General features: G+C 35.8%; 1 protein-coding gene and 2 long non-coding RNA genes across 8 annotated transcripts; 2 read left to right on the top strand and 1 right to left on the bottom strand.

Annotated features, from left to right (window-relative positions):
* Window positions 1-8898: 8898 nt before the first annotated feature.
* Window positions 8899-219554, bottom strand: LOC149065464 (myocyte-specific enhancer factor 2-like). Of its 5 annotated transcripts, XM_089253485.1 has the most exons (12): window positions 219495-219554; window positions 195003-195131; window positions 90475-90528; window positions 76384-76629; window positions 49878-50049; window positions 49451-49654; window positions 34498-34659; window positions 31154-31286; window positions 30609-30784; window positions 29006-29114; window positions 17229-17340; window positions 8899-15510 (listed from the first exon to the last, which is right to left on the bottom strand). In XM_089253485.1, exons 5-12 carry the CDS (start codon window positions 49929-49931, stop codon window positions 15231-15233), a joined length of 1230 nt encoding a protein of 409 aa, XP_089109611.1. In that variant the 5' UTR covers window positions 49932-50049; window positions 76384-76629; window positions 90475-90528; window positions 195003-195131; window positions 219495-219554; the 3' UTR covers window positions 8899-15230. The 5 variants fall into 5 exon arrangements, with proteins under 5 accessions (XP_089109611.1, XP_089109612.1, XP_089109610.1 ...); XM_089253486.1 differs by lacking the exon at window positions 195003-195131 and having other exon boundaries at window positions 219495-219536; XM_089253484.1 differs by lacking the exons at window positions 90475-90528; window positions 195003-195131; window positions 219495-219554 and adding an exon at window positions 85132-85194.
* LOC149065466 (uncharacterized) lies at window positions 20877-24211 on the top strand. Its single transcript, XR_016195601.1, has 3 exons — window positions 20877-21253; window positions 22444-22520; window positions 24107-24211. It is a non-coding gene; the product is annotated as an uncharacterized LOC149065466 (long non-coding RNA).
* On the top strand, window positions 136864-184833 carry LOC149065465 (uncharacterized). 2 transcript variants are annotated; one of them, XR_016195599.1, is made up of 4 exons: window positions 136864-137530; window positions 138305-138387; window positions 173405-173506; window positions 183564-184833. It is a non-coding gene; the product is annotated as an uncharacterized LOC149065465 (long non-coding RNA). The 2 variants fall into 2 exon arrangements; XR_016195600.1 differs by lacking the exons at window positions 173405-173506; window positions 183564-184833 and adding an exon at window positions 156652-157790 and having other exon boundaries at window positions 136866-137530.
* Window positions 219555-222472: the final 2918 nt, after the last annotated feature.

Here is a 222472-nt window from a genome sequence, read left to right as displayed (position 1 = left end):
AGTCGTCACTCAGCTTAAGCCGTCATAATTTTTCGATAACATGAGGTGATAACTTATCAAGGTTTTACTGTATATGCTAAATTAATATTTTATGAAAATTGGTGTAAAAACTTTTTATCATGAAGATTTCTTAAACTTGTAAAAAAGTACCTAAATTTAATTTAACCCTTTAACAATCACAGATGAGATATCTTGTCCCACTGTGAATGGAAGAAATGCAGTACATTTGAGCTCTCTCCTTTCCTTCTGGACTGAATTTGTTGAAGGTGTTAATAAAACTTATAACTGAATACTTTTTGGCATTATTCTTATAACTCAATTTTGATTTATCTTTTTTTTATTCTTATCGTGCAAAGTGTAAGGCTGTGTCATTTAAACTGAGCACAATTCCAGTGTTTCATCGTCAATGCCTGAGTGGCATGGTGGTAAGATGCTCGTCTGCCACCGTGAAGGTTGCAATATAGATAAGGTATTTTCCCTAACAAACTTGAGAGGCGACCACCGATTCATTCATTTCCAACCCATCTCATTAATAGCAGTAAATTGTAATGTAGCGATATGGCCAGAATTGGTGTTTTGTGAAGTAGTCTATCATCATCAGAAAATTTACTACCATTTTGCCTACCTTTTATGAGGAATTGAGTGTTGTGCTGGAGATGTGTGTAATTGGAACCACCTGCATGTGTATATAGTGTTGTGTTTGAAGTTAGTGCTGCCACCTATATTTAAAATTGTCAGGGAAATGTAATGAGATTGAATATTTTCACCATGCTCGTCTGTTCAGATTATATATATCTGTTCTTTTCATATTCTCGTCTGTTGCTCTCTGTGACGAGACTTTTAAATGGGGAGATTGCACATTCATATCTCAAATTTGGAAAAAACCACCGGAATCCAAATTCAGTCACCTGCAGGAATTGAACAGGTCCTCTTGATGCGAGTCCATCACAATACTCAAATTAAATGCATAGAGACAAGTGTGAAGCCTGTTGCACCGCCCTTCACAAGGATAGCTCTAGTTAATCAAATAACTAGAATCTATTAAAATGGTTGACTCAAAGTCTATAGTTTTTGATCATTCAATCAAAAAAATATCAAAAGTGTAAGATATTGCTAAGTATTAAGACAATACAAGACATCTGCATCATATGTTTTATAAATAAATAATCAACTATAAAACCAAGTAACACTGCTTTAGCTTTATTTTTTACCAGCAGAGATGAAAATACATAACAATTCAATTTAAGATGCATATTTTATGTCAAGAGAGATATGACAGTTTATTTGAAATATTACAACATATGCAGAAAATTCATGTAAATTATGTATGTTGCATTAGTTGCTGCATATTTTGGTCAATGGAGGAGCACATGGCAGTCTATTTGAAGAATCATATTATAGTTTTATTCAAAGAAGGCACCAAACCAGTAAAAACACAAAACTATCACTACATGTTCTCTAAAAGAGATATGATATATTAGAAATATTTTATATAGTATTTATAACTGAACAGATTAATGAAGGAATTTAATTTTCTTTTAATGTACTTTAGTGTGTTAATTTTGAGTGTTTTAATGAGAAACATTAAAATACTTGGAAAAACTAATTCAAATTCTGCAAAAACTGTGCAAGAAACACTGCACAAATGACATAATACATAAGTTTGTACACTTTAATCTAAAAATGAAAATACCTAAAACTATAGAGTGATCTACTCAGGGCCGCAACTAGATGCTTGGTCACCTGAGGCAAGCACACATTTTGATGACCCCTTGTAATGTTGAAGGAGAGGTTTCAGAATGAAATTTGTGCCCCCTCGGGTCTAGCGCCTGGGGCATGAGACCCGCCTGCTCCCCCGTAGTTGCAGCCCTGGATCTACTACAGAAAAAGAAATATATAAATTTTTTCCATATAGAAATAAATGACTGATAACAAGATGAAAACAAGAAATATATCTTTGATGACGATATTTAAAGTTATATTTTTTGTCCTAGTTTGTTGAAATAACACTAGTTAATGAAAGCTGTTGACTGAAACCATAGATAATTACGTAATTTGAAACTACAGTAAAACCCCCCTTAAAAAACTGTCATCCCTCAGGTGCAGCCACACCTCTTTTATGGCAAAATAATAATTTCCCTTGTATAATAGAAGTATGCATTTCAAATTCCTGATTAATCGTCACCCCTCTTTTATGGACAAAGTTTTTGTCCAGTCAGTGTCTGCAAAAGAAGGGTTATACTGTATATTCTAAGTATAAATAAATAAAATTATTTTATTTAAAAAACAAATTTCTTTTACATCGTTCTCAGTTTAGTTGCAGCTAAAATAAAAAAAATATAAAGGATTGTCTTACATGAAACACACATGTGGTTTAAGTTTCTTTGTGTGTGAGTAGATTATTATAGCTACACAATGGTCATAATTTTCAGAAGATAAACTACTCACAGAAAAATCACTTGAGAGAAAATAAGATTCAAAAGAGATGCAGCACATATACACACATGCACCTTTTTTGCATAAATTTAATTTCAATATTCAAAAGTTTGACAAACTAATATTTTGATAAAATTTAAACAATGTCCTAAAGTTTCTTTTAAAAAGTTGGTGTTGATAAAACATTTTGAATAAATATAAAGATGTATTTATTCTAATTAGATTTTTAAAAAAAATTAAATTTTTAGTAAGGTCTTGGATTTTATGGAAGAAAAAAAAAGCGAAGACAATTTCCTTTTTCCTATCTTAGCAACATAATAAGTGTCTGCTATTTATTATCAATGCTTAGATTCCAATCCATATGAAAGAGATGAAAAAGTTATAGAACTTTGTACTTGAAATACAGTTCATGGTTACAGGTAATCTTATTGAATAAGTTGAACCACTTGTGTGGTTCAACTTATTTAATTTGTGGTTCAACTTATTTAATTTGTGGTTCAACTTATTTAATTTGTGGTTCAACTTTAATTTTACTTGATACTCAAGTAAAATTTACATACAAACTTTATTTGAGTTTTTTTTCTGAGAGGGCAATGAAAAAAATCATTTTTATATGGAGATTTGACCTGATTTAAACCTTATCATGACACCATCATATAAGCTACAGGAACAAAAAAAACTAAGTTTTAAAACTATATAAGCCATAACCCTTATCTTGGTGAAGTTATGGTAGAGATAAAATTATGTGTCAGTGTATCATGGTTTTCTATATTCTCAATAACTTTGCTGTGCTCAAAGACTGCAGGGTTGTAACTAAGATTTTTGCCACCAGGAGCAAACATTATTTTGCCGCTCCCACAAGTTTAAAATTTGATAATTATGTAACAGTGTTCTTTGTTCCCACCTAAAACTGCCGCCCCTAAACTTTGCCACGTGGGAAGTTGCCCCCCCCCCCAGTCCTAGCCCTGAAGACTGCCAAATTATATGCAGACAGAAGCAGCTGTAGAGTGGAAAATTCAAAAGTTGTATGCTAGACACAGAAGAACACTTTGTCAAATTGTGACCAATAATCCTGGCATCACAAATTAAAAACGTTGGTGTACTACATTAACTTTCATTCATGGTATTCATTTTTTTGTATTGATTTGTGATGTAGTAATATGTTTTTCAGTTGCAATTTGACAAAATTTTCTTGTGTCCGGTATCTAACTTATATTTTGACTACAGTTGCTTCTGTCTGTGCAAGTATTGTTGGTCTTTGAGCCTGTATAGATATTCATGTCATTTCGCCCATCATCTGTATAACTCCATAATGAGTTTGCATATAATTTTTTTGGTGGAAAAAAGCAACTTCATTATATGGAGACTCACTTGTAATTGGAAATAAAGAAAATAATTCTTTTAGCTTAAAAAAAATCTCCATGAAAATTACCATATTGCACATACAGTAGAACTCTGATAGCTGGTGTTAATTGGGACTGAAGAAACTCCTATTTCTGAAAATTTGGACTAAGCATACATTCCATTCTAGGTATGTCTGCTTAGTCCTTAAAAATATTAGCTTAAAAATATATATCGAGATATACTATATAATAACATCCAAGACAGAAACTGTTCAGAACTGGACCAAATTAGGACATACATATTTTTTTAACCACTTATTTTTTCACATTCTAAAATATAATTACACACTTTTCTAGTACACTGATGGACGTACACATCCCTCATATCACAAATTAGAGTGTCCCTAAACTGATGTTAACTGCCGTAGATGCTACCTTTAAGCCCGTTGTCTACTGGAAGCAATAACATGCAGCTATGCGAGCACCAACAGCTGACATTGAGTCCGATGACAAGGGGCATGTCATCCATTGAAGGTGGCCTTTACACGCTACTCAGTTCATGACTGCACTCCATACAGACAAGAGTGTTCGTTAAACAATCTTGAGAAAATATTAAAAAAATAAAAATTTTGAGAAAATGTTTTAAATCCGTACCTAATGAAACTTCTGACACAAACTCGGAGAAAGCTTTCTTGTCGTAAAAAAATAAAAAATTATATATTTAATCAATTGCTACTCACCATCACAACCCATGAATGGCAATTATCAAATTTCAGCATCCATGTTGACGTAAGAAAGGAGGGAGAAAAAGAATAACAGAGTGAGTGGCACAAAAAAGTAAACAACCATACTTCATCTGTGCAGATACAGCAAGAAGTGTGAGATCCCATTTGGATTGGGAATTTTTGTTGTCTGCTGTGTTGTAGCCAGAAATCACTAGCTGAAGATCTCTGCTAATAGGAGAAGTTCTCATACTTTTTGTGTGATGGGATCAGTCTTGCGAATACAGACATCTGTGCACGACTTGTTTAAAGCTCCATGTTGCTTCCAGTGGATGACTGACCTTAAATGCTAGGGTGGCCAGAGAGTTTTAATAGAAATTTAAAGAATCTCTCCAGAAGCAGAGGAAAGAAATGTGAATGTTTAGAGTTACTTCAGATTGAAACTTGATTTACTGAACTCAGATTTATCTAGACTCAACTGCTGTGCTTGAAATTTTTTTTTTATAAATTTCCAATAAATGTAGTAAAAATCCTATATAATGATACTTAAAGCACAGGAGAAACGTATCGTTTTAAAGAATTTGTCATTATAGATGGAATACATCAACACTAAATAAAGCACATGGGGACCAGAGATTTATATAGGCAATTACCATTATATAGGATTTTCACTATATGTGCATCATAGGTGTCAGAATATGGAGGCCCCCCCCCCCCCCATATAATTTTTATGAATAAGTATCAAATGTAAAATGCATCATGGCCCACAGTGTATGCCTGTCTTGTGGATTCTATATTTATAGGAAGCATGGCAAACCTAGGACCCTCCAATATTTTCCTTGTGTTAGTACCTCTGATGTACACATTAAAAAATGAGAGTAGTATACATTGAATTTCTGTAAAACAAAATGTTTACAGGAAAGCACACATTTTTGTTAATTTATTTTATGGCATGAATGTCACTCTCCACTTGTTAATACAAGATATACAGGAACTGGATGTTGTGAAGATATTTATTATTTGAGATGTTAATTTTTTTTTTAAGGAAGGAAAAACTCATCTCTGCCTCTACCCGGGTCCCTCGATTGCCGGACGAGTGCTCTGACCACTAAGCTACAGAGGAGATAGAGATTTTCCTTCGCTAGAGCGTATATATGTGCTGAACAGAACCGTGCAATAGACGGTGAACAGATCAGCTAATAGCTCATGGACGACGAGCCACCAGATGGCTATATATATGACATGAATGTTGCTCTCCACTTGATTAGCTGATCTGTTCACCGTCCGTTACACGGTTCCGTTCGGCACATATATACGCTCTAGTGAAGGAAAATCTCTATCTCCTCTGTAGCTTAGTGGTCAGAGCACTCGTCCGGCAATCGAGGGACCCGGGTTCGACTAGAGGCAGAGATGATTTTTTCCATCCTTTAAAAAAAAAAAAATTTAACACCTCAAATAATAAATATCTTCACAACATCCAGTTCCTGTATATCTTGTAATTTATTTTACATTAAAAGTATTTATTTCTCTATAATGAGTTTTTCATAGAAGAAAAGCAACTTTGTTTCATGTAGACTCAATTGTATTTACAAACCATTTATGAGAGAAAATAACAGTGCAGAATAGATATATTCTCTCTATTATCAATAGCTCAAGGTGTCTTCTAGCATTTTTAGTGTATCATTTTAGATCACAATTCTATATTTCAGATCATCAAGTGAGGATACAAGGATCTTGGAAGCTATGGAATTGGCCCATTTTGTATAACTTCTCTATACATCTCAAGTAATGGCTAGTTTCAATTCAAATGTCATAATTTCTCACAATGCAATGCTGCTATGACCCACCAGTGATGCCAGATAAACATTTTTAAGTTGTACCTTACGATTCTGTCATAATTTTTTATCAAGTTTTTTTATTCAAAATAGGTAATGAAACTTGATCAATAAATTATGTAGACCCTTAAGCCCATGAGGGGGGGGGGGACCAGATCCCCAAGCCCCCACTACGGCCTTGTACACCCTGTATTTTCTATAAATCAAAAGTTCTTGTAATCCTAAATTTGTGATAAAGCAAAGTAATATCAACTTCTGGAAGTACTTAAAGCAGGACTGCATGCCCCCTCCCCTCGGCCGATTCTGCCCTGCATAAGGATGCTCTAAAACCTGGGGCAGCTTAAGCGAGGGTGCGGTGCACCCGGGCTGCAGGTTGAAAGATGCTGCAGCTTGAGAGCTTTTAGAGCATAAAATATTATGAAAATTTCCAATTGCGAAAATTCACATGGCATCACACATTTGAGCCAGTCTGACAATGAAATTGTTGAAAAAACTTGAGGGAGCAGTCAAGTTGTTTTGATAATAAAGTTTTTTTTCAAAGAATGTGTGATTCAGTCTCAGGGAAAAATGAATATAAAACAATGAATTTAACCAATGAAATGTTATATTTTTATCAGAAAATGTTCCTTCATATTACTAAAATGTCTTCTTTTTTATTTATTCAATATTGTTTGGCCGAGGCTTGTACCTTTTAAAAGAAAAGTATAAGTTTTTGAGATAGATGATGGTTTTTAGCTTTCAGTATAAGCTACAACTAGAAGAAAAGAGTGCATGTGCCTCTTCCCCATAAGAAATTAAAGTATTTTTCATCACAATTAACACTTCTAAGGAAAGAAATTTTCAGCTGTAATTGTGAAAGTGTTTTATCTTTTCTTCCAAGTGCAATACCGGCATGACATTGCAACCGTCATCACATTTTCCCCCTATTTTGTATTTTCTTATAAACTTGAATTAGACAAAGAGAAGGGAAGGAAAAAAGATTAAACACCATTTTTTTCTGCCTCATTTCTAAATGTAACAAAGGATTCTACTTTCTGCAGCTGAAGAAAGAGTTTTACATTCCAGGCAGACAAGGTTTGACTGAGATCTTGTTCCCCAGTAGCAATGTGTTGAGCAACCCGTCCATGAAGAAAATAGATGTTGAGTAAGATAAATAAAATCTGTGAGCCTATAAGAACGTATTTAGTTTTTAATTATAAAGTCAAACAATATTATTGATATTGAGGATTAAACATCACCTTTGGACCAATTTGCATTTGCAGCCCATTAAAAGCAATGCCAGGGAAAAAACCTGCTACATCAAACAAATCGTTTAAAAAAACCTCTGTATATAGCAAATGATGTTTTTGGTCCAGTCATTTCCTTATACAGTGAAACCTGTACAAGACGGAACGTCAAGAGACTGAAATAATATTCTGTTTTAGACAGATTTCCATTTTTTATAAAGGTGCAAATCAAAGCAGTAATCACTAAACAGATTATATTTTGATTCCATTTAAGACAGGTTTTCGTCTCATACAGTGTATCTTAGACAGGTTTCACTGTATTTATGATGCAATTTTTTGAAACTAAAACGATCTTTAAAAGGTAGCAAACTTCATGTCTTTGACTCAAATTATTAATATATTCATTTTCCAATTCCCCCCTTCTAAACTAAAAATTTTCTTTCATTAATGTTATCCATAATACTGTACAACGCTAAAACATGGATATATCAATACTTATGAGTTACAGCAACCTGTTGTCTTGTCTTTATTTTCCCCCTTACTTTTTTTTAGTCTTCAAAAACTCCATAGGAGTAAATTGTAACTTTGAAGACAATAAGCTTAGCTGGGACAGTACTAACCAGAGCAACTTTATTTGTGAGAGGGATTAAACTTGTGAGAAAAACTGATAAACTGCTAATGATAACTCGTAAACTAGCAAGCAGTTTTTGCTAAATTTGTTTTAGATTATTTTTGCAGTGCCTTGTTAGAAAAGGAATCTTTGGTATTGTAATCTCTGTCTATTGTAAAAAAACTAATAATAATTTGGTAAAACAGAAGACGATAAGGAAAATTAAATAAACAGTAAAATGTGAGGGAAAGAAAAATATTTTTTTCATACTTTGGATTAATACATTGACCAACTATGGCTATAAGATAAACTACTCCATACCGCTAACTTCCAAGAAATAGTAAATGGAAGCATTTTAGAAATTATATTAACAATGGGTACATGAGAAATATATCCATCAGCATTAACAAATTACATTATGAAACATTATTAGGAGTAAACTTTTTTTTCCTTCATTCTTTCCTTTCTGTCAATATTAAAAAAAATTATGTTAATCACACAAATTATGTTAATCCCTATATGTCTTCTTTAAAAAAAATACCAAGTAGGCTTCAGTTATGTGAATATTCCCTTTTTTCAAACTCGCCTTAAATCCAGTATTGAGATACTGACCTTTGTACAATGAATGCCCTGTTAGTCTGACAAAAATCTACAAGAAATAGGTTTACATTTAAAAATGTAATGTAAACACATATATTTTTTAAAGTGAGCAAAGTCAAAATTCAATAGAAAGACAATTCCATTTATTAGAAACATCTCACAGTAAATGTTTTTCAATTCATACAATGAAAAATAATCATATTTTCAACTAAAATGGAAAGTGACCCTGTGCTTTTTATAGTTATTTTATATTAATAATAAGTTTTAACATATTTGGTGAAAAATATATGTGTACTTTTTTAACTTATGTACTCATAAATATCGTTGAGAAATATGCATGAGAATGAATCAAAGTTACATACATTGGAGAAATACTTTTTGAGTTGCAATAGATTTTAACTTTAAAAAAACTAAATTGGAATATTTTTCAGAACATTTTTAGTCTTCAATCATTTTTTTGTAATGATAATGTGGTAGTCAATGCTCCCTCTAAGCTGTGAGTGTGCACATCTGCACACTGCAAAAAAAAACTCATGCACATAAAATCACCATACACACAATTGGGATACATGGTGGCATCTCACTAAATTGTCATACTGTCAAAAACAAAACAGCTCCACATAGGTGAAAAAAAAATGAGAGGGAACACTGGAGGTGGCATGCCAATTTTTCGAAATCATTAATCAGAAAACATTATTTAACTTGGTTTAACTAAAGATGAGGTTTTACATCATAGAACATTTACTGAAAACAATGAAAAAGCAAAAAATGAAGTTTGAAATTCTGTCTGAATTAACCATTTGGTTTCCATTATATATTCGTCTGAAATATGAATCCTAGAAACATCCATTTCTAAACATTATAAGTAATGCATCCACAAAATGGTGCTTTTGGTCGATACAATATCATCTTCAAAATTAATTGCAATCAAAATATATTTACTCACATATAGAATCTCATAGAGAATCACATAGAGAACTTTACTATAGCATTTTTGAGCTATACATAGGCGTCATAACATATTTTGCGAAAAATACTTTTTAATAAATTTCATTGATGAATTTTTTGACTAGTATAAGAGAGTTTATTCACAAACACAGTATCTAAACAATGAGTTATCATGTAGATCTATGAAAATATATAATCATACAAACATTTATTATTTAATAAAATAACACTAAATTATTTTTTCTGCATTGAAACTATAGAAAAGCAGTTGTACCAATATTTAGAGCACTGGAAAGTTAAAAATATTATGGGTAAGTCATACAAGATCACAATAATCTTTTCGGTAGTTGACAAAATCAGTATATTTGAAAAGTACTCAACAAAAAGATGATTACAGAGATTCCTGTTCTTGGATAAGTATTATTTTCATTTGGATACTATTTTATTTATGCTAGTATGCATAGTTATAAACAGTCAAGCCCTTCTTATAAGTGTCTTGATAACAAATTTCAAGGACTGAACATTTGATTTGCTGCATCAGATGTATTGAGAGAGCATCCTACGGGATGGGACAAAAAATTTCAATCATTCTATCCAGAGAATGGTAATAAACCATGTTTGTTACACTGGGTTGAAGCTGTATTTCATTTATAGTATTGATACTTGTAGTTTAACATTTTTACTCTAGAAAAAAATGCCATTGATGATGACTTTCTGATTATCTAATAATTTTATTATCCAATACTCTCCCCGGTTCAGTGAGTGTCAAAAAATTGGGAAAGAAGGTAGTCTACTGTAAATGAAAACTATTACTTTCATACATGGTAGTGAGTCTGTGGTCAAACAGTGAACATAATATATTAATGAAAACTCAGTGAAAAAAAGAAAGATAGTTAAGAAAAACTAACATGAAACAAGTATTATAAGTTAAAAAATATTAATTTTTTTTTAATGCAAAAAAATATGATGGTAATATAAGATTTGAATTGACATTAATAGATACTGTGTAATAGGTAAACATCAATCTTCATGAATAAAAATTGAGATATTTATGAATTGTATGTAACAGATTTATAATATCAATAGCATTCCACAAACTTTCACACCATACCAACATCTATTTCTAAAAAACAAGAATACTTTCAATAGTAGGAAACATTCACAGAAACAACATATTCAAGGCCAATACACTTATCAACTAGCAATCTTCCTGAATTTTCGGATAATAGGTATGGCTCTTTTTCAAAGGAGGTTACTGATATAGATATGTTTATATTTTGAATAACCAAAAACAATGTAATTGAGCAGCTTATTTATGTTTGACAATGTTAAAAATTTAGTGACTTCCTGACAAGCAAATTACACTTTTAAATGGAATTTTCATTTTTGTTTGTTTTCAAGGCTATGTGTTTTGGGTAATAAGCAATCAATAGTATCTTCAGACCTGATTTCAGGACTATCTTGATTTCTTTATTAGCATGGTTAAATATTTTGCATTTTTTATATTTTATCTTTTTTGGCTATGACACTCATTATGCCATGAAGAATTTAGATTAGGATTTCAGTTAATTAGTGTTCATTTCCTTGAATACATTGCATATTCTGTTATGTTCTATAAGGCAAAGATTTCTTGCTATAATGATAGTTTCAAATCCAAATAAAATCTAGCACCGGTTTGTGCAAAATGTAATTTTTCATATACTCTCTAACAAATTTAATTCTTTTTGAAAGTTTCATGTTTGAAAACCTTGTAATTCTATAAAACAATTAAATGGTAATGCAGTTAACTATATTTTTCTTGTAGTAGATTATGAAAATATATGCAATGCCCATCAAAATGACCAATTTTATTCTGATTCTTTTCAAGAAATGACATAAATGAAAAATTTCCAAAAGCAACATTGATGACCGCTTTGCAGAAAATATGATTTTTTCCCTTCTCAAATTATGCTTGTCTAAATGAAGTTTTTTTTGAAGGTATGCGTTCATATAGGACGAGAAATTTGTAAAGAACATTTTATCCTATGGTATCTTCCCTCTAAATTTGCTACCTGTTCCATATCACAGCGTATCCACAAGGAAACTGGTTTTTAGTACTGTATAGATTTTCTACACTCTGTGATAAGGGACACTCATAATTTGAGGATTATTCTGCTTACTCATGCAAATGGGTTAATAACTTGAGCTATATAGGCCCCACCAGGTAAGACTTACTATATTTCTCTGAGTTAGCACATTATGGAATTTTTACCGTAAAAAAATGAATTTCACCATGAAAATATCAGGGCACATATGCTACTATTACTCCTATTAAACTGCACATGTACCTCTATGGAATTTCTAATTAAAGTGTACATGACAGAGCGTGTGTGTATGTGTTGTGAACCTAACATGAAGTTTGTTTCTGAGGAATGCTTGTTGTGTGTTGCTTGTCATGTGCTGCCATCTGTTTTCTGAATTTGGAAGCAGGCAAATCATCAGGTTATTTTTTACTTGTGTCATGCATGAATTATTTTTTAATGTTGTACGCCTGATGTAGGGTACACATGCTGATGAGAGCTCACATTAAGTGATTAAATTTTTTTCCAACAATTTGATGTATGCTTTACATCAGCATATGCACCTTAACATTTCATGATGAATGTTTAACGTTTTTCTTTTTAATGCCAAAATGCATTATTTTAGAAAGAATCAGCAAAATATTATGCAAGTAACATTTAAATATTTAGAAGTAACAGAAGAACAGTAACTAACTTCTATAAAATACTTTGTAATGGAATAAATTGCTATTTGAAAATAACACAAGATAAAGGCTATTGAAAAGTAAAAAGGGTTTTTCTAAATCAACTTATTCATACAAGAGACTTTTTTTCAAAATAAAACTTGATAGTGGCATATCAATGTAGGTGCAAATGAAAAAGTAACATTTTTAAATGAATGTGCCATGGCAGTCGTTCCAAGAAGTACTGTAATTATAGAGTTTAAAAGTGACAGAACATTTTTCAATTAGCATCAAAGCAAATAAGAAGAAATAAAAATTAAAAAACAACAGACTTTCAAAAATAAATAAAACTGCTTTAGAAAAGTAAAGATCCAAAGTTTGCTGAAGATTTTAATTAAATTAAAAGTGCAAAAAGGTGAAAATCAGACCGATGGGCTAGAAATAATGGATCACAAGAAAATTTGGATAATTTCAACCATTTCATCCATATATGTACAGTACTATAATATCAGGCACTGTCACTTTAGGAAATACAAGGAGAATTCCATACATGAAAATATGATATAAATTCTTAAAATATAACATATTTGAAAGTTTTTTTCCCATCCAAAAATTTCACTATTTCTTAAAAACTTCAAAAGATCAACAAGCATCATTCAACTACATGCAACACATTTCGAACAACAAAGAAAAGAAAATACAAATCTTTTTTTATTTTGATGTAGCAAAAAATTTTGTATATAATACATACTCTCAAAAGAAACTATATTTGGACATAAGTTACACTAGGTGCATTCAATCAAGTTCAGATATTCATGTACAGGCTGAATCAGGAAAGAATGGCACAGTCAAGTTATTTCTTATGGCACTGAATTCCAAGTGCTGCTTTAAGAGTCATACATACTGTCTTAACCAAATTTTCAAAGCTTCAAAAATGCAGCAGCAGTTAGCTGATTTGTCTGAATTATTTGGCCAGCTAAGCAGGTAAGAATTTTAGTTTGTTACACATAAAATATAAATTCTGATCTTTAAAAAATTAACTCATTCATCTGGAAATGAATATATTATTATGATAATGATTATTATATTCATGAAAATTCAATTCATTTTAAAACACACCTTTACAGTTACAGGGTATCTAGAATACTCAATTGATATTTGCATAAACTTAACCTATACTTAATTAAATCATATGGCTCAAAAATTACATTTCATTATTTTACAGTACAGATAACAGCTACATGCCTGAATACATTTTATATATGTTGATTAAAAAATAGGCCCTACGTCGTACCAAGTGTCTGGAAAAATGTGCAAGGCAAGCATGCTACCAGTCATCTGCCAAGAAACAATGGGCATGCACAGAAAGCCCTTGTGTAGGAAACACATTATAATGATTGTCATATCCACGATATGTGAACATGGACAGTTATTAAAACAATTTAATTTGTATGATTACTTTAAAACTATATAGTAATTTATAATTTTTTCATTGATTACTTTGTTATGAAAATTTTTATGAAATGAGTCTTGTCAAAACTTTTCCTGCACTATTTCTATTGGAGGGATACTTAATTTAATTTTTGCAATAAGAGTACACATCATATGATCATGCATCACAGCCTTACCTGCACAGGCTGACAGCTAACTCCTCCATAAATGAGTATAAAATTTATGCATCTCAATGTTTTCAGTTCAGAAAACTACAATATTTTAGGATTGAAGTTTTATAGATTCTAAATTTATAGTAATTACTGCTACTGGCCACAAAAACAAGCAACACTCCACAATAGGGAAATAACACAGAATATATTTTTCAAGGGAAGCACGCTGGTGGGAGAGTGAAGAGGGAATGGTCAAATCTACCAGACCTTACTAATTTTCTTTTCTAACAAGATACACATACATTTTTATAATATAACAATCATATTCCAACAACTGTATTCCGAAACAGAGTTGAACTAGCACATTTGATTATACAATCCTGATAAAATTGGTACTACAATTAGCACCATATTATTATATAAACAAAAATCGAAACAGTCAATCACTTGCCATAATTTCTGACAACATTAATAAAAAACGAGAAAATGTTACAGCAATCTGTTATACATGGTACCACATGTTTGGCATTTAGCAAAATCTTAAAAAATTAAAAGAAAAAGTAGTACTTTTTACATCTTCACTCTTCAATTTAACTATTGGGGAATGATGAAAATGATTTTTTTTTCTTCTGCCAGAGATAAATACGTAGAAAATGTATAGGTAGATATTTCAAGAATTTCAATCTTCGGACATCAAATTTAATGCCTTTTTGCTTTTGATGTGTCACAACAAATATATATCCTGGTTACTCCCAACATCATTTGAAAAAAAAAATGAAAAGATAGTGATGCACTCAATGATGAATGTCACAAAGAAGAAAGCATGTGCAAAGTTTTTGCCTTCAGGGGTTATTTTAAAATAAACATGACTGGAATTTTATATCATACAGTCTTCTTGGAGAGATCACATCTCTTTTCGTATAACTTCACTTCTGACCATTCCACACTCTTGCTGCGCAAATGTACACCACAAAAAAACACACACACACACACATTACAGGTCATACAGTTACCATCAGCTGACACAGTCTGAGAAATAGCTCTTTCATTGTGGAAACGTCATGCTAGCTTGTTCATTTCCTACATATATTAGTTTCAATCCTTCAAGGGTTTCATTCTGATGTCAAATTGATGTATCATATATCTTGATGAAAAAAGTTTTGCAACTTTATTCATTACAGTTGCTATGTGGCCCAGCCATCTGCTGACAGTCTTGGTCTTTTGCTTATATGAGGATCATAGTCCATATTTGGGTCTGGTGAGGAAGAAGTAGAAGGAGTTAGAGAGTGTCCAGGTGAAAGATGGCCTTGGACAGAAGGTGGCCGGTGCAAACTTATACCAGAGCCATCTCTAGGTGGTGAAATGGGTTCACTTTTAATTTTGATAGGTAGCGGTGAGGATGATGGTGGTGGCGTGCCATTATTCACTGAAAGATGGGGCAAACTGCTGATAGTAGAACTAGGGCTATAAAGGAAATAAAAATGTGAAATTTCTGATGTGTTTTATTTAAAATGAGAAAATTTTTCAAACATAAGCATATGCATTAAAAGTAAAAATAGAGTGAACAAAAAGAAAATAATTTTTGGTTGTAAAAACAGCAGGTAAAAATAGTAAAATTCAAGACACTTATAAGATAGTGAAACTCTAAAATAAGAATGCTCAAGGGACCAGAGAAAAGTACTGTTATAAAGGCTTTATCATTACAGATAGACTATATTAAGACTGAGAAGTTACAAAGAACAAAGAAAGCATCGTTATACAGGATTTCCACTTTCACTGTATTACTAATACAGTATATGCTGCTTCATTATTCAGAGAAAAATACAGCCCTTCTTCAACCATTGGCATAGACTGGAGGGCCGAGATAGACACCCCCCATCCAGCTGAGACTGCCATATTTATTTTTTAAATTCAGCCATTGTAAGAAACCAGCAGATTTGTTCTATGTGGATTGTAAACTTTTTTAATTTACAATAAGTCTGGTTCAACCTTAGCTTCAAAATATGCAAAATTTAATATTAAACGAAGATATAAACCAAAATCCTGATAATTAAAATTTTTCCCACATCAGTGTACAAAATTGATAATAATACCCAAATGATAAAATTATTGGTGGTTCCAATAAGTGTTTCTGTTTAATCATTATCATAAATGATAAAAATTTTATAACTTAACCAGCACAGCAGAAATCACCAAACCCTCTTTAAAATGCCACTTTTTTTTTAATGAAGTTGGCTTTCCTCCAATTTTCAGCAGTTGCAAAATAAAGAGGATGAGAAAATGTGCTCTACTAAGAAATCAGATATATAAAAAATCTGGGCTTGTCAGTGATAAAATAAAAAGGTTTTTCTTGACTGGGTATACACGGCCTTGCAAAGGGTAAAACGAGAAAACTATAAATAAACTGAAGCATACTACAGGTGAAAGTAAATAAAATTTATGCTATAGTTCCTAAAAACATAATTTTATCAGCTGATTTGCTCCAACATACAATGTATTTTGAGAGTTTAGGCATAGCAAAGAAATTAAATAAACCAGAAAACTAGATAACATGGTAAAAAAACTATTTGAGGTTTATTCAAACACCCAAAAAGCTGCATATATATGTTACAGTACATGTGAAAATCTGTCATAATTGCCAGTTATTATGCATAATCACCAAACGTCTTGGTAAGTTTGATAAATTTCACGACATTTATCACTATGTGTGTCTTCACAACTTGCTCAAAAGCCACAGCATCTATTTTCTTTCAATTAGGCTTACTTGTATGAACATTGACCCAACCCTGGTGTGTCTCTTGTATAGGCATGTGCCAAAAATATTGTATAAAGAAATAAATTCAAATTGAGAAAATTCATTGACACTCATTGCACAATTGATATTTATTCAATTATTGTACAAACATTACTAAACAGTCAATGAGTCTTTCTAAAGGATAAAATATAGTATACAGTGGATCCCACTTATAACATTTCTTTAAAAAAAATGTCATGAAAAACATTGTAACTAGGAAAACACTTTAAATGGTAAATCTGGATGAGTGCTAGTAAGAGAGTTGGGACCATCTGAAATGAATATCAATGGAAAAATACTCTAAATGGGATCGTTATAAGGGGAAATCACCGTAAATAAATGAGAATTGCAGTAATTTGTCTTAAAAAAACATAATTTAAGCACCTACCTAGAATGAGATAGCCCTTGAACTCCAGATAGAGGTCCTTGTGACCAATTCTGTAATAGACCTGGTGAGTTGAAACCAGACAGCCCTAAATCAGTACCAAGTTGAAAGTCATCTGAAATGCAGTAATGTAAATTTTAGCAAAGTATTTTAGTAACCATACTTTTTTGAATAAGTGCTGCTATTTAAGAATTTTAAAATTAAGTTTTAGAGCTTGCAATGCTTATGTTGATGTGACAAATGCGTTAAATTTAATGTTAATAAAAAAAAATAAAATTTCAATTACCTTTGTGAAAGGAACAAACAGCCTCAAAAAGTGGTACATGCACAAAAATATGTCAGTTGTGGTGTTTAGAAAAGTGGTACACGCGCAAAATATGCCAGTTGTAAGGTTTAACAGCATATATCTGATAGTCTTTCACTGAGACTAATAAAATAATGGTCACTGGCTAAAATGAATTGTTAGAAAGTGAAGCCTTTATAACCAAAAACCAGTATAAGTTACACTGAAAAGTTCTCTCTTCTTTCACTTCCAGGTTAGCCAATATGAGAAGGAACCTGGTGGCATCAACCCTAAAAAATAACTTGAAAACATTTCCCTCCCTATTATATGACCCCAGTTTTTGAAGAGAGATTCCTGTTTCCTAAGCATTAAAGGAAATGTGTTTTCTTCCAGCAGGAAGCAGTTTTTGAGTAAGGTTCTGTCTTCAAAAAGTTTACATTTTTTCTAGTGTGAGAGGAAATTCCTTTCCTTACACACCATAAGAATGGGGACACTTAATGAATAAAGAAACAATGGTAATATTTTACACATTTTGACGTTTTCAAAATAATTTAACACCAATAGCCGGTACATCTAAATCCCCCATAAGGATGGGGAATTATGTTTTATTGTTTCTTAGTTTCTTATACGTGCAACACTGCCACAACACTACGTAGCAACCCTCTCCAGTACAGGATTTATCCTCTCACACACACACCCTCATCTTGTTCTCACTTTTTTCATCAGCAGATAGGTTCAGTGTTTCTGCCATGCTATATATACTTACACATACACAATATATATATATATACAGTATGTGTCGTACATTATACTTTATTCTATATTCAGGCCATATTTCAGTACAACAATACTTCAACTCTGTTAATGTCACTGATGGATTGTGATGGCATTCCAGCTCTTGGATCCATCACAGCCCAGATGCTTTCAATAAGTAAAGGGCTGGTGAATAGGCTAGACAGGGTGTTGTACGTATGTTATAAGTTTGTATGCATTGCAAAGATGATTTCGCAACAATGAGCTATGTTACTAGATGAATGGCAATGCCTGTTATTGGAAAATATTTTTAACGCAACACTAGGATGTGAATGTTACTCTGACAATAACCAGTTCTGACCATGATGCAAATCTTATGGCACCCTACATCATCAACAAAGATGTCAAGTCCATGTGTTGATAATGTAAAAAGTGTAGTGCATTCCTTTTTTTCATGGAAGGTGTTGCAGGATCTGTCCAGACTTTTTTATAGGGTTCTGTTTTTGTAAGAATGTTCTTTACCCATAATTTTTTCTTCTCCAAGCAGATGATATCAGAGCTGTTAACAAAGCTTTATTTTGCCGCCATATATCATCTGGGTTTTTTAAAATAAATTCATTCTTAATTTTTTTTGACAAGCTCTTCTAAATATTCTGTGATGAAACAATACAAATAAATACATTCAAATTACCAAGCAATAAATAGTAACTATAGTTTTTTTATACTATCGAAATGTTTTATTGCCACCAGTTGCTTCAAAGATGAAAAAAAAAATTCATAGTAATAATGAAATATCAAATAAAAACATTCATAACCATCATGAAAAAAAGGATCCATGAGCTGCAGTAACCTGTTGGAAAATTTCAGGAATAACTGCACCTTACTTGGTTGAAACATGTGAACTAGGCTATTCCACCCTTTTCAGGTACTCACATGCACACATACTCCTATAACAGAACACTTTTACATTTCATTTTCTCTCTAGACTCTGCTTTAGCCAGTTTTTTAGGCAGGTATGTAATCTTTGTCAGGTAAGAATTTCAACTAATCTCTTCCTTCTGAGACACCAATAGATGGCAAGGCAAAGGGTTAGCATGCAAAGTCGCATTTTATGTCAGGTCAATTATATTTGTATTTCTGGCATATTTAAGGAAATGCATATACAGTGGAACCTCTTGATATTGGACTCTATGGATCAAAAATTTCATCCGCAACAGGGAGTTTCCATTAATGTATGGTAGAATATATTGAGGTCTTGTTCCCAGTCTTCAAAAGTGTCTCTTAATGGGAGGTGTCTGCTAAGGAGGACACAATAAAAAAGTCTATATATATATAATTTTTCTACACAATGAAGGTTTTACACAAAGGCTTGCTAATTCATTATTTACTCTACATTTAAAATGTTTTTTTTTAAAGAATAATGTATATGTAACAAATTTTTTGTAATAAATTCATTATATGAGCTGTCGAGTGCAAGACTGGTGTAAGTCAGAAAATGTGCTTTTGAGATAATCAGTCTTTTATGAGAAAGACGTCATAAGCTTATTGTTGGGGTTTGTTACAATCCACCGAATAGGGATCAAAACTACATTGCCAAAATGCATGATGAAATTTCCTACATGTGTAAGCGAAAGAGGGTTCTCATACTAGGGGATTTCAATTACCCGGGTATTGATTGGGAGAACCTTTCATCTGGAAATCAGTATGAAAGAGACTTTCTTAAGTTGGTGCTCGAAAATTTTTTGTATCAGCATGTATCAGAAGCCACTAGGGGTACTGCTATTTTGGATTTAGTTCTTACTAGTTCTGAGGATCTAGTTGAACATGTTTCGGTGGGGGAAGAGTTTTCTTCCAGTGATCATCGTATCGTCAGATTTCACTGTAACTTTTCCTCGGGTAAGGTTGATAACAAAAGACTGGTTCCTTGTTTTCGGAGAACTAACTTTGATGTTTTGAGAAGAAGGTTAGCGGAAGTTTTCAAAGACCGGTTGGAATCAGTAGGGGTGGTAAGTCAATGGGAAGAATTTAGTACGAAGCTGTCCTCTGTTTTGCACGACGTCATACCCTTTGTTCGAAAAAAGCGTGTTTGTACATCACACCCTCTATGGTTCACGGATAGCGTGCGGAACCTTTATCTTGAAAAGAAAAGAGCATTCAGAGAGTATAAAAGTGGACGTGGTGACCTATCATTGTTTACTGATAAAAGAAGACTGTTGAAGAAAGCGATAAGGGATAGTAAAAAGGAAGTTGAATCTAGGTTGGCAGATAACATTGGCTCTGACCCAAAATCATTTTTTCGATACGTCAATAATGGATGTAAGGGGACAGTTGGCCCCCTCTCGATAGGAGGCTCTAAGGTAGAGAGCAATGTAGGCATGTGTAGTGCTTTCAATGACTTTTTTGCGTCGGTTTTTAATGGAGATAATGATATTCGATATACGGGTGTTGCATGGGGTAATAAAACCCTCAACGATATTCAAGTAGAAGACGTGGAGGTCCTAAATCTTCTAAGAAATGTATGTGCAAGCAAAGCACCAGGACCTGATGATATCTATCCCAGGGGGTGAACTATCTCTGCGGTCCTTAGCGGAAAAAAAGTAGTTGAGTGCCGAAAAGTCCTTAGCTGGCCAGTAGTTCGACTTTTCGATACTATCTCTAAGCTAAGGACTTTTTTTTAGTAGTTACTTAGGACCGCTGCTAAGGACTGCCTAGCACCAGTCCTAAAGCAGCAAGAAAAGTAGTTCACGGCGGCCATCTTGGAAAAGAGGAAATTTCGTCTCTGGCCGCGAGTTCTCGCTGTGATATTTAGTGATGAAATATGCTGTTTTTTTTTCGAATTAAACAATTTTTTACGATAATAATGACAGATAAAACTTAGATTATATCTTCGATGTCATCAAAGTTGAAGTGATTCATCATTATATCCTGCAAAACTAGATGTTGACATCGGCGATCGAAGCCACGACGAAGTGCTAGCATGTTCATTACTGAGGTAAGAATTATTTTATTGCTATCGAACTATATAAGAAGAGTGTTTAGAAATTTTCTTAATATTTTTTTGCTCGGTAAATGCGTTATTTAAAAATATAAATGGACATAATGTCACGCAATCAATAGGGCAGTGGATCCCACTTGGTAATGCTGAAAAATATCAAATAGCCCATGTATACTTTGGATTGTATTGAAAATATTTACATGGCAAATGAAACATAAATCTACAATTACGATAATATCAGATTGAAATTTTACATTCTATGTTTTTTGCCGTATTAATTTTTTTCAATGAAAAATTATGTCTAAATAAATTGAGCATGTGTGTAAATAAATAATTTGAATATTGTTGGCACAATAAAAATTGTGTTTGGATGACTATGCTATGAATAATCGCCTATAAATAAGGAAATTGAAAATTTGTGTTTTAGATCAACCTCCCTTCAATGCACAAAGTAACTAATAAGCTACAATTCATTGATAATAAATTATAGCACCTAAATGACAAAAAATTTAATAATTTTTTTGTGATGAGTAATGGTGAAATTGAAATAAAGCATGGTAAAAATTGGCAGTAATGTTAAATATTAATTTTTGTAAAACTCGTGCACTAAAGGATTAAAATATAGATTTGATATTTTGAACTGTTCAAATGAACAATATTGTAATACTTAGTGGAAGTTAAATTTTGAGAAAAAAATCATGTGCCACTTCCTGAAAAATTGCACTCTGTAACTCGCTATGAGATGAGGAATATTTAATAAGGAATCATTATATTGTTTTGTTGATAAGAAAAATGAAATTCGTACAATGGAACTAAAAAACAAAGTTGGAATTTCAGGCACAGTTTTTATTGAGGTATATACATTATAACTAGAGGAAGCAGATTAGTGTTTGAAACGTATTACTACTTCAGTATTTGGGTTATGGCCTTGCTGTGTGTGTTCAAATTTAATTTTTTGCCAAAAATTGTTTTTGATTTTGTGTGTATGGGTAAACACAGAAAACAAATTTCCATGTCGAATATTTAAGAACTTTAAAATATAACATTTTGAGATGTTATGGAAGTGAAACTTTTAACGAGCATTTATTTTTTAACAATGTTGTTAGTAAACAGCTGAGAGATTATATATATATTAGTGTATATACATTTGTGAGACTTTTCTAACTCTGAAAAATTTTGTTTCCCAGGAACTTGGCTGTAGGTAGCTACGAAGTAATGTGAAGGTTTTTAAGGTTACGAAACAATCCCCCCAGAGCAAACAAAGGTAATTTTAATTCTTTGTATTTGACTTTGAGCAACAGTTTCCATTATTATTTTCATGTAAAATGAAATATTTCCATGCATGATTTAATGACATAAATTTTAACAATCATCATTTTCACTGATTTCATTTGTATCAACAACCCTAGTGGAACAAATACAGTCGAACCCGATTTAACACCACCATCCCACCCACAGAATTTTGACGTTGTATCAGATCATAATCATAATAGCGTTTCGGAGAGGCTGTATTACATAAATTCACATGTTTATTAAGAAATGTTGTATTTCAGTGTCTTATTTATGTTGCACCATGATTAAAATAACCTATTTCATACACATTCAATTTTAAGTTGAGAAAATTCATAAAAATTGTAAACTGTACAATCACTTGAATATTTCTCAATATAAAACTTAACAGAAATATACTTCCCTCTGAAATTATTGTAATTTCAGCAACTCATTTTATGTGTGCAAAAACAAAATAAGCAGGGGGGGGGGGGAAGGTGGCATTGTTTTTAGTCCATACCATATTGGTTTTTCTCGAGAAATATCTTGCTATGAGTAATTTTCTTTATAATCATAATTTTTTCAGATACTATTGAAAGAACAACTCTTTTTGACATAATTGAATTGAGCAAATTAAGATAGATTTCTTAATGGCTACCTGTACCACTCAAAATTTGACCAGTGCAAGTAAAAACATGTACTGTTGAAAAACTTGTCTTGGCTATATAAATGAGAGGGAGGACATTAAAAAAAAACTGAGAAGCTTTACTAACTGAAAAGCAATATTAATTCTTTGAAAAACGTGTTATATTTACTGATGAGCAAATTTTGTGAATGGAAATATTAAAACAATATACTTGATGACAAATAATATCATACTTTTTAACTAGTGAGACCATACAACACTGCAAAATTTCTATGTTAATTTAAATAGGGGTTCCCCGATCCACAAGAGGTTTCTAAGGATGTGTTTTAGAGCAAAGCTGAAAGAGTAGAGTGAAAATATATAGTAAGCTGCGTGCCAATAGGTTTTTGCACTTCATCTGTCTGACCAAAATTTTAGGGTAGAAACATGGCTCGAAAAATTGAAAAAGGCGCGGGCCAAATTTTTTGGAAGCCAAGCATATTTTTAGAAGAAATAATCCGAAGTAAAAAAAAATTATATTCAACTTTTTCAGCACTTAGTGATGATCTTGACATGTTGGAAGATTCAGACATAAACTCCAAATATTTTATGATCTGCATAGAAAATTTTAGGTGTCAGTATGAATTTTTTTTTTTGCAATGTTGGCTCTTAAGATTTAGTTGCTCCAAGCCCTAGGTAAATACATCTAGACATGAACATGTGCATCTATGTGGAACGCCAGGCCTCCCTTGCAAAACACAGTTTATACATTTTGGATCCTACTGTGATAAAATGGTGGCGAGACGACTCAATGTCGACTAAGTGCTATTGTGCACGAATTATCTCTACTTATACAACTAAAGACTGCGTTATAATTTGAAATAAAATATACAGTACATTTAAATATTGATAAGCATAATAAAAGTGTTTTTTTTTCTTCCTCTTTTTAATTTCAGGTAAATCAACATTTGAAGATGCAGATGAAAATTTATGAATCTTAAAAAATTATATTCTTGAAAGATGCGATTTCTAAGAAAAGTACAACCAATAAATTGTGATTATGATAACTCTCTATGAACATATGTTTTGAAATAAAATGTTTTTGTATGACAAATCATATGTGCAAGTTGTTATTTAATTCATGTTTCTATTAATCAATTTCAATCAATCATTCATCTTCTAATCAACTCAAATGAAATATATTGTCAAAATGAAAGTTATCAGGTGAAATTATTTGTTGGAAGCTAAATATGAAACAGATAAATTGATGAAAGATCTTTAATATAGACGTATATATATTTTAAATATTGAAGTATTCACTTCCATTAACAGGTAAGTGCTCATTCATAGAAAATCGTGTTCTGATATTTTTTAATACTGAGGAGAAACCCATAGTTTGAAATATAGAACTGCAATACGCAGTAAGGCAGCTAATTCTTTTAATTATAAATTATCAATAATTTAATATTTTAGTTGCTCCAAAAATAATTTGCAATTCATTGTTTCAATGAATTTAAAAGGAATAAAAATGGATAATAAAAAATCATTTTTAACAAATTGGTTTTAAAAAAAAGTGGCACTCAATATTAAAAATATTCAGCTGGGGCCCCCAAGGCGAATAGGGGGCCCAAAAGTCTACAATTATTTTGCATAATAACCCTTTCAAGAAGAGCCCCCCCCCCCAAAAAAAAAGGAAAAGTCTGCCCCGGAAAGGCACACTACGACCATAGGCTCAACTAGTGCCGGTAACCTTAATTTAAAATTTTGCATTTTGTTGTAAGAATTTTATTTTTTTCAAATTTTGATTTCATCAGTATGCGACCCGCTTATATGCAGCTGGGGTCCCAGATACTCGCTTTTTCAAGTATCCAAAAGTTGGATCCATGAGCTCGGACAAGAAAAATACCGAATCTTATTCTAAAAAAAGTCGCAAGATGAAAAATGCAACGTCTCATACGTTTACAAAATAATTAAACTAGCTGGCGATGTTAGAGTAAAAAAAATTGCAAAGCACGGGTGACAAAAATGTGTGGCGAGTCCCTCGGAAGAAAAAGTTTGTTTACAATCAGTTGTAAACATGAAATCGCTGCCACCACCCACTGCGGAAAAACGATTGTTAAATAATTAGTAGTAGTTGTAGGCTTCAAACGGCATCCCGATTGGTTAGCGATCTGTTACTCTCGAAACCAAAAATTTTCTCTCCCTCTAACTACTGTTTCACGTCACGTGACCTTAAGGACTGGTAGTTCATAGTACCTCTTAACTACTAGTAGTTGAAGCGGTCCTTAGCTGCAGTCCTCCGACCGGTAGTTCATTAGGACTAGTAGTTACTAAGGACTGCAGAGATAGTTCACCCCCAGGGTTCTCAGGGAAGGTGCTAATGAATTGTTGGGGCCAGTCGCACAGATATTCAGGAGTAGTGTTGCTGAGGGTATCGTCCCGAGAGATTGGAAACTGGCTAACGTTGTTCCGATATTTAAGAAGGGTAGTAGAGAGGTGGTGTCTAATTATCGTCCTGTGAGTTTGACGAGCTCCCTCTCGAAAATTTTGGAAATTATCATCAAAAGGCAGTTTGTGAAGTGGATAGACGAGAATAATGTATTGTCGGATAATCAGCATGGGTTCAGGAAGGGGAAGTCATGTGTAACTAACCTCCTTTGCTTCTATGATTACGTGACTAAGGCTTTGGGTAAGAGCAAAAATGTCGACGTTGTTTACCTTGATTTCCAGAAGGCATTCGATCGGGTCCAACATGGCAAACTCTTGAAGCGTTTACACGAGATTGGAATAGGGGGCAACTTGCTGAATTGGATAGAATCGTGGTTAAGAGATAGGTCGCAACGAGTTATGGTGAACGGGGAATTCTCTGGTTGGACAGACGTCACAAGTGGAGTTCCTCAGGGAAGTGTCCTTGGCCCCATACTTTTTTCACTTTTTATCGACAAACTCGATCAGGGTATCGATGGAATTACTAGCAAATTCGCAGATGATGTGAAGCTAATGGGGGTAATCGGTAATGAAAGCGATAGGGAGTTGCTCCAGACCAACTTAAACAAGATTGCAGCATGGGCAAATGAATGGGGCATGACGTTTAGCGTAGATAAGTGCATGGTCGCTCATTTTGGTTCGAACAACCCATGGTTATCTTACGAGTTGAATGGGGTCACTATCCCGGATGCAACAAGAGTCACCGATTTGGGAATTCTCATTGACGAGCGACTTAAGTTTTCTGAACATTGTTCAGCGGTTGTCAAAAAAGCGAATAGAATGCTTGGTCTTATTTTCAAAAAGGTCTCTTCGCGTTCTCCTAAAGTCATTCTTCCGCTTTTTCGAGGCTTAGTTCGTCCTGGACTGGAGTAATGCTGTAAGGTTTTGGAGACCATACCTACAGAGGGACATAGACTTGATTGAAGGGGTGCAGAGAAGAGCTACGCGTGTCCATATTGGCACACAGGCCTTGAGTTATGAAGAGAGACTTCATTTTTTGAATATGTTTACATTGGATGAACGCAGGAGTCGAGGAGATATGATCGAAGTGTTCAAAATTTTCAATGGGATGGATAGGATGGACCATGAACTTTTAGTACACCGCCAATCAACTGCTTTTACAAGGGGACACCAGTATCGATTGGTGAGGGACAATGCAAGGTTATGGTGTCGCAGGGAATTTTTCTCTAATAGGGTTGTTAATAAATGGAATAGCTTACCCCCGGAGGTAGTAAATTGTAACACAATTGACACGTTTAAAAAGAAATACGATAAACATGTTGGGGTAAATCGAGAAGCTATCCATTCTTAGAATAAGACAACCATAAGTATTCTTTATGGGCATTGTATAATATTTTATCATGTGTATATATTGTTTATAATTTGTGGTAATTGCATTTTTAATTGGGTTGCTGTATTTTTGAAACATATGACATCCATATTTTTATGGGCATCTTTTTATCAGCCACCTCGTTGGGCATTTTGCCTGTTGTGGCGTTGTATTTGTATTTGTAAGTTCCGTAAATTTTGAGTTATTGAATGAAATACTTTTTTTTTCATAGTCAACTCAGTATTGAACATGTGCAACTATTTGAGCATATTTCAGTGATACTCATTCAGAATTGGAGGAACTATTCCATAGTAAATTGACTTGCACCATTTTTTCAGAAAAAATTTCCTGTGAAAATTACTTACACCATTTCTGCATGACATACACAGCTTTTGCATGTAATGAAATTTCATTTTTGTCACTCTTGTTAAAAAAATCCATAAAGTCAAGGGAATAAAACATAAATATAGTTTTTTATATAGTGTGTCATTATATTTATTTATTTTTTATAGCAGCATCATAAAGAGAAAAAGTCATCAATCCTTAATTCTTTCGAGAAGGTCTGGAGGCTGTTTCTGCAATTGAGGTTTCTTCCCTTGGGTCATCATTATAGTCAAGCGGTCCAATGTCATCCATTTTTATGGAAGTTTATAGAGCAATAAAGAAGGGGGGTGATGGACAGGGGTATAAACAAAAGTAAGTCCATCATATCCTTTTTATTTTGGCTGCAGAAACAGGCCTTGTCACAGTGTACAATGGTTGTTGCTTGATTTGCGCAAACAATTGGACAGATCCTTTTACAGGTGGCAGTTGGAGTGTGTGGACTGCTCTAGATCACTGTGTGTGAGTGTATGTTTATAGTACATAAAATGTAGGCTATCCTGTCTGAATTGCATCCAACTTATGTTGAGCCACTGTACTGGTGTCCATCTTCACTGATTTTTTTCCTTATGCCTTATTTTTTCCTTATCAAATTTTCCAACTGTGCTGTTGATTTAAAGTCTCGCTGGGGCATTACTTGTACATGGAACCTATTCTTTTTCCAGGCGGAGTAGTAGTAACAGTCTGAAGGAACATATTGCACTTTATTTTCGGCTGCAATTTCAATGTTTCCAAAGTCTGAATTATTCCTCATAAAACTGTGGTCTGATACAAAATATCTGTGATCAATTACTGTAATAATATTATTTAAGTAAATGGAAATTTTCATCCACGTTAAAGCTAATTTGAAATTATGATTTTGCCCAGTGCAAATATCACTGAATGCCACTAGGTGTTTTTTTGCTGCTGGTGCTTCTAGTTCAAGATGCTTTTGAGACAAGAAGCTATTTCCTGGAACCAACTTTAAGCAATCGTCTCATCCCACATGTATATCCAAGCCTTATCCGATGCCAACTTGTGCCTGATTCATTACCCCGTTTGTGATACGTGACTTGCACTACTTTCGTACAAAACGTTTTTGGCCAGCACCTCCTCGAGATAGAAGGCCTCAGCACGGGTTGCCATAAACATCATTCAGACTACCTAGTGAGTTTGCCACATTTTTGAAACACAGCATCCTATTTAGTTTCTTCTTATTTTGGCGTAGAATATTCCTGATTGGCTCACAAATACCACATAGTAATTGGATGTGGGGCATAGAAATCGCCAATTCTGAGCCCGATCATTTCTTTTCACACAACGATGATACTGGTACGAGCAGGGAAATTTTTTTCCCTGATTATTCTGAGGGGAAAATTGACTACTTACTGATGTCACAAGCAGAGTGCTGAGACCTTCTATCTCTAGGAGGTGCTGTTTTGGCACTTCATTTTCTATTATTAAACTTTTGCTGTAATGTTGCAATAACCAGTTGAACTAGAGTTAAACCACTTGTGAATAAAACAGGTTGAAAGTAAAGCTACCCACATATGGTGTTAGTCAGGATTGCATGAAAAATGACTTGCATCACTCTTGCACTCAACGGCTTATATGAAAACTTGACTATCATTAAAATATTTCTTTTAAAACGTTATGAACTTTAATTACTTATACTTACTAGAGGGAAAAGACGACAAAGTGGACGGATAGCTATTCATACTTGGGATTGAAGCTGTTCCTACATTCGGTACTTGATTACCCAAGCCATTGTTTGACCGAGTTGGTTGCTATAATATTTTAAATTTCTGGTGTTAGAAACTCATTTCACAATCACCATGAATATATTATATACTTTCTTTATAAATTTATGAAATAGGTGAATGATTAGATAATATCAAAAATGAATGATAATGAAAGAAATATTTAAAATTGAATTTTAAATATTTTTCAAAAATTTGTTTTTGTTTTTTGTGTAAAAAAATTTTACAAAAAAAACAATATTTTTCTGAAACATTATCTCCCTTTTTACAAATTAGTGTTTATGTTTCAAATAGAATCAAATTTAATAAACATTTTAAACTAGCAAATTTTTGAAAAAAAATCAAGAAAAACATTGAAGAACTTTAACTGTCTTTCTATTAAGTTCTAAAATGTTGTTACATCATGTTATTTACTGATATTATTCAGGACGAGTCGGAAAAGATTAGCAAAACTTTAAGGGACCATGAAAAAACAAACATGTTTTATCATAGAGGTCAACTCATATTTTTTTTTGTGTTCTATTTACTAAATCTTAACAAAGATATTGATTTTTGAGTTATATCACAGGTAATTCAACTATAAATTGTCCAAATTTTTGCCAAAGGCCTGTACATATTCAAGTTAATTCTGGCTTTTTGCTAAATATTATCTTTTTTTTCATAGCAAAATGAAACAATTCATTATGATTAAGTATAAGAGCGGCAATTAACATAATGCATGTAATTTTATTTAAGGAGAAAAAACAGACAGACCTTTTCTGGATAAATTCTTTGGAAATATTATTTTTCTTAAGTAGAGTTTTTTACAATCAAAGTAAAAATTAGGGAGATATCAGCATTGTTTGGGAGTCTGGGAGATACAGTAGAAATTCTGGAGCCTTTTAGAAAGTCCTGGAGACTTGGTGGCTGTAAAATATGTGGTCCAATCAGAACAGCCCAGGCAGTACAGGGTGCTTTTCCATGATCATAAAAAATGTGTTTCTAAAAAATCAACTTTTACAATGAAATGTTTACAGCAGTGGTTTCTTGCTGTGCTCTGCAGAGCTCTTGAGGCTCTATATGCACTTTTCAAGAGTGACTTGTCGCAGAGAACTAGTTATTAAACACCTGAAGATGCCTGCCACAGATAGGAGCAAAACTTCTGGAAGTTAAATTCTCAAACCATGGCCTAACAGCCTGAAAGCTGCATATATTTCATTTAGAAATCATGCTTTAGTCTTTAATACACAAAAATTTTCTAACATAAAAAGATATATTACATGAATACACAGTTCGAGCACATGCACTGGAAACCATTGATTTCAATTTTAGTTTAAAAAAATTAATATGAAATATATAAAAGCAACAGACCAATTTTTCAAATTGCTTTAAAAACTTAGTAAAATATACATGCTAATAATTATTCATATGAAAACAGTAACTGATCAATATCTGTAATATTTTGCTAAACAATAGGGTGGAAGAAGAAAAAAGAAGGATATTGTAAGAAAAAAAAGTTTTCTTGTATAGAAATATACTCACCATTGAAGAGTTTGAGTGGGAATTTGGTATGACCACACGTAAATTAGAACGACTTCCAGTTGGTGAGTGCTGTTTCCCTATTTGTTTGCTCATCATCACTGGTGAGCTGTTCCCTGGTAAAGGTGATACAGACCTGTGATAGCCATTTGCAGTGACACCATTCATGTCTAGTAACCCTAAAGTATAAAAAGTGTCAACTTTTTTAAAATTTTGTAATTTACAAGAATATTAATCAATGTTTATAATTAGTAAAAATTTGGAACTGAATTATACTGAAAAAGTAAGTCTTTATTTAGGAAAACTTTAAATATTACTGATTTTTATGGCATGCCAATTAATGAGGGAGAATTCCTTAATAGGAAAAAGACTGCATGACATTATTTTTTTATAAATCTGTGAAATAATTACTGTCTCAAATGTATTTGAGACAGTTATTTAGTAATTATTTCACAGAGTTTACCATATCCTCATTTGATGAGAAGATAATTTATTTAAAACAAAAACGAGTATTCAACATTGTTTACACCATTTGATTTTGAACTTACCCGAGGAGCTTGGTCTAGGGCTGATGGTATTATGAGGCGGCATTTGTGGTGATCCCATAAGGCTGTCAGTAGGATAACTGCTATTCAGAGTGACAGACATGGGAACTAAATTTTGACTTAGAGCAGATTGGTTCTATAAAATCATAAAAAAATAAAGTTTAACATGAAAAAGTAAAATATAATTCGAAGGAGTAAATTGTATGTAATCCGTTCAGAAAAAATACAATCAAAGTAGGATTACCAAAACAAAAAGAAATCCAGCTTACAAATACAGGATGGGCAAAAAGTCCTCTTAGAAACTTTAAAAATTCATAAAAACCAAAAAAATAACTGAAATAAAAAACAGTTAGCAGAGTAAGCATCGCTAGGTCATGGGAATTTTTTTAAGACAGGAAAAACAGCAGATAGGTGGCGCTGACATACACAAGTCAAAGAAAAGATATGCAAATAACGAACAGAATGCCTCCAAATCGTTTATTGCAGCAGTATGTGTTCCACATGACCACCACCACACATTGCAGGCGAGTCACAAATCCAGCAACGGCAGAGTGCAGCACACAGGTCCGGATGTATACATGACATCTCTCTGCGGATTACATCTTTCAGTTCTGACAGATTGGATGGATCGGATTGATACACCCGGGATTTCAAATATCCCCGTCACCAGAAGTCTGCCGGTGTCAAATCTGGAGACCGAGGAGGCCATGAGAACCTGCAACGCCTGCTAATGATTTTGTCTTCCCCGAACATATGTATCAGGAATGCCTTGACCGGAGTAGCAGTGTGACTAGTTGCTCCATTGTGCATAAACGTGACGATAGAAAGCGCATCTCTTTCATGAAAACATGGCACAACCTTCTCGCGCAGAAGCGTTAGATAACGCTGCGCATTCACCATAGCCATTTGCCACCCATTTACTGGGCACTGTGTTTTAAAAAAGAAGGGTCCTATGATGAATGAACCTGTGAACCCACACCACACTGTCACTTTTGGGGAATGCAATGGTTTCTGCATGTACTCACATGAATTAGACATCGCCCAGATGTGACAGTTATGGGTATTAATGTTGCCACAAAGCAAAAAATGAGCTTCATCTGTCCACAAGTCCCAGGTGGGATTCTGTTCGATTTTGGAGAAAGCCCACCTTGCAAATGCTTCCCTCCGTACGGTATCCGCTGGTAAAAGTTCATGGCACGACTTTAATCGGTATGGGTACAAATCAAGGATTTCATGAAGAATATTGTGTACCGAGAATGGGGGGGGGGGGGTAAGCCCACCCAAGCTATAGCGAATTAATTTCAGTTATGTCCCGTGATTCTTGCATACATAATATAAGTCACAAACTCAAAGAAACAAACTCAAAAAAAACATTGGCAATTTCCAGATTAAGTCATTTCTTAAAGCCAAAAACACAATTAAATTAAGTTACAATACATTAATTCAAATATTATCGTTAAATAAGAATAGCCATGATCTTAGTGAATAAGATATGAACAGATCTCACTCACTTATGTTGCTGACAATCCACACAGACTATGCTGACTTCACTGGGGAATAAGACTGGGAATGGTGGACAATTCAAGTTGATCGACAGAAGTTCATGATCACAATTCATGAATTGGCACATCCATGATGAAGCACACGCTATTAGCGGGAAGATCACAATTCATGAGACAGTACATCGATGACGTGGCACACACCAGCGGGAAGATCATGGATCATGAATCAGCACATTAAGATGTAGATCACCAAGACATTGGAAGTTAGTAGATGGGAAGACAACACACAGAAGATGATTTCATCACATGAGGAAGATGACGGCCATCATTTTTCATTGTAAGCTAGCTCTTTGAGAATCCTGGAACAGCGTACTGCAGACATGCGAACATAAATCATATTACAATGATCATTGCTCACATCGAACACTTTGTCCGATTAGAAATATATGAACTCCTCTGACTAGATGAGTAAAATCATCATTAGAAAACAACGACTATCCGGACCAGCCAGAGTAGTTTTAATCTCAGTAGTATTAGTCACACATTTTAGCGATTAACACAACATCGTAGGTTGTTAGTAAATTATCGTGAAGAGCCTTGCGGCTACTCTTAGCACAGCTGGATGAACGAAGAAGAAATGTGATGATGTGGTGTCTAGCCGGACTATTCATAGTGGAGGTGAACAGGTTTATTCTCGGAGTAATCATCGTACAGTAGGCACTCGGCGTAGGAAGAAATTGATGTCATTCAGATGATTTGCATACGGACATGTGGCGTTGAGTTATATTCACCATTATTACGTTTTGGAGGCAACAGTCTCAACAAAATGGAGGAAGTTGATCAGGCTCTTCCCATATTGTTTACATGGCTATTTAATTGTGAGATCATGGAACTATTAAGATGAACAGAAGCCTGTGGGTACCTCTGCCCATGAGATAAGGTATTTAATAATACTACATATTTTTACTATATATATATTTATAAAGTATATATCAACACAATAAAATATCATGACATATTATGCATAAACAATAAATATAACAAAGCAATTCTCCTGACTTGACCGGATCCTCTCCCGGGGGACCACTTAGTGTTAATGGAAAATGTGAGTACCTAGGGAGATATGTTACAAAGCGTCTGGCAGCTTCACGAGTACTGCTGGTCCCTGCAGCTGATTTGGACGCTGACGCTTCTATTTCAGCTGCAACATACGACGAACATGCCTTCCTTAAACATGGTCGTCCGGCTCTTACACTCCAGCGTTCCAGTTTCCTCAAACTGCCGAACAAGCTTTATGAGGCTGAGGCATGTCACTGTTAAAGGCCTTTCTCCAGTCCTCACATTCTTCTGAACTCGGAATTTACGAAAGACAATGGTCGCTGATTCCTGGTTCATGTAAAACAACTTCATCAATATAGCTTTATCCTTTGCACTCAGCATCCTTGTTCACATACACGGTTTACAACGGTGAACTGGTTGTGGATTAGACGTGCAAGTTCTTGTAACTGTCTCATTTGCATATTTTCACGGAAGTCGCTCATACCAGTGCTGCAACGTTTGTCCCACCTATTGGCTGTTTTTGAGTTAATTTTTTTTCCTGTCTTGAAAAAAATTAGTGATCTAGCGATGCTAACCCTGCAAACCATTTTTTATTTTGGTTATTTTTCTGGTTTTTATGAATTTTTAAATTTTCTACGGACTTTTTGCCTACCCCGTATATACTTCATTCAGTAACATTGAAAAATACAAAACTGTAAGAGATAATTTTGTGTTGTAAGATAATGCCTATAGGGAAACATTGATTACAAAAAATGGGGAAAAACAGTCAAATTAGGAAACACTTACCCTGTTACCGTTCAGTTGGGCACTTCTTTGCATCATCATTTCAAACTCTTCATTGATTTTATTATACTTGGACTCTGTTCTTGGCGTTAGGGAGTATTCTTGATCAGGCTCAGGACTATCACAGCCATTTGAAGCATTTTTATGTTCTTTCTTACTAAGTGCCTGAAGGAAAAAAATGTTTGTAAACCCAGAGAATGCTGCATACCTGTAGAAATTTCATACAGAAAACTGATAGGAAGAAGACTGTTTAACAATCTAAGAGCTTAAGAATATACAGCTTTTCAAAAATAAGTTAACCCTTTACCTGTGCAAATGGCCAAAAAGATATACCTCTCTATGCACAAGAATTTTTTTTTCAGCATTGGAAATCATCAATAAGCAATTGGTATAGCCTATTAACAAGTCTGTGTTTGAATTGTTGTTGGGATCCACAATTTTCCCTTTCCCTGTAGATCTGTCAACATAAGTACTACCTTGCCCATAGTCTATTAAAACCAGTAACTCTGAACACCAATGCCACTGTCACCTGGGGTAAATGAAAAAATCTGCTCTTTTGCCAAACATGTCTTTCTCAAGGACCCTGACACTTGGTTTCAAGATATGGTTCTCTTCTGAATCACATTACTATCCCCGTTCAACAAAGTAAATGGCTTATATCCCTTGCGGGAGAGAACCTGGGCCATGTCCAGTTCTTGATTACTACCCCTGTCTGAACCTCAAAGCAAACAGAGATATATCTGTATGCCGGTGGTGAAAGGCACCTTGTCACAAAGGGAAATTCTATAAGAGTTTAAAGATTTATTTGTCTTTCTACACTGCTTGCATGTTTTATCAAGTGAATATCTCTGTATTTATTGAAATAGGACTTGATGTCTTATGCCTCTGCATAGTGTAATGAAAGTACAGCAAATTAATAGCGTTATTCCAGTATTGAAAAAAAAAATGGATGGTGCCCTTTACCTCTGGCAGACAGATACAAACACAAAGAAAATTTAAATAGTGAGGAAGAAGGACTATATACTTGATTAAGATATGGATAACAGTTTTACAGAAGACAAAGATAAAGACAATAGCAAAACTAACCCTTTGAATCCAAATCTCTCGTGTAAATTAGAAGCCCCAATGCTTCACCTAACCCTGCCATGTCGTACTAACACCAACACAAATCACCTTACACCAACAATATTAATTCCTACGCATTTCCAGCTAACCCCCTAGTAATTAACTGTCCTCCAAGAAGGTTGCATCCTCTCCTTGCAAAAAGTCACCTGAACCGAGAAATCTTGCCACAGTAGTAGATCAGATGTTGTACTCAAGCAAGATATGGCACCAAGTTTCATAGAAGACAAAGATCAGTCAACAGTGAAACTAACCCTCTTTAATATAAATAACCCTCTTCCAAATCTCTCAGGTAAATTAGAAGCATACAAGCATCATCAAATAAATCCAGAGCTGCCATTGTGCTGGAAAAAAGTGAGATGAATGCATAATAATCAGATCAGGCTGTAAGGCCAAGGAGGAGAAAAAGGTTGTCGTTGACTGTTGAACGAGAGACCAGATTGTACGTTCTGGTTTAGGCATCTGTGTCAATAAAGTGATTATGATTTATTCTCATTGGCTGTAGTATATATGTCAAATGTGATATGTCTAGGGCTCAAGAGGAGCATGGCGGCAGCTGTGCGGGAACCAGGAAAATGCCGATATACAGTAATACCTCTGTTTTCGTTGACTTCAGTTATTGTCGGTTTTGGTTTTTTTTATTTTTTTCGTTAAAATTTGTCTTGTTTTCGTCGGCTGCCTTAGATTTCGCCTATGTGTTCACCTGACCTGATTGCTAATTTTTGTTCTCCTGTTCAGTGTGGCGTTGCTTCTCGTTGTCTGAGCATCACCTCTAGCTTCTAGCCAAACAATTCCATGGGACTAAAGAAAGTTTCCAGACCCAGCAGCACTTTGAAGAAGGCTGCAACTTGTTTAATGATAATGTCTTGCCTCATTTTAGGCAAATCTTAGAGACGGCAGAAACAGACCACCCCCCCCCCTTTGGACAGCTTTCTTATATGACATGGGTTCACTGACTCTGAAGCTGGTCCTAGTGCCAAAAGACTAAGAAGACAAGTAACCCCAGATAGTGCCTTGATACTAAAGGTCCTTAAGGAGGGGGATTCCCCCTTCCAAACAATACTATCTGCATCTCTCTCTTTCCCTCCTTGCCGTTTTCCATATGCTAAGAAGAGTCTTCAGAAAGGTATAAAAATGTAAATCCCATATTAAATGTTCATTTATTCTTTACATTAGTCTCTTATATTCATTTTATATTAATTTCTTATTGTTTTTCATATTAAACACTATATTTATTCTCTATAAGTTGTGTTTTTGGTATCATTTTGGAGTTTCTAGAACAAATTAATTGGATTTATAGTGATTCATATGGAAATAATTACCTCGGTTTTCGTCTGTTTTGGATTTTGTCATTTGTTTTTTGAATGGATTATCAACGAAAACTGAGGTATCACTGTACAAAGTTACACTGAACAAACACTTTATTGTTAGGGGCTAAGAACATGTCACTGACATTCCAAGTGCCATGTCCAGAATAACTTTTGTTTTTAATACTGCCCAAATGGTCAAAATGGAGGACAAAATTCGAAAGATTTCGCGATGCATCAAGGCTAGCAAAGAAAGGTGAAAAGACCAGATCAACATGCTTCTCTACCTGTTGGGTGAACAAACGGAACATTTTCTCGTGTAATAGTGGCATTCAACAGACATTTCATGCTCAAGAAAAACATCATATACAAGAGCACCAAGTTCAACAAAAATTTTCAACACTCTGGAGAAACAGTGGAGGAATTCATCTCTGCTCTCCATGAGCTATAAAGTTCACCAAGTGAGTATAAAGTTCACCAAGACAAAATGATCCACAACCGCATTGTCGTGGGGTGTCAGGGACCGAACATTGTTCAAAAAGCTTCAGCTGGAGCAAGGTCTAATGCTGAAGAAGGCTACGATCATGGCCAGACAATATGAAATGGTCAAGAAGCAGCAGCAGGTGATATATAACCTTGTATTGAACCAGATGAGAGCTAGCCAGAAACCCAGCCTTAGGGTCACAGGAATCAACAGGAAAGCCATTGCTAAGAGTCTAAAAAACAAGTGCAAACGATGAAGGAATCCAGAGCCAGATCCACAGCAGAAAAAAAGCTTTTTCTTCTTACTTTAAATGTGGAAGGGCAAAATCTCATGATAAGAATTCCTGCCCAGCAAAGGACTCCATGTGCCATAGGTGTGGTAAGAAAAATCACTAATCACAATTTTTGCTAGAGATTGCAAGTTGAGGGTAGCTGTGAATGTTTTGACAGTGCATCATGTCAGGATGAAGAAGTCAAGGCCAAGGCCAGTCCTTGGCTACTTTTAGTATCATCCGCGCCGGATGATACTAAATGACTATAATGACGGACTCGCATCGCGACGATCCGGGTTCGAAGCCCACCGTCGCCATAGTGGTGGTCGGCTGAAGTTTGTTTCCTGTGGTTCCCAACTTCGAGGTGCAAATGCGAGCCAATCTCCCCATTGAAAAGTCTCGCCACAGAGAGCAACAGTCCTACAACGATTAATTATTCAATCATTACACTTCACTCATAGTTAGAAAAACTGGTGGCAGATGGCAGCACTACACATAACAAGCATTACACAGAAACAAACTTCACGTCAGGTTTCACTACACGTACACACATTCCCACATGTACCAATTCGTTAGAGGTTCCGCAGAAGAATATGGACAAGGTACATGTGTGGTGTAGTAGTAGTCATCCCAGTCAGTGGTCATAACCCACACGGGTAAAAGGCTTATATCCCGGGAGGAACAGAGCCTGGGTCGTGTCTGGTCTGACGGAGCCAGTGGTCATAGTGATGGACTCGCATCGCGGGGACCCGGGCTTAAACCCCACCGTCGCCACAGTGGTGGTCAGCTGAAGTTGGTTTTCTGTGGTTCCCAACTTTGAGGCACAAATGCGAGCTGATCTCCCTGTTAAAAAGTTTTGCTACAGAGAGCAACAGGCCTACAACGGTAAAATTTCCAATCATTACACTTCACTCATAGTTAGAAAAATTGATGGCAGGTGGCAGCACTACACATCACAAGCATTATACCGAAACAAAGTTTATGTTAGGTTCACAACACAAACATTTCAACATGTACCAATTCATTACAAGTTCCTTAGAGGAATGTGGATGAGGTGCATGTGTGGTTTAGTAGTCATCCCAGTCAGTCTTACAGACAGAAGAAAAACCAATTTAGAACTCAAACCAGCTGACCAGAATCTTTCGAACTCAGGTGCAGTCAAGGGAATGTTTGAGTGCCAGTTCACTTGCAAGTTGGCCACTATGTCAGCAAAAGTCTATGTGATCAAAGGGTGCCCCACTTGTGTTAGCAGCAAAACCAAATGAAGACATCAGACTTTGCGTCGATATGACCAAGTTGAAAAGCATGGTTGAACATGAAAATTTCCTGATACTTTCAGTTGATCAGCTATTGGGGCAGATATCCCAGAAGCCAGGATCTTTTCTAAGCTGGAAAGAGGATTTTGGCAGAAGAAATTAGCAGAGAAGTCTCAAAGGTTGATGACATTCATCACACCTTACGGATGGTTCCACTTCTTGAGACTTCTGTTGAATTTCTTCAGCTCAAGAAGTTTTTCAATAAGATATTGCAGACCTTTTACAGGATATTCCAGCCATTATGAACCTGACAGACAACACTTTGGTTTGGAGAATTTTTCAGGAAGAACACAGCAGACGTTTCAGAAAAGTTCTTTGATAATTCCGTTACAAACGTCACCCTCAACAAGGACAAGTGTGTCTTCAGCGTCACTGAAGTGAGGTTCTTGGGTCATCTGATGGACTACAAAGGAATCTGGCCTGACCCGATAAGAGTAGAAGTCATAGAGAATCTTCAACCACCAAAAGATCTATGTGAAATGCAACGTTTCATTGGAATGGTGAAATATTTGACAAAGTTTATACCAAGTTTGAGTGAAATTGTAGCTCCAATTCATGTGATCTGAAAACAGCAAATGAGTTCGGGTGGGACTCTGAGAAAGCTAGATGCTTCAAGGAAATCAAATGCTTGCTTATGGCGGCACCAGTCATAGCACAGTTTGATCCTAAGTTAAATTACCTGTTATCATCTCTGCGGATGTATCTCATCTTATGGCTTGGGAAGTATGTTGCTTCAAGAACAAAGGCGGTACAGTATACCCTGTGGCCTACGTGCCAAGAACTATGTCCACTGCAGCTATATATGCTCAAATCGAAAAAGAAGCATTAGTATTCACTTGGGCTTGTGAGAAATTTGAAGACTTTATTATGGGATTTGAAGTGCATCTTAAGACAGACCAGAAACCCCCTGTACCTGTATTTTCAACCAAGCAACTGAATGAATTAACGCCTTGTTTACGCTTCAGGCTTGAAATGATGAGATACCACAGTGATTGACACCATGAATCCTGCAGGGCTGTCCATAAATCCGTAGGAGTAAAAGGGGGTGGAGATCTCTTCTGAACAGCACGTTGCAAGGCATCCCAGATATGTTCAATAATGTTTCATTGTTCAATAATGTTCAATAATCATTTTCATCTCTAAAATCATTACATTCTCAATCTAATACGCTCCAGGTAAACAGCCTTTAGCTGCGGATGCCCTCTCAACAGCACCTCTTGAAAGTGAGAATTCTAGACTATGTTCAGAGGCGTCATGCAGGATCAACTTTTTGGATGGGGGACCCACAAGATTTGGGAAGGGGGAGGGGGCTCACAATTATGGGAAAAAATTGTCAATTACAGACTTCTTGTTAAAAATAAATTTCACGTTTTTGCTCTGTCAAGAAATAAATAGTTGAAAATTCCTTCTTTATCTGCATTATAATAATCTTCTAGATAATTTTGTTCCAATAATTAGCAAATGAACAGGACTCCAGTTGTGAAATTGATTTTTGGGCTTACAGAAGTTGGCTCTCCAACTTCTCCTTGGGAGGGGCAAACAGTTTTGCTGCCACCACCACTGTAAAATTCAATGATTTTACAATGTTTCTGTTGCCATCTAAAATTTGCTGTCCTCTAAATGTTGCCACATAGGGCATTTGTCCCCTTTGCCCTCCTGAACCTGAATAAGCTTACAATTTATCCAATAGTACTGATGTAGTATGAACTAAAAATACCATATTTACTTGTGTATAGGACAAAGTTCATGGGCAGAGATATGAGGGAACTGCCCCCATTGTCAAAGATGGAGCCGACTGATCCAATGTATATGTGCATATATGAATTGACATCATTCTCATCATGCCCCCCCGGCCCTGCCAGACACAGGGATCCCAACAGTGGCATCACAGCCTGGACCATAGTGGGTGCTCGAGCATCCAGTATTTTGTAACACCATTCTGAGAGCCCTCCAAAATTTATTCAGAAATTCCCTGTACAATAATGCCCAAACTTACATCACCCACATTTATGTCATTTCACCCTAAAAATCTTGTTATTATCTGTGAATAAATGAAATAAGAGAGGAGTTGGATTAATAAATCTAGTTTTCATTATTTTCATCTCTAAAATCATACTTTGTCCTATATGCGAGCAAATACAGTAATTAAAAAATGAATGTAGTATGAAACTAAAACATACGGTACTCTAGGAAAACTCAAGATGAAGCTATACAGTAATACCTCAACTAACTCTACCTCCGAGTTGCATGATTTCAGTTACACGATTTTCTGTGAAAAATGAAAATTTCTAAAATTCAAGCATAACCACAGGATTATTGCTGAGATAGTAATGATAATCAAGTAAAGAATTGTTTTATTGAATCAGAACATTATATGTAATGAAAGTACACTAATTTTTGAGAGGCTACAGATGAAAACTTTGCAGGATTTAGAAAAGGAATCCCAAGGCTTATTTGATAGCTGCTATTTTCACAGAGGTCAATGAATGAATGAACGCCAGGGTCTCTGCCACCGGACTTATCCCGTTGCCAAGATCTCTTCCAGCCCAGCTTCGTGGCAGGGTCTGGAACAAAGTGAGTGCACCTAAAAGTCTGAGTGTGTAGCTAGTGTTGTGTATGATATTTGAGTGCTGCCATCTATACTTCAAATTGTGAGTGAAGTGTAATGATTGAATATTTGTAACGTTGTAGGCCTGTTGCTCGCTGTGGCGAGACTTTTTAACGGGGAGATCGGCTCGCATTCGCACCTTGAAGTTGGGAACCACAGGAAACCAACTTCAGCCGACCACCACTTTGGGGTTCGAACACGGATCCTCGCATCGCGAGTCCGTCACTATAACCACTCGACCACCACAGCGGCTTTCACAGAGGTCACAATTTTTTATTGGAAGCCCACAACGCCAGTTTAAAAATATTTTTTTTATTATTTGGTCTTTGATGACAATGCACCAGGTCTGCAACTTTCAATTAACTTGCACTCATGGTTGGAATTTTTTTTCTTGCCTCTAAACATGAGAAGCTCATTTCTTTTGATGGGTCAAGGTTTTTATCTAACCATTCATAATGTTTAACATGACTTTCATTTGCACAGATTTTAACATGCAAATATGGATTTCAATATAGTTTTTATACTGGATCGGCCAAAATGCAAGTTGAATTTATGAAGCCCCATAAACAGTGCCATAGCATTATAGTCATAGTAAAAAAGAAAAACACAGGTGTTCTTAAAATTCGGTCCCAGTTAATTAATATTTGTGTTTCTACGGGAACTCTCTGTACCCGATTTACACAGCTGTTGCGGGTCCCAACTATTGGATAACTTTAAGATATTACTGTGTTAACTATACATCAAGGGTGTTCAACATTTCTGAGAAAGCGGGTCACTTTATTGATTTGAATACAAGTGTGTGCAGGCACATACAAACTGTGTTGCCGACTATTTCATCGATTTGAAAACATGTTGTGCGCCACTTAATTAAGTGATTTGGGACAGTGCTGCAGGTTACTCAAGCAATCTGTAAATGTACTGCAGGTCACTTTAAGTAATCTGTAAATATGGAAGAGTAGATGACTTTGCCTAATAATACTCAAAAATTGTCAACGAATAAGGCAAATACCAGGAAATACTAAAAAAAAATTCCTTATGCATTTCGACATGCTATGGGTGTCGTCTTAAGAGGATAAGTATATCATGCTGATCGAGTTTCCCACTTAGATTGAGTACCAAATCTTCAATCTCGGTTGCTCAGCGGAACGGAAAAATATACATCTGTTCAAGTCAAACGTCATGGTAAGAATGAAGCGAAGCACCTGCGTGTAAGTCTTTTGCATCAACCTGATTGGCTGCTTGCGAAATGGTGGTCATGCTCTTTTTCATTTTATAGGAGATATGTGGATGATACTTTTGTGCTTTGGGACGGTTCCAAAGATGACTTAGAGCAATTGCTACTCATTATGATAGTACAGACCCTCATGTTCAATTCATAGCTGAATTTGAAACAAATAATGAACTACCTTTCTTGGACGTACTAGTAACTAAACAAAAATCATATTTCCACAAACCTCTGTCTATCGTAAGCCTTTCTCAGTCTCACTACCACCTCATTTTAGATCTTGCCATCCCATGCAACAGAAACTCTTGGCATTTTGCACTTATGCCACGAGAACATTAACATCTGCTCAGATCGAAACACATTAGACCATAGTTTCCCAAACTTTTTGTTCCATCACCCCCTTATTTCAAAAAATGTCTCTTCTCATCGTCCCAACTCAAGCCAACCCATAGGATCTTATACAAAACCCAAAGTTTCTACTGTCCCCCTGGACCATTCCATCGCTCCCCAGGGGAGCAATATTGCCTACTTTGGGAAGCACTGCATTAGACAGTAAACTTGAAACCATCAGAGAAATTGCTAAAGACAGGGGTGTTCAATACCAAAATCGTTGACGAACAGAAAATTCATTAAACCAGCAAGAGAAACCACTTTTGGAAAATATTATGGAGAAGCCACTCAATGAAAGTGTAATTATACCATACGATCCAATAGTCTCATTTAAGATCAAACCGATTCTCAAAAGTTTAGCCTAACAGCCATAGATGTGCCTACTAAAAACTGTTGTTTCAAACCCCCTAAAGATGCTATACCACAGAATAAATAATGGGGCATTTATTATATTCCCTGTGGTGATTGCCCGCTTGGCTACATAGGACAAACAAGGAGACCCATAAAAACTAGATTAAATGAACATGCTCGCTGTGTTAAAAATCAAAAATGTGAAAAATTGACCATCGCCGCTCACTGCTGGCAAGAGGGCCATCGATTCAAATTTCTGGAAGAGAGTTTTTCACAAAGTGAAAAAAAATCCACCGCCGATTTAGACTTCTACAAAGGCACATACATCCGGGCCTTCGAAAATAAATTAGTGAGCGACAATAAATCAACACCACCGATCGCAGCTCTGTGGCTTAAATTCATTACGAGTGGGAATTTACAGAAAATTCGAATAGACCAATCGGATAGCTCCATTTTGCAATCGGCCAATCAGAGGTTGTTGCAAAAGACTTACACGCAGGTGCTTTGCTTCATTCTTGCCATGACGTTTGACTTGAACAGACATGTATTTTTTCGTTTTGATGAGAAACCAAGATTGAAGATTTGGTACTCAATCCAAGTGGGAAACTCGGTCAGCATGATATTCTTATTCTCTGAAGACAACACCCATACTGTGTCAAAATGCATAAGGAATTTTCTTTTTAGTATTTCCTGGTATTTGCCTTAGTCATTGACAATTTTTGAGTAATCTGTAAATGTATCACGTGTCATGCAAGTGATTTGCAAATGTGCTGTGAGTCGCTTAAGTGACTTATACATGTGCTGCGGGTAGCTTAAGTGACCTGTAAATACGTCACAGGATACTTGTGATCTGGTAATATGATGTAGTAATGGGACACTTGAGTGATCTGGAAATGTGATGCTTAGTTAATTTTTATAGAAAATTATATTTGAGGTTGCGGGCCACATCAGATGATTCTGAGGGTAACATTTGGGCAGTGAACCATGGGTTGAGTATGTATGATTTACATCAAGGGTCTTCAATATTTCAGGTGCTGTGGGCCAAATTGAAACTCTCCACGAAGCCTGCGGGCTACCAATTCATACAAGGCCGTAGCAAGACGCGGGGCGGGGGACTCCCCTCAAATCATGAGAAAATGACTGAAAAAATGGGAAAAGATGGCCAAATATATTATTCTATCACTTAGTTCCCCTCCAACACTTCAATATATCCTTGAGACGGGAAGCGGGTTGTGTCCTGTCCTTCAATGCCTGAACTCGTATAATTTAGTGACATCTTAGTAATAGGAGACAACCAAAGGGTCCCAGAGGTAAGCCAGGACAAAAATAATTGAAGACTTTTATTTATTCTACAATTAATTTTTATTAATTATCAATTTTGGTTAGTTCTGAAATAATTTTTTTCACTAATTCTGAAAAGTTTTTGATTAATTACTGATTAAATTAACTATTCTGAAATTAATTTTAATCTGAAATCACTTTAAATGATTCTTTAATTATTTTATTTTGGTTAACTCGGAAATCATTTTCATTCTCAATATATTATCAAGAAGTCATTTCTTTCAATAATTATGCAATTATTCATACATTGATTTTGGAAATAATTTCTGTCTGAAATTATTTTAGAATATCAATATTAAAATTATTTCTATCATAAATTATGAATTATCTCTCATTATGTTTTTTTCCACTAATCCTGAAATTATTTTGTTGCAAAAATTCTGGAATGATTTCTATTATCAATTCTTGATTTATATCTTTTATCAATTCTGAAATTATTTTTTCACCAATTCCGGAATTATTTCTTTCAATAATTCTGAATTTTCATTAACTTGTTCTGGAATCATTAAACATCTTTCATTAATTCTGAATTACACACACACACATCAGTTTGTTCTGGAATTGTTTTTCATTTATTCTAGAATTATATCTTTCATTAATTCAAAAATTATCTTTAATTTCCTCAGGAATTATTTTTCATTTATTTCAAAAAATTAATCGTTTTTCAATGTTTTCAACCATTTTCTGAAAATGACCGGCGGGGCCCAAGTGGTTTTTCTGAGGCCATCTGGTAAATTATAGAAAATTTCAACCGGATCTCATTTTTGTGAGGCTCTCTTCTCTTGAGGTGCCCGGGTGGGCCCATGCGTTAAGACGGCACTGGCGGGCCGGACATCGATTCATATGAGATTTTTATTTCATGCTTAGAAATGAAGTGGCGGGATGATGCTATTTTGAAGACTGCCACGGTTTCATTGCAATGAGAGATAATGGCTTACCCTTCACTGCGAAAAAACAAATGAGTATATTTTGATATTTTTATGCATATTTATTGCATATGTGTTCTTTTTTTTGCATATGCAAAAGTTAAAAAAAAATTAGTTTCTATTTAAATGTAACGTTTGATGTAACGTGTAATCACTTACCACAGGGAATGGAATAGCAGCTGCTTGGAACCTACTGTAACAACAAGTCTCAAAGTTCCACATTTTCAAAATAATAAAATAATCAAAATGTAATTTCAATCTCGATTATGTGTGATGGTAATAATAATAACAACGCAAGCTGCAATGGTTGACTGATGTGTTATTTACGGTGCGCTGAACTCAAGACGCGCTAACGAGTTTCCACGGGAAACACATTACATATTAAACGGACCCGGCAGCGTTCTAGTTGTGCTGCCATCTGATGTCTATTATTAAAACTACCGATGTAACTGCGAATAACGAAACTAAAATAAGAAAAACGCAATAATGCGGTAAAATATGTACTGACCATATTTTCCCGGGAAAAATACGGAACATCGTCAAAAATGATGACAAAGGCACAAGCAAAGTTCCAAAATATTGCTAGAACAACTGAAAAACCACCAATGCTGGAAAATGAGCAGTGGATTAAAATGAATTCCATGAAATAAAACGTTCAACATGAAAATATGAGATGAATACATACAGTGGATCCCACTTATAACGTTTTTCGATAAACCATTGCTAAAAAAAATTGTAGGCGGGAAAACGTTCTAATACGGAAAATTTTAATTAGAATTCTTTGGAGACCACGAAAATAAGAAATAGGTAGTACCAAGCGGATAACGTTCCAAGTAGGATCGATTGTACCCGTATTAGCCGGCATACCGCAAAACTCGAGGGACACCAGATTTTTTAATGTTGGGGTCCGGTCCGTTCCCGGTATGCCGGAAAAAGCGAAGATGAAAAAGGATCACAGCATGCATTCAGTCAATGGATTTCGTAATAAAGATATTTAGGAATTTTCCAGAATCTGTGATTCGAATTTCCCGGCATTCCGGCTAATGTGGAAGAATACGGTCTTATTTTTAGTGTAATTATCGTAATACAATTCATGAATGAAAAACAAGTTCAATCCTTGACTTCAATAAGGAATCAAAATTCACGCGAGCAACTGTTGTCCAGTACTGAAAAAAGTAGAGAAAAATTGGGCATTTGTACAAAAAGTCGGGATGGCCAAAATTACGTGAAAATATGGGAATGTACAGGGACGTATCGTCACCAGAGTAAAATGCGATTTTACGAATCTGGAAAGAAAAAAAAAACTCTTCCAATTACGTGATTATAAGAAGAAAAACAAAATAAAAAACTTCTGCAAAAAAAGCTAAAGAAAATGTAGGCAGGGGTCTTCAACGCATGGCCCGCGGGCGACGACAGCCTTCGAAGCTTTTTGCAGTGGCAACCGATGAAAAATGTCAAATAGTTACATAATTTATAAAAATTTCGGAAAGAAAAGCTCAGTGAAGAAATGTATTTTGGAGTTGGTGTAAGAAGTAATATCAAAATTACTTTGAGAAAACATTTCAGAATTAACGAGAGAAATAATTTTAGAATTAATGAGAAAAATAATTTTAGAATTAATGAGAAAAATAATTTTAGAATTAATGAGAAAAATAATTTTAGAATTAATGAGAAAAATAATTTTAGAATTAATGAGAAATAATTTCAGAACTAATGAGCAATAATTTTAGAACTATTGAGCAATAATTCCAGAATTGAAGTACAAAGTATTTCGCAATTCATGAAAATTCAAATAGTTGATAAAAAATATTTTCATAATTATTGAAAAAAATATTTTGAGAATAAATGAAATTTTTTCTTCACAAAAAATGAAAAATATATTCAGAATTTGAAAGAAGTACTTTCGGAATTAATGAATATTCATATTTATTGAAAAATAATTTCAGAGTTGATGAAAATTCATATTTACTGCACAAAAATATCAGAATAAACAAAATTCTCCAATAACATAGGGGGTCCTCCGTTTGACTGAGATCCCTGGGCCCCATTCGGCCTATCCGTTAAGACGCCACCGTATGACTTGTTGGCTCTCGGTCTTTATAGAAATTGTTTTTTGGCCCTCTATGTCTGAAGGTTGAAGACCCCTTACCTAGTATCCAGCTTGCTTTCTTAACACTTTTATATAAAATGGTACTGGAGTGAATTTTAATAGCATTTTTTGATAGAAAGCATCTCAAAATGGTGAAAACAATAATAAATTTTGGACTACTCATGGCGTTTTCTCTGAAATGTTTTTGCAAAATTCATGTAATGTTCGAAACGCGATTGTGCCAAAAAATTCTATGAATGAAATGTTTTGTTATTACAGTACATTCAGCTAGTCATGATGCAAGTTATGAACCAAATTTTGAAAGATTGTATTAAGTTACACCCGAACCTGTTGTGAATTTTTTGAAATTTTATTTTACATATCGTGTATATCACTGTAATTAGAGCAATAACGTCAATAATTTTAAACAATAACGGCAATAATTTTAAACAATAATGACAATAATATTAAACAATAATGGCAATAATATTAAACAATAATGGCAATAATATCAAACAGTAATGGCAATAATTTAAACAATATATGGTAGAATATCATATTAAAATTTTGTAATGATACAATTAATAGATTTTTAAAGAAATCCTGTTTTTTTCAAACTCAGAAAATGTCAAAAATAGCATTCTTCGTAAGACACGTTTCGAGTTTTCACAGATTACTTGATGTAAAAATGCAACACTAAAGTGGGCTTAACCTCGGTTCTATTCGTCATATAAAGGCCTGTTTTGGAATCACAAGAAATGGGGCTTTCATGAAAAAGGGGCGAGGGAAATCTATATTTTCTTCCAAAATGACGTTTTGAACGTAGTCGGATACCTTAATCATAAAAAACAGCTATTGAATAAAACAATGAGCATCATATTGTATAAGAGAATGAAATATTACTTAATTTATCACGTAATGTAACACACAGTCGGTAGACTTACCTAAACAACAACAACAACAATAATAAAATTACCATACACACGATCTTGTTCGTGCCGTATTATAAAATATTAAAGCCAATGGGGGACATTCCGATTGCAATAATATGTGAAATTACACTTACTTTCAATATTAATTTTTTTTCTCTCCTGTAGCCTAAATACCAATAAAGAGTAAGCATCACCGTAGATGTCACTCTTTTCGGGGACGATGTCCAGCATCCGGAGCAAATATAAACGGGCTTACCTTAATATTCAGCGTGTGGATTTTTCTCGATTTTTCCCATCTGTGACTGAATTATTACTGATGTTCTAAACGAATACTTGTTCAAAACAACTGAAATGCTTTTGATAAAAATTCAGACTGAAAGAGATTTTTGGATTAGAGTATCTCTCATGTTAGCTAGAATCTGAAGAAAATCATTGAAAAAATCGTATTTTGGGCAATAAATTATGGTTCATTTTATGTCGACCCAATTTTTTTTTCTCTCTTTTCATTTATTCTTGTTCAAACCAGCAGGTTCTGTCGTAAAAAAAAAAAGCATTCAAGATTATGTTTTTTCCAACTCAATAGCATTTACTCACCTCAACGATATCGCTGTTTGTGCGCGATTCGTGCGGTTCATTATATTCCGTATACTTCAGAAGTACTTTGTCCATGTCGGTGCTTGCATATTGGAAGAGTTTGTTGGTGCTGTTGAAAATGATGAGTGCGATTTCGCAATCACACAAAACACTCAGTTCATAAGCTTTTTTCATTAAACCAAATTTCCGTTTGGTAAATGTTACCTGTATTAAAACAAACCAGAATACAAGATAAGAATCAACAAAGAATATCCTTTAAACAATTTGTAACACTAAATGTAAGACATTTAATGGATTCAATCTGCTGATAAACATTGAGAGTCATTAAGAAATAAAAAAAAAAAAAATCTTTTTGAGCAGCACATTTTTGGTGCGCTCAAAAGAATTTAATGCAGGAGCGTTATTTTTTAAAAAAAAATATATTTACCTGACGATTTCTTTCATCAGTAATCCGAGAGATTTGAATCTTTTTCCTACCCATTATCGAGATTTTTGCGGATTGAACGATTGAACTCAGTGACGACAGTTAGAAAGGTCTACACAACCTTCACGGAGCACACGTTAAGGTTGCCATGTATCAATTTTTTCTGATTGGTGTACTGAAAAAAAAAAATAAATAGATGAATATATTTTTGACAGAATTATATCAATATTCATAATTTTTAAAAGAAATTTCACAGTTTGTCTTAATTTTCGCATTTAGACTCACGAAGAGTAAAACATTCTTATATCATCAAATGCTCTTAACTACGGGCCATTGATGCTGCATATCATGGGGGGGGGGGGAAACCCAGCAGCATGCGTGACAATGGATCTTCACATAAGATCCCAAGATATAATATAAGCCTATTAAGAGATGGTCATATATTTCACACGGGTAAGAACTCATACCATGAATGTGTAAAGTCCAGAAAAGAACATTCCCCGCGTGTTCCTCCAAACGGATGATTGGTCCTCGCAACACGCTTCGTTAGTGACTTTTATACACATTTTTTTTTTCTCCTGTTGTTGTTCTTCAAACTCCATGTAGCAGAAGAAAATAAGAGAAAAATTGGAAGAGGAGGAGAGAGAAGGTAAAAGGATTCAAATCGTTAGACCACTACTATTTTGTTGGGTTCGTAACTCACCCGATCTCTCTCACAAACAGCTCTTCCGTTTCACAAAAGAGACTGGACACGCTCCTTAGATCCAAGAACCAGTCTTGTGTTGCTGTCACGCGTGGAAGGAGGACAGTCGAGAGTTGTTGTTGTTATTATTGTTGACTGTCTTCAAGACCAAGATGAAACTCGGAAAAATTTAGGAAAAGGTCAAGGGTTCCGGTTTTTCGAGTACAAACTATAATCACCTCTGGTATGCCAATACTTAAAAGTACGGCAAACAATTTGCTCCCCCACCCCACCCCACCCCAAATACTAACACGGGACAACAATGAAAAAATTGCCTCCCACATAAAAAATATACAATTCTGAATGGTTTTGACCTGCTGAATACGAATATCCCCATGAAAAAGCTTTATTGGATCTTGATTTTTGACCTGTTAACAGTTAGAAAATGCTTTACGAGTACTTATTGTATGGTGAAAGAGTGGTAAGAACCCTGAAACAACGTTACCAGGGAAAATGGTCAACTTCGATGCTGGCTGACTACTGCTGGGCAATTGTAAAGCCAGTATTACACTATAAAAGTTTTATAAAAATTCTTTTATAAAACTTGAAAAATGTAACCAATAAGCACATCTGTTACATTCGAGTGAACTTAATTGATCCGCCCATTGGTTGCATTTTTCAAGTTTTATAAACGAACTTTTATCAAAATTTTATAGTGTAATCCCGGCCTAAGAGATGTTCCTTATGTCCGGTATAAGCGCAACGCAAAACCGAAGCACGTGTCAGACGCCGATAAATGAACTATCGTACTGTAATACATAATGCGTTTCTATATACTGCGAAACCTCGATATAACGATACTCTGAGGACCAAGAAAAAATATCGTTGCAGAGAGGTTATCGTTGTATCGAAAAGTAGTATCATCATCAGGTGCCGCTAAATTCAAGTTGTTATTGGCATCACTTTTTAATTGGCGTTGAGTGCCACTACAAAATGCATTTATCCATAGCCAAAAAAAATTGTAATTGATTATATATAGTAGATAAATAAAATTCAATTGGGGTCGTGTTTCACCCTATAAAGTAGTTTTCCGTACAACATTTTTGTGTACTACACAGAAAGTAGCACTACGGAAACTTCATTAACACTTTCAAAGTAGTAGATAGTGGTAGATAGTGCGAATTACCGATGTTATCAGACGCCCTCGAGATAACAAAAACTGGTGAAGAATTTAAAAATATATTGAGAAGTTAATTTCGAGCGAATATAAAAAAATATCGTTGCAGCGGTTTCGAAATCTCTTAAAAAAATGTCGTTACAGAGGGATTTATCGTAATAAAAGATATCGTTGTATCGAGAGGAGTTTAACATTAGACTATATGCTATTCCAAATATCATTTGAAAAAATATCGTTGTAGAGAGATATCCCTGTATGGAGTATCGTTGTAGCGAGGTTTCACTGCTTATACAATAAAACTCCTCTTAACGGACATTCCTCAGAAGCGGCCACCCCTCTTTTACGGACAAATAATAATTTCCCCTTGTATAATGAAAGTATGTATCTCAAACCCCTAATTAACGGTCATCCCTCTTTTACAGACAAATTATTTTTTCCCGTCGGTGACCGCAAAACAGAGATTTTACCGTATTAATGTTGTGCCTCTATATATTGGTGAAGTTTCTATATATAGAGTTGTTTTTTTTCCCGTATATTTATTTTGTTTTCTATATACTCATGTTGTGTTTCAATGCTTTGTATTGTGTTATTTTATAAGTGTATTAAATGTGCCATTTCTGGAAAAAACCGTAGCCAATCCAGCTTTCTTTTTACGGTCAAATTCGTGTTCAGCACACCGAATTACATAAGAAATGACTATTTTTGTTTCCGACTCAGAAAAACTTTGTCAAAAATTTCAGTATAATCGACACCTTTTACCTCTTAATAAACTCCATTCTGATCTCGGATTAATACAAGTAAATCATTGATGTAAAAAATAAACAGAACTGAATCTCCACATGACGGAAACTTCAAATTACTTTATATAGGGTAAATAAAAAAGGAACACAAAACATCTATCTTTGTTGTTTCCCCCCCCCCCCCCCAGATTTGCCATTGGATTTCCAAAAATAAATTGAATCCAGAAGGATACTAAGTTCCTGAATATGGAATGTAAATGGGCAATAAAAGTTGGCCATTTCTTTCACATTCCGATTCGAACACACACAAGAAATCGTACGGAAATGAAAACGCCAAAAAGCAAGCAGTATCATAAAAATCATTCAATTTCCTTTACCACCATCGAAACCTGACCTTCGTGGATTTCGTAAAAAAAAAAAAAAAGGTCTCTTTTTCTTGTGTATGTTCGTTCATGGATGGACTTTTTTGGCTTCTGGCGATTGGGTAATTACTGTTTTCCACCTTTTGGTTCGTGGAGTTGCGAGTTTATGAAATCTCTCTATCCCTCGTTTTTGTTTTTTTTTTTGCAATTTATATATACATACCGTTATTCTAAGCAATGTGGACTCTCTCTCACTCACTCATGAATGTCCACTGCCAACATCGAAAAGCTTCCAAAACATCAATGTCTAGGACTCAATCGTTTCTAAATTTCAAGCCCTCCCCAATTTTTATTAGATGATTTTATTTTGTGCTCTTTCTCTCTTTCTCTTGCTTTCAAAATAATGACTCGACCTTACGGTATCGGCAAATAAAAATTCGGTACAACTCTATGACCCTCCTTTACCATCGGTATTATAATACAGTTTCACTCTCCTTTTATTTTTTTTTTTCAAGGATTACGTCCCTCTTTCTTTACCCTCTCCAAATGAAGTACATATTTTTACGAGGAATCGTAAAATTTAATGTTCCTCATTTTATGCAGTTTCTACGAGGCTTTTATTGATATTTAAACTTTTTTTTTTTAAATTTAGTTCAATTGAATTTATTTTTTTCATAATTTTAGGGCTATTTATTTGGTTGATTTTTCCGGTATGACGGTTTCTCCGTCAAATCGTGGATAAATCATGGAACAAAGTCTGATCCAAACTGAAGATCTTGAACGGCTTGTTAATGAGCTTTGAGATTAATGGGTCCCTGTTTGGAGAATTCTGATATTGGACATTGGATTATTCTGACATCTGATATTGGTTGAAAATGACAATAGTATATACTGTGATGAAAAGTATTCAACGAGTGTGTTGTGTCAGTGTTGGGTTAGTAATGTAAAGATTTTTCCCTTTTCTTTCAAACCGAACACAACTGAGGTCTATCGCCATGGGCAATTTACTACCTAGTGAGGTGTGTCGGAAGTGTAAGTGTGTGTGCCTAACAGTCTGAGTGCGTATCTAGTGTTGTGTTTGATTTTTCAGTGCTGCCATCTATATTTCAGAAGTGAAGCGTAATGGTTGAATATTTGTACTATTTGTAGGCCTGTTGCTCTCTATGGTGAGACTGCAAAAAAAGTAATATAAAGACTGCAAGCAGCCCAAACAATCACCTATAAAGCCGGGTCCACACTGGCCGCGCTACGCGATTCTGAGCTGCATAAAATTGGTTTTGCAGGCGTGGCTTCGCCAAATCGACCATTAAATTAGCCCGCTTTGTGTTAGCCACACTTCAGAACCGGTTTTTTCACGGGTTGAAGCTCAGTAGCGATGAGATCCGGCTTACGAAGCCAAACTAAGGCATACATGAAGCTATGCAGAAAACAGTAGTTAACAGGATGAATACATCAACACACAGGAAAATTTAAAAAAAATTGAAGATCTATTATATCCAACAGTTGATTCCAGGACTGATTTTCTCATGGGGGCTTTTCCTCAAGTTCACATGATTTTGAGGGCCCCAAATTCAAATGATATTCATTTGTGAATTAACCAAGCGTCTTTAACCATAACCGTGGATCCCCTAATGCAGACAGGCCAACATTGGCTTAAAGCTCGTCAGTGATGAATGTTCAGCTTTGCCATGGGGAGGGAGGTACCCCCAAGACAACATAATCATAGCACAATAAAAAATAATCACTCAAGAATTTAATTTTTTTTTTAATTTCAATTCAAAGTTCATTAAATACAGCACCTCAGTGGCACTGAAACCTATGGGGCTCAGGCCACATGAGCCCCCCACCTCCCGAAACAACGTTACGAGGTTGCCGAGTCCCTTAATAATTCATGAATATTCAATGCAATCCCAACCCGCATCGCCCTTGTGGGCCGTATCAAAGCCTCCCAGAAGTAGTATCTAGGAGGCTTTGGCGTTATATACGGACATCTAGCAACCTTAGACCCCCAACCCCGTTTTCTTTGCATCAAAGTTCCTACGGTACCTACGAATGGATTGGATTGGATTGGATTTTCGATTTATTGGCGCAAGGACCAATTAGGTCAAACTACGCCAAAACAATTGACCAATTAAAATGTATTCTTGTCGCGTCAAAAAAGTAAAACCACGCATGACAAAACAAAACTTAAACGTAAAACAGTGGCGTACGGCACCTACGACTAAACATTCTTTCCGACACAAGTTTTGCGAGCTCGACCATGCACTATGCAAATGAAGCCGGGTCCGGACTCGTCGAGCTGAACCATTCTGTTTTTAGCCCACATCGTGGGGCGGTTTTGACGGAAAACAGATTTTTGCGCGTTTAGGCATTGAGTAGAGCCAAACACCTTCTATAACAAAAGGCCTCCGCGCGAGCTCGTGACGTCACTGAAGAAGTTATTTCACCTGTAGCCATGGCAGGCCGGCGAAATCTTTACTTTTTTTTTGCAGTATATCTAATGACTATAGGTGAAATGGACAACTTCAGTGACGTCACGAGATTCGCGTGGAGGCTTTCTGCTATAGAAGGTGTTGGTAGAGCGGCGGGGTTTAGATGTGGCTTTACAGATTACCTTTCGCGCAGACAAAACAGATCGGCTGCGAGTTTGTCTTCTATCGAAGTCTCCCACCTGCGTAATACGAATTCATCGTTACGATAAAGATCGATGCAATTTTATAAAAATATTAATTAAAAGTAAGTAAAACACCACAAGAGAAACTCAAAGATCCGATTTTTTAAACCGATTTCCGTAGTATTGAGAGAGTCCTCCGTAGTTCATTGCCGCCGTCCGTAGAAAATACGGACAATCCGTAGCATTTGGCAACTCTACCTAATGCTTATTTTTCCCAGGGCCCCTTCAAGTCTAAGCTGGACCCTGAGCGGATTGAAAAGTTGATGATGAATATTATATATATGATATTGTATATACCGTGAAACTTCGCTACAACGATGCGTACTCGTTATAACGATAAATTCCTCAACAACGTTATTTTTTTTCAATTTTTTTTTTAAATTTTTTAACTCTCTACATCGATACCCTTTACTACGGTAAATTTCTCTATAACGATATTTTCTAAATATAGATATTTTAAAAATCGCGTCGCCTGTTTTTGTTCTTCTGAGTGCGTCCAATAACATCGATAGTTTGCACCACTTGATTACCGAAAGTGTTAATGGATTTTTCGATATCGCTGTTTTCTGTGTAGTACACAAAAGTGTTATGCAGTGAACGACTTCAAAGGGACAGACCAATCAACGGAATAAAAAAAAAAAAATTTATTATAATTTTTTTACTACCAACAAGTACTTATAAGTGCATTTTTTGGTAGTATAGTACTAAAGACTACCAAACCACTTTTTAAAAGAGATGTCAGCAACTGCATAAATTTAGTGGCACGTGATGATAATGCTGCCTCTCGATATAACAATAATCCCTCTACAATAGGGGTCCACAGCGTTTCCCATCTGAGGGCCACATCAATATTTCCGAGAAGTTACGCGGGCCACATTCAATGAGAGAGGTGAATCATAGGGGTTGGTAGCCCCCTTTCCTGAAGACAGTTTTCTTTCCTCCTACAATGAGTTGGTATGGTAAAATTTAAAATTATTTTGCAAAAAAAAAAAATATGAATAAGTTATATATAACTATCAGTTATATTAATTAATAAACGATCATTAATTATTGAGTAATTGTTAATCAATTTAAAAAATTTATAGCTCGTTCAGTCAGAGTTTTGCTCAAAAATGCCCAGGACTACCCGTCTGATGTTGAAAGTTTTTATCCCTCCATCACTGTTGATAAAAAATTTTCTGGTGAAAAAATTTAATAAATTATTCTCTTATAAATGAAAAGTAAAACTGCTCAATAAGAATTCTGGTCAAGATTTGATTTTTCTGTAGACATACCACCTGCTCGCATGATTAGAATGTCCAAAATGGATAATTACGATCGTGGATTCAGATAGCGGAATGTTGATTTCATTTTTCAGTAATCAGTGTCTTGGTGGGCCACCAAAATATCGTCGGGCCACGGGTTGAAGTCCCGAACACTCTACAACTATACTTTTTTTCTTGGTTCACAGAGTATCGTTACATCGGCCATGACTTTGTGATGACAAAATATTCACAAGGAAGCTGAAAAATGGAGTATTCATCAGCAGGGCCGCAACCAAAATCGAAAATTTACTCTGTCGCCCGGGGACAGTCTTCATTTTGGCACCCATACCATGTAATTTTCAACACAAAAAGAATAAACTCAGTTCCCTCCTTAGTCCAACGCCCGAGCAACAGACCCCCTGTCCTCCCTTAGTTGTGGGCCTGCTCATCTCAACGTTCCTACTAAATTTTTTTTTCGTGCGCGGTATGACAATGCAGGCTGTCCCAAATTGTTTGCACAGTGATATCTCCGTAACCGTTGACTTTCGAAACGTACTTTCAATTACAAAAAGTTTTTAAAGAGGACGTGCACAATTACTTAAAATCTCAAAATTTGTTCCAGTGATCGTATACATGAAAATTTAAATAAATTTTTTATACAGTCCCCCGTGTGCTCAAAAACCAAGTTAAAAAGTTGTTGCTCTATCTCTTCCGAGGCCAACAAAATATTTCCATGTTTTTAAGTGCAATATTCATTGAAATATTCGAATTATATTGAAATTAGAAACTTTCAATTTTTAATTTTTTTGGCATCAGAAGAGATAGGGCAACAACTTTTTAATCGGAAGCATAGTGGAGAGAGTTTAAAAACTTCGATTTTTTTTATTTTGTGACACACTGTATTTTCACTGTCAAAACTGGTAAAGGGTAATTTTTTAATGCTTGTTGAGCATTTTTTAAACTAGAACCATACCTCTACGACGGACAGTTGATGAGATAAAGGCCGTGCTAGCACTTACAGGACACCTTGTATAATTATCAATAATTAATTGATTGATCATTAATTATTAAGTAATTATTAATTAATTTGACAAATTTATAGCTCATTCACTCTGAGAGTTTTGCGCAATAATACCCAGGACTACCCGTCTGATGGAAACCAACTCTCATTCTGTGGAAATAACAAATTCGTCAACAAATTTATTCCAAGTTTTTACCCCTCGAACCACTGTTGATAAAAAATTTTCTGGTGAAATTCAGGAAATTTTAATAGATTATTCTCTTATAGATGAAAAGTGGGAACTGGTCAATAAGAATTCTGGTCAAGATTTGATTTTTCTGTAGATATACCAACTGTTCGCACGATTAGAAAGAATGTCCAAAATGGATGAGAATTACGATCATAGTTTTAGATAGTGGAACGCTTATGATTTCAATATGATTTTATAGATTTTAATATGCGATTTATGATTATATAAGGTGTCCTGCAAGTGATAATGCGCTCGTCGTAGAGGTATGATTCCAATTTAAAAAATGCCCAAAAGGCTTTCAAAAATTACCCTGTACTCACATAATAAAAAAATATAAATTTTTATTGTATCTCCTAATGCCAACAGAAAAAAATTCAATGTTTTTAAGTGCAATATTCACAGAGATATTTGAATTCACAAATCGGAGAAGAGTTATGAAAGAACAGCCTGAAGTCCTTTCCCAACTTTTCTCCCATTTTTGAATAAGAATATCTTGGCGAATAGTGCACTTAGAAACTTGGAATTTTTTTTGTTGGCCTCAGAAGAGATGGGGAAACACCTTTCTAATCGGAAGTTAAAGGACGAGGGACCGTATAAAAATTAAGATATTTTATTTTGTATAACACACTGTATCTCCACTCTTAAAACTGGTACAGGATAATTTTTGAACGTCATTCGAGCATTTTTTTAAATTAAAACTATACTTCTACGACGGACGGTTGATGAGATAAAGGACGCACTAGCACTTACAGGACACCCTGTATATGATCTCTATAACTTCTTTATATTGATTACATGCAGTACTTAGATTATGATTTTATACTTGTTATGTTTATATTATATTTGTAATAAATGCTTTTTTGTACATATAAATAAAATTGCCAGAGTTATCCAGTTCGTGAGGATAATGAGTCGATATCGCGATATGGTAGCGGTTCTCAAAATGTAGCTCACCAACCTATGTCAGGGCCGTCGCGGTGAACTATTCATACTACTAAACCACACATGTACCTCGTCCATATTCCTCTGCGGAATTTAAAACTGTTGATACTGATATGTGTCCCTGTTTAATGCCTTGAAGAAGTTCTTTGTTAAAGTATTCTTGGGAGCCGCGGATAAAAGTTGACTGAGTCAAAGGAGCCGCAGTAGTAAACGTTTAAGAATCACTGTTATAGTGATGTGGCCTGGGTATCCTTGTGTGTGTGTGTTTGACGATTCACGGCACATTTTCACATGACTCAAGTGGATCGTGGCACATTCCCAGATCACTTGAGTGACAACGGAATATTCACATATCACTTGAGTGATGCGGGGGCATATTTTCAAATCACTTAAGTGACCCGGGACAAATCAGTGAGGTGCCCCGCACTCTTCTGAAGGTTTAGCACACTTGATTTAAGGCAGTGTTTCTCAACCTTTCTGAAAACAAGGACCGGTAAAATGTCTGAAAGGATTTGATGACCCTCTTGCGTCCCGTATTACGTAAAACACAGCGTTTTCATAATATACAGTAATTATTTCATAAATTATGTTATAATAATTAGGGCCAAAATTATAAATATTCATCTCACATATGTGTCAGGTTTAACACAATTTTAATTACGATCTGTCATTGTACCTACTTTTGACAATGTCCGTATTTTACGGATTATTATTTAAAAAATCCCATCTTTAAGATTCCAGTTTACCGTATTTTTCTAAATGAAATACGGCCGATCATTTGAATACTTTTTTCGTGAAATACTATACATTTTTGTTAACTGCGGTTAGTAGCAGCCCTTCATTTACACACCCTTTAGCAATTTTAGCAGTAATAAGCAAATTGAATTTAAAGCAATAAATTTAGTGATATATCCCGTATTTAAGATCGCAATTTCCTGCATTCTCCTCTATGATGTATGGTGTACCTGAGTATGAAGGTATAATTTTATTTGAACCCACATAGAATATCGCCAATATCAATTACAACGGGTGAATAATTTCATCGTCTGCCTGCTAACCACCTATGCCGTCTTCGCGGACCACAGGTTGAGAAACGCCGCTTTAAGGCAATTAGTCTGATTTAAAATGAAAAAAAAAAATGATTAACAAGAGGAAGGAAAATATTTAGATTAAGATTTTCCGAAAGAGAAAAGTGATACCAATACCACGTAGAGAAGGAAACGTGGGAAACATTAGCCATTGGCATGAAAGACAAGACAACACAAGAAAGTTTCCGCCGCTCGGAATCCCGTTCGCGAAGACAAAACGCTTCAAGGCAGATTATAATGTGTGAGTAAGAGTTTCTTTTTTTTCTTTTCTTCTCTCATATGATGAACTTGTTAAGGGTAACGGGAAAAAATACATACATACACGCGTATTTCATTAGGCCATACCCTCAAGTGTAAAAACAAAAACCAAAAAAATGCGTGAAGCTATAGTTTTTCTTTTCCAACAGGAAAACAAGAAGAAAGAATCAAATAGAAAGTGAGTTTTTGAGACTCCATTAATCTCATTTTCAAAACAAACAAGATAGTGAAATTGAGGAAAAACTATAGCGGCCATAATCAACGACCAACATAACGAAAATTTTCGTTAATACACACCAATAGTGAAATAATTTTCGTTTTGTTTTTTCTTTTTCCACGAAACAACTTAAAGGAGTTCTTCTTTACGTATGTGAGGATATGGTATGGTGCAATTGGTATAAGAAAAAAAAAATGTCTTTTTCTTTTTTCCTTTTGTTGTCAAGTTTTCCTTCTTCCGTCTTTGGATTCAGTTTGCAGTCAACGAACCTATGGACATAGCACAGTAGAACTGATGAAGCATCCAACTTTAGTATGTGTGTGTGTGTGTACTATACGGTTCTTTCGTGGTCCGTCCTTTTCCTTGATGTTTCGGTTGAGCACTTCCCTCAACACCAACCATTCATGCGATCTGGATCCTTCTAGAGATCTCTTTCTCGTTTCTTAACGCCAGTGACTGACAACAGTGGTGACTTGTTGACTAGAGATGCTGTCAGCTTTTCTCGGACGTGAAGGATTATTACCTCAAAGTGATGATGTCATGGACAGAAAAAAGGATGGTCAAGAAACGTGTAGCGAAACAGTATACAGTAGAGTTTCTCAACCTATGGTCCGCAACGATGGTAAAGGTGGTGCGCAAGGCAGACTTGATTACAGTAGTGTCTCGATAATTCGAGGTGGAATGGACCGAGGCCACCTCGGATTATCGAAGTACTCGAACTAACCAAAAAACAATTTAAAAAAATGCTTTAAGGTATCCGACTATGTTGAAAACGTCACTTTGGAAGAAACATCGATTTTTGTTTTTTTTTAATAAAAGCCCTATTCTTTGTGATTCCAAAACATGCCTTGTTTTATTTATATAACACTAAGAATCGAAGTTACGTTCACTTTAGTGTTACGTTTTCACATACAATTAATCCGTGAATAAAAACTTTAAACGTGTTTAACGAAGAATGCCATTTTTGACATTTTACTTGCGTTTGAAATACGATTTTTCTAAAATTCTATTCATTGTATCATTACGAAATTTTAATGATATTTTTATATATATTTCCGAGGGTATGAACTAAAATCTAAGATCAATCGCATATATTTGTCTAATTACAGTGTTTTATAGACGAAATGTGGAAAAATTCACGTTTACATTAACAGATTTGAGTGTAACGTGTGAGCGTATCATACAATCCTTTAAATTTTAGCTCATAACCTGCACCATTACTAGCTAAATGTACTGTGAAAATAAAAAAATATTCCATTCATAGATTTTTGCTTAAAATTTGGCATAAAAATGACTTTTTCATAGAAAATGACATGTTTAGTCAAAAATGTATTATTGTTTTCATCATTTTGGGACACTTTTTGTCAAAAAATGTTATTAAATTTCACCCCAGTACCATTTTATTGAAAAGTGACAAGAAGGGTAGTCAGATACCTTAAATGTTGGTTTTACTTGAAAAGACAAGCAAAAGCAGTACTAGTATACTTACTGTATTTTTTATTCTTGAATAAAGATATAGATGCCATGCGATATGTTTCAAGTTTCAAAAAATGAAGAACGTGAAAAGGGCGCGAAGATGAGAGAGTGAGTTGGGGATGGGATTGATGGTGAACGACATTGAGACACAGATAGCTTTCAACTGACTTTCCAATGACTTTTACACAAGCAATTAGGAGACAATGCCATTGTCCATCATTACGAAGAAAACGGTCAAACTTGCTTCTCAGCGACCCCCGAAAGTTAACATGGTCTACGCCCATTCAAGGGAGTAATATAACTAATATTTTATTACACTAGTTCACCCATTACAGTATAGGGCTGGGAGCTGTCTAGTCCCTTTCAAACTGAAAATTACTGTGCAATACGCACGTGTTACGTAGTATTTCTGGGGGAAAAATAAAGATGTTGGGTTCTTGTAGGAAAAGAGAGAAAGGGCGTCTCTCCAGAAGGAAATTCGAAAATTTTCGGTGCCTCCGGTTATCCGGAAACTCGAACTTTCAGAGGCTCGGATTTTCGAGACTACTGTATTTTAATTCTATAACTAAATGCAAATTCTTTTTATTGATATTAGTAATATTCTTATGGATTCAAATATAAATTGGACCTTCATTACTTAGGATAACCATATCTAATCGAAGAACATACTGGACATTGCAATATTAGATATGAAGTAAATGTATGTAACTAAAAAATGCTATTTATGACAAATTTACTAAAACTGCTGATGAGCAGTTTTGCATTTTTGAATATGATTGCAAATTTTAATAAACTTCGTTGCATCCTCAAATCTGTGCACATGAAAGTCATAAGTTAAACGCTGTGAATGTTTTAACCCTTTATTTGGCAGTGTTGATCTCAAGCACAACACGAGTTTCTCATATTTTTAAAATGAAGACATTACAGTGGATCCCGTTTATAACGTTTTTCAAAATACCGTCATTAAAAAAAAAAGTTCTACGCGGGAAAACGCTTTAAACGGGAAATTTTAATGATAATTTGTTAGAATTGGGACTATGAAATTAAGTCGTACTAAGCGGGAAAACATTCTAAGGGGGGAATGTTATAAGTGGGATCGACTGTATATATTTTGAGCGCGTTTCGGCATTGATGCTCCTATGCAACTCCTAAATATTCGATTTTTACTTGTGAGCTGTTCATGAAGTTTCCATAATTACCAGCAGAGTAGCTCAAAGGTACACACGTCTCCTATTTCTTGACAAGCCAAGTTAGAACGATTTTTGGCCCTTGCATTTTGGAGGAAAATACCATGTGTGGAAGAAACATATCACTGTGCATTCTTCAATAATCATAGAAAAGTAATTTGGAAAACAATAAATGATATTCTTAAACTATTCAAATCTATGTAAATCATATAAATACAGAGTGTTCCCTGAAGTGCAACATCCCATATTTTTTCAAATATTGACAATAAATTTTTTTGTCATGTAATAGTAATCAGGGTACCTAATTTGTTTAATATAACCCCCCCCCCCCAAATTTTTCTTCTCTGGATATTCCAATGCTCGCCAATTAAAGGGTTAATGACGCATTGGTCCATCGAAAGAAATGAGTTGCTCGTGTTTGAAGGCAAGAAAACAACTTTCAGCCGTAATCTGAAGTTAATTGAAAGTTACAGACCAGATGCATTGTCATCAAAGAGCATCACATTAAACAAATTATTTTTCAAACTTGCGTTGGATTTCGGGTACGAAATTGTGACCTTTGTAAAAACTTAGGATTCTATATTCCGGCAAAATTTTTCATCTCTATGTACTGTAGCCGCTCGAAAATCAGTATAGTTTCATCACATATTACGTTCTGATCGAACAAAACGATTCTTTACTTGATTATCACTTAATAATTATAATCTCTACTATCTCAGTAATATTACCGTGACTAAGATTGAATTTCAGAAATGTGCATTTTTCGCAGAAAATCGCATAACACTCCAAAATCATGCAACTCGGGTTAGCGAAAGTCAGGGGGTATTACTGCAAAGTCAAAATCAGTTATAACGACCTCGATTATAACGTCAATAATTCACGGTTCTGACTGATTCCCATAGAGAATAATGTTAACCAATCTTGCCTATAACGTCGATGAAAATGCAATGACCTCGGATATAACGAAAATTTTTTGCCGGTTTCCCCCGTTTTTATGGCATTTTCAAAAAAAAAAAATTCTTACAATTTAGCTCAGCACATTGAGGCAAGACTTGTCTGTTGTTCTATCATGCCTAACGATAAAAATTATATTTATTACATTTGTTACCCTCCGACTTACTTTTTGACATGTCCGTATACGGAACATTCACGTATTTTGCTCTTCCCGATTTTATACTATGAAAATATCCCGTTTTTTTTTAAAGAAGCTTATTTGAATTTCTAACCTTTGCTAGAATCAGAGGTGAAGGGAATTTGCATAATTTTTAAATTCTGTTGTAATGAATATGACTATGAGTAGTAATGAAATGATTTCACTACTACTATTTATCTCACAAATTTTCCAAGTTCATTTTTTCCTTCCGTAAAATGAATTTTAGCAGACTTGCTGTCTTACAATATTTCTTGCTAAGGGTTAATTATTCCGAAAATTCACATTTTCGGAAAGAATTTACAATATCCCGTATTTTATATCCCAATTTCCCGTATTTTTCCTCAATGAAACATGGTCGTCCAGTCATAATGAAATAACAACTACATGCAGAGTCGGCTATTTGATCGCATCTGATTATAACTTTTTTTGTCAAAAAAAGGATCTCGGAAACGTCAACCTCGGTAATAACGACAAAATTTCGAGGAATCCTCAATATCGCTATAACCGAGTTTGACTTCAATTTATACGCGATACCTGTTACATTATTTAATTGGTGGTTTGATGAATTAAATAAGTTTCGAGTTCAGCGACAGGATAGAAAATCACCGTCATTCAGCCCCCACGACCGAACAATAATCGGGGGAATGGATGAAATTCGGGCATTGATTTGCTTTTTACCCTGGATGTTCTGTCAATAGATTTGCGATGTTCCGAAATGTCCTATAAAACATGTTGCGTTTTCATTGTTCCGTCTCCGTTGATGGAAAGAAAACGATGGACGTTTTTTCAAGAAAGGCTAAACGTTTTGCCGCTTTTTTTTTTATTTCATTTCTTTGAGCGTTAAAAAGATTCGAGGTGTGTGGTCCACCTGTCCTGCTGAATATCTCCGAACAATAACCTAATCCTTCGTTGCCCTCTTTTTAAAGTTGCTTTTTTTCCTGTCTTTTTTTAACCCTTTTATTGTTGTGGGGGTAGACAATGTTTCACTTGCAAGAGAGAGAGAAAACACACGGGAGAGATTGTTAGGGTGCCGATGATTATTGTTGTTGACAGCACCTTTTAAAAAAGATTTAAATTCGATTTTTTATGGTCTCTATACATTTGTAAAGAAGCAAACACAGGCGCCGGCTTCTGTTTCGTTGTTGCCGAATACTGCAAGATCTTCGGGAGACAAATAACAATACGTAGTTAATACTACACCCCATATATTTCACTCAGGAATTTTTTTTTTTACATAAAAGGGGCCAATGACAACTTAACTCTTTCTCTCTTTTCTTCTCGTTTATTACTGTGTTGATGTCAGTACGTTGTGTTCGCTCTTATATGTACCACCAACGCCGTGTATTGTATTATAATACTCGACGGTAAAAGTGTGTACCACGTCCTGCGACTCTCTAAAAGCCATAAAGTGTTTTGTGAAATTAACACAAAAAGTGTTTTATTTATTATTATTTTTTTTTTGGAATGTATCTGTAGTTGGCCTAGACCGTACATGCTCAACCCCTGTCCCGAGACCCAAATGTGGCCCTCCGTTTAATGTGATGTGGCCCGTGACCTCAAACCTAATTTTTAAAAATGAATTATTTCCAGGTCACTTAAGGTGTCCGCAACATACAGATCAATCGAGCGACCCGCGGCACAGTTCCAGAGCGCTTAAGTGACCCGCGGAACATTTACAGATCATTTAAGTGACCTGACCCACGGTGCAGTTCCACATCAATTAAGTGACCTGTGGTATATTTAAAGATCACTTAAGTGACTCGCGACACAGTTCCGGAGCACTTAAGAGGCCAGTGATGCAGTTAGCTCTACATCACTCAATTTACCTAAGGCACCGTTTTAGATCACTCAAGCGGTCCGTGGTGCAGTTCCACAGGAATTAAGCGGCCCATGACACATTTTCACATGAATTAAGCGGTCCGCAGCACAATCACTTTCAGATCACTCAGGTGAATTGCGGCACAGTTACAGATCACTCAAGTTATCTGCAGCACATTTACAGATCACTCAAGTTGTCCGCAGTATGTTTACAGATCACTTAAGTGGCCCGAAACACGTTTTTAAACCAATGAAGTGCCCCGCATTCTCATAAAGGTTGAGCACCTTTGACCTAGGCCACTGTTTCCCAAAATGGGCAATATCAGCCTCTAGGGAGCGATGGAAGGGGCGATAGAAGCTACTGGTAAAACATAGGATCCTATGGGTTCGCTTGAGTTGGAGGGGCGAGAAGAGGAAAAAATTGCTGAAGAAGGGGGCGATGAAACAAAAAATTTTAGGAACTATAACCTGGAGAATAATCTCGCTGCAGGTAAAGTACTACTTCCCAGGGCTGTCTTAAGAGCATCATTTTTCTGAGGCCTTACCTAGAAAATTCTCGAAAAATTCAACTACTATTTTTCTGAGGACATTCTTTTTTTGAGGGCCCGGGCCTCAAAAGTGGGTGGGCTCATGTGTTAAGACGGCACTGCCGCTTCCACACATCTCTAGCTGATCTCAGTGTCCGATTAGATAGTTTAAAACTGTAGCCTCCAACCTGTGCAGCTAGCACCATGGCGCCCTCCTTGGTTTTCCGTGGCACACAAGAGCAACTAAAAAGTTGCTATGTTAAATGCAGTTAATTACGTCAATAAAATTTGGACGTCTATGCCCATCATCCTAGTGAAAAATCCCACATGCGCACTCATAAAGGATGGGAACCACTGGTCTAGAAGCTCTCGAATATCGGTATAAATGACTATATCGGCCGTAAATTGGCTTCAAGAAGTATTATTGCATGATTTTAGCCTTCGTTATAGACCGTTAAGTCATCAATGCCTAACATTTCGAGCCTCAATACAAGTTTCAAATACATCCGGAAATGGTTAAACTGGTGTAAAAGCTGTCAATCTTGGCATAAATGAATAAATTAGGTTACAACTTTGTCAAGCATTATTGTGTAATTATTAGCCGCATCCCTCGGTTTTTTTGGTTTAATTGATGTAAAAGCTTTCGGATCTGTTGGCATAAATAACTGAAGTAGCTGCAAATCAGCTTCAACAAGTATTATTACGTAATGTTGTCACGTTCCTTGGAGATAGACCATTGTCTAACATTTCGAGAGTCAATACGAGTCCCAATGGCATTCACAATCGGTACCCGTTTTTAACGACAGTACCGATTTATCAAAATGATTAAAACATAAACCGTTCCCTTAAATTCTAAAAGCCCCGGATGGAGTCCTACCCGCTATATTTAGGCTATACATCCTTCGATTTTAAATTTTGTTTGCCTAATAAGACTTATCTCAAAGAAAAAATTGAAAGAAAAATGAATAAAAATTCACTTTCTCTCTATTTACAAGACACCGAAAACTAAGTAATTAATTAAAAATATTTCGATGTTCTACTTATCTCCATAAATTCCATAAGAGAAGGTAAAAACAACCCGAATATAAAACATTTCCATTTCTCGATAATCATTGATTCTAATGATCTTTGTTATTATTTTTCATTTCAAACGTTAATTATTTTATAATCAATATAAAACGAGATCGTTAAAAAAAAAAAGGACAATCCTCGAGTTCAGCAGAACAATTCGAAGAAAATAGAATTAAGAGCAGAAAAATAATGATGATAATGTTTTTTATTTTGTTGAAACAATTTTCTTTAACAATCGGGATGTGTGTTATATGTATCCACCCGCACAGCGCATATTGCATCGGTTCATTCAAAAAAGCTGGGCATTGGGTTGTTTAGGGGCAGAAAAAGAAACAAAACAGCAAAAATAAGCAAAAGAAAAAGCATCGGGGAAGCTGAAAGAGGTTATTCACTTTTTATGATATATCCCTTTGAGAGTGAGCCACAGAGAATCATTTCGTGCTTGATTTGGCCCACATCAGGACTTGCTCTGGAGAAGGCACCAGACCCTAACCCGGTTTCCAGCAGGATCGAGGCCACTACCATTAACGATGTCTCTGACCTCCAGTGGACACTGACCCTGCCGAGTTGTTCATGATGATGTTGTTATATAGAGAGTTTTTTGGTGCTTTTTGGTCCGACTTCTTTTTTTTTTCCTGTATGTACTCACTCCTGTTGTATTTCTTTTCTTCAGGAAGTAGAACAAGAAAGTTTTTTACCCCCTTGGGGCCTTTTCATGACTTTGCCTCCTTCTTCATCATCATCATACCAATAGAGAAATGAAAAGTCCGTTTTTTCTAATAACTACTATGGGGGCCATTGACGACATCATCGCCACCCGGAACTGTAGGGTCATGAATTAAAAGTTTTGGAGCACATCTATTGCCCATGGTTTCACTTCTGAGAAGAAGAAAAAAAAAAGGTATGTATCTTTGAGGCCAAATCCGAGAATTAGAATTCTTTCTTGCCGTTATACAAGCCAAAATGTAGGCCATTGCCATCTTGTAATAGTTTTCGTACTTACATGAGAATTTTCTGAATTATGTATAAGAGAAAGTCTCGTAGAGAAAACATGCTAAAATAACTGAATGGGATTGATTTTTGATTGGGCTTATATTTAATAGAATAACGGAAAAATCCCTCTGAAAGGCCACCTCTCCTTATAGGGTCAATTTTTATCTAGTTCGGTATTTTACCAAATAAAAGATGGTATGGTATGGATGTATGGTAAGTTGGTGGTCCGTCAAATTTTCTTCAGACGTTTTACTGATACTTGGGCTCAGAAAGGTTGAAAAACACTGCTCCATGCAGTTAAATATCTTTGAAATGGCCACCCTCTATTTCTCAGAAAACTGGTATTCGGAGATTTCAATATTTTGTGGTAATGCATGCAATATAATTCCGTACCAAAAAAAAAAGTTTTGCTTCTATGATTTAATTTCTAAAAGATACAAAGCATGTATCTCTGTGCTTAATATAAGAATCAGAGTTCGTTCCTGCCGTTATAAACATCAAAATGTAGGCCATTACTATCTTGTAATAGTTGTTTTACGTGCATGAGAATTTTTGAATTAAGCGTAAGAGAAAGTTTCTTTGAGAAACACGTTAAAATTCTCTGAATGGGATTATTTTCGATTGAGCTTATATTTATTAGAAGAACGGAAAAACGTCTCTGAAGGGTCACCTTTTTATAGGGTATACTTTTATCTATCTCTGATTTGGTATTTTTCCTCCAAGTGTGTTTCTCAACCTGTGGTCCTTGAAGAAGACCCCAAAATTCAATTCCAATTAATAAATTTTTTAAAATTGTACGACATGAATATTATATTCTCAGGCCCTCAACTAGACTAGCTCCGAGCCTGGTGGGGGGCCTCCACAAAAACTATACATTTATTTTGCACACTAATAAACCCTTTCAAGGGGTCTCAAGAAGGCACGCTACTGCCCCGTATATTCGCAGTTCCAAATAAAACAACGTTTTTAGTAAGTTAGTGGTCCGTAGAATTTTTTCGGACATTTTACTGGTCCTTGGGTTTAGAGACTTCGAGAAATACTGCTTTATACAGTTTTTTAAACCTCTTTGAAAAGACCACTCTATTCTACAGAAAAACGGCCCTTCGGAGAAGTGAATGTATTGAGGTAATGTGTGGGGAATATAATTCCGCACCAGAAAAAATTGGCCCTATGAAAGAAACAAAGTAGGCCTATGCATCTCTGCGACTAAATCTTAGAGTTCATTCTTGCCGTTATAAAAATAAAAATATAGGCCATGGCTACCTTGTAATAGTTTTCTTATTTAGGCTAACATAAAACAAACATTAAATTACTGAATGAAATCAATTTTTGATTGAGCATATCCTGGCGTATATTTGATAGAACAACGGAGAAACCTCTCTGAAGGGCCACCTCTTTATAGGGTCAATTTTTACCTGCTTCAGAATTTTTTCTATATCAATGTTTCTCGACTTGTCGTCCGTGAAGATGGGATAGGTACTGTAGTACGCAAGCAGACTTGGAAAAAATTGAATTCTAATTTCTAAAATTTTTTCAAAGTACGGATATTATATTCGCATAGGTCCAAATAAAAGGACACGTATGGTAAGCGGTCCGTCGAATTTTACAGGTCTTTGGGTTCAGAAAAGTCGAGAAACGATGATCTATGCAGTTAAACTTCTTTGACAGGACCAACCTCCATTCCTCAGGAAACCGGAACTTCGGAGAGGTGAATGTATTGAGGTAATGTTTGTGGAATGATTCCACAAAAAAAAAAAAAAAAAAATTAGTCTTACGATCTTAAGTTGTGGAAAAAAGTAAAGTATGTACAGTGGATCCCGCTTATAATGTTCCCACTTCGAAAGTTTCCCCGCTTGGTAAGACTTATTTTTGTGGTCCCAACTCTTACTAATACTCACTGAGATTTCCCGTTTAAAGCGTTTTCCCGCTTGCAACGTTTTTTTATGACGGTTTTTTGAAAAACATTATAAGTGAGATTCAATATATATTTCTGTGGCTAATCCAAGAATTAGAATTTATTCTTGCCGTTATAATAATCAAAATATAGGCCGTATTGCTTCTCTTGTGAGCGTTTTCTTATTACATGAGAATTTTTGAATTATATACAATGAGAAGAAAGTCTCTTTGAGAAACATGCCAAAATTACTGAATGGAATTAGTTGTTGATTGATAATATCTTGGCGTATATTTGACAAAATTACAGAATAACCTCCTTTGAAGGGCCACATGGTCAATTTTTTTCTGGCCTAGAATTTTCCCGTTTATATATAATGTATACGGTATATAGTTAAACCTCCTTAAAAGTGTCATTCTTCAGAAAACCGGACTTTCGGAGAGGTGAATTAATATGTGGGGGTATCCAGTACCAGAAATAATTACCCATGTGGGGAGATTTCTACTTTATAGACGTTGGCCTTGCTTACATGAGAACTTTTGAATTATATGTAAGAAAAAGATGAGATAGAGAGATATAAAGATGATAGAGAAACATGCTAAAATTGCTAAATGAAATCAATTTTCGATTGAGCATATCCTGGCATGTATTTGATAGAAATACAAGGAAAACCCCCTCTGAATGAAAAAAAAATTTCCAGTCCGGGGTTTTTACCCTACACCATCGGTTCTCAAAGTGTGCGTCGCGGCTCCTAAGGGCACCGCCAATTTTTGTTAGGGGCGTCACGCCGAGCTAGAGATATTGATTGGTGTGCCTATTAATGCTTTGAAGTGGTTCCTTTATAAGTGTGAAAATATCTACTAAACTATTCTAGGGAGCCGGAAATGAAATATGAATTCAGCAAGGAAGCCGCGGGTGAGAAAAGTTTGAGAACGCTACCTTATACAGTTAAACCCCTTGGAAAGGGCCACCATCCATTCCTCAGAAAACCGGCCTTTTAAAGAGGTGAACTAAAATGTACAAAATGTTTCCATATAAGAAAAAATATTGAAATTGTCTTTTTTTTCATAGAGGCGGCTTTTGAGAGAGAGCTTTCGCAATATTAATATTTTAATATAGAGTAATGTAATTTTAATATAGAGCGTTCATAACAAAGTATTAGTTCACTTCTATTTAAGGAACGGTAGCCCTCTTAAAGAGGTTCCATTGAGAGAGGTCTATTTCAAAATTTTAATTTTATTATAGAAATATAAATCTCTATGTTGAAAATGAATAAATTTGATTTGATTTGAAATATTCATATGTCTGTTGACGTATATGTAAACACAATAATATGGAATTTTAAAACAAATTTAATAACTCTACGATTTTAATTATAAAAAAAATTATACGCAACGAAACTCGATTTTGTTTTAAGGAATTTTTCTTTCTTAATCAATTACACATTCTCAAAAGTCACTGGAATAGGCCTAAATACGCAATCTTAAGGTCGCTAGCCTTGTTTCACTTGCTGTGCTGAGCTCTAGTTTTCGGTATCTTTAACAAACACACGAAATAGTTGGCGATAGACCTTTTTTACTTCTTTTCCATTTAGTACTCAAATGATTGGTTGATGGAGGCTATAACTTGGGCTTCAACTCAATGGGGGCGGTGGACGAGATGAAATAGAAATAAAGCCTATATACGCATGATGTACTAATAAATTGAAGCACGGTTCATGTGAAATGGACAGGTAAGGTGGGAACATGCACCGGACCTGTTTCTTTTTTAGTGTTGTTTGTTGGCGAGTTTAGCTCCGTGCGTGACCTTGATTTCCTGCGATGCACAACACACTCTAGGTTGGCACACACACACCACACAGAGAATCACTCGATTGACCTACATCCACTATAACACACTCACTCCAACAACCAATGAACACATTCCCCCCTTTAGTTTCTCATGGTAAAAACTGAAGGTAGAAATAAGAATGAAAGCTACGAGCAGCAGCAACAACTACGTCCAGCTTCCTTCCAGATATGTAATGAGCGAACACCTTCTTTTTTTTTTCTTTTGTTTTATTTCTTACATCCTAAGACAATGGGTGCCTGTTCGTTCTAACGGGCAAGATGACGGCCATAGACAGGCAGACAGAAAAGAAAAGAAAAACCAAAAACGAGGGCTTTTATCGAGTCCTCCTCATCTCCAAAGTATGCGTGATACCTCACAATCCTCTTGGATTAAGCTAAAAATAGTGTCCAGAACAGCGAGTGAGAGAGCACCAGGATTAAGCGCACTGATGCTTTCAAAACAAAAAACAAAAACCATCGTCCATATAGTAAAAGAACATGAAAGAATGCACGGACGAACGCTATGAATGCTAAAATGATAATGAGAGTGTAAAACGAACTCGTTGACCTATCGATGACCTCCCCATTAGTCAAATATCGATAATAAAAAAATAAATAAAACGAACGTCTTTAGCAAAACAAGTGGATTAAATGTGTTATTGACGAGAGAAATATATATAAAAACTACACAAAAGTCGCTAAGGTACAAGATTAATCAACCCTATTCATCATTTTCTGGCTTGAATAAAATATATAGGGCAGTGTTTCAATGAATAGTCTTAAATGAGACGTCTCAACAACATCCATATGGAGAGAAAGAGTTTTGAGAGTTTCCTCTGAATGTTGCAATTAGTAAGCTATATGTTATTATCATTGATTTTAGTCGGAAAGAGATCCTTAAAAAAAAGTGATTTTTACGTATATGCAACTTCAATAAAATCACGTTGTTTATTGGAAACAAAAATAAATGGTCGCCGGGTTGCTTTTCCGTACGCTGCGTATCTGACGATCTAAAAATCAACCAAAAATAATAATAAATCGAGACGAGAGGAATCAATAACTTCCTCGCTCTCTGGGAACAAAATGATAACCGAATGAATGATTTGTCATTCACTGTTGACAAATCAATATATTTCCAACATCATCATCATTGCAGAAAACAACAGTCACGTAGAAAGTCAATGTACTTAGATCTTATTATAACAGGCATTGCCGATAATCAATTTGCAAGTTTGTTTTTTTTTTGGTCTGGTTGAACGTGTGAAACCAATCAAAAAAGGCTCTTCTCATATCACATTCATTCCAAAAAATTTTTTTTGAATATTTTATTACTTTTTACGTACAATTCCCCCCGGAAAAACCGCAAACTTTTGCGGCAAAAATCTATAAAATACATATATATATATTTTATTCTCGTTATTGGTCGTTTTTGGTTTGAGTGATGGTTTTGAGCTCATACATAACGGTACCAACCATTAGTTTTGCAAATTATACGATGGAACATTAGCTTAAATGATGACGATCTGGTTGGTTTTGTTTTTTTTTGCTTGTGATGTTGGAAATCATTCGCTTGGAAAGCAGTGAATTAAACGCATGGAAAAAGTCGAGGAAAAACATCGTTTTTGAACAATGACCTCTGGTTAGTTTTTTTTTTTCCTAATTTCGCACGGACTGAGAACGATCCCATAGTCCTTTCTCCTTAAAACTTTCTCGATTTCATCATGATATCAATTATGCGGTCGGACCATAAATGTAAGAATTGCACCGACTGGAAAAGGCTTCGTTTATGAACTTAATTAGAAAAAAAAAAATGATTGGCATTTTTTTTCCTCACACCGCAATTCAGCAGTTAATGTGATTGCACTTCTATATCCACTGCCAACAATTGAGGTTTCTCTCCTCGCATTGGGATATGTTACTATTATTAGAGAAGACACAACTTTTCTATGCAAGTGAACTGAAATAAGGGAAAGTTGCCAAAGAAAATATCACAAACCGACATGACATTTCACAAGAAAAAAAAAAGAAGAAAAGTTTGAAAGAGTAATTTCTCGCTAGAGTTTGCACTAATCTTCAGCAACTTGGTGAGTGGTACCGATCGCTAACCACGTAAAATGAATTTTAAACTGAAAGAAATGAGACAACCTCGCAGTTTTGTATTCCAGGCATTATGATCTGGAAAATATAGGAAAAACTAAGAGGACCACCAAAAAGTGATGTTTTAGAGACTAATAAAAGGGAAAAAAGTTCTAGAATAGAAAAAATTTGTCTCTATTGGGCAAATACATTTGCAGGGCATAGTGACAATCTTTACAATGGTAAATATGCTGATATGAATTTTGAATATTTTGTGTTGTTTCCAGACTCCAATTTAGCAACTACACAAAGAAAATTTTATGTAGGCACCAATATCAATTCTTTAGTCACCATGGTGACCTGGTGCCTGAGATTTAGCAAGCCCTGCATATATTCAAAATTTCTTTAATGTCCACTGAGACCGTTCATAGTTGCGTTTCCTTTAACGTGGCAGCAGGCGTTTCTTTTAACGTTTTCAGTGGTGGGGCTCAGTCTTTTCTGAAATTAAAGACTCCTGCTACATTATGTAGGTTTTTTGAAGCCCTTTCGATTAAATATCAGCTTCCCCCCCCCCCACTCCGCCGAGAAAAGTGAATCATGGGATGGGTCACTTTATTTTTAAGATATTTCTTTTGATTTATTTCCAAATTTATTAGTTTTTCTATTATAAATAGTAGTTTTTGTAATGTTTTCACTTCCGGTTATAAGTCTATGTTGACCAAACGACTAGTTGTTCGGCAAATTTCTTGCATTGTAGGCTCCAGCCTGAGATGCGCAATAAAGATTAAGTTTAGTTATTATTACGTATTATCATCGTCAAAAGTTCTTGTGCTTAGAAAAACAGTAATAAGTAATGTGAAAATTATAGTTAAATTTTCCTAATTCCCAATTTTTGCCTGGTATTTACAAGTTTACGAACGCCATGCAGTCAATTCCACTATTAGTCAAATTCCTCTATCAATTAAAAAAAAAATAACTGCACAAAAATTTCTGAAATTTTGCAAGAATATTTATAAGACGTGTTAGAGTAGAATAAAACCTCGAACTTGGACATCTGACCATTCATTAGAACTTGATGAATTTTTAAAGTTAAAAAAAAGATATCAATTTCAAAAATGTCTCCGCGTGTGTGTGTGAATTCAATTTTTTAAAAGACTCCCCATCATTCAATTTCTAAATCGGAGGTTCATGTTACGAACAATGTCGAATAAACATTTCTACAAAATTTCAGAGTTTTTGGTGAAGTATTTTTTTTAATCATGCAAATGAGCTGTAAAAACTTCAGAAATTCGATCTAAAAAAACACGTTCAAAGTTTATTTCTTGAATATGTCAACACTTATTATGACGAAAGACGTCACACACTCTCTCTCTCTCTCTCTCTTGTTAATATGATAGATACGTAAAACTGGCTGAGTGAGAAGATATTGATGTTTCAGGAAAAGAAAATTCATCTCTGCCCTCACGGGGACTCGAACTCCGGTCTCTCGTTTGCCGAACGAGTGCTCTATGACTTTAAGAGCACTCGTCCGGCAAACGAGAGACCGGGGTTCGAGTCTCCGTGAGGGCAGAGATGAATTTTTCTTTCCTGAAACATCGGTATCTTCTCACTCAGCCAGTTTTCTGTACTTGTCACTTATTCATTACTTCTTTCTCTTATTTTGAGAGCCAATCAATCGACTAATACGAAATTTCTTGCATCTGATTTTCAGTTAGATGAAATATTTTTTAAAGTCATTTTTGAAAAATTGCCATTTTCAAGCCTCAGAGGACATGTCACCCCTTAACATTAAGAATAATGTAAAATGTATGAATTTTTCAAATGTAATAATAACAATAAAATCGGACTTACCAGGTCTTTAGATGATCATCTACGCAACACAGTCCAGTCACTAAAATGTTCTTTTTTTGTCACTTATATATATGAAGAAAGTCACACGCGTTATAGACGACACTGGAAATGCACAGTCAACAATACAATTGTCCGTCGAAGAAATTCGAAGAAAAGAATCTCCACAAAGATGTTGATTAGTAAATTGGTAATTTGAACGAAAGGGAAACGCCCGAATATTCCGTAATTAAAGCTTCGGCACTATACCTAAAAAAGAAAAAAAAAAAGAAGAGGAAAAACAATTATTCAAGGACTATACATACATAAAAAAATACTCTTTAAAGGTGCCTTGGTTAGGCACCTACGCGATATTTTTCTGCTTCGTAAATCAGGCAAAAGAAAAAAAAACCGAAAAAGAAGCACCTACTCACCTACTTTTCGCGAAATAAAATAATAATAAATATATCGGCGGCATCGATCTTTCACGCAAGGAATACAATGCACGGGTAATAACAAAAGAATGACCACAAGGTCAGGGAAAAGAAAAAAAAAAGCGTGTCCACCTACTCTTGACCAACCCAAGTAACCTTAAGGGCCGATGAACCATCCTTGAGATTGAGATCGTGCATCTATAAGACACTACAGTATATATTCCAACTCGAGTTTCGGCTATTGTGAAGGTAACTTATTAAGAAAAAAAAAAACAAACAAAATAAAGACGTTTCGCTCTTCTTTCTTGTGTTGTCTATAAACGCCATGCGCAATTTTATAATGCGGCACAAAAGCTCTCTAACATACATCCAAACAAGTTTGTTTCATTGTGTGATGATGATGATCACCATCACCATTATCATGGCGGGTGGTTAAAAAGGAAAAAAAAAAAAAGAAAAACTAACAACACAAAAACGTTACAATGGGAACTTTTTAGAACCGTTATGCAGAATATTATTCAACCAGTGTCCTACTTTACTGTTGGTAGGGAGTATGTAGATATTCTTACTAAATATAAGAACTTTTGAGAAACATACAGTACGTATATATGCGAAGAGTTTCGCTGAGACTGTCCGAAAGAAATGAAAATTCTATGTTTGATTCTGGAGTTTCATTAAAATATGCAAAAAATTCAATATTGAGCTTATTATTTATTATATTAATACGATAATTAAGGGAAATTTATAAATTAAAAATTTTACGCACTCAATCAAAAAAAAAAAAAATCAATTAGTAACTAAAAGAAATTCTGATAACATTTGAACTCCGTAACATTTGAGTGAATATCACTGTTATATACTGATGATTTAATTTTTTGATTTTTACTAATTTTTGCGTTTTAAAATTTTTGAGAACGAAAAAAAATGTAAAAAAAACAAGAAATTTGAATACCTTCGCGGATTTTTAATCAGAGACAGAAATTTTAATACCATAATTACATGCGTGTAATCCGTAGATGCAAATTTCACTACTTAGAGAAAAAATATATTATAGTTCACAGAGAGCGGCGTATAATCCACATGTGAAAAATTTTATTCATCTTTGATGAAATCTTAACACTTTCCACGGCATAGTAGAAATCTTAAACCCCTTATGAAATGCCGTATATTTTTTTTAAATGAAATAGGCCTTTTTTTTATTTTAAGCAGGTGCAACGTAAGGGGTCTAGGTAAAGGTTTTCCACAGAGAAACCAACTTTACAAAATGTCAGGGATTGTCAATGCTAAAATAAGAGGTTTTTAGGAAGGCGAGATATATTCGTCAATGCCGCTTAAAGTGTTAAAGAATGGAAGGGGTTGTTTATCAAGTTTTTGTAGAAAAGATTTTTTTTCTCCATCTACATTCCAATTATAAATTTAAAAAAAATTAATTTTTTAATACATTTATTTCTATTTCATCGAGGAAAAAAAAGCTGCAGATGAGAGACGGAGACATAATCCGCTTCAAGAAATTCCTATTTTTTGTATATAACGCACGAAAGTACAGTAATACACATTTTTTTTAATTATACAGGGCATATAAAATTTCAATTTTTGTATTTTCCCGAATTAGACTTTATAATGCTACTATCTTTTGCTAACATTTTCTCATATCTCATTTTAACCATTAAATTTTTTCTTCAGCGATTACGGATACAAATTGGTGATATTAGCATATTTTTTATAATATATATAATTGAAACAATACATCAACAAAACAATTTAATTAATAAGAGTGGATTTTTTTAATTCGTTAAAATAGTCAATTAAGGGTAAATATATTTAGTTCCTTTATTTTACTTATCATCTATAAACAGATAAAATCTTGCTCAGCAAAGTTGAATAGTTGTTACCTAGAATTTTATTTCCAATTTCCTGAATTTAGTTCAAATTTGAAAACCTCCGAACATGTAAAATTTCAGCGGCACTGACAAGGAATCAATTCTTTCTGGGTAAAAAAGTACTTATATGGCCGTATTTCGAAACGAAATGACAACTAAGGACAAGATTACACTATAAAAGTTTGGTAAAAGTTCTTTTAAAAAACTTGAAAAATGCATTGAGAACGATTATTGGTTGTTTTTTTCAAGTTTTGTAAAAGATATTTTATCAAACATTTATAGTGCAATCCCGGCGTAAAAGATGTATTTTCTAAAACACCGAAAAAAATTGAAAAAAGAAATTGGTATAATGGGTTTTTTTTATATATACTCTCATGTATATTCAAATATCCAGAGGGTTAATGATACAGGGCAAATAAAATTTTAATTTTTACATTTCCCGAATTTAGTACTGTACTTTATAATGTGTTAGTATTTTTTGCTGATATATTTTTTTGTATCGCACTTTAAAATTTTAGAATCAACCATAGAAATTTTATTAAATATTACTTAATTTTAAATAAAAATTGCAAAAACTAATCGCTCTTATACTGATGTATGGCCAGACCGCACGTGTTAAAATGGGTACTTAATCTTATTTGAATATATTTGAACTTTTTCCTTCTTTCCAATACGATTTTAATTTCTTCTAAGACGAAGGAATAAGTAAATAAGAAGTCGAGATGTTGTTGTTAGACGTTTTGTAACGGGGCTTGAACCTGTGCTTTCTCTTAACGGACTAATAGGGCGATGGCCCTTTCTACCGAAAATAAGGTCACACTCCATTTCCCATCCAAAGCGATGTTCGAGTCGTCGCTGACTTCTTTTATTTTCCTTTCCCTGTATATTTTATTTATTTTATTATTATTTTTCTCTCTTTCGGCCATTTTTATTTTTTACGGCAATTATAAACAAGCCAACAAGCAAGCAGTGGTCAAACAGGCATCGGCCTGTGACGAACGCCAATAAATAGCATAAAACGGCGTGTTCGCGTGGGACGATTAAAAAAAAAAAATGGGTGAAAAAAATTGATTAGTTGATGATGACGACAAGAAACTCCAACACCTATACAAAGAAATAAATCAATCGAATAAATAAAATGAAACAAAAATGGTGTTGTATGTATCAGTGGGTTAAGAGAGCGTGAGATCTTCAGTCACATTATATTTACGGTAATGAACGGATTCCTATTTTTTTATACCAATTAATTTCGGTTTTTGGCCGTGTTTGTCCGACAAGGACGTTTATTACTGTCGTGAGAACTGTGTTTGGTCAGAAATAAGACAATTTAATCCTTTTGGGCACATATTTCCCCTCCAACAAGCTAAATTGGGCGAAGAATTTTCGATTGTATTGAATCTTGACCGGACATAACGTCCGATTTTTTTTAACCCTTTAAGCCACACAGCAGAACACTAAACCCTCTATAAAATGCCATATCTTTTTTAATGAAGTAGGATTTCTTCTAATTTCAAGAAATTGTTCCATTGAGAAATCAAATTAATAAAATATATGGGCTTGTCAATAAAATAAGAGACTATTAAGGAGGCGAGATATCTCGTCAATGCCACTTAAAGGGTAAATCATTTGATAATACTCCCCGAATCTCTTTGAGATGTACCCAGACCCAACCAGAATTAGAATGAAGCAATGAATACAAGGGTGATACTGACCGGGCTCTATAGCCTAAAGCTTGTTGTATTCCTGCGAATGCGAATTTTCCGCAAAAAATTCATAACCTATACAAGAAACTGCAAAAGGACAAATTCCAGGGGCTTTCCTTATTGCGAGTGAGGCACTATAAAATACGAACTATACTGACGAAGTGCCGATAAAGCATCTGGACCGGAAAGGAACTAATAAGGCTCGAGGCTCATATTTTAGATATGACATACCTATAAACTGATAAAATTTTAAGCTAGGGATTTGTTAAGTGTTTGAAATAAAATGCGCAGTCAATGTATTATTTAAATTACACTTTACGGCCCAGTGCGGCTGCGTATTTTTAACCTGCCCAAGTCGGGAGCTAGCTTAAGGTGCCCCTTAACTGTTAAATGCGTCTTCACTGCTATGTTTCCCGATGATTGCGCGCTAACTCGGTACCCAGGGGTGGTCTCGAATATCTACTTGAGAAGTTCAGTTGCATACATTCATTTTTTTTCTTTATAGCAGCCATAAGTACAGCCAAGGCTTTCTTATGAGCATCCTGGGTCCCCAGGTAGAGTGGTTTTTCTGAGGCCACCTACCTGGCTAAAGGCCTCGGCTTACTAATTTACATGCCCACTTTCGAAAATTTTAACTAGATCTTATTTTCATGAGGCCCCGGACTGTGTCCAGATGGGCCCATGAGTACAGAACTAGAGTAAATAGGATTCTCTCTCAATAAGGATATGACGAGCGAATTCCGTCTTTAGACTGTGGTTTTCAAAAAATGGCCCATGGACCCCAGAGGTTAAGTAAGAGGTTGATAAGGGGTCGTGAGTATTTGATAACAACACATAGAAAAAAAAAACAATAGAAAATCTATAGTCTAACCAGTGTTTTCCAAAGTGGGCAATTTCACCCCCTGGTGGGAGATGGATAGGTCCAACGGGGCGACAGAAGCTACGGATATAACATAGGATCCTATGGGTTCGCTTGAGTTGGGGGACGATGAAAGAAAAAATTTCTCTGCAGAAGGGGGCGATGGAACAAAAAAGTTGGGAAAAACTGGTCTAAACTTTAGACCAGTTTCCCAAACTTTTTGTTCCATTGCCCTTCTTCAGAAGTTTTTTCTCTCATCGCTCTTTAACTCAAGAGAATTCATAGGCTCCTATGTCATACCCGTAGCTTCTATCCCACTTTAGGAAACACTGGTCTACACCAGTGGTTCGCAACCTTGGCAAGCCCACGGCCCAGTTTCATTCATTTTTGGGAGTGGAAGGCCCAGTCAAACACAAGATAAACGGCATATGAATGAGGAGAAATGAAACGGCTGATCATTCGCGGCCCGGTATGAATGAGGTCAGGGCCCGGTACTGTACTGTGCCGTGGCCCGGCGGTTGAGAAACACTGGTCTACACCCTTCTTGTGACGACTATAACACATTTAGCGCTTTAGACTAATGGCTTTCAGAATGTGGTCCGCGGACCTCCCAGAGTCCGCTATAAGTTGCTAAGGGATCCGTGGATGACCACGATGCTCAGAAAAGTTACAAATTGTGGATGACCGATGCTCGGACAAGTTACAAATCGTGGATGACCGATGCTCAGACAAGTTGCAAGTCGTAATTGATCGATACTCGGACAAGCTGGAAATCGTGGATGCGGCGACAATTTTGTTCTCTTCTTTTTTACAATTTTAAGTCCCTCTTTACTGGAAGGTGGGGGGGGGGGGCAACCCTTTTGGGTCACAAACACCCAGAGGTATCCACTTCGTGGACAATGAGCCGATATTGCCATATGGCGATGTGGCCTGGGTATCTTTCGGTTTGACGGTCACAAATACCATTTATATTCATCATTATCAGAAGAGCATCTGCATTTTATTAATTCTGGGGCAATGTGAAACTTATGTTATTTAATTAGTGTAGCTATCGATACCTCGCAAGTACAGTATCGGGTACAAGAATCCAGCACCACGGTGCTTTGGATCGAATAGGTCGAAGACGCATGTGTTATAACAAACCTCAGGACTCGATCCATAAGACCCAAATTAACCAAAAATGTAATCATAAAACTTCTCTGTAACTTTAAACACATAATTTAAAGAAAAAAAAATTGAGGAAACGGATAAAAATCAAGGAAGAGATAAAAACGAACACGAAGAAGAGAAATTGCATTGCGTATGCATATACGTACATATTGTAATTCCCGAAATTACAGTGGTTAGCCAACGAAATGGAAAACGGGCCACACATATTACTACTACCACCAAAAGGTAAAAAAAAAGATGCACTTTTTAGCCTAGAGCCAAGCGTAACCAAATAAATAAATAATAAATACTCAAGGGGGAAAAGAAAAGAAAATAGTGCAGTAGAGAGAGGCAATGACCTAGTCTAGAGCGAATCTAGAGGCAGCATTAGACAGAAATCAGGAAGGAATCATAAACTCCATACCATACATCGTGGAAACAACTTAATCGAAATAAATCACTAACAACAACAAAAAAATGGATCCCACGGACATACGCAGAAAAAGAGACAGAAATGAATGATTCCATCGAACACACATCTATGGCCCCCTTTACTTTTTTTTTTCTGTCTCTCTCCTAAAGTTGAATTCATTCACCTGAAATGAGGTGGAACTTCGATCATTCAATCACGACACATGTGATGATCGTTTGACAAGACTGATTGCGATCGATCGAAAAACGTACGAGAAACAACAACAACAACAAAAAAAAATTATCTCGTATGTTTCTCGTTTAGTGGGTTAAAAATGATGACTATCACGAAAAACCCAAACAGAACACACGGTTTATTTTTCCTTAACTAAGTAGAAAGTGATTATATGCAAGAATAATTAACTCGTGTAAAAAAACTCGTGGCCGTGAGTTTTATACTGTATCTGAAAATTGTGCGTTTGAATCGCACTTTAACACTGTAAAAGAACATGTCTGTGTTCTTTGTATGAACAGCTGAAGAACGGATAACGAATCTTTAGCCACGTCCTCGTGGAATTTAGGTCAACAAAATATTCGTATAACTTGAATTTTTTTCTTTTATTTCTCTCTCTGGTCTCTTACTTAACTGGTCAATTACGTGGTATGGGATAAGAGGACCTTGCCTATGATCTTGACCATTTTATAATCGAGTCACTCGCCCTTGAATTTTTTTTTTCTTCGCGTTTTATGATTTTGCAATAACCGGTCAAGTTCAAAGAAGTTTCTCGACCTCGTGGCTTAGATCCATATAAAACGAAAGTGAGGTCACTTATGTGATGTTAGTTCTAGTATTTAAAAAAAATCATCACTGTTATCGTAATTGTCTTTGAAAACTTACCTCAAGTCCGTAACTATAGAATCCGATATCCGAAATACAGAGGGCTGAACACATTTCGGCTATGAGTAAATATCTCCATAGACTATAAGAGGACTAAAAGGGAGCTTTATAGCTGATAAAGGGCTTATGTAAGGTGCGTTAAAGTTAAGAAAGAGCAAAAATAAGAATCTATAAAGCTAAAGAAGAGCTAAATTAAGGAGCTATAAAGCTAATAAAGAGGTAAACATTGTAGAAATTTTCTTGCTCAATTATATAAGTGGATACAAATAAATTGTGAGCAATGTCAGCTCACAGATAATTTGCATTGCTTTTTTTGGACACTGACCTCGTGCACACCCTATCAGCCCGAAATATATTTCCATACCTCAGCTAGATGAACCCAAGTTCAAAAACATGATTTTATAAGGGAGCCAAAAAAACATTAGAAAGCCAAGAAAACATACAGTAATATTACAGGAGAGCCAAAACAAAACATAATACGGTGAAATCTCGATACAACGATACTCTGGGGCTCAGAAAAAACATCGTGTAGAGGGATTATCGTCATATCGAGTACCGTTTTAGCGAGGTTTCACTATTACAAGATAGCCAAAAACCCATTTTCAGCATTGAGTTCAATTACAAAATCTTAATCCTTTCTACGGCAAGAATCACTGATATTTCTAGTTGATGCAAAAAATACTTTTACATAAAAATTTTACACTTTCACGCAAAATACTAAAAAAAGGAAAAAAAAAATTAGTTACCTCTACCTCTCACATACGGTTATAAATATTCACGTCTATAAAAATTATCATGACTACTTTTCAAGTACGGAAAGTTTCACATCACGAACATAATTACGATAACGAAACCAAACCCAAAACAAATACTGTACTTACTGTATAAATCTCCAAATGATGAGAAAACACATACGAAAATTCTCGTAAAGCAAGGTAACTTCAACTCAAGTCACCGCGGGATACGACAATTTCAAGTTTCGATTTTGAAAAAAAATCGGAAAATTTTATGAAGTTTCAAAGACCACGTGAATCGAGAGCGCGTTTTAAAATTTTAAGTTTGAAGGGCCATGACCCTTGAAATTTTTTTTTTAAAGGTTGAAAAAAAAAATTGATTATTATTTTTAAATTCTTACCCTTGTTGTCAATTTTAGTTTCTTGGAAGAAGGGGGGGGGGTCGCTCACTAAGAAGGTCGTCGCAGTGATGAACGAGGAGGTGGAGAGACAGCGACAACTTTTTCGGTGTGTGCGAAGAAGGCGGTCTTAACTTTAAAAAAAAAAAAAAATTCGTAATTTTTTTTTTTTTAATTTTGAAAATGCATTTTTCTTCCAAGTCACTCACTCACGAGAGATTTTTTCGCGCGCGCGTGAATAAGGGGACACGACGCAGGAGAACGAGAGCACAACACAACACACACACACCAAAAATAGACACTCACCTCGGGATGCTTCTTTCTCTGGATGTTAGCCACTCTGATGTGGGTCTTCACAACAAACGTCGCGGGATGGATCGCTTTTTTGGACTACGCGCCGACGCACTCCAACAGCGCTCGTCGACGTCATTGGGTGACGTCACTGACGCGCGACCAATCGCGAGCGTCGGAAAAAAGCTTCTAGGGGTCAGGTTCCTCGGCGACAGGTGAAAACGTCCGACAGCGAAAAAACTTATCCGCCGCCGCCGCCGCTTATTATTATTTTTAATAAACGCAAAATACAACTTTTTTATCGCAATTTAGCGCTTTTCTGGGGAATTTTTAATCGTCAAAACAATTTCAACTTTTACGCGGAATAAATATTAATTCAAAAACTAATTAATTAATTAATTAAAATATATATTATATACACGTGTAACCCTTTCAGACCCGAGCGTTGATTTCTTGGAATTTTCAAAATGTTTTTGCATTTTTGATACTCAAACAATGCATAAAAAAACATAAATGTTATCAAAAATCTTTATTTTTCAATTTTTTAAAACTTTTTTTCGTGAAGAAATATATATAATTCACTTCGTTCCGATTTTCTCAGCCAAGATGATGCAGGGTATATTCATCTTTTTGACACAACATTTTTCTACAAATTTATTACTACATTTTATGAAATCAGTTTTTTAGCGATAATTGCTTTTATTTTGGGTTGTTGTATTTTAGTTATATTTGACATTCATATATTTACGGGTATCTTTTTCAGTCGCCTCGTTGGGCGTTTTGCCTGTTGTGGCCGTATTTGTAGCTCTGTATTCATGAATATTTTTCACCAATGCTTATTAAACGCTTATTAATAAATGCAAAATACACCTTTTTTTAAGAAATTTAGCGCTTTTCTGGCGAATTTTATTCGTTTTTCACATGAAAATGCTAATTTTTCCCTTTTTCTTTCGACTCTCGATTGTTTCCCTCATAAAAACGTATTGAATTTTTTTACAAATACGAGTGTAAATTGCTGCTGTTTTAATTGAAACAATACCTCAACAAAGCAATTTAGAGCTTTGGAGCAGTTAGAGTGAATTTTTTAAAAGCTAAAATAGTTAATTAAGGTTGAGATATACCGTTTGCCTTGGTTTTACTGTTGTCTATAAATGGCAAAAATCTTGCTGAGGCCGGCATTACATTGTAAAAGTTCTTTTATACAAATGCACAACCACCCCTCTTATTGGTTGCATTTATTAAGCTTATAAAATAACTTCTATATTACTTTTATAGTGTTATACCAGCCTAATTTCAGCATTGCATTATAAAAGTTTTAGAAAAGTTCTTTCATAAAACTTGAAAAATGCAACCAATAAGGCTATCTGTTGTTACATTAGAGCAAATGGAACCGATAACTTTGGTGGCTGCATTTTTCAAGTTTTATGAAAGACCTTTTATCAAACTTTTATAGTGTAATGCTGGCCTTAGGCCGACATTATACTATAAAAATGTGAAATGTAAAGGGTATTATCTAATTTATTGCCATTTATGAATGATAATAAATTTGATAATAATAAATGCAAAACTTTTTAAAAAGTTCTTTTATAAAATTTTACCAATGCAACCAACAAAATTATCGGTTGAATTCGATCGAATGTACCGGTACCTAAGAATACCCGCCCCAGCCCAGTAAAAGCCGAATACAGCCAAATAAGTTTGACAAAAAACATGATAGTGTAATGGTTAACTAAATGTAATGGTAATAAAAGACGAAGATAACTTTGATAAAGACAAAGTAAAAATAAATTTGAAATTTTTACAAAAGATCTTTGTCAAAGAATTTTTATAGGGTAAGGCCAGGATTACACTAGAAAAGCTTTACAAAATTTCATTTATAAAACTTAAAAAATTCAATCAATAAGCACATCGGTTAGATTCGAGTGAATATAACCGATTGGCTCATCGGCTGCATTTTTCAAGTTTATAAACGAAATTTTGTAAAACTTTTATAGTTAATAAAAAATCGTTTAAAAAACTTAAAAAAAAAAACCCAAGCAATGAGGTTATCAGTTACAATCGCTCGAATGTATGTCGCTATGGTTAAATTTTTCCAGTTTTGTAAAAGAATTTTTCTAAAACTTTTATAGTGTGTAATGCAGGCTTTATGTGCGATTGTATAAATCTTCGAACACGGAAAATTTCAGCAGCTCTCAAAAAATGACACAGATAAGAAATCAATTATTTCTAGACAAAAAGGTATTGTATTTATATAGGAAAGAAATTGGTTTAAGGCCGGAATTACACTATAAAAGTTTACAAAATTTCATTTATAAAACTTGAAAAATGCAACCGATAAGCGCGTCAATTACATTCGCTTGAATCCAACCAATGCGTTTATTGGTTGAATTTTTCAAGTTTTATAAATGAATTTTTGTGAAACTTTTCTAGTGTAATCCCGGCCCAACCTAACGGGTTTTTTGACCATGCATTTGCCATGCATGCTTATATATAGTAGGGACCATAGAGAGTAAACAAAAAAAAAACTAAATATTTAAATTGATTAATACACATGCATTTTAAATAAATATTTTTCACAAGTGAGAAAAATATATTTTTTGAACCAATAATGATTTTTTTTTTTTGAATGCAACAATTATTTGAAGACTTTCAAAACTTAATTTCTTGAGAAATGTTCGTGAAATATTTTTAACAGTGTCTAAAATTATATAAGCTGTGCACAATTAAGATCTTATACCTTTTTTTAACATGGTCAAAAAGCCTCAAAAACTATTGTTTCAACTGGTGCTCCATGAGCGATTTTTTAGGGTTTCGTGGAATCAAACGTCACTGAACCCTTTAAAATTCCAGAATACAGAGTGGTTTTGAAAAGAAAAAAAAAACTTTTTACTGACAGCTTGTTATTGATATGCGTATATATAAAGCTGTACTTTATTTCCAAATACATTTTCCGTCAAATACAGTGAATTCCGCTTATAAAGTTCCCCCTCCCAGAACATATTCCCGCTTATAACGACTTATAACTGTATCTCCCACCCCTGCTCTTACTAAAATTCATCGAGATTTGTCGCTTGCAACGTTTTTTCATCACGTTTTTTTTTGGAAAACGTTAAAAGCGGGATCTACTGTACTGTTTAAAAAAATTCATCCCATAAGTCACCGTCACTGCATGTGAGTGGGCACTCAGAAAAGTTTGGGACTCCAAACCCCCCGATTTTTTTTTTTTTTTGCAAAAATTTTTAAATTTAAAATTTAATTTTAAATGAGATTGATTAAATGAAATCTCATACTTTTGCTTTATTTCATGAACTGAACAGTTTCCTTCATATTTTGAATCCATTTTTATTCAATTACATGGATGTCATGGTATTTTATCATGGGCGCAAGCTGTTTTTAATGCATTTTTTTTTAAAGTTCACAAAAAATGAAGTATCCAAGATATGTAAAACTTTATACCAGCATACAATAGCACATACAATCAAAAACATGCGTAAAAAATTTGAAGTAAATCAATGGTTAAATAGTGTTTTTAATGATATTTCTATTAGAGCATAGTTTTTCACCACGTTAAAAAAGGTATGAGACCCCTTAAATTGATTGTCTCTTTACTTCGCTCGCGCCACGTTTCATTGATGTTTGTAATTTGTTGGAGTTTTTTAATAGTGAATTTTTAAACCAGAACTGCTGGTTTCACCTCCGCGCAATGGATAAGACGTCAGAAATTTTATTTTCGATTTTATCTGGAACTTGTTAGTCATGAAAAAAAAAAGAGTAAAATAATGAAATGTAAGAAATGAAAAATAAATATTTTTTGAATTATTTTTCCTGGAAACCTATCCGCTAGTAATGAAGATTCTCGACCCGCTGGATTTACGTAAACTTTACGGGACACCCTGAATATTAGAGAAATGTTTAAAATTCGTTTGGGTACAGCGAAAAAATTTCATAAGTATCAATAGTTTCACGAAACAGCCTCATAACCATCAAGGGTTCCACGAGAACTTTTACATTGGAAAACTTGGTTCTAGTACAGTGTATTCAATTGCAGGTTCTTAGACTAATAAAAGTCCTCAAAACATTCCGCTCAATCGATGTACCCGCTACATAATTTCCGATTTAAAAAATGAAATAGTCTCTAAATTTGTTTTTACTTCTGTTTTTGCCATCTCATGTCTCAAACGATATCTCTTATTATAAAACTTTTTATAGGTCCGCAAATTATCCTTCCATTTATTTATATTTTGCTGATTATTTTCCCCTATTTATTTATTTTCTCTGCCGGTCCACAAATTATTTCTCCCGCTTATTTATTTTTTGCTGGTCTGCAAATCATTCCTCCAATTTATTTGTATTTTGCTGGTTTGCAAATTATTACTCTCATTCCCGCAGGTGTAAAAAGGTTAAAAAAAAATTGACGTAGTAGAAATATGATTAGAAATAATATTCAATTCATTGATTTATTTCGAATTTAGTGACACATATTTTTGATCGTGTATGCCAATACAGTGTTTTACATATGTGCATCTCCAGTACATTTTTTTTTTTGCAAATTTGTAAGCTTTAAGAAAAAAAAAAGAATTATTCACACCTGGCGCGCATGATAAAATAACATCACATCAATGACGTTGAATTAAAATTGATTCAAAATAAATGAATTCAGTTCATAAAATGAGGTGAAATATTTGAGATCACAATTTTTGTGATATATATATGATTTATAAAAAAGTTATTTAATTTTTTGAATTTTAAATTTTAAATTTAATTTTAAATAAGATTGTTCAATTAAATCTTAATATTTTGCCTCATTTTATGAACTGAACACAATTTCCTTTATTTTGAATCAATTTTTATTTAGTTACATTGTCGTCATGCTATTTTATCATGAGTAAGGTGTTATTAATGCAAAAAACTTGAAAAAAATATATATTAGAGATATGCAAAACATTGTGTATTAGCATATACAATCAAAAATATGTGAATCAAATTTGAAATAAATAAATGGTTAAATAATGTTTCTGATAAAAAAAATATTTCTATTCGAACATAGTTCTTGAGTCTTTTTGTCCAAGCTGCAAGGATGACACCCTTTACATGAATCTTGGCTATACAGAATAATGAGAATTTGTTATTTGTTTAAAGATAATATATTGCGAGAAAACCATGTTTTATGAAAATGGGCATAAATTTAAAAGAATTTTTAGTCTACAGTAAACTTTTTGGTTCATAGCATGGATTACTCTCATAGCCATATACACTATCAATTTAGATACACAGTATTGTAGTAGTTTTCAGTACAATTATTGGCATAAGTATTAAAAATAAGTATTACGCAGATATTAAGAATAAAATATACAATACCTAATACGAATACGAATTGAAGGGCCACAACAGGAAAAATTTCCAACGAGGTGACTTGAAAGAGAAAAAAAAGCAAAATAAATAAATATATATACAGTAATATTTATTGGACGTCGAATATATCTAAAATACAACAACCTAAAATAAATATTTACGTGAATAATTCACGAAAAAAAAACTAAAAACTATGAGAAAAAAAACCTCGAAAAGTTAACAAAATATTTCCAAAATTTTACCGGATTTGCTTATTACCATACATTTATTAAAAACAAGATAATTGTAAAATTTATAATTTTTTGTTGACCTCGACAGTTTAGTCGCATTAGTACAAGAGATCACGGCTAATAATGCACTGTACGTAGCACAGTTTATGTAGCTCTCTAATTTATTCGCATTCCAAATTTACGCTTTTATTAAGAGTGTTCAAACAAAAGATTCGGTTAATACCAGCAAATTTTCATAGTGCGAAAGAGATTAATTTACATACTGCACAATCGAGATGGTTCTTTAGAAACAGGAAAAACGTACAATACTGGCAATATAATTTCTTAACCAATTGGTAGGTGATGCATTTCCAGTTTGAATAATGTCACTTATTAATTTCCTTATTTTTTTTTCACCGGTTAATACGAGAAAATGACAGATTTTTTTTTCGCTCCTCGTATTAACCGAATTCAACTGTACATAAATCATTGAAACGCACGTTTATTAATTTTTTTCCCGATAAAAGATTAACAAAAGAATAATGGTGGGTGGCATCGGGTAATTACTGAAATGTTTGAAATGCACCGGAATGATCAATGAGAATATTTTTAAATATTATTACGTGACCGAGAGGGAGAGAAAAAGCAAGAAAGTTATCTTTATATTGAAGGAAAAGGAGAAGAGCATTTCTCGCGTGTGGTTTTGGCGTGGTATTGGCATCAGGTGATTTTTCAGTCGCAGCTGCTGGCGATGGATTTACGAAGAAACGATGGTAAAAGGTAGGTTAGGAAAAAATATTATGTGTGTGAGTGAAGAAACAACTTCCAGAAGAGCAACCCTTGTGCCATTTCTCGGTTGGTTTTCTTTCTTTTTTTTTATTTCGTTTTATTGTTATTTCTTTTTGAGCGAAAGGTTTCAGTTCGAAATGAAAGTTACCGACGGACGCAACGTGCACCAAATCGTACGTCGTGTTGGGAAGCTCGTCTAGAGGCGCACTTATTTGCAATATACAGTCACAAGCTCGGTTGTAACGACATCTCGGCTATAACGTCAATAATGGGTGTTCCGGACGCACATTCAACAAGTGCACCGCTATTCCGCGATTGTACGATTTTTCCCAGTGAAAAAGCTACATTTAGCCAATCACGTCTCGCTTCTTGGTTTACGACAATTCCATAACCATAATACAGCAAAACCCCCTCTTAACGGTCACTCCTCTTTTACGGCCAAGTAATAATTTCCTCGTGCATAATAAAAGTATGCTTTTCGAAACCCCTGGTTAACGGTCACCCCTCTTTTACGAACGAATTTTTTCTTGTCTCGTTCGTGTCCGTAAAAGAGCGGTTTTACTGTATCGAACGATCTGTTAAATGATGCAATAGATCCAGACCGAATAACGCGCTATTAATGACAGGGAACACAAAAACACTGTTTATTTTTATTCGCGCAAGGGAAAAAACAACCACGCCACAATTAATTTTCGAAAGTTTGCGAACCACTGTATTAAACTGTTCTGGGGAGCCGTAAATGAACAATGAATAGGGCAAAGGAGTCGCGAGTGAGTAAAGTTTGAGAACTCCTCTTTTACAATTTTCCTGTCGGAAAGATGACCATAAAATTTACTTTGAAAAAAAATAAATATACATAATATTTTAAACTGACCACTCGTTCTGTTATATGGTGTTGTTTTTTACGGGCCTTTCGATACAGTGTGTTTTATATGAGCCCCACCTTGATCTCCGAGGTGACAAAGTCAACAAACGCCAAGCGAGTAATTAGGAAAATGAAAGAACAGAGAATTTCCATGATAAAAATTCCTTCACCCCTGGAAACGCTTCAGAATTCCTTTCATTTTTTTTTTTTTTATATTATTCATTCATTCATTCATTATCCTTTTTTCTTTTTGACCACAAACCACCACTGGCTATTGATTTCCCTCATGATAATGGAGCTACTGATTGATTCCAACTGACCAGTCTCAACACCGCCTCTCTACTAACCCTGATGGACCGTTTGTCAGCAATTTAATAAATAGTAAGCCCCATTCCCCCCAAATACTCTTTTCGATCGGCATTACAGGTGATTTCCCCGAAGAATATTGCCGCGGCTGATTTTTATATTTTCTTGGTTTTGGTTCCTTTTTCTTTCATTCGGGACTATTATACGTATATTAATGTATCGAGAGATGAAGTGCGGTTGAATTCGGTTATAACGATTTCTGTTGTAACGACAGCTCGGTTATAACGTCAATAATTGCGGTCGCGACCAATTCCCATAGAGCAGGGGTTCTTAACTTATGCGTCGTGACCCAAACTTGGGTCGTAGGGGTTTCCGAGATGGGTTGTTCAAAACCACTTACAGCAGGAGGAACTTGAGTTATGGGTTCTGCCCCTTCTGATTCGCAGGGGATTCCGAGAAGGGTCGTACGAATCTAAATACAGCCGAAGGTTTTTGAACTATGAGTGATGACCCGAACTTGATTCGAAAGGACTTTGCGAGATGGCTCTTTAAAATCCTCTCGCAGCCAGGGATTCTTGAGCGCGATTCTTGGTCGTGATCTGAACTTGATTCGCAGGGCATTTTAGATGAGTCGTACTAATGCACTAACAGCCAGGGGCTCTTGAGTTATGGGTTTCGCCCCCTTCAGATTCACAGGGGCTTCCGAGAAGGGTCGTACAAATTTACTTAAAGCCAAGGATTTTTGAGTTATGGGTCACGAGTCACGACCCAAACTTAATTCGCAAGAGCTTGCGAGATGGCTCTCTAAAATCCACGTACAGCCAGGGTTTCTCAACTACGGAACACGACCCAAACTTGATTCGCAGGAGCTCCCTATATGAGTCATCCATTTACAGTCCAGTTATAAATGAATTTATTGCGTCACTGGTTTCACTAATTTCGAAAAAGAAACATTCCCATGGGTCGTAAAGCTAATCTTGTTTATTTTTGGTCGCGGCTGAAAAAGGTTAAGAACCCATGCCATAGAGATTAATGTTAATGAACCTTGTTTAAACCGGTAATTACACTATAAAAGTTTTACAAAAATTCTTTTATGAAACTTCACATATGAAACCAACAAACAAGCGTTTCCCAATCTATGGCCCGCGAACCAAAGGCAATCATGACGAAGTTACAAACGGTCCGAAGGCAGATTGATTATTTTAATTCTAACTAAATAAAAAAATGTTTCTATTGATACTAGTAATATTTTTATGGGTTCAGATAAAAATTAGACCTTCATACTTAGGGTAACGATATCTAATCGAAGAACATACTGGAATTCGCAATATTAAATATGAAGTAAATTGTAACCAAAAAATGCAATTTATGGCAAATTTACTAAAATTTGTGAAGAGTCGGGAAATGAAGGAATGCGGCAAATTGCAATAAAATAAAACGTATATTTCACGGAAACAAAACATTCATTACTGGGGACTACTTTAATTACGGGAAACTGTGATCTGAAATACGGCAAAATACGGGACAGTGCTAATTACCACGAAAAATCGTTGCCATAAGTCGGCAATTTCACCGATTGTTACTAAAATCGCTGATAATTATGAATCAGTGGAAAAGTGAAGGACTACTGGGACTCATAATTAGTTTAAGTGTATTTCACGAAAAAGACGTCGAACATGACAAAATATGTAAGATCTAAGATGAGTATTTACACTTTCAGTCATAATTATCATAGTTTCATTTACATGTTATGAACATTATTATATCTTCATTCAACATTTTAAGGAAAGATTACAAATTCAAATAATTGAAAAAAACGGGACAGTTGTATGAAATTAAAACGGACAAAAGCACAGGAATGCCCCGTAAAGTACAGGACGCATGGTCATGCTACTTATGCTGTAAGTTAGGGGCCCGTCGAATTGTCTCAGATATTCTAATGGTCCTTAGATTTAGAAAGGTTGAGATACGCTGTAATAAGATGATCGGTTGCATTTGTTCGAATGTAACCGATAAGCTTATTGGTTGCATTTTTTAAGTTTTATAAAAGGACTTTCATACAACTTTTATAGTGTAATCCCGGCCTTATACAAATACAAAGGCCACAACAGGCAAAATGCTCAACGAAGTGGCTGAAAAAAGAAGCCCAAAAAATATGGATTTCAAATACAGGGTGTCCTGTAAGTTTTAATGCGGCCTTAATGTCATTAACGTTTGACGTAGAGGTATGGTTCTCATTTAAAAAATGCTCAAAATGTGTTCAAAAATCGCTCTGTACCAATTTTGAGAGTGGAAATACAGTGTGTTACAAAATAAAAAAAAAATCTGAATTTTTATACGATCCCCCGTCCTTTAACTTCAAATTAGAAAGTTGTTGCCCTGTCTCTCCTGATGCCAACAAAAAAATTCTATGCTTTCAAGTGCAATATTCACTGAGATATTATAATTCAAATGTCGAAATCAGAGAAAAGGTTGGAAGGAACAGCATAATGTGAGCTCATCCGTTAGTTTATGCTGTGCTTTCTCAACATTTCTCCGATTTTTGAATTTTAATATCGCAGCAAATATTGCACTTGGAAAAGTGAATGGCCTCAGGAATGGCAGGGCAACAACTTTCTAATTGGGTTTTTGAGGACAGGTTGCCCGTATAAAAAGTAAATGTTTATATTTTAATAACTATACAACCCCTTGCAACATGAATGATGTATCTGAGTTCTACAGATTATTTGCATACTTTTTCTAGTTGGAAGTGTGCCCCTCCACCTAAAATTACTTAAATCAGCCACCCTTAGGGGTGTGGGACAAGTGCGGTATCACCGGTTCTCGCGGTTTGCGGTAGCGCACTTGGCAAGAGAAAATTAATGGAAATGAAAAAATATATATAAGTTATATACACGGTGATTCCGAAAAGATGGGAAAAACATTAAGAGGTGATAGTACACACCAATACAAACACTTGTCATCAAAGAATGCATGGTCTAACATGAAACGAAACGGCCGGTCCACAAACGTTAAAACGGCATTCCTGTTGAAATTTATCGGGAGAAAAGAACACCATGCATGCAAATGTAACCTGGGAAAGAAGAAGAAACCGTATGCAAATCTGCGTCTCAGTGAACAAAAGGCGCGGATGCCAAAGTTGTTCCAGCGTGCAACCGTTCTAACAGTTGTAACGTACGGGATAATGGCGCACTTTAGTAATGAGTCCGTGCCTTTTATTAACTGTGACGCAGATTTGCATATGGTTTCTTCTTCCCCAGGTTACATTTGCATGCATGATAGTCTTTTTCACCCGATAAATTTCAACAGGAATGCCGTTTTAACGTTTGCGGAGCGGCCGTTTCATGTTAGACCGAGCATTCTTTGATGACAATTGTTTGTATTGGTGTGTACTATCAGCTCTTAGAGTTTTTCCCATCTTTTTTGTGTCTAATCAAAGTCCCCGCATTCTCAGCAGTTTTTTCTTAAAAAATACTCATCCGAATACAGCCAAATGTTCAGGATATCATAATGAGACCCTGGGAGAGAGATTTATGCAATTAAAAGAATAGTTCAATTTTTGACCACCAGGTGAATAAGTGGTGGGTTTTTTTTATTGAATTTTCCTTTTTTTTTCCCATGGTGCATATAGCATATATACCAAGTTTCAATGGAATACGTCCACCAGAATGGGCGCTATATAGGTCTGAGTAGTTTCAGTATACTGACATTGCTCAGAGACCAATGCAGCGCCCGTCAGTATACCGACATTACTTAGACCTATGAAGCGCCCATTGTGATGGAGGTATTCCATCGAAACTTGGTATATACACTATATGGACCATGGAAAAGGAAAATTCAATTAAAAAAGTGTCATTTATTCACTTGTTGTAATAAATTTAACTATTTTTTTAGGCATAAATCTCTCTTCCAGTGTCTCATTAAGATATCTTGAAAATTTGGCTGTATTCGGGGAGCACACGGGAGAACTTTAATCATAATCACCCTGTATATCAAATAAATTATTTTCGTAGTGAACAAGGTGTCTAAGCTTCAACTGATTTGATTCTGGAATTTTCGTGGATTCTGGAATAATTTCTCTCATTAATTCTGAATTGCAATCAATCCTGGAGTGTTATTGCTCTCATTAATTCTAAAATTTCATCAATTCTGGGATTTTTTTCTTTCATTAATTCTTAAATTTCATTGGTAAGTGGATATTTTTCACCATTCCTGTATATTCTGTGATAATTCACGAGAATCTTTGTATATGAGCGATTCTCCTCTCTCTCACACAGCATACATAAAATCGGAGCGAAAGAGCCCTTCAAAGGGGAATTATGGAATCACCCTGTATAAAATATTGAAAAGGAAATAAACGCCGAACCACGGAAGAAGTTTATTCTCATTAACACACTCACACACAAAAAAGGACAGGTGCATCTGAAGAATATCTTGTGGAGAGGCCTTGTGCGGAACGGCCTTCTAGCTTTGTAGAGTCGTTATAAGATTTTTTACATGTTGTCTTGTTGTTGATCTAGCTGTAGCACTCGACGTAATGCTGGCTGCTTGTTCGGAAGCCGAGGCGTGAACTGAGGCTAAAACCCTATTCTTTATTTTATGCCCGACTCGTTTTGCGTAAGTAATTATTAATTAGTCGAAACTCATTTGCCTTCCGACTGCTATGTTTGATTAGGTGCGTCGGAATCGAGGTAAGAATTCCATTCTTTGTTTGCGCACTCGGCCCGTCAAGTATATTTGACGTAGGCTATGTAATTGAGCAATGCGCCAGCCATTTTCCCATGTGTCTAGTGGTTTTTTTTTATCCTTTTGGCACGTCCTATATATGATTAGCTGGAGATATCTTTCCGGCGTAAAATATAAATCCAACGCGTTCTCTCTCTGTGTTTCTGTGACTGATAACATACTTTCCTCGTGTATCTTATTCGGGCCAAGGTGCCTGTGGATTCTTTAGGGAACCAGTTAACCCTGTATAGTCCAATGTATATTTCAATATACATAGTAAATACATGGTAAAAAAACTATTATACCACTGGTTCTCAAACTTCTGTGTCCCGCGGTTCCCTTGCCAAATCAATGATTCATCCGCGGCTACCACAGAAAAATTTATATATTTTCACTTATAAACGAACAACTTCAAAGCATAAATAGGCTCACAAATGAATATCTCCAGGTCGTCGTGGCGCCCCTGACAAAGATTGGTGACGTCCTTAGGGGCCGCGACGCACGCTTTGAGAAACACTGCTATATAATAACGTTCTTTACGTTATATCTCAGAATATAAAGAAATGTAGATCACAAACCAATGATATCAACAGATAGATCTTATTTATACAAAGAGAGAGTCAACGATGTCTTCTGTAAGTAAAAACGTCAGGCTCGTGGTTGCCAGACCGGCCACATTGCACTGTAACGAAAGAAGGTGACGATATAGCACAGTGTTTCTCAATCTGGAGCCATTGCCACCATCTCCCTATGGTCCTGGGATATTCTAAGAGGGTTACGGGTGAAAATCAAGTAGAAAAAGAAAGACTCGGCAGTGGGTTAAGGAGCCACAGGCTATGAAAAAAAATTCAAATGTGAAGAAATGAATTCTGAATGAATCCAGCTTTCAAGTGAAATATGGTGAGAAAAGTGATTACTTTCGGAATAAAGCAGAACCACCCATAGAAAAAGGATTGTATTAACGTATAGTTTCCCAAACGTTTCACTCCATCGCCCCCTTCTTCAGAAATGTTTTCCTCTCATCGCCCCTCTACTCAAGTGAACCCATAGGATCTAATGTTAAATCCGCAGCTCCTACCACCCCCCTGAACTACACTCATGTCCATAAATTAAGGATAATGCCAGCTCCGGCAAATAAAGGCTCAGAAACAAAACAAACGTTACTTATTCATAAAGTCCATTTATTAAGCAAAAGGTAAAGAACAAAAACGATGGTGTATGTATGATACCATTCATAAAAACTACGATTTTTGCTCCCTGGAGCAATTGTAAAAAATATCTCCTTTACAAAAACTTTCTATTATATGGTTGGTATGATAGTTAATACATTGTATGTCTCCCATGCGATGAAATACAGCCCGTACAACGCCTAGGCATGCTGAGTATCAAATTATCGAGCTGATCTTGGGGAAGATCACTCCACTCAGCAAGCAATGCTCTCCGAAGTTCCGGTACACATGTAGGAGGTGGTTGACGGGCTGCAACTCGTCGGCCAAGCATGTCTCACACATGCTCTATCGGATTCAAGTCAGGTGAGAATGCTGGCCATTCCATACGGGTTATATCCTCAGATTCAAGGCATTCGTTTACGATGTTTTGTTCGGTGAGGACGGGCGTTGTCATCCATAAACACAAATTCTGCGCCCATGGCACCCCTAAACAAACATACATGTTGTTCCAGAATGATGTCCCGATAAATTTGGGCCTTCATGGTTCCGGTTTGAACATGCAGATCTGTTCTGGAACCCAGTATAATTCCACCCCAAACGAGCAATGCTGCACCACCGTAACGGTGTCGTTCAATGATGTTGTCTTGGTGGTAACGGGTACCTGGCGTTCTCCATATGAAAGTCCGACGTGAATCAGACTGCATGCTAAACCTGGACTCGTCGGAAAACATCACACAAGCCCACTGTGACGATGTCCACATTGCATGTTCTCTACTACAGGCTAATCGCTGCCGACAGTGAGTTGCCGTGAGCGGAACACATCTGACAGGCCTGCGAGCATATAGACCAATATCTCCCAAACGTCTGTACACGGTTTGCCTTGAAACTGTGGTACCCGTGGCTGCAGATAGCTGACGAGACAGGTCGGATGCTGTGCTCCGTCTGCTTCTTTTGGCAGTTGCTGCCAAATACCGGTCTTCATTCGGCGTTGTAACTCGGGGGCGACCTGTACTGTAACGTCTACTGACATTTCCGTTATCTTGGAATCGTTGTCAAAGCCTAGAGATGACACTTTGGGCAATTCCAAGTTCCTCGGATACTTCCATCTGAGTACTCCCACATTCCAGGCGGCCGATAATTCTACCACGTAAAAAATCATCCACATGCGTCCTCTGTGTCATAACTATTCGCTTATGGCACTGAGCACCTTACAGAACTCTTGTGAACAATTTCACTTCTTTGCCACCATTCCTTATACACCCCCCTCTTACACTCTCGTCATTGTGACGTACTGTCGGCATCATCTGGTGGCTTCCTGAAATTTGCATATCATTCTTGCAGATGTGTGTGATAATTCTACAGGTGAAATTTTTACTTTAGATTTCGATTTCCGCGTGATTCTGAATTATCCTTAATTTATGGACATGAGTGTATTTCATCGCCACCAGGGAGCGATATTGCCCACTTTGGGAACACTGTATTAACACATGGGACCATCTGGGCATGGCCGGGAGACCTAATGTCTATAGGGGGCTTAAAGCATACATTAAGATCTGGTGCTATGATTTTCGAGTCTAAGTATGTGAATATGTAAGTTAGTACTTCCAGTTAAGTATGGGGCATAGCCGCCCTTAGGAGTGCGCGACAGGTGCGCTCGCTCCCGCACTCACGGTAAAATATGTGTGAAAAGAATATGTGTCAATTAAATTTTGTTTAGTAAGTGAAACAAAAGTGTCTGAGCTTCAACTAAGAAAATAAAGAATTTATACAATTTTACGGAAACTTATTCATCTCGCAAAGGGGACTCCCCACCATCTGCAGTCAATAAATGCATTTTTGTTTCTCGATGTAGGACAAAGGACAAAACAAGGGACCCCAAATTACTGAATGCTTTCATCAATTTTTAAATTATTTCTTTTATTAATCCTGAGTTTTTAGCAATTCTTGAATTATTCTTATCATTAATTCTTGAATTATTCTTATCATTAATTCTTGAATTATTCTTATCATTAATTTTTGAATTATTCTTTTCATTAATTCTGGAATCATTTCTATCATTAATTGTGGAAAATCATTTTTTTTCCTTCCATTTATTTTAAAATTATTTCTTCCCTTAGGTCCTAATTTTTATTAGTTTTCGAATTATTTTTCTCATTAGTTCAAAATTTTCTCCCGTTCTGAATTTTAATCAATTCGAAATTTTCATTAATTTTTGTGTTCTTTTGCATTGAAATTGTGTGCCTATAATTTTTTTAGTGTGGATATTTTCCAGCATTCCTGTATATTCTGTAGTAATGTATTTTTTTTTATATGCCCGATCCCTCCCTCGAAGCTGTTGAAACGTCCCTGGCTCCGCAATTGTTTTCGCACCGCGCCCTGCGACTGGTAAGGGCGGCCCTGGCACGGGACACCGAGCACACCAATTTTCCCAGGGTCCCATGATGTTGAGACGGCCCTATTTGAACCAGGGGAAGAGAGAAACTCATTGAAAACTCTGGTCCGGGGTTCCAGAGATAGATCTCATTAAAAAAAAAAATTGATCGCTTGAAAAAATCTATTCATTAAGTAGATAGGGTCTCTTTCCTGGATGAGAGTGGAGGCCCTGGATAAGACAAGGGGGTCAAGAGAAGGAAAATACGGTCCAAAGGGCGCCACGGGTGAAAAAAAGTTAAGAAACACTAGTATAGAAGACGTAATCACGTTTAAACTTACTAGAGACAGCCCTGATTTTTGCCATTTCAAAGCACGAAACATAACAAACATGAATTATTTGTATTTAGTAAATAATGTCCTAACGATAAATTTGATGCCCAATAATAAAACCCAATATATTCGAATCCTTCACAAAAAATACGTTACTTTTTAAGGTTAAAGACTTCGTAAAAACGCTTGTGAAATTGCCTCTACAGTCAATATGTTAATTCAACAGTTCGAGAAGAATAGTGTTTCAAATCCAATGTAAAAGAAGAAGTTCAATATCGGGAGAAGATAAGGAGAGAATCTCGGATCGGATTCGGAGGAGATATACGCTAATGTTTTAGAAAAAAGAAGCTTTTCCCGTTTAAATTTAGATCTTTTCTGACTGAAACACTTACATAAAAGAAAATTTGAAAAGAGTCAATTGAGTTAACCTTAAAAATATAATACCTTGGAATATATATACTACTAACAAAAAACATTTTTTTCCCGATAGGTGTTTGCGAGAATCTTCCAGAAATGATTTCCTTAGGCTGTTCTCAGAATTCATTTACTATCTTTGGGTGTCAGTAATGTACTTATGGTGTTTTTGTATTTTATTTTATTTTATTTTGATCTCCGAATCTTTCTTAAAGGAAAAACCCAGCCTCTTGAGCAAAATCATTTATTGTCAGTTTAGAATTTGTAACATTTTTATATCGGTTATACTCGTAAGATGGTTATTTTTATACGGAAAGATAACAAATGGAAATGACCTGATCTTTTGATTCTTTAGGCAATTTCCGAGATGCGATTAAAATATGATAAAAGTATGAGTTCGGTTCATTACTTAATTTAGACACATTGGAAAGATTTAATTCCCGTTCTTTTTTAATACGCAGTCATACCCCGATTTACGCGGATTTCCGTGGGAAATGCTGGGTTCTTGAATTCAGCTCATTTCGTAGGTGTTGTGGGATTAGGAACTGAGATGGAAATAATGTTAATATAATGAGATGTTATTATTATCAAGTAAAATATACATTGACCATAAGAACACCACACGTAGCCAAGCTACGCTGATTTTTAATGAATTAAAAGTAGGAAACCGGAAAAGCAGCTCAAGATCTAAACTTTGCTGGAGATTTTGGAAAAATTTAAACCTTAGGCGCTGGGATTACATTAGAGAAAATTTGGTAGAAGAAACAACCTATACGCTTATAGATTAAATTTTCTCGGATGTTACCGATACGCTTATTGGTGGCATTTTTCAAGTTTTGTAAAATATCTTTTATCAAAGTTTTATAGTTTAATCCCGGCCGGTATTACACAATAAAAGTTTGATAAAATCATTTTATAAAACTTAAAAAATCCAACCGATGAAGCTGATACGTTACATTCCAGCAAACGCAACCGATGAGCTTATTGGTTGAATTTTTCAAATTTTATAAAAAAAAATTTTAGAAAACTTTTATAGTGTAATCCCAGCCTTAGAACTATTTGGAAACATATTTTCCATTTTTAAAGAATGGTTTAGTCACGATTTACTACGTTGAGTTCAAAATGTTGCTATTTAAATTTCATTGACACCGCACTCGGGGTAGTTCACCTTCTCTAAGTAATTTCTACACTTTACTTCATACAAAGAAACAAAAATTAATAACGAAATTACTCTGCTTTAACGCAAGAAGCCAATTTCTTTCGATGGATCAAAGTGTTATCAAATATTGGCACTACAAATGACTATCGTTTATAGATATTTCAGAGCAATTTACTGAGAACTTTCTTTTTTATCTTCTATGGTCCCGTATACATTTGAATGTACAAGGCAAATAATTGGTAAAAACCCATTATACCAATTTCTTTTGGTATTTTAGAAAGTAAGCTACATGTTTTAGTATCATTTCAGTACAAAATTCAGCTATACAAGTACAATACTTTTTTATCTAGAAAGAGTTGATTCCTTGTTGGGGTCATTTTTAGAGTGCTGCTGAAATTTTTCGTGGTCAGAAATTCATGAAATCATACCAAAAATTGAGGGGATTGGAAATAAAATTTAAGAGATGAAAACTATTTAACTTTGCTAAGAAAACGTTAAAATCAAGACAAACTGCATATTAATCAAACTGTTCTTATTAATTCTTATCCTTTAATTAATCATTTTAGCTAATTAAAAACCCCACTCTAATTAAACTGTGGTGTTGATGGATTGTTAAAACTAAAAAAATGTTAATAGCACCAACTTACACCCATTTTTGTTAGAAAAGATATATCAATTCGTTTTAACATGGGTGGACCATAGAGGGATTATTACATGTAGAAAAACCTGCATTTCAATTACATTCTTTTTCGAAAACACTGGTTTTTTCAGAAATATTGGTTCTAATTAACCACTATTTAATGTATTTGTGTGCAAAATTGCACCCGGACTTACGCGCTTAGTGTCGGTCCGACCTATCGCGTATCTCCGGGGTATTATTATATTTCGATATCACATCTCAAGAAGTTTCCGGAGAGTACAAGCACATAATGTATCACGAATGAAATCCAGGTAAAGAAAGCGAACGTCGGACCGTGGACTAGCACCATATTTAGAACTAGTGGTCACAGACGAAGACACCCGAAGGAGTGGGGGGTCAACGTTCGCAACCCTTGGCTGGGTCCGGTCAATTCTTCTATTTCATTCCACTACATACAGCAACAGCACCCAAAACAAGTGATGGGTCAGGTGAAGGAGGGCTACGGACCATCGATAACCAACATGGTATTATAGCCAATAACGCCATACTCAAAGATCACTTTTTTGCTTCACTCGGATATGTTGTGCATTATCTTTCTTATTCTTCTTCCTTATCCTCCCACCTGTAATTCATCGGACAAAACTGTTATTGACCTCTGTCCTGAAAACTACCAGATCAAACGAGGACCTCGAACCTGATGCCGCGCCCATAAGAAATAACGGACCACTAATTCAATTAACACCGCTCGATTCGCCATACTTAAATCTAGTATATTATAACTAGCCGTGTTCCGGTACGTCATTATTAAACGCGATTTTTCTCGTCTTCACCGACCAATCCATGTTATTTTTTTTGAATCGACAATTGTTTTCTTGGATTCAGACATGGAAATTAAAAATAATGAATTGAAGACCCATCCCCTTTTTAATTCACTTAGACTTTTTCTTTTGAAATTTGTCTTATCATATGGTCCGTGTAATTATGGTGGAAGTTGAACGGTTCAATTTGATCTACCACGATGTTTCATACAGATTAATTAGACCGACATATAGAATATTTGTTCAAGATGTTCAAAGCCGACGTCAGCTTTTAGCCAATGTTAGAAATCAGAGCTGAAACACACAGTCGCTAGAGCGTACATGCTCAACCCATGGCCCCGTGAGCCAAATGTGGCCTTTGGAGTCATTTCATCCGAAATGATTGTGGTGCGACCAGTGCCGTCTTAACGCATGTGCCCAGGGGCCTCACAAAAGTGGGAACTAATTGAAATTTTCGAGAATTTTCCAGGAAGGGCCTCAGAAAAATCAATTGGCCCGGGGCCCACGACACTCTTAAGACGGCTCTGGGTGCGACAAAAGTTATCAAATGGTCATATCATCTGATGTTGCCTGTGACCTCATACCTAATTGGTGAAAATGAACTAAGCGGCACATATTTTATCACTTAATCTTTTATCATTTCTATCATTTCATCACGTGAGTCTTCCGCTGTGCAGTTTCACATCACTCACGTGGCCCGCGGCACATTATCACATAAGATAAGTGACTCGGAATAATTAACAGATCCCTTGAGTGATTCGTGCGGCAGTTCCAAAGCACTTAGGCGTTCCACGGCACTGTTACAGAGCACGTAAGTGTTCTGCGGAGCATTTCGAGATCATTTATGTGATCCACGGTACAGTTTCAGATCACTTGTTAGCCTGCGGCAACTTTACGGATCATTTCAGTGACCCACGGCACATTTACAGCCATTTAAGTGGCCCGCAACACGTTTTCAAACCAATGAACTGGCTCGCACTCTCCGAAAGGTTGAACATACTTGCGCTTGAACGGTGGGTTATCACTCCTGAAGTTCATAGGATTTTATGGTATGTTATAGCTATAATACTCCTTCAGTCAAATGCTTAGATAAGGGGACACCAGTATCGTTTAGTAAGGGACAACTCCAGGTTGTGGTGTCGCAGGGAGTTTTTCTCTAATAGGGTTGTCAATTAATGGAATACCTTACTCCCAGGGGTCATGAATTCTAACATAATTGACACGTTTATAAAGAAGTACGATTAAACATATTTTAATAAATCGAGAAGCTATCCATAGATGAGATAACCATAATCTTTTTTATGGGCAATGCTTTATATATTATTAGTTATTTTCGAGATAAATATTTGGTTGCTGTATTTCAGTTATATTTGGTACCCATATTTTTTATGGGCATCTTTTTTCGTTGGGCAGTTTGTCTGTTGTGGTCTTTGTGTTTGTATTTGTATTGGAAAATTAATGACAATCATTGTGATTACGAAAAATATTACCCCCCAAAAAAAATAGCTAAAAACAAAAATACGGGACAGAGTTCGTCACTTCAACTGTTCGAACGTAAAACATCTCGCGGAACTCTTCATAGTTATAAGGCTGTTCTGCGGAACCCTTGATGATAATGAGGCTGTTCTACGGAATTCGAATAAATTTTTTAAATTTTTATCCAAAAAAAGTGTGTCCCTACTGCCATCTCAAAAGCATCATAGCTCCAGGGCAGAATGAAAGAGGGTTTAGGAACCGCCTCTTAATTTACATATTTATTGTCGTTAATCATTGAGCCAGATCTTATCGTGGAAGCCCCTACATGCAAATAGGGTCCCCGTGCCACCCTAGTGGGACTCGTGCGTAAAGATGGCTCTGGGTGTCCCGTAAAGTACACGTAAATTCTGCAATACAAGAATCCTCACTTCTAGTGGATAAAAAATTTCCAAAAAAAGCAAAGTTGCAACTTTTGCAACTTATAATTTCCGGATGAAACGGAAAATGGACGTTCATAAACATCTGGAGCTTCTGGTCGAAAAATCGGTGCGAAAAAATGCAAAATTACTGCTTCCAAGTTCTTTGGCCATTCAAGTGGTCTGATTTATTTTTTTTAAACGACACGATCTCGTTAAAATTTAAAATAAAGAACAGCTTTTCGAGTATATCTATCACATGAAAGTTTTCTTCATCGAAAGCACTCCGGATTCCGGGATTTTTAATTGTTACGTGGTGTTTGATCGTGAGGAATCTCCCCCCTACCAAAAAAGGTGTCACGGAACCACAGTGTTCCGCGGAACACGTGTTGGAAACCCACGCTCTAACTACACGCGGAAAAGTCGAAAAGTCCAACAACGCCTATAAAATTTTAGCATAAAGTAGAAAAAAATCTTCAAGGATTTTTCGGATACATTAATTATTTTCTCATGTGTTAAAAAGCAACAAGGAGAGGGTGTGCATAAAAGGATTGGACCTTTCGGGTAATTCAAGTATTACGTCGGCATTGATGGTGGGGTGGGGGGGGGGCTCGGGTTTGCTGACTTTTGATGACAATGGGGGGGATTTGAATGACTCTTACGTCATCAGCCACCCTTTATGATAATATGAAATATTCTTAATGTCATCTTACTCGGTGTGACAAAAACGAGAAAAACCTTTCCCTAGTTAGTGGGCACCTGAACTAACGTCCTTCCCCATTGATAAGTCCTCTACAAAGCCACTTTAGTGATCTCTAAATGTTCCGCGGATCCTTCAAGTGCTCTAGAAATGTGTCACGGGCCGGTTAAGTGTTCAGGAACTGTGCCGCGCGTCACTCAAGTGATCCATAATTATGCCGTGGATCAGTCCAGTAATTTGAGAATGCCCCGCGGATCTCTTAATTAATCTGGGAATGTGCCGCGGGTAACTTAAGTGATGTAGAACTGCACTGGAAATAATTGTTTAATTTCTCTAAAACTGTGCCGCATGTCACAAGAGGTCTCTAAATGTGCCATGAATCACTTATGTGTTCTGGAACAGTGTCGGTGGTCACTTGAGCGTTCTAGAACTGTGTCGCGGATCACTTGAGTGATCTGCGAATGTGCCACGGGGCTCTTAAATACTCTGAAATTGTGCCACTGCCCACGGGTCACTTAAGTGATCTGTAAATATGCCGCTTGCTTCATTTTTGCAAAATTTAGTTTGAAGTGGCGGGCCACATCAGATATTCCCGAGGGCCGCGGGCCATGGGTTTATCATATACGGCTTAGAGCAGAGGTCTTCAATCTTTTTCTACTCGCGAGCACTGCTTGCAGCCACCATCAAAAGAAGAGCACCCTGTCGGCAAGTTTGGGCATACGAATGCATTTTGTGAATGAAATTTGTACAAGGTGTTTAATTGTAAAGTTGATCAAGTGTTCGCGAGGCATGAAATCGGACACGTGCATCGAGCACTCTGGGCGCTACAGGGAGCACTGTGGTGCTCGCGAGCAACGGGTTGATGATGCCTGGCTTGGAAGGTGGATCACAATGAATTTCTTAAAAAGAAATTTTGATTTCTTATCCTACAAAAATATCATTGAAATGAACAGAAAAATTGATTATAATGACATATAAAGGTATTTTCTTCTGAAATTTAAAAAAAAAGAAAAATTTTTTGCATCAAAAAAATAAATTTTTTATTGTCTTTGCGGGAGGGGGGGGCACGACTCCCTCGTTGTCCCCCACCCCCGTGTGCGTCTCTGATCGCAATAAGCGTTAGGAGGTAGGGGGCAGAGCTGACGAAATTTTGCTGACGGGAGAGGAAGGGGGGGGGGGGTCACAGTTTTGCTGACTTTCACTGAGAAGGGGGGCGGGTCGAAAATTGCTAAAAATCCGCTGACGTAATACTAAACGGCCCTCTTTTCTGCTGTAAAAACCGCCTTTTCTGACACAACTCATTCTCTAAAAAACAGCAATTCTCAACCTTTTTTTTACCCGCGGACAGGGCCGCAACTAGATGCTTTGTCACCCCGGGCAAGCGCGCATTTTGACGCCCTCTTGTAATGTTGAAGGAGAGATTTCAGAATGAAATTAGCACCCGGGGTACGAGACACGCCTTCCCCCCCCCCAGTTGCGGCCCTGCTCGCGGAGGCCTTTTTACTCTATAATTTTTATGGTGGAGCCCCGTAACCTCTTTTTTTTAAATTTATTTATCAGATCTAACTGATTTATTTGATTGCCCTGAAGCTGCCGCGGAACGCCTTGGAAAAGCACACGAACCACGGGTTAAGAACCCCTTGACCTAAAGAGTTTGCAAGCATGTGAGTGACGAAAACAATGTGCAAGCATGTGGATGATTAAAAGAGTGACCCACAGAGCGAGGAACCAGTTCGATGACTGAACAAAAGAGCGACCAAAATAATGACCTGGAAAGTGTGTAAGCGTGGGAGTGACCTATAGAGTCGAGGACTCGTGGGCGAGCGGCCAAAAAGAGCGATCAAGGAAGCAGGGCCGTAGTGGGCCTTTTCGGGGCCCCGGGTCAGACTGATCCTTGCAGCCCTTTCTTGAAAGGGTTATTATTATGCAAAATAAGTGTAAATTTTTTCGGCGCCCCGTATTTGGCTCGGGGCTCTGGGGCAATGTGCAAGGAGGTATGCAAGCATATGACTGATCAAAAGAGTGACCTAGAAGGCAAGGAAACAGGTCAGTCACCAACCAAAAGAGTCATCAAGAAAGTGTGCAAGCATGCGACTGACAAAAGAAAGTGATCTATAAAATGTGTGAGCACGGGAGTGACCCAAAGAGCAAAGGACTGGGTCAGCGAGCGGCCAAAAGAGTGACCAAGAAGCTGCGCAAGCATGTGATTAACCAAAACAGCAGCGGTTCTCAACCTTTTTTTTTTTTACTCTCCTTTTAGTATATAATTTCTATGGCGGAGCCCCGTGGGACTTTTTTTTTCTAATCAAATTCACTGATTCATTTTATTTTCTTCGAGCGGCCGCGGAGCACCGTTTGAGAACCGCTAGGCAGATAAATTGAGTGAGTGAGCGAGAGAATATAGAGTCAGAGAAAACCAATAACACTCTCTCTCGAAGACGGTGAATCTCATCGAAAACGCGTTGAAGTAAGAAAATTGCGATACGCGTAGTAAGAAAGACCGCATGTGTGTAAGGGGAACGTGGAAAAAGCGAAGATGAGGTCTGAGGGTTTTTGAAGGAGAGAAATGTGCATGGCATGGATGGTGTGTATGTGTGTGTGTGCCACGAGATGAAGAGTCATGCGTGCGTGCGTTGGTGGAATGGATGGATGGCAGGCATTACGTAGTTTTCTTCTCCGCAAACTGCAGTAAAAATCCAAGGAACAGACAAACAAGGGTCGGGATTTCCGGCCTCGAAGGGGATGTTGACTGCGAACAGTAGTGGGCCTATATCCGGTCCTTGCGACAAACACCCCAGCTGATCTCTCTCTCTCTCTTTCTTAAAACATTGGATGGCGTACAGCCAGCTTGCGCGTGTGGTAATATGTGCGCGCGCTCGGGCTCGAGATAATCCATCCATTGCTTGAAGAATCTAAAAAACTGTCGTCGGTCCTCTTCTTATCACCGTTCAAACGTCGACCTAACATTGTACGTGTATATATATATATACATTCGTAAGGCGAAGTATCCAAGAATGTCGGGCGCCATTCACTTCCATTTGGCGTTTCGGAAGTTATATAGATAGTGAAATCTCTATGTATTAAAAGAGGGAAAGGGTTGGAGAGAACAAAAAAATAAAAAATAAAAATTGTCGTTGATTTTTTTCTTATCCCTTCGAGCGGTTTTTGAAATTTCACTCGTTTTCATTACAGGGCCGTAACTAGGATTTTTGCAGACCGGAGATGCAGGAAACGTGATTTTGCTACTCCGACACCTTTAAAATTCGATGGTTTTATAACGGTGTTTTTTGTTCCTACCTAAAACCACCACCCCCCTGAATTTTTCCGCCAGGGGCAGTTGCCACGTCCCCCGCTTCCCTACAGTTCCGGCCCTGCTCATTATAACTGCGACAGTGGAAAAACCACTAGACCCTCTCTGTAAAATACCACACCTTTTTTCAAAAAGAGTACTTTTTTTTTTCGATTTTTTTTGAGAGAAGAGAAACAAGACGATATATATACTCTGGCTTTTTTTTTTCTATTATTTATACTGCGCGCATATTCGTATACCACCCCGAAGGGAAGGAAAAACATCGTCTATCTCATTCCGTTATCAAACTTTGAACAAAAGTTGACTCCGCCCACTGGCAGTTCAGATGACATGTTAAAGGTGGGGGTGAAAAATTAAAAACATGTTCGTGAAAAAGCCTGTTTTAAGGAGGGTATACAGTAGCGCGCCGATCTTGTAACGTACAACCCCCTGGAACGGTTCTGATCCGTTCTTGGGTATAAACACACTTCCTTTGCGTTCCCTTTCTTTCCTTTGTGGTCGTTGAAACAAGCGATTAACGGTGGGTTCAGTTCAAACAGCTCAAGAATCGTCCACAACACCATACAAATCAATTAACAACTAATTGCGAATGCTTACATTACATGATCCGTGCTGATGTATACGTGCCGTTAGAGAGATCGTTGGGCGTGGCATTGTACTAAAATACAAGGCATCAAGTTAGGCGAGATATCTCGTCATTGTCACTGACAGGGTTAATGGGATTATTAAAGAACACTAAAATAAAAGGACTTAATATTCGCGCGATGTCCAGAGATGGCCTTCGCGTGCGATATTCCATCGACTCTCCACGCACTGTACGAATGTCCTATCCTCCCATTTCCTATCAACGACTAGGAAGAAGAATCAAAGACCTTTCTTTTTACTGGACACACGTCCATTTCTATTTTTTATATTTTTAGTTTTCCTGTGAAATTGACCATTTCTGTAGAAACGAGTCGATTCTTATCTGTCCGCTCCATTGCTAATGAATGGATGAATGAATCTATGAAGATGTTGAGAATTCATAGCGTTTAAGCTGCCGTCACATGACGTGTAGTATGTCATATGACGGACAAACTCGTTCGAAGGGACTATGATTTATAGTATTGACGAATTTTACCGTTCTCACACACAACACACACACACGGCGCGAAACGTTTGCTTGACCAAAGCCCGACTGGTTTGTTTCTGAGATGAATCCCAGGTGTTTTGATGTTTGAAGCATTTATGGTCATCTGAAGGGAACCCTTCTAACTTGACAACTCTAAAGACTGGGCACTAAGACCACTCTAAAGACCGGGCACTAAGACCACTCTAAAGACCGGGCACTATGACCTTTCTAAATATACTAGGCATTATAAGTAGGTAGTCACCGTACAACAAAATCTTTCACTCAAACTTATTTTTCCGACCAACCTCTTCTCAGAAATTTTTGTCAACCCATAAGATGCTATAATATGCACAGAAGGGGATTTAACCGCGGGCGCATCGGGCGCGTCCTTTGCTCCGAGTTCTAAAGGGCCCCACAAAACTCCAACTTTACATTATTTTCTAATTTATATAAGGGGCGCAATATTTTCTTCTGCATCCGGGGCCTCAACCGACCTTAATCCGCTTCTGAATATGCTCATTGGTTCTATCACCACACGGACGGTTTTGGTCTCCCTACGGCAGTGGTTCATAACCAGGGATCCACGGACTCCTTGGGGGGTCTTTGGAGAAGTTTCGGGTGCTCTGTGAGATTGGATGCGAAAACAAATATTCATCGTTTTTACATCAGTATGTGCTGAACATTATTCTGTAAAACTATCTGTGATCTTTATCTTATTGGCAAAAGGGAGTTCCTCGCCTGCGTCTTACTGGCAAAGGAAATCCCTGACCTGCGTTTTATTGGCACAAATGGTCCGTGAAACATAAAAGGTCAAGAACCCGTCGTACGGAGTGATATCGTTAGGAAACACTGCTTAATTGGAATAAACACTTCGTAATACATGTTATTTTTGAGAGGAAAGAACTATATTTAAGACATTACAGACGCTTCAACCAGGTGGTCACATTACCAGTCAAATCTGTAAAGTTGGGTCTACACTACTCGCTCTGGTCAGGTTCACGTTGATTTGGAGACTCGTCTGGCTTTTGTTTGTGATTATTTGACCTACGCCCACACTGTGTGATTTATTTTAGTCACTAGTTTACTTACAATCATAAGCTGTTAGTCCAGTTTCGATATCTGATATCTTGTCGAAATAATTTAAGGAAAAAGTTGAAAGAATTGAATAACACATAAGCGTGAGGGAGTGTGAATGCCAATCTGGAAGTGGAACCAAACCGTCCAAGTGGATCCAAACGTAGCAGATGCCGTGACAACTGATTTCCAAAAAAAAAGAGAGAGAGAAGAGAAATTCACTCTTTTTCCTGCTGAGACGTATGTCCAATTTGTTTTTGATGTTTTTTGTCCTCTTCCGTGTGTGGACATGGGGGATTGGTCAAGCAAACTTTTTAGAGGAAATAATCAGTTCAGTCTTGTCCAATAGGTGACGACGGAGGCACTCGAATTTCAACATGTGGGCCTCAAAACGGGCCTAATCGATTAGCTTGTAATCGTTGCAGATTCGTCTTTTAGTTTGCGTACCGGAATCTTTCGGATCAAGGTTATGAACATGAATAATTGGCCAAGCAAACTATTTAGAGGAGATAATCAGTCCAGTCTTGCCCGAAAGGTGATAACGGAGGAATTCCAGTTTCAACATATGGGCTACAAAACGGACGTAATCGATTGGCTTGTCATTACGGAGCCATCTTTTAGTTTGAGTACCAGAACATTTTGGATCAAGGTTATGGACGGGGGGGGGGGATTGGTCAAGCAAAGTTTAAAAAAAAAATAATCAGTCTAGTCTTGTCCAAACAGTGACGACAAAGTCACTTCAGTTTCAACACGGAGCCACAAAATGGTTCTAATCCATTGGCTTGTCGTTACAAATTCGTCTTTTTAGTTTGCGTTCCAGAATCTTTTTGGGTCAGGTTTATGGAGGGGGGGGGATGGTCGGTCAAGCAAAATGCTTGCTTGTCCGACCAGCGACGGCGAAGGCATTCCAATTTCAACACGGGGGCCACAAAACGGGCCTAACAGATTGTCTTGTCACTAGAGATTCCCCTTTCAGTTTGCGTACCAGAATCTTTTGAATCAAGCCGCGGACAAGAAATGAATCTTGGCAAAGTCTAGATTAATTATTGGCCAAGGTGAAAGGTTTCTCATCCTATTTTTTCTAGTCTGTCTCGCAGCTTTTTTATCCTTTGATTCTTTTCGGTTTTTGTTTCTTGTAAGACGTACCGTGTCTTTCACTCGTGACTATTAACTTTCTTAGATAGATGTGAGGGGTTTCTTTTTCTTTTCTCACGGTGCTGAGAGTTTCTTTTTTTGGGAGGGTTGGGGGTTGCAGCCATTGCTGCTGCCAGGGCAATTAATGGTGTCATCTCTGGGTTCTTGAGCAGCCAAACAAGAGCAAAAAGACGTACAAACAGTTTAAATAAATAAGAAAATGTCGGAGGCACACACAGAGCGATAAAATAAAAATGCAATAGTAAGAATGGCGGTTTGTTATCCTTAACCAGCAAAGGGGTCCCTCTTTCCAAAAGAAACGTGGGTCCCTTTAGCGAGATAAATTATCTTCTCTAATTCATTTTATTAATATTCACTAATGATTAATTAATATTTAGGAAGGGACCTTGGACAGGAATGAACGGTACGGCCGCATCGGGTAGGAAAATAAGGCCCCCTTAAAATAGTATTGCAATATATTGAATACATAGTAGCTTCATCCGAGTGAGAAATGTCTAGATCGGGGTGCACAACCTCCGGCCCGGGGTCCAAATGGGCCCCCGACAAGGGGTTCCATCTGGCCCGTGAAAGGTGTTCATGTAGAAATTTATCAATATACGCAATACGATATATGCCTAGGTTGACAATATGTCTTCCTTAAAAATACAAGGGTAAATCGCGGGATACCGCCGGTCAATGAAAAAAAATTTCAAAGTCAAGTAAAGTTGTCAATTACAGCCAAAAAAAAAATTGTCAAAAAGAAGAAAAAAGTTTCCAAGTACCAAAAATATAATTTTAGTAATTTTGATAATTTTCATTTTGAAACTTAAATAAAAATATATATTAAAAACACAAATTCTTACAAAAAGAAAATTTGCTGTCATTGTTTTAAATTCATGAATGGAATCAAAACCATGATTTTCAAAATTTTCAGATTTTTTTATAGTTCCACTTTCCAAAAAAAATAGAATTTAAAGGTTGTTAAAGAAAATTTAATTTTTTAAAGTTTCTAAAAAAATGAATTGTGAAATTTCGTAAAAAAAATTGAATTTTGATAGTTCCAGTTCACACAAAAGTAATTTTGAAAGTTTTTTGAGAAGTTTCCAAGGGAATTGAATTTTGAAAGTTTATAAAAAGGATTTTGTTTTGAGTTTCTAAAAATAATTGAATTTTCAAACTTTTTTGAAATATAGAATTTTTATACGTTTTTGAAAAATAGAATTTTTATACATTTTTGAAAAATTGAATTTTAAAAGTTATTTAAAAAAGGGAATTTTGAAAGTTTCTAAGGAAAATGTATTTTAAAAAGTTTCTGAGGAAAATATATTTTTGAAAGTTGCTAAATATAAATAGATTTCTGAAAGTTTTCAAAAAGAAAATTATCTTGTAAGTTTTTAAAAATATATTTTTTTCAGTTTCTAAAAAAATTAGTTTTATATATTTTTTAATAGTTTCAAAATACACAATTTTGAAAGTATCCAAAAAAAAAGAAAATAATCTAATTTTGAAAGTTTCCAAAACAAAGTACAATTTTGACAATTCCTAAAGAAATAGAATTCCCATTATTCCAGAAAAAAAGCATCATCTTGAAAAATCTCACAAAAAATAAAATTTTCAGAATTTTCAAAAAAAAAATTCATTCTGAAAAATTTCATCAACTTCAAAAGAAATTTAAAAAAAAATTCCAGAAAATTCAAACATTTCCAATAAAATTCGCGAATCTATCTCAGAATATGGAAATATCCACAATTTCTCAAGCCCTAGAGAGAAAAAAATAATAATAAGAAGAAAGCAAAAAAGTTCTAGTCAGTGAGTGAGGGCGGATGGGGCCCAAACAAGACGATAACACGCGCCCAACGCGGGCGAATCGCGCTCAAAAGGCAACGCGCGTGTCGTTAGTGTTAGTGATGAGTCCGTCGTCCACATTCAACCCAACTTCCAGCCTCTCACTATCCTATCTATCCATCCATCCCCCCACTGTGTGGCATCATGCCAAGACGAACCCCCCCCCCAACAGGGTGCTGCCCAAACATCCCACTTTCCCAACCCTCGTTTCCACCAACGTTTCTCAAGGCTCTTGCCGAGGCCCCCATCGCGGGTCCCCACACACACACACACACTCTCCCCCTCATCTTCAACATCATCAAGCAGCAGCAGCAGCACCACACAGCGCAACAGATGCTAAGGAGCGAACGTTTCCAAATTAGGAGCTGGGACAAGAGCCATACGTGTGTAACTTGAGTCTTAGGGAGGCCCGAGAGGAACTCGGGATGTTGCCTTTGCATCCTGGCATCCCTTCTTTCCTCTTGGTGCTCTCTTTCGATGATGATGATGATGATGATGATCATGGTGCTACATGCTACAACACTACGTCTACCCCCTTGCTGTAGCCTCTCGCCCAATCTCAATACACACATACACACGCGTGTGCGAGTGAGCATTTTGATGTTTTTTTCTTGAAAAAGTTTTCTTTTCTTTGTTGTCTTGAAGAGAGTCTTGGTTGGGCTCCTTGAGTAGAAATCTTCCTGAGGACCATAAATATCTCCACGCTGTACGAGAGAGAGAGAGTGAAAGCACGTATGCACCATACAACCACACAACATACTTACAGTCAGTCGCATGCACACGCGCCGCGCGAGGATTCATCCTCAACCCCATCCATCCTCTCTCTACCTTATGGCATCTAAACTTTTGCTGACGTCTGTGACCCTTTCAGCAATTGCCCCGCTTCTTTCTTTCTTTCTTATGAATTTGTGGGGTTTTTTTGGTTTTTTTTCAAGACCGAGACCGGGGGCGACAGTTTCTCAAGAAATCATTAAGAGGATTCTTCAACATACAAGGTCTTCTTTTTTGCTTTCAATTCCGTCATCATCACCTCAAACAACAATTTCTTTTCTCACCAATGATGATTATGGATTTTTCACCTGATTTCTCTAGATCCTAGGATTTTGGTTTATAGAATTAATTTCTCAGAAATATATATGGTTTTGATTTCGAAAGTTTACTTTTTTGTATAGGATCTCTTTTTACCAGTTATTCATTTTGTTCTTGTGGAACCCTCGGAATGGTTTTCGGATTTTTAAGCAGCGGACTATGAATTGAGAAACAATTGATGGTCCGCTGCTAGACTTGAAATTTTGATTGTAAGTAAATGGAAATTATATAATCACATATGCTGGAACTATCGCAATTTCTGGGAGAAGTGCCGCGTTTTCATGTTTAAAAGCTTTATTTTTAAGACATGGGGTATTTACGAGCACTTTCCTTCCCGAAAATTTCTTCCCAAAATTTTCGTGACTTAAGTTCTATATTAATGATGTTATTTATAGTTAGAACGTTCTTTCTACCGTCTACACACTTAAGCTATTGATATATTTTAAAATTACTTTTAAATAAAGATTTTGAAATTACTTTTAAATAAAAATTTTAAAATTACTTTTAAATAAAAATTTTAAAATTACTTTTAAATAAAAGTTTTAAAATTATGTTTGTGAATAAAAGTTTTAAAACCATTCTTTTGAACAAAAATATTAAAATTATTTTTGAACAAAAAGTTAAAAGATAAATTTTACAATTAAAATCAAATATATTTTTAGTCCCTGGAATTAGTCGAATTTTTACGCCGGATAACCTATGACGAATATATTAAATAGTGTCGTAATAGGTAGGCCACGGCATCTCGGAGGCCTGGCCCGAATCAAAAATGGACCTTCAAAATGAATTTTCTTGAAGTTTTAATTTCTTATCAATTTTTCTCAATTTAGTGTTGTTTTGCTGTTGGTAATTTGATTCAGTGTTTTAGCACTAAAAGGCATTTATACTTGAAAAGGCTAAATGTTTTTTGCCTGAAACCCCCGAATTCGGAAAGACGACTCTGGGTATATTTCAGGAAATTTAGGAGTAAAACGTTCGTGCTTATGTGATCAGTTTCAAATTTTATTAAACTATTTTCCGCAAGTCCGGCGTTAACGGCAACACGAGGTTACATTCCAGAAATTAAGGTGATATAAGGGACATTCACCTAGAAACCATATATATATATAAAATATGAATAAAATAATAAAATATAATAAATAAAATATTAGACCCCCCCCCACCCCACATATGTATGTAAGTGATTATTAAAATAAAGAATATTAAAATATTTTAGTTATTTTAATTAATAGGCTCATCGAATTTCGTGAGACATTTTTCCGGGATCATACAAGTTTGAGAGTTGCCAATTTAGGACATAAGTTACAAAACTGGTGTTTAAGGAACCCTAGGGTTCTTTGAGAGCTTTTCTGTGGTTCGCAGTAGTCTATTTACATTAGGGGCCGAGGCGGGTGCAATAAAAATATCTATAGGCCTGCATACTATAGAAATATTCAAATTTTGGTTCCGTGGAACAGTCGGACAGTCTCGTAACTATCAAGAGTTCCGCGTGAACAAAACATATTTTGGAATATTTCTATCATAGAGTATTGCAACATCGGTCATCTAGTAGCGTGATATCGCTAACATAGAAAATAAATTCAGGTTTATAAGATAGTGGTGTCTTAAAGAGTTTACCATCGAAGGGCCATCAATTTATTGGATATGTTGTGATAAAAAATTGCATAAGATATATTATTTATGAATTCGTCAGAACGCGGACCGCCGACCAATTTTACGGCACTCTGGGGTAGTGAGACATACCGTTTGGAAAAAAATTTGTCTAGAAAATCTTCAGTGTTATATACAGTGAAACTTGCTATACAACGATCACCTCCGAACATTTGTAACCCCTGAACAACGGCCACATTTTCTTAGAACAGAACGCATCCCATTGGATTAACATCAAGATCCACCTCTGAATAAGGATTTCCGAATAACGACCATTTTTGGACGTGAAAATGAAGGAAAAATGATGCGTATCATAAAAAAATTGCCCTCAAGATTTGCTCTGAAGGATATTTTTCTTTGAACCCTGCGGTTGAGGTAACTAGACGCGTTTCAGGAAATAACAAAGCAGAAATTAGAGCTAAAATATAGCGAGCGGTTATGTCATAGACCAGGGAGCCCTTAGTTTCTGTGCTGTTCGACCAAGGGTGATCGAAGCACCAGTTTTAAATACTGCCCTAGATAATAACAAAATATATTGGAAAAGACGAGTCTAATCTTCAAACAAATGCATACCCCGGATACTAGGATACAGCATAGTAATCCGCATTGTTCTTTATGAAATTGTCACTTTTTTTGCCAAAACTAGTTGCATTTCGTATCTAGAACTCATAAATTTCCATTTGAATGAAATGAACGACAGAAAAAGTGTTCAATCACAAATGAAAGATCTTCATGTAAAATTCACACATCTTCAAAGCAAAGTAAATGTCATGTGCTACAAAACAGCTTCCTTTAATTAATTATAGCATGGATTTTTTTTTATAATTTTACATGAAATAAATCATTTTAATTCTTTTTTAGGACCAATTGAACCTCTTAATAACGGCCACATTTTCTAGGTCCCGTTAGTGGCCGTTGTTGGGAGGTTCACTATATGTAATATAGGAATCACGTGGAAAATATCCATGGTCTAGTCTAGAGAACTTTTAAAATAAAATGTCCACCCACGTGTGTTCTATACCACATTGCTATTGCATAACTGGTATTGATTACTATTTCTCACGGAACCCCGTGCGATTTCTCGGAGGGGGATGGGCATAGGATTCCACGGAATCCTGGTTGAGAAACGGTGCTTTGGAGAGAGTCAAGACCACAGTTGGCAATGGTATACAGTGCCTACGTCACCACGAGGAACTTGGATGATCCACGCAGTTTGACGCTTAACGACGGGCAATGAGCCAAAATATACACACGTACTTGCACAATCAACAACAAGAAGTGTGAATTCCTCAAGTGAAAGTAAAGACAACTAAGACAATGGAACTTTTTGGCTTGAATTTGCAACAGACCGCATCTTCCACTAATTACAGAATCAACTCCCATCGACAGCATGAAATCTGTTAGCTAGTTCTAACAATTAGAAATTGCTTTGAACTGTGACTGGTCTGATTAATCGATTAATCTAAGTCGGTTAACCGATCACAATTGTTTTAATCGCAGTTAAAATTTTTGGTTGAGTTAGGGCGGTATTCACCGACATGGTTTAAGCTATAGTTACAATTTTTTGATAAGAGATCGACACAGATTGGTTAAATTCAAGGTTTTAACCAATCTATGTTGATCTCTTAGGCCGCTATTACACTATAAAAGTTTGATAAAAGTCCTATTATAAAACTTGAAAAATGCAGCGAATAAGGTCAACGGTTGCATTTTCTAGAATGTAACCAATCACCTTATTGGTTAGATTTTTCAAGTTTTATAAAATTGATTTTATCAAACTCTTATAGTGTAATACCGGCCTTATCCAAAAATTGTAACTACAGGTTTAAACCATGTCGGTGAATACGGCCCTTAATCGACTAGCTCAATCCGATTGAAAATTGAGTTAATAATTTGTAGTTTAACTTGATTGTTTTTAACGAAACCCATTAGACGTCTTAAATTATGTCCATAGACAAGGTGTCCTGTAAGTTTTAATGCGGCCTTATCTCATCAACTATTCCTCGTAGAGGTATGATTCCAATGTAACTACGCTTAAAATGTGTGCAGAAATCATCCTGTACACCATGTATACAGTTTTGAGAGTGAAAATAGAGTGTGTAACAGAATAAATAAAAATATATAAATTTTCATATGGGCACCCCGTCCTGAAAATCAAAATTAAAAAGTTGTTGCCCTGTCTCTTCTGAATCCAACAAAAAAAATTCACGTTTCTAAAAGCAATATTCGCCGAGATATTTTAATTCAAAAAACAGAAACGTTGGGAAAGAACAGCATAAATGAGAGAAAAAGCGTTGTCCGTTAGTTTACGCTGTTCACTCACAACTTTTCTCCGAGATTTCTGAATTCAAATATCCCATTGAACATTGCACTTAGAAACGTGAATTATTTTGCGTTGGCATCAGAACAGACGGGGCAACAACTTTTCAATTGATTCTTTTAGGACAAGGTGTCCATATAGAATTTTAGATTTTTGAATTTCGTGACACACACTGTATTATCACTCTCAAAACTAATACAGGGTGGTTTCTGCACGCACACATTTTGAGCATTTTTATATACGAACCATACCTCCATGACGAACGGTTGATGAGATAAAGGCCGCATTAGGAGGTACAGAACGCCCTGTATATAAAATTTTATATGAATGACCGTATTTAAAAATATTTGAATCAATATTTTAATCAAAATTCAACAAAAACTGATGATTTCAGTTTCAAAATTGAGTTTGATGGGAGTGCTAGAAGACAAGACAAAAGTTTACGGCCTCCACTATGAACAGTAGTTTTTCGTATTTTTGGAATCATCAGCTCTTCCCCTCGTAATTACCATTTCGGACGAGTTTCTCGGAAAACAAGCAACAGTATCATCGAAAGAGTAGTTTCGAAATCGGTGACTAACCTAAAAAACAATCGTTTTTTATCGATCCCAAATCCAAATGAAACAATTCCAGGTTTTGACAAAATATGTTCAGCATATTAAATTGCTTCAAGCGGGCAGGCTTAGTTTCTAATTCTATTCCTACAGTTATACAAATACAAGGCCACAACAGGCAAAATGCCTGTCGAAGTCGCTGAGAGGAAGGTTCCCGTAATAAATATGGATGTCATTTATTTCTCAAATACAGCAACCCAATTAAGAAATGCAATTATAAAAACTAAAGACTATATATAGGGTGTCCTGTAAGTGCTAGCACGGCCTTCATCTCATCAACCGTCCGTCGTAGAGGTGTGATTCGAATTTAAAAAAATGCTCACCAGGCGTCCAAAAATTACCCCGTACCAGTTTTGAGAGTGAAATTAAAGTGCGTAAAACAAAATAAAAAAAAAAAAAATTAAATTTTCTTACGGTCCTCCTGTGCTCTAACTTCCAATTAGAAAGTTGCAATATTCACAGAGATATTATTAAACGGTTTTACCCGCATTCAACGCTGTTCTTTCAAAAATTTCTTTCCGTTTTTAGAATTCGAATATCTCTATGAATACTGATTTTGGAAGCATGGAATTTTCTTTTTTGTTGGCATCAGGAGAGACAGGGCAACAACTTTCTAATTGGAAGTTAGAGCACAGGGGGGACCGTATAGAAATTTCGATTTTATTATTTTGTTACGCACTGTAATTTCACTCTCAAAACTGGTACGGGGTAATTTTTGGACGCCTGGTGAGCATTTTTTTAAATTCGAATCACACCTCTACGACGGACGGTTGATGAGATGAAGGCCGTGCTAGCACTTATTGCAGGACACCCTGTATATGTGATAAAATATAATACAATGCACATAAAAATATGGTTGCCTTATTCTAAGTATGGATAGCTTCTCGATTTACCCCCAACATGTTTATCACATTTCTTTTCAAACGTGTTAACTGTGTTACAATTTACTACCTCCGGGGGTAAGGTTCCATTTATTGACAACCGTATCGGAGAAAAATTCCCTGCGACACCACAACCTAGAATTGTCCCTTACCAATCGATATTGGTGTCCCCTTGTCAAAGCAGCTGTTTGACGACTTATTAATAACTGATGACCCTAGCAATCGTTGAAAATTTTGTCTAATGTTAATAAATTAGTCTATGTCCCTCCGTAGGTATGGTTTCCCAAAACCTTACACATACTCCAATCCAGGACGAACAAAGCCTCGGAAAAGCGGAAGAATGACTTTAGGAGAACGCGAAGAGACCGTTTTGGAAAATGAAACCGAATAGATGCGTGAGAGAGAAATTAATAAAGTATATTTTTGACCCATTACCACTTAATATTATATAGTTACTAAAAATATTCGATTAATAAGTCGATTAATCGATAAAAAAATTTTATCAACCAGTTAAAAGTATTAATTGTTTTCCAGTCCTGCTTGAACCAAGAAAGGTAGTCTTAACAAGTTCGAGAGAATGGAGGTTCATATTTTTTAGGGACCCCCTTATCTTCCCGATTTCATATAGCGTGAAACCTCGCTGCAACGATACTCGATATAATGATAAATCCCTCTACAACGACATTTTTTCAAATCTTGTTTGGAAATGTCTATATTCTAATGTCTAACTGCTGCCTCTCGATATAACGATAATCTCTCTACAACGATATTTTTCTTGGTCTGCAGAGTATTGCTATATCAAGGTTTCACTGTATTTTGTTAGATGGGGTGGGGGGAAAGCCGGCATACATATTTATGGAATTTATAGAAGAGTTGAAAACTGTCAGAGAATAGAATACGCGCGCTCTAAACAAAAAACTACCAAATAAAAATTCGATATTACCTAGTAAAAGAAATAATTTCAAAATTGATGAAATAAATAATTTCGAAATTGATGAAATAAATAATTTCGAAATTCGTGAAAGAAATAATTTCAAAATGCAAATTGAGAAACATTGAAGGAAGTGATTTAGAATAAGTCCAAAACTTATTTTAGAATTAATAAAAATTAAAATAATAATAATTTCAAAATTTGTGAAGAATTAGTTTCAGAATTAGTGAAATAACTAATTTCAGAATTGATGTAATAATTAATTTCAGAATTAGTGAAATAGTCAATTTCAGAATTGCTGAAAATTCAGAGTAAATGAAATAAATTATTTTACAATCAAGAAAAATTCATGATTAATGAAAATACATAATTAACGAAATAAAATATTTAATTCCAGTCGAAGTGTAAGAAATAATTTCAAAAACAATGAAAATTCGGAATTAAAAAAATGTTTTCAATCATTAAGAGCCCGTAATGGGTTCCAGGCCCGGGCCCCACTAAGACATTACTGGCACCAAGATTTTACAGCTTACAACTACAAGATTTGAAGAAAATCTGAAACAACAAATGGAAATTAATTTATCGGAGTTAAGAAAGTAAAACGTACATGCGTGTTAATACCTAGGGTATATTTGTTTAAAAAACATCAACATATTCAGCTTCAACATTTTCTCGAATAGATTTTTACACAGCAAAAACCAAAGAGCTTGGATTTTCGATACAACCATTTTTTTTCTCCTTTTGATGCATTTTCTTGAAAAAAGACAAGAAAAAGCTTTAGAGCAACTTTCAAGAAAACAGAGAAGCCTTTTTGCGAGACGAGACACGCGACCAAAAGAAACAAAAGACACATTTTTCACGTTTTTGCGGTGGATTTGCAAACATACGTCACAAAAACAGAGAGAGAAAAACTGAAATAAATCTCAAAAAATATAATAATATGTATAAGAAGGAACCAGGGCCGCCCTTACTAGTTGCGGGGTCCGGTGAGAAAATAATTGCGGGGCCAGGGACATCTTAACAGTTTCAGGGGGGTGAATTGGCACCAAAAATTCATACATTTTTACAGAATATACAGGAATGATGAAAAATATCCACTCAAAAATCATATAGACGGAATTAAATGTAAATTAACACAAAAATTAACGAAAATTTTGAATTAATGGAAATTCAGAAGAGAAGAAAATTTTAAACTAAGGAAAAAAATTATTCCAGAAAACTAATGAAAATTAGTACCGAACGAAAGAAATAATCTGGAAAACGAATGAAAATTTTGGAGGGATAAATTAAAAATGTAAAAACAAATAAGAAAAATAGATATATCAGCACCTATGAAAATTCAGAAGTAATTAAAGAAATGGTTCCAGAATTGATAAAAATTCAAAATTAATGAAAGAAAAAATAGCAGAATTGATCGAAATTCAGATTTTATGAAAAATGTATTTCCAGAATTGATGGAAATTCAAAATTTATGAAAAACAATTCCAGAATTACTGAAAGAAATAATTCCAGAATTACTGAAAATTAAGAATTCCAGAATTACTGAAAATTAAGAATTCCAGAATTGATGAAAATTAAGAATTCCAGAATTGATGAAAATTAAGAATTCCAGAATTGATGAAAATTCTGAATTTCAGAACGGATGAAAATTCTGAATTTCAGAACGGATGAAAATTAATAATTCCAGAACGGATGAAAATTAAGAATTCCAGAACTGATGCAAATTAAGAATTCCAGAACTGATGAAAATTAAGAATTCCAGAACTGACGAAAATTAAGAATTCCAGAACTGATGAAAATTAAGAATTCCAGAACTGAGATGAAATTAAAAAATCCTGAACTGATGAAAATTCTAGAATCAAATCAGTTGAAGCACGTGTATATTTATTTTCCCATCTATTACCACTCTACACCAGCGGTGCGGGTGTCAGCAATCCGCGGGTCCCAGTATGACCGCACTTGTCGCACACCCCTAAGGGCGGCTCTGCGTCACAAAAACAGAGAAATACAACTGAAGTAAATCCAAAAAGAATAATATGTATAAGAAAAACTGACATGGGTCCTGGAAATGGACTAGAATAATTGGTTTTTAAAAGACATGCGATCACCGATCAGTCGACGTTCGATGGTATCGACATCAAGTGCGAAAGATGAACCAAACACAGAGACCAACTAGTTCAATATACAATTCCCCCATTATTATAGGATGATCCAAGGACGTTGAGGACCTTTACAATTTTTTTTTTTTTGATTATATATATTATTATTATTATTGTATTACCCATGGTGTAGTGCGGGGTGGAGCTTGTGCAAATGCCGATGGGCAAAAACTGGGTGTGGCCAGGAACCTTAATTGATAAACGACATGCAATTATTTCGATCGCTTTTTCGGAGCACTCCTAATCCATTTTTACTATCCTTTTTACCCCACCAACCACGCAAAAAGCGCTTCTTCAACAACCGAATATATATTTCCTATGATCATTCTAATGAAAGGATATTGGAACGGCATGTCATGTAAAAAAAACAACAACATCACACTCCAAGGGGAAAAAAAATTGCGTCTGGTAAGGAGAGAGAAATAGGAAACACACACACACAGAAGCAAGTTCAGGGTTTTTCACATGATGGAAGATGTCGGTGACTGTTGCCAAAAATGTCAAGAGATACGGATGTTCTTTCTCTTGTCTTCACTTCATATACAGAGTTTATTTTATTTTTTTGAAAATAAACATCATGTTGCTCAATCTAAAAACATGTGTCCATGGTTTGGTTGCGTTGCGGGAAGTTATAGTGTGTAGGTGTGAAAGTTTACAATTTTTTGGATTCTGTGTTTGATTGGATATGATTAACTTATCTGGTTCCTGTTGAGGGTTATATTGCTCTCGGAAGTTGGCAGAAAGTAACGCCTTTGTCTCTTCGGCCACTAGATTATTATCTCTCATGGATCTTTGGTACTGACAGTTATATAACAGGATTCGAATCCACATCTGTGCGTTACTAGAAAAAACCGTGTTTATTTGTGAGTGTATGAATATCAATACAAAATCGGTGATGTTATCGTCAATTGTTGATTGATAGAATTGCCTTTTCAAAGCAGTCTCCCCAATTAGATGTCTCATCGGGCCCCTATCTCAGAAAAAGAATTATTCTCTGTGCCAGCTAAAGCCGGATCCATGCAAGTATAGAACTCTGCAGAATTCCGCAGCGTAAAAACTGTATTTGAGGTGTGGCTAGCACAGCGCGGGTGATTTAAATGGTTGATTTTGTGCGTAGCCGCACCACGAAAAACCGGTTTTTGAGCTGCGGAATTATGCAGAGCTCTACAGATCCGCCCAGAGACCATGAGGGTGCCTCATGTCAATGAAATTTGGTCCTGTTCTCCGATTTTCGAGAGTATGTAAATAAACTGATATTATTTCCGACGTGGTAGAAGCCCCCCCCCCCCCCCAGAGCATCATTTCGGCATCATTTGCGTATGGTGATGTTGAGGTGGCCTCCCCACCGGGAGTGAGTGGGGGGGGGTCTGTATTTACGTTTGTTAATAAGCATCAGAATATGGGTCTTAAGTCCGAAACACACTACACTGACGTGACGTGATTATCACATCATGTCAGAGACACTGTGACGTGGAATTCTCACGTCACCGAATTTCTACGAATCAGAATTCACAACGTCTCTGACATGATGGAAAATCACGTTATGTCAGAGTGATGCGTTTGACTTTTATATGGTGTTATTGATATATCATAAAGTGCTATCAATCCCTACGATGTAGTATATAAAAAAAAATAAGGTAGAACCCGCTAATCACAGAACTTATTGGGGCCGGATTGTAATCTCGTATCATCGGAGTTGTTATTTTAAACATTTAATCATAGAAATGCATTACAATAGACTTTACATGTGATGAAATCAGAGAGTAGTATAGGCTGGTTCGATTCTGGACCACAATCAACATTAGGGGAATATATTTCGCGTTTTGATATTCTATAAATTCTTCATCCGACTCCAGTGTCGGCGACTACTTCAGAGAGTTAAACACACATTCTGAACACAAGAGCGCTGGCCTTGGCTAATGAGGGACCCCCCATGATAACATTTAATATACAATAAATATCAATCGTGGCAATCTTTTATGGGGGGAATAATACTTACATGTAAGTATACATTCTCAATGTCCAAATCCTCCTGGAAAATATTTACCATATACACAACATGGCAAAAAATAACAAATAAATAAAGATGACACTGTTCATTGTTCGTATCATTTTTTGTGTGTTGAACATGGGTGCTGTTGTTGTTCGTATCCAAAGACTGCATTTGTCATGTCAACAAAGTATCATTTGCTGTTGAAACAGATCTATACCATAAGGGTAAAAAGAGGAGGGATGACCAAAGAGTAAAATCTTTTGTTATCCATTGCATCCACCCACTTACTTCAGGGGTAAATACAGTACAACTAGCTTGGGGAAATGAAGCCATTATGTACCTTTTGTGCCTGTAAGAATACTTCTTTTTGATTTTTGTTGTTGTTGTTGTTGCTTCACAGTGGGTACATTTTGAAGGTTATATTCTTGAGGTTTGACCGCCAAGCATCTGCCACAATTGTACATACAGGTATGTACTCCCGTATTTTATTTGCTGTCACTCAGAATGCGACTTCCCGTGGGTTTTATGGGATCTCAATCGACATGTATTTATTTGTGTATTCTCCTCTTTATTACCAGTATTTGTACATTTATTTACAGTGCATTCTACTCTATAATAGAATATACCAATAATACTGTATATGTATTTTACTGGCGGCTATCTGGGCGTCTTTTATTATGCTCAAACCATCACGCGAATTTCAAAAAAGTTCCGTTATCCTTACGGTCTAGGATTTAAAAAAAAAAACTGATTAAAAACGAACTTAAATTTATTATTTATTGATGTCATTATTACTGTATATCAGTGATCTTTAAGCTTTTTCTGGTCTCTTGGGTCGTCTTGGTGCATGGGCACACCCAGAGGGCCCTCAGGTACGTAAAGATTTCGATGGTATTAGTTACAGTGGAATCCTTGATTGTAAAGAGATTGATCCACGTAACCCAAACAAAAATTAATATTTCTCTAATATAGTGTTTTTATTGTAGCACCAATGAAACATTTTACAACTTCGATACCAAGGAACTCCTGAAAAATTTTCGTGAAACCACCAGTTGGAAGTTTTTGCCTTAAAAATCCCCCATAAAAAAATATTGAATCTGGTTCTTTTTTTCGAGGCTTCTTTTATAAACGAAAAGTCAGTACTTTAAGCCTAGTAGTGGGGGGCCTAGAATCTCAATTTCGCCCAAAAAGCCCCATGATGTTTTTGAGATGTGGCCCTGTATACAAGATATCATAAAGTTTCATTTTGAAACTACAGCGGCAAAAGTTTCAAAATTTGTAAATATTATAAAGGACAAGATTTTATGTTCAGTAAGAAAAAATATTTTGGAAAGTCAACCACCAAGTGGAAACTGACACTGTTTGATTAATTTAATCGCGAAAACGAACGTGCCGTATATACAGTAGAATGTGACATGCAATTTTTTGCGGGGCCGTCTTGACGCCTGGGCCCACCCGAGCACTTCCTAGGGGGTGCTATAATAATGGGATTTGGCACTATCATTTCCGACAGTAAGTAAGTAAATAGATGCTGGCACTTCACCCTTGTACAATGGTCCCTGAGAATTATTTTGTCCGAAAGCACATCATGCTATTGAGACGGCCCTACTAATCGCGAGCACTGTTTATGCCCAGCATCAGAAGAAGAGCACCAGTGTGATTAAAACTGACGGATGTTGAAACTCAGACCAACATAATGTGAAGTTTTGAGTGCAACTTCAATATGTATCTGTCAAGTAAAAGATCTCGTGAGCACAAAATAAGGCGCACACATCAAGCACTCTAAAGCGCTTCAGTGAGCACCGCGAGCACGGAGTTAGACAAATAAAATAGAACCATGAGTGGAGATACGGGGAGGGACAGAGCATGATGCATTGCCCCCCCTCCCCAGATTATCGTCAACAGCAAAGCCGACTGATCTAATGTTTATGATATATATGAATTGACATCATTATCATCATGCCCCCTCAGCCATCATCATCGTGCCTCCCCCCCCCCAGACTTTCAAGTGTACCACCGCCTATGCATGGAACACGCGCTTCAGCACAAAGTTTAAGCTTAACCAGCACAAAGGAACAAACATTCAGCCCTCTTAGGCGCTTCAGTGAGCACCACGAGCACAAAATTAGGCAAAAATATCCAACACTCTGAAGCGCTGAGGTGAGCACCGCGAACACGGAGTTAAGCAAATACGAAGGCGTGCACTCTTAGGCGCTTCAGCACAAAGTTTAAACTTAACCAGCACAAACATCCAGCCCTCTTAGGCACTTCAGTGAGCACCTCAAACACAAGGTTAAGGACCAACATCCAGCAGTCTTATATGCTTCAATAAACACCATGAGCTCAAAGTTGGGCACAAACATCCAGCACTCTAAAGCGCTTCAGTGAGCACCGCAAGCACGGAGTTAGGCAAATACATATAGAACAACAAACACTCTTAGGTGCTTCAGCACAAAGTTAGGCACAAACATCCAGCACTCTTAGAAGCTTCAGTGAGCACCCCGAGCAAAAGTTTGAAGATACCTTCAATGCTTCGATTCAAAAAAAAAAAAAAAAAAATCGATTTTCAATGCAGGAATAAATACGAGAGACAAACCAGATAGCTGACACGGGACTTCAAAAAAAAAAAAAGGAAGACTGCACGTTTCAATAGAGCCAATAATGTATCGTGATTGTCCAACAGTCACAGCACATACAACAGCTGCTGTCACGGCCCTCCAGTGCTGAAGTTTCGGGTTTCTTTCAGTGTTACGTCGTGTCGTTGTCCACAAGCAACAGGATGATGGAAGGGAGAAAAAAAAACAGACCTAGTGCGTGTAGACAAACTAAAATATTGGGGGAGTGTGGATGTGCGTATAGATTTCAAAATTTTACGAACAGCATGTGGGGGGGGGGGGAGAATCATGTGTCTTGTGTAACCAGGAAGTCGAGTCTTGACTGATTATGATTCTTGTAAACATTCAGTTGGCAACAAGGCCACCAGATGCCCAATCGCCCCCATCGTTTAATGATGATATTTTCCAAACTCAAAGAATCAACGCTTCCGGTATCAACGGATGGACGCGATACTTTTTAAAACACCAATTTCCGGCGCACGAGGTCTACTTCAACTACATACCTTAACATAGTCTCAAATTAAAGCTTATAAATAGAGCTTTATTCCGATATGCAAAATACTAGAACAAAGCTGTTCTTAGGGGTGTGCAACAGGTGTGGTCACACTGCGCCCTGTGTTTTTTGGGGGCCCCCGCACAAACGATGATGATAATTTCTTTCATGAATTTCCCAATATTCTGGAATTATTTTGTTCATAAATTCTGAATTGTCATCAATATTCTGAAATTGTTTCTTCAATAAATGCTAAATTGTTTCTTTAATAAATGCTGAATTGTTTCTTTAATAAATTCTGAATTGTCATCAATATTCTGAAATTGTTTCTTCAAGAAATTCTAAACTTTCATCATTTTTGGAATTGCGAATTTTCATCAAAAAAATCTGGAATTATTTCTTCCATTTATTCTGAATTTTCACTAGTTCTCAGACAGTTTCTAAAATTAGTTTTTAATTTTATTTGGTTTTGGAATTATTTCTTGAATCAATTTAAAATGTTCTTTGGTTCGAAATTTTCTTTAATTTTTTTTTTTGTTAATTTACATTTAATTGTGTCTATATTTTTCAGCATTTCTGTGTATTTTGTAATAATGTACAAATTTCTGAATGTCCCTTCCCCGCATCGGGAAAAGGGAATCCAAAATCGGGGCTAAGGGGCCCCCGAAATTATTATAACGCCTCTGGCCCAGCTATTATAGTCGCACCGTGCCCCGCGTCTTTGTAAGGGCGGCCCTGTAATATTACATAAAATATTTATTTTTTGAATAAAATTATTTAAAAAATTCCATTTCATCAAAATTCAAAAATTTTTGAAGAAAAATTGAGTAAAACTTCTAGTTAATAACAATTATCAAAAATTTATATCTGTGATTTTTCAAGAGTTATTCAACTTGAAATTAGGTTTTTTTGGGATTTCTATAACTTTTAATAATTTTTGAAAAATGAAAAAAAAATTTTCTCATGAAAAAATATCCGAAACGGAAGATGCGAATCGAAATGTGAAAGATACAATAAGATATGATAAGCGGAACGCACGACGTAGAATAGAATTTTTGCGGATGTGTTTGGACTCGCATCCGGATGGACAGACATTCAAGGCTTTTCTTGTCTCGATGTAAGGTTCCTGTTTTGCCAAAAGATCGTCGCCATGTCACACGCCCATCAGTTTCTTTTCTCTTCTCAATACACACGTATAAATACTCTTTCCGGAATCGACAAAAAATATTCGGTAAACAAAAGCTATTTGATGTAACACGAATCCATTCTCAACTTGACCTATGACGATTCAAAAAGTTGCAGGTAGGCCGTGCGTTAGGACACAAAATGTTCTACATCAGCATTTCTCAACCTTTTCTGAACCCAAGGACCAGTAAAATGTGTGAAACAATTCGACGGACCACTCCTCTATTTTTAGTTGTTCGGAATTTTTTTAAACATTCGTCCCGTTTTTTGAACGATGTTTATTTGGATTGGTAATGTTTACTAAAATCTTGAAAATAAACTGCGTTTTTATGACTTGCTACGATCATTAGCGGGCGTTCAAGTATTACGTCATCATCGATGGGGGCGAGGGGGGGTTTCCGATTTGCTGACTTTTGATGGTAAGGGGGGGGTTTGGATAATGCTTACGTCATCAACCACCCTTTATGAAAATATGAAATATTTTAGTGGCATCTTACTTGGTGCGCCAAAAACGAGAAAAACCTTTCGATAGTTTGTGGGCACTTGAAGTAACATCTCCCCCCCCCCCCTATTAATAAGTACTCTACAGAGCAACTTTAGTGATCTGTAAATGTTTCGCGGATTCAAGTGATCTGGAAATGTGTCCGGGCCGCTTAAGTGGTCTGGAACTGTGCTACGCATCACTCAAGTGATCCGTAATTATATGCCGTGGATCACTTAAATAATCTGAGAATGTGCCGCGTTTAACTTGAGTGATGTAGAACCGCACTGGGGGCCACTTAAGTGCTCTGAAACTACGTCACATGTCACTCAAGGGATCTCTCACGGATCGCTTAAGTGTTCTGGAACTGTGTCCCGGGTCATTTAAGTGATCTGAAAATGTGCCACGGGCCGCTTAAATGTTCTGGAATTGTACCACGGGATCTGTAAATGTGCCGCTTAGTTAATTTTTACAAAATTAGGTTTGAGGAGGGCAGGCCGCATCAGATAACCCAGGGCCATATTTGGTCAGCGGGCTTTCATGCGATTTATCATTATATGGCTTAGAGGGTAGGTTGCAATGAATTTATTAAAGATAAATTTTGAGTTCATAGCCTTCAAATAACATTGAAATTAACAGAAATCGATTACAACATATAAAGGTATTTCTTCCGAAATTTCAAATTTAAAAAAAATATTTTTTTGCATTAAAAAAATAAATTTTTGATTGTGCGAGGGGGCACGAGCCCCCTATTCTCCCCCCCCCCACCTGTATACGTCTCTGATTACCACCAATATGCGTTTGGATTCAAAGGGGCAGAGCTGATGACGAAATTTTGCTGACAAGGGGGTGGGGAGGAGGTCAAAAATGGCTAAAAATTTGCTTATGTAATACTTGAACAGCCCCTTATAGCTATAAATACAAATATTTATCTTATATATTTGTCAAAAATTCAACTTTTTTGCCCAATTTTTCAGCGATTTTAACTGCAATTTATTTTTCCGACTTATGGCAACGTTATTTGATGAAAATTTGTGACGTCCCGTATTTTACGGAATTATTTTTTTACCCTACACACTTTATTCTAATATCTCTGTATTTTTGTTTATTAATTTTTGGATGTACTGCCACCTTGATTATGGCTCCAGATCAATAAATCAATAAAATTTGAAATTTTACCGAATTTAGGATCCCAGTTCCATTTATTTTTCTGAATGAAATATAATCATTTAGTCATTTGAACGTTTTTTCGTCAAATACTTTTTTTGTTTACTGTGGTTTGTACAGCCCTTTATTTTTCTACCCTTCACTCGTTTCAGAAATAATTAGCAAATATCTGTGCCGTAAATTGAATTTTTTTTGCTACGGTTAGTGATATCCCGTATTTAGGATCAAAATTTCCCGTATATGGTGTAACTATGTATGAAGGTACAATTTTCATTTGAACTTATATGGATATTGCTAATATTAATTACAACCACTGTAATTGTATTAATTGAATAATTTTTCGTTCAGTCAGAATTAAATTATCAAGTCCGAATGTGGACCACCTCTGGTCCGGGGATCATTGGTTGAAAAACATTGTTCTACATGAACACGGAAATTTTGTATTTCGCACCACTAGAATTTCTTCAAGACAATTTTCCCCCAATTTGCGAAAATGTATTGTTGATAACATGAATATGAAATTCTTTTATCAAAGGTTAATCCATATCTCAATCAATAAAATTCTACCGATTGACTGACCAAGAAGCAAAATGATTGACCAATGTCGGAGAGAATTTTCGCAACGAGGACTATCCACATTTACCAATTTTGTATATTTCTGCTTTGATTATTGCATAAAAACATCGCCATTATACATTTTTTGCCTCACCAGGGAGCTCTTTCAAAACTTTATCTATTGGCTATCATAATCACGATCTATCCAATGATACTGAATTGCAAACGCAAAATAAATGTCTATGTTATTTACTTCAGTTTGATGATTATTGATCGAAATTATGAATTTTCGGAATCAGCCACGTGCTTCACTTCTTAATGCGTAAGCCCTTGGCCTTGCAACCACTATAAATAAGATACGATTGGATTTATCTAAACAAGATCTACCTCTCTGATTATATCAATTTTATTTTGGGATTATCAAAATACTTCGACGATGTAAATTTTTTGATTAAAATTTCGCTTGATTTCTTCTGAATTGTTTATTGTTTTGTCCATGCATTTTGTCTTTGTTTATGCAGATAGAATACCTTATAAATAAGGTATCATTTGAAGGGGTTAAAGTCAGAGTGGTGTAAGTCGATTAAACCTCATTTTGAGAAATAGAAGATTCTACTAATTGTTCTCATAGGGTTCGCATATTAAAAATTTTGTGATTTCACAATCTAGAGGCAAACTTTTGAAGCTGAAATGCAGTTCATTTTTTCTTTCAACAATTTACCACTTCTAGATTGCATTTATGAATCTGAGTCAGAATTGTTGAAAATGTGACGTACACCACTCTAACTTTAAACCCTCCTCCCCAATTTAACACCTGTTTCATCTTAATTATAATTAGCAAACAATTTGAATGAAATTTTGTTGGAAAATGCCAAATTATTTTACCAATAACAACAAACTGAATGAGATAAAATGAGTATCATGGGGTAGATCTTGTTGAGATAAATCTAACGGAACCTCATTCATTTATTAATGGAAATGGACTGGGTCAAAAAAACAAGTTTCACAAGCTACCAACGGAGGCGTATTTACAGGGGACTGAACGGGCTATATAGAATAGGGCGGCAATTCCAGAGAACGGAAAATTATAATAATTGCTGGTCAAAAACATCAAATTAGAATGGGAGAAGGGCGGCAAAATTTTAATAGCCCGCAAAGTTATAAATCTGGCTCTGGCTGCACAGTTGACTTGAATGTGCCAATCGTGTTGATGATCTTCTCGTGTGAATGATATAAGAACTGGCTATTTGTTTTTTAAGTAGGAAAATCTTCTTTCTTTAAGACCGAGCACAATTCAGGTCTATCGCCATGGGCAATTTGCTTCCTAGTGAGTTGTGCTGGAAGTGTAAGTGTGTGTACCTAACGGTATAAGTGCGTATCTCTCTCTCTAGTGTTGTCTGTTTTTTTTCAGTGCTACCATCTATATTGCTACCATCTATATTTCAGAAATGAAGTGTAATGATTGAATATTTGTTCCGTTTGTAGACTTGTTGCTCTCTCTCTGTGGCGAGACTTTTTAACGGAGAAATCGGCTCGCATTTGCGCCTCGAAGTTGGGAACCACAGAAAACTTCAGCCGACCACCAATGTGGCGATAGTGTGGTTCGAACGCGGGACCTCGCGATACGAGTCCGTTACTATGACCACTAGACCACCACAGCGGCTTGTAGAAATTGTTAGACTTTGTGCTGTCCGACCTTACCTTAAGCCGGATCCACACCAGCAGAATTCCGCTGTGCAAAAACCGGTTTTGAAGTACGGCTAGCACAGCGCGGGCGATTTAAATGGTAGATTTTGCGTAGCCACACCACAAAACCGGTTTATGCACTGCGGAATTCTGCAGAGTTTTTCTTTAAACTTCCAATTATCTCCCATCTCACCGAGTTATAAGCTATCAAATCTTCACTCATTGCGGACCTTTCAAGTTAGCATCCACGATTTATAAGACGTATTCATGTTAAAAACGGAACAATAATGTCCATCAAACACGTGTTTTGAAGGAATTACATGGACTTCATCTGGGAAACAAATTCCTATAACTACATCGATGCATGAATTGGTTTTGTATACAATCCCTTTGGTTACACTCGGAGGAAAAGAGACTCAACTCAAGCAAGGCTTGTGTGCTGGTGGTGTGGTGAGGCTGTGGTAAAGATTTGCGGGAGTTTTTTTAGTGTATAGGCAAGTGAGTATATAAGAGACTTGCCGCGCGCCAGGGGATGGAATACACACACACACACATTAAAAGAGAAAAGAAATATGTATTCTGTAGAAGAGAGGAGAGAGACGATGGAGTTGGCGTGTTAAGCCAGCTGGCACACGCATTGCCATCAGACTTGAGTAAAAAAAAACAAGAAGGGAAGAAAGGAGTGTCTTCTGTTGCGCTTAAGATTCTACTTCACATACGTAAGTAAATAAGAAAGACTGGGGGCGGGGGACTCGGGATGGAATCAAGCGGCGACTTTCAACCCTCCCGGGCCCATTCTGGGATGCCACAAGCGACATTACTTACATTACTCAATGGTGGAGGGAGAAAGAAGCTAAATAATAATAATAATAATAAAAAAATTCCAGCTGCTGCAAGTCTTGCTCCTAGGCATCCCGACACGAGATTATCGCTACGAAAGGATAAAAAAGACCAGCATTGCCATGATTCTCGAAAATCTCCTGTTGAATGCAATTGATGCAGTTATGGACTTGAAATTTAATATGAATTGACTGACCATATATCGTGAGTTTTTGATGCATGCCGGTGAAAAAATTTGTGCGTAAGGAAAAGGATGCCGATGTAGAGTTAGGTATCTTTTTCTCTAACCGGAAGGGGCCTCGTGGGATCTTTTTCCTGAGTAAGGGTTGTTGTATGATGAGGAGAGGATCCATCAGAGAGACGGGGGCCCCACGTGGAAGTCACGAAATGGTATAAGTTTATGATACACGAAGTTCCGCAGGAAAGACTTTTAGACTTTCACCCCTCATGTGTAGTAGTTAAATGGCGATAGGGTTAAGTATGATACACCCGGATGTCATTGACCATTCTAGGACGAAGTAGATTTTAATTGAAACGAGGCAGGTAAGTTCCGCCGACGAATGTTTTTGTGTGAATGAAAGTTGACATAATCTCTTTAAGGCCAAAAAAGCAATGAGGTACTCGACCGAAACACGACTTTTTGGCTCTGTCTGTGCAACACCCGTATATATAAATATATATAGGTATATATAGATATCGGCAGGGACCTCCTCGAAAACACGCAACATATATACTGATCTAAAATAATCTTTGACGTTACGGCAGCCCTGATTCCAGTGGTGGTGGGGCTTAAAAATAACCCTCTTCCTTACTATGACTGCTAAACCTCAGAATAACGGTTTACTGGCTAGCTGGAATTAGAAGTTCTAAAGTGAAACTTTCCAAAATTAACAACAAATCTAAACACCAGTGCGTTCAGGAGAGAGAAAACTCTCTCAGAGGTTTTTTTGCAGAAGAACACACACACACGTCTTTCGACTTCGGAGACGCCAACACTACAATCTCAGGTTTTGTCCTGCTAACTACAAATTAAGTCACCGATACTGAGAAACCTACTATTGAGAATGGCACGAGAGGGTTGTGTGAGAAACGTCTGGACACTGCAAGCTCTGGGGTCGTGTCTGGCACGGCAGTTCTCCCCACCACCCAGTTCTCTACTGGTATCAGTGTGGTGTAAATGTGTGTAAGTGTGTGATTGTGGAATCGCATAAGGATATCATCGAGACGACTAGAATTGTGGATACATTCAACCGAAACGTCTGGATACGATCTGTCAATGGATTACGCGATTTCGTCATCTTGGAAACTAAACAATCCCATGGCCTTGTTATAATCACTTCCCATAACGGAAATAAACCCGGCTTCATTTTCCTCCCAAACAGCTGCTCAAATCATATGGGAGCCCTCAAAGTTTGAATGGTAAACAAATCGAAAGGATAGCCCAAGCAAAAACTGCCGTTTCATTTCCGGTTGAAATTTATTTGCCTCTTGGGACTTTTGGTAACTTGCAAAAGTCAAAAAATAAACCTATCCGTGCTAGGTACGTGACACATCGTTCGTTTTTTTTTTTTCACTCGTTGATTGTCAGAACACAATTGGATAGGTTGAATTAGATATGGACTTGATGCTTATATAAATGATTACGAAAGATTGAACAAAAGTATCTCTCTAACCAAGATTCAGCTAGAATTAGAACTCAGATTCGTAACTAGACGATTACCAGCCGATATGTGAATTATTGTAGAAAAATAAGATGTTATAACACAAGTTATTATTAATAACTCTCGCGTATCTCCATAAAAACGATACCAAAAGTGCTGCTGGGAGCCTGTAATAACGTCGAATTCATAGGGTTAGGCTTGAGCATTTTATGGCCTCTTACAATATCGCTATGCGCTTGAATGTTTATTATTAAGGTCAAGACCGATTTTTGGTTATAGGTATTTAGGTTTGTAATTAAAGCCATATCTATATTTTGTAAAATATCAAGCTAGGACATTGTTTTAATTAGTTAAATATCAAGATAAAACAAGCAGTCAAGGTATATAATTTTTATCTTATTTTACGGCCGGGTACCGCACTTGCCCGAATTCGGCCCTGATTGAAGGATATTGTAGCTTTAAATTTTAAACTATATTTAAAGCAATTGTACGATCCCTTTTCCATCTTTTTCAGGACTCCGCAATCATTGTATACCTTTTTATAATTATTCTATTTCACCATAAATATAGATTTACTGTTCATTAACTAGATATAACGCTTGAAATATAGTATTAAAATTTCATGAAAATAATTAATTTCGATGATTTTGAAGGTATATTTCAGAGATGGAGCCATGTTTTCTTTCAAGCGTTCTTTGAGATTTCAATGATTGGCTCAGAAATGATCATCAGGCAAGTATGTGTCAATATATATTGATCGAATATTATCATATTTGAAACAATACCCGGCACACACATAGATCTAAAATACAATAATAATCGTAATAACGATGTATTTAACTTGTTTAAGTTTAAAAGTTTCTATAAAAGGAGTTGGAATAAAAGCCGTTGCGTGATAATGTTCTTGATTTTCCATTCCAATATTGTTATATCAAGATTTGCATTTAATTAATGAAATTTTTTATAGTTATTTGATTCCGATAATACACTTTCATGTTCAAAAAAACCAATCGACATTAATGTAAAATCCTAATTTAAATGTAACATTAAGAGAAGTTCCAGGTAGCATTTGTGTAATATTGCGGTAAAAGACAAATACGAAAAACCGTGTTGTCTGTTAGATACTTTTAGATTGGAATATCCATCGCAAGCTTTTAACGAAAATTGAAAATTTCCCAAACTTTTTTTTCAATTCCACCAAACGTGTTATTTAGGATCTAAGGATCATACGTGTTGTAATAATCAAACTCACAATCCACACAGCCATGATGATTTTTCTCAAAAAAATACAAACGCGTTACTTTCAAAGACCAAATACTTAAAAACGCTCGAGGGAACAAATGCTTTCTATACATTTTTCAATGATATATTTTTTATTATTTCGAAAGAATGTTTAATTCATTGCCAAGGCTTATTTCTGCCCGAAAAGAACTCGAAAAGATCATTGCCGACGGAAATATTCCAACGTGTGATCTTTCTCAGTTATACGAACAAACATCTAGATAAATAAACACTCAAAACCATCGAAAACACGGTACTTGTATCAATGTATCAATTGAAAAACCCAAAACTTTTCAAGGGAACAATCTTGGAAATTGAAAAATTAATCCAAATCTCTCTCTCATGCAGACATTTCATGACCGTAAAAACCACGGGGAAAAAAAACATTAATTAGATTTAGTACACGTTAGAAATGCTTCAGACGACTCATATCAGTAAAATAAAATGCGACCGTAATAATAAAACACGTGCCTTTAGGGAACATCTGGTTAAAGTTTCGAGAGTTTCTAAACCAGCGCCGTCTATTGGTTTGAAAGTGAATCGACTGAACGGTGATGGACTTGGAACTCGTGACTATTTTCATACCGTTGTGGGGCTGGGGTGATTCTTTTTTGTTTTCGTGTTGCTGGATTTTTGAGAATAACAAAAATAAGAAGACTAAACAGGATAAAGAAGAGGCCGAAGGAGTTTCTTTTCTTCGTGAAAATTGCCCGCTTTTTTTTTATTTTCTTATTTCTTAACATCCCTTGGAAGTCAGTCGCATTGCTCCCACTCATCCTTGGAAACATTTTGCCTGTTAGTCTCGCACCTCCATTTTCTACAGCTTCCCGTATCTCATTACACTTTTTTCTTTCAAGGAAGGACGTAAAAGGCCATACGAAATAACCCTAGAATTTTCCCCTTACCGTTTAAAAGGAACTTCCATTTTTTGTGTTTCAAAAGGAAGACAAAATATTTTTTTTTTTTACTTGGATTTGTTCGTCAGCTGTTCATTCATTAAGACTAAATCAACAGAAAAATTGTGGTTCTTGACTTATACAGGTATTCCCCATTATAACGCGATTGTAAAAAGTTAATTTGAAAAATTGTAACCAGTGAAATTTAGCAAAGAGTGATTTTAATTAGAGCTGGGAATCGATTAAAACCTTTAACTAATTAATCAAAAAAATTATTTAATCCACTAATTAACCTAATTTCAATCGAATATTTTCCGTAACTATATAATATTAATTGATGCTATAAAAATATTTTATTCATTTCTCTCACGCACCTATTCGCCAGATTTAAACAAATGTAAGAATAGGTTAAGAAATTAAGGCTGTCCGCTTGATTAATTTTAATGTGCTGAATGTATCCGACAAATACAGGGATTTCTTTACTTGGATCTTGTCGTTTTTAGAAAATCAATTGTTTTAAGTTAGTCATTGATTTTGAAACTACTTTTTATCACACAGTTGCTTATTTTCCTGGAAACTCCTCCCAAATGTTACATGGAGGTATATTTATATAGGTTGGTGCTTTTCTCCCGAATACTAAAACTGTTCACAGTGGAGAGTGGAAATAAATTTTTGTCTTTGAAAACCTTAACTCAACTTGAAACTAAAATATCATCAGTTTTAGTTAAATCAACTTGTATTTCCTCATATTGAAAAATTTAATTAAAATATCGATTCAAATATTTTTAAATTGGTCACTTATTTCGATTTCAATTTTATTTCCGTACATGAAAAATTCACAAAGCATCACAAAACTGATATAACTACGGATACAAAAAAGCAAGAACATTAAACAATATAATATAAATTTATTCATGTACAGTCGTATTACGGAGAAAAGGGCATACAAATGAGACCAGACGAGCTCCGTGGATGATAAGGAGGGTTGGCAAAAAAACAATCGGAAAAGGTAACAAAAAGTCGGAAAAAAACAGTATAACTGATGCTATTATAATGAGAAAAATATGTAGTAAATCCGTTATGGTTGTTGAGATAAATCGATTTTAAGATGGGTCTTATGCAAAATCATGGATAGGCTATTGATTTCTCTTAAAGAAGCAGGCAGCAAATTCCAGCAGCGTGGGCCTGTAGAATTAATATTGTTGAGTAGCATATTACTTCTAGCTGCAGCGGGGTAAAGTACTTTACATATACAAGTATTATATTCGTGGTTAATGGAAGTCAGTTGTATAATATTTGAGAACATGTGTAATTTTATTACCTTAAACATAAAAAATGAAAGGAAATAATCGTCAAGTATATGAACAAGAAGAATATATCGAATATGTTACGCATATCGGAGCATAACCAACACCTTCCATAGCAGAAAGCCTCCGCGCGAAGCTCGTGACGTCACTGAAGTCATTAGATATACTGCAAAAAAGGTAAAGAACGGCCCCAAGGCAGCCAGAAGTAAAGAAAACTAATTAAATTCATTCATATAGTGAAATTAATGTGATTTGTTTGTAAAAGTGTAATTAAGAGTAATTAATCAATTCAAAAAATTAATTTTGCTGCTCCTATTTAACCCTTTAAGCGGTTTTTTAAAATTTCCCTGATCCATATTATAATTGCCACAATGGAAATCACAAAACCCTCTGCAAAATGCAAACACATTTTTTCCAAGAAGAATATTTTTTTCCGATTTTGTGTAGGTGATAAGTGCTTCCCCGCGTCCAACACCGAGAATAACAAAAAAAATTAAGGAAGGTGTACTCTGTCTTTTTATATTACTTATACACTATAGGCATATTTCTAAACTTCCCCGAAGCGAAGAGAAAAAAAATACCGTCTCTCTCTCTCTCTCTCCTTCCATTATCAAACTTTGAACAAAAGCTGGGTCTGCCCACTGGCAGTTGATCTGATTGGTTGGGGTATGGAAAACATGTTTGCAAACAAAGCCTTCTGTACAGAGCGAGCTATGCTCGGCATTGTCGAAATAAGAGGGTTTTTAGGACGCGAGATGTCTCGTAAGTTCCGAAATACAAGGCATCAAGTTAGCAAGTTGGGCGAGGTATCTCGTCATCGCGACTGTAAGAGTTATGATAATTTTGTTATCCTTTTGAAGAAACTCATACAAAACCAGTGGTTCTTAACCAGGGGGCCTGGGAGTCCTTGGGAACATTTCAGGGGATTTGGATGAGAAACAATTAACTCATTGCTTTTACATTATCTTGCGCTGAATATTATTGGCACAGCGAAAGTTCTCGAAGCTCTCCAGAAGAATAAGAGTAAGAATAAGTCCCTGGCCTACGTTTTATCGGGAGGAAGAGTCCGTGGAGCACAAAAGGTTAAGAACTCCTACTTTATACCTATCTTACTTATGTTAAATTCAACTCACTTCACGCGATTTCGTCTTACGCGATTATTTTACTGAACCAATTAATGGCGTAAACCGAAGGACACCTGTATAAAAATTTTAAATATCAAAAACAATGACTATTTCCATCTGAAAGACACTATTCAGTATATCAAGGGTCTTCAACCTTTTTCGAATCACGAGCTTTGCCTATGCCCTTTATTAAAATAAGAGCACCCTGTCTGAAAGTTTGACAAACGTATGCCTGAAATCAGGATAATTGTAATCCTTGCAAGCAATTTGTACAGGGTGCTTAGTTGGGACGTTGATCAGGTTCTAGCGAGCACGAAATCAGACGAGAGCTTTGAGCACTCTTGGTGTTTCAGGTAGCACCACGGTACTCGCGAGCAACAGGTTGAAAATGCCTGCTGTATATTAAAAGGGGGGAAAAAAAGAAGCAAAACTTAAAGAGTGAAATGTGGTTGAGCACGTGACCAGTAAATTTCGCGGTTCACGGACAATCGCTAAGAAGTGCCCCAGTTGCGTGGGAAATTATTCAAATTGTTTGGCAGTTAGCACAGGGCAGGTGTGCGTAAAATTAAAGCGAATTCCTTCCACGCTAGAATCTTGTTGTTCAAGCAACAGGAGTCTCCGAAGAAAGACAGGACCATCACCATCATCGTTTTTTGATTAATTCCCCTCTTAGAAGCGGTCAATATTCCTGACGCTGTCTGAAGCCACTTTGATATGCATCTCTAAATCCAGAATGGAAACGTCAAAGCAGCGTGACTCAAATTATTCTTTATCACGTCACCAACAGGAACAGGAAACCACTAAATCACATTATTAAAATTCAATCGCGACATTTTCTTTTCGTTTCTCTCTTTTCCTCCATCGTTTTTCAAACATCTCACTTGTATTCGATTTGATGGGAAACGAATAAGAACGTTTATCTGAGAAAGTACAATGACGATCTATACAGGGTGTCCATAATTATAGTGACGGTTTTTGATGTTTACCACGCAGAAAGTTGTTTTTGGTTTTCCAGTTTGTGTGAGACAGGATATTGGTTGTCTTATAGTTAGTAATATGGGCATCAAACATAAAAAGCGTTTGCTTGTTTTATTTTGTGCTACAGCAACGTTTCTCAACCTATGGTCCGCAGACAAGAGGCGGTCGGTGACGACGGCATGAATGGTCAACATGCAGACTCGATAATTTAATTCTCGCTGAGTAAAAAATTATTGTACCGTTGTAAATGATGTTAGTAATATCCATATGGGTTCAATTAAAAATACACCTTATACATCAATATACCTCATCGAGGAAAATGTGGGAAATTGCGATCGTAAATACGGGACGGGATATCACTAAACTTTGCCAAAAAATGCAATTTATTCCCTAAAATCCAATTTTCTAACTACTTCTAAAATCGCTGAAGGGCGAGGAAATAAAGGGCTGCTACAAATAGCAGTAAATATAATGTATTTCACGAAAAAAATATTCAAATCATCAGATGACCATATTTCGTACAGAAAACTGGAATCTTAAATACTGTAAAATACGGGAAATAACCAGTTGTCATCAAAAGTTTCCGGAAGTAGATACAATCACTAATTTTTATTAAAATTGCTGAGAAACTGGGAAAAAAAACGTCGAACCTGACAAATATGTGAGAAAATTAATATCTGTATTTTTGCTGTATTTATCATAAAATAATTTATATACTTTATATATTTATGAAAACGCTGTGTATATTCAAGACATAAATATTGCAAATTCAAATAAAAGCATCGTGGTTGAAAAACATTGATGAATATACAAAAAAAAAATCGGAACAACCAAAATTACAGCAATGTCCCACAATACGGGACACAAGTGTGGTCTGTAAGATTATTTCGGACATTTTACTAATCCTTGAGTTCGGAAAGGTTGAGAAACGCTGTGCTACAGAATACCTAATCTGAAAGCATGGGAAAACTAGCTTTTGCTGTCCAGTATGGACTTCATGGTCCAATATAGATCAACAGAATGGTGCTTATCCCCATTTCCATTGTGATGTTCACTGACTTTAAACGCTAAATTGTGTTAGGATCGGTTGTGTTAGGTTAGGAACCATGATCGCCAACTAATGTTATGGTCTCAGGGTTTCTGTTTCTGTATAGAGATGGGGTCTTCAACCCTTTTTCCAATCACGAGCACCATCTGTAATCATCATAATGTGTCTATGACCCCCAAAACCGAAGCCAGAAATTTCTTTCACAGGGGGATATCTGGTATTTGAAGGAGGACCAAAGTGATAGAACGATAGACTTAACCATGGTATTTTATGAGTGTTATGTTATTTTTAAATTACTTACATTTCGGAGGGAACCGGACTCGGGTCTCCCCTATATTTACGGCCTTGCCTGTGACCCCAAAGAACAGCACCCATATGTCAACTCTGACGTATGGACCAGGGCCTGTTTCTCATAAGTTCGGGCCGTGGAGAAAATATGAATATTTGGGGCCCTTATATGCAGCGGATCCCGCTTATAACTTAACGTTTCCCAAGAAACCGTCATGAAAAGCATCGCAAGCTGGAAATTTTAATGAGGATTGTAAGACCACGAAAATAAGTCGTACTAAGCGGGAAAACGTTTCAAGTGGGAACATTATAAGCGTAATAGACTGTATATAGTATTCTTTGAGGCAGAGACGAGGAAAGGGGGAGAAGAGTCCCATATATGCCCATAATACAAAAGGCAGCCAATTTCGAGGCCCTAAAAATTTGTGTGCCTTGGGAAGGTGCTCCGTTTGCTCATGAGAGAAATAGGTCCTGGGTTAGACTCAAATCACCATAATGCCAATTGCTTCATGAATTTCGATCGGAAATTCCAGCAAAATCACCTGAGTGGCTGCTCGTCTACCACCGTGGAAATTTACCATCGCGTCCCAGGTATCGAACCCGGGGAAAAATATAGATAACAAGAGATATTTCCCCTAACGAGCTTGAGGCGATCACCAATAGATGGCGCATTCATTTCCAACCCGACTCGTTAATGGCAGTAAATTGCAGTATAGCGATAAGGCCGGAGTTGGTGTTTGGTGAAGTAGTAGCAATAGTTATCGAGTACAAAAAACGTACGCATTTGGAAACTTTTGGGTTCACGGCGCTCACGAGCTACAGCTTGAAAATGACCAATGCAGTGTTAGGAAAAAGACCGTCTCCTCTACCAGCTGAGCTACCCGAACTACAGGTTCTCGTGATAAGAGTTTTTTCATAAAATTTTATGCCTACATTAAAATCTTGGAACGGCTCCAATCATTTGTTGACACCCTTCACATACAGAGGCGGATTTAACGGCGGGCGCGCCTGGGGGCCCGTCTTCTGAAGGGCCCGAAAACCCCAAATTCTTTACACTTTTTCCGAATTTAAGGGGCCAAATGTTTTCTCTTGCGCCCGGGAGCTTCATCCGACTAAAATCCGCTTCAGTTTACATACATTAATTTTCGATAAACCACTAGATCGTGGTTGTTGGTAATAACGATTGGTGAGTGATTAATGGTCGAAATGGAAACCATAAAAAACTGTCTAAAGAGTTATTTGGTATCTGTTTAAGTTAATTTCGATCAAATAAGAAGAGTCATCGCCTCCCGCAGAGAATATGACCGAAGAGGTCTTGTCTTGTCCAATACCATCTTCGCGTGCCACTTTGGCGCAAGTTATATCACACAGCCCATACCCAAGAATAGTTTCTCTCGAACTGTTTGCAATATTTTGAAGCGGCGCGTGTGTGGTGTTTTGCGTACGTTATTCTCGATCTCCCGGTCAGTGCTTATGACGTATATATACTCGGTGACGTCAATGCACCTCCGCTCTCCTTTGCAAACACCCCGTTCCGTTGCCCCGGCGCTGCTATTACTACTACTACCACCGTTTCCCTACCATGTTGTCTGTCCAACCACTGGCCAGTGGTTAAGCCTCCCTTTCGTTCATTAATGACAAGCACACACACACACATATATATTACTCGCTGCACGCAAAGTTTTTTTTTTTTTTGCTAAGAAAAAAGTCACAAGGACCTTGTTGATTCGAAAATCAAATTATAATAATAATAAAAGTACTTTTTCTTTAGATATGACTGAATCAGAAATCCACGTACAGGGAGTTCATGCTCATTTTTTCTATCCAAAAGGGACAGTAAACGCAACAACTTGGACCATACATGTTCAACCCATGGCCCGCGGGCCGAATGGGTTCCTCGGAGTCATCCGATGTAGCCCGCAGCCTTAAACCTATTTTGTATAAATAAACTAGGCGACACATTTTACACATTTCCAGACCATTTAAGTGACCCGCGGTGCAGTTCCACATCACTTGAGTTTGCCCGCGGTGCATTCGTGGATCACTCGCGCGGCCGCGGCACATTTCCAGATCACTTGAGTGACCTGCGGCACGGTTTCAAAATACTTAAGTGACCCGCGGCACGGTTTCAAAATACTTAAGTGACCCGCGGCACGGTTTCAAAATACTTAAGTGACCCGCGGCATAGTTCTAGGCCACTTAAACGATCTACGGTGCAGTTCTATACCACTTAAGTGGTCCGTTGCATATTCCCAGGTCACTTTGACTGAAGTTGCATTGGAGCAACGCTTTGTTTAATTTTTTTTTTTGAATTAATTTTCACGCAAAATTTTATGAAATGAACATTTATGAAATTAAAAAGCCTAATGAGACACTGACATAGTATTTTATAAAATTTGTTTATAAAAAATTCGGATTCTTATGACTTTTCAAAAATGAAATTTTTGGAAATTTTACCTCGATTTTCGTGATTTGGGTTATTTTTTTATCACATGGTACATGAGATTCCACAAAATCACAATTATAATTATTTTCATTAGATTAAATTAATATGTATTAATTAAAAAGTTAATACATATTTACATTATATATTTATTATATTTACATTATATATTTACATTATATATTTATTATATTTACATTATATATTTATTATATTTACATTATATATTTATTATATTTACATTATATATTTATTATATTTACATTTATTATACAAAGAAAAGCATGTCAATTTACTGCTAAAATTAAACATGCTAATGTTTAGTTCTTTAAACTTTTCGAAAAATGTATTATTTAATAGTTGTCATATTTAAAGAAATTGTGCAAGTTATTCACGAATTGGAAGAGTGGTCGAAAATGAATCAAGTGCATCACTCAATCGACCTGCGGCACAATTCCAACCACCTAAGCGACCCGCGGGACATTTCCAAATCACCTGAGTGACCCGCAGCATATTTATAGATTAATTAAGTAACCTGTGGTGCTATTAGAGATTACTTGAGGGGCCCCGTGGCCCACATTCTCCTAAAAGTTGAACACCCTTGAGAGACTAACGGCCGTATTCACCGACAGGGTTGAAACAATAATGTTAAGTTACAAACATGGCGCAGGTAGATTTCCCGATTCTAACAGTCACCGAGCTACGGATTGTTTAAAAAACCATGTTTGTAACCCAACAAAAAATATTGTTTTCAATATTTCGTGTGAATACGTTAGTCTCTCGGTGAATACGTTAGTCTTTTAAACTTGGCACCAATCACTGTATAGCCCTAGAATTTATGAGTTGAAACTAAAAACATGATGTATGACGTCAAAGGTGCTATTTATATAGTTTCGTCGTATTGCAAGGTACGTATTTTAAAATACATGTGCATTGCAATTTTCATTGTAATAACCGGCGGTATTAAAATTGTTTCTGAATCTTAATAGGATTCTTTTAATGTAACTGCGGCTCTTGTACAAACATCCAAGTGCGTATTTTGTTCCCATTACGACTAATCGAGCGCGGAATTGTTACAGTGTACCCGACGAGATTAGTACAAAAATACTTCCGATGAACGGGTATTTCTGTGTATATACACACAAGCACGCGACACGCGGCCTAGTAGTGTTTCTAACAGCTGTTTGACGTCATCTCGCCATCTAATTTACATATACTCTGACGCAACATTTTCCCCCCTTCCGAGCAAATGTATCGTATTGACGTCAGTGTAGAAAATACTGTGGTGAGAGAGAACGAAAGTTATTTTACAAAAGGCAAACTAAAGTGATGAGATGCGAGTCTCGAGCAAAAATATGCAAATACCCACTGTGTCCAAGAATAAGTTTCACTTTTTTTTTAGTTTCCTAATTCCTCAAATAACGTTACGCACTGGCTGTATATCAACGCGGACGCCATGTCTCCGAAAAAGAATCCACATAATCCCAACCGGAACGTCAATTAACTGAATCCACTCCGCTGCTAAAAATTTTAGGCATATAAATACATCATATACCGTAGAAGTAACATACATGAGCAAACATTAAAACGCTGATCGGAGGTAAAAATTATAAATACTTCTAAAACTTTGTAGTTTTAAGTCCATTTCTTACGTAATTCCGTCCATTTAATTCAAGAATAGAATCGTTTAAAATGATTCTTACATTCTGAAGACTTGAAAGAATATTTTTCGATTCTAGAAAATATTCCATTTTCCTATCTAATCCTCATTGAAGCCCCAAATCTTTCTTATACGGTGAAACTCAATGATAACGACCCCGTTTGTGACGACACCTCAGCTATAAAGTAAATAATTGACAATTCTGGCCGATTCTTACTTATAATGTCAATAAAACGCAACGACCTTGGATATATAACGACACTTCTGCTTCAATTTTACGGCGTTTTCCTCAAAAAAATGCCTAAAACTAGAACTCCAAGAATATATAAGTTTCTCGTTCTTTTTTAGTTTCTCAATTCCTTAAATAAAAGCACTCTTTGCATATAAACGGATGCCATGTCTTCGAAAAAAAAGGACTCCACATAAACCCAACATGAACGCTAATTAATTGAATTCACTCCGCTCGTACAAATTTTAGTCACACAAACACATCATGGATTTAACATACATTAGCAAACATTAAAACGTTAATCGGAGATAAAAATAAATACAAATCTCCAGAACTTTGGCATATTTGTAGTTTTAAGTCCATTTCTTCTGTAATTTGGGTCCATTTAATTGAAGAATAGAATCGCGTTTAGAATGATTCTTACATTTTGCGGATATAAAAGAATATTTTCGGCTTTCAGCGGTTTTAGAAAATTTCATTTTTCTATCTAATCCTCATTTTAAGTTCCAAATCGTTCTTATACAGTGAAAATAGATTATAATGATCTCGTTTGTAATGACATCTCGGTTATAACGTCAATAATTGACAGTCCTGGGTGATTCCCATAGAAAATAATGTTAATGAACCGTGCTTATAACGTTGATAAAACGCAACGACTTCAGATACAGCGACGATTCTTAAAGAGTAATTTCTTAAATAAAAAGCACGCACTGGCTGTATATAAACGAACGCCATGTCTTCGAAAAAATCTACATAATCCCAACCTGAACATCAATTAATTGGATCCACTCCGCTGCCAAAAAAATATTTTAGGCATATAAATACTGTACATCTTAGAAGTAACGTTTGGAAATCTTGAAAATATCCGAAACACAAACACAAAAACTCGAGAACACAAACATTAAAAAACTCTAATCGGAAACAAACATTATAAATATCTCTAGAACTTTGACATATACAGGGTGGGAAAAAAGACCGCGCGTAGAAACTTTAAAAATTCATAAAAACCGGAAAAATAACCGAAATAAAAAACGGTTTGCAGGGTTAGCATCGCTAGATCACGGGAATTTTTTAAGACAGGGGAAAAAAAACTTAAAAAAAAAAACAGCTGATAGGTGGCACTGACGGTGGAATTATGCAAATCCGGTCCATCCAATCTGTCGGAACTGAAAGATGCGATCCGCCGAGAGGTGTCATGCATACATCCGGACCTGCTGCACTCTGCCGTTGCTGGATTTGTGACTCGCCTGCAATGTGTTATCCCCTGTGGTGGTGGTCATGTGCAACACATATTGCTGTAATAATCGATTTGGAGGCATTCTGTTCGTAATTTGCGTATCTTTTCTTCAACTTGTGTACGTCAGTGCCACCTATCGGCGGTTTTTTGAGCTTTTTTCCTGTCTTAAAAAATTCCCGTGATCTAGCGATGCTAACCCTGCAAACCGTTTTTTATCTCGGTTATTTTTCCGGTTTTTATGAATTTTTAAAGTCTGTACGCGGACTTTTTGCCCACCCTGTATTTGTAGTTTCAAGTCCATTTTTCTTCCGTAAAATTCGGTCCATTTAATTTAAGAATAGAATCGTTGGAAATGGTTGAATCATGGTTGTTGAGACTAGATTTTCGGAACAATGTTTAGTATCAACGTGGTCCAAATCTGACTTAGACCATTTTAACCTTAACAATTTCTATAGGTTTTATTTAGTAATAAATTAATTGGTACTACCTGTTGAAATATAATGGAACTTTTATTTTGACCACTTTTGTAACTAATAGGAAATATGATTGTATGTGTGTGTGTGTGTGTCTGTACATGGTGTTAAGTACATTTCTGTAAAAAAAGTGACTTAGACCACTTTGATTCTCAGCCCCTCATATCAAGAGGGAATATTGTCATCACGTGTCACCAAATTTATCATGTTGTTGGCACTCTATCTAAATTTGTGGTGTAAGTACCATCCAAAAAAGTGCTTTGAAGTATTTATTGGCCACGGAAAACTGCAATTGATTAATAAAATAATTTAGATGCCTTTCAGGAAAATATGTGTAATTTTCATGAAAATGCACAAAAACATTGAAAATCGCAGGTAAAATATTTTGTGAAAGTTACAGATCATTTGCAGCTTTTTCTGGTACAGAGTTGATCAAAAACCATTTTTTTTCTTCATTTGATTTTTCGTTGATCCCCTAAATGCTCTTGTGATTGAATTTCCACTGGAAATGGTGAATACTAGCATAGGGGTTACATGATCAAAATTTGAGAACGATTCATCAAGATTTTCCTAGAAATTGAAAAAAACTTTGAACTCCAGTGTTCACTGACTTATGGCTATATAGTGTACCTTACTGTTGTCGATGTGTTTTCCGGTTTGGGTACTGAATGGGCTGTATACTTTCATAAAGAAATTATTTTTATGTTGCATTATTACAGTCGAATCCCGTTATAACGAACTCCAAGAGACCGGAGAAATCACTTTGTTATAACGAAATTTCATTAGAAAGGAATTCTAGGTTTTTGTATAGTTCCTATGTAATCTTATCTGAGGGACTAGAAAAGCGTTCGTTAAAACGAAATTTTTGCTATAACGGTATTCGTTAAAACGGGATTCGACTGTATTTATGAGCATTGTATAACATTTTATCATGTGTATATAGTTTTTCTAATTGCATTTTTAATTGGGGGTTGCTGTATTTTAGAAATATATGACATCCATATTTGTTACGGGCATCTTTTTTTCAGCCGCCTCGTTGGGCATTTTGCCTGTTGTATTTGCATAATGATACATTCTGAGGACAGAAATTTTTCGAACGACACCTCGGCTATAAATTCAATAATTGACTGTCATGGCCGATTCCCTTTTATAACATCGATAAAACGCAACGACCTCGGATATAACGACACTTCTGCTTCAATTTTACGGCATTCCACCCCAAAAATGCCCTACAGCTCCAAGAATATAAATTTCGCCTTTGTTTCCTAATTCCTTAAATAAAAGCACGCACTTGCTGTAAAAAACGAACGCCATGCCTTCGAGAAAAAGAATTGACATAATCCCAATCTGAACGTCAACTGAATCCACTCCGATGCTAAAAATAGGCATATAAACGCATTATAGAAGTAACATGCCTCTTAAAAATATCCTCGAAAACTCTCACATTAAGACGCTAATTAAAGACAAATATTCAATATCTCTAGAATTTTGACATATTTTTAGTTTTAAATCCTTATCGCCCGTTAAATTCGGTCCATTAAATTTAAGAATAGAATCATTTGAAATGATTCTTAAATTCTGAAGGCAAAAATTTTTTCGATGCTTCCAATGTGATCCCGAACTTTCTATTCTATCTAATTCCATTAAAGCTCTAAATCTATCCCGTTCTTATATTATCCAATTCCAAGACCGAAAAACAAAACCATCAGAAATAAATTTAGTATCGTGGAAAAATATAAAGCGTGAGGGGCTTAGCTTAGGTCAATTAAATCATCAACGACACAAACAAGATCCAAAATAAACGGAGCAGGAAGACTTTTAAAAAATTTATTTCCCGTTTGAGAAAACTAATGGAATCGCAGTAAAACTTTTCTTACAAGTTACGGGGAATCGGCGTTGAAATTTTCACAACATCACCTTCAATTTTGTTCCAATTTTCTAAAGGTTTGGACGTGGAATGGAACTTAGTGAGAGTTGGTAGATGTCCATGGTCCAGCCGTTAATCTTTGTAGAAGATGTTGGTAAAAAGTTTGGTTTCTCCCCACCCTTTAAAACGAATTTTTCCCCTTAAGATCCTTTTTTTTTTCTAAACCAACTATTTTTGTATCAAATAAGATTGCGGAAATTAAGATGAAACGGTGAGGATTGAGGAAACACGGATTTTGTTCTCTCTTAGTTCTTTTGTGTGTGTGTGTTTCGTGAGTTTTGTCTCTTACGAATCTTTCCGGTAAACTTCATCAAGGTCAGAGTTTTCGTATAATTTCGCCTTGTACCCAGACTTTGATCATTTATCAATAATTCTTCGAATATTTTACTCATCTTAATCAAAGCAATCTTGAAATTTTAAGATTGCTTCATCTCTAGTAAGTACTCTTTACTTAAAATCTGTTGATTGGGACGTCAGTTTTTGAGCAAACAGTTTGAAATATTTTTACTTTCAACTTTAAATTACATACTTCGGGTATATTTAAAACTCTGTCCATGTAAAATACACATATTTTGGAAGCAATATATCGTCCCCCTCATGTGCGAATTTCCAAAACGTGGGAAATGACATTTGAATATTTATTCTACCCATGAGCGTTATTTCCCTAAAATGCCTTGTAACAGGCTTTTCAATAGGGTTAAACATTTGCGTTTCTGACAAAACTTAGATAGCAAAATAAAGGATCTAAACAGCTGATAAATCCAAAAAATGAAAATTCGCACATTCATGTTTCTGGCATGAGGGGAGATGATACGCAAATTTTGACAGCATTATATCAGACAATGATTAATACGTGAATAATTTTGACGAAAGCGAAAAAAATGGAATTAAGGTAAGTGTGGGAGTTATTTTGGTCACTTTTTTATGCGTGTGATAAAATAGCGCTGAATCACACAATTTGGATGACCAAAGGAAAATGGATCTTTTCCGTGATGTTTCAGAAGCATGCCACACATTTTTATAATGTTTGTTGATCTCTTTTAAATTGCCAATGGTAAATTTTGGATTGTTAGATTTTCCATTTCAAGATATTGTCATTTACTGAAAGAGGTGATCTACTTCGATTCTCATCTTCGAGTCCAGTGGTTGTCAACCTTTCATGCTTTAAGTAACCCTTAAAAATGCGTAGGAGGTTCACGTACCCCTAAAAATACATAGTAGGCGTGTGTTACCCTATAAATACATAAGAAATTTCTGCTTACCAATATGTTAGTGTGTGGGAAATGTTACTTTATAGGCATGCGTAACACTTGAATTGCTTGGGAAACTTGCATGCACGTTAGTTATGCATGCGTTTTCCTAGAAGTGCATAGTAAACTAATTTACGCATGCGCAGGAAACTCTTACTTCTGCACACGCGTATAAAGCTCGTTTACTTTTGGAGATGCGCATCAAACTTGTTTAATTCTAGACATACGTACAAAACTTACGTGTTCGTAGAAAGGTGTAAGAAACATGCGTATTCCTTATATATAAAATACATACGGGATTTGCGCCTACCAAGAAATGGGAGGTAATTGTAGACGCATACTTCTAAAGCTACATAAGAAGCTTGCTCACTCCTAAAAAATATTACTAACATTTAGCATTATTCTTCATGCTTTACGCATTTTTTCCGTCATAGCTGATCATTTTCCATGTACCACTGTATGGCTCGTCATGTAACGCCATAGGTACACGTATCACAGATTGAAAAACAGTGTTCTAGACTAAAATTCCCGGATTTCAAACTTCACGAATCCATCAAACTATTGTGATTCACGTTCAATATAATTTCCACAAATATTCATGGAAGTTTTGAGAAACATTACCTTCATTTAAAAAATAATAATAATTACACAAGAGCCTAAAATACAAGTTTTAGACGGAGATAATGTCTATAAATTTTCAAAATAGACCGATTATGTTAAAAGCCAGACGGGACATCTCTATAGACTTTAAACTTATGGATACAAAATTTTAATATGATTAAAAGACGGAACAGAACCAACTAAAAATGCTCAGACAGTTCTCGACGACCTAAAATTATGATTGAATTCGCTGACGAATTCAGAGTCTGGTACTCCAACAATAAGAAACCGAAATGATAATGAATGCTTAATGAGAGATCATTATTCATTTTTGTTGAGATTAGAAATGAATATCAAACTGTTACTTCAACCGTGTTTTCCGTAAGACTAGTAGACATTCCTTTTCTTCAACAGGAGGATAATGTTAGGTCGAGGGTTCCTTTTCTCTTGACGTGTATATCACGCTAACGTTTATACTGAACCAAAAATAGTGCCAAGGTTGACCAACGCCCATTTTACCGATCTCTCTCTCTCTCTCTCTTCCTCTCGGAATCGTGCTTGTCCATGTAAACTTGACCAAAAATGCACGTGCTTCAGAAAAACAAAAATCTGTGTGAGAGAGAGCTCTTTCCTATTTATTTTTGACATAAAAGCTGAATTCAACAGCTTTGTTTTATTTTTAACAATGTATTTTAAGCTTTGCCAATTCCCAGTCACGTGTTATAAGTTGGATAAGGCAATATATATATAAAGGATATGTGTGTGTGTATATATATATCTATTGTATTTTACCGTTGTTTTCTTGCCAATAATAGAACACGTAAAACGTGATTTATAGTTAAACCGTGGGTGCGGCACTTAATTACTTCACATAAGCAAATACGTACTGTGTGAATATATATTTTTCCGGAAAAACGTTTTTTTTTTTTTTTTTAAATACACCAGTAAAAGGACATGTTTTTTCTATTTAAAAGTTAGCGGCTATTTTCTTAGACCGAATAAACCCGTTAACACGCAATGATGTGTTTTGTATAAGAATCATTTTTGATATTAATAAGGGGATTTATATACATAGCACGAAAGGCTTGAAACCCTGTAAGTTGTTTCAACAGTAGATAGAATGTTGTGCTAAAAAGTCTTTCTTACAGGCGCATTATCCTCTTAGTGAAAGCATCTAGGCGGAATTCCCAAACTTTTTACCTTTGCGGAACCCTTGGAAATGAGGTTAAAATTTTAAAGACCTCGTGGTAAACCAGTTCAACCTTTAGACACTTTAACGGCACCCTAAAGTGCTGCAATACATTCGATGATGTTCATCAATCAGTCCTTATTGTTTCTTTCGATGTAATTTTATGTCCGAAACAACTCACGGAGACCAAAGTAGATCTCTCAGCACCCTAGAGCAAATAATTCCAACGTTTTTATTCCCAGGGAACTCTCGTATATGGTGAGGTGAGACAGTCGTGCAGAACCCCGAACAAACATGAATATTACCAAAGATATTTTTATCGCATCACCTATGAAATATTTCACAGTTTTTGTTACCTCGGAGCGTGGAACCCTCAAAAACCACTAACGAACCACCAGCAAAAATGTTATGTAATTCTTGGGTTCCGTGAAACACTAATTGTAAACCTATACGTACCCTAAAGTACCACGACACTTTGCAAATCATTCTCCGTTCGATTTCGAGGTACTTCAATGGCAAGCTACACTACATCGATTAGAGACTCCCTATCTTAATTCCTATTTTTACTGTTATTTCAACTCAAAAAAGATTCTCGGCACTTTAGGCCTATCTCATTATACACAATACTGCGGCAAACAATCCGTGAAGCATTGCTCTCACTATTTAGGAAATTCTTACCTAGAATTGCTATCTACGTCTAAATTTATCTCTAAAACGACACGAAGGACCCGAACTATCTCACAACAACCGAAATCACCACGGCACACAAGATCGTTTTAATAGCATCATGGGACCCCCCCACCCGAGTAAAGTGATTTTTCTGAGACCCCTCCCCCCGCCACCTGGCTAGAAATGGCAACCTATGAATTAACATACTTACTCTCGAAAATTTGAATCAGATCTAATTACCATTAGGCCCCCTCTGCACTTCTGGCCGGGTCCGGGTGAGCCCATGCGTTAAGACGGCACTGACGGCACATCTTCTGCAAATAATTTCTCTAATAATAATTGTAGTCATAATTATGGTGACAAGGTCATGATTAAAAACGCGTTTTTTTTTGTTTTTCAAGCCACTGAACAGCCGAATGGTGCCCCGAAAAGGCCGAAAACACACTGTTGTCATTTCCGCTCTGAATGGATTTTATACAGGGTGTCCTGTAAGTGCATATATTATCTCATCAACCGTCCATCGTGGAAGTATAGTTTCAGTTTAAAAAATTATCAAAAAAGGCGTTCAAAAATTATCCTGTACCAGTTTTGAGAGTGAAGATACAGTGTTTAACAAAATAAAAAAATCTAAATGTTTATACGGTCCCCCCCGTCCTCTAACTTCCAGTCGGAAAATAGTTGCCCGAGGCCAATAAAAAAATCCAAGCTTCTAAGTGCAATATTCACTGAGATATTCCTATTCAAAAATCGAAGAAAAGTTGGAAAAAAGGACAGCATAAATGAGGGAAAGGAGCGGTTGTTTGTTGGTTTTTGCTGTGATTTCTCAACTTTTCTTTGATTTTTTTAATTCAAATTCCTCAATGAATAATGCAGTTAAAAACCTTGGAATGTTTTGTTTTGTTGGCCTCAGGAGAGACAGGGCAGCAACTTTCCAATTAGAAGTTAGAGGACAGGGGGACCGTATAAAAATTTAGATTTTTATTTCGTTACACTCTATTCTCACTCAAAACTGGTATAAGGGTAATTTTTGAACGCTTTTTTTGATCATTTTTTAAACTGAATCTATACCTCTACGACGGACGTTTGATAAGATAAAGGCCGCATTAGCACTTACAGGACACCCTGTATAATGTATCTACAGAATAAATCAATTCAACAAATTTCGAGAATCAACATGGATTGTAATCAACAACAATACATCAGTCGTAAGCAATCTAGAAGGCCCAGACCGCGAATGGATCGACATCGAAGCAATCTCTGACTGCTGTTCCATATAACAGCACGGATTTGGAATCTGGTCTTGCGGAAAACAAGTCCAATAACGAATTCAGCTCACAGAAGGCCATTTTATAACTCACTTCAATCATGATCATGGCTCGGGATTCATCTCTTGGAGCGAAAACTAAAGCTGTAATCATTATATCCAGCCGTATTTTCGCTCCTTTTCTTTTCACGAGTTTTCAAACGGCCACAAAAAGATTTTTGGTATTTTTCACATCAATGATTCAATCTCACAAAAATATTTCCCCCCACCCCTATATCTTTTAGTTTTAAAACAGTATTATGTGTATTGAATTTTGTATTAAAAAAAATTTACATTATTATCTGAATCATTAAAGTTTTATTTATCCAATTGGAAGTTTCATTTCATTATTAATACATAGGGAGAAATCGGACTTTCCACAGGTATAGACATGGCCCCCACAATGGGTGGGCTGACAAGGCTCCAGCCCTGGGGCCCGGTGTGATTTTAATCATTTTTTTGTTTTTTCACGCTATAAATTCATCATAAAGGGGCCCCGTGAAAGTCTGGTCGGGGGAGGGGCGTGAAAGATCCCAGCCTAGAGGCCCTGCTTCAGGATGTGGGGGCCATGGGTATAGACTATAGTGTGTATTCAGGGCCAGACTTGGGCAGATTTGAAAGATGTGTGAAGTCACATACGGTCGTAAAATGGGATCGAAACGATTTTTGGTGACTTTAAATCAATTCCCGCAGTGTGTGAGGCTGTTTTGAATGTCCGGACTTCGCGCCAGTTGAAAATCCTGGCCTAGACGAACGGATGCTTTATAACAGGCATCTTCAACCCGTTGCTCGCGAGCACCACGGTGCTCCCTGCTGAACCCAGAGTGCTCGATGCTCGTGTCCGATTTCGAGCTCGCGAGCACTTGAGATCAACGTTCCGATTGAACACCTTGTACGAATTGCATTCAAGGACTGAAATCATCCTGCTTTCATGCATTCGCATGTTAAGCTTGCCGTAAGGGTGCTCTTCTCTTGATGATCGGTACAGGTAATGCTCGCGACTAGGAAAAGGTTGAAGACCTCTGCTTTATAATATGGAATGTAAGTCACATATTTCTTGTATGACATTGACGTGAATTTCTCATTGATAGTTGACTGACAATCGACTTTAGATCTTTTCTGAGGCTTTCGAAACTCATCGTTTCTTAAATAGCGTCTAATAAGGCTGGTATTGGATTTTGTAGCTCGGTGCGAAAAATGATTTTGCGGCCCCTCTATAAAACTCCGGGATCTCTCTATCAGGCTGGAGAAAAGCACCACAGCCTACGATTTATATACTTATTCTCGAAAATCGTAGTATCAGTTTCATTTTATCATGGGTCCTCCGTTTTTTTAGAAACCCCCCCCCCCCCGCCCTTCCAGCAGAGCTGTAACTAGGATGTTTAAGATGTTTGTGCTATCCGGGGCAAACATGATTATGCAGCCCCAACACTTTGAAATTCGATAATTTTATAACGGAAATTTTTTTTGTTCAGACCTAAAATTTGTCGCCTCATAAAATTTGCTGAACGGTGCCCCTCTTGCCCCTCTCCCCCCCCCCCCCCAGTTATGGCCCTGATGTAAGTATCATATTGTAGGTATGCTTGTTTTCTGCGGAAGACTTTTTCAAATGGAACATGGGCTAGCATTCACACCTCGAAGTTGGAAAACCGCAGAAAACCAACTTTAGCAGATCACCACTGCAGGGCCGGAACTAGGGTTTATCTGACGGGGGGCTGGATTTTGCCCCCCCCCCCAACTTTAAAATGCGATAGTTTTGTAATGTGAAATGAGATTCTTTTCCCAGTATCTTATAGAGTAAATTGGAGTATCACTGAATTTTGAAATTATCAAATTCGAATAACATAAATACTTTATTGAATTTCGTTAATTTTTTCACTGCTCATGCTGTACCTTATTAAATTACCTTATTAAATATTACACTGTAGACCAAGTAAAGTTGAACTGAAACAAAAGGTTTGAGAACATTTGTCCCTCCAAAAATTTGCCAACCCTCTAAAAACCGCCCGGGAAGTTGCCCCTCCCGCCTCCTCTGATTCCAGCCCTGCGCCTAGAGTCGTGACCAGCTTTGACCATGAATTAAGATGACCCTGATCTCTCTATAGCCAGGTATAGCTCAGGTATTTTATGCACTTTGAAAAAAACCAAGGATGTTTATTCAAAAACACAGATATAGATACTGTAGAGGGCCACAAAATCATTTTTCGCACAGAGCTACAAAATCCAATACCAGTCCTAACAGAAGTTGATTAACGAAACGATTATTTTTGAAAGTATCATGAAAAAATTTAAAGTCGACAGTCAATCGACTATCAATAAGCAATTCACGTCAATTACATATAAGAAATATGTGTCATGCATAATTTATCAAGCATCCATTCTCCTACACAAGGATTTTCAACTGGTCCAAACCCAGGACATTCAAAAGGGCCTCATTGTGCGAATTTATTTAGAGTAAATTTTTAGCATAAGAGATCGACAAATGTCGATTCCGGTCCTCTAGGGCAGTGGTGCGCAAACCGTGGGTCGCGACCCCACGCGGGGTCGCGTCAATGAACTAGGGAGTTCGCGAGAGATTCTCCAAAATGAAAACTTCCAAATAGGAAATTCATTTTTATTTAAAAATATGTCAGAACTAAAAAATGCCTTCATTCAGCTGAGCTAATTACCATGTATCATACGATGTGATTTTATCAAATTCTACTTGTACAATAATCAATATATCGGCTCCGTTATGTCAGAATCACGAATATGCAATGTCCTTGCAAAACGAAGAACGTGGGAGCATCACCGATTTCAAAATTGTATATTTCTTAACAATTGAAAACACAGAATAGAATGATAACTAATATGTGAATATACGGGGGGGAATGTGTCTACCTTTTATGAATAATTTTCTTAATGGTTGATTTCAAATGCAGAATCATTTTGAAATCGGATGATTCTTTCTTAATCACCTTGTATACGAACATCAAGGGCCATACAACTCGCTACTCTTCCATCGCGCATAAGGGACACTAAGTACAGGGTGGGCAAAAAGTCCGTAGAATCTTTAAAAATGAATAAAAACCAGAAAAATAACCAAAATAAAAAACGGTTAGCATCGCTAGGTGACGGGAATTTTTTCAAGACAGGAAAAAATAACTCAAAACAGCCGATAGGTGGCACTGACGTACACAAGAGAAGATACGCAAATAACGAACAGAATGCCTCCAAATCGTTTATTACAACAGTATGGGTTCCACATGACCACCACAGGGGATAACACGTTGCAGGGGACTCATAAATCCAGCAGCGGCAGAGTGCAGAAGGTCCACATACACGGTTTATAACGGTGAACTGATTGTGGATTAGGAGCGCGCAAGTTCTTATAACCGTCTCATTTGCATATTTCCACCGAAGTCGCTCGTACCAGCGCCACCTATCGGCTGTTTTTGAGTTTTTCTTCCTGTCTTAAAAAAAATTCCCGTGACCTAGCGATGCTAATCCTGCAAACCATTTTTTATTTCGGTTATTTTTCCGGTTTTTATGAATTTTTATAGTTTCTACACGGACTTTCTGCACACCCTGTATATCAAAAAACAAAGTAGATATTTATATGATATTTAAAAAACTGAATATATCTCTTTAGAAGTTAATATCGCCTAGCCAAAATCAGAACGAGTGTTCCGATTTCGGAACAGCACATTTACTGTCAAAAAAAATTGGAATGTCCCGGAAAATCGGAACATATGGTCAACTCACGTAGGCGTCGCAGGACATATGACCATCCTTTGTGGGGGTCGCCGATAAATTTTTCGGTCAAAAGGGGATCGCGCTTCAAAAAGTTTGCGAACCACTGCTCTGGGGTAGAGAATTGTCAATATTTCACGAGTTTCAGGCTATGGTGGGTGAGGCTATGCTTACGGATATTGTAGAAGGCCGCAAAATTCATAAACCCCACGCTGTCAGTAGCAATTCAAGAGACAATCGACTTTAAGGCCGAGACCAAAAAAAAAAAAAAACAAAGAAAACTTTGACAAGAAATCTTACGTCTTATATTATCGAACAATCCCAATATTTGTGACAGATCAGGATTTGGGACTCGTGCAAAGCCAGGACATCAAAAAGGCCCGCTAAACTGATATTCTACTAAATTCACACACATATGGCACAAAAAAATTGCTTTCCGATTCTCTAGGCTAGATAGATACTCAAGACAGTAAGGGTTGAGAATAACAGATATATACATATTGTAAAGGGCGCAAAATAGTTTTTCGCAATGAGCTACAAAATCCCATCTCAACCCTGTCAGTAGTTATATATAAGAGACGATCAATTTTGAAGGCATCAGAAAAGACAAAGTTGATAGTCAGTTGACAATCAATGAACAATTCGCGTCGATGTCATATCAGAAATATGTGTCTTCTGCCATATTATCAAGCACCCGTGGTCCTAGGCCCGGATTTTCAACTGGCCTAAAGCCAGAATTTTCAAGGCCTCACTAAAATACACATTGATTAATAGTAAATTTATAACATAAAAAAATTAGGTCGATTCTGTGGACACTAGGGTACAGACCCGTCAGTATTTAACTTGTCTTCTCAACCGCAGGACCGTGGCCCGGAAGTGCCATAAGTCAAACCGGGCCGTCAGTGACTCACTATTTCCTTTTTTCTCATTTATTTCTTATTAGTCGTGTGTATGACCGGCCCTCCTACTCACACAAATTAAATCAACCGGGCCGCGGACTGCTAAATGTTGAGAACCGCTGTCTTATATGCCATATTATCAAGCACCCGTTCTCCTATGCAAAGATTTTCAACTGTCCTAAAGCCAGGATTTTCAAAGCCTCTATATTCTTAGTAAATTTAATATATAATAGTAAATTTTTAGCATATAAAAATATACAAAGGTCGATTATGGGACTTAAAGATAGAGACCTGTCAATATTTCACTTGTTAGGAAAGGCTATTCATGCAAATACTGTAGAGCAGGCATCTTCAACCCATTGTTCATGAGCACCGTGGTGCTCACGAAGCACACAGAGTGCCCGATGCTCGTGTCCGATTTCGTGCTCGCGAGCACTTGATCAACGTTACAATTAAACACCTCGTACAAATCGCATTCAAGGATTGGAATCACCCTGATTTTATGCATTCGCATGTCAAACTTGCCGTAAGGGTGCTCCTCTTTTCATGATGGGTACAGGCAGTGCTCGTGCCTAGAAGAAGGTTGAAGACTCCTGCTGTAGAGGGCCGCAGAATAGTTTCACCCCCACAAAATCCATAAACCCAGTAGATATTCAAGAGACGACGATCACACTTTAGGACTGAGACCAGAAAGGACAAAAAAGAAATCTCGCGCCCCTTTTAATTATAGAACAACTTTCTCTTGATCAGTGTTCCTCACCCTTTTTAAAACTGCTGACCGGTGGAAGTAGTTTGAATAAACTCACGGAAACGGCAAAAATGATTTGCGGACCGACAAAAAGTAAATAAGTGAGAGAAATAATTTGTGACACTGACAAAAAATTATTAAAAATGGGAGAAATAATTAGCGAATTGGCAAGTAAAAAAATTCCGTAAGCAAGAAATAAGCAAATATAAGAAATAATTTTCGCACCAGTAAAAATTAAATAAATGGGAATTTGCGGGCAGGCGAAAAATAAATTGAAGAAATAATTTTCATATACACTATTCCGATGAACTAAGCCAAATAAAAACGAATATAGAGACTGTATAACCCCCGTTATAAATATATTAAAAAAACCCTGTTAAAGTGGCCACCCCTCTTTTACGGCCAAAAATAACTTCCCTTGAATACTAAAAGTACTTTTCCTTCTTTTACGGGCGAATTTACCTCTCCCGCCAGTGTCCGCAAAAAAGTGGTGGGGGTTTACTGTATTTATATAAATTAAAATTATATAGCGGCCCATACAGATTGATCTCGGGCCGGCACCGGTCAGCGGTTAAAGAATACTGCTGTGGATTAGGCATTTTGATTCTCCCCAAAGTCAGAAATTTTAATGCCCAGCTATATATAAATACATTGATTTCTTGGTGAATTCATGGCACAAAAATAAAAACAAAAATCATATTCCGGGCTTCTAATGCTAGACACTAGAGACAGAAAGGGCTATGGTGATATAATAATACCGTAGAGGGCCGCAAATTGCCTCAGCCCGGCCCCGTATTGTATGTACATTTTTATTCAATGAAATGAGTATCTCTCATCATGTATCATAACTAATAACGATCGCTTAAAGCAGGCCACGAATAAAACGTGATGCAGCAAGATTGATATATAAGGTAGACTGAGGTGAGTGGAAATTGGGTAAGTGAAGTAAAATTCAATTAACTTCTGGGAACGGTCTCGGCTTAATTTTTCTTTGATACTTTATTTTTCAGTAAAAATATAATTGGTACGATAGCTGTTCATAGAAGGAGATTTCACATGGAGTTTGTTTTTGTGGTCAAGGCACCTGTTGTGCCCTTTTACATTTCGACTATTTCTGAAAATGTGAGTTGGCCTAAGATCGATATCACGGTGCCAATTTCTTCCTTTCTAATTACTTTATCGGTCATTTTAATATATAATTATGATATCTATGAATTAAGAGGTTTACATTTTTTCCCCACGTTTTCACTGTGGGACAAGTTTTCACATGACCCAATGCATTTACATTAACCCCGTACCCCCGAATTTTTCGAAAATTTCGCATTTTGCTTCTCATTTGTCTCATGCAATGTCGAATAATATTTACGTGTGGGAGGAGAGGGGTATTGTTTTTACATTTGTGAGTTTTCTACATTCCAGTCATTAATTAACATTGTGAGTTTTCTGCATACTAAGGTTATAAATTAGCTTTTTATACCGAAATAAAAGCCTCTAGGCTTGAAACTAAAGACAGGAAGGGCTATGGTGAGAGATACCGAGCGGGCCGCAAAATGTCACAACCCGGTCCCGTATTTGTGTGTATGTACGTTTTTTTACTCAGTGAAACACGTACCTATCGATGTTTTTGGCTCTCAATACCACCGGAATCGGCGCGAATCATCATGTATCATAACCAATAACGATCGCTTCAAGAAGGTCATGAATTAAACGTGAAGTAGCAAGACTGATATATATATACAAAATAAAGGGATAATGGATCATAATAACATTAAAAAAATAAAGCAAGAGCTGTTTTAAAAGTATATAATTTTTGACGTTAAGGAAGCTTTCGACGATGTCCTTCACATGGTACCGTGGATTCATTAATTTTACGTATCAGGAGAGAGAGAGAGAGAGAGCAAAAAAATAAAACGCCTGAACTTAAGTCTAGATAGTATCCTTTTTTTGTATTATTATTATTATTATTATTTCAGCTAGCCTTTTTAAAGGTCACATGCTTAATTTGGGTGGGATACGCCACGGCATGAGAAGGAAGTCGAGGGGCGTAAGCGTTTCGGGAAAAAGAACTTTTTTTTTGGTTGCTATGGCGTTGCACACACACTTTCCGATGCAATAATACACATACAAAAACTCTCTCTGTTTCTCTCTTAGACTGGACAAGGACGTAGACCATTCTGGTAGTGGCTACTGTTCTGCCGTGACCACTCGATGGATAGTTGGTGTGGTGGTGGTAGTGGGTGTGTGGAACGTATCGACTGTCTAGTCATTCACATCAACACATTCCATGTCTCTCATTTTATTTTTCTGTTCACGGGTCATTTCATTAGGTTTAGCTCGTTACATTCACAATTTTGAAATATTAATTATTAATTAATTTGTGTGGAAGAAAATTGACTAAATCAAAATCGGATCGGTGAATAATAATTTATGCACGAATCAAATTTTGTTAACCCTCCGATGACGTAGACCCTTTGTTTTTGGAAAACTAACTTGAATTTGTGCATCATGTGATGCGAGATTAACGAGAAACTTCTAAAAGTTTTCTCTTTTTAAACTTTCAAGACTTATTGTCATTGTTTTTGGTTTTTCAGTTTAGATGGCAGCACCAGCGGCACCGAAGTGTCGAGATCTTTCAGGAAATTATTATACAATAATGTGAGATTTCGATTACAGTTTTAAGGTACAACAGTGTGTATAGACATTTCTTTTCAACTTTTTAACGTTGAAGCATGAAAACATTTTCAAAATATTATTAATTGCTTAAAATTAATAAGTTTTTTTTCTATAAAAATGTGTTCATGTTTGTTTTACATTGGTAGGATATTTACAGTAGGATATGTTCGCGAGGACGAAAAATTTTAGTCAAGACTGTCAACTCTATAATCACTAAATGCAAATGTTAAGCACCACAAATCGTTCAAATGATATTAAATATGAAATGATCAAGTTTAATTTTACAGTCAATTGATAATCGATTTCAACTTAATTAAACATCGGGGGAAAGTTTGAATTATTTTTTTGTGCTCTAGAGTCTGTGAAAACTGAAAAAGAACCGCATATTTTAAATTGAAAACAAGGTAAATTTTTATTTATAAAATGAAAATTTATGCATTGAAGGACTAAAAAAGGTCAAAAACTCTCGCATGTAAAAATTGGTGTCGTGATGTGATGACTCAGGGACGTGGTCAGAAATCTCTTACGAGTTGGACTGAAATGATATTTTTGAATGGTATTGAACTGGCTTTCGAAAAACTTAATCACGCTGTTCCATTTATATCAGATATTTTCTTATTAAGCTCTCCATAATTGAGGTCCTGTAACTGTGATTAGAAATGTATTTCGATTATATGTTGCTTAAACTTTAGCAAAGTGACAAAAAAACCAAGTAATAATTACCAAATGAATCTTTCACTTTTCATTGATCTATTATTTCTCGAAGAGAATGAATTTAAGTGATAAAAAGACGCATAATATTTCTTTTGTGAAGTCATATATTCTCTTGTTATTAAGCTCCTTTTACGAGTCAATTCTAGCACTGTAATACACTTGACATTAATCTGCTATGAGATATTATTCTTTTTTTTTACTCTGTAACAAGAAGTTCTACAATATATAGCATTTATCGACTTAATGTTCAAAAAAAACAAACAAAATCTTTAGTATATAACATTTAAAGGTCAATCGAAGTTGGCTTTACGTTAATGCAGTTGATGAAAAGGGTTAGTTTCATTCATAGTCTTTGTTGAGAAAAGCTGAACCTATGAAAGAAACCGGAAAAGAAATCTTTCGAAAAGCGTGAAATCTATCGCGATTGTCTGTAGAAATCAAATCGAGCCGCCATAGAAATGGAATGAGAAGCATATCACGTATAAGGATGACCCGCCCTCTTTTATTCAACACATCAACGCGTGGCTTTGATGGATTGCTTATAAGATTAGAGTCCGATGAAATGAAACAAAAAACAAATACAGCGAATAAGAAATATGAAAACTATACATGTCTATTATGTATGAACAAATCTAGTTCATGTGTCACAAACATGAAATTCTGTCTGGTGTCATATCTTCCTACCATTGTCTTATAGATGTTGTAGTATGTACTATCTACAGATTTATATAACCATTGCCAAATTTTACCAGCAGACAATATATAGACCGGTATAACACGGCCTAAAAACTATTAATGGTAATTACAACGGTTACAACACAGAAAATAATGTTGACAAAAAGTTTAAAATAAATTTCAAACGAATTTTTTTATTGCAGTTTTTATATTTTGCTTCAGCAATGAAATTTTCACGTATTTCTAAACAGTTTTTTTTTTCTCATGTTTAGTTACGATTCAGTGTTTTTAATTCCGTGATCATCCTTCTCGTAAATTCAAATGAGAGAATAATATTAAAATCAGTATTTCCGGATGTTATATCAAATGATTTATTCGTCCGGAGAAGTTGAAGTCAGAACATTTTCTGGAACATGTAATACAACATAAAACTTTCGAGTCATGGTCTTCCGACACATGACGTTCAAGATAAAACTGCACCTGAATAAATAAGCTGTCTTGTTGCACTCACATCTTTACTTCATCGCGAAAACTAGATTCTTCGACTGCTTGTTGTTTTAGCTTCATGACAGGCAAAACATTCACATTTTTAACAAGCGAAATTGATCAAAAACATGTCTCATTGAACTTGGTGATTGCAATATGCGGAGAAGATAGAGATGAGTCTTTTAGCTAATGAAAAGACCATCTTATTAATAAGATAACATTTATGAATAAGAATTTAAATTTATTATGCTATACATGGTATCAAAATGAGGAACTTTCTATATGGGGTCGATGATTAGAAACAGGAATTAGGTTAATCTTACGTAAAACGTAAACAAAACTCGCGCTTATTATACATTATATGGTAAAAAAAACGCATGTACCAACACTTTTTTGGATTTTCTTTAACATGAATAACGTTCGCATTCGTTGTTACAATAAGTTTATGATATCATGCAATATCTCAACACTATTTTTAGCGAGATTTGCTTCAATGTTCCACTAATAGTAGAGTATTATAGTTCGAAGTAGAGTTGACGACTCCTCGGATTCCTCTCTAACAAGGCACATAAGCTTTTAGATATGTGTCTAGACTTTGTAGTAGTGAATTTACATATCCGAATGATGCTCGTGTTCTTTCTTAGAATATTTCGCTAATCGAGATCAATAAATGTATTTCGAACATGCCAACGCCTTCAGAGAAGCAAAAAATATACTTGTTGGATAAAGTTGGTCATTAAAAACGATGAGATATTGAGCTGACATCTCTGATCTTGATGCCGCACATCATTACTCACCTTAAAACAGAAACAACATTTACCATATCATTTCTTTCTCAGGTTTGCATAGTAAGAACACCGATACTGTGAAATAGTAGAACTACTTTGTTTTTGACCACGCAGTATACACAACGGAAACAAAAACTATGTTGATTATACGAATACGAAATCTAGAGCCTTAACAGGCAAATTGCCCAACAAGGTGGCTGGAAAAAAAGAAAGAGAGAAAGTGAAACAGAAACAAAAACTATGCTTGTTTTATGCACAACCAGAAATAAAAACGAAGGGTGATATATATATATATGTTTAAAATTAAATAAAAACAAAAGGCGATGCAAGGCCTAAACAAAAACTAGGCGGATTACATACGACGGAAACAAAAACTATGCTGATTACATACAACGGAAACAAAAACTATGCTGATTTTTATGTACAACGTAAACAAAAATGAAGATGGTACACTGCTCAACTGAAATAAAAGAGGACACTCTCCTCTTTTATTTCGGTTGGGCAGTGTATGAATAAAAGACGAGAGTGAGATTCTCGTAAACAAAAACTAAGCTGATTACGTACGACGGAAACAAAAACTAAGCTGATTACGTACGACGGAAACAAAAACTAAGCTGATTACGTACGACGGAAACAAAAACTAAGCTGATTACGTACGACGGAAACAAAAACTAAGCTGATTACGTACGACGGAAACAAAAACTATGCTGATTACGTACGACGGAAACAAAAACTATGCTGATTTTTATGTAGAACGTAAATAAAAATGAAGATGATACAATGCCCAACGTAAATAAAAGCGAAGAGTCATACGCTTCTCGTAAACAAAAATTATGCTCATTTATGTGCAACGTAAATAAAAACGAAGGGTGAGGCCGACTCAAACAAAAACTAGGCTGATTAAGTATAACGAAAATAAGAACGAGGGTTGATGCTTGCCGTGAACAAAAACGAGGCTGATTATGTACAACGGGAGAAAAGTACGAATTGTGATGTTCTGCTTAAACAAAAAGCTGATTATGTAAAACGTCAATAAAAACGAAGAAGGATGTGCGGCATTAACAAAAATGCGACAGGTAAACGTCACAAACATAAACAAAATATTTTGATTTGTGGACACTCCTTTGACCGTAACCACTTAATCAAAATCCTCACTTCTTGTTGTTTACTCCAAGCTTCAGCTTACGAAGAACACGATTCGGACATGAGACTTGTGAAAAATTACGCGAAAACACGTTATCGTGGTGAAACAATAAACTGAGTTTTCCACGATAATGTGCGTGTTTCCGGTGAAAAGTCTAAGTAATTCTCGTTGTTCTGAAAGACAGACGTACTTGAGTAGGAGTGTAGACCAAAAAAAAAAACCACTTACAGCCAGTAAAATTTTTGGAAAAAAACGAATAAAACACTCTTATTGTTGAAGAAAAAAGAAAAAAAAACAATATCGTTTCTTGCTAATTGCTGCGTAATCTCACTGATTTCTTTCCACGAGGTTTTAAGAATCCCGAGTAATATTCCGAGTTTTTATTGTATTGTAGGAAAATAACGGATAAACTTATCAAAACAAAGAGTTGGAAAAAAAATCAGAACAATTTTATATCCGTTTTTTTTCCGCGTGCCCTTAAAGAATAGGTTTTTTTGGAAGCGTCGGTCGTTAAAATGTAGCATAACAAGATCTCTTTTTGGCCTCCACACCCCCATTGATTCTCTACAACATACCGCTGCTACCTGTACCTCTCTCTCAGAGTTGGTCAGAAAGACACACACTCACATACACGTCTGTTACTTCAAAAAAAATCAATAGCCTCAACCTCTACTAAAAAGAAAAAGCGAACGCAAAACAGTTCGGGTTCTTTGCCAATCTTCCACACATACTATATGGTCTTTTAATACCGAGTACACTTGACCTTACTTCAAATCATTTACCAACCTACAATGCCTGACATACTTCACGAAATTGAAACTTCCAGGTTTTAGAATCAACAGGCTTGAATTTCAATGAAATCGTAAACCTTGAAACGTTTTCCAAGTAAAACTAATTAGGGATTTGTTATTGAATTTTTTTCCCGTGAGTTAGAAAATGAAATAAGAAACGAAGCAGAAAAATAGGAACTTTAAATACTTTTCTGGGAATTTTAAATTCATGTGTGCCGTTTAAGAAATCTTTGCAAAAAAACCTAAGTAATCCTTTTGATCTTTCAACGTTTAATACCAGGTGAAGGTGGGTTAGAATGGAATAAGTAATGGTGGTATCCTGGCAACGGTGACCTCCATCCCTGGGGCGTGGGCACCCTAAAGCCAAATTTTTCGAGCCTTTTGAGTAAGGCTTTATATGCCCCCTTTCTTTTTTTTTCATTATCTTCGAAATCACTACTTTCAGATCTTTTGATTGAAGTACAACACGTCAAAAGCATTGAAAGTCACACCTAAGGCATTAAGTTTGAAAAAAACAACAAAAAAAACGTAATTTCACCTTTAATTTAATTTTTTTTTTTTAAACCATTGCACATTCTTTCCGCCTTAAGAAGTATTTAAATATGAATAAAATGTAGACACCGTACTTTTACTCAAACAAAATACTCAATAGATATTCTTCAATCAACTCTTTAATGTTATAAAATTGAGTTGAGTACGATGTGCGGCAACAGTTGCGTTATCAGATATTGCCGGTGGTATTTGTGGTATCATCGTTGAAGGATAAGAAAATAAGATAATGATAAAATACGATGAACACAGTGGAGTAGTCAGATGAATGTAAAGCTGATTTTGAATGGCTTCAAAGACATTCCAGTCCGTGCCGTGATTCACACTATCAGAATCTCGAGAGGATGTAAATGAGTAAATATCTATGCACTGTCACGCATATCCAGGCTTTATTGCATAGTCGAACGAGTAAGGTAAGCGTGCCATATGCGTTGCCAGATCAAACACCGATTATCGATTAATCAGATGATCGTATTAACCCTTCGAGAGGCATTGACGAGATATCGCGCCTCCTTAAAACCCCTTTATTTCATCATTGACAAGCCCATATATTTTGTAAAGTTGATTTTCTCAATGAAACACTTTTTTCTTATACTTCTTAGTTTGCACCTGCTGAAAATCGGAGGAAAGCATACTTCATCCAAAAAAAGTTGTAGCATTTTAAAGGGAGTTAAGTGATGGTTCTGCTGTGCCGCTTGAAGGTTTAAGCTAATATTTCGATCATTTTCTGGCGCATCTGACACATAAACATAATCATTACGAGGTAAATTGTTCTCTGCTTAAAATACAGGAAACTTTTAGAAAGTTAAACCTTTATTTCCGTGACTGAGAAAGTAATGACGAAAGGATGGCAATACAAATTAGGGAATGTAACATTTCAGACAAATAATCAGCAATCACAGAATTGCATTTTGCTGTCTTTCCGTGACCCAGTTTTGCATAAACATAATATCTTTAGTTAGTTTTTTCGTGTTTTCGCGTGCCATAGTTCCAATCGCAAAAAAAAAGACAAGAACTTAATCTGAGTGGTGACACGAATGGGCAACAATGTGCCATTTCGACGATGTTTTGTTGTGTTTTTATTTTTATTCTTTCTCTCCCCCTTGCCATATAACAAATTCTCTTGAGCGTTGACCTTCGCATCAAAATGACGAACGCAATGCCCCAAAACCTTTAGTGATGTCATTTGTGATGTCATATACTGCCTCGCATTAAACAAGGACACAAGCAAGCTCTTCTCACTCTCTCTATCATTCGCCTTTTTACTTATTATTATACCAGGCACATAATCTTCATAACAGAGGTGGGGTTTCAAACGAAAGATAGATGAGAGGAATAGTTTCGTATCCGGCTCTGTAAAAAGACGCTTCTTTTTAATCACTTTCATTTTTATCGAAGGTTACGTCACCTTTTTCATGTTGATCATACTAAAAAAAATATCTGTTTTTGAATAAATACTACTGTATTTCGGAGAGCTTTTAACATGAAATTGGTTCCTCGAGGGAAGTCACACGAACAACTCTCAAAATTGTTCTACGTCATAACTCTTGCATAATAGGGAAATAAATAAAATTTCCTAGAACACATATAAATTTCTATGGCCATATAATGAGCGTCAAACTAGATGTCGCTTCAAATGCTCATTCATACATAATACGCTTTGAAGAAAAAAATTGTATGGACTGATAACATCGTGATTAAGATTTGGATGTGTAAGTACACTTGTGAATATCCCAATGAGTAAACGGGACGATTTGCGGTAGGAGTCCTCAAGTTCTCAGAAGAAAATACCGCAAAGAATCGAAACCGACACGCACTTACCACGGGTACCGCATATTAAAGACACTCAAATTCTCTCTTAATACTTGTGTTCTAAGAATCTCCGGGTAATTCAAACTTCACGCTTACCAACCAGAAACAATATTTTGTGCCACACCCAAAAATCATATACACACGAAGAAATGTCAGCATTTACACTGAAATTAATTAATTTAACCTGAAAAATAAATTTACGATTCAGACAATTTTCATGATGATAAATAAACAATAAACAATCTATTTTTGAAATTCAGAGGACATTTCAAATCAATACAAACTATGGTATTACATAGGGTGACCATACGACCAGTATTTTTCGCGACATCCCTGCATTTTCAAATGATTTGGTAATCCCGGCTTAAAGATGCCCCGTTTTTTACCGTGCTTTCATCGAAGCTTAATTGAATTCTTATTCCTCACTGAAATTAAGGGTTAGGTTTATTTTAATAACTTATAAATTATATAATAATTATGCCTCATGAATTTAAACATTCATCTCAAAATTACGCATATTCATCATGATAGACGTTTTCTTCGTGAAACACATTTCAATCCACTGCGATTTGCAGTAACGCCTTATTTCCCGCGATTAGCGTATGATTCTAGTGATAATTGGCAACTATGCTTACCTTTGGCAAATATTTGGAGATAATTTATGATATCACGTATTTTCCCGTATTTGTGATCTCGATTACCCTTATTTTTCCCAAAAAAAACATGACCTAGTATTAAAAGATACGTCACGACTGGTACTTCGTACGGTAAGTCAAACTCTTTGTTGAAATCTTTTCATGTCACGAGATCAGCACAACCATTTTTTACTTTCCCAACCAGTGCATAATGGAATAGCAGTAAGCAACAAGCCTGTCTCGAATGTATTATGGAAAGAGTAAAGCGAAGGAACAAACACCATGGAAAGAATTGATGGACGGTATGGTACGTATACCTTTTGGACGAGAGGTGAATTTTAGAGCCGAATTAGTTTAACGTCTTTTCTGTTTTGGTGTGGGATTTTTAAGAATTTGTGAGAGAGAGCGAGAGTAAATATTCTCGAATCGAAAGAATTAACATAAATTAAAAATAAAACGATTCCACAAGTCACGCTTTAGTTTACTTGAAACAATCTCTGGATTTCATCAAGTTACCGCCGCATCAATAATAAATTATTGATAGGAATGCATATATTAAAAAGATATAGTTTTTCTTAGGATTTAAATAAACAGTAGTGTGCAACATGTTTCAAAACTCAAGTAAAACATGAAAAATGATCGGCAAAAGAATGAAATTGTTCTTTCATAGCTAATTCTTCTAAAAATAATTATTGGGGAAAATACAAGAACTAGAATATTCTTATACGGCTCCTGGTAAAAATTGTCAAGTAATATAATTATTTTCTCTCTCTATTATAATGAAATTTTTTTCACCCCCGTAACGTTAGATGAAAATTTGCAGAAAACATTTTCACTTTTTACTTCACTAAAATAAGTCCTAAAAAACTTCATGACTTCAACAAGCAGCATAAATCAAGAATTTAAATCGCCGGTATCTCAGGGAATTTCAATTTAATTGTTACGAGATAAATTTCTTTCGATAGAATACAGTAAAAAGAAAGCCTAAATTTTACTGATTGAAAAGTATTATAGAATATATGGATCTGTGGGTGTGTGAACTAAATCAGTTTATAAAAATCGTAGAAAGCCCTTAGGACTCCAACACATGTTGGATGTGTTTTTAATATTATATTATGTCAAAATTTAATATTTTGGATACTTGAATTCTCTTTTCGGTAAGATTTCAAACATTATTTTTTTTAACGAGAAATTGAATTTTCTGGATGAAAATGTTCTGCATTTTCCAGAAAATTCAATTTCTCAGTATATTTCGGGCCGAAAAAATACTATCTCTTAATATTATTTTTTAACATTTGGATCATTTTTCGTTGATGTCTACCAAACTGCTATTTTCAGCCATATACACAGGGTGTTCTGTAAGGCCTAATTTGGCCTTTATCTCGTCAACTAACTGTTCGTCGTAGAGGTATGGTAGCTCTGTCTCTCCTGAGGCCAACAAAAAAATTCCATGTTTCTGGATTCAAAAATCAAAGAAATGTTATTAAAGGACAGCATAAACTAACGAACAATGCTTCTTTCCCTCAATTATGCTCATCCTTCCCAACTTTTCCCAGATTTTTCAATTCAAATATCTAAGCGTATAAATGCACGCGTACAAACAAGGTTTTTATTTTTTTATTTGTCGTCAGGAGATACTGGGCAACAACTTTTCAATTAGAAGTTAGAGGGCAGGGGGACGTTATAAAAATTTAGATCTTTTTATTTTATGACACACTGTATTTTCACTCTCGAAACAAGTACAGAATGAATCTTGAACACATTTGAGCATTTTTTAAATTAGAGCCGTACCTTTACGATGAACGGTTGGCAAGATAAAGGCCGAATTAGGAATTACAGGACATTTTGTATATTGTGTTTCGTCAAGAGTGGTCCTAAATTTGAATAAAAATTCCTTAAGTAAAAAATATGAAAAATTACCACTATATAAGGTGATGAGCTGAACCTCAGAAAAATTACCATTGAAGAAAATGTGCAAATTAAAATTTTGTACGTCACCCAAAAATCGAAAAATTTTTTCTAATCGTAAAAATTTTTCCTATCTTCAATTGCGTCCAAAGAAATTTATCTCGTAACAATAAAATGAAAATTCGCTGACATATCATGATTTATGTCACTTCTTTGAAATCCTGAAATTTTTGAAAGTTAGTTTTTAACAAGTTCTTTTTTGATTTGCCACCTTGTTGGGTGATTTGCCTATTGTGGCCTCTGATTTTGTATTTGTATTTATACAGGGTGCATAGCAAACAAGGGGTATATGGCATTTTACTGGCGAACCGTTGATCCCAGAGGTATAATTCCAATTAGAAAAAGTTTCCAAATAACGTGTAGTACTCAGATATGTCATTCATATTCCAAGGGGTTGTATAGTTATTAAATAAAAAATAACTGTTTACATAGTCCCCGTGTGCCTCAAAATCCAATTAGAAAGTTGTTGCCCTGTCTTTCCTGATGCCAAAAAAAAATTCCATGTTTCTAAGTGCAATATTCACGGAAATATTCTCTAATTCGAAAAATGGAGGAAATTTAGGGAAAAAAACAGCGTTAAATGCGGGTAAAACAGTTTTTTCTCATTTAGAGCTGGGTTTTTTTCGAATTCGAATATTGCACTTAAAAACTTGGAATTTTTCTTGTTGGCATTAGAAAAGACAAGGCAACAACTTTCTATTTGGGTTACGGAGACTGTACAAAAAGTTAATTTCTCTATTTTAATAACTATACAACCCCTTGAAGCATGAATGACATATCTGAGTACTACACGTTATTTGGAAACATTTTCTAATTGGAAGTATGCCTCTAGGATCAACGGTTCGCCAGTAAAATGCCATATACCCCTGTTTGCTATGCACCCTGTATAAATGAAAAGTAGCAAAAATCAAAAATTTCAATCACCGACATCTTAGTGAAATTTCATTCAATCGTTACAGGCTCGAAAAAAATTCTCAGTTGGCCTTATAATAGAGAGAGGCACAAATTTGTTACTACTCGACCGGTTTTTTTTCATTATAGGAGCCATATAAGAATTTTATTTCTTGTATTTTCCCCCAATAATCATTTTTGTAAGATATGACCTCTTGCAGACTTACAGTCAACCCTCGGTTTACGAACACGCACAAAAAGGACTGAATCTCGAAGGAAGGATATTTCAGAAGTCTGTGGTCACGTGGCTATTTTATTTGAGAGAAGAGTTAGTTGAAAAATTCGATTTCATCTGAGTAATGTGTGTTCACGCCCCCAAATACGACTCCTATAATCCACTCGCTCTGTGATCCATGGATCAACAGGTCATTTCAAGCTTCAAGAAGCTCTACATCACAAAGAATTTTGTCAAAAATGATTCACAATAATTTCTGTCATAAAACTAACACTCTCAAACCATTAGTTTAATATTCTACATTGCATATTGCAAATTGCGTTTTGCATTTTGTATCATTGACAAAGTTTAGCACGCAGCAAATATTTTACAGAACTACAGAGTGTCCCACAATTGACTGACGTTTTTCAAAATGGGATAACAAAAAAAAAACGGTGACAGATATTAAAGTCGTTCTTGCGAAATGTAAATGTGCGAAGTGAAGAATTTCAGATACGTCATTCATGTTTCAAGGGGATGTTTAGGTATAAAAAAACAACTTTTTATACGGACACCCTGTGCCTAAAAACCCAATTAGAAAGCTGTTGCCCTGTCTCTTCCTGATGCCACAAAAAAAAAAATTCGACGTAATATTCGCAGATATATTTGAATTAAAAAATCGGATGCAAGTTGGGGGGGGGGGGAAAGCAGCAAAAACTAACGGACGCGATTCTTTCCCAACTTTTCTCCGCGGAATTTTTTTTATTAGCATCAGGAGAGACAGGGCAACAACTTTCTAATTGGGTTTTTCGGCACAGGATGTCCATATAAAAAGTTATTATTTTTTTATTTCGATAACGATACATTCCCTTGCAACATGAATGGCGTATCTGAAATTCTTGACTTCGCACATTTGCTTGGAGAACATTGTGGCCAGATCGTGTTGCGGGCAGAGATTTTGAGAGCTTTGACACTGGGATTTTATAGAGATGATGTTAATGAAACCACACATGGCCCTGGCATCGTTTTTATTTCGTCTCTTTGATACTGTGGTTATTTTTTCAGCAACTTGTTATTTTAATGGTTTTCATTAGTTTCACGTTATGCAATCGCATCACAATGGGTAGCATTGCTATCACAGAACTACGAAGGTTTCGACAGCTGGCTGATCCAAAGATAAATCCAGGAAAGAAAATTCAACTGGCTTAGCGGGGAATTGAATCCACGTCCTCTCGCTTGCCGAATGAGCCGACACCATGTATAGCAGAAGGCTCCCGCGAGAAGCTCGCGACGTCGCTGAAGAAGGTCATCTCACCTATAGCCATTGGATATACCACAAAAAAGGGTAAAGATGTCGCATGCGTCGGCCTGCTATATCCAATGCCTATAGGTGAGATGACCTTCTTCAGTGACGGCACGAGCTTCGCGCAGAGGCCTTCTGCTGTAGATGGTGTTGGGTGAGTGCCCTAGACCAGCGTTTCTTGACCTTTTTTTGCCCGGGACCCCCTTTGAAGCATTTTTTTTTCTCGTGGATCCCCTGTCTTACCCAGAGTCTTCGACCCTCATCTAGAAGCAAGATCCTTTATACGTATTGAATTGATTTTTTCAGTGAATTTATACTGAATGAAAATTTTGCAGATAAGATTGGTCTCCAGACCACTGGCCTAGAATTTATTGAGCTCCCCGCTAATCCGAGTTCTATTCAGGACCGTCTCAACGTCATGGGCCCCCTAGGCAAAGTGATGCTATGGTAGTCCCATACTTAGCCTACATATTTCCTACTTATTTTCAAAATTTATTGTACTATACAAAATATCATAAGATGGGGTCACTTATGGACATGAGGCCCCCCGGTCATGACTCCTCACAAGAGTGGGACTGACAGAGCTGCAGCCCGGGGCCTGATATGGTTTTCATCATTTTTTGTTTTTCACACTATAAATTTAATATAGAGAAGGGGTCTGTGAAAAATCTAGCCGGGGGCCTGCGAAAAACCCCCACCCTAGGGAACCTGCTGCAAAATGTAGGCGGTGAGGCCCGGATGGGTCCATGCCCTAACACGGTTTTGTGGATAAGACACACTCCACATACATTAGCTTTAAAAACTCTTTTGCGCTTCATTTTTCGCTCACCAATATCGCTATAACGAGTCCGTAATACCTTATTCCACGGAAATCGACCTCAACAATATACGTAGTTTCAACCTCGAACTCTTTATCTTTTTGCAATGATCGAAGATAAAAAGTTCGGGTTGTTAAAGGAAAAATTTAACACACAAAATGGCGTAATTCGGTGAGAAAATTACTCTTCAGGAGGAAATTAACGACCTTTTGCGTCGCTAAAATTTTCTTTTATCCATTTCTATTGGGCAAACCGATTCATTTTGAAGGAAAACACTCTTGAGGGAAGTAAAAGCTTAATCGTCAAATTACATCTTTTGAAGCTATCTGGTAGTTGACACGGACAGTTCAAGGTTTGACGCATGGGCATTTTTGTTAAACTTTAGACTATGGTACGACGAAAATCCACGTGCAGAACAATTAATATGAGAGGGATTCACCTCAACAAAAAAAAAACTATTAGCTTTTGAAAACCAATAAAATTACAGTGAAACCTCGATATAACGATACTCTGTGGACTAAGAAAAAAAATCGTTGTAGAGGGATTATCGTTATATTGAGAGGCAGCAGTTTAACATTAGAGTATAAATGTTGAGGTAAATATGATGCATCGGTTATTATGCATACTTACCAATCGTCTTGGTAAGTTTGATGAATTTATATTTTTTTTTTACCGGCGAATATGCGTAACACCGAAGCGTCATTGATGAATTCGATATATACTTGAAATTAATCGCCTTTATCTGTGATTATGCATAATACTTTAGTGTAATTGGTGAATTTGAAAAATATGAAAAAAATTCCAAACGAGTCTATTATATGTGATGAATATAGTCGGAGCCCGATAAAATGATAGAGTGCATGTATGAATTATCATGTACAGAAAACGCGGCGCTTGGGTATTATGCATAATCACCGGTAAAAATGATAAATTTAGTGAAATTTATCAAACTTACCAAAATACTATGTGATTATTCATAATAAACGAATTTATCACATTTACCGTAACATAAACATTACCAAACACATGAAAGATACCGTTGTAGAGGGATAGAAGGATTTATCGTTGTAAAGAGTATCGTTGCAGAGGGATTTATCATTATATCGACTACTGTTGTAGTGAGGTTTGCCGTATTCTAAAACGTCAATTTGTAAAACGTAAACGTCCTTTAAAAGTCTTCTTAGACTTTAATAATTTGATACAAATCTTGGAAGTGATTTCGAAATTTCTTAAGACTAAAAATCAAATAAAAAAAATAGATAACGATCAAACGGAGAAAATTTAATGAAATTCCGGTCGGTATCGGGTTTCTAGAAAATTTTCAAGTAAAGTTTGAAATAAATAAATAAAACGCTGTTATTGTTATCTATTTTCGGTGAAAAAGACATCGCCTAACGAGATAGAAGCGGAACATAATTTCCATCCATATAAGATGCATTTAAAATCAAAAAAATTCCATATAATTTAATGAATACAGAATAACATAGATGCTCCTTTAAAATTCACAGAAAAACAACTACTCTCGAATTCTTCAATTTCATTTTGAAAACAATTACCGAAAAATAAAATATAATAATACACGGTGATTATAATTGAAGTTTCCGTGTACTCTGAGTAGTTTTTCTCAAAAACTGCTTATCCGAATACAGCCAAATTTTCAGGATATCTTAATGAGACCATGGGAGAGAGATGTATAAAATAGATTTTTTTTAAAAAAGTGTTCGATTTTCGACCACCAAGTAAAAAAGTGGCCCTTTTTATTGAATTTTCTTTTTTTCCATGGGCCATATAGCGTATATATCAAGTTTCAATGGAATACGTCCTCCAGAACGGGCGCTACATTAGTCTGAGCAGCGTCAGTATACTTGGTATATGTGCTATATGGTCCCTGGGGAAAAAGGAAAATTCAATAAAAAGTGACACTTTTTCAGCTGGTGGTCGAAAATCGAACTTTTTATTTATTTATTTTGTAAATCTCTCTCCCATGATCTCATTAAGATATCCTGAAAATGTGGCTGTATTCGGATAATCAGTTTTTGAGAAAAACTACTCAGAGTACGTGGGAACTTTAATTATAATCACCCTGTACAAAGGGGGTCTCATACCTTCTAACATAGTGAAAAACTATGCCGTAGTAGAAATATCATTAAAAATACTATTTAACCATTCATTTATTATAAACATTTTTACACGTATTTTTGATTACACCTATATACTATCTTATGTCAGTATAAAGTTTTATACAGGGTGAGCAAAAAGTCCGTAGAAACTTTAAAAATTCATAAAAACCGGAAAAATAACCGAAATAAAAAACTGTTTGCAGGGTTAGCATCGTTAGGTCACGGGAGACAGGAAAAGTTAACTCAGAACAGCCGATAGGTGGCGCTGACGTACACAAGTCAAAGAAAAGCTACGCAAATAACAAACAGAATTCCTCCAAATCGTTTATTACAGCCACCCACCAGCACAGGGATAAGACATTGCAGGCGAGTCACAAATCCAGCAGCGACAGAGTGCAGCAGGTCCGCATACACGGTTTGCAGCGGTGAACTGGTTATTAGGAGCGTAAGTTCTTGCGAATGGCAGTCCAGTGGTTAGGGAGCTAGCTTCTGACTGTGCAGGTCTGGGTTCGAATCCCGGTTCTGGCATGGATGTCTACTAACGCACTAACAAATTCTCTGGACAGATCGTAAAGATCTCTTGGGAATACGTGATGCTCACGTTTATAAAAAAAAAAAAAAAAGTTCTTATAATCGTCTCTCATTTGCATATTTCCACCGAACTCTCTCGTACCAGCGCCACCTACCGGCTGTTTTTGAGGGGGGGGGGGTTTTCCTACCTTAAAAAATTCCCGTGACCTAGTGATGCTAACCCTGCAAACTGTTTTTTATTTCGGTTATTTTTCCGGTTTTTATTCATTTTTAAAGTTTCTACGGACTTTTTGCCCACCCTGTATATATCTGATACTTAATTTTTTGAAAATTTTCAAAAAAAATGCATTAACATATATATCATTGCACACATGATAAAATAGCATGACATCAAAGTAATTGAATAAAAATTGATTCAAAATATATAAAGGACATTGCTCAATTCGTGAAATGAAGTAAAAGATTGAAATTTCATTGACTCCATCTCTTATTTAAAAGTAAATTTTGAATTTAAATTTTTTTGAATTTCGAAATTTAGATTTTGAAATTTAATTTTGATGGAGTCATTGAACTCTCAATCTTTTGCTTCATTTCATGAACTGAACGGTTCCCTTTATATACTTTGAATCAATTTTATTCAATTACATTGATGTAATGCTATTTTTTCATGTGTGCAAGCTGTTTTTAATGTAAAATTTTGAAAATTTAAAAAAAAGTTAAGTATTAGAAATATGTAAAGCTTTATACTGACATATGGTAGTATATACAATCAACTAGAAGAAATGATACAAGAACTGGTGAAGGCAAGGCGGTAGCGAGAGGGGAACTTGGAGGGTCTGGTCCTCCCCCCGAAATGTGAGAAAATGACCGAAAAGGGGGAAAAAGATGGCCAAATCTATTGTTCTATCACTTTGGCCCCCCCCCCCCCCCGAACGAAATTTCTGGTTACGGGCCTGGGCGAAGGCAAGTATTCAGGTGGGCTTGAAAATGAATCTACAAAAGACTTGAGTTATGTTCAACTCTTTTGCTTTGAAGAAGATCCTGCTCAACAACACAGAGATAGAAGAAGTAGAAAGCTGTGTATACCTGGGACAAGAAATTACCATGGACAACGGAATCATTAATGAAATAAACAGAAGAATCAGGATCGGATGGAGCACTTTCGGCAAAAACTGTGTAATTCTGGAGAGCCACGTGCCATCATGCCTCAAAAGAAAAGTGTTTAACCAGTGTGTGCTGCATGCACTGACTTATGGAGCTGAAACATGGTCACTCACAAGCAAGACGATACAAAGGCTACAGACAACACAAAGGAGCATGGAAAGATGCATGCTAGGCATCACAAGGAGAGACAGAAAACGAATCATTTGGATAAAGAACCACACAAAGGCATATGATATCACGGAAAGAATTAAACGTCTAAAATTTAAATGGTCTGGACATATTGCAAGAAAACGGGACTACAGAGGGACCACAAGTATTCTAGATTGGTACCCCCGTGGTGTTAAACGCCCGAGAAGGCGTCCCCTACGCAAGATGGATCGACGAGATCAGAAAAGTAGCTGGAGTCAACTGGATAGCTAAAGCATCAGACAGAGCAAAATGGAAAAATTTAGAGGAGATCTTCATCCAACAGTTGATTGAAAATGGTTGATGATGATACAATCAAAAATACGAGTAAAAAATTTGAAATAAATCAATAGTTGAGTATTTTTAATGATACTTCTACTATAACACAGCTTGTCACCATGTTAAATGGTATGTGAGACCCCTTAAGTGTAGAATTTTCTAAAATTATAGAGAAAAATGTTCTTACGTTCTTCGGAGGGTTATTTTTGAACTTCATAAATGAGATTTCATAGAAAAACGAACAAGAATCCAAGATGGCAGAAACCTGATACCTTTTGTTCTCTCTTAATACATTTGGTACCAAAAACGGCGCATAAATTTTTACTGCCGATTAATAACAAAATATCTTAAATTTCATAGAATTTCGAAAACGGTCTCGTTTTTTTCCCCCCTTTAAAATCGAAAAACTGAATATAAAAAAAAGAATTATATTTGAAAAACTAATCCCCTTTTCGACGAAACTAATTGACTGCACTTGAAAAAAGGATTCTCTTGTATATACGAATATATGAAACGCTATATCTTAATTATTTTATATTATTGCTTCAGCGGTCGCGTTACGCATGTATATATTCTATTTTTGCGGCATTCATCATTGTGCGGATTCATTTTTCTCATGAATAAACGTCTGGGTTCTTTTCTAAAATAGATTCAATTAAATTAAAGACGGCGAGCAGTTTATGTGATTCTTTACCAAAAGTAAAATGCTTTTCCCAGACACGAAAAAAGAGGATCACAATTCGAATTCTTTTGAGAAAATATTCAAATTTCAATGGCAGGATAATATTAAAAACACTAACTCTCTCTCTCTCTCTCTCTCTTTCTGTTGCAATTAATGGTAATGAATAGGATGCTATACATGTGTTTTTCTGTTTCATTTTGTGTATCAGGGTAATGTTTCATTAGAGCATCTTTCTCAAAATGACACACCAATGTGAAGATTGGCCTTGATGAAGTTTATTGTCGAGCAAATCATCATCATCTTTATACAGTGTGATCAAATTTACGATGCTGTTTTTCCCGTAAACACCTCGAACACACAATATGATGTATCCTTCGTTTTCTTCTCTCTTTGTTGCTTTGGCAGATTGGTAAATCCTCAAGAGATTTACCAGTGATAATTTACTTATAAGAGTTGATTGTTAGTTAGGTAAAGATTTTTCGATGACTTATAGCCACACTAAAGAATAAATAACAATAATAATACACGTCGTATAAAAGGGAGAATAAAATACAGTGAAACTCTTTCGTAAAACGCGACATCGAGGATTCCGCGAAATTTTGTCACTATAACCGAGATGTCATTAAAACCGAGTTCGACATTTTCAAGACCGTTTAAGTACAATAAAATACAAAACCTGAAGTTATTTAATTATGATTAAGATGACCATATTTTAGAGAGAAAAATACGTGAAATATTGCGATCATAACTACGGGACATTGCCGATTCTTGCCAAAAATGTTAGTAATTGTCAGCAACATTGTCATTTATTGAGTATAAATAACCCTTGGCAGGAAATACAATAGAGAGCTACAATAAGTCTGCAGTGAATTAAAATGTATTTCACGGGGAAAAAAACCAGTTGAAAATATGACAAATATGTGTGAGATGAATATTTATTTATATTTCTATAAATTTAATTAAAATGAATCATATTCATTGTAATGTTATTCATAAATTATGTGTATATCTCCAGTTTTTGTCAAGATCGTGTGTGAATTGGAATAAGCTTCATTAAAAACCGGGACGTTTTTTATAACAAAAACAAATAGCCAAACTCAAGAAAATAGCAGGAATATCCCGTATTAGGGGTGATGCGCGCGGTTCGTCTCGGATATGTATAATAACCCTTTTTTTTTAATCGTTAGGTATCAAAGGAAAAACAGAGACCATCTTGTTATTCAATGTGGTGAACTCTACTTCTAGGACTTTCTTGGAAAAAACGCCCCATGAAAACTAGATCAAAAACGTCGAAAAAAGTGTCGTTATACCGAAAGGTAGTAATTGAGGTCGTTGCGTTTTTCATCGACGTTATAAGTAAGGTTCATTAACATTATAGACTATGCTAATCATGAGGGACCGGAAATATGTTCATGATTCAGCCTCTTGGGGCTACAAAGTGTTTGTTTGTAATATGTGTGTATGTATTTTGTGTATTATAGCGGGTTTTTTTTTTGTATTTGTGAAATAAAAAAAGAAAAATCCCTAGCACAGCCATCCAAGGATAAGACTTTTGGATTAACAACTACCAAGTTTTGAATTAAATTCAATAATGACCTCGGTTACAACGTCAATTATTTCCGGTCCCTCATGATTAGCATAGTCTATAATGTTAATGAACCTTACTTATAACGTCGATGAAAACGCAATACGCTAATCATGAGGGACCGGAAATAATTGACGTTATAACCGAGGTGTCGTTACAATAGAGGTCATTATTGAATTTAATTCAAGACTTCGTAGTTGTCAATCCAAAAGTCTTATCCTTGGATGGCTGCTAGGGATATTTTTATTTTTTTATTTCACAAATACAAAAAAAATATCGCTATAATACACAAAATACATACACACATATTACAAACAAACGCTTTGTAGCCTCAAGAGGCTGAAAAGTCCTTACAGCAGGCCTAAAGGAATAAGTTATAGAATATTTCTTGCAACAGCGTTATTATATTTATTAGATACGTGTTCAAATGTATTTTCCTTTGTGTATATGTCTGAATAAAGTTCACGATAAGCAACAATTAAGTTGCTCATCGTGAAGCTCAATATAATATAATTATCATACATCATTTCTCTTTTTCATTATTGTAATCTTTACTTGTATAGTCAGTTCAATATTGTTTTTATATACTGTTTTAATACATTGATCTAAATGGTTTCGTAATCTATGCGTCTAAGGAAGTCAAAAATCATGAGATTTATGTTTTTATTATTATTAAATTGATTTTCAGTGTGAAAAATGTTTAATATCTTAGGAGCAATGTAAAAAAAGTTATTTTTATGTAATGTTTTATTTGGTTTTGGCATTTGATAAACTCGATTATATCTATTTGTAATTCTATTTTGATTTTTCGTTAAGTATTTTTTCATTTAATTGTAAAAATTTGATAACTCTGTACAAAAAGTTTTGTCTCAAAGTTAGAGTATGGCATTGTATTTTGGAACTATCGATTAATATTTGAGACCTTATTCTGTTATATATATTATCTAATTTCCGAATATATTCTTGTAATATGCTCCTCCCCAGGCACTGATTGCAAATTGGTTCTTTATTAAGAAGCAAAATAGGTAACGAAACGAATAGAGTAAGTGAACTAATTGAACGTCAGCAGTTGCTTCTCTAGACAGAGCAGTGTGTCTCAATTTTTTTGGGTACGTGGGGTCCCATCTGATCATTAATTTTGTGACATTTTCCACCGGAATACCACTTTATCAAATTTGGCAAATAGCTTGACTGTCTCGAGAAACTCTTTTGATTGAAAAAGAAGTTGGAATTCCTTCAATGTACTTGTCTGTTTAACAAATTTATCATTTTTGTCGCACCACGGTCATTTTCTGCACACGAAGGCTAATTAGACCGTGACCTACAATTTATTGCTGATTCCGAACGGCAGGCTTGTTTTTTATACTCATCGAGAGGTTGGTGCGCTAACCCCTCGATGGGTGACTCCCTGCGGTAGCAATTTTTTCTGCGGTCGTGTCGCCGTTTCTGTTGTCAGGAAAGTTTTCTGACAAGAACGAACCGGGTATCGAACTCGCGATACCTCTAAACATCCTTTGGTACTTCAGGCGAGTATCTTATCGACCTGGGCTATCGCGCTCATTTAACAAATTGATCTTTTTGAAGTGGTCCCATAATCTCATGTTTGTACTGCCCTCTCCTTCAGATAATTCCCTCCTGCAACCCCCTTGGAATACCTCGAGTCTTTGAGGTATGGGGGGGGGGTTATATGAGCCTTTACTATAGCGAAACGCCCCGTAATATATAGCAACGCGAAATATCCAAAACAGCTTTTATCAAAGCCCAAAACGTGTTTCTACTACAAAATGAAATTATACAGATAAAAGAATGAAAGCATTATTATGGGGAAGATGGAATCTCAAAGAGTAAAAAATATGTGGCAACAACCTCAATATCAACAAAAATATCATAATATAGGGGGACGAGGGTTTGGCAAATTGTAAAAGAAAAAAACCTGAAGATCAATGTCATGCTGGAATATGCCACTGGCTTTAGAAAAATATATGATGATGAATATAAGAATGTCATCGAGTTTCTTGATTTAATACTACTGATCCTAGTTCAGACCGAAAGCACTGTAGAGTCTTGCACAGCAGGTATAATAGTCAAACTCAGTTGTAACGACAATGCAGATTCCACGAAATTTTGTCGTTATAACCGCGAGATTGAGGTTTTCAAGGCCTTTCAGAACCATCTGAATTAAATATGAAATTACCGTAAAGCATGAAATTATATATCTTATTTTAACGTGTATAAAGAACCTCTTGATTTTTTGGACTTAGAATTTGCAAAAAAAAGTCTTCATCAAAGATATTTTTTATTTTAAGGCCGGGATATTACTCTATAAAAGTTGGATAAAAGATAATTTACAAAACTTGAAAAATAAATCAACCAATAAGCTTATTGGTTACATTTTTCAAGTTTTATAAAAGAATTTTTCTAAAGAAAATATAGTGTAATCCCGGTCTAAGATATTGATGGACCGGACAAAACCGGCTTCCCATCTCAAGGAGATATCGAAGCGTATATATAAATAAAATGCCAACAGCACGCGGTGTTGGCATTTTATTTACGGTCTAAGACATAAAAAAAAGATTTCTATTCATTGTCGGCATTAAATTGCTCATTACTCTCATCTGACACATCATAATTAGCTACATCAACTAGTTCATTATCATCATCAGAGTCACTCTCATCGTAAATTGCAAGGAATTGAGTAATTTGTTAATTTCTGTAACACTACCCATGTATAAGAAACTCCCCTATTTTCGGGACCCAATTTTTGGCAAAAAGGGGCCGGCATTACACTATAAAAGTTTTAGAAAAGTTTTTTTTATAAAACTTGGAAAAATTAAACCAGTGAGCATATCGGTTACATTCGAGCGAATGTAACCAATTAGCATATTGGCTGTTTTTTTCAAGTTTTATAAATCTTTTACCAAATTTTCGTAGTGTAATCCCGGTCTCATACACGTTAAAAAACAGTATTTCATTATGATTAGGGTGAATATATTTTAGAGAGAAAAATACGAGAAATAAAGGATGATGTGAATACGAACATCGCCAATTCACAATCAAAATGCTATCAAAATTATCAGTGAAATTGCCAATTATTGCATATTTTTGTGGAAAATAAAATGCTACGGCAAGTCTGTTGTGAATTAAAATGTATTTGAAGGGAAAAAATGGAACATAACAAAAATGTGAGATGGGTATTTAAATTTGTAGTTGTATTCTATAACGTAATTTATACATTATGAAAATTTTCACCATGATTTCCGTAAAGATTATGAATTAAAGTATAATTTTCATCGTAAAAAATACTTTTTTTTATACATTTTTATAAAAAAAAAAACGTGAAGGACAAAACTACAAGAAAATACGGGAGCGTCAACAAGCAAGTGGGTGCGTCAAACATGTAATAAATCTTTTAATGAATCATAAACATTTCCTGAATGTTTTGAGCGCTAGCTTTGGGAATTTCTTGGAAAAACGCCACAAAAACGGAAACAAAATGGTCGTTATATCCGAGGTCTCCGCATTTTGACCAACATTATTGACTATAGGAATCGACCCAGCCATCAGCTGTGGACGTTATAGCAGAGGTGCCGTTACAACGGGGGTCGTTTTAGCCAAGATTGACTGCATGTTATTTTATAATGTTTCAATGGTGTAGTTTGTGTATCGTTTTACAATCTGTTATAACCAGAGCCCGGAAGTTCAGGAAAAATGACATAAATGACTTTTTTTGCCTTTTTTGAGTTTTTCCTGCCGTAAATGCCCATTTCGACATTATTTTTTTATTCGTGAATTTTAGAGACCCTATTTTGTAGAACTTAGATATTTTTAGCACGTGAGAGAAGCAATGGATGTTATGCAACATTGAGAACTTCAAAAGGTATTTCCTTTTAAAATCATCAACCCTTAGTATTAATTCTTATCAGCAGGCCACCCCCACCCCCGGTCCCATTTAAACTCAAATAGGCGTAAGTGCCTGAGAGACAGTAGAATTTTTCTCAGGCAAAGAAATAACTGAGACTTTTCATCTCTGCTATACATAGCTTTCATACTGTCGAATTCGCATCAAGATTGAAATTGATCTAGACCATAGTTTCCCAACCTTTTTTGTCCCATCGCCCCCTTCTTCAGAGAATAATTTTTTCTCCCATCGCCCCCCAGCGCAATCTAACCCATAGGATCTTATGTTATACCCGTAGCTTCCACCGCCCCCCACTTTCCATCGCCCACGTTGGGAATCGATGGTCCAGAATGGGCAACTTTTTCTCAGCCACCTCGTTGGGCATTTTGCCTGTTCTGGCGTTGAATTTGTATGCTTCACATAAAAATTGTCTCGCTCACGCATTGCATAGCATTTTAGATGAATAGCTGACAGATGACTGTCACACTAACCCATCAGCTCCAACGGGGGGAGGGGGAAGAGCTGCAGCTCATGTTATTTTGATTTTGTTTTTCACACCATAAATAGATGCACTCCAAAACATGGCAAGTTATTTTATATATGCAAAAATCATCTCTACAGTTTGAGAGATCTTTTCTCAAATAGATGCAAACTGATAACAAAGCTCAATATTTGAAAATTTGGAGAAAAGTATGTCGTTATTATGAAAATGTTTATTTGAATAATTCTATATGAAAACGTTATCGTTTTTATATTCATTAATATGAAAACTATTTCTAATTTTTCTGTTGTAATTATTCCTTAATTTCAGCTAGCGCTATTTTTGCATGTAAGAAAATAACACATTAAGTATTTGACTTAAATGAACTACGACCTAACTTTGAAGGACCACGAACACTTTCTTTTTCGCATAATATATCAACTTGCCTAATAATGCAGTTAATTGAAATCTATTATTGAAACAGTAGATTCAGTAAATGCAGTCAATTTTTTTGGTCAGCTTTCGGACCACCCCCCCCCCCCTGCACATAACTTACTTTAAAGCTATTAGTTACTTTTCCTTCTTTCGTCAATTATAAGGCCTTTTTCAGTGCATATTTTAGGCATTTTTACTGCATTTTTGCCTGCCTACTTTGACAATTTCTAGTTATAACGTTAAACCAATGACGAACCAAGTTGTAATTTCAATTTCAACATTCTAAAATTATCGAGAAGAAACGTGACGGTTCGGTTTAAGATTTTCGTATTTGAATAAAATGTATTGAGCAATATTTTATATTCATATATAAGAAGATAGGAATTGATATTTTTTCTCGAACGATAACAAGAAAACTAAGACGCATGTCTCTTTTTCCGATGTTGGCTATTTTTAAAACTCTGGCTAACAAGCTCTCAATCTCCTGCCAACCGCAATTAAGAAGTTCAAACTTAATTAGAGACCTGTCCAGGTCGAACATAAGCTGTATTAAAAAGTGTTCAACACCCTCAAGGTCTCGTCTCAGTATGAGTCGTTAGATACCCCCGCTGATATCGGCGAACGATTATATATATACACACATTCATTCGATTCAAATTCCATTTGATGGTGGTGGTAACAGCTACTTGATGCGATGATATATATACATACGCATCAAATATGTGGAAACATTCTTCAGGTATGCCAAAGAAAATTAATAAAGCAAATGATCCAAAAATATTCTTCGAAACAAGAAGAAAATGGCGTTTTTACGAATCATGGATTTATATGTCGAGGTGCGTCTGCGATGATATTTTTAAAAACCGAAACACGTGTGAAATATTTCTATTGTTTATCGCTTCGATTACATAATAGATAAAAACTTCCTAATGTTTACAGCTGCAAAAACTTCCTAATATTTACTTCACAACACCCGTAGGCAAATACTGGGCTTTTAACTGAGTCAGAAATTTTATGGAGAGAAAATTAAGGGGGGTCTCACGACCCTTAAAGTCAAATTTTCAAAAATGACTTCAAAAAAAATTTCATTCAGTTGCAAATAAAATACGAAAAATTTCGTGTCAATCGGTTGATTTGTTCTTTCATAATGAAAGAAAGAAATAATGAATAGTGTAAACGTATGCAAGAAAATACACTGAACGCAATTTTCTCAGATTGCAGTTTTTGAGCTCATCCGTGAGATTAAGAAAAACACTACTGTGGCCCGACAATTCTGAAATTTTGCAGAAAAGTTTATTCAACATGTCTTAGTAAAATAAACCTCAAGATTTAGCTATTTACTACTAATTGGAAGTATTTTTAAAAGTTAAATTTTTGAGTTTTTGAAATTCATGTTTTCAAGTTTTCAAAATTCATAAAGTTCTAACGAATGGTAAGATATCCAAGTACAAGGTCTATTTTACTAACACGCGTCGAATAAAATTTCGGCAAAAATTTCAGAATTTTTTGGGGCAGTATTACGGATAAGCTCAAAAACTGCAATCTGAGAATTGCGTTCAAAGTGTATTTTCTTGCATGCGTTTACACTATAATTCATTATTTCTTTTATTATGAAAGAATAAATTAACCGATTGACACGAAATTTTGAGTATTTAATTTTCAATTGAATGAAATATTTTTCAGTCATTTTTAAAAATTCGACTTTAAGGGCCGTGAGACCTCCCTAAATACAGCAAACGATCCAAAAATATTCTTCGAAACAAGAAAAAACCGTAGCGTTTTTACGAATCATGGATTTCTATGTCAAGGTGCGTCTGCGATGAGGTTTTTAAAAACCGAAACACGTGCGAAATATTTCTATTGTTTATCGCTTCGATTACATAATAGATATGGATTATAAAAATTGATATCTAATCAAATGACAATCAATTTTTTTGCTTTAGATTTTCTCGGGGTCAAAATTCTCATTATATGTCATTTCTTCTTAACTATTATCACAGACAAAAGAGTCATTCAGTGAAATTAAAACTCATAGCCGATACTCGACGACGTTTTTTATTTCTTTTTGGGCTATTCTATCCCAACATATGTTAGATGGTCATGCGAACCAACAAGAAGAGGATGATGAAATAATAATAACAAAAAAAAAAGAACCCGGGTCCTTCTCTCTTGTAATAAGAAAAAGTCCTATGTTCGAGTGTGCACTTTTCTACAGTCTCAAAGGGTTGCGTTGTGATGGGATCAAAAGGTCACAGTGACAATGATACGCATTGTATGTACTTATGACAGCACACACACACAAAAAGATTATTATTATTTTATTTATTTATTTTTTCTAACATTTTTGGTGCATTTACTTGCATTACGTGATGTTTTATTTGGTTTTTCTGGTAAGGTTGCTACTTTTACACGTTTTTTTTGGATTTATACATGTTATATAATGAGACTATTATACAATTATGGTACTTTCAAAATGTATGGTGGAAAAAGAATTGAATTCTGGCTTTGACTTGATGGTGTCTTATAGTTTGGATTCTATTATTAAATATTAAGAATCTAACTCCTTTGTGGCAGATATTTTGTTTAACGGTGCTTGTATTAATTTACGCAAGCGAATTTGACCGGTACGGTAGTTTATAGGTGATGTTCAATGGATTGTGGTCCCATCTCCCATGCAACTCCAGAACCTAACCTCAGAGCCACCCTTATGGCTGTGCGACAGGTGCGGTCACATGCGGTAATAATAATTTCTTTCATAAATTCTGAATTTTTATCCATTCTGGAATTCTGAATTTTTATCCATTCTGGAATTCTGAATTTTTATCCATTCTGAAATTCTGAATTTTTATCCATTCTGGAATTATGAATTTTTATCCATTCTGGAATTCTGAATTTTTATCCATTCTGCAATTCTTAATTTTATCAATTCTGGAAATCTTCATTTTCATCTGGGAAGAAATAATTCAGGAATTCTCTGCATTTTCATCTAGGAAAAATAATTCTGGAATCCTGCATTTTCATCTAAGGAAGAAATAACTGGAATTTTTTGTATATCTTCATCTATGAGAAAGAAATAATTCCAGAATTATTTCTTTCATTTATTCTGAATTTTCATCAATTATGACATTATTTCTTTTATTCATCCTGAATTTTAATGTGGGTGATGAAATTATTTCTTTCAATTTTTTCTGAATTGTCATGTGTGCTGGAATCATCCCTGCAAATTGTTTTTTTTTTTTTAATTCATGGATTCTGAGTTTTCATTACTTTTCAGACAATTTCTTTTATTTAGTCAAAATTTTAATTGGTTTTGGAATTATTTCTTTCATTAATTTAAAATTTTCTGATTTTTTTTTTGTTTATTTATTTACATTTAATTGTGTCTATATTTTTTTTGTAAAGATATTTCTCAGCGTACCTGTATACTTTGTAATAATGTATTAATTTTTGGATGCCTATTTTCCCTCTCTTACACAATGTATGAAATCGGAGCAAAGGGGCCCCAAAATCATAAAGACACCTCTGGCCCCACTATTATTTTCGCAACGGGCCCCGCCTCTGGTAAGAGCAGCCCTGCCCAACCTGTAGAAGGTTAGTGCGATGTCCAGTCGGTTACTGAATAGCTAATTTGAGACTTGACATTTCACTAATTTCGTAAATGACATCAAAATAGTGCCAGTCATTCACCGGTGAATGTCTATTCGCATCTCAACGGCTTCAACACTCAAACAGCCACTATTTAACGGTAAAAACTGTTTCAAACTGTAGGCTACGGTCTAGTTATTCTTCATGCTCATAAAATGACCATGCTGTGACAAAAATAATCATATGGTTAACCATTACTCGCTAGGGACAGCATTTGCCTTGTCACACGAAACATAAACGGCAATAAGTCGTTTCTGTAGTCTTGTTTGTAGCGCTATCTATTAAACTTCGATGAACATAAATACTATGTAAACTCATCTAAGCCTCATAATATTTGCATTTGTTTGTTGCCTTTCTGTGGTAAATTATCGCCGCTTATTTCTCATGAGATTTTTTTAACTTCATCGCTTTATTGCAGTGGAGATAGAGAAAAGCTTCCATCAAATTTTGTTATAAAACGAAAAATTTCTGAGAGAAAAATTATGAATTAGCCTATGTTAGCCTAAAGAACTGACATAGGCTACATAACATAAGCTCAACCCGTGGCCCTCAGAGTAATCTGATATGGCCCGCGAAATTGAACCTAATTTTGTAAAAATGAAATAAGTGCCACATTTTTACACATCACTTAAGCTGCCCGCGCCACATTTACGGATCACTCAAATGGCTCGCGACACATTTCCAGATGACTCAAATGACCCGCGACATGTTTCTAGATCACTTAAGGGAGCCGTCTTACATTTGCAGCCCACTTAAGGGAGCCGTGGCATATTTACAAATTACTTGAGTGATCTAAACCACAGTCACTTTGGTGGCCCGCGGTGCAGTTCCACATGACTTAAGTGGCCCGTGATACGTTTTCAAAACTATGAAGTGGTCCGCTAACTCCTAAAGGTTGAGCACCCTTTTGCTACATTAAACTGGTCTTCAAGTTTTCAATTTGAAATTTTTGAAACAAAATTCAATGACACTTTGTCATTCAGCTCATATCTAAATACTGGTGAGCAAGAATATAAAAAAGTAATAAACAGCAACACGTCAAAACGGAATGCAAACATTTAGGGCTTAAAAAAAGCTTTTTACACTATGTAGTGTCATGATTGTTTAATAGATGGCGCAGCAAACAAGATGACCAAAAAAAAAAAAAAATTTTTTTTTTAAATACGGTAACTTTTTGTTTCGCAAACTCTCCTCTGCATGATTAGTCAATTTATGACGAAAAAAATATGTCATCTGCATATCAAAAATTCTTACAGAGGAAAACTATTCAGACTTATCCTAAAAAACCACGTGATCAGAAAGAAAAAAAAAGATAATTATCAGTCGAATAGCGCTGATATTATGTCAGCAATTCTGACCATGAGATTTGAAATAAACCAAAGCCATAATTTGCAAACAAAGCCGGAAAGAACTGTGGCAAAAATGAAGCTATAAAATGACAGAAGGTGATAACCTTACTATAAATAGATTAAGTGCTAAAGCAAATAAAATAAAAACATCCGAAATAGTTTCTTTTCTCCCAAAAAAAATCAATATGAAGCGTAGGAAAAATTCATTTTTCTAGCTACTTTTTCCCGCAAAAATGAAGCACGTGAATCATTACCTGTCTCGATGCAGAAAGCGATTGTTAAGCAACTTCCAGTATTTTGTCTTTCGTCTACGGAATTATTTAAATGCTTTCAAAAAAGGTAGACTCTTAGCAAAACATCATATCCCATAGAGTGAGATTCCACTAAAAAAATTAAAAGGAAATTTACCGATACGTTTAGACATGATTTATTGCTCAATGAGTATATGATTATATATATGAGTATATATATAAAAGAATAGTAAAATGTGTATTTTAAATTGAAAAAGAGAATCTCTCTTTTCAAGTTAAACAAACTGTTCAACGCAAATGGAATATAACCTAATGCATATTATAACTTTTTGTCCTTAAAACAGCATAAAAATCTTTCTTATGCTATTTTAGTTTGTAAATTACTTTTCCAAAAGAAAACCATTTAGTGCCCTATATTTCTCTCTTTGGAGCGAAAGTTTCAATTCGCATGGAACTGTCAATGGTGAGATTTTTCCATGGAACCCAGAGAAAACCATTTAGTGCCCTATATTTCTCTCTTTGGAGCGAAAATTTCAATTCGCATGGAACTGTCAATGGTGAGATTTTTCCATGGAACCCAGAGAAAACCATTTAGTGCCCTATATTTCTCTCTTTGGAGCGAAAATTTCAATTCGCATGGAACTGTCAATGGTGAGATTTTTCCATGGAACCCAGAGAAAACCATTTAGTGCCCTATATTTCTCTCTTTGGAGCGAAAATTTCAATTCGCATGGAACTGTCAATGGTTGAGCTTTTTCCATGGAACCCAGAGATGAATATATTTACAATATTCGACTGATATTTTTCACGCCACAAATAAAAAATTACGCAATTTTTGACACGGACGAACCCTAGTGAAGCTTTCGCGGAAACCTGTGTTCTAGGCCAGTCATCTTCAACCTGTTGCTCGCGAGCACCGTAGTGCTCCCGGAAGTATCAAGAGTGCTCAATACTCGTGTCGAATTTCGTGCTCGCGAGCACTTGATCAATTAAACACCTTGTGAAAACTTCATCCAAGGATTACAATTATTCAGATTTCAGGCATACTCATGTCAAAATTACCGTAAGGGTGCTTGCTCTTTGATAATTGGCAAAGGCAGCGACCCAAGAAATGTCGAAGACTAGGCTGAAGGGTACTTAACTTTCTTCAGTGTCTCGTCATTTTGTGGAGAGCCAAACTTGAGATCACTTTTTTTGTAAGTGTATGTTATTCATGGATTCATGTTTCATCATCTGTGGAAATGTACCCGACACGTACTGCCATTGTCAAATTTTTCATCAATACACCGTTGCTTCTTTTCACTGTCCCATGAAAGGGTAAGGCATATATTTTCCTCAGAAAAATGTAGTAATGGAAACTGTGTGTTTCTCACCACTTCCGATACAATGTCCGAGGCACCCTCTAGTTTTTAGATAAGTTACTTGGATGTCCGCTCCTCACCATGGCTTCTGACAAATCAGATTTGAAATCACAAAACACATCTTGAAACACTCCATTGTGATATAGAAAAAATATGCAAACTTCGTATGAAGCCTCTCTTCAATAAAGAAAAGTATGTATGATTCCACGTTTTGGGCTCAATACTCATAAAAAATGGATGAACGCAATTTTTAAAATTGGGTTTAAAGGAATTTCGGTTTTTTTCACATAACAAAACCTAAACTTTTCCGAAATTTCACCATCTTAACCTTTTTAAAACACGCAACTTATAATCAATACCATTCAAAAACTTCTGGAAAAGAGTAAAAACAAAAAAAAAATTTTTTTTTGTAAAAGAAGTAAATCAAAAAATACATGCAGAGAACAACTTAAAGAAATTACATAGGAATAAATAAACGCAGCAGATTCTTTAGTCAAACTTCTCGTAGAGGAAGCAAATAAAATATATAATATAAAAGGATAAAGACGGTCGGGGGAAAAAAAAAGTTAAAAACCACCAATGATCATAACATACGTAAATAAGAAACTGATGTCAAGGAATAGAGCACCTTCTTTCCCGGGAGCACACGCACACAACAAACTCTCTTGTAGGTGCATAAAGTAACATCTTTTCACCCCGTATCGCCCATTACGTCTTTTTGGTGACCTCACGGCTTTTTCTGTATCAACGTTACCCTTGATGTGAGCATTTATTATAGAGGAGGGCACATAACTGCCGTTATTTGCCAGAAAAACGATTTCCCTACACATTTTGTTTGTGTAAAAAATAAAATATGAAGGGTGAGGTGTATAAGACTTTCATGAAATGTGGTTTCCTATCTACTCTTATATAAGATTTCTCTCCCGCATCTTCTCAACATATGTCTCGTATTATTATTATTATTTTTTTTTTTTTTGAGTATGTATTTCACTTCAAGAATACATATATACACGTCTTACTTATTCGGAGTAAATTTTTGCTACCACAAATAACAAGAAATAAAGTTTGTTTCGAAGACTTTTTCCTCACATGTAGATATGGTAGTTTGTTGGACGACATATAATCTGTATTCTTCTCGTTATCATTTAGTTTTTTTTTTTTTTTGCGTGGGTTTCAAACACATCTGTGAAGTTTTTTTTTTTTGGTGTTTTACTTACATTCGAAGGATGTTTTTTTTTACATGAAACCGTCATTGAACGATAAGATCGTATTTTGTCTCTCACTACCGACTAGAGTGCACTTTTTTCCCGAGATGGGGAGTATAACATCTCTACCTCTCTCTCCCCGTGCTTCTTTGAATTTTTGGTGGTTTATTTTATTATTATTAGTATTTTTTGGCAAAGTTTCCTACAACGAAGAAGAATTTTAGATATTTGTGTTAAAAAATAAATTTGTTATTTTTTTTTATTGTTAATATCAGTGTTGAAATTAAGGGAAAAGACCGACATTTTTGTGATTTCAAAAATAAATTAATTTTTCTGGAAAGTCATTTTTTTCTCTCAAAAAATTTACCATATAATAATTATTTTGTGTCACCTGTCATACAGTGGGAATAATATTTAAGACCCTCACAATAAATATACAATCAATCGTACTGATGTTGAATTGATGTTGATGTTGAAAATTATCCATCTATCATTTGATATCAATTTTAAACTTTGCATAGAAAAGTCAGGCTTATATAAATTAATTTGAAATTTGTAATAATCTGAATTAGCCTATATGTTGTTCGGATGGATAACTAACAAGTGTCTTGTGAATTTTATTTTTTGCAAAAACTTCCTAATAGTTACTTCACAACACCCGTAGACAAATACTGGGTTTTTGACTGAGTGCCCTCAGCTAAAAATTTCATCGAGCACCCTATACAGTACCGTCTTAATGCGTCGGACCCATCCGGGCAAGTCCCGGGAGCCTCAAATGCAGACGGGAGAGGGTATCATGAAAATAAGGACTGGTCAAAATTTTCGAGTGTAAGCATACAAATTGAAAAGCACAAAGTTATAGTCAAAGTAAGTGGATCTCAGAAAAATCACTTTGCCTGAATGGCTCGTGATGCTCTGAAGACGGCTTTGACCCTATACTGATTTTCTCAGTAAATTTATACTCGAAAAAATTAAAAAATATATAAGGTTAATTTTCTTGCCTTTTGACTAGAGCTCCGTCAGCGTCACCTTTAATTTTTGTTAATAATTAATCACTAAAAAATTTGTCAATTTACTCTTACCTTAACTTTCATTTAAAAACACACCATTTTTTATTTATTATTCATAGTCGATATGGAATTCTGAAAAAATGAGCACACTTTCCACAAGCGTCTCACGATGGAATTCATTTAAGGTCAAGGAATTATAGAGGAAACAAATCCTACTCACCTTACTTGGTAATATCCATTGTGTTCACACGATAAATACGAATATTGTACCTACAAAATACACCCGAAAGAATCTAAAAACCCACTAGAAGCGAAAAAAAGGAGACGAAAAAACAGCAGCAGCTGCCACAAGGCTGACCCAAGATGAACCCGTAGGTTCAGTGCTCAGCTCAGTCCACCGCACCACACAGTGTGATCACCACACCGTTTAAGTGCATGTACAATGAGCTTGTGATACGTCTCTCTCTTATTGAGATTTTGAGAGAATCAAAGGACATCCATTCTATTTAAAAAGTAAAAAAGAAAAAAAAAATGCCAACAACAGAACCTTTGCTTGCTGCGGGGGAGAGCGAATCCGTCTTGGCTTGGCTGGTATATGCCACCCTGTGCTTCTTTTCCCTCTTATTCATAAGGATTAATTTCCCATTAACTCTTAACAGAGACTCTGTTGTTAACATTAATTGGTTAACACTCTCAACAGCCTGGTGATTTTCTTCAACGTCAAACTTATCCCCGTGGTTTCATTTATTTAAGACATCCAACAGACCCCCCCCCCCTAACATTTTTACCCATGAGTGTAAGTATTCTTTCTCGTATACCTGATTCGATACTTATAATGATTATTTGAATCAATGTTTGATCTGTGCGTCTGTCTTATGAAACCTGTCAAGCCGGTTCCACAACAGGAACTCTGCAGGATTCCGCAGCGCAAAAACCGGTTTTGTGGCTATGCAAAATCGATCATTTAAATCACCCGCACTATGTTAGCCACACTGTGAGTTCTGCTGGTGTGAATCCAGCTTTAGTATCGTTGGACAAACATAATTTAAGTTCTGTTATGTTGAATGCAATAATAGGGCTGCGATTCCAGCCAGTGTCTACCATGATGATATTGGATGCCACCGAAAATGTCTCAAGATCAGATAAGGGTGCTGCGAGATATTTCAAATTTTCCAAGATACCGCAACCGTCTAAATATGTGGGCTTTGTGAAAAGACTTTTCATGTGGACTCATGTAATCCCAACATGTTAGTCAGTCATTAATTAATTTTCAGTAAATCCCAGGTAACAGAAATTTTCTTTGATTATTGATTATGAGACTAAGTTTATGAATATTTTTCTCATTGTACGAAGACATTGCCAGAAGGTAGACTAATGGTTTATTTAGAAAAGAACACCGATTCCCACGACGGAACGTCCACACTTAATACTAATAACACAATATGCAAGGTAACCAAAAAAGTTCTTACCGTTTTTGATCGTCAGCAAAAAAATTGTAGTCTCTATAGTAAATGTCAAATACCCTCAAGCCCTCTAAATACTCCCTTGCACTTTTTGTAAAAATGTGGCACAAGCTGCGAAATCCTTGGCAGCAAAAACCAATTGTCTTAGGCAAAAAACTAGTACCGGTCGCAAGTCCACTTCATTTTCGAAGAATTTCACATGAAGGTGGTCACTCAATGTGCAAGAAATGAATAGGATAATCTATTGGGGCGCATAAGATCCGTGGAATCAGTGCCTTTCAGCGAAGTTGCTGTAAAGGTGTAAGGTATCGTTGGCCACCCGCAAAAGAGCATTGTCATAAGGAAGCAATACACCTTTGTTATTAACAAATGCTGTTGCGGCTCCTTCTGCTTCAGTGTCTGTTTCACACGTTCCGACGGTTGCGGGTGTAGGTCTGCAGTGATGATTTGACCCGTTGGTAGAAACTCTTAGCGACAACAAACCATCGCCATAGCACAGGAGCAGATTGGGGGTGGGCACGATGATGATTGCTGGGGGGAAGCATGATGATGATGTCAGTTCATATAAACCCAAAAACATTAGATCAGTCAGCTCCGTCTTTGACGCTCCCGATGCCCTTTCCCCCCCCCCCCGTATCGCCGCCCATGTGCCGTAGACTTGTTATTCGCAGAAGCTGAAACGTGTGCAACATGCAAACCTGCACCCCAGTATATTTTTTATTACCTTTTTTATTCCCAAAAAACAACCATCTTCATATGAAATCCTTCACAAACAGGAAGGAACATACGGAAGTCTTTGCAGCACAGACCTCCGATTTTTGCCATCAGGGCATTGCGCAGCTGAAGGTATGGTGGCAAAAGTTGTTGGATGCCGATGGAAATAACTTTAAGGGCTAATGGTGTGTGCATTTACTGCATATCTATTCGCGTTTGGCGATTGAAAACGGCGAGAACTTTTTTTAGTTACCTCATAGTACGGTATCAGTTGTGAAGAAAGGAAAGTACACAGAGATTAGAATACAAATACAAATACAAATACAACGCCACAACAGGCAAAATGCCCAACGAGGTGGCTGATTACATTAAAACGTCTTTGTTTTGTTTGGAATCGATTCAGTGACAGTTGTCTATTGGCCACTTAGCATAGTTCTGGAAGATGTCTTCTTTTTATGCCCCAACAATGATTAACACCAAACATGATTAGTCATTCGTCGCTTAATGATTATTTAATGCAAACTCAGAAAGCACTACGTGCCAATGACGTCAACGACAGAATGGCCCCTCCTCTCTTAAACCTACAATTATTATTGGTTTTCTTTTTTGATTGTGAAGCCTTGGGGCTCAAGCAAGTGTTGTTATGGTGGCCCATGACAAACAGGTCTCTCTCTCATTAACTTGGAACACTTTGGTCTCGCTCTTAATTTTCGTCAGTCTTTCTTAAACGTGTTTTTTCCTCAATAGCCAAGGGCTAGCCGATCACTTTCTTTTGCTTCTTCTCTTCTTGCATTTTTATTTTGCACACCACCATTTTCTTTCTTTTATTTTCAAAAGGACAACAGCCGGACATTGGTACAAATAATAATATTTAAGGTTGAGGTCGAGGCCTTCCTGAAACTAAAGACGTCAAGATAATATCACATGTTAAATTCTAACTCAGGGCGCGGTAGCCCAGGTCGATAAGATACTCGCCTAAAGTACCAAAGAATGTTTAGAGGTGTCACGAGTTCGATACCCGGTTCGTCCTTGTCAGAAAATTTCCTGACACAGGGGTACAACAGAAACGGCAACATGACCACAGGAAAAGATTACTACCGCAGGGAGTCCCACACCGAGGGGTTAGCACACCAACCACTAGGTGAGTACAAAAACAAGGCTGCCGTTCGGAATCGGCAAGAAATTGTAGATCCCGGTCTAATCAGCCCTCGTGTACAGAAAATGATCGTGGTGCGACAAAAAGTGATCAAATGATCAAATTCTAACTCGGCGTTTCTCAATCAGGATTCTATGAAACATTGTTAGGGGCTTCTGTAAGAAATGGTAGCATTCAAGATAATATGGATATTATATTTCATATCTGTGTTTAGCACTTAGCGGATGACCCCTTGGTAAAAACACCGAGGGCGCATGGAGCTCATTGGGCAAAGAGCTCATAGCATCTCACTATATTATCACTCTAATTTCTGGTTTGTTCTGAAACGCATCCCACCTACTCAGGGAGGGCCGGACTTGAGCAGGTGCGAATAGTACGACCACAACGGACAGTAAAACATTAGAGACGTTAAAACGGAATTAAAATACATTGGTTATACGTATTAAATTTTTTTACTGTAAATGATTGGCGAAGCCACAGTGTGAAATTCTATCGATGTATAGATTTCGTATAAGAAAAATATGTATTATATTTCTTATAGATAGACACACATTTGACAGAAAGCCACGGCTCTCACAGCTTCTAGTTAGCTCTCCTAGGCTTGGATGTTTGGTTGCTCCACGTCAAGACTTACAGCGGGCAACTCCTATTGATTTTCTGGTGAATTCAAGGATTAAAAAAAATTCAAAATACGTAATGTCGATCACTGGATCTTAAAATAGGGCTCTTTGGCAGAGGCGGATTTAACGGCTCGTGTCCGGGCTCCAAAAAATTCAAACTTTACATTATTTTCTAATTTAAGGGGGCCCAATATTTTCTTTTGCGCCCGGGGTCTCGACCGACTTCAATCCGCCACTGCCCTTTGACCTGCTCATTGCATTGTAGAGGCCATGCAAAAGCTACTTGGGACATGAATTTTGATGGTCCTCAAAGCCCTACAACGTGCCTTTTAACGTGGGCCCCCTTTAATTAATTTTCTGGGGGTTTTTTTAAGGGTAAACATCTACAAATAATTATCATTAAAGCTCCATTTTATTCACATGAAATGCATTTGTTTGGTAATTTTATCTGTCCAGAGTTCTGGCTGTCTTAATAAGTTTGGGGCCTCGGAATTCAAAAATCTTTTCGGGACCCTTTTCAAATTCTACAAACAATGTCTTTAAGCGGCAAAACAGTGAATCGAATTGTCAATTAAAAATGGATATTGAAGTAAGAAAACAGAAAAATTATAAATTTAGAATGAACAAAACTTTCTATTGATGTTTTGTTCTTGTTTGACTCAGGGCCCCAATGCTACCATGGTAGCACGATGAGATACCACCCATTAAGATATTACTACTGTGAGACGAAAGAGTACGATAAACTAAACACAAAAAAGCAAATTATGTCCAAATTCCTCCACAGACAACTTATCTCTAAATACAAATACAAATACAACGCCACAACAGGCAAATTGCCCAACGACGTACTCAACGTTTCTCAACTTATGATTCACGGACTAGAGGTGGTTCGTGAGGATTCGACAAGTGGTCCGCAGACAGACGTGGAAATATAATTTAATTAAATAAAAATAATTCAATAGAAAAAAATTTTACATGCCACAAAAATGTCATATTCACGTGGGTTGAAATGAAAAAATTAGACCCTTATTCAGTGAGTTAGTGGGCCATCGAATTTTTTCAGCTTTCTACTGGTCCTCAAAACAAAAAAGGTTGAGAAACTCTGCTTTAGTACAATCGAAAAGTCAGAACTTCCAAGAGACAAGATTTTTCATCTCGTCCAATAGAGATAAACAATTATTAACACCGTACATATTATAATACAGGTAGGTAAGCATCGAAGTTTGAATGATCAACTAAACATCTGCAAATATGAATAGAAAGAATCCTTCTTATATCGTGGGCCGGTACATACTTACGAAAAATCTAAACACAAACGAATCACCACCAACAGAGAAAGTTCCTATTGACAGGCTACCGGAAACTACTGGTAAAGAACACCTGGTCCGAACCAGACTGTTTTGTACTTCTCGTGGTGCCAACAACCCCTAAAAATGCCATCCATACATCCCCCCCCCCTCTGCTAAAGCGGTGGTGGTGTGGCCATCGGACCCCTCCCACAAGATAAAAAAGCAACCTTATAAGACCAACAAGATGCTTCTGTCGGAACCCCGACCCTCCTCAAGGTCTTTTTTATCCCCTCGATGTCCCATAGAATCTAAAAAAACAAGATTCGACAAAATGGCAAGCTGATTTATAAATCTCTAATTTGTCCAAAATGTCTGTAGTAGTAACCCTTCCGGGATATAGACGATTGTCGTGTTATGTTTCTTCAGAGGGCTTCCCTTGTCTTTAGAAGGAAGATTATTATCCCCTGGGTGATTGAATATGCTGGTTCAGTGACGGTAAAATCTTATACTTATTTCAAGGTATATTGAAAAGTAAGCAAGGGTCCCCGGAAACAACGACCATGAACTTTGACCCCCATGGTGGTTTTTTTTCTGCTCTCTCTTTTCCTATTGTTGATTCGAAGGTAGTCGACTGTTGTATCTTCTTCTCCTTGGGTTCCCTTCACCACAAAACACCCTTAAAGTAAAGGGCGGTTCGATCTTTCTCCCTCCCCGTCACAGACTTTACTTTCACAAGCACATGCTATCACATTATCCACCATGGGACACCGGAAATGTATAACAAGTTCTGAGACATATTCACAACGAAAGCGAAAGTGAATAATTCTCATACCAGCAAAACTTCCGGGAAGGTGTGTTGTCACAACAATTTCGTCTGGAATAATGAACCTCGGAAAGTAAGTAAACTAAAACACGGGATCAAGGTGGAGAAGCACTAATAGACAACGCAGTGTCCATAACCCTTGTGTCAATGTCCCGATGGTAAAAGTGACCATGACGGAGCCATGGTGGATAATTTCTGAGAAATTCACAAACATTTTACTAATTTACTGATCGTCTGACAAACATCGAAGCACTTAGATGTCCGCATAAAGTGTTGCGGCACACCCTTTGGGTAATCAGTGTCCTATAGTCATTTTATTTTCATCCGTAAAAAATCGTGGCACCATAAAATGCCTCCATTTAAGTTTTGTAGGGATTATTCTTGCGGACTTGGAGCGTACGGGAGGTATTAGTAGCATACTGACCAACACTACACGGAAACCGCCCCATATTCTTAAGTCAATGGTTTCCAACAGGGCCCGACATGCCCGGGTATGTAAAAATTTTGACCGGGAATGAATTTTTTTTAAACCACATGCATGACGCTAGCATGCAAAATATTCATTTATGGATGTGTTATTAAAAGTCGGGCGAGTAAATTTTTGGAGATGTGTCCAGCCCTGATTTCCAGCGTTTTAGTACTCGTGGATCCCTTGATGATTACAATATACTGTTTTTCGGAGAATCCAAACACAAACATCAATATTTCTATAATGTATATCTTTAATTGCACCACGAATGGAAAATTTTGACAGCATTTGATGCTGTGGAACCCCAGAAAAACGCGCGGAATGCGAATTAGAAACCCTTTCTATCTTTCTTTTAAACTCAGCACAAGTCCGGTCTATCGCCATGGGCAATTTACTACCGATTGAGTTGTGCCGGAAGTGTATGTTTACCTAACAGTCTGAGTGCGTATATAGTGTTGTGTGTGAATTTTTAGTGGTGCACATCCATATTGCAAATGCTGAGTGAAGTGTGATGTTTGAATATTTGTACTGTTGTAGGCCTGTTGCTCTCTGTGGTGAGACTTTTTAACGGGGAGACAGGCTCACATTCGCGTCTCAAAGTTGGGAACCACAGAAAACCAACTTCAGCCAACCACCACTATGGCGGCGGGTAGGTGAATTTGAAACCCATGCTCTACGCTTAAGTCAACTCCCGAAGAAGAGGCAGAAAGGTCTCTTAGCCGAAGAGAATGGAGGTGTCTAAAAAAAAAATCAAATTACACCACAAATTTACTTGGAAATTAATAATATCAAGCGGGACCACCCAAGACTTGGATTTATTGTTTTGCCATCTGCGGGCTATTCAAATTTTCCGCTCTTCTTTCATTCTAATTTGATATTCTTGGCAACTAGTCTTTAAAATTTGCCACCTCTTCCTAACTTTCCGCTCTGCGCTTGTCTACCCCAGGGTTTTCCAACGTGAAAGCTCACGCGGAACCCCTGATGGTAACGAAGCTATTCCGCGGAACCCTTAACAAATTTTCAATATTTCTTCAACATACAGGGTGTCCTGAAAGTCCGCATTCGCTCTGCGAAACAAGAATCCTCACTTGCAGTAGATAAAAGTGTCAAAATATATATAGGCCTATATTTATGAGTTACACATAGTGTGACCATATTTTCCGGGGCAGAATTATTTTTTCACAATATTCGGTTATTAGCGAGAATAGGAAGAAAGAAGCCAGCACGAATATTGCTTGTCTCCAATTGGTCGATTACCCCAATATTTTCTCTAAATTATTTTAGAGTACCCGTTCTCAACAGAAATGAAAAAAAATTGCTTCGGGTGAAACAGAGTAACAAGAAAATTTTTGAAGCTACCAGGGGTTCCGTCCCTTTTTATTCCGCGGAACCCCAAAAAAGCTCTCACGGAACGCCGGTTGGAAAACCCTAGTCTGCCCCCTAACCCTCCGGTAAACACGCCGCTAGGCCCACTGAAAGATGTCATTTTCTTGCATGGAGGGTAAAGATTTGAGTAGGACCTGGGGGTGGGGCACGGACAAAAAATATAAATACCCCAATTTCACACACTTTATTAAGAAAAAAAGTTACGAAACAGTGCAGAAACGGCTCCTCAGAACCATCTTGCGACACTGTTTACTGAAGCTGCCGCGGTCCACCAGTTGAGAAATTTTAGTCATCATAGACCTTATACTGTATGTCCAGTTCATATACAGGAAATAGGTAGGAAATGTTTTTGCTTCTTCGTAGGGTGTTTTGAACCCTATGGAGTTCAGAGGGAACTCGTACTTCCCACTGTTGGACGAGGACGACAACATCTGCTCCAAGGTCCGACCGACCGACGTTCCAGAGAGAGGGCCACAAGCCACCTTTTATATTATATATGTGCTCACCTTTGTCAAAAGGTTTTTTAGCTCCTTCCTGCATGTAAGTGATTTAGCTTATGGATAAGCAAAGGTAGGGAGATGGGCGAAAAAAAAAAAAAGATTTAAAAACTAGTCCACCCCAGGGGTTCTTGATAGCACAATTGGATTGTATGCTTGCCCTTGACCTCCACCGTAGAAACACTTTCACTGTGGTACCCACTGTGAATTTTTTTGCAGCTCCTCCGCGTCGTATTGTGACGCCCGCCATAGAATTACCCGCTGAATCGACGTATAATGAAAGTATAGTATACGTGTGTATGTAGTCGGGCTATATTATGCATAGATAGATTTTATAGGATTTTGTCCGATATTCGAAAATAAGAAGGTTTTATATCGTATAAAATAACAATAAAGATTTAAACACGTACCAAAATATGTCTTGATCCAAATATGCAGCCCATAACTTTTACTTTCATTTGGTAATTGCGGATTTTCACTCTTATACGCACAGTTCAATTTAAAATTCGATAAATACCTAATCGAATTCATTTTTTTTACATAATACATGGGATTAATACCATTTTATATCATTGTCTTTTAAAGATATGGTTTCATGGATATGGTCTGTAGCCAAAGAACACAAAGCTCTTACAAGACGCATCTCTTTGTCGAGTGATTACTTTGTGATTACTGCATCTTACGAAAATACGCATGTTCACGTCAAGGCAAGGCTAGCTAATAACACTGGACAACAATGGAATTGCGTCTGACATGATAATATACAATTCCGATTGATTTTGACCTGCTGAATACAAATATCACAATGAAATAGCTATATTGGCTCTTGTTTTTGAGATATTACTATGTTAACAGATAAAAGTGCTTTACGAGTGTTGTTATATGGTGAAAAAATGGTAAGAAAAAAAAACCCTCATAGAACAACGTTACCAGATAAAATGGTCACCTTCTATGCCTGCTGACCAGTGTTGGACAATTGTAAGAGATGCTAATGTGTCCAGTACAACCGTAATGCAAAACGAAGTAACGTCTCAAACGCCGAATAAATGAAGTATTTGTCATGTAATTCTATGTATATATTAATGTTGTGCCTTTCTATAGTGGTGAAGGTTCTGTATATTTGTGTTTTTTCTGTAGATATATTTGGTTTTCTATATACTTATGTTGTGTTTCAGTGTATTATATTGTGCTATTATATATGTATTAAATGTACGATTTCAGAGAAAACCGTAGCCAATCTAGCTCTTTTTATGGTTAAATTCGTGTTCAGGACACCGAATTGCATAAGAAATTACTACTTTTGTTTCGGATGTAGAAACTGTGAAAATTTGTTGTTTAGTGTAATCAGCTGCAAACCGGATAATTAGGTGTAGAAGCCTATCAAGATTTATTGTCCAGCAGCTTCATAGATTTCCTTGAAAATATTGCGAGCTGTTTCCACCTAAGAAATTTTTCGACGATAGAAACATCTCTAAATAGCTGTGACCAACAAGATCATAACGGTTGGGACTATTTTGCATCTGGATATTTAACAGATTCTGGGCCTATATAAAATCAATTCGCACACTTTGAAAAAGCTGAATATGGACATCGTCACCGTTAAGAGTATAGACGCTAACATTTTGTAGAAAGATCATGGAGAAACATGTGGACAAGTGAAATGCAAAGACACATTTCTAACATTTATTATATTCAAAATATAAGTTTTCTACATATTGATACTCATTCCCGAAAACTACTAAGCTCATGCCAAACTTTGCTTCAACTAAGTTCTTAAACTCTACAAACAATCAGAATAGTAAATAGAAGAATTTATTTTACCTGTCACTTTCACTGTTTATATAGTATAAGAACTTACTTTCACGATTCTTTTCCGTTGAGTATAATTTTAAATTGAAAAAATACTAACAGTGGTTTACGGTTGCTAAAAACACTTTGGGGGATATTGAGCAACGTCCAATAACGGCCAAAGTTTTCTTACAAAGTGTTCTTATCAATACATTTTATCCTAAAAGAAATCAGAAATTAGTTTACGGATATATTCATTAGACTGTTGCGCGTACATCGATTTGTGCTGCACGATATCGATGTATACAAGACAAGGCCAACGTCCTCTTCATATATATATATATATATATATATAAATCCGAAACGTGCAACACATATCCGAGAGTTCCTTCAATAGACAGAATCCCTTCTATTATTTAGTCGGGTGTTATTGTTGGTCTGATAGTATGAGAATCGTCTTTTTCGCATTATACCTCAGATCACGTCCCAGTGGACAACGCTATGGAGAATCTCTCTTCTCTCTCTCTCTCCATTCCAATTCATCTATCTCTCAGAACCCGTACGAACCATCTCCAAGAGATGGTCCACGGTGAGACTGATGTTCTCCAAAATCTCGGAACTCCGCATATTTAATCCACCGAACACCAATCATTAAGAAACTTCCCAGGCAAGCTAAATGAGCCCGGCTACCAACTTAATGATGAATCCTAATAACTTTCGACCTCGATTAATATCAATTACCAGCGACTATTGAATCGCGGAAGGTACAAGCCAAACCAGAGTCTGCGAAAGCATATCCCACCACACAGCAACATACAAACCAGATGATTTCTTACCAGCGCACGTCCTGTCATTTACATAACCTGACTCGAAAAGTCCACCACAAATATTGACTCACATATTTATGTCCTACAAGAACCTGTTGGAAAAAATAAAAAAAAGAAGCAGCCAAATTGAGCCTTCTTTTTTGTATCCCTAGCATAGTAGAAGCCTCAAGCGTAAGAATGCGAACAACAACAACAACAGCTACTACCTAAAAATGTAGGGTTTCGGATATTAACACGACTTTAGATCAATAGCTACGAACCACTCTAACAATTATTACAGTCAAACTCAGTTATAACGACATTGAAGATTCGTGAATTCTTGTTGTTATAAACGAGGTGTCATTAAAACCGAGGTTGAAGTTTTCAAGAATTTTTTTTAAAGAGAAATGTAATCAGAGGTGCAATAAAATACTATTTTGCATGAAGTTATTTCACTTTGATCGAGGTAAACATGCTTGATGGAGGAAACGGGGTCAAAATACGACATACAGTATTTAAAACTGTCGGTGAAATTGCCAAAAATATTGTTCATTTATTACCCTTGGCGAGAAATACTGTGCTATTGCAAGCCTGCAATGATTTAAAACGTATTCAACGGGAGGAAAAAAAATTGAAATTTTTCAAAAATATATATGTGAGATGTATGTATATTAATATTACGGCTTATTCCCTATGACACAATTGATAAATTATGCAAATTACCTTCATAAATTTATAAAACCCTGATTCTAGTAAAGATTAAAATTAAAGTAAGTTTCGTTATAAAAAACAGGGAAAACGGGGCATTTTTATAAACGTCAAGAAGGGCAAAATTACGGGAAAATAAGACGTCATGTTTTTGGGTCATGCGAATGAGCAGCAAGTCGGAGTGTCGAACTTCTATAATAAATCTTTTTTTCAACATTAGGCATCACTAGAACAACAAACGAACATTAATTTCAAGTGATGAGCTGTAAAATCCTGTAATTCTAAGAATTACAGGAATACTAAAGACACCATAAAAAACGGAAGCAAAAGCGAAGAGAAATGTGTCATTACATCCGAGTTTGTGGTGCTTCATCGACATTATAAGCAAGATTAATTAACATTATTCTGTATGGGAAGTCAGTCCGGACCTCCAATTATTGACGTTATAGCTGAGGTGTCGTTATAACTAAGTTTGACTGTATTTACCAGCTTCATATCGTACCCATACACACCTCAGTTAATACTGAAAAATGGATTTTCCATTTCGAAAGGAAAAAATTAAAAAAAGGGTGAGAAAAGAGTACCACGGATATATGTACTGTGTATGTCTGAGCACTGATAGCTAATCACTAAAAAGCGATATCGGCTAAAATACAAGTGAAAGGGTCCATCCAAGTTGGTGTTTGGCATTTGGCCAGTTCCAAAGACGACGTGATGTGCATTTTCCACGCCTTCTAGTTCGGTAGCTGGGTTATAATAATAATAGTGATAATAATAATAAAAAGATGAAGAATCAAGTGCACTGTAATTTACCTCTTGGAAAAGGCTACCAGCAATGTGAGAGGAAAAAAAAGGGCAAGGAGAGTGCAATCAACGCACGCAACACATCATAAGGCGTATTAAGGCCACGATCCTCTTTCAAGAAAATACATACGCACACTTCCCAGGTACCATATAAAGATGATGGTGATCGATACTCACTCGTTTAGAATAAATGCAAATCAAAGATAATAATTATTGAAAAAAAACCAACCGACATCAGTTTATGCTCACGGCACTTAAGACATCATGATGACGCCCCTTTTATAACTTAATGGATTTTTTTATTTTATTTTATTATACTCTACCAAGAATATTGCCATTATTGAATATGACATCTCATTATGGTAGATTGTTGTAACACTATAATGGAACTTATTTTGTCATGGGATATTTAAGAAACCGAAACTAACATTAAGATTACGTTGGTTCTACGTAATAATTCAGTATTGAATGAATTACTTTATTTAGACCCTGTACTCATCGCTATGGGTGGTATTATATATATCATATGTAGCATGTGTATGAATAAGCAAGCTTTTTTATTGTGGCAACATGTTGAAAACCACAATATTTCCCAGAAATAAACGCTAGTACATCGATGATAAGCCGGAAAACCCAAAAATACCACAAACCATGCATAATAATAATCAGGCGAATTAGATCTGAGAATTCCATTTGGTAACTGAGAAGCGGCTATTCGAAAGACAAAGAAATCAAAGGTTGAATTTAAAATGTATTTATGATATCAAGACAGATTTACACTCTGAGGAAAATAGTGATTTTCTCAGAAATTATGTGACGATGGGTGTTATTTGATCAACACATGTTGGAAGATTCATACTTCGCTTTAAATCTAAATATGAAACTACCATCAGCTTCGATAATTATTATTAGATCGTTCTAAAAGTTTTCAGCATTTATAGTAGATGATATTTTTTTAATTTTTTGTGTCATAATATTAAAACAAACATTTTGTGGCCAAGTGGGGAGGTTCAAAATCTATTGGGATGTCCAGTCTGGCTTTTATGTTCAATATGATAATTGAAATTTAAGACTTGCTGTGTTAAGCATTATTATTATTTTTTTAATGAAGTAATAATGTTCTTCAAAGTTTTACAGATGGCATCAAGTCTATTTAAATTATGTTTTACGTAAATGAAGAGTTTGACGGTTTAGCTAAATTTTAAATCTGGAAATTTCAATCTGTAATATCAAGATGGTTGACCTGTTGCAGCTGAAGACGATGTTTTAAAGGTGGATATAGATAAAATAAAAATTTTCACTACTCGGAACTTGGCAGAGATTGGAAGATATTTCCAAATTCAAAAACATTTCGTGACTAGTCATCGAAAAACTTTATAGATCGATATTATACAGTATATAAGTGTGGTATACTTCTGAAATATATAGGACCCATTTATTTTTGGTCACCCAAAACGAATTCTATATGATAGTTTAAGATACTTTATCACATTCACGATTTTGATCAGACATCGTGCCAATCACTTTTGCTACAATCAGAAATCTTTACGCAACATTAAAAAACATTTTCTAGCGTAGAGCTGTCAAAAGCCGTACAGATAACGTTTTCTACCAAACAAGCTAAATTCCACAAAGATGCTCAATATCGTTCATTAGTGTGAATTATTTTCTGTATACACACGTAGTTCAACTAACATTTATAATAAAGGAGATTACAAGCCTACAAAGCAAAAACAGTCTCAACAGTAGTTGAGACGCGATACCAATCTCTCCACCAAAGTAATAAGATACATTATTTAATAAGCGCGACTGAGACCAGCTGCATAAACACCGTCACGTGCCACCACTGGTGCTTTCATATCATTTTATTTCGTGCGTACTTGGAACATTTTTTTAATATTTTTATTTTATGGTGACATTTATTGAACATCACGCGAAACCCTCAAGCTTCCTATTCGAGAAAAGTTCTTCCGTCATTAACCATTTCCTAGAAAATAGACACTCTTTATTATCAGACAAATTGAAGCATTATTATTATTATATACATTTTGATAATATACATTTGAATATTATCAGGTACGAAAACTCAAAATCAACACTACCCTCAAAAAAATCCGGTGGCATCATTAATAAACTATTTTCTAGTGTATAGCTGTCAAAAAAGCCGTGTAGATGACGTTTTTGTTACCAAACAAGCTAAATTCTACAAAGATGCTCAATATCATTCAATAGCGTGAATTATTTTCTATACACACGCGTTCTCCATACTCGACTAACATTTATTATTGTTATAGAGATTACAAGGCTACAAAGCATGCGTCCCAACGGTAGTTGAGACGCGATACCAATCTTTCTACCAAAGCAATAAAATACACAGTACTTAACAAGCGTGGCCCAGACCAGCTGCATAAACACCGTCACGTGACAACACTCTGGTGCTCTTTTATTTTATTTCATTTAGTACGTACGTGGAATATTTTTTAATATTTTTATTTTACGACGACATTTATCGAACATCACGTAAAATCCTCAAGCTTCCTATTCGAGAAGATCTTCCGCAATTAACCATTTTTTAGAGAACAGACTGTTTATTATCGGACAAATTGAAGACTTATTTGAATATTATCAGGTATGAAAATGCAAAACCAACACTACCCACACACAAAAAAAAATGCGTTGACATCATTAATAATATAAAAAAAAATAAAATAAAACAGACAAATAGCAACGGAACGCATGTCCCACGACAAAGTGCAATAACAAACAAGAAACAACACTACATCCTTCATCAAAGCTCTGATTTCTTCCTAATCTTATCAAGCCACAAATGGGAAAGGGTTAAAGGACGAAGGCCAAAACCAGAGAAGGCAAGAAAAAAAATAAAATAAATATATATCATACGTTATCTAATATGTATTATATCTAAACTATCTTTTTCCTATGAGTATGTCATAAAAAAATCTAAGAACTGGCAATGAACTTGTGAAAGCAGTGCGTGAATTTTCATAAAGTGCATAGACATAAACGAGATCAAATTTGAGACTCGACTCGTTCTTTTTAGATATCCTACGGTCAAAGCTCTCTATTAGGGTCTTATACTTTGAATAAATATCTAGAAACCAAAATCTTGAAGAAATAAGTCTTCTTAAGGTTATACGAATGCCAACTTCACGGATTAATCGGCCATTTTTATGTTTTTATCGTGTTTACACTTAATGCCTTATTGTCTATCTTAGACAGCATGATGGGCGAGCGCTAAAATTGTCTCGTCAACATTTAATACTTTTATTTTATTTTATTTTATTATTATTGTTATTATCGATCCCTGTATTTAGCAATATTTGTCCTTGACGGGAATTGGATATGCGTAGTACGAGAATGTCGTAATTTATATGAATTTAAACTAATTATGTTGTTAGACATTTTTAAACGAACAAAAACTTATTAATTGATATCCTTGAATAACGAGTAAAAATATGTATAAAAATGTTTCCGTTTTATAAGATTATTAATATAGTAGTGGAATGGGAAGAATTGGAGATATTTATTATTTTTTTAATTGGAAATTTTCCTTCGAGATACGAGTTAATTAAAATTGCAACTCGAAGTACAATTGTAAAATCAAAGCACTTAACCCCTTAGAGGAGGTATAACGGATATTACATATCTTTCTAAGCTTAACCCTCTATGGTTCAAAAAAGTATTGAACTTTTTTTCACAGAAACGGATGTACATTGGTGTTGCTAGTATATTTTTAATTGAAACAATACATCAACACAGTAATTTAATTAATTAGACTGGATTTTTTAATTAATTACGATTTAAAATTAAGACTAAAATATACAACTTGCTTTTATTTTACTGTTATCAATGAACCGATACAATCTTGCTTAGCAAATTTGAATAGTTGTTACCTTGAATTTTATTTCCAATTTCCTCAATTTGGAGCAATTTTATAAATCTCTGAACATTCAGGAGCTCTCAAAAAATGACACCGATAAGGAATCAACTCTCTCTGGGTAAAAAAATTGATCTGCTTATATAGCTGTATTTTATGCTGAAATGGCACTAAAAGATGTATTTTCCAAAATACCAAAAAAAAAAAAGAGAAAAGAAATTAGTGTAACTTTTTCTTTTTTTTCACCATGTTATTTGCCATGCATATTCGAATGTACACGGGGCCATAGAAAGTTAAATAATAAAGTTTCCTTCGAGAGATACGAGCGAATTGAAATCGTTAACTCGAGGTAAAATTGTAAAATCAAAGCACTTAGGATGACGATTAATTTATTGATTATTGTAATTATTTTCCTACCGATTGCTGACATCAGCTATCTTTATGATTGTTAATCTAACCGAATTGGAAAATGTTTAATGTTAGGTGCCATGGTTGATTATTATCATTTACTTATTATGCCTTTTAAAGTGTAAAAAAAAAGAATTGTGAAATACACACACCGCTGGTTAATGTATTTTATAGTCCATCTTCCGACAATTTTTCTTACAACTGCAGAGCAATACCGCTCACATTCACTGTTGATATGCAACGGTCACATAATTCTGCGGAGTTTCCCGATTCCGTCAAAAAAAAAAAAACATCATCAACAAAAGATCTTTACAGTACGCACATTGAAAGTGTCACCTTCATGGGACCTTCGTATTGCTAGTAAATATCAAGACCAAAGTAATCATCGTGAAACGGACTAGAGAGAGAGGGCTGATAACAAATTGACCAATCTGGCGGGAAAATAATTTTTTCCAAAAGCTATTCAATTAGATAACCCTAATATACTTATCATGTATAGTACGACCTTCAGTTAACCTGTCATACCAATAGTTTTTTATCCTGGAGAACCAGGTTTTTTTTTTTCTCTCTCTCTCGAGAAAATTATATGTATCACTTGGGGAAAAAGAAAACAAATTATTCCATTAAGAATGATATCTCTATCTGATCTTTTAATTTAATTCGACATAATAAGTCACATCACAACACACACTTGATCTCTTGCCGCTATCTCAAAAACGCATAATAATTACCGTCTTTGGTTAACATAAAGAAAGTTGAAAAAAATGTATAAGGTGAAAGAGTGACAATTTTATATAGGATTCGGAAAGAGATTTTCGTGGTTTTTAAGGATGAGTTATTCTGCAAAAGCAATAATTCCTTAAGCTGATAGATAATTATTTATGTATTGAGCCGTACGAATGTTTTTCCTGTAAGCTTTTGAGCGAAGCAAAGCAAAGTTTAATCCTCTAAGGTCCGGTGTATATTTGAACATATGTTACTGCCAAAGCCCGAAATTGGCCGATTCGCGACGGGGCCGGCCACTTCTCAAATTGGCCAATTTCGTTAATTATCGTCTCGGCAAATGTCTGAATTTTGGACATTGGCCGGTGATCCCTGGCCAAAGTCCGATAACAAAAGACATGATTCGGGATCATCGTCAAGTTGGCGTATTTTTTCGTGATAATTACTATATATCCACGTTAGCTATGGCAACCTATCAGACCGCAGTCACGATGCGGTAATTTTTTTTTTTCTCCAAAATTTGGCAAAAAGACTATGTGTTTATATGATCATTTTTATAGTTTTTTCTCTCGTCACATGGAGCAAATCCAATACAGTTGCTATATATATAGACATGTATCATACGTCGGCGATTTAAAAAAAATGGATTTGGCTCCTACCGGGCCGCCTTGCATTAGCACATCAATCTATGGCCAGGGCCCACTTCGCGAAACGGCCGGTTAAAGTCCGGATCATTTCTGCAATTCGAACTTTGGCCAATTCGCGAAGTAGCCAGCCCGTCGTGAATTGGCCGCCCTTCGGGCTTTCTCAGTAACATATACATGGTGAAAAAAACCCTTTTTATACTAATTTCCTTTTCTTATATTTTTTTGGTGTTTTAGAAAGTGTCTTCTTCCAATACAAAATAAAGCTATATATAAGTGCGATACTTTTTTATTTAGGAAGAGGTGATTCCTTGTTGGTGTCATTTTTTAATAGCTGCTGAATTTTATGTGTACAGAGATTTATAGAACCGCACCTAATTGAGGGAATCGGAAATAAAATTCCAGGAAACAACTATTCAAAACAAGATTTTATCTGTTTATAGAAGACAGAGTAAAATAGATGCAAACTGTGTGTATATTTTACACTTAATTAACTGTTTTAGCTAATTAAACAACCCACTCTAATTAATTAAATTGCTGAGTTGATGTATTGTTTTAATTAAGAATATGCTAACAGTGCTAATTTACATCCGTTTTTGTAAAAATATCTTCTTTTCAATATGCTTTTATTGGGGTGAACTATAGAGGGTTAACACACTTTCTATTCTTCTAAATACATTAAATTTGTTTACTTTCAATTTTACACAATTTTTCCTGTGTTTTTCAATAGTTTAGAGATAAATGGTTTATATATATGTAGTTTTTGACAGCATCACTTCAGTGAGGAATTTTCCATACAAAGAATTTTGATAGGAGGAAAAGAAAAATGGAAGTGACAGTGCGGTGTCTTGTCAGTATGATCGATTTGATTAAATGTGTTTGTGGCTAAAATATCCCAGCCTATCATATAGTATTTATTTTAGGTGACCATATAGAATTAGGGTCCTAAAAAAATTTGTCTTTCTCCGGTGCATTTCAGAAGCTATACATACAGATCCTTACAGTTTTTCCGCTAATACAGTGGAACATCTTAATAATGAATACCACGGGACTGAAATGTTTGTCAACTATCGGGGAGTGCCCAGGAAAAACTGTACATGGCGAAATCCATTCCAGATATTTCAAAAGTGCTCGTTGATGGAGGTGTCCGCTAATGGCGTGTCTGTTATGAAGGATCCACCGGAATATCACGTGATATTTGTGAATCATGTACTTTAGGGAATGTCTAGAATCTTTGCTACATTTCGATTTACGTTTTCTTCGAATTCCGACTAAGGACATCGACATCCACTGCGACAGGTCATCCGTTCCGATACTCATCTTTCAACTTCATATTCCCAGATCTAAAACGCAAAATTCCACCGAACTTTTGATTCACTTAAAACCTCATCCCCTTAAATCTCGAACACATTTTTCTAAACGTTTTCAGATCATCACATTTTTAAAAATATCATAAAAATTTAAAACTCTACTGTTTATCAGCAATATTGAAACCCCGTATGTATATTCAAAAATCATCTATTACGATAAAATCCAGGCCGAACGTTCCAGTAGATTTTCAACTTTTCCCTGTGGTTATAGAAAGTTTTTAAATATGTTATAAGACCCAGCAGCTGCTAAAATTCTTGAGCCTAAAAAACCCCTCAAAACTTCAATGTAGTTCTTAATTCTGATTGGAATCGGTTCACACCTTCCACAAACTTTTTTAATTCCATTAACCATTTTTATGTATAAATTTCAATAATTAATACGCAAATATTCCTACAATCACCCATCAAAATAGATATCAATTTTAATATTTTCTGTGTTTTTCAATAAAATGATAAATTTATCATATAACGATGGTCTTATTTACAGCAGACAATCACTTTTTCACGCATATCTTTCGTCCATTCATTTATTAAAATTTCTAAAAATGTCCTCACTTGGTTAGTAATAATAAGAATATACTCAAATCAAGGAAAATAAATAGAATAAAAACTATTCCCGGTAAATGAAAGATACGAGTAAATTATCCAAACGCATTGAGAAACGAAACCCATCACGGACTTGAACTGAAAGTATATAATTTGTATTCTTTTTTCGATTCTTTTGTCGTTTTTTGGAAGTTTCTTTTTTCCTCTATCAAGATCTTTTTAACAACCGTATAATAATTGCTAAGCGGAAGAGAACACATTCACGGATCACACACTCTTTCCTAAACACCATTTTTTCATGCTCACCAAAAATAAAAACCAACAAAAAAAAAACCAGCAAAATATTTTCGATACCAATAAATATCACGGACAGTGAATAGACAGATAAAATTTACAAAATAATAATAACAAAAAAACACATTTCTTATATCTGTCTGGCCTTGGACTTCAAGTCAAAGTCTAAAAATATTTTAGAAAACAAGAATTCATCGATCACAAATTTTTGATCGATTAAAAGAAGAAATCAATAACTATCGCGGATAAAAGAAAACAATAACAATTAAAAGAAATTAATAATTAATAAATACGTATGTCATATGAAGCGGGAAAATTTTTCAAACCATGTGGTTTTCTCAGATATTCTCCTCGTGGTGAAAAATGAAACCATTTACCTACCAAAACAAAAACCAATTTCTTATTTGAAGAGCGTGTTATTATTCCAACTTTCTCTACGAGCGTTCTATTTTTACATTAAACGAGATAAAAATAGGAATAATAATAATAGTGAAAAAAAAAAACGTGTCTTACCTTGGTATGTTCAAAAAAACGCACCTATTTTTGGTGCATCCTCAGCAAACACTAAGCCCGAAGCAAAATACGGCCGTCCCTCACTAGAAAATCATTCTCAACGTAAAAAAAAGCGGCCCTACACCTGATCGCGGATTGATACAAAACCCGATAGAACATAGTCCCGCCAATAAGCCTCCGATCCGGATCGAAAAATGATTATTTTGTGTTTATTATCTCGTTCCTGATTATGTCCAGCTATATTTGTCGTCGTTGAGAATATTATAATTTTTTGCAAATTTTTTTTTTTTCTTCGCGATTATTTGACGTCCGAAAGCATCCCAGAGAGGAACGAAGAAGAAGTAAAATAATAATAACAATAAATGTCAGCTGAGGCAAAAACAAATAAGAACGCCAAATAACGTGCTTTATCAATGGTTTGGCGGGGTTTTTTTTTTTATAATGTGTGTTTTTCGGAATTTTATAGGTGTTGTAAGTAACTTATATATACACGTTGTATATTATACTTAATTAATTCGGTGACTTAATTGAGTCGGTTGAAAAAAGAATTTTGTGGGTTTTTAATGATATCTGTAGGGGAAGGCTTTCGGCGTCTTGCCTAAAAGCTCGGGATCGATTTTATATCTTTTTTTTTTGCTTTATATATTTGTAATATATATAACAATGAATAAACCCACTAAATATTTACAGGCAGAGCCGGAATTTAACAGGTGCGAAGGGCACGGCCGCACCGGGCCGATAAATTTTAACACACATTTTAACTTTAAAAAAATGACTTCAATTTACATTTTGACGTAACAAAGCAATAGTTTAAAATATTGTCCAAAACTAAGGCCTATTGTCATCTAAGGGCGGTATTACACTATAAAAGTTTGATAAAAATTATTTTATAAAACTTGAAAAATGTAACCAATGCGCATATCTGTTACATCCGAGCGAACTTGATTGATCTGCCTATTGGTTGCCATTTTCAAGTTTTATAAACGAACTTTTATCAAACTTTTATAGTGTAATGCCGGCATAAGACCAGAAATTCAGACATCTAAGATCTAAAATTCAAATATCTAATCCTATGGCCTAGGGTTTCGACAGAATCTGTTTTAAGAGGGCCGCAAAATACTTAAGCCCGTCCCTGTTTACAGGGTCTGTTTAATTACCTGGCCCTCCCCGTCGTGTATGCGTTTGCGTATAACGCTCGATATTTGTTTATACAGTAAGTTGCATTTAATTAACGTAAAATAGATTATTTATAATAAATGAATAGAATTTCTAGCTAGGACTGTTTAAGTAACATTAAGTTAAGTCATTTCATAACATTCAACGTGTGAAGATTTGTTTCATAATTTAAAACAAAATACAGTAAAAGTCCGTTATAACGAGTGTAATAAAAAAACATCCGCTTATATATATGGAGAAGTCCGTTATAACGACAATTTTTCCCGTGATTGTGAGCTGTCGTTATAACGGACTTCTACTGTATCTACCATTTTGATAACAACCAATCTAAAATTTTGATTCACAACTTTTTATCATATTTTCAATTTGAAGTCCATCCCATTTTGATTTATTTTTTCTATTATATTTTTAATTTGGAAATCTATCATTATTATTTTTTTGTCTAATTTTTGTCATATTTTTAAATGAAATTACCATTTTTTCATCATGTTTTTAATTGAAATCCACTATTTGGATTTAGCACTTTTTATCAAATTTTCAACATTACGTGGTTTACCCACGTAAAAACGTATTGAAGTTTTTTTAGAAACTACGGAAGTTTACGGGTGCTGTTAGCGCATTTTTAATTGAAAGAATTCCTCAGCACAGCAATTTAATTAATTATAGTTGATTTTTTAATTACCTAAAATGATTAATCAAGGGTAAATATACAGTTTGCCTTGATTTTAATGTTATTTATAAAAAGATAAAACCTTGTTCAGCAAAAGTGAACAAGGTTTCTTTGTTTTTACCTTGAATTTTATCTCCAAACCTCTCAATTTTGTACGATTTTATAGATCTCTGTAGACGTAAAATTTTTCAACAGCTCTCAAAAAATGACACCGACAATGAATCAACTTTTTGTAGATAAAAAAGTATTGTAGTTATATAGCCGTATTTTGTACTGAAATGACACTAAAAGATGTACTTTCTAAAATGCCAAAAAAATTGAGAAAAGAAATTCGTATAATGGGTTTTTTCATCATGTAATTTGCCATGTATATTCGAATATACACGGGATCATAGAGCAGCGGTTGTCAACCTTTTTTGACTCGCGAAGTTCTTTTTAGCATATAATTTCTATGGCGGAGCCCCCAGGCCTTATTTTTCGTTTGTTCATCAAATTATCATCATTATATTATCATTATCAAATTATTCATAAATACCGCGGAGCACCGGTTTAGAACCGCTGCCACAGATGGTTAAAATCTAAAATTTTAATTTATCATTTGTTGTCATATTTTTTTAATTTGAAATCTAAAATCTTTTTTATCTTTTTTTTATCAAATTTTCACAATTTGAAATTCACCATTAGGTTTTACGGACTAAAGCACAAAAAAAAATTCTGGTGTCAATCGAGTATCGAGTGGAATTTCGTCCCGGAGTATGTGCCGTCGGCGGTTTTGGAGACTGTATTTACAGAGGGACATTGACTAGGTCCAGGGGTACAGTGAAGAGCCACGTGTGCTGCTGATGGCACATGCGGTTTAAGCTATGAAGAGAGACTTGATATTTTTTTTTAAATGGTTACATTGGAAGAGTGCAGATGTCGCGGGGTATGTTCGAAGTATTTAAAATTTCGACGAGATGGATAGGATGGACCACATGATTTAATACATCGTCAATAAACTGCTTCGACAAGGGGACACCAGTATCGTTTAGTAAGGGACAATTCCAGGTTGCGGTGTCGCAATGGAATAGCTTGCCTCCGGGGGTCATGAATTTTGTTGTAGAAGGAACGAGGCAACACTTCCTCCACAATT

Source organism: Pholcus phalangioides, unplaced genomic scaffold (assembly GCF_987345545.1).
Source record: "Pholcus phalangioides strain wild (caught in Gottingen) unplaced genomic scaffold, Ppha-v1.0 ptg000039l_1, whole genome shotgun sequence".
In the NCBI taxonomy this organism is placed as follows: domain Eukaryota; kingdom Metazoa; phylum Arthropoda; class Arachnida; order Araneae; family Pholcidae; genus Pholcus; species Pholcus phalangioides.
The sequence above is the reverse complement of the archived record's forward strand: the minus strand, read 5'-3'. Positions and strand labels throughout refer to the sequence as shown.

What these genes read in the sequence shown, in the direction of transcription:
- LOC149065464 (XM_089253485.1), bottom strand. Translation starts at nt 49,931, where the DNA reads ATGGGTAGGAAAAAGATTCAAATCTCTCGGATTACTGATGAAAGAAAT. An exon ending in CAAACAGCGATATCGTTGAG is followed by an intron (nt 34,660 to 49,450) that starts GTGAGTAAATGC and finishes TTTTTCCTTCAG; the next exon opens with GCACTTAGTAAGAAAGAACA. An exon ending in TTTGTCGTCTTTTCCCTCTA is followed by an intron (nt 17,341 to 29,005) that starts GTAAGTATAAGT and finishes ACTGCATTTCAG; the next exon opens with ATGACTTTCAACTTGGTACT.